A 266,842-nucleotide genomic window follows, 5' to 3' on the forward strand; every position below is an offset into this window, starting at 1 on the left:
TACTGAGGTGATGGTAAAGCAGGGCGACTGCCCATATGTCATATTTATAAGTGTAATAAAAAGCATAAATTTTGGAAATTTTTTCTGAGTGTCACATTCTGTTCATAATGTAGCCGCTTTTCTGTGAATTCCTTTTCACAAACCCTCCTTTTCATATGCCTTTTTGGCTACTGAATGGAGACCAAATATTGGGTGATACGATAATTTAATTTTATAACCTCTCTATAATTATCTTTAGCCTGTATACAATATAGCCCTCACCCCCACACTCTGTACCCTGGGCTGTATATGCATACTCCGGACCACCACACTCTGTACACTGGGCTGTATATGCATACTCCTGGCACCTGCACTCTTTATGCTTTATTGTACGACATGAGCGTGTTGTTCAGTAGTCAGTATGTTATTGAAGATCCTTCCTAAAGGTCGGCTGTGTGGAGAGAAAAGAATGTGATGGAAGAGTCCCATTTTTACCAACCATTGTGCTGAGGTTTGTGTGTGACTGTTCGGCTCTCGCTTGTGGCTCCGTGATTAAAGCATGTTTTGCGCATACAAGGAATGTATTATCATGCACACAGTGAGTAGACTAAGGTTTTTAGCCCCTTCAACTGCAATTGGCTCTGGGTGCCCAATATTGAACTCCCCCCCCAGGAAAAGAAAACCCAATACGACCCAGTACTGTACTGCCTGGAGCACATTGGTGGATCCCTTGGATTTGACGACAAAGCTTTGAGGCCAAAAATTTGCTTCATGATTGGATATGATTTTGATCCTTCCTCATCTCATTCCTATGTAGATCTATGGTGTTGCCCGCCCGGTATCAGCAAACACAGTCATGGTGCAAATTGCAAACACCAAATTACAAAACCTTCCCAAACCTACCTACAATGGTGGAATCATTTGTCTCGAAGACCAGCAGTACCTAAATTCTGGAGAAGAATAAGTGCACTCTTAAGCATTGTCCCTGGAATGTACAACCCCCCACCATGGTTCCAAGGTTTCACCATCCCACCAGCAAACCCAGCACCGGCATGGTGTATGCTGCTGAGTAGAGGAGAAGGAGACCAGAGAGTGTCTATGCGCTGATCACCCCTAGTTAGACTGAACCCAGAAGCAGTACATATTGTGTCACTTCCAGGGTTAGCACTATTATTCCTGGCCACTGTGGCTGGAGAAGCTGCAACTGGAGCGCTATCTGATCTCCATTATCTTCAGTGGAAGGCAGGAGAGACCACAATCTGATCTCCATTATCTTCAGTGGAGGGCAGGAGAGACCACAATCTAATATCCATAATCTTCAGTGGAGAGACCACAATCTGATCTCCAATATCTTCAGCGGAGGGCAGGAGAGACCACAATCTGATCTCCATTATCTTCAATGGAGGGCAGGAGAGATCACAATCTGATCTCCATTATCTTCAGTGGAGAGACCACAATCTGATCTCCAATATCTTCAGCGGAGGGCAGGAGAGAACACAAGCTGATCTCCATTATCTTCAGCGGAGGGCAGGAGAGACCACAATCTGATCTCCATTATCTTCAGCGGAGGGCAGAAGAGACCACAATCTGATCTCCATTATCTTCAGCGGAGGGCAGAAGAGACCACAATCTGATCTCCATAATATTCAGTGGAGAAACCACAATCTGATATCCATAATCTTCAGTGGAGAGACCACAATCTGATCTCCATTATCTTCAGCGGAGGGCAGGAGAGACCACAATCTGATCTCCATAATCTTCAGTGGAGAGACCACAATCTGATCTCCATAATCTTCAGTGGAGAGACCACAATCTGATCTCCATAATCTTCAGTGGAGAGACCACAATCTGATCTCCATAATCTTCAGTGGAGAGACCACAATCTGATCTCCATTATCTTCAGCGGAGGGCAGAAGAGACCACAATCTGATATCCATAATATTCAGTGGAGAAACCACAATCTGATATCCATAATCTTCAGTGGAGAGACCACAATCTGATCTCCATTATCTTCAGTGGAGAGACCACAATCTGATCTCCATTATCTTCAGTGGAGGGCAGGAGAGACCACAATCTGATCTCCATAATCTTCAGTGGAGAGACCACAATCTGATCTCCATTATCTTCAGCGGAGGGCAAGAGAGACCACAATCTGATCTCCATTATCTTCAATGGAGGGCAGGAGAGATCACAATCTGATCTCCATTATCTTCAGTGGAATCTGATCTCCATAATCGTCAGTGGAGGGCAGGAGAGACCACAATCTGATCTCCAATATCTTCAGTGGAGAGATCACAATCTGATCTCCATTATCTTCAGTGGAGGGCAGAAGAGACCACAATCTGATCTATATAATCTTCAATGGAGGGCAGGAGAGACCAAAATCTGATCTCCATAATCTTTAGTGGAGGGCAGGAGACCACAATCTGATCTCCAATATCTTCAGTGGAGACACCACAATCTGATCTCCATTATCTTCAGTGGAGGGCATGAGAGACCACAATCTGATCTCCATTATCTTCAGTGGAGAGACCACAATCTGATCTCCATTATCTTCAGTGGAGACACCACAATCTGATCTCCATTATCTTCAGTGGAGACACCACAATCTGATCTCCAATATCTTCAACGGAGGGCAGGAGAGACCACAATTTGATTTCCAATATCTTCAGCGGAGGGCAGAAGAGACCACAATCTGATCTCCAATATCTTCAATGGAGGGCAGGAGAGACCACAATCTGATCTCCATAATCTTCAGTGTAGAGACCACAATCTGATCTCCAATATCTTCAGCGGAGGGCAGAAGAGACCACAATCTGATCTATATAATCTTCAATGGAGGGCAGGAGAGACCAAAATCTGATCTCCATAATCTTTAGTGGAGGGCAGGAGACCACAATCTGATCTCCAATATCTTCAGTGGAGACACCACAATCTGATCTCCATTATCTTCAGTGGAGGGCATGAGAGACCACAATCTGATCTCCATTATCTTCAGTGGAGAGACCACAATCTGATCTCCAATATCTTCAGCGGAGGGCAGGAGAGACCACAATCTGATTTCCAATATCTTCAGCGGAGGGCAGAAGAGACCACAATCTGATCTCCAATATCTTCAGTGGAGGGCAGGAGAGACCACAATCTGATCTCCATAATCTTCAGTGTAGAGACCACAATCTGATCTCCAATATCTTCAGCGGAGGGCAGGAGAGACCAAAATCTGATCTCCATAATCTTTAGTGGAGGGCAGGAGACCACAATCTGATCTCCAATATCTTCAGTTGGGGGCAGGAGACATGAGGGGGGGGGGGGGTCTAACAGACCCCTGATGTCTGAACCACTTGAAAACCAAGCCTTTTTTGACACCTTTTAATTACATGTAAAAATCAATAATTTTTGCTACAAAAATTACATAAAACCACCAAACATGATTTATAGTTTAAAGCAGAGGCCCTGGAGAATAAAATGAGGGGTGTTACAATTTTTTCTGTCCCATGGTATTTGCGCAACAGTTTTTAAAAAAACAAAACACTTTTTGAAGTTTAGTGCACAAAAACACAATTAAATACCCAATGGTTTGGTAAAACATAAATGTTGTTAAGCCGAGTAAATAGATACCAAACATGTCACTCTTTAAGAAGGAGGAGCCAGTTCAAAGTCGAGGTCAGGTACTGGGCGTGAACGAGAGCAAGCGGTAGTCAGGAGGATAGCCGGGATCATACACAGAAGAGCAGAGTAAGTCCGTTAAAGAAGCCAAAATCCATTTTGTACCAATCCAGGCCGCAAGCATGCACGGTCACGCATCAGTGCGCATTCGTATGCGTCCACGCACATCTATTGTGCGCCAATGCGCATATCTGCAGCCATGTCAGGTACTGGCAGGAATTTCAGGTCTTCATGAGCCTCTGCTACCACATGAAGAGCTGTGATGTCCAAAATTCATATAGAAGACATTTCCCGCACTCAAGGCACTAATACACCTCGAGGGTTGTGTGGGACCCCTGATGTAAAGGAAGACAGGACAGGACTACATTTCCCTCACTCAGGACAGGAAAGTGGCTTCTCCCCCATGTGAGATCTCTGATGTCTGTAAAGATGGGAATTCCGTGCAAAACATTTCCCGCACTCAGGACAGGGATACGGCTTCTCCCCCGTGTGAGATCTCTGATGTCTATGAAGATTGGAGTTTTGTGAAAAACATTTCCCGCACTCAGGGCAGGAATATGGCTTTTCCCCTGTGTGAGACCTCTGATGTTTGACAAGTTCTGATTTTTGTACAAAACATTTCCTGCACTCAGGACAGGAATATGGTTTTTCCGCCACGTGATACCTCTTGTGTCTGCGAAGATCGGACTTTGTTAAAAAAGCTTTCCCGCACTCAGGGCAGGAATGCATTTTCTCCCCCGTGTGAGAGCTTTTATGCACAAGAAGACTGGATTTATAATCGAAACGCTTCCCGCACTCAGGACAGGAGAACCTCTTATATGTTTTAAAGATGGCAGCGTCCCGCACAGTCTGAGGTTCCTCAGGGTACGAGGAATCCGATGGTCCATCTACACTGGGTGGTGCCGGATGGACATTGGAGGGAACCGGGTTTTCTCCTGGACTATACTGTGTGATGTCCTCATCTTCTACTTTCCAGTCTGGAGACAAAGTGAGACAATCCTCGGAGGTTTTCCTCATCTCCCGGCCATGGACTAAAATACAAAGAAAATGAGGATTACTAGACAGGAGCCCCACCAGGGGTCAGAGAGTGAGGATGGGGGGAGGACAACCAAGAGGAAGACTGGACTCATCCTGAAGAGTCAAGACACATGCCCCAAGTGCCTAGGTGAAGAAACACGTCTATAATTAAATTCAACATTTTGCTTCCAGCTGAACCCCAGAATCTCCATAAATCCAGTCTAGAGACATAAATTGTGTCTGCAGCACAGAGAAAGAAGATTATCCGAGAGGAATCCAGGAATACAGGACGGGGAACACAGCTCAAGAAAGTATTACAGGCTGATATCACCCCGCCCTACTCTGGACCAGTCATTGAGCAGTATGGGTGGAGGAATGGATTTAGTGTTCATGACCCACCTGTGCTGATCTCTGTAGGAGTGTCCTCCTCTATAAATGTCCCCGTTATTCCATCCTCCTCCATAGACTGCTGATCATCCCTCACATACCACTCTTCTTCTTCTTCTTCTGATTTAACCTCAACTTTTATATCTATCAGATCTTCACCCTAAACCAAGAGAAGGAGAGAAAATATCATCTGTAAATTATTCATTATTAGCTCACATAAAAAATTCCACACATTGTCTCCATAAGTCCATGTTCCAGATGTTCCATTCCACCAACCTTGTAATCTTTCTGTGTGGAATCCCAGGAATACAGAGAACGGGGACATCTCTCTGGTGGGTTCCTGATATTAGGTGGCTCCATCATGTCCTTGTTTCCTTCTGAAAACTCCTCCATCACTCCATACTCCTCATCCTCCTCTGTATACTCTTCTTTGACAACAATATTATAATCCCCGAGGTTTCCATTCTGTATATATAATAAGACATTCATTGAAACATACAAGCTTGTGTATAAATCATAATTATGAGCGACTTTCCTAGGTCATTTCATGTTCCTGACCCTCAGCTCCACCTACCTGATGATGGTGAGGGATGGTGGGACCTTCCTGTGTGGAATCACGGGAATACAGAGGACAGGGACATCTCTCTGGTGGGCTCCCATGACTGGATCCATCTACCTGATGATGGTGGGGGATGGTGGGACCTTCCTTTGTGGAATCCCGGGAATACAGAGGACGGGGACATCTCTCTGGTGGGTTCCCATGACTGGATCCATCTACCTGATGATGGTGGGGGATGGTGGGACCTTCCTTTGTGGAATCCCGGGAATACAGAGGACGGGGACATCTCTCTGGTGGGTTCCCATGACTGGATCCATCTACCTGACGATGGTGAGGGATGGTGTGACCTTCCTGTGTGGAATCCCAGGAATACAGAGGACAGGGACATCTCTCTGGTGGGTTTCCATGACTGGATCCATCTGTAGGAAACACACACAATGACTGAATCCATTGTTTCTATGTGTTTATCAGATGATGGGGGATCTAGGTGGATCCTCCGTACTGCTCTCTCCTTTCCAATAAAGTCTCCTCTTACCCGGTGATGTGAGGGGCGGCTGATTGTCCATCATGACGTCCTTGTAGAGGTCCTTGTGTCCTTCTAAATACTCCCACTCCTCCATTGAGAAATAGACAGTGACACCCTGACACCTTATAGGAACCTGACACACACAATGATACAGTCACCATCCAGACACATCCCTTGTCTGTTACTGGAGAATGTCCCAGAATTCCTGGCACTGCTCACCTCTCCTGTCAGCAGCTCCATCATCTTCTTGGTGACTTCTAGAATCTTCTGCATGTTGTGTCTCTCAGGGTTTAAGGAGTCACATGGAGGCACTGTGATGGTCATATGATCACCTGACTTCAGAAGAGGAAATCTCTGTATTGGGGAACCAATAGGAATATCATGTTAGACTCCCAGAATCCTCCTCACCTCTCCGGTCAGGTCTGTGTATTATTAATAGAGATGAGAGTGATGTCATGTGACCTCCCAGAATCCTCCTCACCTCTCTAGTCAGGTCTGTGTTTTAATAATAGAGATGAGAGTGATGTCATGTGACCTCCCAGAATCCTCCTCACCTCTCTGGTCAGGTCTTTGTGCTGTCATGTGACCTCCCAGAATTCTCCTCACCTCTTCGGTCAGGTCTGTGTTTTATTAATAGAGATGAGAGTGATGTCATGTGACCTCCCAGAATCCTCCTCACCTCTCCAGTCAGGTCTGTGTTTTATTAATAGAGATGAGAGTGATGTCATGTGACCTCCCAGAATCCTCCTCACCTCTCCGGTCAGGTCTGTGTTTTATTAATAGAGATAAGAGTGATGTCATGTGACCTCCCAGAATCCTCCTCACCTCTCCGGTCAGCAGGTAGATGATCTCCAAGGTGAGGTTTAGTATCCTCTCAGTCATGTGACTCCGGTCCTCCTCCATCCTCATTGGTCATGTGATCTATACAGGTTTCCTGTAGACCAATAATTGATAACAGAGAATGATCTGGACTGTACTGGTTGTACAATATTAGGATGGGAGGGGAAGGGGGATAATATGAGGGACATTCAGTTTACTGTTTCCTGTGTATTTGGGGTCCATGAGCCTTTTACCCCTTGACGTTTATGTCTAAACAAAAACCCTATTCTCCACAATGAGGAGTATGTTCCGGCCCCAGAAGTGGGGGAATGTTCTGCCCCTGAAGGGGTTAATCTGGGTTCCCACACTATATGTGTGTATCATCATCTACTGTAGAGAAAAGACATCACAGTGACTATGGAGGAAGAGAACGGACATGACGGTGGAGGAAGAGGATGGACGTGATGGTGGAGAAAGAGGACAGGTGTGGTGGTGGAGGAAGAGGACGGACGCGACGGTGGAGGAAGAGGATGGACGCGACGGTGGAGGAAGAGGATGGACATGACGGTGGAGGAAGAGGATGGACATGACGGAAGAGGACGGGCGTGACAGTGGAGGAAGAGGACGGGCATGACGGTGGAGGGAGAGGACAGACATGACAGGGATTTACTAGGTGTAGATATAAAATCAGATCTTATTACCTCCTCTGCTGCCACTTCCAACAATGTCTCCTCTCTACTTCCTCCCGACTCACCTCTCACTGGGAACATCCTATTTATACCTGACATCACTTCCTGTCTGTACCTGACATCACTTCCTGTCTTCCATAGAGACTTCCTGTCTGGGTAGAAGTGAGATCACCATCTTGTGGAGCTCCGAGGAACTGCAGACACGAGAACCGTCTGGTAGTGTGACCCCGGCCTTGTGCTGGGTGTGTATGGACTGTATGTCCTCACAGAGGGGTCACTTCCACTCCCACCTGGGAAACATGGCAACTTACTACTTAAGTTGATTGTTATGGGTCCAGCAACCAATGGCATCCCAACAACGGATCACCTATTCCCACCCAGCCCATTCAGTTTTCAACTGGGGATTCCTGGCTGACAGATGAATATAAACACAATAAAAAAAAGTTGCTTGGAGTCCCCCCAAAAAAAAATTCATACTAGACCAGTGGTTTTTAACCTGGGTTCGATCGAACCCCAGGGGTTCGGTGAGTCAGTCTCGCGGGTGCAGTAAATATTCATTATTATGTTTTTGTTTTTGTGTGAAAATCATGTTTAATGGTTTTGTTCTTTGTTCTTAATTGTTTTGTTCATTTTGTGCACCTATGTATAAATATATACCTAAATATATACCTATGTTTTGAATTTTAAAAATCATATTTTATTTTTCCAATTAAGAAGGGTTCGGTGAATGCGCATATGAAACTGGTGGGGTTCAGTACCTCCAACAAGGTTAAGAACCACTGTACTAGACCCTTCAGGCCTGATATGGATTTTAAGAAGGAACTCTTTGCAAAAATAATAAAAAAAAAAACAAGAAAAGAAAGTGTGGGATGCCCCGAAATCCATATCTGAGCATGCAGCCTTGCTTTCCAGGAAAAGGTGGGGGTGGGAGTGAGCATGATCCCTAATGAACCATATCAGGCTATGTACCCTCAATATACGGAAAGTATCATGCCAAATTCCTTCATTCCTGGTTGGAAAGTTGAGGAAGTCCAATGTATGAGCTTGTATTGGGGAACATGAGGAATCTGTACAACATATGGCATCGGAAAATGTCGATCTGTCTGCAGAAAACGGAGTTCCAGATGATGGGGGAGGTTCTAGAGAAGTCTTCAAGACAAGCATGGGAGGAGGTAACAAGGAAGCTAGAGAGCAGGATGTCTTGGGAGGAGTGGAGAGGATGATTTGAGCGATATCTGTGGATGAGGTTGGTGATGTAGCTAAGGAGCTGATGTTGTGGATGGCATTGTACGTTGTGGTTAGTATTTAGAATTTTTACGTTGGGTTAGAGGAAGCCAGTAAGGGGATTGGCGGAGAGGGGCAGCAGTCGCTGAGGAGAAGGTAGTCAACTCTGTCAAAGGCAGCAGAAAGGTCTAAGAGTACATGTATGGAGTAATGAGCATTGGTTTTATCAGTTCGTGGGTCATTAGTCATTTTTCATAGGACAGTTTCATTGGAATATTGTGGGAGAAGCCAGACTGTAGGAGATCAAGGTGGTTGTTGACAGTGAGGTTGCAACTCATATGGTTGTGGTCAAGGCGTCCAGGAAGCCTGGAGGTGCACAGGAGCAGGGGGATGGGTCTCAACAGGTGGGGTCCAGTGAGGGTTTTTTAAGTATCAGGGGAATGTCGATCTGTCTGCAGAAAACAGGGAGTTCCAGATGATGGGGGAGGTTCTAGAGAAGTCTTGAAGACGAGCATGGGAGGAGGTAACAAGGAAGCTAAAGAGCAGGAGGTCTTGGGAGGAGCGGAGAGGATGATTTGAGCGATATCTGCGGATGAGGTTGGTGATGTAGCTAAGGAGCTGATGTTGTGGATGGCTTTGTATTTTGTGATTAGTATTTAGAATTTTATACATTGGGTTAGGGGAAGCCAATAAAGGGATTGGCAGAGAGGGGCAGCAGTCGCTGATCGCTGAGTTGCTGAGGAGCGGGTAGTCAACTCTGTCAAAGACAGTAGAAAGGTCTAAGAGTATGCGTATGTAGTAATGACCATTGGTTTTATCAGTTTGTGGGTCATTAGTCATTTTTCATAGGACAGTTTCAATGGAATGTTGGGGGAGAAGCCAGACTGTAGGGGATTGAGGTGTTTGTTGACAGTGAGGTTGCAACTCATATGGTTGTGGTCAAGGTGTTCAAGAAGCCTGGAGGTGCACAGGAGCAGGGGGATGGGTCTTAAGTTGCTCAAACAGGTGGGGTCCAGTGAGGGTTTTGTAAGTATGTGGAGCCAGGAGAGGCCAGAGTCTAGGATTACACCTAACACCCTGGAATGTGTGGAGGGACCAATGGTTGTGCTGTTGATCTCAGTGGTAAAGTCATGGGGGATGGGGTGAGATCGGGCAGGAAGAAATATTACAAGTTCAATTTTAGAAAGATTGAGTTGGAGGAAATGGGGTGACATCCATACTGATACGTCGCTCATAAAAATTTGAGATACGTGAGGAGACCAAGGGGGTGAGCTGGGGAGTAGAGAGATCTGGGTGTCGCTGGCATAGAGATGGTATTGGAGCCATGGAAGCATCTCAACTGGCCCAGGGAAGGAGAGAATAGGAGGGGCCCGAGGACAGAGCCTTGGGATACTTCAACAGAAAGAGGAGCGGAGGAGAAAGTGTTGTGACACAGGAGCTGAGCTGAGATAGTTAGGAGAACCAGGAAAAAGCAGAGTAGCAGAGCCAAGGGAGTGGAGTTTACCGAGGAGGAGCGGGTAGTCAACTCTGTCAAAGGCAGCAGAAAGGTCTAAGAGTACGAGTATGGAGTAATGACCATTGGTTTTATAAGTTCATGGGTCATTAGTCCTTTATCATAGGACAGTTTCATTGGAATATTGGGGGAGAAGGCAGACTGTAGGGGATCGAGGTGGTTGTTGACAGTGAGGTTGCGACTCATATGGTTGTGGTCAAGGCGTTGAAGAATCCTGGAGGTGCACAGAAGCAGGGGGATGGGTCTCAAGTTGCTCAAACAGGTGGGGTCCAGTGAGGGTTTTTTGAGTATCAGGGTAACCAGTGCATGTTTGTGCAGGGAGGGTAGGGTACTGGTGGAGAGGGAGCGATTGAAGATGTGGGTTAGAGAGTTTAGGATAGAGCAGGGAGGAGGTAGTAACAATTGTAAGGGGTCAAGGGGACAGGTGGTGGAACTCAGAAAGGAGTTTGGCAACCTCCATTGTTACAGGGTTGAAGGAGGAAAGTATTGAGTGTAGTGTTGGACTTAGTATGTCGTTTGGAAGAGAAAGCTGGACACTTGAGATCTTATCACGGATTGTGTTGATCTTGTTTTTAACATGACTGGCAATCTCCTGGGCAGTAAGCAAGGTAGTGGGTGGAGGCAGTAGGGTGTGAAGGAGAAGCAGAGTCAGATTCCTAGAGCCAGGTTTTGGTAACAGCGAGTAGGTTGAGGGAGTTGGACTGGAAAAGTTAATTGACAGAGGCAAGTTTGTTAGAGACTGAGCGGGCATTCCAGAGGGCACATATGAGGTGGGTACTGAGTTAACCACTTCCAGTCCGGACACTTTCACCCCCTTCCTGACCAGGGCAATTTTCAGCTTTCAGCGCTATCACACTTTCAATGACAATTGCGCGGTCATGCAACACTGTACCCATATGAATTTTTTACCATTTTGTTGAGACAGAAAAAACTTTATTTTGGTGGTATTTATTCACCACTGGGATTTTTATTTTTTTTGCGATGTAAATGAAAATGTGCAAACATTTTGAAAAAAAGTGTTTTTCTTATAAAATTTTGCAAATAAATAATATTTCATGATAAATCTTGGCCAAAAGTTATTCCGTTATCTTTTTAGTAAAAAAATAAATAAGCCAAATTAGTTTATAACCAAATATTGTAATTTTTAAACATTTTTTTTACATTTTTATTTTTTTAAATTATTATTTATTTTATTTATTTGTTGTTTTTTTTACATACTGTCACCCTAGCAGTACATGGTGACACTGTACTACTTTTGAGGGGTGATGAAGATTTTTTTTTTTTACACTGATTGCTTTTACACCCATATAGGATGTAAAAGCAATCATTTCTCTTTCTCTCTGTCTGCATTCTTGCAGCCATTGAGAACTACTGAGTGAGCTGTGATTGGTCACAGCTTGTCACATGGTACAAGGCTGTTGTGAATAGCCTTGTAAAATGTGTCCTCTGTGATCATTCACAGATTTCGCATGTAGTAAGCAATGATGTCACAAGTGACATTTTGCTTACTACTTTGCATGTGATCACTGTTGGCCAATCAGTGATCACATGATCAGGACCTCGTACAGAGGTCCGTCTGACGATCGGTGTTTCACTGTGTCCGGAGGACACAGCGGGCACCGGATTGCGGTGCTGCGCGCTCCCAGGGAGCGTGCACAAGAAGGGTGTGGGGAGGCCGTTTATAAACGGCCACCTGACCCTGCAGTGCCACCATCCAGCCGTTTATATACAACGGCCAGTCGGGAAGTGGTTAAGGAAGCAAGGGAATTGAAATAAGAGGTTGAGGTTGCTGCCAGAGAAAGGAGATTGCCGATTCTGCCCTGCATGTCTGGTCCCAGGTGCTAGGACACCAACCGCTCAGGAGGTCAAAAGTTTCAAAACTTTATTTACACAACTTCAGCATTACAGCCAACAGAACAGCAACAGTCTTTCCCTAACCTAGTTCCTAAGTCAGGCTTGTGGCTGCCCCAGCATACGTGCACAGGCAAGGGTCCATAAAAAAACAATATTAAACTTGTACTACAGTCTACATTTAGAGCCTTTGTGTTTCTCCCATTGGTTCTTCTACTGTATATCAGATTCTGCTTCACTCTACCACAGCCTGTCCTGGTATCTAGACTGTCCCATCCCCTTCCTCATCGTTGGATTCCTACAAATTGGATTCATTTAGACTCTCCGTGGATTTTTGGTCTGCGGGTTCCTCCTGGTTAGGATGCAGCATTTTGAAGGAGGCACCACAGAACAGTGTCCCGTTCCACCAGTCCAGCTTGACTCTACCACCTCTCTCCCAGTGACCATGCACCAGCTTGGACCCCATGCACTCACATTCTTCACTCTTTTCTCTTCCATACCCTACAGCTAGGTCCCTAAGGTCACTGCCCCACAGGTCTGGTCCCAGGTGTTGGGACACCAACCGCTCAGAAGGTAGGCTATGAACTGCTCTCCTCACGATACACGAGACCCGTCACCCCTGCCGATACCGTTCTCTCGTTTGGCTGTCACACCATACTTCTTTAGTACTTGCTGCCCCTTGTTCACCCCGTGTGTGCACTACAGGAGCTGTTCTTCCATACACCATTACCACCATGCACACCTTGAAGTGACCTCAGACCAGGCACGGCAAACGTTTCAAAGCTTTATTTACACAACTTCAGCATTACAGCCAACAGAACAGCAACAGTCTTTCCCTAACCTAGTTCCTATGTCAGGCTTGTGGCTTCCCCAGCATACCTGCACAGTCAAGCGTTCATAAAAAAACAAATATTAAACTTGTACTACACTTAGAGCCTCTGTGTTTCTCCTGTTATTTCTTCTATATCAGAGTCTGCTTCACTCTACCACAGCCTGTCCTGGTATCTAGACTGTCCCATCCCCATCCTCATCGTTGGATTCCTACAACTGGATTCATTTAGACTCTCCATGGATTTTTGGTCTGCAGGTTCCATGCGCCTATGACTTTCCTTGTGTCTCTGTATCATCACCTGAAGCTGTCAAGAAGGTTCCTCCTGGTCAGGATGCAGCATTTTAAAGGAGGCACCACAGAGCAGTGTCCCGTTCCACCAGTCCCGCTTGACTTAGCACCATGCACACCTTGAAGTGACCTCAGACCAGGCACAGCAAAAGTTTCAAAGCTTTATTTACACAACTTCAGCATTATAGCCAACAGAACAGCAACAGTCTTTCCCTAACCTAGTTCCTAAGTCAGGCTTGTGACTTCCCCAGCATACCTGCACAGGCAAGGGTCCATAAAAAAACAGGGTTCACAGTGGCAGATCTCCAGAAATGGTGTTCTTCAGGGGGGACTGTGGGTCCCTTGCATGGTGGGTATGATGGCAGGAAGGCTTCTCTGAGGTGGAACTGCTCCCCCTTCTCTGTAAGCAGCTTGAGATTACATGCTGTGGCTTGTGTGCATTCTCTCTAATGCAGACTGTCTGACTGGGCAGAGCCCTCCTCCCTTTTATATCAGTACAGGTTAGGACGCCATTTTTATTCTTCTCCTGCAATCAATGGCCAACGCAGTCCCACACTTCATCCACGTCTTTGGTGACCTCTGACCTCCTTATGAACTGTTTCTTCCATGATGAAGATCAGCCATGGAGTATATCTGAGGTGTAAATCAGGGTGTGCTTCTTCCCCACATGAGAGCTGGGATGTCCAGTAATATTCATCTAGAAGACATTTCCCACACTCACACACCTCCAGGGTTGTGTGGGACCCCTGGTGTACAAGAAGACAGGAATTGAGTGAGGAACAATTCCCTCAGGACAGGAACGTGGCTTCTCCCTCGTGTGAGATCTCTGATGTGTGAAAAGATACGACTTCCTTGAAAAACATTTCCCACACTCAGGACAGGAATACGGCTTCTCTCTCGTGTGAGATCTGATGCTTGTAAAGATTGGACTTCTTTGAAAAACATTTCCCGCACTCAGGACAGGAATATGGTTTCTCACCCATGTGCACTTTCTGATGTAAGGAAAGCTGTGACTTAACTGAAAAACCTTTCCCGCACTCAAGACAGGAATGTGGCTTCTCCCCCGTGTGAGACCGCTGATGTCTGCAAAGATTGGACTTCGATGAAAAACCTTTCCCGCACTTAGAACAGGAAAGTAGCTTCTCCCCCGTGTGCGTTCTTTGATGTGTGTATAGATTAAACTTCCTTGAAAAACATTTCCCGCACTCAGGACATAAATATGGCCTCTCCCCTGTGTGAGATTTTTGATGATCAGAAAGATTGGACTTCCTTAAAAAACATTTCCCGCACTCAGAACAGGAATAAGTTTTCTCCCCCGTGTGTAATCTCTGATGCGTATAAAGATGCGACTTCCGTGGAAAACATTTCCCGCACTCAGGACAAGAATACGGCTTCTCACCAGTGTGTGATCTCTGATGTCTGTGAAGATTGGACTTTTGTGAGAAACATTTCCCGCACTCAGGACAGAAATAAGGCTTTTCCCCTGTGTGAGACCTCTGATGTTTGACAAGTTCTGATTTTTGTGCAAAACATTTCCCGCACTCAGGACACAAATATGGTTTTTCTGCTATGTGAGACCTTTGATGTGCTAAAAGTTGTGATTTTTCTACAAAACATTTCCCGCACTCAGAACAGGAATACGGCTGCTCACCTGTGTGCATTTTCAGATGTCTGCAAAGATGTGACTTATCTGAAAAACAATTCCCACACTCAGGACAGGAGTACGGCTTTTCTCCCGTATGAGACCTCTGATGTTTGACAAGATGTGATTTTTGTGCAAAACATTTCCCACACTCAGGACAGGAATACGGCTTCTCACCCACATGTGATCTCTGATGTCTGTAAAAATTATACTTCTCTGAAAATAATTTCCCGCACTCAGGACAGGCATACGGCTTCTTCTCCACATGAGATCTCTGATGTGTGGAAAGATGGGACTTCTTTGAAAAAACTTTCCCGCACTCAGGGCAGGAATGACGCTTCTCCTCCATGTGAGATTTTTTGTGCTTATTAAGCTTAGATTTAAAACAGAAACATTTCCCGCACTCAGTACAGGAGAAGCTCTTCCCTGTTGGAAGGCCGGCCCGCTCCCGCACAGTCTGAGGTTCCTCAGGATACGAGGAATCCGATGGTCCATCTACACTGGGTGGTGCCGGATGGACATTGGAGGGAGCTGGGTTTTCTCCTGGACTATACTGTGTGATGTCCTCATCTTCTACTTTCCAGTCTGGAGACAAAGTGAGACAATCCTCAGAGGTTTTCCTCATCTCCTGGCCATGGACTAAAATACAAAGACAAAGAGGATTACTAAACAGGAGCCCCACCAGAGGTCAGAGAGTGAGGATGGGGGGAGGACAACCAAGAGGAAGACTGGACTCATCCTGATGACCACCATCATTGGGGTATTGACTCCTCCACCATCCTGATGACCACCATCATTGGGCTATTGGCTCCTCCCCCATCCTGAAAACCCAAGACACATGCCCCAAGTGAAGAAACACGTCTATAATTAAATTCCACATGTTACTGCCAGCTGAGCCCCAGGACCTCCATAAATGCAGTCTAGAGACATAAATTGTGTCTGCAGCACAGAGAAGGAAGATTACCCGAGAGAAATCCAGGAATACAGGACGGGGAACACAGCTCAGAAAGGTGACCAGGGTATTACAGGCTGATATTACCCCGCCCCCGCCCTACTCTGGACCAATCAGTGAGCAGTATGGGCAGAGGAATGGATTTAGTGTTGATGACCCACCTGTGCTGATCTCTGTAGGAGTGTCCTCCTCTATAAATGTCCCCGTTATTCCATCCTCCTCCATAGACTGCTGATCATCCCTCACATACGCCTCTTCTTCTTCTGATTTACTATCAAGTTTCATATCTATCAGATCTTCAACCTAAACCAAGAGAATAACATCTGTAAGATATAAGATAAATCCAGCCATTATCTCCACAAGTCCATGTTCTAGATGCTCCATTCCTCCAACCTTGTAATGGTGAGGGATGGTGTGACCTTCCTGTGTAGAATCCCGGCAATACAGAGGACTGGGACATCTCTCTGGTGGGTTCCTGGTATTAGGTGGAAACATCATAGCATTGTGTCCCTCAGAAAACCTCTTTATCACTCCATACTCCTCATCCTCCTCTTTAAACTCTTCTTTAACATTATTATCCATGAAGTTTCCACTCTGAAATATATAAAAAAACATTCATTGTAACAAACATTCTGTGTATAAATCAGAACTACCAATAATTGTTCCTCACCTACCTGATGATGGTAAGGGATGGTGTGACCTTCCTGTGTGGAATCCCGGGAATACAGAGGACGGGGACATCTCTCTGGTGGGTTCCCATGACTGGATCCATCTGTAGGAAACACACACAATGACTGAATCCATTGTTCCTATGTGTTTATCAGATGATGGGGGATCTAGGTGGATCCTCCGTACTGCTCTCTCCTTTACAATAAAGTCTCCTCTTACCCGGTGATGTGAGGGGAGGCTGATTGTCCATCATGACGTCCTTGTAGAGGTCCTTGTGTCCTTCTAAATACTCCCACTCCTCCATGGAGAAATAGACAGTGACACCCTGACACCTTATAGGAACCTGACACACACAATGATACAGTCACCATCCAGACACATCCCTTGTCTGTTACTGGAGAATGTCCCAGAATTCCCGGCACCGCTCACCTCTCCTGTCAGCAGCTCCATCATCTTCTTGGTGACTTCTAGAATCTTCTGCATGTTGTGTCTCTCAGGGTTTAGGGAGTCACATGGAGACACTGTGATGGTCATATGATCACCTGACTTCAGAGGAGGAAATTTCTGTATTGGGGAACCAATAGGAACATCATGTTAGACTCCCAGAAGAGATTAGTGATGTCATGTGACCTCCCAGAATCCTCCTCACCTCTCCGGTCAGCAGGTAGATGATCTCCAGGGTGAGGTTTAGTATCCTCTCGGTCATGTGACTCGGGTCCTCCTCCATCCTCATTGGTCATGTGATCTATACAGGTTTTCTGTAGACCAACAATTGATAACAGAGAATGATCTGGACTTTACTGGTTGTACAATATTAGGATGGGGGGGAGGGGGGATAATATGAGGGTCTCTATCATGGAAGAACGGTCACCAGTGGGATTACATTCTGTTTATGGTTTGTTGTGTTTTAGTGTCCGGGAACCGCTTACTCTTTGACCTTTATGTCTAAAGAAAACCTCTATCCTGCACACATCTCCACAATGAGGAGAATGTTCTGCCCCTGAAGGGGTTAATCTGGGTTCCCACACTATGTGTGTATCATCATCTGCTGGAGATAAAAGACGTCACTGTGACGATGGAGGAAGAGGACGGGCATGACAATGGAGGAAGAGGACGGACGCGACGGTGGAGGAAGAGGGCGGGCGCGACGGTGGAGGAAGAGGGCGGGCGCGACGGTGGAGGAAGAGGGCGGGCGTGACGGTGGAGGAAGAGGACGGGCGTGACGGTGGAGGAAGAGGGTGGAGGAAGAGGACGGGCGTGACGGTGGAGGAAAAGGACGGGCGTGACGGTGGAGGAAAAGGACGGGCGTGACGGTGGAGGAAAAGGACGGGCGTGACGGTGGAGGAAAAGGACGGGCGTGACGGTGGAGGAAAAGGACGGGCGTGATGGTGGAGGAAAAGGACGGGCGTGACGGTGGAGGAAGAGGACGGGCGTGACGGTGGAGGAAGAGGACGGGCGTGACGGTGGAGGAAGAGGGTGGAGGAAGAGGACGGGCGTGACGGTGGAGGAAAAGGACGGGCGTGACGGTGGAGGAAAAGGACGGGCGTGACGGTGGAGGAAAAGGACGGGCGTGACGGTGGAGGAAGAGGACGGGCGTGACGGTGGAGGAAGAGGTCGGACGTACCGGTGGAGGAAGAGGTCGGACGTGCCGGTGGAGGAAGAGGTCGGACGTGCCGGTGGAGGAAGAGGTCGGACGTGCCGGTGGAGGAAGAGGTCGGACTTGCCGGTGGAGGAAGGGGACGGACGTGACGATGGAGGAAGGGGACGGACGTGACGATGGAGGAAGGGGACGGACGTGACGGTGGAGGAAGAGGACGGACGTGACGGTGGAGGAAGAGGACGGACATGATGGGGGGGTTACTGGGTGTAAATAGAAAACATTCCACCCAGCATAAACTATTGATTGGTCGTTGTGAACTTTAGAATGAACAGAGGGGGATTTAAAGGGCAAAGCGGGATGGAGAAATTTTGTTCCTAATAATATACAGTGATGGGAGATCTTACCTCCTCTACTGCCACTTCCAGCAATGTCTCCTTTCTGCTGTACGCTGTTTCTTCTAATTCCTCTCACATGAAATGTCACAGTTGTACCTTCCATCATTTCCTGTCTGTCCCTGACATCACTTCCTGTCTTCCATAGAGACTTCCTGTCTGGGTAGAAGTGAGATCACCACCTTGTGGAGCTCAGAGGAACTGCAGCCCCGAGAACCATCTGGTAGTGTGACCCCGGCCTTGTGCTGGGTGTGTATGGACTGTATGTCCTCAGATGGAGAGTTTCCGACGGTCTCGGATTTGCCAGGACAGTCACACTTTTTAGCTGTTTGTCCTGGGCTGTAACTCGAGAGTCAGAGCGAGAAGAGGAAGTGTGTTTGGGGCCAGGCAGTGGGAGACCAATTAGTGTCTAGATTGGAGCTGTAAGCAGCCAGTGATCAGCAGTGGGTGGATATCAGAGAACGCCCCCTCTTCACCCTACTGCCCTTGCCCCCTTCATTACCCTCCTCTCCCCCTCTTCATCCTCCTGTCCCATTCTTCACACCCTCTTCCTCACCCTCTTCTCTCTGTCCCCGTTTACCCTCCTCCTCTTCACCCTCCTGTCCCCGTTTCCACCCCCTTTCTTCCTTTTTACCGCATCTTCCCCCTCCTCACCACCCAATCCCCTCTTTGCCCCCATTTCCCTTTCTTCATCCTCCTGCCCCTCTTCACTCCCCTGTGCCAATTTCCACCCCCTTTCCTTCTCTTCACCCCATCTTCCCCCTCCTCACCTCCCTCTGTCCCCTCATTGCCCCCATTTCCCTTTCTTTACCCTTTTGCCCCTCTTCACTCAACTTCCCCATCTTAATCTCCCCTCCCCCTCTTCACTCTCCTGTCCCCGTTTTCACCCCCTTTCCTCCTCACCTCCCCATCCCCTCGTTGCCCTCATTTCCCTTTCTTCACCCTCCTGCCCCTCTTCACTCCCGTGTCCCAATTTCTACCCCTTTCCTTCTCTTCATCCCATCATCCCCCTGGTCCCCTCATTTCCCTTTCTTCACCTTCCTGCCCCTCTTCACTCAACTTCCCCATCTTCATCTCCCCTCCCCTTCTTGTCCCCATTTCCGCCTCTTCACCCTACTGTCCCCATTTCCACTCCCTTTCCTCCTCTTCACCCCATCTTCCCCCTCCTCACCTCCCCATCCCCCTGCCCCCCTCATTTCCCTTTCTCCACCCTCCTGCCCCTCTTCAATCAACTTCCCCATCTTCATCTCCCCTCTCCACCCTCCTGTCTCCAGTGGTGATCTTTTGAGGGCAACAAACCCAACTTATCTTTTCTGCGGAAATCTTTTTGCTTAAACTTAGGCCCCCAACCGCTACCTTCGGCTTGGAGATCCTACTTATCCCCAGCCGCAACCCACCGGCTCAGAGACAATCCTACTTATCACCAGTCGCAACCCACCTGCTCTGAGAAAATCCTACTTATCCGCAACCCACTGGCCCAAAGACGATCCTACTCACAGACTCTGGGATAATCCTACTTATCTCCAGCCACAACCCACCGACTCGGAGACGATCCTAATTATCCCCAGCCGCAACCCACTGGCTTGGAGACAATCCTGCATATCCCAAGCTGAAATCCATTGGCTCGGAGACGAGCCTACTTATCCCCAACCACAACCCAACGGCTCGAAGGCGATCCTACTTATCCCCAGCTGCAATCCACAGGCTCGGAGACTACCCTACTTATCCCCAGCCGCAACCTATCGGCTCGGAGACAATCCTACTTATCCCCAGCCGCAACCCACCGTCTTGGAGACGATCCTACTTATCCCCAGCCGCAACCCATCGTCTCGGAGACAATCCTTATCTCCAGCCACAACCCACCGTCTCGGAGACGATCCTACTTATCCCCAGCCGCAACCCACCGACTCAGGGACAATCCTTATCTCCAGCCACAACCCACCATCTCGGAGACGATCCTACTTATCCCCAGCCTCAACCCACCGACTCAGGGACAATCCTACTTATCCCCAGCCACAACCCACCGTCTCGGAGACAATCCTACTTATCTCCAGCCGCAACCTATTGGCTCGGAGACAATCCTACTTATCCCCAGCCACAACCCACCGGCCCGGAAATGATCCTACTTATCCCCAGCCGCAACCCACCGGCTCGGAGACAATCCTACTTATCCCCAGCCGCAACCCACCGGCTCGGAGACAATCCTACTTATCCCCAACCGCAACCTACCGGCCTGGAGACAATCCTACTTATCCCGAACCACAACCCACCAGCCCGGAGATGATCCTACTTATCCCCAGCTGCAACCCACCAGCTTGGAGACAATCCTACTTATCCCCAGCCGCAACCCACCGACCCGGAGATGATCCTACTTATCCCCAGCTGCAACCCACCAGCTTGGAGATGATCCTACTTATCCCCAGCTGCAATCCACCAGCTTGGGGACAATCCTACTTATCCCCAGCTGCAACCCACCAGCTCAGAGACAATCCTACTTATCCCCAGCCGCAACCCATCGGCTCGGGGACAATCCTACTTATCCCCAGCTGCAACCCACCAGCTCGGAGACAATCCACCTTTTCCGCAGTGACCTCCATTTTTACCTGTTCCGAGGTAACCCCTTGTTAACAGGAATGTACCAAGGTCCCCATACCATCGATGGTCCCAGACCATTCATATCCAGAATTCTTTCCTCCTCCAAAGACCAACCACCGCCAGGCTGCCTTGACAATCCAAAAGCAAGAACTACCCTCACTTTCTACCCTTCCCAAGTTGTCCCAATATTCACCCTGCCATGTCTGTCCCTGCTTTTGTTTTGCTCTGAGCCTACCTATCCTGGGGGGCTGCCACGTCCCAGTAGGCTAGGCTTGTTCGACCTAAAGGAACAGGGACTGCTATAGGTGATACTACGCTAAACTATATTCCCTGACCAGTCGTACAGAGGCGATCATTGCAGTCCATTGCTTTTGATACAATTGGTCGATTTGTGAGATACACCAGATGCAATGTTCGGTATATAATCAGTCCAGACATGTGCTATACTCAGGAGTAGCAGAGTGTTTTTGGGGTGAAGTTCTAAGTATACTCATGCTGTGTGTGAGAAATACCTTAATAAATTGACAAATATGCATAAAAAAATAAAATTTTCATTTTCTATTTTCCAAAAACGTGGCAATAAAATGAGGTCTTCAAACAACTCTAAAAAATACTTTGGGGCGTTTACTCTCCTTAATGTAGTATTTTTTGTGGGTGTTTCCACTGTCCTGGTGCTCCAGGGCCTCCAAAAAATGTGATAGGTAGTCAGGAAATTAGATGAGTAATTTATGCCTCTAGAAAGCCTGAAGGTGCTCCTTGGATTTTGGGCCTATGTAGCTAGTCTGTGAAAAAGTCTCACACATGTGGTATATCCATACTCAGGAGGAGTAGCAGAATGTGTTTTGGGGGTATGCTTTTGCTGCGTGTGAAAAATACCTTATTAATTGACAACTTTGTGTAAAAACTTTTTTTTATTTTCTTTCCTGCATTTCTAAAACCTTGTGGCAAAAAAAAAGACATTTTCTAAAGACTATGCCTTTCAGAGAATACCTTGGAGTGTTTGCTTTCCAAAATGGATGCTTCTGCTTTCCTTGTGCTACAGGGCCTCCAAAACTGTCATAGGCAATCAGGAAATTAGATGTGTAAAATATGCTCCTTGAAAGCCCAAAGGTGCTCCTTGGATTCTAGGCTCTGAAAACGTCTCACACGTGGTATCTCCATACTCAGGAGGAGTAGCAGAATGTGTTTTGAGGATATACCTTTGCTGTATGTGAGAAATACCTTATTAATTGAGTAAAAAAAATAAATTTTAGCTTTCTTTGCTGCATTTCTAAAACCTTGTGGCAAAAAAAAATTACATTTTCTAAAGACTATGCCTTTCAGAGAATACGTTGGAGTGTTTGCTTTCCAAAATGGATGTTTCTGCTGTCCTTGTGCTACAGGGCCCCCAAAACTGTCATAGGCAGTCAGAAAATTAGATGTGTAAAATATGCTCCTTGAAACCCCAAAGGTGCTCCTTGAATTCTGGACCCCTCCTTGCTTCTAGGCTCTGAAAACGTCTCACACGTCATATTCCCATACTAGGGAGGAGGTGCAGAATATGTTTTGCAGTGTAAATATAGGTATGCCCATGCCATGTGTGAGAAACAACTTGTGAAAATGACAACATTCTGTAAAAAGACATTTTTTATTCAATTTCCTTATTTTTCAAAAACTCGCCATGCCTCCCACTAAATACTTTTGTAAGAAGTGGTCATTTGGTACTGTCCTGGGATTTTTGGGCCTCAAGAAATAAGATAGGTCGTCAGTACATCAGGATTGATTGATTTTCAGATATATTTACCATAGTTTGCATAGGCAGTCAGGAAATTAGATGTGTAAAATATGTTCCTTGAAAGTCCAAAGGTGCTCCTTGGATTCTGGGCCCCTCCTTGCTTCTAGGCTTTGAAAATGTCTCACACATGTGGTATCTCCATACTCGGGAGGAGTAGCAGAATGTGTTTTGGTGGTATGCCTTTCCTGTGTGTGAGAAATACCTTATTAATTTGAGTAAAAAAAAATAAATGTTAGCTTTCTTTGCTGCATTTCTAAAACCTTGTGGCAAAAAAAAAAACATTTTCTAAAGACTATGCCTTTCAGAAAATACCTTGTAGCGTTTGCAAAATGGATGTTTCTACTGTCCTTGTGGTCCAGGGCCTCCAAAACTGTCATAGGCAATCAGGAAATTAGATGTGTAAAATATGCTCCTTGAAAGCCCAAAGGTGCACCTTGGATTCCGGGCCCCTCCTTGCTTCTAGGCTCTGAAAACGTCTCACACATGTCGTATCCCCATACTTAGGAGGAGGAGCAGAATGTGTTTTGCAGTGTATATATAGGTATGCCCATGCCATGTGTGAGAAATAACTTGTGAAAATGACAACATTCTGTAAAATTTATTTAATTTCTTTATTTTTCAAAAACTCGCCATGCCTCCCACTAAATACTTTTTTAAGAAGTGGTCATTTGCTACTGTCCTGGGATTTTTGGGCCTCAAGAAATAAGATAGGTCGTCAGTACATCAGGATTGATTGATTTTCAGATATATTTACCATAGTTTATATAGGCAGTCAGGAAATTAGATGTGTAAAATATGTTCCTTGAAAGTCCAAGGGTGTTCCTTGGATTCTGGGCCCCTCCTTGCTTCTAGGCTCTGAAAACATCTCACACAGGTGGTATCTCCATACTCGGGAGGAGTAGCAGAATGTGTTTTGGGGGTATGCGTTTGCTGTGTGTGAGAAATACCTTATTAATAAATTTGAGTAAAAAAAATAAATTTTAACTTCTCTAAAACCTTGTGGCAAAAAAAATGGCATTTTCTAAAGACTATGCCTTTCAGAGAATACCTTGGAGTGTTTGCTTTCCAAAATGGATGTTTCTGCTGTCCTTGTTCTACAGGGCCTCCAAAACTGTCAGAGGCAGTCAGGAAATTAGATGTGTAAAATATGCTCCTTGAAAGCCCAAAGGTGCACCTTGGATTCCGGGCCCCTCCTTGCTTCTAGGCTCTGAAAACGTCTCACACATGTCGTATCCCCATACTTAGGAGGAGGAGCAGAATGTGTTTTGCAGTGTATATATAGGTATGCCCATGCCATGTGTGAGAAATAACTTGTGAAAATGACAACATTCTGTAAAATTTATTTAATTTCTTTATTTTTCAAAAACTCGCCATGCCTCCCACTAAATACTTTTTTAAGAAGTGGTCATTTGCTACTGTCCTGGGATTTTTGGGCCTCAAGAAATAAGATAGGTCGTCAGTACATCAGGATTGATTGATTTTCAGATATATTTACCATAGTTTATATAGGCAGTCAGGAAATTAGATGTGTAAAATATGTTCCTTGAAAGTCCAAGGGTGTTCCTTGGATTCTGGGCCCCTCCTTGCTTCTAGGCTCTGAAAACATCTCACACAGGTGGTATCTCCATACTCGGGAGGAGTAGCAGAATGTGTTTTGGGGGTATGCGTTTGCTGTGTGTGAGAAATACCTTATTAATAAATTTGAGTAAAAAAAATAAATTTTAACTTCTCTAAAACCTTGTGGCAAAAAAAATGGCATTTTCTAAAGACTATGCCTTTCAGAGAATACCTTGGAGTGTTTGCTTTCCAAAATGGATGTTTCTGCTGTCCTTGTTCTACAGGGCCTCCAAAACTGTCAGAGGCAGTCAGGAAATTAGATGTGTAAAATATGCTCCTTGAAAGCCCAAAGGTGCTCCTTGGCTTCTTGGCCCCTTCTTGCTTCTAGGCTCTGAAAACGTCTCACACGTCATATCCCCATACTCGGGAAGAGGAGCAGAATATGTTTTGCAGTATAAATATAGGTATGCCCATGCCGGGTGTGAGAAATAACTTGTGAAAATGACAACATTCTGTAAAAATGCAAATTTGTATTTAATTTCTTTATGCTTCAAATAATCGTGACAAAAAAATGACAACTTCCAAAAATTTGCCGTGCCTCCCACTAAATATTTTTCTAAGAAGCAGTCATTTGGTACTGTCCTGGGATTTTTGGGCCTCAAGAAATGAGATCGGCCATCCGTACATCAAGATTGATCGATTTTCAGATATATTTACCATAGTTTGTATAGGCAGTCAGGAAATTAGATGTGTAAAATATGCTCCTTGAAAGCCCAAAGGTGCTCCTTGGATTCTGGGCCCCTCCTTGCTTCTAGGCTCGAAAACGTATCACACATGTAGTAACTCCATACAAAAAATACATTTAGAGTTTCTTTCCTGCATTTCTAAAACCTTGAGGCAAAAAAAAAAGACATTTTCTAAAGACTATGCCTTTCAGAGAATACCTACATTTACCATAGTTTGCATAGACTCTATAATAAATAATATACGATTTTCGCTATTTTTACCAAAGAAATGTAGCAGAATCCATTTTGGCCTAATCTTATGAAGAAAGATTATTTATTTGCAACATTTTATAACAGAAACTAAGAAAATATTTTTCTTCCCCACATGAGAGCTGGGATGTCCAGCAACATTCATCTAGAAGACATTTCCTGCACTTAAGGCACTAATACACCTCCAGCGTTGTGTGGGACCCCTGATGTACAGGAAGACAGGACTTCAGTGAGGAACATTTCCCTCACTCAGGACAGGAACGTGGCTTCTCTCCCGTGTGAGATCTCTGATGTTTGTCAAAACTAGATTTCCATTTAAAACATTTCCCGCACTCAGGACAGACATACGGCTTCTCCCTTATGTGAGATCTCTGATGTATGTAAAGATAGGACTTCCTTGGAAAACATTTCTCGCACTCAGGACAGGAATGCGGCCTCTCCCCGGTGTGAGTCATCTGATGTTTGACAAGTTCTGATTTTCGTGCATAACATTTTCCACACTCAAGACAGGAATGTGTCTTCTTATCCCTGTGTAATTTCTGATGTCTGTCAAGGCTGGACATATTTGAAAAACATGTTCCACACTCATGACAGGAATGCGGCTTCTCCACTGTGTGCAATTTCTTATGTCTGTGGAAACTGGAACTATATGAAAAACATTTTCCGCACTCATCACAGAAATATGGCTTCTCACCTGTGTGCAATCTCTTATGTCTGTGCAAACTGAATCTATTTGAAAAACATTTCCCGCACTCCCCACAGAAATATGGCTCACCTGTGTGCAATCTCTGATGATCATCAAGACTGGTCTTTTCTGAAAAACATTTTCCGCACTCAGGACAGAAAAGTGACTTTTCCTCTGTGTGCAATCTCTGATGTCTGCAAAGACTGTACTTCTCTGAAAAACATTTCCCGCACTCAGAACAAGAATACAGCTTCTCCCCCCTGTGTGTTCTCTGGTGTCTGAAAAGATGTGAATTTGTTGTAAAAAATTTCCCGCACTCAGGACAGGAATATGGCTTTTTACCCTTGTGAGACATCTGATGTATGACAAGTTCTGATTTTTGTGAAAAACATTTCCCGCACGTGAGACAGGAAAGTGACTTTTCACCTGTGTGCAATCTTTGATGTCTATGAAGATGTGACTTCATTGAGAAACATTTCCCGCACTCAGGACAGGAATGCGGCTTCTCACCTGTGTGCAATCTCTGATGTCTATGAAGATGTGACTTCATTGAGAAACATTTCCCGCACTCAGGACAGGAATGTGGCTTCTCACCTGTATGCAATCTCTGATGTCTATGAAGATGTGACTTCAATGAGAAACATTTTCCGCACTCAGGACAAAAATGTGGCTTCTCACCTGTGTGAGTCATATGATGTCTGACAAGCTGTGAATTTTTTACAAAACATTTCCCGCACTCAGAGCAGGGATGTCGCTTCTCACCCGTGTGAGATCTTTTGTGCTCCTTAAGATGTGATTTTAAGTGGAAACACTTCCCGCACTCAGGACAGAAATAAGTCTTCTCCACCCTGTGAGATAGTTGGTGTCTACCTAAACCTGATTTTTTGACAAAACTCTTCCCGCACTCAGGGCAGGGAAACCTCTTCCTTGTTGGAGGGGCGGCCCGGTCCCGCACAGTCTGAGGTTCCTCAGGATACGAGGAATCTGATGGTCCATCTACACTGGGTGGTGCCGGATGGACATTGGAGGGAGCCGGGTTTTCTCCTGGACTATACTGTGTGATGTCCTCATCTTCTACTTTCCAGTCTGGAGACAAAGTGAGACAATCCTCGGAGGTTTTCCTCTTCTCCCGGCCATGGACTAAAATACAAAGAGGATTACTAGACAGGAGCTGATTGGTTCCCCCAAACCAGGACTCCGCCCACATCAGGCAGCTTGGTCTCTGAGGAGCTTACAATTCCACCCTCAAGGGAACTAGGAAATGGCTCCTCTGATCTTCTACCAGGTCATTTCTTTATTCATGGACCTTAGTCAGAGAGTGAGGAAACAACCAGAACTGTCTTTTATAGGAGGGACAGTGAGGAGGGGATTATAGGACGAGGGTCCCCACCCCCTCTATCACTCATCGCCATCTTCCCAACACAAGAAGTACTGCACTTCCTGATTTAGTCCATGATTTAGTCATGAAGAACAGCAGGGCTGAGCCCCACCAGAGGTCAGAGAGTGAGGATGGGGGAGAACAACCAAGAGGAAGACTGGACTGATCCTGAAGACCCAAGGCTCATGGCCCGGGTTTCTAGGCCAAGCATCGCCTATAATAAAATCCACATTTTGCTGCCGGCTGATCCCCAGAACCTCCATAAATCCAGTCTAGAGACATAAATTGTGTCTTCAGCACAGAGAAGGAAGATTACCCGAGAGAAATCCAGGAATACAGGACGGGGAACACAGCTCAGGAAAATGACCAGGGTATTACAGGCTGATATCACCCCGCCCCCGCCCTACTCTGGACCAATCAGTGAGCAGTATGGGTGGAGGAATGGATTTAGTGTTCATGACCCACCTGTGCTGATCTCTGTAGGAGTGTCCTCCTCTATAAATGTCCCCGTTATTCCATCCTCCTCCATAGACTGCTGATCATCCCTCACATACGCCTCTTCTTCTTCTGATTTCACCTCAAATTCTATATCGATTGGATCTCCACTCTACATCAAGAGAAGGAGAGAAAATATCATCTGTAAGATAGAAGATTTATTATTGTGACATCACATAGAAAATCCGCACATCGTCTCCATGAGTCCATGTTCTAGATTCTCCGTCCCACCAACCTTGCAATACTGAGGGATGGCGTGACCTTCCTGTGTGGAATCCAGAGGACGGGAACATCTCTCTGGTGGGTTCCCATGACTGGATCCATCTGCCTGATGATGGTGAGGGATGGTGTGACCTTCCTGTGTGGAATCCCGGAAATACAGAGGACGAGGACATCTCTCTGGGGGGTTCCTGGTATTAGGTGGCTCCATCATATCCTTGTGTCCTTCTGAAAACTCCTCCATCACTCCATACTCCTCATCCTCCTCTTTAACATCAATATTATAATCCCCGAGGATTCCACTCTGAATATATCATAAAACATTCATTGTAACAAACATGCTGTGTATAAATCACAACTATCAATAATGGTTAATCATCTACCTGATGATGGTGAGGGATGGTGTGACCTTCCTGTGTGGAATCCCGGGAATACAGAGGATGGAGACATCTCTCTGGTGGGTTCCCATGACTGGATCCACTCTGGAATATATTACAAAACATTTATTGTAGCAAACATGCTGTGTATAAAGTGTAACCACCAGAGATTGTCAATCATCTACCTAATCATGGTGAGGGATGGTGTGATCTTCCTGCATGGAATACCGGACCCATTTATGATGATATGAAGGTCAGGAGACTGTGATGGCCACTCCAGAACCTTCACCTTTTTCTGCTGTAACCACTGTAGGGTCATCTTGGCCTTGTGCTGAGGGCCATTGTCCTGCTGGAAAGTCCAAGGGCATCCCATGCGCAGCTTTCCTGCAGAAAAATACCAATTGTCTGCCAGTATTTTCTGATAACACGCTGCATTCATCTTGCCATCTGTTTTAGCAAGATTCCCCGTGTCTTTAGAGCTCACACATCTCAAAACATCAGTAAGTCACCACCATGCTCAACAGTGGGGGATGCTATTCTTGTTGCCGTAGGCCTTGTTGATCCCTTTCCAGACATAGAGCTTATGGCTGTGTCGATAAAGCTCTATGTTGGTCTTGTCACTCCAAATTACAGTGTGCCAGAAGCTGTGAGGCATCAAGGTGTTGTTGGGCATGTTGTAACCGGGCTTTTTTTGTGGCATTGGTGCAGTAAAGGCTTCTTTCTGGCAACTCCACCATGCAGTGCATTTTTGTTCAAGCATTGTTGTATTGTGCTCTTTGAAACAACCACACTGTCTTTTTCCAGAGCAGCCTGGATTTCTCCTGAGGTCACCTGTGGGGGGTTTTCTTTGTATCCCGAACAATTCTTCTGGCAGTTGTGGCTGCAATCTTTCTTTGTCTACCTGACCTTGGCTTGGTATCAAGAGATCCCCGAAGTTTTCCACTTCTTAACCTCTTCACATCGGCCAAACGCAAATGTGCGGCCCCCGGCGTCTGGGCCTAGACACCAAGCGGCCGCACATTTGCCTTCTATTAAAAAAGGACATATGTGCAGAAAGCGCGTGCCCTGTGCGTTCCCAGCACACATGTCCGGTACTCACAGAAAGGTCCCGCTCTCCTCTTTCGATTGGGACCTTTCCCGATCATGTGACCGCCGTGACTTCGCATCACGGCGGTCACATGACCCTAAACCCCGCCCTGCCTCCCGGCTTCTGAAACCCTTAAAGGGCCGGGAGGCTCCGGCGTGAAGGGGTTAATAAATGATTGAACAGTACTGACCGACATATTCATAGATTTGGATATCTTTTTATATCCTTTTCCATATAGTTACATAGTTAGTCTTGCTGAAAAAAAAGGCAAAAGTCCATCCAGTTCAACCATTAAAAAAAAAGTTATAATCCTATACCCGCAGTTGATCCAGAGGAAGGGGCAAAATAAAATCCCAGCAAGCACGATCCAATTTGCTCCTGCAGGGGAAAAATTCCTTCCTGATCCCCCGAGAGGCAATCGGATATTCCCTGGATCAACTTTCCCTATAAATGTTATATCCAGTTATATTCTGTGTATCCAAGAAAGAATCCAGGACTTTCCTACAGCAATCCACTGAGCTGGCCACAACCAACTCTTGAGGGAGTCTAGTCCACATTCTTACAGCTCTTACTGTGAAGAAACCTTTCCGTGTTTGGAGATTACATTTCTTTTCCTCCAGACGTAAAGAGCGCCCCCTTGTCCTCTGTGATGACCTCAGGGGGAATAACTACACCGAGTTCACTATAAAGTTCCCTTACCTTGTTATGCAGGTCTTTTGACAGTTCTTTTCTGCTCCCCATGGCTCAGTATCTAGCCTGCTCAGTGCATCCATGTGAGCGCTAACAAACTCACCGACTATTTATACACTGACACTGATTGCAATTTAAAAAGCCACAGATGTGGGACATTAACCCTTAATTGCCATTATCCCCTGTGTGTCTGTACCAAGGCCAAACATTCCAAGGGAGCGAAACTTCTGATCCCGGGGTGGAGACTTCTGATCCGGGGGGCGGAGACTTCTGATCCAGGCCATTTGGGGGATTTCTGTTATCATTAGGATTTATAAATGAGCCAAACAACTATTTGATAATAAATGGCTTCATGTGATCACTATCCTTAAATAAAAGACAGTTTTTTTGGCAGGATCAATCAGATTTTCTATATCAATGCCAAAATGTCACCATTTCTGCCCGGGGAGGGAGACTTTTGAACAGAACAGTACCAAATATTAATAATTACCTACCTGATGATGGTGAGGGATGGTGTGACCTTCCTGTGTGGAATCTCCGGAATACAGAGGACGGGGACATCTCTCTGGTGGGTTTCTGTAACTTGATGTCTCCACCATGGTGTCCTGGTACAGATGTTTGGGAATCTCTGACTCCTCCATCACCCCATCCTCATCCTCCTCCTCTTTTATCTCTTCTTTGACCTCAACTTTACAATCTCTCAGGTTTCCACTCTGAATATATAATAAAATGACATCAATGGTAACAATGCAGATAATGTACAGATCCTAATGATACTATCAGTGATTGCCCGGGGAGGGAGACTTTTGAACAGAACAGTACCAAATATTAATAATTACCTACCTGATGATGGTAAGGGATGGTGTGACCTTCCTGTGTGGAATCCCAGGAATACAGAGGACAGGGACATCCCCCTGGTGGGTTCCTGGTATTAGGTGGCTCCATCATATCCTTGTGTCCTTCTGAAAACTCCTCCGTCACTCCATACTCCTCATCTTCCTCTTTATACTCTTCTTTAACATCAATACTATCATCCCCGAGGATTCCACTCTGAATATATCATAAAACATTCATTGTAACAAACTCACTGTGTATAAATCAGAACTACCAATAATTCTTCATCATCTACCCGATGATGGTGAGGGATGGTGTGACCTTCCTGTGTGGAATCCCGGGAATACAGAGGACGGGGACATCTCTCTGGTGGGTTCCCATGACTGGATCCATCTGTAGGAAACACACACACTGACTGAATCCATTGTTTCTATGTGTTTATCAGATGATGGGGGATCTAGGTGGATCCTCCGTACTGCTCTCTCCTTTCCAATAAATTCTCCTCTTACCCGGTGATGTGAGGGGCGGCTGATTGTCCATCATGACGTCCTTGTAGAGGTCCTTGTGTCCTTCTAAATACTCCCACTCTAGAATCTTCTTCTTTCTCTCTTCTATCAGGGATGGAGGTGGAGGCAATGTGATGTCAGATGATCTCCAGACTTCACAGGAGGAAAACTCTAGATTGAATCACAAATAGTAAAAGCAGATGACATTCCCAGAATCCTCCTCACCTGACGCTCCATTGTATTAAAGCCACACTTCAGGCTGAGGTATAATTTCCCCACACAGGGACCCCGGACCCCCACCCTCCACTCCATAGCTGAAAAACTTGTTGCAGGCATTCTGACATCATAACATACAATACAGGAGCAAGAGTCCTGCTTTGCACATGAGGATGGCATGGATCCACCCACATCCTAAGGGCATCGCACAAATAGGAAAAGAGCCGGATGAAGGGACACTGGCAGGAGGAGCTGTGACGTCAGTGTGTCTCTGGACTCTCTTATACTTACTACTGACCTCTCCATTACATACTACTGACCTCTGAACTCTCCATTACATACTACTAACCTCTGGACTCTCCATTACATACTAATAACTTCTGGACTCTCCATTACATACTACTGACCTCTGGACTCTCCATTACATACTACTAACCTCTGGACTCTCCATTACATACTACTAACCTCTGGACTCTCCATTACACACTACTGACCTCTGAACTCTCCATTACACACTACTGACCTCTGAACTGTCCATTACACACTACTGACCCCTGAACTGTCCATTACACACTACTGACCCCTGAACTCTCCATTACACACTACTGACCCCTGAACTCTCCATTACATACTACTGACCTCTGGACTCTCCTTTGCATACTACTGACCCCTGGACTCTCCATTACATACTACTAACCTCTGGACTCTCCATTACATACTACTGACCTCTGGACTCTCCATTACATACTACTGACCTCTGGACTCTCCATTACATACTACTGACCTCTGGACTCTCCATTACATACTACTGACCTCTGAACTCTCCATTACATACTGCTGACCTCTCCATTAAATACTACTGACCTCTGGACTCTCCATTACATACTACTGAACTCTCCATTATATACTACTGACCTCTGAACTCTCGTTTACATACTACTGACCTCTGAACTCTCCTTTGCATACTACTGACCCCTGGACTCTCCAATACTACTAACCTCTGGACTCTCCATTACATACTACTGACCTCTCCATTACATACTACTGACCTCTCCATTACATACTACTGACTTCTGGACTCTCCATTACATAATACTGACCTCTGAAATCTCCATTACATACTACTGACCTCTCAACTCTCCTTTACATACTACTGACCTCTGAACTCTCATTTGCATACTACTGACCCCTGGACTCTCCATTACATACTACTGACCTCTAGACCTCCCTGATACTTCTGAACTCTAGATTACTTACTACTGACCTCTGATACTACTGACCTCTGAACTCTCCATTACATACTACTGACCTCTGAATGCTCTGATACTACTGACCTCTGAACTCTCCAGTACTACTGACCTCTGAACTCTTCATTACATACTACTGACCTCTGAACTCTCTGATACTTACTACTGACCTCTGAACTGTACAGGGAGTAGGGAGGCGGTGATATGATTGACTGTGATTGGCTTTTTACTGGGGAGGGTACAGGTACTAAGACTGGTACAGGGGGTGGGGGGCAGGGCTATGATTGACTATGATTGGCTGTATACTGGGGAAGGGGCAGGGTGTGAACTAATGGCCGCTATAGGGAGTAGGGAGATGGGGTTATGACTGGCTGTGATTTGCTTCATACTGGGGAGGGGGGGGGGGATTCTACAGGCCTGAAAAGGGGGTAATAAGGCAGAGCTATGATTGGCTTTATACTGAGGAGGAGGCGGGTTCTAAAGGCCTGCATGGGCATTGGAGATGTGGGGCTATGATTGACTGTGATTGGCCTATATCCCCGCCTCCTACTGCCATGCTGGCCTTTAGCAGCTGCTCCCTCCCCAGTATAAAGCCAATCACAGTCAATCAGTGAATGGTGCCACCCCTTCCCTATGCCTGATTTTAGTAACCGCCCCCTTTCCGGCATAAACAGGGTTTCCTCTGTAGATGGCTGTGACAAGTGCAGCTGCAGGGGAGACACAGACAGGGGACAGAACAGCAAATTAGTGGAGCTGAGTGCCAGTGTCGGAGATCGCCGCGCCGCTGGGCTCGGCGCAGGCGCAGTACACCTCCCTGTACGCGAGCGCCGGGACTTGGCCGACCGCGGCAATCAGGTTCGCGCATGCGCAGTAGTGACCACGGGCGCGCGCCTGGCACCAATGACAGCGCAGGGCGGGATATTTAAACGGCCCTGAGCTGTCATTCAGTGCCTTTTGGTCTCTTGTATCCTGTGAACCTGTTTAAAGTAAGGTGCTGACCCGGATTGTGCCCTGACCTTGCTGTTTTCTCCTGTTCTTGACCCTTGCTTGCCTGACCTCTCTCCTGAATGCCCCCTATTGGATCTGACCTGCTGTTGCTGACCTGGCGTGTGACCTGACTAATCTTTGCCCGCTGCTCTGTACCGCACCGTCCCCATAGTTACCGACCCGGCTTGTATGACCCTGCACCTGCTCAGCCATCCATCCATCCATCCCTCTCAACGGGGTCTCCAGACCTCCTCATACCTGGCTCTCTCCCGTGGGAGCCCCTGGCGAATACCCCTACCACTGACGGGTGTCCTCAGTAGTCACGACCTGGTCCTGGGGTACTCCAAGTCCATCCCCACCGTCAGGGGCCCTGGTGAACAAGTACTCTGGGGCTTAGACTCCGTGCGCTGGGAACATCCGATCAGTGGAGTGCTAGTGGTACCGCCGGGCGGTCCCTTACAGTACCAAAAGGCCATGACTGAGCCTAGAGGAGGGCCCTCCCCGCTAGAGGAAATTTGCAGGCACCTAGCTAATTTGACGCAGGCCGTAACGGCCCTGCAGGACAGATGCATGCAGCTGGAGAATCGCATCCAGACTGGCTCTATTTCTGACCCTGCCCCACAGGCCCCGGTTTCTGCACCCCCGGCCCTGGTAGCTCAGGAGCCAGTCTCAGGGGCTTTCGCCCCGCTCCCTATGGCAGAACCCCGAGTACCCTTACCGGAGCGTTTTCACGGGGACCGCACACGCTTCCGGTCATTCCGTGATTCCTGTCTCTTGTTCTTTGAGCTGCAACCCCGTACCTTCCTGACCGAAAACGTAAAGGTAGGATTCATTATTTCACTATTACAGGGTGAACCCCAGGATTGGGCCCACCGGCTAAGGGGAAACAATGATCCTCACCTGGGATCGGTCAATAGTTTCTTTGAAGCAATGGCCATCTTGTATGATGACCCACAGCGGGCAGCCTCTGCCGAAGCGACCTTATATGCGCTCCGACAGGGCCGGCGGGCGGCAGAGGAATACGCCTCTGATTTCAGGCGGTGGATGGGGGACACACGCTGGTATGAGTTCGCTCTATTGCACCAGTTCCGTATGGGGCTCTCCGATCCCTTGAAAGATGAGCTGGCCCGGGTGGAGGTTCCCGAGTCTCTAGAAGACCTTATTGCCCTGACAATTAAGATTGACCGAAGACTGCGGGAACGCAGGCTTGAGAGGTCCGGCCAGGGTCGCGGAAATACCTGGGGTCCATTCCTAGGCCCCAGCCCACCAACCCGACAAAGCATCCAGAACCCACCACCAGGAGATGTTCCGGAACCTATGCAGCTAGGTCTGGCACGGCCTAAATTATCACCGGAGGAACGCCAGCGCAGACGAGCCCAGAACCTCTGCCTTTACTGCGGTGAAGCTGGTCATATGGTGCGATCCTGCCCTCAGAAAATGAGTAAGTGCACCCGTTTTTCTTCCTTGTCTATTAGCAATACCTGTCCTTCGCAATACTTAGTAGTGCCCCTCTCCTTTCAGCTTCCAGAAAAGACCGTGGAGGTGACAGCCATAGTTGATTCGGGGGCATGCAGCTGTTTCCTGTATCTAGAGTTTGCTCACCAGCAGGGTATCCCTCTCCAACACAGACAGAAGGGCTTCAACATCTTCTTGGCTGATGGTTCCCAGATAAAATCGGGGGTAGTTAATCAGGAAACTCCCCCCATTGCCACTATCATTGCCAACCAGCACCAGGAGTTCCTCCGCCTGGACGCTATTGCATCACCTCTTTTCCCAGTCATTCTGGGGCTCCCATGGTTACGGGCCCATAACCCCCAGATTGACTGGGAAACCGGGTCAATCTCGTTCCCTTCCCCATACTGTCGGGAACATTGTCGCACTTCGGGCCCCGCAGGGCCCCGAGTTCTCTTTTGCTCCGAAGGAGACTCCGATTTGAAACAGGTTATCCCCGCAGCCTATCATGGGTTCCTGGACGTGTTCAGTAAGCGGGGAGCCGATACTCTGCCCCCCCCACCGCCCGTATGACTGTCCAATCGACCTGTTACCAGGCTCTGAAATCCCTTTTGGGCGTATTTTCCCCCTATCTGAGCTTGAATTGGGGGCCCTAAAGGAATATATCGAGGACAGCCTCCAGAAGGGATTCATCCGCCCCTCCACTTCTCCAGCAGGAGCGGGAATCTTCTTCGTGGAGAAAAAAGACAAAACCCTGAGACCTTGTATCGACTACCGGGAGCTGAACAGGGTCACGATCAAAAATCGTTACCCATTGCCATTGGTACCAGAACTGTTTCAGAGCCTAAAGGCTGCGGTTATATTCACAAAGCTTGATTTAAGGGGGGCCTATAACCTGGTACGCATAAGAGAGGGGGACGAGTGGAAAACTGCTTTCCGTACCCGGTTTGGCCACTTTGAATACTTGGTCATGCCATTTGGGCTGTGCAATGCACCAGCCACCTTCCACCACTTTGTGAACGACATCTTCAGGGATTTTTTGGATGTCTTCGTTATCGTCTACTTGGACGACATACTAATTTTTTCACCTTCTCTAGAGGATCATAGGATACATGTGGCAAAAGTTTTGGGGCGATTGCGGCAGCATGGGTTATATGCTAAGGCGGAGAAATGTTGCTTCGAGCAATCTAGCATCATGTTTCTAGGCCTGATTATCTCCACTGCGGGGGTCGCGATGGACCCCCAGAAGGTCTCTGCAATTTTAGATTGGCCTGAACCCACGGACAAAAAAGGTGTCCAACGGTTTATAGGGTTCGCAAACTTTTATCGGAAGTTCATCAAGAACTTCTCGGGTCTGGTCTCCCCCATTACTCAACTAACCAAACTTGGAACCCGGTTCAAATGGACACCAGAGGCTCAAAGAGCTTTCGAAGCTCTGAAAAAGCTATTTACCTCGGCACCCATCCTGGGCCACCCGGACGCGGCCCTGCCCTACATCTTGGAGGTAGATGCATCGGAGAATGCGATAGGATCCATCCTGTCTCAGCGGAAAGGCACCAAAGAGTTACTCCATCCCGTAGCATTCTTCTCGAGGAAACTCACCTCAGCGGAGAAGAATTACGATATCGGGGATCGAGAGCTGCTGGCTATCAAAGCAGCGCTAGAAGAATGGAGGTACCTGCTGGAAGGTGCCTCACACCCCATATTGATTTTCACAGACCACAAGAATCTGGAATATCTGAGGACTGCCAAGCGTCTACGCCCATGGCAGGCAAGATGGGCCCTGTTCTTTTCCAGATTTAATTTTCACATTACTTACAGGCCCGGATCTAAAAATACGAAGCCCGACGCGCTATCTCGTATGTTTGAGGACTCCGAAGAAGAACTGGTACCCGACACTATCTTGTCTTCAGGGAACTTCTTGGCGCTCCAGACGGACCTTCGCTCCAAGTTAATAGAAGCATCTACGGCCACACCAACCCCTGTTGGGGTATCCCTCCAGAACAAAGGGGGACTCCTGTGGAAGGAAGATTCTATCGTGGTACCTGAGGAAGTCCGGACCCTGGTTTTGGGGCATTGCCACGATCACCCGCTGGCAGGTCACTTTGGCCCAGTCAAGACTCTGGAGCTTCTCCGGCGCTCGTTTTGGTGGCCAAACATGGCTAAGGATTGCAAGCGCTACGTGAGATCCTGTACCATCTGCCAGAAGAGCAAACCATCAAGGAGCAAAGCCTGGGGGCTGTTGCGACCTTTGCCGATTCCCGAACGGCCTTGGCAGAAGATCGCGATGGACTTCATAGTCGAGCTCCCACCGTCGCAAGACCACACAGCAATTCTGGTGGTCATTGATCGCCTATCCAAAATGGCTCACTTCGTGCCACTAAGGAAGACTCCGTCAGCAGCCGAGACGGCGCGAATATTTATCCGGGAGATCGTTAGACTTCATGGAGTACCTGAGGACATCGTCTCTGACCGAGGGGTCCAGTTTACATCTAAGTTTTGGAGGGCTCTGTGCAAGGCCCTGGACATCAAGTTGTCCCTCTCCTCCGCGTTCCACCCTCAGACCAACGGTCAGACCGAGAGGACGAATCAGACCCTGGAGCAATACTTGCGTTGCTACACGTCTTTCCTGCAGGATGATTGGTTGTCACTCTTACCCCTGGCGGAGTTCGCTTATAACAACGCAAGCCATTCGGCAACGGGGCAGTCCCCATTCTTTTCGAATTATGGGTTTCACCCTGTCTTTCTCCCTGATTTGGTCTCTGAATGCCCGGTTCCAGCAACGCAGGATGCGTTGACCTTCTTCTCCGTCAATAACAAATTACTCCAGGAAGCCATCGCTCGGGCCCAAGAGGACAATAAGAAGGAGTTTAACAAGAAACGAAGAGGGGATTTGGCGTTGCGGCCTGGGCAGAAGGTGTGGTTGGCCACAACCAACTTAAAGATGCTTTGTCCCTCGAAAAAATTGGGACCTAAATTTGTGGGGCCTTTTCAGGTAAAGATGGTCAACGAAGTGGCATATGAGCTTATCCTTCCGGACACGTTCAGAATTCATCCAGTCTTCCATGTATCCCTGCTGAAGCCAGTGATCCCAGATGCCTTCCCAGAACGAGAATCCAGACCCCCAGAGGCCATAACGGTCGAAGGACAAGAGGAATTTGAGGTGGAAACGATCCTTAAGTGCCGAAGAAGGGGGGGCCAGACCCAATTCCTAATTAAGTGGAAGGGCTATGGTCCTGAGGACAATTCCTGGGAACCGGCTCATAATGTCCACGCACCTAGACTAGTCCGGGAGTTTCTTCGTGATCACCCGTGGTGGAGAGATCGGGTGGGCATCCGGAGGTTGCCCGTAGGGGGTGGGGGGGGCAATGTCGGAGATCGCCGCGCCGCTGGGCTCGGCGCAGTACACCTCCCTGTACGCGAGCGCCGGGACTTGGCCGACCGCGGCAATCAGGTTCGCGCATGCGCAGTAGTGACCACGGGCGCGCGCCTGGCACCAATGACAGCGCAGGGCGGGATATTTAAACGTCCCTGAGCTGTCATTCAGTGCCTTTTGGTCTCTTGTATCCTGTGAACCTGTTTAAAGTAAGTTGCTGACCCGGATTGTGCCCTGACCTTGCTGTTTTCTCCTGTTCTTGACCCTTGCTTGCCTGACCTCTCTCCTGAATGCCCCCTATTGGATCTGACCTGCTGTTGCTGACCTGGCGTGTGACCCGACTAATCTTTGCCCGCTGCTCTGTACCGCACCGTCCCCATAGTTACCGACCCGGCTTGTATGACCCTGCACCTGCTCAGCCATCCATCCCTCTCAACGGGGTCTCCAGACCTCCTCATACCTGGCTCTCTCCCGTGGGAGCCCCTGGCGAATACCCCTACCACTGACGGGTGTCCTCAGTAGTCACGACCTGGTCCTGGGGTACTCCAAGTCCATCCCCACCATCAGGGGCCCTGGTGAACAAGTACTCTGGGGCTTAGACTCCGTGCGCTGGGAACATCCGATCAGTGGAGTGCTAGTGGTACCGCCGGGCGGTCCCTTACAGCCAGACTGTGTTATGTGCTGGACCCTGGGATCCCCCCCATTGGTGGGAGGGATGATAACACTGGTATAATGGGTCAGTATAGACTGAGAAGGAGAGAAGGTGATTGGTGGGAAGGTGACATCTCCACAATGAGGAGAATGTTCCGGCCCCGGAAGTGGGGGAATGTTCTGCCCCTGAAGGAGTTAATCTGGGTTCCCACACTATATATATGTGTGTATCATCTGCTGGAGATAAAAGACGTCACAGTGACTATGAAAGAAGAGGACGGGCGTGACGGTGGAGAAAGAGGACGGGCGTGAAGGTGGAGGAAGAGGACGGGCGTGAGGGTGGAGGGAGAGGACGGGCGCGACGGTGGAGGGAGAGGACGGGCGCGACGGTGGAGGAAGAGGACGGGCGCGACGGTGGAGGAAGAGGACGGACGTGACGGAGGAGGAAGAGGACGGGCGTGGAGGAAGAGGATGGTCAAGACGGTGGAGGAAGAGAACGGATGTGACGGTGGAGGAAGAGGACGGACGTGACGGTGGGGTTACTGGATGTAAATATAAAATCAGATCTTATTACCTCCTCTGCTGCCACTTCCAGCAATGTCTCCTCTCTACTTCCTCCTGACCTCCTCTCACCAGGAACTTCCTATTTATAGCTGAAATCACTTCCTGTCTGTCCCTGACATCACTTCCTGTCTACCATAGAGACTTCCTGTCTGGGTAGAAGTGAGATCACCACTTTGTGGAACTCAGAGGAACTGCAGCCCCGAGAACCATCTGGTAGTGTGACCCCGGCCTTGTGCTGGGTGTATGGACTGTATGTCCTCATAAAGGGGTCACCTCCACTCCCACCAAGGGGGACAGAAATATATGACTACCTAGTCCAGCCTTTCTCCCTCCATCGGGCTGTAAAGGAAATACTCCTAACCACTGCACTCTTTAGGATTGGCTATACACCGAACATATTCCTGACCACTGGTTTGTATAGGAGCCTGTATATGATATACTCCTGACCCGTGCTCTGTACCCTGGGCTGTATATGATATACTCCTGACCCCTGCGCTCTATACACAGGGCTGTATATGATATACTCCTGACCACTGCACTCTGTACCCTGGGCTAAATAATCGGTTGGTTGAACTCCATCGGTTCGATTACCTGTCATCCTTTATAGTCCCCGTTGTCTGCATGAGATCCGGCCTGACAAAGAGAACGGAGGAGTCGATTTATAAAAAGATGTGCTGGACGAACGAGGCGCCCATTTTATTTATTTCAGGTCAATGTATGCCGCACTTTACATATACATTGTACATTCACATCAGGCCCCGCCCCCAAGGAGCGTACAATCTAAGGTCCCTAACTCACATCCATACATACACATACTAGGGACAATGTAGACGGGAGCCAATTAACTTCCCACCATGTCTTTGGAGTGTGGGAAGAAACCAGAACATGTGGAGGAAACCCACGCAGGCACAGGAAGAACATGCAAACTCCAGGCAGGTGGTGCCGTGGTTGGGATTTGAACCGACAACCCCATTACTGCCAGGAGAAAGTGCTAAACATTGTGCTGCCCAGCCTTGATAAATCCCAGCTATAACTGAACACAGTGATTTCCTAGATCATCAGCTCCATCTAGTGGCCGTAATGAGGTATTTTTTCTGAAATACCTCCATCAGAAAAAAACCCAAAAAAAATACTATATTATAACCACTAGATGGAGCCAATGATCACAGGAAATCACTGGGCAAAATTTGTTGTGGCTGGAGGAATGCCGGTCACATTCATTCAACGAAGACCTCTAAGTGTTGGTGAAATCTTACGCCCCAAAACGCCTGAGCGAGGTAACTGAGGGGTCCCTTGAGAACCAATGTGTTTGGGGGGGATGGGACACATTCTGACACAGAGATTTCCTATAGTTGTCAGCTCCATCTAGTGTCCATAGGAGGTAATGTTCCTGAAAATAATCAGGAAAAGTAATTCCGCATTATGGCCACTGGATGGAGCCAATGAGCAAAGGAAATCACTGTGTGAAATAAAATGCAACCAACAGCACGGCTGAGCGAATGCTGATCATATTTCTTTTATCGACCTCAAAGTGTTTGTGAAATCTCCCACCACAAAATGTACTCAGCCAATGACAAGTGAGGACGCCATTTTTATTCTTCTCCTGCTATCAATGGCCAACCTGGTCCCACCCTTCATCCACGTCTTTGGTGACCTCTGACCTCCTTATGAACGGTTTCGTCCATGATGAAGATCAGCCATGGAGTATATCTGAGGTGTATATCAGGGTGTGCTTCTTCCCCACATGAGAGCTGGGATGTCCAGCAACATTCATCTAGAAGACATTTCCCGCACTCATGGCACTAATACACTTCCAGGGTTGTGTGGGACCCCTGATGTACAGGAAGACAGGACTTCAGTGAGGAACATTTCCCTCACTCGGGACAGGAACGTGGCTTCTCCCTCGTGTGAGATCTCCGATGTCTGAAAACATGCGTCTTCCTTGAAGAACATTTCCCGCACTCAGGACAGAAATACAGCTTTTCCCTCGTGTGAGATGTCTGAAAAGATGCAACTTCCTTGAAAAAACATTTCCCGCACTCAGGACAGGAATACGGCTTCTCGCCCATCTGAGACCTCTGATGTATGACAAGTTCCGATTTTGGAGCAAAACATTTTCCTCACTCGGAACAGGAACGTGGCTTCTCTCCCATGTGGGATCTCTGATGTCTATAAAGACTGCACTTCTGTGAAAAGCATTTCCCGCACTCAGTACAGAAATACGGCTTCTCCCCCGTGTGAGACCTCTGATGTTTGACCAGTTCTGATTTTTGTACAAAACATTTCCCGCACTCCGGACAGGAGTACGGCTTTTCCCCCGTGTGAGACCTCTGATGTGTGACAAGTTGTGATTTTTCTACAAAACATTTCCCACATTCGGAACAGGAAAAAGGCTTCTCCCCCGTGTGCAGCCTCTGATGTCTGCAAAGATGTGACTTCTCTGAAAAACATTTCCCGCACTCAGGACAGGCGTAAGGTTTCTTCCCCGTGTGCAGTCTTTGATGTGTGTAAAGATTGGATTTCTGTGCAAAACATTTCCCGCACTCAAGACAGGAATACAGCTTCTCACCAGTGTGCGATTGCTGATGTCTGTGAAGATTGGACTTTAGTGAAAAACATTTCCCGCACTCAGGACAGGAATACGGTTTTTCCCCTGTGTGAGACCGCTGATGTGTGGCAAGTTCTGATTTTTGTACAAAACATTTCCTGCATTCAGAACAGGAATATGGCTTCTCCCTCCTGTGATCCCTCTTATGTCTGTGAAGATCGGACTTTGTTAAAAAAAAATTCCCGCACTCAGGGCAGGAATGTGTTTTCTCTCCTGTATGAGATCTTTTATGTACAATAAGTTTGGATTTGAAATAAAAACATTTCCCACACTCTGGACAGGAGAAGCTCTTCCCTGTTGGAAGGCCGGCCTGGTCTCGCACAGTCTGAGGTTCCTCAGGATACGAGGAATCCGATGGTCCATCTACACTGGGTGGTGCCGGATGGACATTGGAGGGAGACGGGTTTTCTCCTGGACTATACTGTGTGATGTCCTCATCTTCTACTTTCCAGTCTGGAGACAAAGTGAGACAATCCTCGGAGGTTTTCCTCATCTCCCGGCCATGGACTAAAATACAAAGACAAAGAGAATTACTAGACAGGATCTGATTGGTTCCCCTAAACCAGGACTCCGCCCACATCATGCATCTTGGTCTCTGAGGAGCTTACAATTCCACCCTGAAGTGAACTAGGAAATGGGTCAGTGACCAATCAGTGAGCAGTATGGGCGGAGGAATGGATTTAGTGTTCCTGACCCACCTGTGCTGATCTCTGTAGGAGTGTCCTCCTCTATAAATGTCCCCGTTATTCCATCCTCCTCCATAGACTGCTGATCATCCCTCACATACGCCTCTTCTTCTTCTGATTTCACCTCAAATTCTATATCGATTGGATCTCCACTCTACACCAAGAGAAGGAGAGAAAATATCATCTGTAAGATAGAAGATTTATTATTGTGACATCACATAGAAAATCCGCACATCGTCTCCATGAGTCCATGTTCTAGATTCTCCGTCGCACCAACCTTGTAATAGTGAGGGATGGTGTGACCTTCCTGTGTGGAATTCCGGGAATACAGAGGACGGGGACATCTCTCTGGTGGGTTCCTGTAGCTGGATGACTCCACCATGGTGTCCTGGTACAGATCTTGGTGTCCTTCTGGAATCTCTGACTCCTCCATCACTCCATACTCCTCATCCTCCTCTTTAAATTCTTCTTTAACAACAATATTATCATCCCCGAGGATTCCACTCTGAATATATAATAAAACATTCATTGTAACAAACATGCTGTGTATAAATCATATCTACGAATAATGGTCAATCATCTACCTGATGATGGTGAGAAATGGTGTGACTTTCCTGTGTGGAATCCCAGGAATATAGAGGATGGGGACATCTCTCAGGTGGGTTCCCATGACTGGATCCACCTACCTGATGATGGTGAGGGATGGTGTGACCTTCCTGTGTGGAATCCCAGGAATACAGAGGACAAGGACATCTCTCAGGTGGGTTCCCATGACTGGATCCACCTACCTGATGATGGTGAGGGATGGTGTGACCTTCCTGTGTGGAATCCCGGGAAAACAGAGGACGGGGACATCTCTCTGGTGGGTTCCCATGACTGGATCTATCTGTAGGAAACACACACACTGACTGAATTCATTGTTTCTATGTGTTTATCAGATGATGGGGGATCTAGGTGGATCCTCCGTACTGCTCTCTCCTTTCCAATAAAGTCTCCTCTTACCCGGTGATGTGAGGGGCGGCTGATTGTCCATCATGACGTCCTTGTAGAGGTCCTTGTGTCCTTCTAAATACTCCCACTCCTCCATGGAGAAATAGACAGTGACACCCTGACACCTTATAGGAACCTGACACACACAATGATACAGTCACCATCCAGACACATCCCTTGTCTGTTACTGGAGAATGTCCCAGAATTCCCGGCACCGCTCACCTCTCCTGTCACTTCTAGAATCTTCTTCTTTCTCTCTTCTATCAGGGAGGGAGGTGGAGGCAATGTGATGTCAAATGATCTCCAGACTTCACAGGAGGAAGACTGTAGATTAGATCACAAATAGTAAAATTAAATGACATTCCCAGAATCCTCCTCACCTGACTCTCCATTGTAATAAAGCCACGCTTCAGGCTGAGGTATAATTTCCCCACACAGGGACCCCGGACCCCCACCCTCTCTCCATAGGTGAAAGACCTCTCCTGCTTCGCACATGAGAATGGCATGGATCCACCTACATCCTAAGAACAACGAAAAAGTAAGAAAAGAGCCAGATGGAGGGACACTGGGACTTACTATGATGACGATGGAGGAAGAGGAAGGGCGTGACGGTGAAGGAAGGGGACGGACATGACGATGGAGGAAGAGGACGGACGTGACGGTGGAGGAAGAGGACAGACGTGACGGTGGAAGAAGAGGACGGACGTGACGATGGAGGGAGAGGACGGACGTGACGGTGGAAGAAGAGGATGGATGTGACGGTGGAGGAAGAGGACCGACGCGACTGTGGAGGAAGAGGACAGACATGACTATGGAGGAAGAGGATGGACATGATGGGGAGTTACTGGGTGTAGTCAGCGCTGAGCAAACTGACGCTTTATAAATACTGTATAATAATAATAAATAGAAAATCAGATCTTATTACCTCCTCTGCTGCCACTTCCAGCAATGTCTCCTCTCTACTTCCTCCCCACTCACCAGGAACGTTTGTTTATATACCTGACATCACTTCCTGTCTTCCATAGAGACTTCCTGTCTGGGTAGAAGTGAGATCCCCACCTTATGGAGCTCAGAGGAACTGCAGCCCTGAGAACCGTCTGGTAGTGTGACCCCAGCCTTGTGTTTGGTGTGGATGGACTGTATGTTCTCATAGAGGGGTCACCTCCACTCCCACCAAGGGGGACAGAAATACACTACATTGCCAAAAGTATTGGGACACCACATGAACTTTAATGGCATCCCAGTCTTAGTCCGTAGGGTACCACCAAGGGAGACAGAAATATATGACTGCCTAGTCCAGCCTTTCTCAGCCAGGGTTCCTCCAAAGGGTTCTAGGGGTTCCTTGAGCAATGAACAATTTCACTCTCTTTGTAACAATGTTTTCAAGATGATGAGAGAATGTCCTTCATATAGCAACTGACATCAATGACCTGTAAGGGGGCGGTCTTCCCACCGATGACAATTTAGGAATATCGTTCTCCCGTTGGTCACCAAGGTAAGAGACCAATAAACAGCTACTTTGGAATTCGATCCGGGTTTGGACTGAACCCATGTTTACACAGAATTTGACTTGTGTGAAGGGTCAGTGAATGGCTAAACTAAATGGGTCAAACCTCCAACTGAACCTTCCGATCAGGTTCCCCTAGGTCAGGGGTAGGCAACCTGCGGCTCTTAAAATTGACAGTTACAGCTATGACTTGCAGAGGCATGATGGAACTTGTAGTCCTGCAACAGCTGGAGAACAGCAGGTTGCCTACCCCTGCCTAGGTGGTCCTCAGCTATATAAAGGAAGGGGCGGGTATAATGGTGACATCATTGGTCAACTATGGCCATGTGACCATATTCAGGCAATGGTGTAATGCTCGTCTCCCTACCCATTTGCTTATGTGGTCGGGGATTCCCAGCCATGTAAGTGAAATGGGCCAGGTAATGTCAGTGGTTGGTGAGGATGTAGCTGGTGCAAGTAGCTGCTGCTTCCTTAGAAGTAGTTGCTGCTTCCTCAGCAACCATTGACAGTTGGGAATGTTCTTTCCTACTAGTGACTCTATGAGTAGCATGGTTCTAATACTCTACTCCATACACTCAGCTGTACATGACATGTTCTGGACCAGTGTACTCGGTATGCTGGGTTGTATACGACAGTGAATGGGCCGGGTGACGTCATTGGTTGGTAAGGACGCGTTGGGTGCTGGCGGCTGCTGCTTCCTTAGCAACCATGGTCAGTAAACGAATATTATAGCTTGCTAACCACTGCACTTTTTAGGCTTTGCTATATATATGACCACCGCAGTTTGTATACTAACCTAAGATCTACCTCTGACCCCTGCACTCTGTACGACGGGCTGTATACGACATATTCCTAATGTAGTGCTACCCCCATAGGTGCTGCTGGTTACGTTGGGTCCTCTATCCTTTGCCTCAACCTCTGTAAGAACATAAGCTCCTCCGACACACGCAGTTGAGCGTACGAAGCATGCAATAGTACAGAAAATCATTGAGAGTAGTATCCAGGAGTAATACGATATGAAAAGAAAACACTGAGCAGTTAGTAAAGGCAAGCTTAACCCCTTCCCACCGGCGTCACACAAATATGCGGTGTCACAGGACTGGGCATTTTTCCATGGGGGCCGCATATTTGCGTACCGAACAGCGCGCTCACAGCATAACGACCGGGGTGTCGAAGGGGTTAAAAGTGAAGTTTTGGGGTTTTTCAAAAAAATTATACTTACCTAGGTGAATGCAGCATCAATCTGATGCTTCATCTGGCCCCCGCCAGCTCTAAGAGCGAGAACTGAGTGATCAGACATCGTTAACCGCTCAGTTCTCCCTGCTGCTCTGAGCAGAAAGGGGTGACCCCCAGTGCTCCAGCGGTGGAGGGGCAAGAGCGGCTGGGTCAGACTCTCAGCAGAGAAGCTGAGCCAGGTGCCGGTCCCGACTCCTGGATGGATCCCGCTGTCGGCTGGAAACAGGTCTCAGGTGCGCAGAACGAACTGCTGTCTCGTGATTCAGAGAAGTGCAGCAGAACAAGCTTTGATGGCGACTATGCTAGGCCTAGACCCACCGGATGTGCACTGTCCACAGAAATGAAGGAAATGAGAGAAGGGAACAAAGAGGACGTGTAGGGTGGCTTTACAGGAGGGGCAGCTGATTATGCTGTTCTTCTGCCGGCTATCATTGGGGCCATTATTCACAAGGAGGAGATATCCATTCCCATTTACCACCAACTGAAAGCCCAATTTGTCCTGAAATAGAACACGGCACCTGGACATGCAAAGTAGTTGTGATGATACGGACGGTTTTACTACCACACGTCAAATTTGCAAAATTGTGCTTAGGCTTTAAGATTTGTTTTACCCTCAGGCGTGAAGGGGTTAAAAGTGAAGTTTTGGGGTTTTTTTCAAAAAAAATTATACTTACCTAGGTGAATGCAGCATTAATCCGATGCTTCATCTGGCCCCCGTCGGCTCTAAGAGTGAGAACTGAGTGATCAGACACAGTTGATCGCTCAGTTCTCCCTGCTGCTCTGAGCAGAAAGGGGTGACTGTCCGGGGCGACCCCCAGTGCTCCAGCTGTGGAGGGGGCGGGAGTGGCTGGGTCAGACTCTCAGCAGATCGCGGAGAAGCTGAGCCAGGTGCCGGTCCCGGCTCCTTGGTCACAGGAGCGCAGAACGAACTGCTGTCTCATGATCTGGAGAAGTGCAGCCGAACAAGCTTTGATGGCGACTATGCTAGGCCTAGACCCACCGGATGTGCACTGTCCACAGAAATGAAAGAAGGGAACAAAGAGGACATGCAGGGTGGTTTTACGGGAGGGGCAGCTGATTATGCTGTTCTTCTGCCGGCTATCGTTGGGGCCATTACTCACAAGGAGGAGATATCCATTCCCATTTACCACCAACTGAAAGCCCAATTTGTCCTGAAAAAAACGCAGCACCCGAATGTACAAAGTAGCTGTGATGATACGGACGGTTTTACTAACACAGGTCAAATTTGCAAAATTGTGCTTAGGTGCTAAGATTTGTTTTACTTCAGGCGTGAAGGGGTTAAAAGTGAAGTTTTGGGTTTTTTTTTTTTTTTAAAAATGCTACGTGCCTAGGTGAATGCGGCATCAATTCGATGCTTCATCTGGCCCCCGCCGGCTCTAAGAGTGAAAACTGAGTGATCAGACACTGTTGATCGCTCAGTTCTCCCTGCTGATCTAAGCAGAAAGGGGTGACTGTCAGGAGTGATACCCCCCCCCAGTGCTCCAGCTGTTGAGGGGGCAGGAACGGCTGGGTCAGGCTCGCAGCAGGTCGCGGAGAACCTGAGCCAGGTGCCGGTCCTGGGTGGATCCGGGTCACAGGAGCGCAGAACAAACTATTCCCTCACGATCCAAGGGAGAAGTGCAGCCGAACAAGCTTTGATGGCGACTATGCTAGGCCTAGACCCACCGGATGTGCACTGTCCACAGAAATGAAGGAAATGGGAGAAGGGAACAAAGAGGACGTGCAGGGTGGTTTTTACGGGAGGGGCAGCTGATTATGCTGTTCTTCTGCCGGCTATCGTTGCGGCCATTATTCACAATGTACTCAATGACCTGAAAAGGCTTTTATGAGCAATTTTATGGATAGTGAATTTTTGCCGCCATTGACCCCGGCACACAACATTTTTTTTTTCCATTCAATGCATGTTTTATTAGAATTTTATTATGATTGCAGTCAAAAAAATCAGGTAATAGTAAAAGGCAGAAATCTGATTGGTCTGGTATGTAGAGGCGGAGCCGTTATTGATTGGTGTACAATACACAACGTGTTCCATTATTATAACAAGGTATTGTGGAAAAGATCACAACAGACAATGAGGGAGGGGGGATAATCCCTGATATTGAGGGGGAGAAATAATCCCGGGGGGAGGAGTGATAGCCCAGGATATGAATTTGTATACAAGGAACTCCTTCACAACTACCACCATTTTATTCTTCAGGGTCTTTGCTCCCAGAAAATGAGAGCTGGGATGTCCAGCAACATTCCTCTAGAAGATATTTCCCACACTCAAGGCATTAATCCACCTCCAGGGTTGTGCGGGACGCCTGATGTACAGGAAGTAAGGTCTTCAGTGACGAACATTTCCCTCACTCAGGACAGGAACGTGGCTTCTTGCCCGGGTGAGATCTTTGATGCGCATAAAGACTGGACTTCACAGAAAAGCATTTCCCACACTCAGGACAGGAATACGGCCTCTCCCCCGTGTGCGATCTCTGATGTATGTAAAGATTGGACTTCCTTGAAAAACATTTTCCGCACTCAGGACAGGAATACGGCTTCTCCCCCGTGTGCAGTCTCTGATGTCTGGCAAGTTCTGATTTTCGTGTAAAACACGTCCCGCACTCACGACAGGAATACGGCTTCTCACCCGTGTGAGACTTCTGATGTCTGTAAAGACTGGACCTGTTTGAAAAACATTTCCCGCACTCACAACAGGAATAAGGCTTCTCACCTGTGTGGGAACTCTGATGCTCATAAAGACTGGACTTTTCTGAAAAACATTTTCCACACTCAGGACAAGAAAGTGGCTTCTCCCCTGTGTGCAGTCTCTGATGTCTTTCAAGACTGGACTTCTCTGAAAAACATTTCCCGCACTCAGGACAGGAATACAGCTTCTCACCCGTGTGCGATCTCTGGTGTCTGTAAAGATGTGAATTCCTTGCAAAGCATTTCCCACACTCAGGACAGGAATACGGCTTCTCCCCCGTGTGCAATCTTTGATGTCGGTTATGAGAGGATTTGTCTGAAAAACATTTCCCGCACTCAGAACAGAAATACGGTTTTTCCCCCGTGTGAGACCTCTGATGTATGACAAGTTGTGCTTTTGTTATAAAACATTTCCCGCACTCAGAACAGGAATACGGCTTCTCTCCCGTGTGAGACATCAGATGTATGACAAGTTCTGATTTTTGAGCATAACACATCCCGCACTCAGGACAGGAATGCAGCTTCTGACTCGTGTGCAATCGCTGATGTCTGTAAAGGCTGGACCTATTAGAAAAACATGCTCCGCACTCATGACAGGAATACGGCTTCTCCCCCGTGTGCGATCTCTGATGATCATGAAGACTAGACCTCTCTGAAAAACATTTCCCGCACTCAGGACAGGAAAGCGACTTCACACCCGTGTGCAAACTTTGATGTCTGTAAAGACTTGACTTCAATGAAAAACATTTCCCGCACTCAGGACAGGAATGAGGCTTCTCACCTGTGTGCAATCTCTGATGTCTGTAAAGATGTGACTTCAATGAAAAACATTTCCCGCACTCAGGGCAGGAATGAGGCTTCTCACCCGTGTGGGTTATGTGATGTCTGACAAGCTGTGATTTTTTTACAAAACATTTCCCGCACTCAGAGCAGGGATGCGGCTTCTCACCTGTGTGAGATCTTAAATGCATAATAAGACCAGATTTAAAACGGAAACATTTCCCGCACTCAGTACAGGAGAAGATCTTCTCTGTTGGAAGGTCAGCCCGGTCCCGCACAATCTGAGGTTCCACAGGATACAAGGAATCCGAAGGTCCATCTACTCTGGGTGGTGCCGGATGGACATTGGAGGGAGCCGGGTTTTCTCCTGGCCTATACTGTGTGATGTCCTCATCTTCTACTTTCCAGACTGGAGACAAAGTGAGGCAATCCTCAGAGGTTTTCCTCATCTCCCGGCCATGGACTAAAATACAAAGACAAAGAGGATTACTAGATAGGAGCCCCACCAGAGGTCAGAGAGTGAGGATAGGGGGAGGACAACCAAGAGGAAGACTGGACTCATCTTGAAGACAACCGTCATTGGGGTATTGACTCCTCCCCCATCCTGAAGACCACCAGCATTGGGGTATTGGCTCCTCCCTCATTATCACTTTCTGGTTGGAGAATGTGATCACATTATTATCACCATGTAACAGCCTGTGCTCCAATCACATCATCCGATATAAAATGTCCAGCTGGTAGGAAATGGGGGGAACAGAGGAGAAGACATATTATGTGTATACAGTGAAGGAAATGTGTATTTGCTCTCTTACTGATGTTGAATGTTCGCCCACTCACACAGAAATGATCAGTCTAAAAATCGAATATTCGGTGTATTGTAACACTGAGAGACAGAATAGCAACAACAAATTCAGCAGAAATGTCTAACAAATGATGACTGATCTGCATGTTCATGAGGGAAATAAGGATTTGATCCCCCATCATTCAACAGGATTTCTGGCTACCAGGTGTCTTTCATACAGGCACGCTGAGATTAGAAGCAGTCTCTTAAAGGGAGTGCTGCTAATCTTATTTTGTTACCTGTATAAAAGACACCTGTCCACAGGAGCAATCAAACAATCAGATTCCAAACTCTCCACCATGGCAAAGAGCTGTCCAAGGATGTCAGGGACAAGATTGTAGACCTACACAAGACTGGACTGGGCTACCAAAGTATCGCCAAGCAGCTTGGTGAGAAGGTGACAACAGTTGATGCAATCATTCACAAATGGAAGAAACACAAAACAAGTGTCAGTCTCCCTAGATCTGGTGCACCATGCAAGATATCACCTCGTGGAGTGTCAATGATCATGAGAACAGTGAGGAATCATCCCAGAACTACACGTGAGGATCTTGTCAATGATCTCCAGGCAGCTGGGACCACAGTCACCAAGAAAACAATTGGTAACACACTACGCCGACAAGGACTGAAATCCTGCAGTGCCCGCAAGGTCCCTCTGCTCAAGAAAGCACATGTCCAGGCCCGTCTGAAGTCTGCCACTGAACATCTGAACGATGCAGAGGAGGACTGGGTGAAAGTGTTGTGGTCAGATGAGACCAAAATCCAGCTCTTTGGTATCAACTCAACTCGCCGTGTTTGGAAGAGGAGGAATGATGCCTATGACCCCAAGAACACCATCCCAACTGTCAAACATGGTGGAAATATTCTGCTTTGGGGAGGGGGGGGGGGGTTCTGCTAAGGGGACAGGACAACTGCACCGCATCAAAGGGACGATGGACGGGGCAATGTATCATCAAATCTTGGGTGAGAACCTTCTTCCCTCAGCCAGGGCATTGAAAATGGGTCGTGGATGGGTGTTCCAGCATGACAATGACCCAAAACACACGGCCAAGGCAACAAAGGAGCGGCTCAAGAAGAAGCACATTAAGGTCCTGGAGTGGCCTAGCCAGTCTCCAGACCTTCATCCGATTGGAAATCTGTGGAGGGAGCTGAAAGTTCGAGTTGCCAAACATCAGCCACCAAACCTTAATGACTTGGAGAGGATCTGCCAAGAGGAGTGGGCCAAAATCCCTCCTGAGATGTTTTCAACTCCAGGAAACGTCTGACCTCTGTAATTGCCAACAAGGAATTTGCCACCAAGTACTAAGTCATGTTTTGTGAAAGGGATCAGATACTTATTTCCCTCATGAACATGCAAATCAGTCATCATTTGTTAGACATGCATTTCTGCTGAATTTGTTGTTGCTATTCTGTCTCTCAGTGTTACAATACACCGAACATTAGATTTTTAGACTGATCATTTCTTTGTGAGTGGGCAAACATTCAACATCAGCCGGGAAGTAAATACGCATTTCCTTCACTGTATATAGCTGTGGGGGGGGGGGGAGAGCAGAAGTAAGGACTGTACAACATGGAGTATATAGTAGTCAAGACTCATAATATTGGTGTTCAGTGACCAGAGGTGGCTTAAATATTTAACTAACTAAGACAACCTGCAGAGGTCCCACCCCGCTGCCTCCCATCTCCTGATACTGCACTCAGTGACTTGAGTCTGAGACTATACAGACATCTCCCTCCACCCGGCACAGCCAGCACACAGAGTAAGTAACCCTGGGGGAATTGTTCTGTCAGAGATCTTACTAGACCTGACCTGTGGCAGAAGACCCAATATACATGTCCCAGGTCAATCAACCCCTATGGTGAACATCAACATTTTGCTGCCGGCTGATCCCCAGATTCTCCATAAATCCAGTCTAGAGACATAAAAATTGTGTCTGCAGCACAGAGAAGGAAGATTATTCGAGAGAAATCCAGGAATACAGGACGGGGAACACAGCTCAGGAAAGTGACCAGGGTATTCCAGGCTGATATCACCCCGCCCCCGCCCTACTCTGGACCAATCAGTGAGCAGTATGGGCAGAGGAATAGATTTAGTGTTCATGACCCACCTGTGCTGATCTCTGTAGGAGTGTCCTCCTCTATAAATGTCCCCGTTATTCCATCCTCCTCCATAGACTGCTGATCATCCCTCACATACGCCTCTTCTTCTTCTGATTTCACCTCAAATTCTATATCGATTGGATCTCCACTCTACATAAAGAGAAGGAGAGAAAATATCATCTGTAAGATAGAAGATTTATTATTGTGACATCACATAGAAAATCCACACATCGTCTCCATGAGTCCATGTTCTAGATTCTCCGTCCCACCAACCTTGCAACAGTGAGGGATGGTGTGACCTTCCTGTGTGGAATCCCGGGAATACAGAGGACGGGGACATCTCTCTGGGGGGTTCCTGGTATTAGGTGGCTCCATCATATCCTTGTGTCCTTCTGAAAGTTCCTCTATCACTTCATACTCCAAATCATCCTTTTTAAACTCTTTTATAACATCAGTATTATCATCCCCGAGGTTTCCACTCTGAATATATAATAAAACATTTATTGTAACAAACATGCTGTGTATAAATCATAACTACCAATAATTGTCAATCATCTACCTGATGATGGTGAGGGATGGTGTGATCTTCCTGTGTGGAATCCTGGGAATACAGAGGACGGGGACATCTCTCTGGTGGGTTCCCATGACTGGATCCATCTATCTGATGATGGTGAGGGATGGTGTGACCTCCCTGTGTGGAATCCCGGGAATACAGAGGACGGGGACATCTCTCTGGTGGGTTCCTGGTATCAGGCAGTTCCATTATGACATCTTTGTGTCCTTCTAAAAACTTCATTACACAATGCTCCTCATCCTCCTCTTTATGCTCTTCTTTGGGAACAATACCATCATAACCCCCGAGGTTTCCACTCTGGAATGTATTACAAAACATTTATTGTAAAAAACATGCCTTTGTATAAAGTATAACCACCAGTGATTGTCAATCACCAACCTGCTGATGGTGAGGGATGGTGTGATCTTCCTGTGTGGAATCCCGGGAATACAGAGGACAGGGACATCTCTCTGGTGGGTTCCTGGTATTAGGTGGCTCCATCATATCCTTGTGTCCTTCTGGAAACTCCTCCATCACTCCATACTCCTCATCCTCCTCTTTATACTCTTCTTTGACAATATTATTATTCCTGAGATTTTCACTCTAAATATATATTAAAACATTAATTGTAACAAACATGCTGTGCATAAATCATAACTACCAGTGATTGTTCCTCATCTACCTGATGATGGTGAGGGATGGTGTGTCCTTCCTGTGTGGAATCCCAGGAATACATAGGATGGGGACATCTCTCTGGTGGGTTCCCATGACTGGATCCATCTGTAGGAAACACACACACTGATTGAATCCATTGTTTCTATGTGTTTATCAGATGATGGGGGATCTAGGTGGATCCTCCGTACTGATCTCTCCTTTCCAATAAAGTCTCCTCTTACCTGGTGATGTGAGGGGCGGCTGATTGTCCATCATGACGTCCTTGTAGAGGTCCTTGTGTCCCTATAAAATATGTCACAGTGACTATGGAGGAAGAGGACGGACACAACGATGGGGGAAGAGGACGGACGTGAAGGTGGAGGAAGAGGACGGACGCGACGGTGGAGGAAGAGGACGGACGCGACGGTGGAGGAAGAGGACGGACGCGACGGTGGAGGAAGAGGACGGACGCGACGGTGGAGGAAGAGGACGGACGCGATGGTGGAGGAAGAGGACGGATGCGACGGTGGGGGAAAAGGACGGACGCGATGGTAGAAGAAGAGGATGGACGTGACGGTGGAGGAAGCGGACAGACATGACAGTGGAGGAAAAGGGGGGACGTGATGATGGAGGAAGAGGACGGATGCAATGATAAAGGAAGAGGACGGACATGACTGTGGGTTACTGGGTGAAAATATAAAATTAGATCCTATTACCTCCTCTGTTGCCACTTCCAGCAATTTCTCCTCTCTACTTCCTCCAGGCTCACCTCTCACCCTTCTTATTTATACCTGACATCATGTCCTGTCTGTACCTGACCACTTCCTGTCTACCATAGAGACTTCCTGTCTGGGTAGAAGTGAGATCACCACTTTGTGGAGCTCAGAGGAAGTGCAGCCCCGAGAACCGTCTGGTAGTGTGAACACGCAGCTGCTGGAGGCCTCAATCATGACTCCCCGTCATATAAGAGCGGACCCCGCTCTATATTCTATTATATCCGGAGCTCCAGTAAGAGGATCTCAGATCACCTCCTGTATACAATGATATCACAATGTACAGGGAGGGCAGAGACACAAGGACGCAGTGATGACGTTATGCATGCAATAAATAAGTGCTAATAGTCTGCAGGAGATCTGCTGGGGAAAGGAAATAGATGCGAATAGGTTGCAGAAGATCCGCTATGGAAAAAAAAATAAACAGATGCAAATAGGCTGCAGGAGATCGGCTGAAAAAAAGAATAACAAAACCAAACCACACAGACATCTAATAGAAGACACAATCTCAGGTTTCAGTGGTGATTGAAGCCCAGAAGGACTCTGGAGTAAATCCTGAACATCCAGCAGACCTCCCTCTGGGGTAACATCTCCAGCCCCATCCCCATTCCTTTTCAGAATATCACCTGCATCCTGTTAGCATCTATTTCCTTTTTTTCAGCAGATCTCTTACATTCGAATCTCCTGTATCCAGGCCACCTTCTTCTGCCCATTGTAGGCCGTTTTGGCTGTGGACATGGGTCAGTATGGAAAACCTGACCAGGGGCTACACAGCCCCATACACCTTTCAGACACTTTTCTATCAGAACCAGCATTACCTCTTTTATCAATTCGAGCTCCATTTGCTCCTCTGTTGGATCGGATTACACGGGCCATCCTTCTCTCCCTACCTCCATCAATGAGCTTTCCCCATCACTTCCATCAATGAACCTTTCCTCCCTATCTCCATCAATGATCCTCCCCTCCATACCTCCATCTATCACCCCCCCCCCATCAATGAGCCTTCCCTCCCCACCTCCATCAATAAGCCTTTCCTCCTCACCTCCATCAATGAACCTTCTCCTCCACACCTGCATCAATGGGCCTTCCCTCCCCACCTCCATCAATGAGCCTTCCCTCCACACCTCCATCAATGAGTCTTCCCTCCTCACCTCCATCAATGAGCCTTCCCTTCCCACCCCCATCAATAGGCCTTCCCTTCCCTACCTCAATCAATGAGCCTTCCCTCCCCACCTCCATCAATAGGCCTTCCCTCCGCACCTCCATCATTGAGCCTTCCCTCCCCACCTCCTTCAATGAGCCTTCCCTCCCTTCCACCTCCATCAATGAGTCTTCCCTTCCCACCTCCATCAGTGAGTCTTCCCTTCTAACCTCCATCACTGAGCTTTCTCTCCCCACCACCATCAATGTGCCTTCCCTCCCCCACCTCCATCAATGAACCTTTCCATCCCCTCCTCCATCAATAAGCCTTCCCTCCCCACCTCCATCAATGAGCCTTCCCTCCCCCCCACCTCCATCAATAAGCATTCCCTCCCCACCTTCATCAACGAGCCTTGGCTGCCCAGGACCCTCTCGTTGGTTATCCCGTTCTATTTTGTTGGACCACTTTTGGTCAGTCCTGACCACTGCAGATGGGGAACATCCCACAAGAGTTGCAGTTTTGGAGTTGCTCTGACCCTGTCACCTAGACATTACAATTTGGTTCCCGTCAAAGTCCCTCAAATCCTTACACTTGTCCACTTTTTCTGCTTTCATCACCATCAACTTCAGGGACAACATCTTCACTTGCTGCCTAATTTATCCCACCCACTTTTAGGCGCCATTGTAAGGAGATCATCAAGGTCATTGACTTTGCCTGTCGGTGGTTATGTTATGGCTGATGAGAGTTTGAGCATTGTGGGACCATTCATCTGAGCTCTCTCTTTAGATATCTCTTCCAAGGACTGGGATCATCTGAGACTGAGGACCAAGTTTTTAGTGTCAGGTACACTCTGCATGTCAAATGTGGTGGATGAATCTCGGCATCTGCTGGATTTAGTTTAGACCTGAATAAAGATTTTAAAAAATAGTTGTGCGGAGATGGAACTTATTTCTTTTGATTGTACATAATATGAACTACAAACGCATGAAAAATTGTATTTTTCAGTTGTACAGGACCACCCAGAGACCAACAAAACAATTTAAATAAAATGGAAAGATGCAGTGGATGATGTCAGAGACAAGAGGCAGAAATATTACTGCTATGTGACATCATCACGTGTACCTGGAAACGGGGAGTTGAGGTGTTTTTACTGCAGATGTGATGCCGATGTTGTTTCTTAAGGGGGAGGGAATGTATAATTATAGTGGCAAACGACTACACGCTGCACATCATGTAAGCCTTTTTAGTAAAAGGGAAACCTGACATGAGGAAGCCACAAAGTGCGTGATGAAACACATTTGGGGCGGAGCGATGTGACATCATTACGTGTACTTGGAAACCGGAAGTTGAGGTGTTTTTACTGCAGATGTAGTTTTTTAAGCGGGGGCAATGTATAATTAAAGTGGCAAACTACTACACTCTGCACATCATGTAAGCCTTTTTAGTAGGCCACATTTGCAAAGGGGAAACAGGACAGGAAGTCACGAGGTGTGTGATGAAACACGTTGTGGCGGAGCTGTGTGTACCTGGAAACCAAAAGTTGCTGTGTTTTTACTGTAGATGTAATGCCGATGTTGTTTCTTAAAGGGGGGGCAATGTATATTTAAAGTGGAAAACTACTTCCAGTGCACAGGAGATTTGTGCACTTTACTTGTGAGTGTATTTCGATCGAGACAACAGGCAGAAATATTGCAGAGAGATGCTGCACACAGTGTAAGCCATTTTTGTGGGCCACATTTGAAAAGGGGAAATGGGACAGGAAGTCATGAGATGTGTGACGAAACGCATTGGGGCAGACTTATCATGTTTTACCTGGAAACTGGAAGTTCAGGGTTTTCTTACTGTAGATGTTATACCAGAGTTGTTTCATAAGGGGGCAATGTATAATCAAAGTGGCAAGTGGTATATTTCAGTAATAAAAATATATTTATAGTGCCGTGCTCCTTTTTGTGTATGTATATAGCTAGATCCAATCTACTCTCATTCTAATAAATACATATATTGATAACTAAAAGAAATACATAAATCACTGTAACTAGTGAATAAAAAATAAATCAATTGTAAATCACTGTGACTTGTGAATCAATAAAGAATGGATAATTATAAATAAATCAAAAACCTTAATTAATGTGGCTGATATCAATCAATCAAAAATCCTTAATTAGATGTGACTAATAAATGGATAAAAATGGGGTATATGAAAACCTAGTGCCACTCTAATCATATGTGATCAATCCATCAATTTTGTGCAAAAACATATATAAATGTGCAAGTGCAATCAATAAAGTACATAAATAAATAAAGTCTTTTGAAATAAGTGCAATGTGCAGGTAAATTCCTTATTCCCTCTCGCCAGGTGCCTTGTGGTCTCCCTATGCGCTCACCTTGGTATTTGCCTAAATAAATTCAGGCAAATAGACTTTTAATCCTTCCAGGATTGATGGGATAATACTCATGTATAAGATGTTCCAAGAGGTGGGTGTAGATCTATTGGAATCCTCCTGTGCTCTCCTCTTTCTCCTTGTGCAGCTGCTCATAGATGGGTGTTTAGACCAGCTCTATAGGAATCTCCTAGTTCCCCTCCTGGGGTCACCTCCTTCTCATATCCTCCTTTCACCAGTGTGGGGAATATGGGTCAAATGAAGAAAAGAAGAAAAAAGACCATGGTGCCTTATCCTTTTGTATAAAGGAAATTTATTACTGCCAGTAGCGGTATTACACAGCGGTATATGGCTCTTTGGTGATCCAGGACAGCATAAGTTATAACGGTCAGTAGTGAGTCCTCACTACTGACCGTTATAACTTATGCTGTCCTGGATCACCAAAGAGCCATATACCGCTGTGTAATACCGCTACTGGCAGTAATAAATTTCCTTTATACAAAAGGATAAGGCACCATGGTCTTTTTTCTTCTTTTCTTCATTTGACCCATATTCCCCACACTGGTGAAAGGAGGATATGAGAAGGAGGTGACCCCAGGAGGGGAACTAGGAGATTCCTATAGAGCTGGTCTAAACACCCATCTATGAGCAGCTGCACAAGGAGAAAGAGGAGAGCACAGGAGGATTCCAATAGATCTACACCCACCTCTTGGAACATCTTATACATGAGTATTATCCCATCAATCCTGGAAGGATTAAAAGTCTATTTGCCTGAATTTATTTAGGCAAATACCAAGGTGAGCGCATAGGGAGACCACAAGGCACCTGGCGAGAGGGAATAAGGAATTTACCTGCACATTGCACTTATTTCAAAAGACTTTATTTATTTATGTACTTTATTGATTGCACTTGCACATTTATATATGTTTTTGCACAAAATTGATGGATTGATCACATATGATTAGAGTGGCACTAGGTTTTCATATACCCCATTTTTATCCATTTATTAGTCACATCTAATTAAGGATTTTTGATTGATTGATATCAGCCACATTAATTAAGGTTTTTGATTTATTTATAATTATCCATTCTTTATTGATTCACAAGTCACAGTGATTTACAATTGATTTATTTTTTATTCACTAGTTACAGTGATTTATGTATTTCTTTTAGTTATCAATATATGTATTTATTAGAATGAGAGTAGATTGGATCTAGCTATATACATACACAAATAGGAGCGCGGCACTATAAATATATTTTTATTACTGAACAAACACTAGTAAGTGAGTCTGTGTAAGTGCCAGCGCACCAAGCACATTATACCAGTAGATAATTATTTATAACCCACTGAATGCCTCATTCATAATAGCTCACAAGTATTCACTATTTACAGCAAGTGGTATATTTCAGTTGTACAGGACCACCCAAGTGTGTGACAAAACGCATTGGGGCGGAGTGATCATGTTTTACCTGGAAATCGGAAGTTAAGGGGATTTTTTTTACTGTTGATGTTATGCTAGAGTTGTTTCTTAAGGGGGCAATGTATAATCAAAGTGGCGAATGGCATATTTCAGTTGTACAGGACCACCCAGGTGTGTGACGAAACGCATTAGGGCGGAGTTATCACGTTTTACCTGGAAACCGGAAGTTAAGGGGATTTTTTTTTACTGTAGATATTATGCCAGAGTTGTTCCTTAAGGGGGCAATGTATAATCAAAGTGGTGAATGGTATATTTAAGTTGTACAGGACCACCCAGGTGTGCGACAAAACGCATTGGGGCAGAGTTATCACATTTTACCTGGGCGCCGGAAGTTAAGGGGTTTTTTTTCACTGTAGATGTTATGCCAGAGTTGTTCCTTAAGGGGGCAATGTATAAACAAAGTGGCAAATGGTATATTTCAGTTGTAAAGGACCACCCAGATATCAACAAAATGATAATATGAGGCCTTCATGCTTGAGGTGAGCAGAGTACTGCTAGGACCTTGAAAAACGGGGACATACCCCGAAAGCTAGTCCTGAAAAATTGTATGTTAGTGCAAATAAAATAAAAAAAAAAAGGTTTAGCGGACAGTACACAATTGTTGATGAGGCCTTCTCAATTAAAATAAAAATTACAGTGGATGATATCAGAGACAAGAGACAGAAATATTACGGGGTCACGCTGCACATAATGTACACTTTTTCAATGGGCCGCATTTAATGTAGGAAGAGAAAAAAAAACAAAAAAAACAAAACAGTGGACAACATCTAGAGGCACAAAGCAGAAATACGACACAGACACGCTGCACATCGTGTAGGCCTTTTTTAGGTAGAATATATCTTTATTAACAGTTTCATCAAAGCAACGGGTTCCACATCACCGCAACGTGAAGACTTTTGAAGTACGTGTAAAAAAAAGTATTTGGTAACAACGGTATGCAAGTACGTCCTGAGAGGTAGAGAAGTGTGAAAGTCACCATGGTCCCCCATACAAGGGCACGCAAAGTAGGAATATATGACATAGAGGGGCCCCAATCAGGAACCCAAGTATCAAATACTGTACATCTCAAACGAAAGTAATAGAGAGAGAAAAGGAAAGAGGGGCGGAAATGGAAGGGGGGCGGGGGGTTGGGGAGAGGATGGAGCTGGAAACCTCTAGGATTTACTGTATAGATGGAAGAACTAGGGATGCACCTAAAATTTTGGTGGCCGAAACGTTTCGGATAAAAACACCCCTTTCAGCCGAAATGAAAAAAAAAGCACCGATACAGGTGCCAAAAAACCCCCGCCCCTCGCCACCACCAGTCGCTCAGTAGTTCTCAGCCTTACCTGAGAAACCATCGAACGATCCTGGCACTGGGCAGAGGTGAGTGAAGGAAAGATGGCCTTCACTCATCTCCAGGGGCGGACTGACCATTTGGAAACTCGTGCACTGCCCGAGTCAGTAGGGGGCTGTCACAATCATGCCCACAGGGAGAGGTGCGGTTCTCCATTTTGCCTCCAACGTATACATTTTGGGTATTTCTCTTAAACTCCTATGCGAACACCTGGAGGTTTCATGTATCTCATTCCCCTCCCTCAGGAATGCAAGCAGCATATGACGCTGAGCCTGCCTAACAATTCTTTTGCCAAATAAGGTATTGGTTTGGCCGTGATAGGAAAATTCCAGTTGCAATTGTCTTAGATAAGAAGAGCTTTCTCTCTTCTTGAGGTCAGTTAGAGAGATAGAACGGTCTGCAATACAAGATCTGCAGACAGAAAGCAAAGTCTCCTGCGATGAGTCAACGGAATTAGCAGTAGAGACAAGAAAGCAAATCATCCTGGAGCTCATGAAACTTGAAGCTGCTTAACCCCAGGCATTTATTTGGCAAGTACTTACCTAAACTTCTTTCTGTTATCTGTTTGCTGTGCTGTATTGCTCTGTACATTTATATATATATATATATCTTAGTTACATCTTGTAAATATTTTTACTGCACCTGTTTGACCCTTTTAGTAATAAATCTTTCTTCTGAAAGTGTTGAACTGTTTCTATAACTCTTAATTGCAATTTACGAATCCCTGCCTTTAAAGAGACGCTACTGTTGGTTTAACTCTCTGTATAACCTGCCTGTGTCAATGACCGGGTTATGCGGACGATTATTTCAATTATTATAGTGTTATAGCGATATTGCGAGTTTCCTCTTTCTCTGAACCAAAAGGAGGCGGTGGCAGTGTGAAGGGGTTAATTGCGTAATTAACCTGACCCAGTAACAATAGCGTCCAGGCTGTAGGTACATAGATTGTAGTCCATTAGCTGGAAAATCTTTGTGCAGGGTGCAGCTGAACGTGGTATTGTTACGCACGTCACATCGCGGTTTTAGATCGGCTAGTCCTTCGGTCACGAGTTTGGTGAGAAAGGCTGGGGTCTGACGCCGCGCCCGTGACATATTGTTGGCAGCGTACGTGGGATAATTGCATTAAGAGCTTCAGTGCGGTGTTAAAAATTGTCTCTGCACTGAAGAATTGTAACCTTTTGGGAAACAGTCCTTAGAAACAAGTGGTGCATTTTTTTTATATATATATATAGATAGAGAGAGAGAGAGAGGAAGAGAGACATATAGCAACAGCTCCTTCCTTTTCCTACTTTGTAGTCTATCTTTGCTTGCAATTATGCCTGGTGTAGCAGAATACGAGAACATGAGCAAAGGTGATTTGAAGGCGGAATGTACCTCACGAGGATTGGACGTCGGTCGCAAAAATCGTGAAGATTTGATTCGGGACCTATTGGAGGATGATATTCGAGCAGAGCAGACCTTGGGGGAACTTGACCATGACGGGGTTCCCACTACATCCGATCCCAGTGGCTCAGAGACAGCCTCGCATGATAGGCATACAGAGACTGACACTGGAGGATCACTGAATGTTGTCATCACACCACTACCTGAGCGGGCCAACACCGGAGTGCCTGTAACCAGCAGAGTCTCTCCTCAGATGCAGGAAGCCCTGAAACACCTCATGGAGACAGATCTTGAGGCATACCTGCGGTTCATTGAACGCCAAGCAACGGCTGACAGAGAAACTGCGGAACGCCAGGCTGAGAGAGAAGCTGCAGAGCGCCGGAGGGAAGCTGATCGTCGGCACGAGCTGGAGATGGCGAGGCTCCAACGGCAGCAGCGACAGGGTCAGGACCTCGGGTCCCTAGAGCACAGGGACGCCTCTCTGGTCGTGGGCAAAGCCACCAAGTTTTCAGTGATGAACAAAGATAGTGACATTGACACGTATTTACTGTCATTTGAAAAAACGTGCTGTCAGTACCATGTGCTCCCAACTAAATGGGCTCGGTACCTGACCCCAGGGCTACGAGGCAAGGCCCTGGATGTGTTTGTTGAAATGCCAGAGGGGCAGGACGACAATTATGACGCTTTAAAAGAAGCCATCATCTGGAAGTACCAGATGACCCCGGAAGTGTACCGCAAACGGTTCAGGTCCAGGCAAAAGGGACCTAGGGACACATATACGGATCTGGCGAGTCACTTACGCACCACATTCCGACAGTGGACTAAAGGACTGAAAGCTGACTCCTACGAGTCTTTGGAAGATCTCATGATAAGAGATCAGCTCCTACATATCTGCCCGGCAGACGTCAGACAGTTTGTCTTAGAAAGAGAACCAGCCTCTGCTAAAGCTGCAGCCGATTTGGCAGATACCTTTGTTCACACACGGGTGTCTGACCCTCGCAAGGCTCCTCCAAATGGCTGGAAAGTAGGGAAATCGCCCATAGCAACCCCTCCTACGCCGGTGAGTCAAGATCCCCCTCAACCAACACTTGCAGCGCCTGGAGCTAAGCCATCCCCGCCTGACAACCGCAGATGTTTCACCTGTGGGAAAGCCGGACATCTCAGGACGCAGTGTCCTGAGCAGAAGCAGACGACATCATCTGGCCAGCAATTCTTCTTCAGTGCTGTTTGTCCGCAGGAAGATGCGGGTAACCCCCGCCAACTTGCAGCCAGTCACCGTGGGCAACCGGTCTGTAACTGGTTTCTGGGACACCGGGGCAGAAGTCACCTTGATCCGGCCAGATGATTAAGCCAAGGAACCTCATCCCAGGGAAGTTCCTTACCCTCACAGGAGTTGGGGGGACCTGTTCACACATACCTGTGCAAAGGTGTTCATCGATTGGGGTGCGGGAAGGGGGATGAGGGAGGTGGGGGTCTAGGAGGAAATTCCCACACCTGTTTTGTTGGGTGCTGATCTAGGCACTCTTGTTTCTTATTATGCCCCTGCCGAGAATACCCGGAAGGCCCCCCTGGAACTCTCTGGACATGCCAAGGGACTGTGTGCAGATGTTGGGGTAATGTTTGGGCAACCTGTGAATGGACAGAGGGAGGGGGCTGGGAATGGAGTGGGGTAGCAAGATTCTCCATTAGCTGGAGAAGGAGAAGAAATCCCCTTGTCTGGGGAAGTATCGAAATCATGTGTCATGGACATTAGAAACGTACCTGTTGATAATGATGACGATGAAGCTGATATTGATAATGTTGATGGTAATGTTGATACGGTCAATGATAGTGATGATAATGATGCCGATATTGATAATGTCAATCACATTGATGATAATGTTGATAATGCTAATGATGATGATGGTCATTAAGATAAAAATTATGCATTTTCATTCTTGGGGGTCAACCACAGTGCTGTGAAGGGGGCAGAGGTACAATCTCTGGGGGCTGAGCAAAGGCATGGTCTGGATAGGCCTGTTCCTTGCCTAGGCCCAGAGGATTCTACTTCGATAAGTGTCCAGGCATTGTCCTTGCATGGTACAGGACAGCCGGCTGGGATTTGTAGTTCCACGTGTAAGGCAGCACTGGAAAGCGATTCACATATGGACCTCAGCAGCCAGACAGCTGTAAGCCTCCATGCTGAGAAAGGTAAACAAAGGCCTGACGGAGACTGAAAGCATGTCATATGATCTGATCTGACCTGTCCTGGTGTGTCACCAGGCAGACAAACATGTCCAAGGCAGTGACAGCACACCTGGATTGGAAGTGCGAGGGGCCTCATTGGAGTTGATCAGCGGGTCTCCAAGAGGGGGCTGTGGCCTTCAGCTCCAATCACCTCTCCTTTCCATTCAGGTACAGGAGCTGCTGGCAAGGCCTATGAGAGATGGTGTCAGAGTTCAGGAACACCGGGTGGGAGCTCACAGTGCTGTTCATGAGTTGGATGGCAGGGTGTATCTTTCCCCCATGCCTTCAGCCAACCTCATCTCACAGGAGATGCAGACTGAATGGGCCAAATAGACAGAGGGAATGGTGCCATCAGGAATCCAGGGGTCAGCTAGAGTCTGGACATCCTCTGTAGTCTCGGTCCCCAAACAGGATCAGATGCCCAGACTTTGTGAGGACCTTGGAAAACTGAGCGCCGGCCCTGTGGTTGTGGCCTACCCCATGCCTAGGAGCCATGAGGTAATGGAGCATCTGGAAGGGGCCCGCTGTCTAACCATCATGGACCTGAGCAGAGTGTCTGGGCCACCATTTCTAACCCAGGAGGCTCAGGACGAGTCAGCCTTCACTACCCCTTGTGGCTTGCCTAAATTTCCGGGAAAGCTACTTGGGGTTGAGAACACACCACCTCCCCAGGGGTCAGGAATGGCCTACGATGTGGAATGGAACTGGGTGCAGTTGCCCACTTTAGGGGCCTTGTGGTGTTCAGCCCTGTCTGGGAAGAGCAACTCGTGCCTCTGTCACTAGTCAGGAGCGAACTGCCCATGCCTAGTCTGACAGTCGAGAATGGTAACTGTCAGAGGGGCATGTCAGTGGTTCAGTTTTGGGAACCACCGGTAGGAAGAAACCCCCAGAGGTCTGGGAATAGGAAGACTGAGGCAGTTATGGCCTGGCCGACTCCCCAGGTCAAGAAGCAGGTTTTGTCAGTCTTGGATGCAGCTGGCTACGGTAGGACGCCTGGGTGCGACTATCATGGTTCAGCTGGACCCGGGACTGACCTAGCAGACTGGGAACTGACGGAACTGGTGGCCTGGATGCTAGCAGGTAAAGAGGACTGTTCATCTTGAACGAAGGTACCTGTGGACCCATCCGGGCAGCGATTTCCAGAACTCGCCTGTCCAGTTCCGGTGCCAGGCGCCACTACCTTCGGGTCAGATGTAGTCCTGGTTCAGAGGAAGGAGATGGGAGAGGGAAAGCTCATTCTCTACCTCGACAAAAAGTTTCATCTCAATATGTTAGCAGATGACACCCCTGAGCCGAAGTGCTTTGTGAACGGGTGGGCACCCCAGCAGTCGCCACGATATCCGGATAGTCACAGCCGACTGGTGCTTCCCCGTGACCACTCACTTGATCGGCACAGCGGAAGGAACCTGGTTCTCCACAGTGCAACGGCACCCTGTCAACCCAAGGTGAACCTCTGGGCAGAGGTCGGTTACGTCAGAAGGGAACTTGTAGTCCCCTCCCATGCAACCACCTGAGGGGGGAGCTGTCACAATCATGTCAGGTTTGACACATGTACTCTACATGGAACATATATGGTTTGTGCATTCTATAGTGAAAGATTCTGAAGTTTTTCAGAGAATACATAGAGGAATAACGTGTCCAGTATACAGAACAGGTGGAAGCCCACATAGGAGGCTACATTGCTCAGGGTGTTCTCAGAAATCATACAATAAATGGCACACGCAGAGGATTTTTGTGATAGTCCCTTTGAGAGAAGTGGTGGGATCTTTGAAAATATATTCACTGGCCTGTGTGTTTCAAACTCCTGACCCCTTGCGCTCTGAGTGTCATGTCCTCCTGACACCTGTGCTGTGTGTCATGTCCTCCTGCCCCCTGTGCTGTGTGTCATGTCCTCCTGACCCCTGTGCTCTGTGGGTTTTTTCCTCCTGACCCCTGTGCTCTGTGGGTTATGTCCTCCTGACCTTTGTGCTCTGTGTGTTATGTCCTCCTGACCCCTGTGCTGTCCTCCTGACCCCTGTGCTCTGTGGGTTATGTCCTCCTGAACCCTGCGCTCTGTGGGTTATGAAATGCATATTTCATGGGTACATAGAAGGGCAGGTTCTGTTTAACCATGCCCCTCCCACTCCTGATGCAGAGCAGCCATACCCACTGCTCACCATATGTTTCATTATTGCTTTACTTATGGATGCCAAAGGTGCCCCCGGTGTTTTGCAATCACCCCCCCCCCCAGTGTATATCAAAGTGTGCTCCTTCACAGAGTGAGATCTCTGATGTATGGCAACATATACGGCAATGCGGCTTCTCCCCCGTGTGAGATTTTTGATGCCTGACAAGTTCTGATTTCCGTGAAAAACATTTCCCGCACTCAGGACAGGAAAACTGTTTCTGACCCAGAAGAAGTCACGAGGTACGTGACGTAACGCGTAGGCAAAGCTAAGACGCAACTTCCGGTATCCGGAGTGTCGCACTTCCGGTGTGGGACGCCATTTTCCTGGTTATCAGGAAGTATCATCAGAGGTTTGCAGTTTGCCCATATAGGGACGGAATTGCCGCTGTACAACCGAATGTGAGTTACTTTTTGGCTATATGATATTAAACCCTTACATATTGGAAATACTACACTATGGAGGATCTGTTTTTTCACTCACTATTTCTGTGAGAGAGAGTTTGCAGACAATCGCTGGTGAGGAGCCTGTGAGGCATAACAGTGAAGGAGTGGAGGAGGCCTGATAGGAGGAATATCAGGAAGGTGCCAAACCAGGAATTTTGAGGATCCAGGGTGATCCTAAAGGCTTGTGGGCCCCTAGGGGTCGCAGGAAGGAGGTGAGCAGGCATTGCAGCCGAAGTGGAAAGAAGTGTGTTGGTTCACGAGTGGCACTATCTATATATAAACACTGTGCATGTTTATAGAGAACACTTGGAATAGATGGATTTGAATTGGAATATTGGACATTGAATGGAGTTGAAGTGGCACCATCACCCGATATTTATTTATTTATTTATATTTTTTTGAAGTGGCACTATCACAATATATTTTTTTGGAATATGATTATAATGTTTTTATTTGTAAGAGAGTGATATTTACGAGGGTATCTAGTGGTCTAAGAGCACTGTGAGGATCACAGCACTTATCACATTAATTATATTATGTATTATGCATTATAATGGTACTGTTTTATTTGCATGTTTAGCGCTACACTAATTTATTTATATTAGGGCAGGAATACGGCCTCTTCCCTGTATGAAATCTCTGATGTATAACAAGTTCTGATTTCCGTGAATAACTTTTCCCGCACTCAAAGGCAGGAGTACGGCTTTAAACCCGTGTGAGATCTTTGATGCAGAGCAAGTTTTGATTTCTGTCCAAATGTTTTCCACACTCAGGGCAGGGATACGACTTTTTCCCCATGTGTATTCTCTGATGCCTGGAAAGATAACCCTTCTGCGAGAAACATTTCCCACACTCAGAACAGGAATGTGACTTCTCACCCGTGTGAGATCTCTGATGTTCAGTAAAACTTAATTCCGAGCTAAAACTTTCCGCACATTCAGGACAGGAAAATGTCTCCTCCCCCTGAACCCCGGCCTCATCCCTCACAGTACAAGATTGCTCAGAGTCAGAGGGATTCCATGGTCTCTCCACACTGGGAAGTCCACCATCCATAGTGGAGCTCATTGTCTTTTCTCCGGCACAATCTCCTGGGATGTCCTCATCTTCCATTTTACAACCTGGAGATAAAGTGAGACGATCCTTTGAGGGTTTCTCCATGGCGGGTCCTGGAAAAATAGAAAAACATCATCAATAGATAAACAAACAAATATCAAAAGAAACGAGTGCTAGATCTATGTAGTGGAGCTACTAACAAGAAAAGGTAAAACCTCAAAAAACCTCTTAGAATGATAAATATATGTAAAAAGCATGCAGTGCTCCCATCAATGATATTATGCAAATATAAATGTAAAAATATGTATACTACTCAACAGATGATATTGAGCATATATGAATGCAAAATTGTGTATGGCACACACAACTATGAGTCACCATGCATAGATAAGTTCATAAATTCAATTCCAAATATAAACGTGATGATAGGTGACAGTCTATATATGGCGAACGGATGATATTCGTGACATCAGTGGTGAAGAAATGAGAATATATTGCACTAACCAGATAGCGCTATGTTAAGCGCATATAGATGATAAGGTCATCTGGGTGTGAACATCTGGACCCGGGGATTCTGAATAGTGGCAGCATATATCACAGTATGTCAGCAGGGTTTCTGAATGGCAGAGTTCTGATTGGAGACCACCAGAGGGAGCCAGCAACCAGGATCTCTTCAGACCAGGTATCCCAAAGTGTATGATGTATTCACAGACCACCAGGGGGAGATGGAGCTCTGGAGAGTGTTCAGCAATTTCCTTGGGGAAAATTAGCTCAGGAAAAAAAGAGCAAGAAAACAAAAATATCTAAGTGCAGCATTGCTTTATTAGAATGCAGAGAAATGATAAAAAAAAATGCAACTCACATGATATGCAAAAGCCTAATGGCCAGACAGGAGAAGTCCACGTGGATGGAAAGTCACTGAGGGCAGCTTTCTGACATGTTTCGTGCCACGCACGTTCTCAAAGAAAGCTGGCCCCCTCAGTGACTGATCATTCTTATATAGGGGAACACATGCCCTTCAATTAACTCTAATCGGTGTTCCCGCCGATCGCGCTCGCGCCGGCCATTTTGTTGAAGCTCAGTGTATATCATAGCTTCACATTAAGGACATTGCAGGTAGTTACAGGAGTGTATAGATAATCACTCTACTTCTGCTTTGCTTTTTCCTTAACAGTAATGTTAATATGTCAGACCGCTGTCAAGCCTTACAATATGCCAAATTGGAAACAAGAGGGTGTATAAATCCTGAAGACAGATATTTGGGAAAAAATGAACTTGTAAGGAGGACCCAGTTGTAGGTAATCTCCTATCAATTCAATATGAGGATCTGTTTAACAACCCTGTGGTACTACAGGTGCCAGAATCTCCTTCAAAAGCATGTGCACACCCTCACATATAGTCAATATTACACAATACAATAATAAAAAGCTTTTAAAAAACATAAAAGATACATAATAATATAGAATTGAAATTTGTAATCCGAAGATTAAACTTTATGAATCACATATATGATATGGAAATAAAATTATTAAAAACAATAATAAAATGTAAACATAAAATTAAGCATAAATCCATAAGAATAATATAGATGCCCCAATCTAAAATATCCTGATAAAAATGGCATTAAATTAAATGAGAATCAAATAAATTAAAATAAAATAACCAGCAGCAAAGAGGACCTATCGTAAATAAATACTGGCAGTGCCAGTATTTCATTGGTAATCAGTAGTAGATATATGGTATGGTGAATGGCCTTCCTTATTCTCCCCTGACGCTCAAATTAATGGTATAAAAATGAGCATCACACTGTATTGTTGCTGTTCGAAATATATTAGCAATATATATCATGCTGTAATAAGGTGTTCGTTAAAACTGTATGTCGTGATTCTGCATTAGATCCTGTATAATACCTTTCTCCTCAACTGGTATCTATAAAGCAGTTGATATCCCATTCTATGTTGAGGCCGGATGGTGCTGAGGTATGTAGTAGGTATATCCATTTTGTTTCTAACCTGGATACTGCTCGTCTTTTGAAAATACCTCTCCAGTGGCTGTTGACAATATCAATCCTCATAAATTTAAGATTGTGTGGATTTTTATTGTGTGCAGTGCGAAAATGCATTGAGATAGAATGATCTTTGTATCCTTTTTTGATGTTAGGTGTTCTCTAAGCCTGTCTCGTAAACGTCTGGTGGTTCTACCGACATATTGTTTTCCGCAGCTACATTCGAGTAGATACACTACATGAGTGCTATAGCATGTTATTACCGTTTGAACCGCATACGTTTTCCCGGTGACATTCGTTCGGAAACTTTTGATCGTTTTTTTGTGATTACCATTGTGGGTACATAGCATACAATGATTACAAGGGTAAAAACCTTTTCGGTTCAGATTAAAATTAAACGAGAGTTTTCTAGATGAACTCACAATGTTTGGTGCTAACATATTTCTCAACTGGGGGGCTTTCCTGAACGTAATCTCTGGATGTTCAGGTAAAACCTCTCCCAGTATGGGGTCATTCTTAAGTATAGACCAATGTTTCTTAATGATTCTAGAGACCTTCTTGTAATGGATGGAAAACTAAGTAATGAAAGGACAAAATCTTTCATTATACCATTTGTCTTTGGGAACGAAAAGATTTTCTCTGTCTATATTTCCCACCTCTTCGATTTCTTTATCTAGGATACAACTATCATATCCTTTTTCCACAAAACGTGATTTGAGTATATTAGCTTGAACATTATAGTCCTCCAATTTGTTACAGTTTCTACGTATCCGCAGAAACTGTCCTTTTTGGGATCCCATTCAACCATCTAGGGTGATGACAGCTATTTTTTGGGATAAAACCGTTCCGCTCTGTTTTTTTAAAAAAGCTTTTAGTTAAAATGTTGTTGTCCTCAATAAAAAGCGTTAAGTCCAGGAAATTTATTTCTAAATAGCTGCATTCGTATGTCAACTTAATATTAAGATTATTGAAGTTAAGGGTCTTAAAAAAAATTTTTCGAGAAAATTCGGCCCCTTTCCATAGCAGTAAAATGTCATCTATATAGCGTCTCTAAAACATAAGATCCGGCCAGTCCCTAGAATAGATAATTTCTTCTTCCCAATTTGCCATGAACAAATTAGCTAGACTAGGGGCAAATTTTGCCCCCCATGGCGACGCCAGTAATTTGTAAGTAATATTTATCTCCAAACCAAAAATAGTTGTGCTTCATGGCGAAGTCAAGAAGGTCTAATATAAAGTTTTTTTGTAGAATTGGGATATCTACTGCTGTGTTCAAGTATAATTTAGCCGCCAGAATTCCATCTGAATGTTTGATGCTGCTGTATAATGAGGCTACGTCGGCTGTTACAAGATAAGTGGGTTGTTGGATCTTAATAGTTTTCAGGTCCATTATTACTTGTTTAGTATCTTTTAAAAAAGCCGGGGTATTGGCTACCAATGGCTGCAGGAAAAAATCAATGTATTGTCCTATTCGTGAGGTCAATGAGTCTATGCCGCTTATTATTGGTCTGCCCGGAGGTGAGCCAATTTGGTGAGCCAATTTTCCCCAAGGAAATTGCTGAACACTCTCCAGAGCTCTATCTCCCCCTGGTGGTCTGTGAATACATCATACACTTTGGGAAACCTGGTGTGAAGAGATCCTGGTTGCCGGCTCCCTCTGGTGGTCTCCAATCAGAACTCTGCCATTCAGAAACCCTGCTGACATACTGTGATATATGCTGCCACTATTCAGAATCCCCGGGTCCAGATGTTCACACCCAGATGACCTTATCATCTATATGCGCTAAACATAGCGCTATCTGGTTAGTGCAATATAGTCTCATTTCTTCACCACTGATGTCACGAATATCGTCCGTTCGCCTATCATCACGTTTATATTTGGAATTGAATTTATGAACTTATCTATGCATGGTGACTCATAGTTGTGTGTGCCATACACAATTTTGCATTCATATATGCTCAATATCATCTGTTGAGTAGTATACATATTTCTACATTTATATTTGCATAATATCATTGATGGGAGTGCTGCATGCTTTTTACATATATTTATCATCAATAGATAGGAGAAGGTTAGTTCATTTCCATCAAGATTCCATCTGGATCAGGGAGATAGGAGGGAGCAGATGTTCTCTGTGGATGTCCCAACCAGCTGGGACTCCTCCCCTCATCAAAGAGCCTTTGGTCCTCCCAGGTCACTTCTACATTTACACCGCCTTGTCAGAGGAGCAGGAACCAATGGGGGCTGGGGGGGCAGTAACAGAGCAGAGATAAGAGAAGAATATATTCTGGTCACCTGTGCTGATCTCTGTAGGAGTGTCCTCCTCTATGAATGTCCTCTGTATATTGACGGGGACATCTCTCTGGTGGGTTTCTGTTAATTGTTAGTTCAATCATAATATCCTTGTGTTCTGAAAACTCCTCCATCACTCCATACTCCTCATCCTCCTCTTTATACTCTTCTTTAAAAACAATATTATCCCCGAGATTTCCACCCTGGATATAAAATAAAACATTCATTGTTTATGTAGAATACATACAGTCAGGTCCATAAATATTGGGACATCAACAAAATTCTAACATTTTTGGCTCTATACACCACCACAATGGATTTGAAATGAAATGAACAAGATGTGATTTAACTGCAGACTGTCAGCTTTAATTTGAGGGTATTTACATCCAAATCAGGTGAACGGTGTAGGAATTACAACAGTTTGCATATGTGCCTCCCACTCCTTAAGGGACCAAAAGTAATGGGACAATTGGCTTCTCAGCTGTTCCATGGCCAGATGTGTGTTATTCGCTCATTATCCCAAATACAATGAGCAGATAAAAGGTCCACAGTTCATTTCAAGTGTGCTATTTGCATTTGGAATCTGTTGCTGTCAACTCTCAAGATGAGATCCAAAGAGCTGTCACTATCAGTGAAGCAAGCCATCATTAGGCTGAAAAAACAAAACAAACCCATCAGAGAGATAGCAAAAACATTAGACGTGGCCAAAACAACTGTTTGGAACATTCTTAAAAAGAAGGAACGCACCGGTGAGCTCAGCAACACCAAAAGACCCGGAAGACCACGGAAAACAACTGTGGTGGATAACCGAAGAATTCTTTCCCTGGTGAAGAAAACACCCTTCACAACAGTTGGCCAGATCAAGAACACTCTCCAGGAGGTAGGTGTATGTGTGTCAAAGTCAACAATCAAGAGAAGACTTGAGAAGAGTGAATACAGAGGGTTCACCACAAGATGTAAACCATTGGTGAGCCTCAAACACAGGAAGGCCAGATTAGAGTTTGCCAAAAGACATCTAAAAAAGCCTTCACAGTTCTGGAACAACATCCTATGGACAGATGAGACCAAGATCAACTTGTACCAGAGTGATGGGAAGAGAAGAGTATGGAGAAGGAAAGGAACTGCTCATGATCCTAAGCATACCACCTCATCAGTGAAGCATGGTGGTGGTAGTGTCATGGCGTGGGCATGTATGGCTGCCAATGGAACTGGTTCTCTTGTATTTATTGATGATGTGACTGCTGACAAAAGCAGCAGGATGAATTCTGAAGTGTTTCGGGCAATATTATCTGCTCATATTCAGCCAAATGCTTCAGAACTCATTGGACGCCGCTTCACAGTGCAGATGGACAATGACCCAAAGCATACTGCAAAAGCAACCAAAGAGTTTTTTAAGGGAAAGAAGTGGAATGTTATGCAATGGCCAAGTCAATCACCTGACCTGAATCCGATTGAGCATGCATTTCACTTGCTGAAGACAAAACTGAAGGGAAAATGCCCCAAGTACAAGCAGGAACTGAAGACAGTTGCAGTAGAGGCCTGGCAGAGCATCACCAGGGATGAAACCCAGCGTCTGGTGATGTCTATGCGTTCCAGACTTCAGGCTGTAATTGACCGCAAAGGATTTGCAACCAAATATTAAAAACTGAAAGTTGGTTTTTATGATTATTATTCTGTCCCATTACTTTTGGTCCCTTAAGGAGTAGGAGGCACATATGCAAACTGTTGTAATTCCTACACCGTTCACCTGATTTGGATGTAAATACCCTCAAATTAAAGCTGACAGTCTGCAGTTAAAGCACATCTTGTTCGTTTCATTTCAAATCCATTGTGGTGGTGTATAGAGCCAGAAATGTTAGAATTGTGTCGATGTCCCAATATTTATGGACCTGACTGTAACTACCAATAAATTTTTACTCATCTACCTGATAATGTTGTGCGTAGTTGGGACCTTCCTGTGTGGAATCCCGGGAATACAGAGAACGGGGACATCTCTCTGATGGGTTCCTGTAGCTGGATGACTCCATCATGGTGTCCTGGTACAGATCTTTGTGTCCTGCTGGAATCTCTGACTCCTCCATCACCCCATCCTCATCATCCTCCTCCACTTATCTCTTCTTTAACCTCAACTGTAGAATCTCTCAGGTTTCCACTCTGAATATATAATAAAAATGACATCAATGGTAACAATGCAGATAATGTACAGATCCTAATGACACTATCAGTGATTGTTCCTCATCTACCTGATGATGGTGAGGGATGGTGTGACCTTCCTGTGTGGAATCCCGGGAATACAGAGGACGGGGACATCTCTCTGGTGGGTGCCCATGACTGGAGCCATCTACCTGATGATGGTGAGGGATGGTGTGACCTTCCTGTGTGGAATCCTGGGAATACAGAGGACGGGGACATCTCTCTGGTGGGTTCCCATGACTGGATCCATCTGTAGGAAACACACACACTGACTGAATCCATTGTTTCTATGTGTTTATCAGATGATGGGGGATCTAGGTGGAGCCTCCGTACTGCTCTCTCCTTTCCAATAAAGTCTCCTCTTACCCGGTGATGTGAGGATCGGCTGATTGTCCATCATGACGTCCTTGTAGAGGTCCTTGTGTCCTTCTAAATACTCCCACTCCTCCATGGAGAAATAGACAGTGACACCCTGACACCTTATAGGAACCTGACACACACAATGATACAGTCACCATCCAGACACATCCCTTGTCTGTTACTGGAGAATGTCCCAGAATTCCCAGCACCGCTCACCTCTCCTGTCAGCAGCTCCATCATCTTCTTGGTGACTTCTAGAATCTTCTGCATGTTGTGTCTCTCAGGGTTTAGGGAGTCACATGGAGGCACTGTGATGGTCATATGATCACCTGACTTCAGAAGAGGAAATCTCTGTGTTGGAGAACCAATAGGAACATCATGTTAGACTCCCAGAATCCTCCTCACCTCTCCGGTCAGGTCTGTGTTTTATTAATAGAGATGAGAGTGATGTCATGTGACCTCCCAGAATCCTCACCTCTCCGGTCAGCAGGTAGATGATCTCCAGGGTGAGGTTTAGCATCCTCTCGGTCATGTGACTCCGGTGCTCCTCCATCCTCATTGGTCATGTGATCTATACAGGTTTCCTGTAGACCAATAATTGATAACAGAGAATGATCTGGACTGTACTGGTTGTACAATATTAGGATGGGGGGGAGGGGGGATAATATGAGGGTCTCTATCATGGAAGAACGGTCCTCAGTAGGATTACACACAGAGGAACATTCAGTTTAGGGTTTGATATGTTTTGGGGTCTTGGAGCTTCCTATGTCTATAAAAACTCCAATCCTCTGCACAAAATGAAGGATATGTTCCGGCCCCGGAAGTGGGGGAATGTTCTGCCCCTGAAGGGGTTAATCTGGGTTCCCACACTATATATGTGTGTATCATCATCTACTGGAGATAAAAGACGTCACAGGGACTATGGAGGAAGAGGACGGACGCGACGGTGGAGGAAGAGGACGGACGCGACGGTGGAGGAAGAGGACGGGTATGACGATGGAGGTAGAGGACGGATGCAACTGTGGAGGAAGAAGACAGGCGTGACTGTGGAGGAAGAGGACGGGCGTGACGGCGGAGGAAGAGAATGGGCGTGACGGCAGAGGAAGAGAAGGGGCGTGACGGCGGAAGAAGAGGACGGGCGTGACGGCGGTGGAAGAGGACGGGCGTGACGGCAGAGGAAGAGGACGGGCGTGACGGCAGAGGAAGACGACGGGCGTGACGGCAGAGGAAGACGACGGGCGTGACGGCAGAGGAAGACGACGGGCGTGACGGCAGAGGAAGAGGACAGGGGTGGAGGAAGAGGACAGACGTGACGGTGGAGGAAGAGGACGGGCGTGACGGCAGAGGAAGAGGACGGGTGTGAGTATGGAGGAAGAGGACGGGTGTGAGTATGGAGGAAGAGGACGGGGGTGGAGGAAGAGGACAGACGTGACGGTGGAGGAAGAGGACAGATGTGACGGTGGAGGAAGAGGACAGACGTGACGGTGGAGGAAGAAGACGGATGTGACGATGGAGGAAGAGGACGGGCGTGACGATGGAGGAAGAGGACGGGCGTGACGGGGGGGTTACTGAGTGTAAATATAAAATAAGATCTTATTACCTCCTCTGCTGCCACTTCTAGAAATGTCTCCTCTCTACTTCTTCCCCTCACCTGGAACTTCCTATTTATACCTGACATCACTTCCTGACTACCATGGAGACTTCCTGTCTGGGTAGAAGTGAGATCACCATCTAGAGGAGCTCAGAGGAACTGCAGCCCCAAGAACCATCTCTTATTGTGACCCCGGCCTGAACCACAAATTGGTTACAGGTTTACTATAAAACACAGACCGGTCCTCCAGTAGAGATTTTTGTGATCCTTTGTTACATCTGATGGATATAAAACTTCTAGAAAGGGACTCCTCTGACATGTTTCACCCACTGGGGGCCTTCCTCTATACTTCCCATCACAACAAACACACACTTCTATACACTGTTCCATTGTGAGTTCCAGAGGAGCATCACATCACCTCCTGTGTACGATTATAGGCTGTAGAAGATCTTACCAGAAAAAAAAGGAAATAGATGCAAAAAGGTTGTAGAAGATCTGCTGAAAAAAAAAGGAGGCCGATGAAGAGATCAGCCAGATGGGTGATGTGTGGGAATTCCTGTACAAGGGATTGGTTTTGAGGTCCATCTGTGGACACTTCCTAGAATGGATGTCTCCTATGATGACCCATTCTTGGCCCAGCCTTGAACCATTGCAGGCCCATTCATCTGAGTTCCCACTTTACATATCTCTCCCAAGGACTGGGATCACATAAACCCGTGGACCAAGCTTTGGTGTCGGATGCACTCCACATCTCTAGTGCGGGGGATGAATCCCCTCACCCGGTGAATTTTGTTTTCTCCCAAAAAAAGATTTAAAAAAAATCAGTTATAGGGATATAGAACTTATTTCTTTTGATTGTACATAATATGAGCTTTGTGCACTTAACAAAACTGTATGTTTCCGTTGTACGGGACCACCCAGGGACCAACAAAATGATTATATGGGGCATGCTCAATTAATTAAAAACATTACAGTGGATGAGAAAAGAGGCAGAAATATTACAGATACGCTGCACATCATGGAAGCCTTTTTAGTAGGCCACATTTGACAAGGGGAAACAGGACATGAGGAAGTCACAAGGTGCGAGGAGGAAGGATGTTGGGGCGGAGCTGTGTGATGTCATCACGTGTACCTGGAAACCGGAAGTTGAGGTGTTTTTACTGCAGATGTGATGCCAATGTGATTTCTTAAGCGGGGGCAATGTATATTTAAAGTGGCAAACTACTGCACGCTGCACATCATGTAACCCTTTTTAGTAGGCCACATTTGACAAGGGGAAACAGGGCATGAGAAAGTCACAAGGTGCGAGGAGGAAACACGTTGGGGCGGAGCTGTGTGACGTCATCACATGTACCTGGAAACCAGAAGTTGAGGTGTTTTTACTGCAGATATAGTGGGCCACATATGACAAGGAGAAACAGGACATGAGAAAGTCACAAGGTGCGAGGAGGAAACACGATGGGGCGGAGCGGTGTGATGTCATTACATGTACCTGGAAACCGGAAGTTGAGGTGTTTTTCCTGCAGATGTGATGCCGATGTTGTTTCTTAAGGGGGGGGGGGCAATGTATGATTAAAGTGGAAAACTACTACACGCTGCACATCATGTAAGCCTTTTTAGTAGGCCACATTTGACAAGGGGAAACAGGACATGAGGAAGTCACAAAGTTGGAGGAGGAAACACGTTGGGGCGGAGCTGTGTGACGTTATCATGTGTACCTCGGAACCAGAAGTTGGTGTTTTTACTGCAGATGTGATGCCAATGTGGTTTCTTAAAAGGGGGGAATGTATTATTAAAGTGGCAAACTACTACACGCTGCACATCATGTAAGTCTTTTTATTACGCCACATTTGACAAGGGGAAACAGGACATGAGGAAGCCACAAGGGGCATGACAAAACACGTTGGGGGTGGAGCTGTGTGACGTCATCAAGTATACCTGGAAACTGGAAGTTGAGGTGTTTTCACTGCAGATGTGATGCCAATGTGGTTTCTTAAGGGGGGACAATGTATAATTATAGCAGAAAACTATTTCCAGTGCACAGGAGAGTTCCGTACTTTACTAGTGAGTGTATTTCCATTGTATTTTTTTATTTTGGCCAATAAAGTGTAGGAGTTCAAAACTTTTTTTTTTCATTCTGAGCAATATGGATTAAGGAAGAGGCTGGTTGGTGTCTTTGGAGGTCTTTTCATTAAGAAGAGAGCCGGTATTACATCTTAAGAGTCCTGCGGGGGACTGAAGCCCTAGTAAAAGGGCGAAGGTGCAGACTGACCTGTTTCCAAGGTGAGCAGGTGGAGTGGATGACGGAACGCGCTGGAGTCGATTTACTGAAACTGGAGAGCACAGCTTCTGGTGCGGCTGTGCACGGCAGCCAATCAGCTTCTGACTTCAGCTTGCTCAATAAAGCTGTGACAATAAAACCTGGAAGCCGATTGGTTTCCCTGCAGGGCTGCACCCGATTTTGCACTCTCCAGTTTTATTAAATCATCATGGACCACTGAGCGTATTTATTTCCACGGGTGGCTGTTGGATGTATTTTTTATATTTTGTCCTACTGCCAAAAGTTTACAAATCCAACAGTTGGCTCTAAATTATATATTTATTAACCGGTTCCATGCTGCCCTATAGTAAAAGTACTGCTACAGGGCGGCAGGGCTGTGCAAAGTCACATACAGTCATGGCCGAAATTGTTGGCACCCTTGATATTTTTCCTGAAAATCAAGTATTTCACACAAAAAAGGTATTGCATTAACACATGTTTTGCTATACACATGTTTATTCCCTTTGTATGTATTGGAACAAATATAAAACAGAGGCAGAAAAGCAAATATGACATAATGTCACACAAAACCCCAAAAATGGGCTGGACAAAAGTATTAAAAAAAAAAAAAATAAATAAATAAATAAATAAAATAATCCAATAAGCAAAAATAAGTGACTACCCAAACATATTATAACCTATGTAAAAAAATATCAAATATAGTATAAATAAAGTCCCATACACCTAAAGTCCAAAAAAAGTCCAAAATCTTTAAAAGTGATCTCTTAATTTATCTTTATCCCCGGATTGGATTGGTGACACGTTCCAAATAATCTTCCGGTACCTCAAAAAAACAAAAAACTCAACATAGTGTGTTACCCTAAACAAAATATGTATATTATGTGCCACACGTGTAACATGCAAAAAGAACACTAAAAGTGTCACAGCAATCGTGAAATCCTCAGGGTATGATTAAAGTAAACCACTTCACTGCACACAATAGATGGAGTGCATAATTACCCCCTTTCAAGATAAAGTCAGCATAGAGTCCATATTTAAAGATGAAACTGTCTCCACACATGGATCAGATAACGTCTCCTGCCTTTTCCACAGACCTCATAAATAGACCAGGGATCAGCGTATATATAAAAATATAACAAATTTTATTGTAGCAACTTACACTTTAGGTTAGACGAGTACAGCTTCCATACACTAGGAACGTCCCATATGTAGAGCCCACTCCTTCGTGGTGGCTGTTAACAGCCTCTTAGTCTTACTGCCGAGAGAGCCAGGTAACCATAGGAGTCTTAGGGGTAGGAACTACCGCGTGTTCCCGAATCCAAGATGGCCGTCCCGGCACTTCCGGAAAGCGTCAATGCGTCACAACGTCACGTGCCCCGGACGCGTTTCGTCACATCCGGACTTTTTCAACAGGGATCCCTGTTGAAAAAGTCCGGATGTGACGAAACGCGTCCGGGGCACGTGACGTTGTGACGCATTGACGCTTTCCGGAAGTGCCGGGACGGCCATCTTGGATTCGGGAACACGCGGTAGTTCCTACCCCTAAGACTCCTATGGTTACCTGGCTCTCTCGGCAGTAAGACTAAGAGGCTGTTAACAGCCACCACGAAGGAGTGGGCTCTACATATGGGACGTTCCTAGTGTATGGAAGCTGTACTCGTCTAACCTAAAGTGTAAGTTGCTACAATAAAATTTGTTATATTTTTATATATACGCTGATCCCTGGTCTATTTATGAGGTCTGTGGAAAAGGCAGGAGACGTTATCTGATCCATGTGTGGAGACAGTTTCATCTTTAAATATGGACTCTATGCTGACTTTATCTTGAAAGGGGGTAATTATGCACTCCATCTATTGTGTGCAGTGAAGTGGTTTACTTTAATCATACCCTGAGGATTTCACGATTGCTGTGACACTTTTAGTGTTCTTTTTGCATGTTACACGTGTGGCACATAATATACATATTTTGTTTAGGGTAACACACTATGTTGAGTTTTTTGTTTTTTTGAGGTACCGGAAGATTATTTGGAACGTGTCACCAATCCAATCCGGGGATAAAGATAAATTAAGAGATCACTTTTAAAGATTTTGGACTTTTTTTGGACTTTAGGTGTATGGGACTTTATTTATACTATATTTGATATTTTTTTACATAGGTTATAATATGTTTGGGTAGTCACTTATTTTTGCTTATTGGATTATTTTGTTTGTACTTCAGGGGAAGGACTGTTAAGCAATTTCAGGGTTGGTAGAGGAAGAAAGTGCTATTTTTGACTGGACAAAAGTATTGGCACCCTTAACTTAATATTTGGTTGCACACCCTTTGGAAAACATAACTGAAATCAGTCGCTTCCTATAACCATCAATAAGCTTCTGACACCTCTCACCCGGAATTTTGGACCACTCTTCCTTTGCAAACAGCTCCAGGTCTCTCTTATTGGAAGGACACCTTTTCCCAACAGCAATTTTAAGATCTCTCCACAGGTGTTCAATGGGATTTAGATCTGGGCTCATTGCTGGCCACTTCAGAACTCTCCAGCGCTTCTTTGCCATCCATTTCTGAGTGCTTTTTGACGTATGTTTGGGGTCATTGTCCTGCTGGAAGACCCAGGATCTTGGACGCAAACCCAGCTTTCTGACACTGGGCCCTACAGTGCGACCCAAAATCCTTTGGTAATCCTCAGATTTCATGATGCCTTGCACACAGTCAAGGCACCCAGTGCCAGAGGCAGCAAAACAACCCCAAAACATCATTGAACCTCCACCATATTTTACCGTAGGTACTGTGTTTTGTTCTTTGTAGGCCTCATTCCGTTTTCGGTAAACAGTAGAATGATGTGCTTTACCGAAAAGCTCTATCTTGGTCTCATCTGTCCACAAGACGTTTTCCCAGAAGGCTTTTGGCTTACTCAAGTACATTTTGGCAAACTGTAGTCTTGCTTTTTTATGTCTCTGTGTCAGCAGTGGGGTCCTCCTGGGTCTCCTGCCATAGCGTTTCATTTCATTTAAATGTCGACGGATAGTTCGCGCTGACACTGATGCTCCCTGAGCCTGCAGGACAGCTTGAATGTCTTTGGAACATGTTTGGGGCTGCTTATCCACCATCCGGACTATTCTGCGTTGCAATCTTTCATCAATTTTCCTCATCCGTCCACGACCAGGGAGATTAGCTACAGTGCCATGGGTTGCAAACTTCTTGATAATGTTGCGCACTGTGGACAAAGGCAAATCTAGTTCTCTGGAGATGGACTTGTAACCTTGAGATTGTTGATATTTTGCCACAATTTTGGTTCTCAGGTCCTCAGACAGTTCTCGTCTCCTCTTTCTGTTGTCCATGCTTAGTGTGGCACAGACAGACACACAATGCAAAGGTTAAGTGAACGTCTCTCCTTTTTATCTGCTTTCAGGTGTGATTTCTATATTGCCCACACCTGTTACTTGCCCCAGGTGAGTTTACAGGAGCATCACATGCTTGTAACATTCTTATTTATCCGCAGTTGTGAAAGGGTGCCAATACTTTTGTCCAGCCCATTTTTGGAGGTTTGTGTGACATTATGTCGAATTTGCTTTCTTTCCTCCCTTTTTTTGTTTTGTCCCAATACACACAAAGGGAATAAACATGTGTATAGCAAAACATGTGTTAATGCAATACGTTTCGTGAGAAATACATGATTTCCTGGAGAAATATCAAGGGTGCCAACAATTTCGGCCATGACTGTATATATATATATATATATATATATATACACACACACAGTATCCCCCAGAAGTGAGTCCCCCCTCCCCTGGACTGTATACAATGTGTATATATATATATATATATAGTATCTCCCAGAAGTGAGTCCCCCCTCCCCCAGACTGTATACAATGTGTGTATATATATATATATTATATATACAGTATCTCCCAGAAGTGAGTCCCCTCTCCCCCAGACTGTATACAATATATATATATATATATATATATATATATTATACAGTCCCCCCCCACAATTGTGTCAATATTTGATTCTCTCTTTTCATGTGACAACACTGAAGAAATGACACTTTGCTACAATGGGACGTAGTCAGTGTGCAGTTTGTATAACATGTAAATTTGCTGTCCCCTCAAAATAACTCAACACACTGCCATTAATGTCTAAACTGCCGGCAACAAAAGTGAGTCCACCCCTAAGTGACAAGGTCCAAATTGGGCTCAAAGTGTCAATATTTTGTGTGGCCACCATTATTTTCCAGCACTGCCTTCACCCTCTTGGGCATGGAGGTCACCAGAGCTTCACTGGTTGCCACTGGAGTCCTCTTCCACTCCTCCATGAGGTCATCATGGAGCTGGTGGATGTTAGAGACCTTGCGCTCCTCCACCCTCTGTTTGAGGATGCCCCACAGATGCTCAATAGGGTTTAGGTCTGGAGACATGCTTGGCCAGTCCATCACCTTTACCCTCAGCTTCTTTAGCAAGGCAGTAGTCGTCTTGGAGGTGTGTTTGGGGTCGTTATCATGTTGGAATACTGCCCTGCGGCCCAGTCTCTGAAGGGAGGGGATCATGCTCTGCTTCAGTATGTTACAGTACATGTTGGCATTCATGGTTCCCTCAATGAACTGTAGCTCCCCAGTGCCGGCAGCACTCATGCAGCTCCAGACCATGACACTCCCACCACCATGCTTGGATGTAGGCAAGACACACTTGTCTTTGTACTCCTCACCTGGTTGCCGCCACACACGCGCGACACCATCTGAACCCAATCAGTTGATGTTGGTGTCATCAGACCACAGGACATGGTTCCAGTAATCCATGTCCTTAGTCTGCTTGTCTTCAGCAAACTGTTTGCGGGTTTCTTGTGTATCACCTTTAGAAGAGGCTTCCTTCTGGGATGACAGCCATGCAGACCAATGTGATGCAGTGTGCGGCGTATGGTCTGAGCACTGACAGGCTGACCCCCCACCCCTTCAACCTCTGCAGCAATGCTGGCAGCACTCATATGTCTATTTCCCAAAGACAACCTCTGGATATGACGCTGAGCACGTGCACTCAACTTCCTTGGTGGACCATGGCGAGGCCTGTTCTGAGTGGAACCCGTCCTGTTACACCGCTATATGGTCTTGGCCACCGTGCTGCAGCTCAGTTTCAGGGTCTTTGCAATCTTCTTATAGCCTAGGCCTTCTTTATGGAGAGCAACAAGTCTTTATTTCAGATCCTCAGAGAGTTCTTTGCCATGAGGTGCCATGTTGAACTTCCAGTGACCAGTATGAGTGAGAGCGATAACACCAAATGTAACCCACCTGCTCCCCATTCACACCTGAGACCTTGTAACACTAATGCGTCACATGACACCGGGGAGGGAAAATGGCTGATTGGCCCCAATTTGGATCTCGTCACTTAGGGGTGGACTCACATTTGTTGCCAGGTTTAGACATTAATGGCGGTGTGTTGAGTTATTTTGAGGGGACAGCAAATTTACATGTTATACAAGCTGTACACTGACTACGTCACATTGTAGCAAAGTGTCATTTCTTCAGTGTTGTCACATGAAAAGAGAGAATCAAAGATTGACACAAATGTGGGGGGGGGAGGGGGAACTCACTTCTAGGAGATACTGGATAGATATATATATATATACATACATACACACACACACACAGTGAAGGAAATGTGTATTTGCTCCCCTGCTGATGTTGAATGTTCGCACACTCACAAAGAAATGATCGGTCTAACAATCGAATTTTCGGTGTATTGTAACACTGAGAAACAGAATGGCAACAACAAATTCAGCAGAAATGCATGTCTAACGAACGATGACTGATCTGCATGTTCATGAGGGAAATAAGGATTTGATCCCCTTCACAAAACATGACTTAGTACTTGGTGGCAAATCCCTTGTTGGCAATTACAGAGGTCAGACGTTTCCTGGAGTTTGCCCCCATGTCTGCACACATCTCAAGAGGGATTTTAGCCCACTCCTCTTGGCAGATCCTCTCCAAGTCATTAAGGTTTGGTGGCTGACGTTTGGCAACTCGAACTTTCAGCTCCCTCCACAGATTTCCAATCGGATGAAGGTCTGGAGACTGGCTAGGCCACTCCAGGACCTTAATGTGCTTCTTCTTGAGCCACTCCTTTGTTGCCTTGGCCGTGTGTTTTGGGTCATTGTCATGCTGGAACACCCATCCATGACCCATTTTCAGTGCCCTGGCTGAGGGAAGAAGGCTCTCACCCAAGATTTGATGGTACATTTCCCCGTCCATTGTCCCTTTGATGCGGTGCAGTTGTCCTGTCCCCTTAGCAGAAAAACACCCCCAAAGCAGAATGTTTCCACCACGTTTGACAGTTGGGATGGTGTTCTTGGGGTCATAGATAGCATTCCTCCTCCTCCAAACACGGCGAGTTGATGCCAAAGAGCTGGATTTTGGTTTCATCTGACCACAACACTTTCAGCCAGTCCTCCTCTTCATCATTCAGATTTTCAGTGGCAAACTTCAGAGGGCCTGGACATGTGCTTTCTTGAGCAGAGGGATCTTGCGGGCACTGCAGGATTTCAGTCCTTGTCGGCGTAGTGTGTTACCAATTGTTTTCTTGGTGACCAGGGTCCCAGCTGCCTGGAGATCATTGACAAGATCCTCACGTGTAGTTCTGGGATGATTCCTCACTGTTCTCATGATCATTGACACTCCGCGAGGTGGGATCTTGCATGGTGCACCAGACCTAGGGAGACTGACACTTGTTTTGTGTTTCTTCCATTTGTGAATGATTGCACCAACTGTTGTCACCTTCTCACCAAGCTGCTTGGCGATAGTTTGGTAGCCCAGTCCAGCCTTGAGTAGGTCTACAATCTTGTCCCTGACATCCTTGGACAGCTCTTTGGTCTTTGCCATGGTGGAGAGTTTGGAATATGATGGTTTGATTGCTCCTGTGGACAGGTGTCTTTTATACAGGTAACAAAATGAGATTAGCAGCACTCCCTTTAAGAGACTGCTTCTAATCTCAGCTTGTTACCTGTATGAGAGACTCCTGGTAGCCAGAAATCCTGCTGAATGATAGGGGATCAAATCCTTATTTCCCTCATGAACCTGCAGATCAGTCATCATTTGTTAGACATGCATTTCTGCTGAATTTGTTGTTGCTATTCTGTCTCTCAGTGTTACAATACACCAAACATTCGATTTTTAGACCGATCATTTCTTTGTGAGTGGGCGAACATTCAACATCAGCAGGGGAGCAAATACGCATTTCATTCATTGTATACAATGGATGGAATTAAAGGAAGCAACAGGTATACAGATCTGTCATCGGCCGTGTGCGGGGTACAAAGACGGTGACTGATCTTGCCACGGCACGGCCCTGCGGGCATGCTCGAGGTGCGATCTGGGAAGGACGTCATAGGACGCCCACCAGTCCCACCCAGCCGTAATTTTCCTATTGGCCGGGCAGGAAGGGGTTACAATCTACTCCACGGAGGTGACCTTTGATGACGGATTCACACAGGCAGGTGGTTTTCTCTCGGCACTTTATTTGGAGTGATCACACGGGTCGGCTCTGGGCAGCTTATCAGCGTAACCCATTGTGCTGAGATTTAGGCGTGTCTTGCTTGTGGCACAAATGTTTCACATCGAAGATTTTCCTACATTCGAGCAAATGTATGGATTCTCCGATATTTGCCAGGACGAGTCTCCTTCTGCGTAACATTTCCCTGAATTCAGAAATACGGCTTCCTCCCCGTGTGAGATTTTTGGTGTCTGACAAGTTCTGATTTTTGCAAAAAACCTTTCCCGCACTCGAGGCAGGAAAACGGCTTTTCCCCCGTGTGGTATAACTGATGCACGTTAAAACTGGACTTCTGCGAAAAACATTTCCCGCACTCGGGGCAGGAATATGGCATCTCCCCCGTGTGTGATCTCAGATGTCTGTTGAGATGGGTCTTCTGAGAAAAACATCTCCCACACTCCGGACAGGAAAACGGCTTCTTCCCCGTGTGCAGCCTTTGATGTATGTAAAGACCAGAGTGGCGTGAGAAACGTTTCCCACACTCGGGGCAGGAATACAGCTTCTCTTCTGTGTGAGATCTCTGATGTTTATCAAATTCTGATTTCTGTGTATAGCATTTCCCACACTTAGGGCAGGAAAACTTCTCAGCGGTGTGCAGTTTCTGGTGTATGGAAAAATAGGACTTATGTAAAAAACGTTTCCCGCACTCAAGGCAGGCATACGGCTTTAAATGTGTGTGAGATCTCCGATGTATTTCAAATTCTGATTTCTGTGCACAATGTTTCCCACACTCTGGGCAGACATACGGCGTTTCCCTCGTGGCATGCGGCTTTCCCTCCGTGTGTAATCTCTGATGTCTAGCAAGATGAGCCTTTTGTGCAAAACATTTCCCGCACTCAGAGCAGGAAAACGGCTTCTCCCCAGTGTGAGATCGGTAATGTTTGATGAATGTTGATTTATGAAGAAAACATTTCCCACACTCAGAACAGGAATACGGCTTCTCAACAGTCTGAGATCTCTTACGTTTAGTAATACAGAATTCAAAGCTCAAACTTTCTCCACTTTCTGGATTGGAGAACGTCTTCTCCCCCTGAATCCCGGCCCCATCCCCCACAGTACGAGGTTGCTCAGAGTCAGAGGGATTCCATGGTCTCTCCACACTGGGAAGTCCACCCTCCATAGTGGAGCTCATTGTCTTTTCTCCGGCACAATCTCCTGGGATGTCCTCATCTTCCATTTTACAACCTGGAGATAAAGTGAGACGATCCTTTACAACTAATGATACTATTCTCATCAACAAATAGATATGGTCTCTTATTGCTTCTCCCAATACTTTACATACTATTCATGTTAGGCTGACTGGTGTATTGTTTCCAGGTACGAGGTTTCTTCAAGAAGTTTCTGCATTTTTTTTAACACATACATACATATATATATGTATGTAGAAGTGTGCGGAAACTTTTCGAAGACCCCTTGTATATATCTTGGCCCTTTTTAGAATGCTGGCACCACGTTTACTTTTCCCCAATCAATTGGTACCATTGCAGTCAGTAAGCTGTCCATAAATATTAGGAAATCTGCTGGAAGAAGAGGGACCGACCTAAGAAAGGCTCAGTCTGTGTTCTCATATCTGTGTTACTGGAACTAGGAGTGACACCCAACCTAATACTGCCAGCTGAACCCCAGGATGGGTATCAGTACAGGGAGGGGACCATTACCAACCTATTATTGGCTGATATCACTCAGCTCCCGCCCTACTTTGGACCAATCAGTGAGCAGTAACAGAGCAGAGATAAGAGAAGAATATATTCTGGTCACCTGTGCTGATCTCTGTAGGAGTGTCCTCCTCTATGAATGTCCTCCTCATTCCAGCCTCCTCCGTATATTGCTGATCATCCCTCACATACGTCTCTTCTACTTCACCCTCAACTTTCATGTTCATCAGATCTTCACCCTAAACCAACAGAATGGCAGAAAATAACATCTGTAACATAGAAGGATTTATGATGTGAGATCACATAGAACATCTCATCTTGTAGAGTCCACACATCGTCTCCACATGTCAGTGTTCCATCACTTTATGTTCCCGACCCTCAACTCCACCGACCTGATGATGGTGAGGGATGGTGTGACCTTCCTGTGTAAAATCCCAGGAATACAGAGGACGGGGACATCTCTCTGGTGGGTTCCTGGTATTAGGTGGCTCCATCACATTTTTGAGTTCTGAAAACTTGAACATCATCCCATACTCCTCATACTGCTCGTTATACTCTTCTTTGATACCAATATTATAATTCTCAAGGTTTCCACTCTAAAATGTATAATAATACATTCATTTCAGCAAAAAAAGCTTCTGTACAAATCATTACTATCAATCTCAGCTACCAGTGATTGTTCCTCATCTACCTGATGATGGTGAGGGATGGTGTGACCTTCCTGTGTGGAATCCCGGGAATACAGAGGACGGGGACATCTCTCTGGTGGGTTCCTATGACTGGATCCATCTACCTGATGATGGTGAGGGATGGTGTGACCTTCCTGTGTGGAATCCCGGGAATACAGAGGATGGGGACATCTCTCTGGTGGGTTCCCATGACTGGATCCATCTGTAGGAAACACACACACTGACTGAATCCATTGTTTCTATGTGTTTATCAGATGATGGGGGATCTAGGTGGATCCTCCATACTGCTCTCTCCTTTCCAATAAAGTCTCCTCTTACCCGGTGATGTGAGGGGCGGCTGATTGTCCATCATGACGTCCTTGTAGAGGTCCTTGTGTCCTTCTAAATACTCCCACTCCTCCATGGAGAAATAGACAGTGACACCCTGACACCTTATAGGAACCTGACACACACAATGATACAGTCACCATCCAGACACATCCCTTGTCTGTTACTGGAGAATGTCCCAGAATTCCCGGCACTGCTCACCTCTCCTGTCAGCAGCTCCATCATCTTCTTGGTGATTTCTAGAATCTTCTCCATGTTGTGTCTCTCAGGGTTTAGGGAGTCACATGGAGGCACTGTGATGGTCATATGATCACCTGACTTCAGAAGAGGAAATCTCTGTATTGGGGAACCAATAGGAATATCATGTTAGACTCCCAGAATCCTCCTCACCTCTCCGGTCAGGTCTTATTAATAGAGATGAGTGATGTCATGTGACCTCCCAGAATCCTCCTCACCTCTCCGATCAGGTCTGTGTTTTATTAATAGACATGAGAGTGATGTCATGTGACCTCCCAGAAGCCTCCTCACCTCTCCGGTCAGGTCTGTGTTTTATTAATAGAGATGAGTGATGTCATGTGACCTCCCAGAATCTTCCTCACCTCTCCGGTAAGGTCTGTGTGATGTCATGTGACCTCCCAGAACCCTCCTCACCTCTCCGGTCAGCAGGTAGATGATCTCCAGGGTGAGGTTTAGTATCCTCTCAGTCATGTGACTCCGGTCCTCCTCCATCCTCATTGGTCATGTGATCTATACAGGTTTCCAGTAGACCAATAATTGATAACAGAGAATGATCTGGACTGTACTGGTTGTACAATATTGGGATGGGGGGGGGGAGGGGGGATATAAGGGGTTAATAGGCAGGTTGCCCTCTGTGGGAATCGGCACATGTGGATTGGGTTACTTAGGGATTGTTGTGTTTCTTGCTCCAGGAAAACCTGATATATTTTGTCCTTTGTCATGGAGGCAACCATGTATGTTTGAAGAACCAACAGTCCTAAATATATTGTCAGACCCTGCAGACTACACAGGGTGTGTTTCTGACGGGGGGGGGGGGGGGGGGGTTTGGTGATCAGGCAGAGTGTTGGCTGGGTCTGGTGATAGTGATTGGACAGGGAAAGCTCATTCATAATGACTGATTCATGGAGGGGATTTATAGGGATGAGATTTGGGGTGGCCTCAAATTTGATAAAACAAAAGGACATTGTCCCAGAGTTAGTTAATTACACTCATTGGAGTTGTATGGATGTGACGATAGAGGAAGAGGACAGACATGACGGTGGAGGAAGAGGACGGACGTGACGATGGAGGAAGAGGACGGACGTGACGATGGAGGAAGAGGACGGACGTGACGGTGGAGGAAGAGGACGGGCGTGACGGTGGAGGGAGAGGACGGGCGTGACGGTGGAGGGAGAGGACGGGCGCGACGGTGGAGGGAGAGGACGGGCGTGGCGGTGGAGGGAGAGGACGGACGTGTCAGTGGGGTTACTGGGTGTAAACAGAAAATAAGATCTTATTACCTCCTCTGCTGCCACTTCCACCAATGTCTTCCTATGTATACCTGACATCACTTCCTGTCTTCCATAGAGACTTCCTGTCTGGGTAGAAGTGAGATCACCTCTTGTGGAGCTCAGAGGAACTGCAGCCCCGAGAACTGTCTGGTAGTGTGACCCCGGCCTTGTGCTGGGTGTGTATGGACTGTATGTCCTCATAGAGGGGTCACCTCCACTCTCACCAAGGGGGACAGAAATATATGACTGATCAGGATGAGTGGAGGGATTTTTGCATCTTTGGTTTTGTAGGTCACATGACATCACTCTCATCTCTATTAATAAAACACAGACCTGACCGGAGAGGTGAGGGGGATTCTGGGAGGTCACATGCCATCATACAGACCTGACCAGAGAGGTGAGGAGGATTCTGGGAGGTCACATGACATCACTCTAATCTCTATTAATAAAACACAGACCTGACCGGAGAAGTGAGGAGGATTCCCTTGTCTGTTACTGGAGAATGTCCCAGAATTCCCGGCACCACGCACCTCTCCTGTCAGCAGCTCCATCATCTTCTTGGAGGCACTGTGATGGTCATATGATCTCCTGACTTCACAGTAGGAGACCTCTGTATTTAAACCTCAACCCATCATATCTGAGAACCCTCACCTGTGCAGTCAGGTCTGTGTGTCATGAACAGAGATAAGATTGATGCCATTTGACCCTCCCAGAATTTCCTTCACTTGAATACATTTCAGGTTGAGTATGGGTTTGTAGCAAACCAGTTCACAGAGCTTAATGAGGACATTCAATACCTCAGCAGTCGGGAAACAAAGAGTTATGCTTCGCTTCTACGCAGCTTGTCCTTAGTGCCTACTGGACTACCCTTACCCCTGCCCATTTGCGACTCATCAAACATACATGGACTGCCACACCATGCGCCTGTTATCCCTTTTGTAATGCCACAGCAGTCAACTACCAACGATACGCTTCCTGGTGTTTGGTCAGGAGACCCAGAATGGGCTTTGTTTTGAGGCAGCCCCTCACTATAGAAAGCCATATTGACAACGTCCTTAGCTGGGATAGGGGAAGCATAGGGAGTGCTACTGATAAAGTGCAGAGACACCGATCAGTGTAGGACTTGTAGGCACTGGCGGGTCTACTGAAGTACTTGGTGTTGCCGTGTTGGGGTACAGTTTCTTATATATACGCCTGTTCACCCAAAAAATCTTTTGTATCTGTCTGTAAGAACGAATCCCTAGCAAGCTTTTCAACTGTCAACACCTAAGCGACTTTTTTTTAATTAATGGGTTATTGCCATGTACCTTTCTGGGGAGCTCGAGATGATGAGGGTGGCCTCTTGCACAATTCCCAATCAAAGCACCCCTGGCACTTGGGACAGGGACCAGGGGCGGACTGACCATTTGGAAACTCGGGCACTGCCCAAGGGCCCGGGGTCAGTAGGGCGCCCAATGAGATGCCCCTGGGACCTTTTTCATAGGCTTTTTTGAGTTTGGGCAAGGACACAGGGGCCCCGTGATCCCTTATTGCCTGGGGGCCCCATGAGTTGTCAGTCCGCCCCTGACAGGGACTGCTATAGCAGTGGAAGGACACAGGTGCCAGGAAGCGGCATTTTTCTGCGTTTAACAGCGTTTTTCCGCTTTTGCGTTTTTTAGCATTTTGTTTTACCAAGAAAAGGTCCAAAAACACTGTTTTTCTGCATTTTACCGCATTTTTCAATGTTAGAGCATTTTTACAGCTAAAAAACTCCTCTAGAAAACATACTGGTTCTGGGGGGGTTTTCCAGCCAAAAAACATTGATTCCAGTCCACGTGTGTATGGACACCTAGGAGAACATGTTGGGGGGTTTACTGGCTGTAGCAAAAAATGTCAAAAGCCAAAAACAGTCACTGTAAAAACGTCCAGTGTGCATGAGGACGAAGATGCAAGGCAGACCTCAAGTTTAAGTAGGCCGCCAGGTGCCAGGATCTGTGGGCATGCCCCTGCATGCTTGTGTGCACCATGGCATACGCGCAATTCTCATTGTAACGGAACCGGACCCCGACTGCACTAGGGTATTTCTGTTAGGGCTCGTTCACACTAGGCTGTTTTGCCAACGCTTGCCAAACGCCCCTATAGCGTTTGGCAAGCGTTGGTCCGGTGTTTGCGGAGCGTTTTTAACGCTCGGCAAACGCTCCGCAAACGCCGCATGCGCGGTTTAGCGGAGGTTGCTAGGCGTTTGCCGAGCGTTAATAACGCCCCACAAATGCCTATAATGCATTTGAGTGGTGTTACCGCTCCGCAAACACCCCGCAACCGCATCGTAACCGCACCGCAAACGCCGGCCGGGCGTTTGCGGAGCGGCACCATAGACGAGAATAGGAGGCTTCAAAGCCTCCTGACTCGACCAGAGGCGTCCGTTTTGCCACGACGCAACGCGACGCGACGCAAACGCTCCTGTTAGAACAGCACCATGTGCTGTAATGTGCAGAATTGGCAGAGGCGTTTGGGAAGCGGTAAAAACGCTTCCCAAACGCCTCTCTGCCGCCTGCACACAAGGCTAGTGTGAACGTAGCCTTAGACTCCCGCTTCCCTGTCCAAACACAGATCCATGGACACCACCGCTGACTATACAGGACGAGACAGCAACAGACTTGTATTAAACCAGGAAATAAGACTGCTTTATTTTAACACAGACACAAGATATATACATTCAAGGGAACAACCCACCTCCCTGCATAAGGACTCAGGGCGGGGCAAACCAAATCTAGCAACCAGAGACACATCAACAGACAGTCCCATCTGGAGGGCTGCTGGAAACGCCCCCCCCCCCCCACCAAGCCAATACACAAACACATACATCCCCTAATAGTTTGCTCCCAAGCCAGACACACAATAGAACAATAGGACCACATGGCAGTAAACAATGAACAACACCCACACCCCACCTATACATGTCTACACAATATCAGGACATTCCACCCTGTACCCCTAACAGGCACAGGGTGACTTACACATAATAGGGATATGGGGAGCTGAGACAGGGGTCTCCCCACCTCTCCAAAGAGGACTGTGTTCCATGGGCCCCCACCCAAAGTCACTCCCGTCACACTCATTCTTCCATGTCTTGTTAAACACGGAATGGCGGAGTTCATTCTGTCATTTTTGCCTAAAAAACCTCGAAAATATATAACCGACGTGGTATTTTTCCCCATTTAATATCATGCAACAACAGCCCTGAAGAAGTGGTTCGGGGTCCTCAAACAGCTATCTGTATGATGGCGCCAGCCCTGCAGGTGAGCAAGTCAGCGTGGGAAGGAAGGGGAGGCTTCCTCGCTCAGGAATCCTCTGCCACTACTTGTAGTGGGCACACCCAGCCTGGGGGAAGTGAAAGCGAGGCTGAACTGGCCCGAGCTGCGAGGACAGTGCGGACACTAGTTCAGGGAGCATGGAGACCTGTCAGAGATTAGGTTGACTAGGTTACCCAGGCGCCATGATGCAATTTCTGGTCGCCATGGTGGCCTGGGATTTGTTGAGCCCATGGTTTAGAGCAGTCAAACTGGCGGCCCTCCAGCTGTTGCGAAACTACAAGTCCCATCATGCCTCTGCCTTTGGAAGTTATGCTTGTATCTGTCAGTTTTGCAATGCCTCATGGGACTTGTAGTTTGGCAACAGCTGGAGGGCTGCCAGTTTGACACCCCTGCTCTAAACCATGGGCTCAACAAATCCCAGGAGTAGTTTAGAGCATTTAAAACCTAAGTGTAGATAAACATAAAGAAAAATCAGCACAAGGGACAGAACTTACATTTAGTATGATGCCTACTGCGTGCGGATTCTTCTTTCTGTAGAAAACTTCATCCATACACCCCTCCCCACCACAGTCTTCTTCTGGAAAGTGGTACTATGCCCACCCTTTCCTTCCGGCTTCTCTGAATGGAGGAGTGGTGGTTGATTGATATCTCCGCCTCCTCCGTTCTGAGATCCTATGTCGTTCATAGAAGCTGTAGTATGGCTTCTATGAATGTTGGATATGGTATGAAAGGTCTCGGACAGCCCATTAGGTATATGGCGCTCCAGAAGATTACTGCCGTGACGATGGGGGCATTTGGACAGAGGAAGCGTTCTACTGAAATAAAGACGAATCAACACAAGGTGTCCAGGTGCGGGGGCTGGGGTCTTACTGGTCAAATGTTAACAAACTCGTGTGTTTACCTCGCCCCTGTTGAAGTTGGCTAGCTGTGCAAATGTCCATATTTTAGTTCATGTCCAAACTGCAAATTTATCAATTTTTTATCAAATATTACACAAGGGATGCATTAAAAAGGAATAAATGTAAGTTATGTCCCTTGTGCTGATTTTGTTTTTTTTTTTATTTTCAAACATGTGCTGTGTTGTCCATACTTAGCCGCAGCTACAGCGAAGTGTAAAGTCCTGCTTATGAAGATCCTCGTGGAAAGACACGTTCCTTGTCTTTTCACCTCTCTTCTCTGTCATCACCAAGTAACCAATTGTTACAGGGTTGCATTTCTGACACATTTTCGTGCAATCCATTTTGACATTTCAATAAAGTTTAAGGACAATTGTGACAGGAGTGACTTTAGGTGGGGGGCCATGGAACACAGCCCCCTTTGGAGAGGTGGGGAGACCCCTGTCTCAGCTCCCCATATCCTTCTTATGTGTAAGTCACCCTGTGCCTGTTAGGGGTACAGGGTGATCTGTCCTAATATTGGGGTGGGGGGGGGGCGTTGATTGTTTAATGCCATGTGGCTGCATCCCATTGTTCTATTGTGTGTCTTGCTTGGGAGCAAACTATTATGGGATGTATGTGTTTATGTGTATTGGTATGGTGGGGGGGTGTCTCCAGCAGCCCTCCCTACTGCTGGGACTGTCTGCTGGTGTGTCTCTTGTTACTAAAGGTAGATTTCCCCGCCCTGTGTCATTATGCAGGGAGGGGGGGTTGTTCCCTTGAATGTATATATCTTGTATCTGTGTTAAAATAAAGTAGTCTATTTCCTGGTTTATTTCAAGACTGGTGTCGTCTAGTCTTGTATGGTCTGCTGTGGTGTCTGTTGTCGGTGTTCGGACAGGGAATCGGTAACCTAACGGCAGTACCCAAGTGCAGTCTGGGACGGTTCCGTTACAACAAAGCATTGTGATACTGCAAAAAAAAAAAAGCCTACAAATTACGTAATTAAACTGTTGTGGCACTGTACCAACTGAAACGAAGTTGATGGCTTCAGTTTTTTTTCTTTTTAATTCTTTATTTATACAATCCACAGAAAAGAAGAGCAGTACATTCCAAGACAAAACCAATCAGGTACAAACTTATAATTGTCACGGGCGTGTAAAAAAAAAAAAAAAAAAAAAAAAGAGAGGCACATCTTAAATAGCAGTCAAGAAACACAGTAAGTAGGTCGGAGATTAGGTCTTTGTAGAACACATATGGCGGAAGCGTGTGTTAATAATGTGACTTCCCAAGGACAGTGTGGACCGAATTTCCCATAATTATAGAGCAGGTGTCTCCAAACTATGGACCTTCAGCTGTTGAAGCCTCTGCGAGTCTTGACTGTGGCTGTCTTGCAAGGCCTCATGGGATTTGCAGTTCCTCAACACCTGGAGGGCCATAGTTTGGAGACCCCTGTTGTAGAGGATGTTAGGAAGAAAAAAAGAGTGGGGACTAAGAGAAGGCCATATACCTGGAGGGCCATAGTTTGGAGACCCATGTTATAGAGGATGTTCGTCCCCACTCTTTTTGTTTTTTACTAACATTCTCTACAACAGGGGTCTCTAAGCTATGGCCCTCCAGGTATATGGACTTCTCTTAGTCCCCACCCTTTTTACCTAACATCCTCTACAACAGGGGTCTCCAAACTATGGCCCTCCAGGTATATGGACTTCTCTTGGGAAAAAAAAAAAAAAGTGGGGACTAAGAGACATCTATATACCTGGAGGGCCATAGTTTGGAGACCCCTGTTGTAGAGGAGGTTAGAAAAAAAAAGAGCGGGGACTAAGAAGTCCATATACCTGGAGGGCCACAGTTTGGAGACCCATGTTATAGAGGAAGGAAAAAAACCCAAAAAGAGTGGAGACAAACATCCTATACAACAGGGGTCTCCAAACTATGGCCCTCCAGGTATATGGACTTCTCTTAGGAAAAAAAAAAAAAAAGGAGTGGGGACTAAGAGAAGTCCATATAGCTGGAGGGCCATAGTTTGGAGATCCCTGTTGTAGAGGATGTTAAAAAAAAAAAAAGAGGGAAAAGGAAAATGAAAGGATATGGGGGTTGTCGGTGCCGTACCAAGGCCTTTCAGTGCCCAGGGAACAGATGCCAAACTGTGCCCAACACCTCATGCCCCCACGTTCTTGATCCTACGCCCAGCAGTCACTCGCTTGTCAAAATCACTGCCCGTCACTATTCCCACCAGCCTTGTAACAGAAGAGTCCCTACAGTAAACCATTGCACCCAAAGCAGCCACCCCTTGTCCCAGCCCTGCGGGTCGGGAAGGAAAGAGCAGCGTTCGAACTGCGTTCCGATGGCTCCCACCAACCAAGAGGCCCACCAGATGTAGTAGAATTTTTAGAAGTCCTCGCTGTCTCCCTGAGGTTTACTTGGTAAGCTCGGCAGGTGTTTCAAGGTAAGTACGTTAATCCTGCGTAAAACTGAAATCACACCAATGAAACTAGGTTGCCCTCCAGAGATGTGGTGAGATCTTCCATTCGCCATTTCTTTGATCTCATTAACCTTGGCCATCCATAGACCCACTGTGGGGGGGGGGGTCCCTGCATCTCCATTTCAGAGGAATACAAGCTCCGAAGTGGGAATGATTATGCCCACCTCCTCCACTTCTTCTGCCCCTTCACAGAAGCCTTTGTATTATGTGACCTCATTCACAAAATACAAAGGCTTCTGTGACAGGGCAGCAGAGGGGAGGGGTAAGGAAAGCTGCTCTGTGTGCAATAAACCTGTCAGATCTAAGTAATAAAGATAGGTCCTGGAAGTGACATGCTTGGACTTGACTCCTTGTGTTTCTGCACTTTCTGAAAAGCTGCTGAATTCCTAGAATTCAGCACTAAGTTCACAATTTAGATTTTCGACAAATGCCCCAAAAACAAAACCTAGACACATTCACTAATTACTGGTCACAATGCTGAGCATTCATTGTGGAACAATCTACACTCACCGACCTCTTTATTAGGTCCACTTTGCTAGTCCCGGGTTGTACCCCCTTTTGCCTTCATTCTTCGTGGCATAGATCCAACAAGGTGTTGGAAACGTCCCTCAGAGATTTTGGTCCATATTGACATGATAGCGTCACGCAGTTGCTGCAGATTTGTCGGCTGCACATCCATGATGGGAAGCTCCCGATCCACCACATCTCAAAGGTGCTCTATTGGATGGAGATCTGGTGACTATGGAGGCCATTGGAGTTCAGTGACCTCATTGTCATGTTCAAGAAACCAGTTGGCAATGATATGAGCTTTGTGACATGGCGCATTATACTGCTGGAAGGAGCCATCAGAAGATGGGGACACTGGAGTCAAGAGGGGTGGACATGGTCAGCAACAATACTCAGGTAGGTCGTGGTGTTTAAACGATGCTCAGTTGGTACTAAGGGGAGCAAAGTGTGCCAAGAAAATGTCCCCCACCATGACTCCACCACCACCAGCCTGAACCATTGATACAAGGCAGGATGGATCCACCAAACCATGACACCACCACCACCTGCCTGAACCGTTGATACAAGGCAGGATGGATCCACCACACCATGACACCACTACCACCAGCCTGAACCATTGATACAAGGCAGGATGGATCCATGCTATTTACGCCAAATTCTGACCTACCATCTGAATGTTGCACCTGAAATCCAGACTCATCAGACCAGGCAACGTTTTTCCAATATTCTATTGTCCAATTTTGGTGATCCTGTGAGAATTGTAGCCTCTGTTTCCTGTTTTTAGCTGACAGGAGTGGCCCCCGGCGCGGTCTTCTGCTGCTGTAGCCCATCTGCTTCAAGGTGGGACGTGTTGTGCATTCAGAGATGGTATTCTGCCTCCCTTGGTTGTAAGGAGGGGTTATTGGAGTTACTGTTGCCTTTCTAACATCTCCAACCAGTCTGCCCATTCTCCTCTGACCTCAACAAGGCATTTTACTCCACACAACTGCCACTCACTGGATATTTTCTCTTTTTCGGACCATTCTCTGTAAACCCTAGAGATGGTCATGCATTACTATCCCAGGAGATCAGCAGTTTTTGAAAAACTCAGATCAGCCCGTCTGGCACCAACAACCATGCAGTGTTCAAAGTCACTTAAATCCCCTTTCTTCCCCATTCCCGATTTGAACTTCAGCAAGTCGTCTTCACCATGTCTAGATGCCTAAATGCATTGAGTTTCTGCCATGTGATTGGCTGATTAGCAATTTGTGTTACCAAGCCATTGAACAGGTGGACCTAATAAAATGGCCGGTGAGTGTATATGGAAAATACTGTATATGTTTTTTGGAAAGTCCACGCAGGTCCGCACTGTGCTTCAAAGGCTTTCTGACCCTTCCGGAAAGAAGAGTTCACAAAACTTGCCCATGTAGTGGTTTCATTCTCAAAAAGAAATTCCTAGCCACCCGGCTGCCTTGTCAGAAGCAACACTAGTGGGGTTCTCCTGGCTCCCTCAGCCTTTAGTCCCAGCCCACCAGCTACACACGCCCACTTCTGGCCTCTGGATAGGGGTTCTCCTGGCTCTCATTAGATCTATAGACTCCCTCCAGTCCTCTGGACTAGCTACCTCAGCTTTAGGCTCCCCAGACTTGCACAGTGGTCCTGACTCTCCAAGTCCTGTGGACAAGGAATCCCCCTAACGTGTAGTGCGTTCTCTGGCTGGAACCCACATCCCTGTGAAGCTCTCTCCTGACTTGGAAGCTTCTGCTGAAGGTCAGGGGAGATCAGATGACACTGCTAGAGGGACCCAACCACCAGTAACTCCCCCCTCCTTCTCTCTCACCATGATGTCCTCCATGGAAGCTTCTGCTGAAGGTCAGGGGAGATCAGACTACACTGCTAGAGAGACCCAACCAGCAGTGACTCCCCCCTCCTTCTCTCTCACCATGATGTCATCCATGGAAGCTTCTGCTGAAGGTCAGGGGAGATCAGACTACATTGCTAGAAGGACCCAACCAGCAGTGACCCCCCTCCTTCTCTCTCACCACAATGTCCTTCATGAAAGCTACTGCTGAAGGTCAGGGGAGATCAGACTACACTGCAGAGGGACCCAACCAGCAGTGACCACCTCTCTCACCATGATGTTCATGGAAGCTTCTGCTGAAGGTCAGGGGAGATCAGATTACACTGCTAGAGGGACCCAACCAGCAGTGACCCCTCCCCCCATCCTCCTTCTCTCTCCTAGCAGAGGAAGCCAGACACAACTTTGAAGTCTTTAGCGATCTCTGATCTCCTTATAAACTGTTTCTTCCATGATAAAGATCAGAGGAGCGCTCAGCCACGTGTTTTCTGAGGTGTATATCAAGGTGTGCTTCTTCCCAGTGTGAGATCCCTGATGTCCGGCAACATATCATCCATAGAGAAGACATTTCCTGCACTCAGGACACTAATACACCTCGAGGGCACTGTGGATTCTCTGATGTTTGGTGAGACGAGACTTCTGTGAATAACATTTCCCGCACTCAGGACAGGAATACGGCTTCTCACCCCTGTGAGACCTCTGATGTGCATGAAGATGGACCTTCTCTGAAAAACATTTCCCGCACTTAGAACAGGAATACGGTTTCTCCCCCGTGTGAGATTTTTGATGTCTGAGAAGTGCAAATTTCCGTGGATAACATTTTCCGCACTCAGGGCAGGAGAACAGCTTTTCCTGTGTGTGGCAGATCTGATGTTCAACAAGATTGGATTTCCTTGAAAAACATTTCCCACACTCAGGACAGGAATACGGCTTCTCACCCGTGTGGGACCTTTGATGTTCAGTAAGATTGAACTTCCGTGAAAAACATTTCCCGCACTCAGAGCAGGAGTACAGCTTTTCTCCAGTGTGAAATCTTTGATGTAGAACAAGGTCTGATTTCCATGCATAAGATTTTGCACACACAGGGCAAGAATATGGCTTTTCACCCACATGTGATCTCTGATGTCTAAAAAGACTGGTCTTATCCGAAAAAGATTTACCGCACTCAGAACATGAATGTGGCTTCTCCCCTGTGTGAGATCTATGATGAACAGAAAGACTTAATTCGGAGCTAAACATTTCCCCACATTCAGGACAGGGAAACGTCTTCTCCCCCCGATTCCCGACCCCATCCCCCACAGTATGAGGTTGCTCAGAGTCGGAGGGATTCCATGGTCTCTCCACAGTGGGAAGTCCACCATCCATAGTGGAGCTCATTGTCTTTTCTCCGGCATAATCTCCTGGGATGTCCTCATCTTCCATTTTACAACCTGGAGATAAAGTGAGACGATCCTTTGAGGGTTTCTCCATGGCGGGTCCTGGGAAAATAGAAAATCATCATCAATAGATAGGAGAGGGTTAGTTTACTTCCATCAAGATTCCATTTGGATCAGGGAGATAGGAGAAAGACCACCCTAGTAGTAAAAGATAAGCAGAAAATCTGATTGGTTATGTGGTTTTCACCTAGATCGCTGCTGCATTGGACAAAGAACTAGAAATGTCACCAGATCCCACTTACTGATTAACATACACTATATTGCCCCAAGTATTGGGACGCCTGCCTTTCCACACACATGACCTTTAATGGCCTCCCACTCTTAGTCCGTAGTGTTCAATATTGAGTTGGCCCCGCCCTTCCAACGCACATGACCTTTAATGGCCTCCCAGTCTTAGTCTGTAGGGTTCAATATTGAGTTGGCCCCGCCCTTTGCAGCTATAACAGCTTCAACTCTTCTGGGAAGGATGTCCACAAGGTTTAGGAGGGTGTCTATGGGAAGGTTGGACCATTCTTCCAGAAGCACATTTGTCAGGTCAGGTACTGATGTCGGGGGAGGAGGCCTGGCACGGAGTCTCCGCTCTAATTCACCCCAAAGGTGTTCTATGGGGTTGAGGTCAGGACTCTGTGCAGGCCAGTCAAGTTCCTCCACCCCAAACTGACTCCTCCATGTCTTTATGGACTTTGCTTTGTGCACTGGTGCGCAGTCATGTTTGAACAGGAAGGGGCCATCCCCAAACTCTTCCCACAAAGTTGGGAGCATGAAATTGTCCAAAAATGTCACCTTAAGAGTTCCCTTCACTAGAACTAGGGGGCCAAGCCCAACCCCTGAAAAACACCCCACACCATGATCCCCCCTCCACCAAACTTTACACTTGGCCCAATGCAGTCAGGCAAGTACCGTTCTCCTGGCAACCGCCAAACCCAGACACGTCCATCGGATTGCCAGACAGAGAAGCGCGATTTGTCACTCCAGAGAACACGTCTCCTCTGCTCTAGAGTCCAGTGGCAGCGTGCTTTACACCACGACATCCGATGCTGTGCATTGCACTTGGTGATGGAAGGCTTGGATGCAGCTGTTCGGCCATGGAAACCCATTCCATGAAACTCTCTACGCACTGTTGTTGGGCTTATCTGAAGGCCACACCAAGTTTGGAGGTCTTTAGCGATTGACTCTGCAGACAGTTGGCGACTTCTGCACAGTGTGCGCTTCAGCATGCGCTGACCCCACTCTGTCATGTGACGTGGCCTACCACTTGGTGGCTGAGTTGCTGTTGTTCCCAGTTGCTTCCACTTTGTTATAATCCCACTAACAGTTGAGCGTGGAATATTTAGTAGCCAGGAAATGCCACGGATGGACTTATTGCCCAGGTGGCCACCTATCACGGGACCACGCTTGGAGTCACTGAGCTCCTGAGAGCGACCCATTCTTTCACCAATGTTTGTAGAAGCAGTCTGCATGCCTAGGGGCTTGATTGTATACACCTGTGTCCATGGAGGGGTTTGGAAAACCTGAATCACATGATTGGGAGGGGATTGGAAGACCTGAATCACATGATTGGGAGGGGATTGGAACACCTGAATCACATGATTGGGAGGGCAGGGCTAGTACTTTTGGCAATATAGTGTAACTATTACAGGGCTAGTTTTTATTTATCCATGTTCAGCCCAACACTCTTGGCTGGAGCGATAGCTTCAATTCATGACCCCAGGCTCCACTCCGTGTTGAACTGTATAAATGCACTCCTTGCTCCAGCGTTTCTACCTTCCTGAATTCCTGTGCCTCCAGAGACTCTGTCACCCTGTTCACTCCTATGAGCCTGTACTTTGTATATCTAGCTACTCATGTGTCTCAAGTGTCCCCATGCTCCAGAGTCCTCCTCTCCTCAGCTAACACCGTCAGCTGACTAAGCTTGTTCTCTGCCTGCCCTGATCTTCGGCTTGTCCTCATGTCTAAGACTGTCTATCAAACCTGTACTAGACTCTGGATCTCTTCTAGGTCAACTGCTATCTATTTGCACAGATGTACTGAGGATGTAGCAATGTCCAACACCCCTTGTGGGGCATGATGGTGAATACCAGGTGGTTCAGTGAGCAGTAAAAGAGCAGAGATAAGAGAATATATTCTGGTTACCTGTGTTGATCTCTGTAGGAGTGTCCTCCTCTATGAATGTCCTCCTCATTCCTGCCTCCTCTGTATATTGCTGATCATCCCTCACATACTCCTCTTCTTCCTCATCCTCAATTTTTATGACAATAAGATCTTCACCCTAAACCAACAGAATGGCAAAAAATAACATCTGTAACATAGAAGGATTTATGATGTGAGATCACATAGAACATCTCATCTTATAGAGTCCACACATCGTCTCCACATGTCAGAGTGTTCCATCACTTTATGTTCCCGACCCTCAACTCCACCGACCTGATGATGGTGAGGGATGGTGTGACCTTCCTGTGTGGAATTCCGGGAATACAGAGGACGGGGACATCTCTCTGGGGGGTTCCTGGTATTAGGTGGTTCCATCATGATGTCCTTGTGTCCTTCAGAAAGCTCCTTTATCACACCATGCTCCTCGTCATCCTCTTTATACTCTTCTTTAACAATACTACAACCCTCAGGGTTTCCACTCTAAATATATATAAAAAATTATTGTAACATACAAGCTTCTATATAAATCAAAACTATCAGATTGTTCCTCATCTACCTGATGATGGTGAGGGATGGTGTGACCTTCCTGTGTGGAATCCCGGGAATACAGAGGACGGGGACATCTCTCTGGTGGGTTCCCATGACTGGATCCATCTACCTGATGATGGTGAGGGATGATGTGACCTTCCTGCGTGGAATCCCGGGAATACAGAGGACGGGGACATCTCTCTGGTGGGTTCCCATGACTGGATCCATCTGTAGGAAACACACACACTGACTGAATCCATTGTTTCTATGTGTTTATCAGATGATGGGGGATCTAGGTGGATCCTCCGTACTGCTCTCTCCTTTCCAATAAAGTCTCCTCTTACCCGGTGATGTGAGGGGCGGCTGATTGTCCATCATGACGTCCTTGTAGAGGTCCTTGTGTCCTTCTAAATACTCCCACTCCTCCATGGAGAAATAGACAGTGACACCGTGACACCTTATAGGAACCTGACACACACAATGATACAGTCACCATCCAGATACATCCCTTGTCTGTTACTGGAGAATGTCCCAGAATTCCCAGCACCGCTCACCTCTCCTGTCAGCAGCTCCATCATCTTCTTGGTGACTTCTAGAATCTTCTCCATGTTGTGTCTCTCAGGGTTTAGGAAGTCACATGGAGGTACTGTGATGGTCATATGATCACCTGACTTCAGAAGAGGAAATCTCTGTATTGGGGAACAAATAGGAATATCATGTTAGACTCCCAGAATCCTCCTCACCTCTCCGATCAGGTCTGTGTTTTATTAATAGAGATGAGAGTGATGTCATGTGACCTCCCAGAATCCTCCTCACCTCTCCGGTCAGGTCTGTGTTTTATTATTACAGATAAGAGTGATGTCATGTGACCACCCAGAATCCTCCTCACCTCTCCGGTCAGCAGGTAGATGATCTCCAGTGTGAGGTTTAGTATTCTCTCAGTCATGTGACTCCGGTCCTCCTCCATCTTCACTGATGTCGTCATGTGATCTATGCAGGTTTCTCTGTAGATGGATAGTGGAGAATTATCTGGACCGTATTTGTTGTTATCCGCCTCTTCCCCCAATGTTGGCTGATCTCAGACCCCCTCTTATAGTTACGGATGGGTTTATCCACAGCCCATCCGCTGTGAGGCTCCTGACCAGTGACAAAGGCAGACTAGGACATTATGGGTGAGCACCAAAGTTAATTTTTCATAACCCCCAAAACAGGGCTACACACACTATATGCATGTGTGTGTATCATCATCTGCCGGAGATTAAAGATTTCACAGCAACAGTGGAGGAAGAGGACGAACATGACGGAGGGGGGGTAAATAGAAGATAAGATCCTATTACCTCCACTGCTGCCACTTCCAGCAATGTCTCCTCTACTTCCTCCCGACTCACCTCTCACCCAGAACTTTCTATTTATACCTGACATCACTTCCTGTCTGTACCTGACATCACTTCCTGTTTTCCAAAGACTTCCTGTCTGGGTAAAAGTATGATCACCTCTTGTGGAGATCACAGGAACTGCAGCCCCAAGAACCGTCTGGTAGTGTGACCCCGGCCTTGTGCTGGGTGTGTATGGACTGTATGTCCTCATAGATGGGTCACCTCCACTCCCAACAAGGGGGAAAAAAATATGCTACTGTGAAGGATCTAGGTGAAAAAGAGGATTGGAGAACGTGACGCTTTCATATTCGCAGGAAAAGAAAATAGATGGTAATAGTCTGCAGGAGATATACTGGAAATCATAAGCCACACACACATAGACATCTGATAGAAGACACAATCTCAGGTTTCAGTGGTGGTTGAAGCCCAGAAGGACTCTGGAGTAAATCCTGAACCTCCAGTCACATCTCCTCCCCCATCTTCAGGATATACACTTTATATACCAGGAATAGAAAAAGGAAATAGATGCTAATAGTCTGCAGGAGATCCACTGGAAGAGTGAAATCGATGCTAATACACTGCAGGAGATCTGCTGGAAAAAAAAGGAAATAGATGACTTGAGTAAAACCTGAACCTCCAGCAGACCTCCCTCTGGGGTCACCTTCAGTCACATCTCCACCCCATCCTCTGGATATACACTTTATATACCAGGAATAGAAAAAGGAAATAGATGCTAATAGTCTGCTGGAGATCCACTGGAAGAGGGAAATCGATGGTAATACACTGCAGAAGATCCACTGGAAGAGGGAAATTGATGCTAATACACTGCAGGAGATCTGCTGGAAGAGGGAAATCGATGCTAATACACTGCAGGAGATCTGCTGGAAGAAGGAAATCGATGCTAATAGTCTGCAGGCGATCCGCTGGAAGAGGGAAATCGATGTTAATACGCTGCAGGAGATCCGCTGGAAAAAAAAAAAGGAAATAGATGACTCTGGAGTTAATCCTGAACCTCCAGCTGACCTCCCTCTGGGGTCACCTCCGGTCTCATCTCTGCCCCCATCCTCAGGATATACACTTTATATACCAGGAATAGAAAAAGGAAATATATGCTAATAGTCTGCAGGAGATCTGCTAGAAGAGGGAAATCGATGCTGATAGTCTGCAGGAGATCCGCTGGAAAAGGGAAATCGATGCTAATACACTGCAGGAGATCCGCTGGAAGAGGGAAATCGATGCTAATAGTCTGCTGGAGATCCACTGAATAAAAAAGGAAATAGACGACTCTGGGGTAAATCCTGAACCTCCAGCAGACCTCCCTCTGGGGTCACCTCCTGTCACATCTCCACCCCCATCCTCAGGATATACACTTTATATACCAGGAATAGAAAAAGGAAATAGATTCTAATAGTCTGCAGGAGATCTGCTAGAAGAGGGAAATCGATGCTGATAGTCTGCAGGAGATCCGCTGGAAGAGGGAAATCGATGCTGATAGTCTGCAGGAGATCCGCTGGAAAAAAAGGAAATAGATGACTCTGGAGTAAAACCTGAACCTCCAGCAGACCTCCCTCTGGGGTCACTTTCAGTCACATCTCCGCCCCTATCCTCAGGATGTATACTTTATATACTAAGAAAGAAGTATATTCTACCCCAGTGCACACCCATGAAATGTTATCAGGCAGTAGCTTCACTTGATACCATCACAGACTCGCTCCCTATACCTACCTGCAAAGGATGGGAGGTACACCCAACATACCCCAGGCTACGTATACTAGTTTTCCAGCGGATCTTCCTGCAGCCTATTAGCACCAATTTCCTTTTAATTTCCCCCAGTGGATCTCCAGCAGTGTATTCATATCTATTTTTTGTTTCTTTAGCAGATCTCCCGCAGCCTATTAGTATCGAATTCCTTTTCATTTCTCCCCAGCAGTCTATTGACATCCATTTCCTATACAAGCAAGCAGTGACTATGTCATTGGCTGTATATATCAGACATTGTGATATCATAATACCAGGTGATGTGATCCTCCTTCTGGAGCTCCGGATTTATAGAGATGAGTCTGCTTTTATGTGAGGGGGAGTGATGAGTGATGGTGTGGCTGTGGGCAGCATGGTGGCTAGGTGGTTAGCACTTCCGTCTGGCAGTACTGGGGTTGTTGGTTCGAAGTACAACCACAGCACCACCTGCCTGGAGTTTGCATGTTCTCCCTGTGCCTGCGTGGGTTTCCTCCAGGGACCCCGGTTTCCTCTCACACTCCAAAGACATGCTGGGAGGTTAATTGTCCCTAGTATGTGTATGTATGAATGTGAGTTAGGGACCTTAAATTGTACGCTCCTCAGGGGCGGGGATTGATGTGAATGTACAATATATATGTAAAGCGCGGCGCTATATAAGTACCTGAAATAAATAATAAATAAATATTCACAATACCTCTTTTGGGGATGCAGTTCCTTTGAGCTCCACAAGATGGTGATCTCACCTCTACCCAGACAGGAAGTGATGTTGGATACAGACAGGAAGTGGTGTCAGGTTTAAATTGGAAGGGTGAGAGGTGAGTCTGGAGGAAGTAGAGAGAAGATTTTGCTGGAAGTGACAGCAGAGGAGGTAATAAGATCTGATTTTATATTTATACCCAGTAACCTCAATCATGTCCTCTTCCTCCATTGTCATGTCTGTCCACTTCCTCCATCGTCATGTCCGTCCTCTTCCTCCATGGTCATGTCCGTCCTGTTCCTCTGTCGGCACACCTGTCTTCTTCCTCCGTCGTCACGTCCGGCCTGTTCCTTCGTCGTCACGACCGTCTTCTTCCTCCGTCCTCTTTCTCCATCATCACGTCCGTCCTCTTCGTCGTCATGCCCGTCCTCTTTACCCCATCATCATGCCCATCCACTTCCTCCATAGTCTCATCCTCTTCCTCCATAGTCACGTCCGTCCTCTTCCTCCATAGTCACGTCCGTCCTCTTCCTCCATAGTCACTGTGATTCTTTTATCTCCAGCAGATGATGATACACACATATATAATGTGGGAACACAGATTAACCCCTTCAGGGCAGAACATTCCCCCACTTCCGGGGCCGGAACATTCTCCTCATTGTGGAGATGTCACCTTCCCCACCAATCACCTTCTCACCTTAGCAGTTCAATGAGGGATGAGATTCGAATTTGGCACCAAATTCCAGGAATCAAATTTTGGTGACAGTCACCTATAATGCCCAGCGCAGCCTTTGATCCTGGTCAGCTGTCAATAATGGGGGAGGAGGCAGATAACCCTACCCCTCACTATAGGAGGTCTGAGATCATCTTGTACATGGGGTTCCAATACCAATTCCCACTGGGGGCAGACCAAGTATAAACCCCTTATATCCCCATCCTAATATTGTACAGCCAACACAGTACAGGTAACTCTCCCCTATTCATCCACAGAGAAACCCACCTAGGTCACATGACCACATCAAAGAGGATGGAGGAGGACCGGAGTCACATGACTGAGAGGATACTAAACCTCACCCTGGAGATCATCTACCTGCTGACCGGAGAGGTGAGGAGGATTCTGGGAGATCACATGACATCACTCATCTCTATTAATAAAACACAGACCTGACTGGAGAGGTGAGGAGGATTCTGGGAAGTCATGACATCACTCCTCTCCAGTGGCGGACTGACAACTCATGGGGCCCCGGGCAATAGGGGATCATGTGGCCCCTGTGTCCTTGCCCAAACTCAAAAAAAGCCTATGAAAAAGTACCAGGGGCATCTCATGGGGCCCCCTACTGACCCCGGGCCCTCGGGCAGTGCCCGGGTTTCCAAATGGTCAGTCCGCCCCTGCTCCTATCTCTATTAATAAAACACAGACCTGACCGGAGAGGTGAGGAGGATTCTGGGAGGTCACATGACATCACTCTCATCTCTATTAATAAAACACAGACCTGACTGGAGAGGTGAGGAGGATTCTGGGAGGTCACATGACATCACTCATCTCTATTAATAAAACACAGACCTGACCGGAGAGGTGAGGAGGATTCTGGGAGTCTAACATGATATTCCTATTGGTTCCCCAATACAGAGATTTCCTCCTCTGAAGTCAGGTGATCATATGACCATCACAGTGCCTCCAAGTGACTCCCTAAACCCTGAGAGACACAACATGGAGAAGATTTTAGAAGTCACCAAGCAGATGATGGAGCTGCTGACAGGAGAGGTGAGCGGTGCTGGGAATTCTGGGACATTCTCCAGTAACAGACAAGGGATGTGTCTGGATGGTGACTGTATCAATGTGTGTGTCAGGTTCCTATAAGGTGTCATGGTGTCGCTGTCTATTTCTCCATGGAGGAGTGGGAGTATTTAGAAGGACACAAGGACCTCTACAAGGACGTCATGATGGACAATCAGCCGCCCCTCACATCACCGGGTAAGAGGAGACTTTATTGGAGAGAGCAGTATGGAGGATCCACCTAGATCCCCCATCATCTGATAAACACATAGAAACAATGGATTCAGTCAGTGTGTGTGTTTCCTACAGATGGATCCAGTCATGGGAACCCACCAGAGAGATGTCCAGGTCTTCTTTATTCCCGGGATTCCACACAGGAAGGTCACACCATCCCTCACCATCATCAGGTCGATGAGGAACAATCACTGATAGTATCATTAGGATTTGTACATTATCTGCATTGTTACCATTGATGTCATTTTTATTACATATTCAGAGTGGAAACCTGAGAGATTCTACAGTTGAGGTTAAAGAAGAGATAAAAGAGGAGGAGGATGGGGTGATGGAGGAGTCAGAGATTCCCAAAGATCTGTACCAGGACACCATAGTGGAGTCATCCAGCTACAGGAACCCACCAGAGAGATGTCCCCGTCCTCTGTATTCCCGGGATTCCACACAGGAAGGTCACGCCATCCCTCACCATCATCAGGTAGGTGGAGTTGAGGGTTGGGAACATAAAGTGATGGAACACTCTGACATGTGGAGACGATGTGTGGACTCTACAAGATGAGATGTTCTATGTGATCTCACATCATAAATCCTTCTATGTTACAGATGTTATTTTCTGCCATTCTGTTGGTTTAGGGTGAAGATCTGATGAACATGAAAGTTGAGGGTGAAGTAGAAGAGACGTATGTGAGGGATGATCAGCAATATACGGAGGAGGCTGGAATGAGGAGGACATTCATAGAGGAGGACGCTCCTACAGAGATCAGCACAGGTGACCAGAATATATTCTTCTCTTATCTCTGCTCTGTTACCGCCCCCCCCCCCCCAGCCCCCTGCTCCTCTGACAAGGTGGTGTAAATGTAGAAGTGATGTGGGAGGAGGAGCAAAGGCCCTTTGACTGAAGAGGGGAGGAGTCCCAGCTGGTTGGGACATCCACAGAGAACATCTGCTCCCTCCTATCTCCCTGATCCAGATGGAATCTTGATGGAAGTGAACTAACCCTCTCCTATCTATTGATGATGTTTTTCTATTTTTCCAGGACCCGCCATGGAGAAACCCTCAAAGGATCGTCTCACTTTATCTCCAGGTTGTAAAATGGAAGATGAGGACATCCCAGGAGATTGTGCCGGAGAAAACACAATGAGCTCCACTATGGATGGTGGACTTCCCAGGGTGGAGAGACCATGGAATCCTTCTGACTCTGAGCAACCTCGTACTGTGGGGGATGGGGCCGGGGTTCAGGGGGAATGTGGGGAAAATTTTAGCTCTGAATTAAGTCTTCCTAAATGTCAGAGCTCAAAAATGGGGGAGAAGCCACATTCCTGTTCCGAGTGCGGGAAATGTTTTCTTTATAAATCGCAACTCATTACACATTACAGATCTCACACGGGGGAGAAGCCGTATTCCTGTCATGAGTGCGGGAAATGTTTTCTTCACAAATCACAAGCCCTCGCCCATTACAGAACTCACACGGGGGAGAAGCCGTATTTATGTCCTGAGTGCGGCAAATGTTTTTCACTCAAGTCTTATCTTTCCAAACATCTGAGATCACACACAGGTGAGAAACCACATTCCTGTTCTGAGTGCGGGAAATCTTTTTCACATGAGTCCAGTCTTTACAAGCATCAGAGAATACACACGGGGGAAAAGCCATATGCTTGCCCTGAGTGTGGAAAACATTGTGCACAGAAATCAGAACTTGAAACACATCAGAGATCTCACACAGGGACAAAGCCATATTTCTGCCTTGAGTGCAGGAAATATTTTTCACATAAGTCCTACTTTTCCAAACATCAGAAATTGCACACTGGTGAGAAGTTTTCCTGCCCAGAGTGCGGGAAATGTTATGCGCAGGAATCAGAACTTGATATACATCAGAGATCTCACACGGGGGAGAAGCCGTATTCCTGTGCTGAGTGCGGGAAATGTTTTTCTATTAAGGCCAGGCTTTACATACATCAAAGATTTCACACAGGTGAGAAGCTATTTTCCTGCTCTGAGTGCGGGAAACGTTTTACACATGTGTTCCGTCTTTATGCACATCAGAGGAGTCACACGGGTGAGAAGCCGTATTCCTGTCCTGTGTGCGGGAAATGTTTTTCACAGAAGGATTACCTTAACATTCATCAGAGATTGCACATGGGGGAGAAGACATATTCCTGCCCTGAGTGTGGAAAATGTTTTTCACAGAAAATCTATCTCAGTAAACACCAGGTATGCCACACTAGGGAAAAACTGTTTTCCTGCCTTGAGTGCGGGAAATGTTTTTCAAGGAAATCTGCACTTGTCAGGCATCAGAAATCTCACACTGGGGAGAAACCGTATTCTTGCCATGAGTGCAGGAAATGTTATGCACAGAAATCAGACCTTGTTATACATCAGAGATCTCACACAGGGGAGAGGCCGTATTCCTGCCCTGAGTGCGGGAAATGTTATTCACAGAAGTCTTACCTTAACAAACATCAGAGAACCCACACAACCCTCGAGGTGTATTAGTGTCCTGAGTGCGGGAAATGTCTTAAAACCTGAGCTTTCTTCTACCCATAAAATATTGTGTAACTGCTGAAACAAACAATGATAGGGTCAGGAGTACATAACGCACAGGGGTCAGGAGTACATAGCACAGTGGTCAGGAGTACATAATACATAGGGGTCAGGAGTACATAATGCACATAGCACAGGGTCAGGAGTACATAACGCACGTAGCACAGGGGTCAGAAGTGTGGAACTTAGCGTGTCGGGTCAGGACACCTTTGGAGCAGGAGGGCATAACACAGAGCCACGGGTCAGGAGTACAGAATACACAGGGGGTGAGTACATAACAAATAGCCCAGGGATTAGGGGGGCATAACACACAGAGCCCAGGGGTCAAGAGTACATAACACACAGAGAACGGGTCAGGAGTACATAATACACAGAGCCCAGGGGTCAGGAGTAAATAACACTCAGGGGTCAGGAGTACATATCACACAGAACCCAGGGGTCAGGAGTACATAACACACAAAGCCCAGGGGTCAGGAGTACATAATACACGGGGTGAGTACATAACACAGAACCCAGGGGTCAGGAGTACATAACACACAGAGAACAGGGGTCAAGAGTACATAACACACAGAGCCCAGGGGTCAGGAGTACATAATACACAGGGGATGAGTACATAACAAATAGGAGCCCAGGGATTAGGGGGGAATAACACACAGAGCCCAGGGCTCAGGAGTACATAACACACAGAGAACAGGGGTCAGGAGTACATATTACACAGAGCCCAGGGGTCAGGAGTACATAATACACAGGGAGCAGGAGGGCATAACACACAAAGCCCAGGGGTTAGGAGTACATAATACACAGGGAGCAGGAGGGCATAACGCACAAAACCCAGGGGTCAGGAGTACATAACACAAAGCAGAGGGGTTTGAAGTGCAGAACATAGAGTGCAGGGGTCAGGAGAACATAATGCACAGAGTGCAAGTGTCAGGAGTGCTTAATGCACAGAGTGCTGGGGTCTGGTGTACATAACACATCGAGCACGGGGGGTCAGGAGTACATAACACATGGGGTCAGGAGTATATAACACACAGGAGGTCTGGTGTACGTAACACACCGAGCACGGGGTCAGGAGTACATAACGTGTAGGGGTCAGAAGTTTCTAGCACAGGCTTGTGGAAAAAGTGATGCCTTTCTATCCCTAAATACCCCTCAGTACAGCTATCTGCCCCCCAAACCCCACCAAAGCTGAGCTGTCTCATGCCCCATAATCTACCCAGTAGAGCCCCCCCCAAATCTTACCGGTCCAGATCTTGCTCTGCCCCTCCATATCTTCCCCGTACAGATCACCACTCCCTTTTCCTTCCAGTGCATATCCCCTTTGTACAGATCTCGTTGTCCTCCCCAAATTTCCCCCTATACAGAAGTGGCCACACCTCAGGTCTTCCCTGGGTATAGTCCTCTACCCCTCCCTAAAGAGGGGCGGTGCACATGGCCTGGTGCTAAAGACGCCTATGTATACACCTCCAGAAAACGTGGCCTGAGCTGTCCTCTGATCTTTATAATGTAAGGAAATCAGAGATCACGAATCATCTGGATTTTATCATTTTATGACGTTGGTATCATTTCTATAGAAGAGTTTTTTTCCATTTTATAAGAAGCATTTCCTTGCCCAATATCTACGGACATGGACTCGTCTTAGCTGCTTGGATATACAGTTGTGTTCAAAATAATTGCAGTCAGACACCACTAACCTGATCAATCACTGTTTTTGGTAGAGATGATATTTCTACATGGCAAATAATTTACTAGCAGGTGTAGCAGAGTAATAGAAATCGAACAGACCCAACAGTCATGACATGCATGCTGCTGATTCTGTGTAATTGAATCACTAATTGAAAGGGGCATGTTCAAAATAACAGCAGTGTGGAGTTCTATTAGTGAGGTCATTCATTCTTTGAAAAACAGGTGGCAATTATTGCCCTTATTTAAGGAAGGAAGGCAGCAAATGTTGTACATGCTGGTTACAATGCATTTCTCTCTGAAATTCTGAGGAAAATGGGTCGTTCCAGACATTGTTCAGAAGAACAGCGTACCTTGATTAAAATGTTGATAGGAGAGGGGAAAACATATAAAGAAGTGCAGAAAATGATAGGCTGCTCAGCTAAAATGATCGCAAATGCTTTAAAATGGCAACCAAAACCTGAAAGACGTGGAAGAAAGCGAAAAACTACCATTCGAATGGATAGAAGAATAGCCAAAATGGCAATGAATCAGCCAACACTCAGCTCCAGGAAGATGAAAGAAGGTGTAAAGTTCCCTGTGAGTACTGTTACAATTAGAAGATGCCTATGTGAAGCCAAGCTATCTGCAAGAAGCCCCCGCAAAGTCCCACTGTTGAAAAAAAGACGTGAAGAGTTTACAATTTGCCAAAGAGCACATTGACTGGCCTAAAGAGAAATGGCGCAACATTTTGTGGACTGATGAAAGTAAGATTGTTCTTTTTGGGTCTAGTGGCCGGAGACAGTTTGTCAGACGACCCCCAAACACTGAATTCAAGCCACAGTACACTGTGAAGACAGTGAAGCATGGTGGTGCAAGCATCATGATATGGGGATGTTTCTCATACTACGGTGTTGGGCCTATTTATCGCATACCAGGGATCATGGATCACTTTGAATACATCAGAATACTTGAAGAGGTCATGCTGCTGTATGCTGAAGAGGAAATGCCCTTGAAATGGGTGTTCCAACAAGACAATGACCCCAAAGACACCAGTAAACATGCAACATCTTGGTTCCAGACCAACAAGATTGACGTTATGGAGTGGCCAGCCCAATCCCCGGATCTTAATGCAATAGAAAATTTGTGGGGTGACATCAAAAATGCAGTTTCTGAGGCAAAACCAAGAAAAAGAGAAGTACTGTGGAATGTAGTCCAATCATCCTGGGCTGGAATACCTGTTCACAGGTGCCAGAAGTTGGTTGACTCCATGCAACACAGATGTACAGCAGTTCTCAGAAACAGTGCTTATACACCGAAATATTCATTAAGTGATTGAAAGGAAAGCAAAATCTTCAAACATTTTTCAGTTTATATAGTGAATGTTTGAGTTTGTAAAGAAGAATACAAACACTGCTATTTTTTGGAACAGTCTAATATTCACTTTTCTTCAATTTTTTCTAGAGGAACAACACAAATTTGATCTATTTTTCTTCATGTTTTAATTTGGAATAGAATGTGTAGTGTTCCCAATGCATTTGTGTGTATGGAAATAAAAGCTAGTAGAAGAATTTCAGCTTTATTCACTTTTTTCAACACACTGCTATTATTTTGAACACAACTGTTTGTGGACCTTTCCCTGACGTGCGAGATGTTACAACATAGGTCAGACTTGGGGGTGGAAAAAAGCCAAGAAGCCAACACACCAGCAAAGCCCAAGTATCAGCCCAATGAAAACGGCTTCAGCCCAGCTCCGACGTGTTTCGTCCCTCCCACAGGGCTTAGTCATGGAGCCACATCAGAGGCATGGCCTGGATGGGGCCGTACTGAAGCTGCTTTCATCAATCTGACACTTTGGCTCTGCTGGTGTTTGGCATCTTGGCTCTTTTTCCCATGGAATGTGTGTGTAGAGCCGGGACAGGCTCTCTTCATGATTGCACCCATCTCCGGAGTTTGGGATGGGAACCTGGAGAGGCACCCAAAGCTTTCTACGGTCACAGTATTTTCTGTCTGTTAATTTAGTGGTCTTATAAGTTCATGCACAGAGGAGACATCCTCAGAACGTTGGCCAAAAGTATGAAAATTGTGCCTGTGTCCAAATATATATGGACCTAACTGTATATGTTCCTAAAGTATTCCCAGCAAACACCGTATCACGGGATTTATGACGTGTGAACTAAATACAGGAAAGACTCACAAAATGCTACAAAACTTTTTATTGCAAATTGTCGCTCAGGCTACTCAACAGGTAAACGGAAAACGTGTATGGCAGTGAAGGATAGCAACTGGTTCCGTATGCAGTCAATGCAAAAGCAATCCTTACAGCAGAAACAAGATTGTCCACGTGTGTGATACCCCCGAAGGGACTGCTTACGTTTGTTCACTCCACCACTCTGCCTCTCAACCCCAAGAACTGTCTCAGTCCCAACTGACAATAGTGTAAGTACAAGGATCAATGAAAAGCACACACTTTATAATAAAACACAAAGATCAGCTTTACTGTAAGACCTCTATGGGAAGTAATAAACATGAACAACAGGTATATATTAGGTGGATCAAGAGAACAGCAAATACTGAGACTGGAAGCAATATAACTCACTTTTACACTCAGGCTGCTTTCAGGGGATTGCAACCATGAATATCCCCAAGAGCAGAGGAAACACATGGCGCCCTCAAAGTGGGTCTAAACCCGTTTACATAAATTCAGCTCTATGATGTCCAAGCAGGAGGAGAGCAGAAGAATGACTCTCTGTTGTGTCAGACTTCTCCCTTCTAACCCCCGACACCACAAGCCCAATAGGCAAACACTGTACCCAACTGATGCTTAATATCTACTTTCCAAGGTAAAGCTATTCCCCCACACAGCATGCAATATAGAGGCCTGAATACGCATGTGCGTGCCCGTATGGCACCAGTAACGTCAGTCTCTTGGTAACAGGATGAATGTTGGGGTCTTCAGCTAGCCACTTTCGTTGGTGCACTTACACTCCTATGGTAAAGTATAATTGTAATCTTGTGGCAGGATTTGTATAGCAAAGCAAACACCGTGTCTGTTTAGCAGGGCCATCTACACAACCCAGTGCCTGGTGAGTATGGGCAAAGTGTAATGTCTCTGTCTGTGTGCAGTGTTCCTGTCATCTGCCAGTGGGCAAAATCCCTCTCACCAGATCCTGTGACTAAGGCCCAAACGATCGTCCTGGAAATGACAGGTTCCATTGATCACCTTACGATGAGCACTTCTGTACTGTAGATCCACATCTCTCAGTTTGGATGTTCCCCCGACTGATGCAGATAACTCAGCATGCTGTGAACTGACCCCAAGCACTTCTCTGGTTAGGTCCAGACTGTTCCCTGCCACATGCAGACTGCCTCCCCTCAGGAGAAACAAGAGGGAATCCTTCACTCTGCTCTCACTAAGCACTCTGGCCTCTGCAGTTCCATTTCTATATAAGCCTATCAGGCCATTTCTGTTCAGGACTACATGCTCCACAATGCTTTGCAGCTGCACCTCCTGCCTGAGAAAATCCCTGTCATTGGCTCCTTTAAAGGCTCTTTTGATTGGCTCTCTCTCTATTACAGTCTGAGAGGAGAAGGGAGGGGCTGAAATCCCTCACTGTGCAAGTGTCAGGGTTCAGAGGAGATGGAAGTCAGCAGATTACAGCAGTCACAGATAGGATTAATTTCCTCTGCTACACACGCTAGGCAAGGTGCCAGATTTGCTGGACACCAGACCCCAGAAGAGTCCTTCTTGAGTTGCTTTGCAAAGCAACAGAAATCCGATGTGGTTGTGGTGGTCAACATACACCGATCAGCCATTATATTCTGACCACTTAGGAGATAAAGGCATACCACTGATTATCTCATTACAATGGCATTTGAAAGTGGGTGCTATATATTAGGCAGCAAGTGAACATGTTGTCCCTGAAGTCGATACATTGAAAGCAGGAAAACGGGCAGGTGTAAGGGTTTGAGGGACTTTGACAAGGGCCACATTGTAATGTCTAGATTACTGGGTCAGAACACCTCCAACACTGCAGCTCTTGTGGGATGTTCCCGGGCTGCAATGGTTAGGACCGACTAAAAGTGGTCCAAGGAAGGCGAACCAGACAACCAGTGACAGGGTCGTGGGTGGCCAAGACTCATTGATGGGGGTGGGGAGTGAAGGCTGGTCTGTGTAGTCCAATCCAATAGAAGAGCTACTGGAGCTCAAATTGCTGAAGAAGTGAATGCTAGTTCTGATAGGTGTCGGAACACACAGGGCATCAAAGTTTATTGTGTATGGTGCTGTGTAGCTGCATACCAGTGAGGGTGCCCCATGCTGACCCATGTCTACAGCCAAAAGTGCCTACAATGGACATGTGAGCTTCAGAAGTGGACCAAGGAGCAATGGAAGAAGGTGGCATTGTCTGATGAGTTCAAGAATGGTTTGAGGAACACAAGGAGTTTGAGATGTTGATTTGGTTTCCAAATTCTCCAGATCTCAATCCAATCTAGCATCTTTGGGATGTGTTGGAAAACCAAGTCCGATCCATGGAGCTCCCACCTCACAACTTACAGGACTTAAAAGATCTGCTACTAATGGCTTGGTGCCAGATACCGCAATATACCTTCAGAGGTCTAGTGGAGTCCATGTCTCAATGGGATATATTAGGCAGCAAGTGAACATGTTGTCACTGAAGTTGATGCGTTGAAAGCAGGAAAATGGGCAAGTGTAAGGGTCTAAGGACTTTAAAAAGAGCCATATTGTAATGTCTAAATGACTGGGTAAGAACTCCAAAACTGCAGCTCTTGTGGGATGTTCCCGGTCTGCAGTGGTCAGGACCGACCAAAAATGGTCCAAGGAAGGAGAACTAGACAACCAGTGACAGGGTCGTGGGTGGCCAAGACTCATTGATGGGTGTGGCCCCACCTCACAACTTAAAGGACTTAAAGGATCTGCTACTAATGGCTTAGTGCCAGATACCGCAACGTACCTTCAGAGGTCTAGTGGAGTCCATGTCTCAATGGATCAGGGCTGTTTTGACCACAAAAGGGGAACTACTCAACCTTAGGTGGGTGGTCATAGCATCATTTTTTGAATGTATATAAGTGCCACATTAAATATCATTCTGCCAGGGAACAGAACCCCTGCCGACAAAGTATTCTGCATAGTTCATTCGGTTTTGACGTGCATTGGCACTTGGCAACCGAGGGCGTGCAGGCGCTAAGTTAAGCAGTCCTTCGCTGTCGTTTCTCCATTCTCCCGGCTCAAATGTCCCATCCATTGTGTCTTCTCTGTCTATGGATGATGCGGGCATATAGCTGTCAGTTGTGCGTCGTAGGAAGTTATGTAAGATACAACAACATTCAACAATCAGGTCAATTTTCTCCATTCCAAGGTTTATGGCCGTGTGAAAAACTCGAAATCTGTATGACATTACCCCAAAAGCATTTTCCACGACGCTTCTAGCTCTGGACAGACGGTAATTAAAAATTTTTTGCTCCGCTGTTATATTTCTCTTTGGAAAAGGCTTCAATATGTGCTCATGAAGAGCAAATGCATCATCTGCCGCAAAGACAAAGTTGAGTCCTTCGACAGTCTCTTGGGTGGTCGGGAGGTGTAAATTGCCGTATTTTAGCCGTCTCTGAAATTCGTTTCGGTCAATGACTCCCCCATCGGAGTTACTCCCGTTCTTGCCAATGTCCAGGTAGAGAAACTCGTACTTGGCATTGACGACAGCCAAGAGTATGATGCTGAAGAACCCTTTGTAATTGTAATAGTACGATCCGGAATGTGCCGGCGGGATGATCCGAATGTGTCTCCCACCGAGTGCTCCTCCACAGTTCGGGAAATTCCACAGATCGTGAAATTCTTCGGCAGTTGCTTTCCACTCCTCTGAGCTGCTGGGGAACTGAAACAGAAAAAAAAATACACCGTTATTGTTGATGAACCAATTAACACATTTCATTTCACCTGTTCCCCCACGAATCTGCCAACCCAGACCCACGACACCAAATTTACCAATCGTGGGAACAAACGGGGACGAAATGCCGCATCAATATTTCTTATGGAGGCATCAAATGCCCTTAACTGTCATTGACGTATGCCATGTTTGCCGGGCTCTGCATGCCCATCAGTACACCCTGCACTGGAATAGTGGGCGTTAACAGATAGAGGGGAGGGAGACTAGGAAAAGTCCATGTTTCCTGGGCTCTGCACACCCATTAGCACACCCACCACCAGCATGGCGGGTGCTGATGGGTAGAGGGGACGGAGGCTAGCAAATGTCAATGTTTCTTCGGCTCTGCACATCCATTGGCACATCCAGCGCCAGCATGGCAGCTTCCAATGGGTAGAGTGGAGGAAGACTAGTAAACGTCCATGTTTTATGGGCTCTGCAGATATCACTTACCTGGTGATGGAGGCCAATGGAGATAGGGCTTCCTTTGTGGCTAAGTTCGGGACTTCCTGAGAGTGGGACAGCGGGAGTCAGTACCAAAGTTGCACAGGTTGCCTGTAGGAGTGCTGGTTGGTGGTCCACTCAGAAGCACAGCTGGTGCACGGAGATAGGTCTGCAGACAGGAGGTGCCTGTGCGTGGTATGCAAGCCCTTCCAGGATTTAGATGTTTACTGGGTAGTCGGTTCATGCCAAGGTCAGGTACCAGGTGGGAATCAGAGCAGACGTAGTCAGATGGGATAGCCGAGGTCATACACAGAAGAGTGAGAGAGAGAGTGAGTATCCGTAAGCCAGGCCGAGGTCAGATCAGGGGTAAAGCAGAGTAGACAGGTCCAGGAGCAAGCCGAGTCGGTAACAGGAAATCACAGGTCAGAATCACAGGAAACAGGAACAGGGCACGAGGAGCTAGAGATCATCCAGCAACTTGTGGAAGTGATAAGCCTCCTTTTAAAGGCCGTCTGGCACCAGACTGAGGCTCATGTGTACTTCTGTGGCCATGCAGAGTACTGGCAGAAATGCCAGATCTACCAGAACTTCTGCCGTGGACAGGACCTTGACAGCAGACCCATTAGCACACCCACCACCAGCATGGTGGGTGCTGATGGGTAGAGGGGAAGGAAGATAGCAAATGTCCATGTTTCTCAGACTCTGCACATCCATTGGCACAGCCAGCACCAGCATGGCAGCTTCCAATGGGTAGAGTGAAGGGAGACTAGGAAAAGTCCACGTTTCTTAGGCTCTGCACAAACATTGGCATACCTGGTGTTGACATGGGGAGTGCCATGGGGTAGAGAGGATGGAGACTAGACAACATACATGATTCCTGAGCTCTGCATATCCATTGGCATACCCATGGTGGATGCTGCCGTGAAGAGGGTAGAAAGGCTAGTGAACATTTATATTTCCCAGGTGCTGCACACACATTGGCACACCCAGGACTGGCAAACAGGTGCTGCTAGGTAGGGGGGAGAGAGACTAACAAATGTGTATGTTTTCCAGGCTCTGCATGCCCATTGGCACACCCAGCACCAACATGGTGGCTGCTGATAGGTATTGGGGAGGGAGACTAGTGAAAATCCATGTTTCTGGGACTCTGCTCTCTCAGGTCTGTCATGGCAGGTGCTGCCGGGCAGAAGGGAGGGAGACTAGTCAACCTCCATATTTGCAGGGCTCTGGGCACCCTTTGGCACACCCAGGACTGGCACGGCGAGAGAAAGACTAGCGAATGTCCATGTTTTCCAGGCTCTGCATGTCCATTGACACACCTAGCACCAGCATGGATCCTGGGTATAGAGGAAGGAGTCTACTGAACATCCATGTTTCCTGGGCTCTGCATGGCTATCGGCACATCCAGAACCGGCATGATAGGTGCTGTCGGGTAGAGTGGAGGGAGATCATCGAACAGCCACTCACTGATCTCCTTTTCCTGTTATCGACCCTGAAGTGATGTGTAAAACATACCTCCGTGTCCGTGTTGGTTTCTCCAGCCACTAGGGCCGAAGAAGAAATGAATGCAGTGCGATCCACACAGCTTTAGTATCATTGGATGACAGGTGATACATCAGGTGAATTTTAGACCCCTTATGTCTCATTAAAGAGAACCTGTCACCAAAAAAAAAAAAAAAAAAATCACATAGATTTTTTTGTCCTGCATGTAATTAAAAAATTATGAAAAAAAAAAGTGTCAAATATTAAAAGGTCTACCCAAGCTCTGAAAATCCCCCAACAAAACATTTTTGAGCCCCACCCCCACATACATCCCCCAAAGCCACCGAAGTGAGGCATAATACATTGGTGGCAGCAACAGGGTTAAGGGCATAAGAAATGTCCAACAAAAAATGTTTGAGACCCCATACATGCAAATATGAACTTCACACGTCAGGTGGGGCCTATGCCAACATACGTCGATTGTACTACACGTTACATTTCACCGCGCTCACCAGAGCGACAGCAATAATTCCTGTCCCAATATTCATGGTTGACTCTAAACTGATCACCCAGAGGGGCTTTTAAAGTGCCACCTATGGGAAATATAGCATCCTGAAGATTGCCACTGTTTCACTGATTTATGGAATGGATTCAATTCATTTTTTTCCTCCACATTCTACAAACAATACCCCATAATGACAACAGAAAAGACGTTCGATTTGAAATCTTTGCGATTTATTAAAAATAAAAAACGGGAAAAAAACCCCATCTACATAAGTATTCTCAGCCTTTGACATGACACTCAGCATTGAGCTCTGGTGCATCCTGTTCCTACCGATCATCCTTGAGATGTTTCCACAACTTGATTGGAGTCCACCTGTGGGACGTTCAGCAGATTGGACTCCACCTGTGGGACGTTCGGCGGATTGGACTCCACCTGTGGGACGTTCGGCGGATTGGACTCCACCTGTGGGACGTTCGCGCTGATTGGACTCCACCTGTGGGACGTTCGCGCTGATTGGACTCCACCTGTGGGACGTTCGCGCTGATTGGACTCCACCTGTGGGACGTTCGCGCTGATTGGACTCCACCTGTGGGACGTTCGCGCTGATTGGACTCCACCTGTGGGACGTTCGCGCTGATTGGACTCCACCTGTGGGACGTTCGGCTGATTGGACTCCACCTGTGGGACGTTCGGCTGATTGGACTCCACCTGTGGGACGTTCGGCTGATTGGACTCCACCTGTGGGACGTTCGGCTGATTGGACTCCACCTGTGGGACGTTCGGCTGATTGGACTCCACCTGTGGGACGTTCGGCTGATTGGACTCCATCTGTGGGACGTTCAGCGGATTGGAGTCCACCTGTGGGACGTTCAGCGGATTGGAGTCCACCTGTGGGACGTTCAGCGGATTGGAGTCCACCTGTGGAACGTTCAGCAGATTGGAGTCCACCTGTGGGACATTCAGTTGATTGGAGTCCACCTGTGGGACATTCAGTTGATTGGAGTCCACCTGTGGGACATTCAGTGGATTGGACATTAGGAAAGGCATAAACCTGTCTATAGAAGGTCCCACAGGTAACATGTCAGAGCACAAACCAAGCCATGAAGTCCATGGAATTGTCCGTAGACCTCCGAGACAGGATTGTATGAAGGCACAGATCGGGGGAAGGGTATATTTCTGCAGCATTGAAGGTCCCAATGAGCACAGCAGCCTCCATCATCCATAAATGGAAGAAGTTTAGAACCACCAGGAATCTTCCTAGAGCCGGCCACCCGGCCAAAATGAGCTATCGAGGGAATACTTACAGTACATGGGGGGGGGGGGGGCTGGGCATACTTATGTACATGGGGGGGGGCTGGGAATACTTATGTACATGGGGGAGGGGCTGGGATACATTGTATATACCGGGAATACTTTCTGGATGCTCTGTAGATACCGGGAATACTTTCTGGATGCTCTATAGATACCGGGAATACTTTCTGGATGCTCTATAGATACCGGGAATACTTTCTGGATGCTCTGCGTATTCCGGGAATACTTTCTGGATGCTCTGCGTATACCGGGAATACTTTCTGGATGCTCTGTAGATACCGGGAATACTTTCTGGATGCTCTGTATATACCGGGAATACTTTCTGGATGCTCTGTATATACCGGGAATACTTTCTGGATGCTCTGTATATACCGGGAATACTTTCTGGATGCTCTGCATATACCAGGAATACTTTCTGGATGCTCTGCATATACCGGGAATACTTTCTGTATGCTCTGTATATACCGGGAATACTTTCTGGATGCAGTGCAATCTTCCGGCCGAAAATGATTTTTTCTTTTTTTTTTAGAGACGTGCGCAAGGATTGCCAAAACAGCTGACAGCGAATGTGTTAGTTATCAGCTGCTCAAAGGGGAGGAGCTGTATCTACCATCCACAATAAGGACCACCCACAATAAGGATCACCCATAATAAAGACCACCCATGCTTCCTATGGACTACAGTCATTCCAGACATCACAGCACCTTCATAGTTCAATGTGTTTTCTTCTTTACTCTGAGGCTCCGTTCACACTTGGCGATTTGGAATCGCGAGTGGAATGTTCGCGATACCAAATGGCGCAGTAATCGCTGTAAAAAAAAAAAGCCAATGCGCATTTGGCTGCCATTATTCTTTAATGGCAGCCCAAAGGTGATGCAATTCTGCCCCGACTGTTGCGTGACAGGACCGTGAGGCAAATCACAGCAAACCGTGCCAAGCATGAGCATTGGGCAACCAACGGGCATGGGGCAACCCATGGGCAAAACGCAAAGTCGTTCAACAGAAAATCGCAAGCGGGAATTCTTTCCAAAATGTGACTTATGCCTTTTAGCATTTTCTTTAATAAATAAATGACTTTGCGCCCTATTCACACCTGGGCGTCCTGGGAACGTGATCAGAAACGCGCATGTCCGTGTGCACATTCATGGGACACGCAAAAAACCGCACATCGCACTTGCGTTAAATCTTAAAGGCGCCCCAAACGCAACCGTCAGAAAACGGGCCAGGCTCAACGGCTCGAGTGAATGTGCTAACCAAGACTGTCGTGCAAAAACCCTCCAAAAAAGGCGCACTGTGGCACAACACGCCGTTTTCTGTTTGCTCTACAATCGTAACACCAGTAGACAAATTTCATACTGACACCCCAAACGCAACCGTCAAAAATTGGACGTGGCTCAACGGCTCGAGTGAATGGGCTACCCAAAGCTGTTGTGCGACATACAAAAAAAGAAAAAAAAAAACCGTAAAAAAAAGGCACACTTTGGCGAAACACGTTTTCTGTTTGCTCTATAATCGTAATGCCAGTAGACAAATTTGATACTGGCACCCCAAACACAACCGTCAAAAAAAGGGCATGGCTCAAGTGAATGGGCTACCCAAAGCTGTCGTGCGACAAAAAAAAGAATAAAAAGCACAAAAAAAGGCGCACTTTGGCGCAACACGACGATTTCTTTATAATCGAAATGCCAGAAGACAAATTTGATATTGGCACCTCAAACGCGACCGTCAAAAAACGGGCAAGGCTCCATGGCTCCAGTGAATGGGCTACCCAAGGCTGTCGTGCGACAAACATACCAAAAAAAGAAAAAACGCAAAAAAAGGCGCACTTTGGCACAACACGTTTTCTTTATAATCGTAATGCTTGAAGACAAATTTGATACTGGCACACCAAACGCAACCTTCAAAAAATGGGAGTGGCTCAACGGCTTAGGTGAATGGACTATCCAAAGCTGTCAAGCGAAAAACATACCAAAAAAAGAAAAAACACAAAAAAAGGTGCACTTTGGCGCAACACATTTTCTTTATAATCGTAATTCCAGTAGAGCAATTTTATACTGGCACCCTAAACGCTACTAACAGACGAGTGGTCAAAAAGCCATTCAAGGCTCAAGGCCCAAAAAAGGTGCGGGAGCTTCTTTGGCGCGTTCATCACGTGTAGGACATTGGCGTAACGTGGCGTAACGTAGCGCAACGTTTTCTATTTGAATGCTTGTTGCTTTATTATCGTGAAGCCAGTAGACAAATTTGATACTGGCACCCCAAACGCAACGAACAGACAAGCGGTCAAAAAACCATTTAAGGCTCGAGGCCCAAAAAAAGTGCGGGAGCTTCTTTGGCGCATTCATCACGTGTAGGACGTTGGCGTAATGTGGCGTAACGTAGCGCAACATTTTCTATTTGTATGCTTGTTGCTTTATTATCATGATGCCAGTAGGACAATCCCCCATCATCCTACCTTTAAATACTCCGCTTGCAAGACCCTCACAATGGCAGCGCATGTCTCCGGAATGATCCTCCCGAGCGATTGAGCCGATATTCCCGTCGAGAACTTCAGATCTTCCAAACTTCGGCCGGTCGCCAAGAATCGCAGCGTCGCCACCAGTCTCTGCTCTGCGCTAATAGCCTGCCGCATCAAGGTTTCTTTCTTTCTGATCAGAGGTTCCACCAGAGTCAACAGCAGCTCGAAGGATTCCTCTGACATGCGGAGATAGTTGCGGAAGTCGTCGGGGTCGTTGCCTTTCAAATTGTTGATTGGAGAGGCTTGTGAAGACTTTTCCCGGTTCAGATTTTTGCACCACACTCTGTGCTTTCTCTTCTTCCTCTTTTTTTTCTGCATGGCCAGGACTCCGAGCATCACCATGGCCAACGTGGACTTGCTGTGGTCGCTCATGCAAGCCATCGTTCCGATAGAGGAAGGTCTCCAGGAAAAGCGGTTGAGGTCCAAAAGACAGAAAGGATTTGTGGTTCCTTTCTACTGCTGCTGAGGCCAACTGGGACCTTTGGTTCCTTCCTATCGTGTGCTCCTAAGGTTAACTGGGACTTGTGGTTCCTATCGTGCGTTCCTAAGGTCAACTGGGACTTGTGATTCCTTCCTATCATGTGCTCTTATGGTCAACTGGGACTTGTGGTTTCTTCCTATCGTGGGCTCCTAAGGTCAACTGGGACTTGTGGTTCCTTCCTATTGTGTGCTCCTAAGGTCAACTAGGACTTGTGGTTCCTTTCTATCATGTGCTCCTAAGGTCAACTGGGACTTGTGATTCCTTCCTATCATGTGCTCTTAAAGTCGTCTGGGACTTGTGGTTCTTTTCTATCGTGCGTTCCTAAGATCAACTGGGACTTGTGGTTCCTATCGTGCGCTCCTAAGGTCAACTGGGACTTGTGGTTTCTTCCTATCGTGCGCTCCTAAGGTCAACTGGGACTTGTGGTTCCTATCGTGCGTTCCTAAGGTCAACTGGGACTTGTGGTTCCTATTGTGCGTTCCTAAGGTCAACTGGGACTTGCGGTTCCTTTCTATCCTGTGCCCCTAAGGTCAACTAGGACTTGTGGATCCTTCCTATGGTGAGCTCCTAAGGTCAACTGGGACTTGTGGTTCCTTCCTATCGTGTGCCCCTAAGGTCAACTAGGACTTGTGGTTCCTTCCTATGGTGAGCTCCTAAGGTCAACTGGAACTTGTGGTTCCTTTCTATCGTGTGCCCCTAAGGTCAACTGGGACTTGTGGTTTCTTCCTATCGTGTGCTCCTAAGGTCAACTGGGATTTGTTGTTCCATCCTACCATGTGCTGGAGCCATTGTATCGATGATGAAATGTCTGTAGAAATAGCAGTTGAATGTGCCTGGCCCAAAAGAAGGATCCTATCGTATCCTCGAGGATCGTACCGTGCATGGTTACAGTCAGAAATTGATCAAAGAAAACTAGTGAACGAAAAGCTGGATGTTCCTCCAAGAACTTCCGATACAGTGACCAGGCAGTTGATTGCGCTACCGAATGATCGTTTAAATTGTCATTTCCATTTTTCGATTAATTTTCTGACCAGCTTTAGTCTTCCCCGAGCTTTACGTATGAATACGCCTGTGTCCTCCTGGCTCCCGACCTTCTCCCATCCAGGAGGATGACACTTCCTTTGAACTCCAGGTCAATAGCCGCTAATTAAAGGACCTTCCCGGTTGTACAACGAGTGGGGTCCACAGAGTTCTCCTTCACTGGTTCCCCACCTCTGCCATCTCTCCGTCCTTCAGGAGATCTCCAGAGCGATTCCTGACGTTCAGGAACTGAGAGAGCTCCTCAGACCTTCCTGTTCCCACCACTGCAGGCCATGTAGACAAAAACCTGAAGGACCATGCTCCTCTCAGGGGGTGTGGCTAGTTGCTCAGCAAATCCTGTCCATGCCCCTATCCCTCCTCTCCTGCCTGAAGCTCTCAGGGCCATTATAAGGCCTGTGGGAGGGACAAGGGGCGGTCTTCTTGCTATGAGGGACAGACAAGAGCCTTGTGCTTTGGCCAGGCGCTGCCTGTAAATTTAAAGGGATAGCTACTCAGAGGTTGGAGGGTGCATTGACCCCTAAGGTCTGCTGGGACTTGTGGTTCCTTCCTATCACATGCTGATAAGATCTTCTTAGACTTGTTGTTCCTTCCTATTGTATGCTGCTAAAGTCTGCTGGGACTTGTGGTTTCTACCATTTTCTGCTAAGGTCTACTGAGACTTGTAGTGCCTTCCTATCATGTACTGCTAAGATCTGCTGGGACTTGTGGTTCCTCACCCGTAAGGTCTGCCTGGACTCGTGGTTCCTTCCTATCGTGTACTACTAAGTTATGCTGGGACTTGTGGTTCTCCCCTATTGTGTGCTGCTAACATCTGCTGGGACTTGTGGTTCCTCTCCCCTAAGGTGTGCAGGGACATGTGGTTCCTTCCTATAGTGTGCTGCTAAGATCTTCTGGAACTTGTGGTTCCCCTCATCTAAGGTCTGCTGGGACTTGTGGTTGCCCTCACCTAAGGTCTGCTGGGACATGTGGTTCCTTCCTATAGTGTGCTGCTCAGATTTGCTGGTACTTCTGGTTCCTCTCCCCTAAGGTCTGCTGGGACATGTGGTTCCCCTCACCTAAGGTCTGCTGGAACTTGTGGTTCCTTCCTTTAGTGTGCTGCTCAGATCTGCTGGTACTTCTGGTTCCTCTCCTCTAAGGTCTGCTGGGACATGTGGTTCCTCTCCCCTAAGGTCTGCTGAGACTTTTGGTTCCCCTCCCCTAAGGTCTGCTGGGACTTGTTGTTCCCCTCCTCTATGGTCTGCTGGGGCTTGTGATTCCCCTCCCCTAAGGTCTGCTGGGACTTGTGGTTCCACTCTCCTAAGGTCTGCTGGGACATGTGGTTCCTCTCCCCTAAGGTCTGCTGAGACTTTTGGTTCCCCTCCCCTACAGTCTGCTGGGACATGTGGATCCACTCTCCTAAGGTCTGCTGGGACATGTGGTTCCCCTCCCCTAAGGTCTGCTGAGACTTTTGGTTCCTCTCCCCTAAGGTCTGCTGGAACTTGTGGTTCCCTTCCCCTACGGTCTGCTGGGACTTGTGGTTCCCCTACCCTAACGGTTTGCTGGAACTCATGGTTCCTTCCTATAGTGTACTGCCAAGATCTGCTGGGACTTTTGTTTGTTATTGTGTTCTGCTACGGTCTTCTGGGACTTGTAGTCTCCCCTAAGGTCTGCTGGGACTTTCCCCTTGAAACGTGGATCAAGGAGGGTAGACCACCAGCAATGGTCCCTCTTCTTAATGCCACCAATCCTAGAGTCCTTTCACAGGCTCTGCAGCATAATGGAGCCTATGTACTGCAAATTAGTGGAGGCAAAGGAACCTGAGTCCTTGGATTTGCTGGGGGTGACATTGCCCTGAGCTGCCTCTCCTCATCCCTGGAAGACTGGCCCATGCAATCTTCAGGCTCAATGCCCCCAAATCAACCAAAAAAACCTTTCCCCTTGCTTGCTGTTCCCTCACAAGGGTGGTGTCTGCATAGAACACCCTGAGATACAAGAACTTCCTCTTCCACCCACTGCTCAGGCTTGCGTGCCCTGTGCAAGATGCCATGCTTTGTATGCTCCACAGGACCACAATTGCTACATTGTCACTGATGCATGCATTGTTATGGTTCAACATTCTTGTGGCCTCCTCAAAGGGTGACCATACATTGCATCTGTATCAGCAGCCACTGGTCTGGGGAAAAGAAGGCCAACTTCCTTGGGCCTGTCCTGGTGCCATACTCCCATATACAGCTGATCGGCTTGTGCTGCAGCGAATGAGCCGGGGATGTGCGACCCCCTACAATGGAAATGCTGAAATATAATAAATATACACACACACATATACAGTATATATACATATACAGATACATACATACAGTGAAGGAAATGTGTATTTGCTCCTCTGCTGATGTTGAATGTTTGCCCACTCACAAAGAAATGATCGGTCTAAAAATCGAATGTTCGGTGTATTGTAACGCTGAGAGATAGAATAGCAACAACAAATTCAGCAGAAATGCATGTCTAACAAATGATGACTGATCTGCATGTTCATGAGGGAAATAAGGATTTGATCCACTTCACAAAACATGACTTAGTACTTGGTGGCAAATCCCTTGTTGGCAATCACAGAGGTCAGACGTTTCCTGGAGTTGGCCCCCAGGTTCGCACACATCTCAGGAGGGATTTTGGCCCACTCCTCTTGCCAGATCCTCTCCAAGTCATTAAGGTTTGGTGGCTGACGTTTGGCAACTCGAACTTTCAGCTCCCTCCACAGATTTCCAATCGGATGAAGGTCTGGAGACTGGCTAGGCCACTCCAGGACCTTAATGTGCTTCTTCTTGAGCCACTCCTTTGTTGCCTTGGCCGTGTGTTTTGGATCATTGTCATGCTGGAACACCCATCCACGACCCATTTTCAGTGCCCTGGCTGAGGGAAGAAGGTTCTCACCCAAGATTTGATGGTATATTTCCCCGTCCATCGTCCCTTTCATGCGGTGCAGTTGTCCTGTCCCCTTAGCAGAAAGACACCCCCAAAGAAGAATGTTTCCACCACCATGTTTGCCAGTTGGGATGGTGTTCTTGGGGTCATAGGCCGCATTCCTCCTCCTCCAAACACAGAGAGTTGAGTTAATGCCAAAGAGCTGGATTTTGGTCTCATCTGACCACAACACTTTCATCCAGTCCTCCTTTGCATCATTCAGATGTCCAGTGGCAAACTTCAGGCGGGCCTGGACATGTGCTTTCTTGAGCAGAGGGACCTTGCGGGCACTGCAGGATTTCAGTCCTTGTCGGCGTAGTGTGTTACCAATTGTTTTCTTGGTGAGATCCACGAAGTGAGATCTTGCATGGTGCACCAGACCTAGGGAGACAGACACTTGTTTTGTGTTTCTTCCATTTGTGAATGATTGCACCAACTGTTGTCACCTTCTCACCAAGCTGCTTGGCGATAGTTTGGTAGCCCAGTCCAGCCTTGTGTAGGTCTACAATCTTGTCCCTGACATCCTTGGACAGCTCTTTGCCATGGTGGAGAGTTTGGAATCTGATGGTTTGATTGCTCCTGTGGACAGGTGTCTTTTATACAGGTAAGAAAATGAGATTAGCAGCACTCCCTTTAAGAGACTACTTCTAATCTTAGCTTGTTACCTGTATGAAAGACACCTGGTAGCCAGAAATCCTGCTGAATGATAGGGGATCAAATCCTTATTTTCCTCATGAACATGCAGATCAGTCATCATTTGTTAGACATGCATTTTTGCTGAATTTGTTGTTGCTATTCTGTCTCTCAGTGTTACAATACACCGAACATTCGATTTTAGACCGATCATTTCTTTGTGAGTGGGCGAACATTCAACATCAGCAGGGGAGCAAATATGCATTTCCTTCACTGTAGGTACTCGGTAATGATCCTCTGGTGCATGCTGCAGCATAGCAAAGTTGAGTTCCACCCAGTGGACATGTCACAGATCAGGTGGAATTCCTGCTGACGTTTACCCAGCCAAACACAGGCTGGATAGGACCACCTGAACTGGCTAAAAACTCTTCTTGAATGCTTTGGAAGAGCTTGCAAACCTTGGTACCCATCCAGGAACCACTACACCACCAGACTGAAGACATGTGTCAGGCAAAGCATGCGTGTCAACTTTCCCTGCCGGAGGGCGGACATCAGGTTGGTGCCATTGTCACACACTACCATTCCTGGCACAAGTTGCCATGAGGATAATCACCTCTGAGCTTGACTCTGAAGAGCTGAAAGAATCTCTACCCCAGTGTGGTTCCTGTCCCTTTGGGTATGGACATGCAGTACTGCATGATATCTTTTAGCCTGAGTGGTTGCATAGCTATTTGAAAACTTAAAGGGGACTGATGGTTCAGAGGACAACTCGGAAGAGGACATTGATGAGAAAGATGAGAAGGAGGTGGACGTGGAGCGGACAGGAACCACCACCACCAGCTGTAAGGACAGAAGACGGTAGAACAAGCTCCAGCATTGAGCCCTGTAATGCATCCTTTCTGGCTGCCAGCCGAGCTACCAACTAGGCCATGAATGGTGCATAGCCTGATGCCTGAACTTACTAGACCACGTGTCTGTGGTCATGTGGACCTTGCTGCTGACCATGTTGTCCAACAACATAGAAGCATTGCCTTCCACATGCAGGAGATGGGTAGGGATAGCCTTACAGGTGGAGAAATGGTGTCCAGGAACCTTCTCTATCTGTTGTGGGCATGGTGTATAGTGGGGGTAGAAGTGGAGCAGTAGAAGGAGGAGTGAGGCATTTTACGTGACATGTAGGTTTCTGATGCTCTTCCCAACAACGTGCATAGTAGGAGGCCACTGTCTTTTCCTGCATGTGATACCCAAATGGACAACCTTCTTGCTACATTTGAACTGCTGGAGGCAGAGACTGCAAAACAAAGTGGTGTGGTCTGCTGCAAAAAAAGGCCTACACAGCTGAGCTCTGGGGAGCAAACTGGGGGACAGCTGTGCCCTGCACCCATGGAGCTCTGCCATCTGCTGGGATAGAGTGGCTGCTCCCTCCACTTCTCTTCCAGCTGCCCCTGGATGACATCCTGCCTCATTGAGATTGTGCCTCTTCCTCACGTTCTCTCTCTGCTCTATCGGGCAACCAGGTGCAGTCAGAGACCTCATCATCACTCCTCCCCCCTGCCCATGAAGCAAACCTGCCAATTGGTTGTCCATGACTGGTGTGCCCCTACTCTAGTCTCCCGTAACTCTCCTCCTCAACCTCACAGCCAACATCAGAGCCAATTAATTGCTGCACGTCCTCATGCTATGCTCAAATATTTTCATTGACCCCTCTGTGCTGGCTGGTGGGGCAATGGCAGGAATAGCTGTAGATGAGGAGTCAGAATATGCCACTTTGGCAGCTGCAGTGAACTTGGATCTCATTTGAAGAAGATAGGAGACAATAAGCATGAGGACGCCTTGGCTTGCCCCTCCATTACCTCCTCTGTGTGCTGTGGCTGTAAAGCACATCCTGCTTCCCAAAAAAAAGGCAAACATGTCCTGCCTGCAGATGATAGACCATGTCCACAACCAACACATTGGCCTGTAGACACAGAGGCTGCTCAATCCCTCAAAGCTGGAAGGGAACCTCTGCCTCTTCTTGCTGGCCTCCCCAACATGATGTGGGCCTTGTTCAGTGATGTTATTGGCAGCTAATGGAAGTGCTGTAGGGTGACAGTGAGGAGTGGTGCTGGGATGCACTGTGATGTGTGGTGCTTGGGTGTACACAACAAACCAGCACCTCAAACATATTTGGTGCTCTGATGCAAATGAAGGGCATCTATTGTGGTGACACCAACAGATTCACACTGCTGTTGCAGAAGTTAACCCCTTTAAACAGATCTCACCTGTTCCTGACTCACACTAAGTCCACCAACACACTGAAAACAATCTGCTGGGATGGCACCCTTTTATAGGGTGTGGGCTACAACTTCATTGTGAACCAACAGTGGCCAAAGTGACCAGAGGTCAGTTGCAGGACCTTGGCCAATTATTTCTGAAGCAATACTGAACGTCTGTAAAGTTTGGATCTTGTCTGAACATCCGAAACAAGGAAAGGTCCAACTTTCTGCTCATCTCTAGAAAACAACTAGGAATTTGGGTCTCCATTGACCCAAGCCTAAAGCTCATCCCTACTCATTTAGTGGTCATGCATCCCTGTTGCTGCTGCTTCTCCTGTTGCACTATATCTGAAGCCAAGCCATCTGAGCTACTCAGATACTGGAGTTTCATCATTCGGGAGATGTCTCCAGAATCAGATCTCAGGTCGGTAGGGTGGCCACCTCTTCTCTTTAAAACTGGACACATATTAATTACAAAGGTTTTGTGATTGATTAAGGTGGTCATTAAACTCACTTAGTGCCTTCTCTGCATTCAATTAGCCTCATAACCCGTGTGATTAATGTGTGTTCACTTTTAAAGGGATGAGGTGGCAACTCTACAGGTCGGTATGGGCAGCCATAGTTGGAATTGCTCCTAGGTGGCCCATGAAGTTCCACCTCCACATATGGGTTCTGGTTCCTGGCATTGTGGACATGGCTACCTTAGGCATCATATTTTCTGCTGCTGCATCCTTCCCTTGAAGGACCCCAGCACTCCAACACCAGGCTAATCCTCCACCATCACATCCTGGAGTTAACAAGCCATTTCTACCCTTTCTACTGAGGTTTATTGCATCCATGTTCCAGATTTGAGGCATGTTAAAAAAGAAGGGTTGATTTCCCGACTCTTCGGGGGGTATGACGCCCCCATCAGATTAGCCTGGATTCTCTGCAGTAGAGGTGGATGGCTTGATGCTGGATACATCTGATGCGGACAGTGAGGAAATTCCCCACATCACCCATTCCATCCCCGCCAGAGTCTTCCTGGGATCACTGAGGACATCTCATGGCTTGCCAAGCCACGCTTCACACTACGAGATAACTTGGGGCTGCAGTTCCTCTGAGCTCCAAAAGGTGGGGATCTCACTTCTACCCAGACAGGAAGTCACTATGGAAGACAGGAAGTGATGTCAGGTATAAATAAGAAATTCTAGGTGAGAGCTGAGTCTGGAGGAAGTAGAGAGGAGACATTGCTGGAAGTGGCAGCAGAGGAGGTAATAAGATCTGATTTTATATTTACACCCAGTAACCCCCTGTCATGTCCATCCTCTTCCTCCACCATCACGTCCATTCTCTTCCTCCTCCATTACGTCCGTCCTCTTCCTCCAGCGTCACGCCCGTCCTCTTTCTCCACCGTCACGCCCGCCCCCTTCCTCCACCGTCACGCCCGCCCCCTTCCTCCACCGTCATGCCCGCCCCCTTCCTCCACCGTCACGCCCATCCTCTTCCTCCAATCGTCACGTTCGTCCTCTTCCTCCAATCGTCACGTTCGTCCTCTTCCTCCAATCGTCACGTCCGTCCTCTTCCTCCAATCGTCACGCCCGTCCTCTTCCTCCAATCGTCACGCCCGTCCTCTTCCTCCAATCGTCACGCCCGTCGTCTTGCTCCACGGTCACGCCCGTCGTCTTGCTCCACGGTCACGCCCGTCGTCTTGCTCCACGGTCACGCCCGTCGTCTTGCTCCACGGTCACCCCAGTCCTCTTCCTCCACGGTCACGCCCGTCATCTTGCTCCACGGTCACGCCCGTCGTCTTGCTCCACGGTCACGTCCGTCCTCTTCCTCCAATCGTCACGCCCGTCCTCTTCCTCCAATCGTCACGTTCGTCCTCTTCCTCCAATCGTCACGTTCGTCCTCTTCCTCCAATCGTCACGTCCGTCCTCTTCCTCCAATCGTCACGCCCGTCCTCTTCCTCCAATCGTCACGCCCGTTCTCTTCCTCCAATCGTCACGCCCGTTCTCTTCCTCCAATCGTCACGCCCGTCCTCTTCCTCCAATCGTCACGCCCGTCCTCTTCCTCCAATCGTCACGCCCGTCGTCTTGCTCCACGGTCACGCCCGTCGTCTTGCTCCACGGTCACGCCCGTCGTCTTGCTCCACGGTCACGCCCGTCGTCTTGCTCCACGGTCACGCCCGTCGTCTTGCTCCACGGTCACCCCAGTCCTCTTCCTCCACGGTCACGCCCGTCATCTTGCTCCACGGTCACGCCCGTCGTCTTGCTCCACGGTCACGTCTGTCCTCTTCCTCCATCGTCACGTCTGTCCTCTTCCTCCATGGTCACGCCAGTCGTCATCCTCCACGGTCACGCCCGTCCTCTTCCTCCATAGTCACTGTGATGTCTTTTATCTCCAGCAGATAACTTTTGTTTTTTTCCTCTTTCTTCCTCAATCAAAGCTTAAAATTAAAAGATCTAAAACTAAGAAAAAATAGTTCAGAGATAAAACAGAATGTGTTATTTCTGATCAGGGAGGTTGGATAAAGCATAACGTGTGCTGGGGCAAGAAACACGACAGACACAAAGAAATTTAACCTACATGTGCCAGTTCCCACTGGGGGCAACCCAGCTATTAACCCCTTATATCCCCATCCTAATATTGTACAACCAACACAGTCCAGGTAACTCTCCCCTATCATTCTAGAGAAACCCACCTAGGTCACATGACCACATCAATGAGGATGGAGGAGGACCGGAGTCACATGACTGAGAGGATTCTAAACCTCACCCTGGAGATCATCTACCTGCTGACCGGAGAGGTGAGGAGGATTCTGGGAGGTCACATGACATCACCCTCATCTCTATTAATAAAACACAGACCTGACCGGAGAGGTGAGGAGGATTCTGGGAGGTCACATGACATCACTCTCATCTCTATTAACAAAACACAGACCTGACCGGAGAGGTGAGGAGGATTCTGGGAGGTCACATGACATCACTCTCATCTCTATTAATAAAACACAGACCTGATCGGAGAGGTGAGGAGGATTCTGGGAGGTCACATCACATCACTCTCATCTCTATTAATAAAACACAGACCTGACCGGAGAGGTGAGGAGGATTCTGGGAGGTCACATGACGTCACTCTCATCTCTATTAACAAAACACAGACCTGACCGGAGAGGTGAGGAGGATTCTGGGAGGTCACATGACATCACACAGACCTGACTGGAGAGGTGAGGAGGATTCTGGGAGTCTAACATGATATTCCTATTGGTTCCTCAATACAGAGATTTCCTCCTCTGAAGTCAGGTGATCATATGACCATCACAGTGCCTCCATGTGACTCCCTAAACCCTGAGAGACACAACATGCAGAAGATTCTAGAAGTCACCAAGAAGATGATGGAGCTGCTGACAGGAGAGGTGAGCGGTGCTGGGAATTCTGGGACATTCTCCAGTAACAGACAAGGGATGTGTCTGGATGGTGACTGTATCATTGTGTGTGTCAGGTTCCTATAAGGTGTCAGGGTGTCACTGTCTATTTCTCCATGGAGGAGTGGGAGTATTTAGAAGGACACAAGGACCTCTACAAGGACGTCATGATGGACAATCAGCCGCCCCTCACATCACCGGGTAAGAGGAGACTTTATTGGAAAGGAGAGAGCAGTACGGAGGATCCACCTAGATCCCCCATCATCTGATAAACACATAGAAACAATGGATTCAGTCAATGTGTGTGTTTCCTACAGATGGAGCCAGTCATGGGAACCCACCAGAGAGATGTCCCCATCCTCTGTATTCCCAGGATTCCACACAGGAAGGTCTCACCACCCCTCACCATCATCAGGTAGATGGATCCAGTCATGGGAACCCACCAGAGAGATGTCCCCGTCTTCTGTATTCCCGGGATTCCACACAGGAAGATCACGACTATGGAAAACTGTATCAGGTAGCTAATCAACACTAATTGGTAGTTGTGATTATAATTCACCCATATGTGTTACAGCAAATGTTTTATTATATATTTAGAGTGGAAACATCGGCGAATATATTATTGTTGTTAAAGAAGAGTATAAAGTGGAGGATGATGAGTATGGTGTTTTGAAGGAACTTTCTGAAGAGCACAAAGATCTCTTTAACAACAATATGATGGAACCACCTCATACCAGGAACCCCCCAGAGAGATGTCCCCATCCTCTGTATTCCCGGGATTCCACACAGGAAGATCACACCATCCCTCACCATCATCAGGTAGGTGGAGTTGAGGGTCGGGAACATAAAGTGATGGAACACTCTGACATGTGGAGACGATGTGTGGACTCTACAAGATGAGATGTTCTATGTGATCTCACATTATAAATCCTTCTATGTTACAGATGTTATTTTCTGCCATTCTGTTGGTTTAGGGTGAAGATCTGATGAACATGAAAGTTGAGGGTGAAGTAGAAGAGACGTATGTGAGGGATGATCAGCAATATACGGAGGAGGCTGGAATGAGGAGGACATTCATAGAGGAGGACACTCCTACAGAGATCAGCACAGGTGACCAGAATATATTCTTCTCTTATCTCTGCTCTGTTACCGCCCCCCCCCCCCAGCCCCCATTGGTTCCTGCTTCTCTGACAAGGAGGTGTAAATGTAGAAGTGATCTGGGAGGACCAAAGGCCCTTTGAAGAAGGGAGGAGTCCCAGCTGGTTGGGACATCCACAGAGAACATCTGCTCCCCCCTATCTCCCTGATCCAGATGGAATCTTGATGGAAGTGAACTAACGCTCTCCTAACTATTGATGATGTTTTTCTATTTTTCCAGGACCCGCCATGGAGAAACCCTCAAAGGATCGTCTCACTTTATCTCCAGGTTGTAAAATGGAAGATGAGGACATACCAGGAGATTGTGCCGGAGAAAAGACAATGAGCTCCACTATGGATGGTGGACTTTCCAGTGTGGAGAGACCATGGAATCCCTCTTACTCTGAGCAACCTCGTACTGTGGGGGATGGGGATGAAATTAAAGGGGAAAAGGAATTTTCCTGCCCTGAGTGCGGGGAAAGTTTTAGTTCTGAACTAAGTCTTTCTGTACATCAGAGATATCACACAGAGGAAAATCTTAATACCTGTTCTGAGTGCGGGAAATGTTTTCCAAGTAAATCAGAACTGGCCAGACATCATAGAATTCACACCGGGGAGAAGCCGTATTCCTGTTCCTTATGCTGGAAATTTTTTTCACAGAGGGCCCATCTATTTACACACCAGAGATTGCACACTGGTGAAAAGCCGTATTCCTGCCATGAGTGTGGGAAATGTTTCGCAGCTAAGGCCAATTTTTTGAGACATCAGAGATCCCACACAGGGGAGAAGCCATATTTTTGTTCTGAGTGCGGGAAATGTTTTCTCCATAAATCAGACCTGGCCAGACATTACAGATCTCACACGGGGGAGAAGCCGTATTCCTGTCCTGAGTGTGGGAAATTTTTTTCAAACAGGAACCATCTAATTAGACATCAGAAATTGCACACGGGTGTAAAGCCATATTGCTGTCATGAGTGTGGGAAATGTTTTTCAGAGAAGGCCAATTTCCTGAGACATCAAAGATCTCACACGGGGGAGAAACCTTATTCCTGCCCTGAGTGCGGGAAATGTTTTCCCAATAAATCAGAACTGGGTAGACATCATAGATCTCACACGGGGGAGAAGCCGTATTCTTGTCCTGAGTGCGGGAAAATATTTTCACAGAAGACCCATCTATCTACACACCAAAGATTGCACACTGGTGAAAAGCCATATTCCTGCCATGAGTGTGGGAAATGTTTTACAAACAAGGCCACTTTGTTGAGACATCAGAGATCTTGCATGGGGGAGAAGCCGTATTCCTGCCCTGAGTGCGGGAAATGTTATGCACAAAAATCAGACCTTGTTAAACATCTAAGATCTCACACGGGGGAGAAACCTTATTCCTGTTCTAAGTGCGAAAAATGTTTTTCACAGAAGTCCCATCTTTACAGACATCAGCGAACCCACACAACCCTTGAGGTGTCCTGAGTGCGGGAAATGTCTTCTATATGGATATGTTGCCGTACATCAGAGATCTCACACTGGGAAGAAGGGAAGGAGCACACCTTGATATACACCTGAGAAAACACGTGGCTGAGCGCTCCTCTGATCTTTATCATGGAAGAAACACTTTATAAGGAGATCAGAGATCACTAAAGACTTCAAAGTTGTGTCTGGCTTCCTCTGCTAGGAGGGGGGGGTCACTGCTGGTTGGGTCCCTCTAGCCGTGTAGTCTGATCTCTTCTGACCTTCAGCAGAAGCTTCCATGGAGGACATCATGGTGAGAGAGAAGGAGGGGGGGGAGGGTCACTGCTGGTTGGGTCCCTCTAGCAGTGTAGTCTGATCTCCCCTGACCCTCAGCAAAAGCTTCCATGGAGGACATCATGGTGAGGGAGGAGCTAGATATTGCTTGTGGATGAAGAGAAGGGGAGATCAGGCTACATAACAGGACTTACCATTTCAGTGTAGTAGCTATCAGCCATCACCAACAGCGTCACTTGCTTTCAGAGTGCCACCTGCTGGCTGAAAGTGGAACGTGAAATTTTAAGATGTAACACTTCCTTTTTACGATAAAAATGGAAATTAATTATCGTATATTTTATAGTATACAAGAAATTAAGTTAATTTATGTTCTTAAACTCGTGATATTCTCTGTAAGTTGGTTGATAAAAGTCTTCCTTCATATTTGTGTGATGAAATGTTCTTCTCCTTTATTCCTTCCTCTAACCCTACAAGTACGGCCCATCCTGTAGGTTTTAGTCTCCATCTTGTGTCTTACTAGTTTGGTGTTCCCAGCTTGTCCTTGTTGGAACAGCCGACTCTCCCCCTTCTTATAGACCTCAGGATGTCTGTAGTATACTCCAATGATAAGTCCATCAGTCCATAGACCCATCTATCATTCCTCCCGTAATTCCTCCTCCACACCATCACCACCTCCAACCACAAGATCATCTTTCTTCCTCACTTTCACATCACATCTAACATAGAGAAACCCCCCTCCATCTTTTCTATGTCCCGTGTCCCTCTAAACAAGAGGATCAGCATGAATACAAACAGCCCAGTCTTGGGAGGAACAAAGCCGTGTTTCTGGAACACCAACTCCATTCTCATCACTGAAACCATCAACATCTCCCATTCTGCTCGGCAGGTCACTCGCTCGGTTACTAGATGACTGCCTCGACTTTGTGTGTCTCTGTCCTGATTTTAATGATTTGCCTCTGACCTAACAGTGTGGGTGTGTGTCTGACCGGACGTTGTGTGTGTATCTTCACATATGAGTTGCACCTATGTGTCTTCAAAGAGCTGAGTTCTGTTATATCAAACTCATAGTTTCTAATTTTTACAGACTCTTTCATTAGTAACTCGGTACCACTACGCAAGGCCAATGTGGTGCTTATAATTAAAAAGGGATCATATTCTTTACCAAGTAACTACAAGCTGGTTAGTATAACTTCTATAGGTGGGAAGATACCTGAGAGTTTTATAAAAGACCTCAAAGACGTCTGTAGTATACTCCAATGATAAGTCCATCAGTCCATAGACCCATCTAATATTCCTCCTGTAATTCCTCCTCCGCACCATCACCTTGTTGGAGCAGCCGACTCTCCCTCTTCTCATAGACCTCAGGACGTCTGTAGTATACTCCAATGTAAAGTCCATCAGTCCATAGACCCATCTAATATTCCTCCCGTAATTCCTCCTCCGTACCATCACCTTGTTGGAACAGCCGACTCTCCCCCTTCTCATGGACCTCAGGACGTCTGTAGTATACTCCAATGAAAAGTCCATCAGTCCATAGACCCATCTACCATTCCTCCCGTAATTCCTCCTCCGCACCATCACCTTGTTGGAACAGCCGACTCTCCCCCTTCTCATAGACTTCAGGACGTCTGTAGTATACTCCAATGATAAGTCCATCAGTCCATAGACCCATCTATCATTCCTCTCGTAATTCCTCCGCACCATCACCTTGTTGGAACAGCCGACTCTCCCCCTTCTCATAGACCTCAGGACGTCTATAGTATACTCCAATGATAAGTCCATCAGTCCATAGACCCATCTATCATTCCTCCCGTAATTCCTCCTCCACACCATCACCACCTCCAACCACAAGATCATCTTTCTTCCTCACTTTCACATCACATCTAACATAGAGAAACCCCCCTCCATCTTTTCTATGTCCCGTGTCCCTCTAAACAAGAGGATCAGCATGAATACAAACAGCCCAGTTTTGGGAGGAGCCAAGCCGTGTCTGGAACACCAACTCCATTCTCATCACTGAAGCCATCAACATCTCCCATTCTGCTCGGCAGGTTGGTGACAATTGTATACTGAAAATGATTACTATTTTTCAACATAATATTGTTTTTAAACTTTATTTGTAATTGATGGATTTCATTGGTTTATCCTTCTGGTGGGAACATGCAAAAGTCCCAGAACTCCACCTTGCTTGGAACAGGCTCCATACTAATCACCCTGTTATCTATTCAGGCTGCTCAATTTTTTAAGGTATTGATGTTGGACAAACTCTAACCCTTGATCAATCACCTCTGGAGGTGTCTCCTCTCCTGCTATGAGGGGTTTTTGCCTACTGAGGTGGCCACAGGTTATATGGCCCAGTCTGTTCTGATGCCTGGGTCAGGGTTTTGGATTTCGAACATCAGTGCATCACACCAATTACAAGTCCAAACACTGCATGACTGCGGGATCTGACTCTAGGGGGGTTCTGTACAACCAGGAGGTGCTGTTGTGTATCTGCTCACACGGGGTAATATCCATCTCCCTGTGATTAATACTTTGGGTTTTACTGGAGAAGAAGCAGTCATGGATGGTTGTCTGTGGAAAATAATGGTGCTGGCTGTCAATTTTCTGGTCAAAATAATGACAAATGGACACTTGCCACTGTGGTGTAGAGCAGACCACAAACAAAGGGTGCATTAGCAGTCCAGGGAAAGAAATGGCTGCTAAGTATCCTTGAGAAGGAGAAGGCTGCGTTAAGAGTCAAGAGAATTGGCAATCTTCAGAAGTAGGAGAAGTACACATTAGTAAGCCCCACAAACAAGGATGATACTGTATGCACCCTTGAAGAGTAGGAGGAAAAAAAGGTCACTTTAGGAGTCCAAATGGTTGGTGACTATCATTGAACTAGGCGATAGCATTTTCCACCTCCATTTACTGCTTCCTGCCCCTTCCCCCCGCATTGTGGAAGAGTAGACAGCCTACGGCCAAAGGTTTTCCCCCTGCAGCTATGCATTCAGTACGGTAGAACTGTACACCATCAGGAAATGTGGCAAATAGGTTGTCAGAGATCACATCTTCAAACTGTGGCATGTGGGCTTCCTCTGGGATGGCAGTGGTGGATCCGTCAGATTTTCTCCATCTAACAGGTAGGGGGGAGATGCCCCCCACCAAATTCTCTCTCGTTTCCACCAGCACCATAATATTTTTTTTTCTCACCTCCAGCACTCCAGCCCTCCTCCTTACTTCTGGCACCCGAACCCTTCTTATTTCCAGCACCCCAACCCTCCTCCTTACCACCGTAAACTCCAACCTTCCCTCCGGCACCACAACCATCCTCCTTACCTCCAGCACCCCAGCCCTCCTCACCTCCAGCACTCTAACTATCCTCCTCACCTCCAGCACTCCATACCTCTGGCATCCCAACCCTCCTTACCTCCGGCATTGCAACCCTCCTCCTTACCTTCAGCACTCCAACCCTCCTCCTTACCTCCAGCACTCCAACCCTCCTCCTTACCTCCAGCATCCGAGTCCTCCTCTTTACCTCCAGCACCCAATCCTCTTCCTCACCTCCAGTACTCTAACCCTCCTCCATACCTCTGGCATCCCAACCCTCCTTACCTCTGGCACTCCAACCCTCCTCCTTACCTCCAGCACCCCAATCCTCCTCCTTACCTCCAGCACTCCAACCCTCCCCCTCAACTCCAGCACCCCAGTCCTCCTTACCTCCAGCACTCCAACCATCCCCCTCACCTCCAGCACCCCAATCCTCCTCCTTACCTCCAACCCTCCTCCTCTACTCCAGCACCCCAATCCTCCTCCTTACCTCCAGCACTCCAACCCTCCTCCTCAACTCCAGCACCCCAACACTTCTCCTCACCACCAGCAATATAACCTTCCTCCTTACCTCCAGCACTCCAAGCCTCCTCATTACCTCCAGCACCCCAACCCTCCTTACCTCTGGCACTCCAACCCGCCTCACCTCCAGCACCCCAATCCTCCTCCTCAACTCCAGCACCCCAACCCTTCTCCTCACTGCCAGCAATCTAACCTCATATTTCTCCTTCTCTGCCTCATGACATTCTACATGCCAGTGAAGAGCCTTTTTTGCAAAATATGCATATGGGCTTCCTCTGGGATGGCAGTGGTGGATCCATCAGATTTTCTCCATGTAACAGGTAGGGGGGAGATGCCTTCCACCAAATTCCTTCTTGTTACCACCAGCACCATAATTTTTTTCTCACCTCCAGCACTCCAACCCTCCTCCTTACTTCTGGTTCCCCAACTGTCCTTACCTCCGTAACCCCAACCTTCCTCCTTTCCCCCCGTCACCCCAACCATCCTCCTTACCTCTGGCACCCCAACCATCGTCACCTCCAGCACTCTAACCATCCGCCTTACCTTCGGCATTGCAACCCTCCTTATTTCCGGCACTCCAACCTTCCTCCTTACCTCCAGCACTCCAAGCCTCCTCCTTACCTCCAGCACCCCAACCCTCCTTACCACTGGCACTCCAACCCTCCTCATCTCCAGCACCCCAACCCTTCTCACCGCCAGCAATATAACCTCATATTAATCTTCCTCTGCCTCATGACATTCTACATGCTGGTGAAGAGCCTTCTTTGCAAAATATGCATATTGGCTTCCTCTGGGATGCTAGTGGTGGATCCATCAGATTTTCTTCATGTAACAGGTAGGGGGGAGATGTTTCCCTCCAAATTCCTTCTCATTACCACCAGCATCACAATAATAGTGGCTTGCTTATATCCTTCTGGGCAAATAATGGCAACTGATTACCTGACACTGTGGTGTGTTACGGGTCACTGAAAAAGTGGTGTTTGGCAAAGCTGGTATGAAGACACAAAGCATTGCATTCATTTGGGAATTTTTTTTCCTTCTGCATCAGCAGCATTGCAGAGTAGCCCTGGAGATAGCAATGAAAAATGTCCAGCATATCCTCAGAAAATTGGGAATATGATGGACTTAGCTGAAGAGAAGGTGGCAAAAAAGTGTGTGATAGCAGGAAGGGAACACTGATCACCCAGGAGAACCTTCTCATCACTGGCGATACCCTACTCATCACCCAGGAGACCTTATCACCCAGAAGACTCTATTCATCACCCAGGAGACAATATTCATCACACGGGAGACCCTACTCATCACCCAGGAGACTCTATTCATCACCCAGGAGCACCTTCTCATCACTGGCGATACCCTACTCATCACCCAGGAGACCTTACTTATCACCCAGAAGACTCTATTCATCACCCAGGAGACAATATTCATCACACAGGAGACCCTACTCATCACCCAGGAGACCTTACTTATCCAGAAGACTCTATTCATCACCCAGGAGAACCTTCTCATCACTGGTGATACCCGACTCATCACGCAGGAGACCTTACTTATCACCCAGAAGACTCTATTCATCTTCCAGGAGACAATATTCATCATACAGGAGACCCTACTCATCATGTGGGAGACCTTTCTCCTTCATTTAGAACATTTGACATCCAGCAGAGCTCTGTCATGTAAGATTTGTTATCAGGGTAAGATCGTGTAGGCGGGCATTCGAGTTTTTTTTTTTCCAGGGGTTGTTGGGCCTTGTTCTTTGTGATTGATGTGGATCTACATCCCTGGACAGCTTGACTGATAATGAATGTACATCCACAAACCCCCTCAACCATTGGGACAAGGTCCTCATCAACGTTGGGACAAAATGTTTTGCCAGTAGGGTCACCCTCTAGCGAAATACCCCCCTATGTTGTGAGCATGTGATATGTCATAGTTAAGGGGGGGGGGGCATGTAGTTCATAATCAAACCTGCAACACTGTCTCTCCAGAAGACTGGAGTTGAATTTTCTGAGAAGAATTCAGGGTTCTCAAAGCTTACTTGTAAATATCTGCTCTGTACACTGCTCACAGTTCACCAAGGAATAGTTGGGAATCTATTGGGCTCAAAAAGAGACCGTTTCCTCCCAAATGAGACGCAGGCTTCCCTCTTTGTATCCTCTGCCAGCAAAGGTTGAAGAATGCCATATATGCATCCTTGGCCTGGAAGGAGAAAAAGGCCTTCATGGTGGAAGTGTTGGAACCGGTTGCTTTGGTGGGCACAAGTTAGACCTCCCAAAACCAGATGCATGCTGACTTCTCTCTCTGACCTCCACGTATTGGTCTTTGTGACTTGTTACTCTATATCATGCTTCCAGGCCGAACTTCCAGGCCCACTCTATATCATGCTTCCAGGCCGGGGCCTATGGCAGGGGTGTCCACACTATGGCCCTCCAGGTGTTGAGGAACTGCAAGTCCCATGAGGCCTTGCAAAACTCTGACATCCACAGGCAAGACACCCAGAGGCAGAGGTGTGATGGGACTTGTAGTACTTCAACAGCTGGAGGGCCATAGTTTGGACACCCCTAGCCTATGGTCTCCACTATATCCTTCCCCTTCAAGATCCTCCTCCTATAATTGGCTAATCCTCCACCATCACATCCTGGGATTCAGGAGCCTTTTCCACCTTTTCCTCTCTGCTACGGTTCTTTCTGTCCATGTGGTGCGGTGGGACATGCTGAAATAGGAATGCTTGCTGCTGGGTACATCTGATGAGGAGGGTGGTGGGAGACCAACATCACCAATTCCACCACTACCGGAGTCTTCTTTGGTGAATGGGGGCATCACTGGGCTCGCAAAGCCACAAGAGAAGGTTTTCATCAAGGTAGATAAGTTTTTGAAAGCAAATTTTTCCGTAGTGCCAGACAATGAAAAATTAGAGATTAATCAGGAATAAACCTGTAATCAGTTTTGCTGCAAAGCCAAAGGAACCAAAATCCCTCCACTCATCCCGATCAGTCATATATTTCTGTCCCCCTTGGTGGGAGTGGAGGTGACCCCTCTATGAGGACATACAGTCCATACACACCCAGCACAAGGCCGGGGTCACACTACCAGACACTTCTCGGGGCTGCAGTTCCTCTGAGCTCCACAAGGTGGTGATCTCACTTCTACCCAGACAGGAAGTCTTTATGGAAGACAAGAAGTGATGTCAGGTATAAATACGAAATTCTAGGTGAGATGGGAAGATGTAGAGAGGAGACATTGCTGGAAGTGGCAACAGAGGAGGTAATAGGATCTGATTTTATATTTACACCTAGTAACCCCCTGTCACGCCCGTCCTCTTCCTCCATCGTCACGCCCGTCCTCTTCCTCCACCGTCACATCTGTCCTCTTCCTTCACCATCATGTCCATTCTCTTCATCACCATGTCCGTCTGCTTCCTCCATTGTCTCATCCGTCCTCTTCCTCCATCGTCATGTCCGTCCTCTTCCTCCACTGTCTAGTCCGTCCTCTTCCTCCATTGCCATGTCCGTCCTCTTCCTCCATCGTCTCATCCGTCCTCTTCCTCCATCGTCTCGTCCGTCCTCTTCCTCCATCGTCTCGTCCGTCCTCTTCCTCCATCCTCTTCCTCCATCGTCTCGTCCGTCCTCTTCCTCCATCGTCTCGTCCGTTCTCTTCCTCCACGGTCACGTCCGTTCTCTTCCTCCACGGTCACGTCCGTCCTCTTCCTCCACGGTCACGTCCGTCCTCTTCCTCCACGGTCACGTCCGTCCTCTTCCTCCACGGTCACGTCCGTCCTCTTCCTCCACGGTCACGTCCGTCCTCTTCCTCCACGGTCACGTCCGTCCTCTTCCTCCACCGTCACGTCCGTCCTCTTACTCCACCGTCACGTCCGTCCTCTTACTCCATCGTCACGTCCGTCCTCTTACTCCATCGTCACGTCTGTCCTCTTCCTCAACGGTCAAGTCTGTCTTCTTCCTCCACCGTCTCGTCTGTCCTCTTCCTGCATCGTCACATCCGTCCTCTTCCTCCATCGTCACATCCGTCCTCTTCCTCCATAGTCACTGTGACGTCTTTTATCTCCAGCAGATGATGATACACACATATATAGTGTGGGAACCCAGATTAACCCCTTCAGGGGCAGAACATTCCCCCACTTCCGGGGCCAGAACATTCTCCTCATTGTGGAGATGTCATCTTCTCTCCTCAGCAGTCTCTTGTAACGGGGGATGGGATTCGGAATCAGGTTGTACTGAAATTTGACCCCAATTTACGGGATGTGATTGTTGGTAGAATTTGTGGTTGTGCCTGCACTCAACCTCATAGAAGCCAATAATGAGGATGCGGAGCGGATAACTCCTCCCCCCCTTCCCCGACTATAAGAGGGGAGTCTGAGATCAGCTAATGATGAGGGAGGAGGAAGGATAAAATATAACAGGTGTACAGGAGGCAAAAACACAACAAATTCTGGTAAACCCACCGGGGGCAGCCCAACTATGAACCCCTTATATCCCCATCGTAATGTTGTACAACCAAAACAGTCCAGATAATTCTCCTCTATCCATCTACAGAGATCACATGACCACATCAATGAGGATGGAGGAGGACCAGAGTCACATGACTGAGAGGATACTAAACCTCACCCTGGAGATCATCTACCTGCTGACCGGAGAGGTGAGGAGGATTCTGGGTGGTCACATGACATCACTCTCATTTCTATTAATAAAACACAGACCTGACCGGAGAGATGAGGAGGATTCTGGGAGTCTAACATGATGTTCCTATTGGTTCCTCAATACAGAGATTTCCTCTTCTGAAGTCAGGTGATCATATGACCATCACAGTGCTTCCATGTGACTCCCTAAACCCTGAGAGATCCAACATGCAGAAGATTCTAGAAGTCACCAAGAAGATGATGGAGCTGCTGACAGGAGAGGTGAGCGGTGCCGGGAATTCTGGGACATTCTCCAGTAACAGACAAGGGATGTGTCTGGATGGTGACTGTATCATTGTGTGTGTCAGGTTCCTATACGGTGTCAGGGTGTCACTGTCTATTTCTCCATGGAGGAGTGGGAGTATTTAGAAGGACACAAGGACCTCTACAAGGACGTCATGATGGACAATCAGCCGCCCCTCACATCACCGGGTAAGAGGAGACTTTATTGGAAAGGAGAGAGCAGTACGGAGGATCCACCTAGATCCCCCATCATCTGATAAACACATAGAAACAATGGATTCAGTCAGTGTGTGTGTTTCCTACAGATGGATCCAGTCATGGGAACCCACCAGAGAGATGTCCCCGTCCTCTGTATTCCCGGGATTCCACACAGGAAGATCACACCATCCCTCGCCATCATCAGGTAGATGGATCTAGTCATGGAAACCCACCAGAGAGATGTCCCCATCCTCTGTATTCCCGGGATTCCACACAGGAAGGTCACACCATCCCTCACCATCATCAGGTAGATGAGGAACAATCACTGATAGTTATATTATATACCCAAAATTGTATGTTACAATATCTTTTTATATATTTAGAATGAAAACTTTGGGGATCGTAATATTGCTAAAGAAGAATATAAAGAGAATGATGAGGAGTATGGTGTGATGAAAGAGCTTTCTGAAGGACACAAGGATCTCTATGAGGGCATCATGATGGAGCCACCTAATACCAGGAACCCACCAGAGAGATGTCCCTGTCCTCTGTATTCCCGAGATTCCACACAGGAAGGTCACACCATCCTTCACCATCATCAGGTAGGTGGAGTTGAGGGTCGGGAACATAAAGTGATGGAACCCTCTGACATGTGGAGACGATGTGTGGACTCTACAAGATGAGATGCTCTATGTGATCTCACATCATAAATCCTTCTGTTACAGCTGTTATTTTCTGCCATTCTGTTGGTTTAGGGTGAAGATCTGATGATCATGAAAGTTGAGGGTGAAGTAGAAGAGACGTATGTGAGGGATGATCAGCAATATACGGAGGAGGCTGGAATGAGGAGGACATTCATAGAGGAGGACACTCCTACAGAGATCAGCACAGGTGACCAGAATATATTCTTCTCTTATCTCTGCTCTGTTATCCCCCCCCCCAGCCCCCATTGGTTTCTGCTCCTCTGACAAGGCGGTGTAAATGTAGAAGTGATCTGGGAGGACCAAAGGCTCTTTGAAGAGGGGAAGAGTCCCAGCTGGTTGGGACATCCACAGAGAACATCTGCTCCCTTCTATCTCCCTGATCCAGATGGAATCTTGATGGAAGTGAACTAACCCTCTCCTATCTATTGATGATGTTTTTCTATTTTTCCAGGACCCGCCATGGAGAAACCCTCAAAGGATCGTCTCACTTTATCTCCAGGTTGTAAAATGGAAGATGAGGACATCCCAGGAGATTGTGCCAGAGAAAAGACAATGAGCTCCACTATGGATGGTGGACTTCCCAGTGTGGAGAGACCATGGAGTCCCTCTGACTCTGAGCAACCTCGTACTGTGGGGGATGGGGCCGGGGTTCAGGGGGAGAAGATATTTTCCAGTCCTGAGTGCGGGAAAAGTTTTAGCTCTGACTTTAGTCTTATAATCCATCAGAGGTCTCACTCGGAGGAAAAACGTAATTCCTGTTCTGAGTGCGAGAAATGTTTTCCCAATAAATTAGGACTACTAAGACATCATAGATCTCATACTGGGGAGAAGCCATATTCCTGTCCTGAGTGCTGGAAAACTTTTTCGCAGAAATCCTACCTGAGTAGACATCAGATAATGCATGCTGTTGAAAAGCCGTATTCCTGCCATGAGTGTGGGAAATGTTTTTCAGCTAAGGCCAGTTTTATGAGACATCAGAAGACTCACACAGGGGAGAAGCCTTATTTCTGTCCTGAGTGTGGGAAATGTTTTCCCTCTAAATCAGACCTTGTTATACATCAAAGATCTCACACAGGGGAGAAACCCTATTCCTGTTCTGAGTGCGGGAAATGTTTTCTCTCTAAATCAGACCTTGGCAGACATTACAGATCTCACACGGGGGAGAAGCCGTATTCGTGTCCTGAGTGTGGGAAAACCTTTTCGCAGAAGACCAGTCTTTACACACATCAGAGATCGCACACTGGTGAAAAGCCATATTCCTGCCCTGAGTGTGGGAAATGTTTTTCAGATAAGTCCCATTTTTTGAGACATCAGAGATCTCATATGGGGGAGAAGCCGCATTCCTGCCGTAAGTGCGGGAAACATTTTTCACAGAAATCACACCTTGTTAAACATCAGAGAACCCACACAACCCTTGAGGTGTATTAATGCCCTGAGTGCGGGAAATGTCTTCTATATGGATGATAAGTTGCCGTACATCAGAGATCTCACACTGGGAAGAAGCACATCTTGGTATACACCTCAGAAAACACGTGGCTGAGCGCTCCTCTGATCTTTATCATGGAAGAAACACTTTATAAGGAGATAATAGATCACTAAAGACTTCAAAGTTGTGTCTGGCTTCCTCTGCTAGGAAAGAGAAGGAGGGGGGGGGGTCACTGCTGTTTTGGGTCCCTCTAGCAGTGGAGTCTGGTCTCCCCTGACCTTCATCAGAAGCTTCCATGGAGGACATCATGGTGAGAGAGAAGGAGGGGGGGTCACTGCTGGTTGAGTCCCTCTAACAGTGTATTCTGATCTCCCCTGACCTTCAGCAGAAGCTTCCATAGGGGACATCATGGTGAGAGAGAAGGAGGGGGGGGGGTCACTGCTGGTTGGGTCCCTCTAGCAGTGTAGTCTGATCTTATGCATGGAAATCAGACCTTGTTCTACATCAAAGATTTCACACTGGAGAAAAGCTGTACTCCTGCTCTGAGTGCGGGAAATGTTTTTCACGGAAGTTCAATCTTACTGAACATCAAAAGGTCCCACACGGGTGAGAAGCCGTATTCCTGTCCTGAGTGTGGGAAATGTTTTTCAAGGAAATCCAATCTTGTTGAACATCAGATCTGCCACACACAGGAAAAGCTGTTCTCCTGCCCTGAGTGCGGAAAATGTTATCCACGGAAATTTGCACTTCTCAGACATCAAAAATCTCACACGGGGGAGAAACCGTATTCCTGTTCTAAGTGCGGGAAATGTTTTTCAGAGAAGGTCCATCTTCATGCACATCAGAGGTCTCACAGGGGTGAGAAGCCGTATTCCTGTCCTGAGTGCGGGAAATGTTATTCACAGAAGTCTCGTCTCACCAAACATCAGAGAATCCACAGTGCCCTCGAGGTGTATTAGTGTCCTGAGTGCAGGAAATGTCTTCTCTATGGATGATATGTTGCCGGACATCAGGGATCTCACACTGGGAAGAAGCACACCTTGATATACACCTCAGAAAACACGTGGCTGAGCGCTCCTCTGATCTTTATCATGGAAGAAACAGTTTATAAGGAGATCAGAGATCGCTAAAGACTTCAAAGTTGTGTCTGGCTTCCTCTGCTAGGAGAGAGAAGGAGGATGGGGGGAGGGGTCACTGCTGGTTGGGTCCCTCTAGCAGTGTAATCTGATCTCCCCTGACCTTCAGCAGAAGCTTCCATGAACATCATGGTGAGAGAGGTGGTCACTGCTGGTTGGGTTCCTCTGCAGTGTAGTCTGATCTCCCCTGACCTTCAGCAGTAGCTTTCATGAAGGACATTGTGGTGAGAGAGAAGGAGGGGGGTCACTGCTGGTTGGGTCCTTCTAGCAATGTAGTCTGATCTCCCCTGACCTTCAGCAGAAGCTTCCATGGATGACATCATGGTGAGAGAGAAGGAGGGGGGAGTCACTGCTGGTTGGGTCTCTAGCAGTGTAGTCTGATCTCCCCTGACCTTCAGCAGAAGCGTTCATGGAGGACATCATGGTGAGAGAGGAACTAGATACTGCTTGTGGATGAAGAAAAGGGGAGATGAGACTACATGGCAGGACTGACCATTTTGTTTTTAGCATGCAGGAGAATCTTCATTTGCTTGGAGAGAGCCACCTGCTGTGGAAAAATGGAAAATATGGTATTGATTTAAAATTTTACATTTATGTGATTAAAAATGCAAACATATTTACACCTTTTTTAATATGAAACAAATGAAGATTAAAGATTTATATTCTTAGACTCGTGATATTCTCTGTAAGTTTATTGATAGAAGTCTTCCTTCAGATTTGTATGATGAAATGTTCTTCTCCTTTATTCCTTTCTCTAACACAACAAGTACGGCCCATCCTGTAGGTTTTAGTCTCCATCTTGTGTCTTAGTAGTTTGGTGTTCCCAGCTTGTCCTTGTTGGAACAGCCGACTCTCCCCCTTCTCATAGATCTCAGGACATCTGTAGTATACTCCAATGATAAGTCCATCAGTCCATAGACCCATCTATCATTCCTCCCGTAATTCCTCCTCCGCACCATCACCTTGTTGGAACAGCCGACTCTTCCCCTTTTCATAGACCTCAGGATGGCTGTAGTATACTCCAATGATAATTCCATCAGTCCATATTCCCATCTATCATTCTTCCCGTAATTCCTCCTCCGCACCATCACCTTGTTAGAACAGCCGACTCTCCCCCTTCTCATAGACCTCAGGACGTCTGTAGTATGCTCCAATGATAAGTCCATCAGTCCATAGACCCATCTATCATTCCTCCCGTAATTCCTCCTCCGCACCATCACCCTGTTGGAACAACCAACTCTCCCCCTTCTCATAGACCTCAGGATGTCTGTAGTATACTCCAATGATAAGTCCATCAGTCTATAGACCCATCTATCATTCCACCCGTAATTCCTCCTCCGCACCATCACCACCTCCAACCACAAGATCATCTTTCTTCCTCACTTTCACATCACATCTAACATAGAGAAACCCCCCTCCATCTTTTCTATGTCCCGTATCCCTCTAAACAAGAGGATCAGCATGAATACAAACAGCCCAGTTTTGGGAGTAGTCAAGGCGTGTTTCTGGAACACCAATTAAGGCTCTTCAGAAATGAGCTCAGCCCCGGGTGATGATGTGAGCTGGGCTTTATTTATTCTTGACAGAGTGGAATGGCATATGGGAGACCAAAGTTGGAAATTGCTCTCGAAAGGTTTTTCATTTAGGACACGTGAAAAAAACCTGATTTGTTGGAGGAGAAATGAGAAGAGGGCTTACATCACAATCTCCAACCACAAGATCTGTCAAGGTTCTTCAGAAATGAGCTCGGCTCAGAGTGGTGATGTGAGCTGAGCCTAATTTATTCTTGTGGAATGGCATGAGGGAGACCATGGATGGAAATTGCTCTCAATTTTTTTTGTTTAGAAAGATGAACATGTGAAGAAAACCTGGTTTGCTTTAGGAATCGTCCGCAGTACCAAAACCTACCAACAGCATGTTTATATATATATGAGCAGCACTTCCAGGAAGATTTGAATTGAGGACCACTAGCCTGGAGATGAAAGTTCTGAGAAGGCTAAAAGCTTGCTTCAAGCTTTGTAAATATCTGCTCACAGATCTCCAGGGAAATGGTGGGGACCTATTGACTTCCAGAGGAAACTGCTCCCTTCCTGGTGAGACCCAAGCTTTCTTCTTTGTATCCTCAGCCAACCGAGGCTGCAGAATGCCATAGATCAGTGGTGGTCCTCCAGCTGTTGGTGAACTCCAAGTCCCGTGATGCCTCTGCCTTTGGGAGTCATGCTTGTAACTGTCAGTTTTGCAATGCCTCATGGGACTTGTAGTTCTACAACAGCTGGAGGGCCACAGTTGCCCACCCCTGTCATAGATGTATCCTTAGCCTAGAAGGAGAAAAAAGCCCTCATGGTGGAGGGTAGTGCTGGGCTTGATGTTTGAGTTGAACAGAAGTTAAACTCGAACATCAGCCGTTCGTGTGTTTGGCGAACACATGAATGGAAAGGGCATTCAGCGGGATATTCGCCCGCCGCACCTGACAATGCACTGCACGTTGCCTAAAGCAATGCAGCTGACCATTGGTGAAATATTTTCTGTCCCCCTTGGAGGGAGTGGAGGTGACCCATCTATGAGGACATACAGTCCATACACACCCAGCACAAAGTCGGGGTCACACTACCAGACGGTTCTTGGGGCTGCAGTTCTTCTGAGCTCCACAAGGTGGTGATCTCACTTCTACCCAGACAGGAAGTCTCTATGGAAGATGGGAAGTGATGTCAAGTACAGACAGGAAGTGATGTCAGGTATACGTAAGAAGACATTGCTGGAAGTAGCAGCTGAGGAGGTAATAAGATCTTATTCTCTATGTACACCCAGTAACCCCCCCGTCCCCTTCCTCCACCGTCGCGCCCGTCCTCTTCCTCCACCGTCGCGCCCGTCCTCTTCCTCCACCGTCGCGCCCGTCCTCTTCCTCCACCGTCGCGCCCGTCCTCTTCCTCCACCGTCCCGTCCGTTCTCTTCCTCCACCGTCGCGCCTGTCCTCTTCCTCCACTGTCACGTCCGTCCGCTACCTCCACCGCCGCGCCCGTCCTCTTCCTCCACCGCCGCGCCCGTCCTCTTCCTCCACCGTCCCGCCCGTCCTCTTCCTCCACCGTCATGGCCGTCCTCTTTCACCATCACGCCAGTCCTCTTCCTCCAACGTCGCGTCCGTCCGCTACCTCCACCGTCGCGCCCGTCCTCTTCCTCCACCGTCTTGTCCTCTTCCTCCACCGTCACGCCCGTCTTCTTCCACCATAACGCCCATCCTCTTCCTCCACCGTCACTCCCGTCCTTCCTCCACCGTCGCGTCCGTCCTCTTCCTCCACCGTCGCGCCCGTCCTCTTCCTCCACCGTCACGCCCGTCCTCTTCCTCCACCGTCGCGTCCCTCCTCCACCGTCGCGTCCCTCCTCCACCGTCGCGTCTCTCCTCTTCCTCCATCGTCGCGTCCGTCCTCTTCCTCCATCGTCATGTCCGTCCTCTTCCTCCATAGTCACTGTGACGTCTTTTATCTCCAGCAGATGATGATACACATATATAATATAGAGAATCGAGGATTTTTTTCATCCTAATCAAAGTACAAATAGCAAAGACAAATGGATCCAAATCTACATGATCCCCCCCCCCCCCAACCCCCGCACCTAATTACAGTTTTATAATCTGTTAGGAAAGATTTCAAGGAGGAGTGGGAGTATTTAGAAGGACACAAGGACCTCTACAAGGACGTCATGATGGACAATCAGCCGCCCCTCACATCACCGGGTAAGAGGAGACTTTATTGGAAAGGAGAGAGCAGTACGGAGGCTCCATCTAGATCCCCCATCATCTGATAAACACATAGAAACAATGGATTCAGTCAGTGTGTGTGTTTCCTACAGATGGATCCAGTCATGGGAACCCACCAGAGAGATGTCCCCGTCCTCTGTATTCCCGGGATTCCACACAGGAAGGTCACACCATCCCTCACCATCATCAGGTGAATAGATGAGGAACAATCAATGATAGTATCATTAGGATCTGTACATTATCTGCATTGTTACCATTGATGTCATTTTTATTATATATTCAGAGTGGAAACCTCGGGAATGATAATATTGATGTTAAAGAAGAGATAATAGAGGAGGATGAGGAGTATGGAGTGATGGAAAAGTTTTCAGAAGAACACAAGGATATGATGGAGCCACCTAATATCAGGAACCCACCAGAGAGATGTCCCCATCCTCTGTATTCCTGGGATTCCACACAGGAAGATCACACCATCCCTCACCATCATCAGGTAGATGAGGAACAATCACTAGTAGTTCTGATTTATACATAGCATGTTTGTTACATTGAATGTTTTATTCTATATTCAGAGTGGAAACCTCGGGGATTACAATATTATTGTTAAAGAAGAGGAGGATGAGGAGTATGGAGTGATGAAGGAACTTTCTGAAGAACTCAAAGATCTCTACAAGAACAATATGGTGGAGCCACCTAATACCAGGAATGCACCAGAGAGATGTCCCCGTCCTCTGTATTCCCGGGATTCCACACAAGAAGGTCACACTATCCCTCACCATCATCAGGTCGGTGGAGTTGAGGGTCGGGAACATAAAGTGATGGAACACTCTGACATGTGGAGACGATGTGTGGACTCTACAAGATGAGATGTTCTATGTGATCTCACATCATAAATCCTTCTATGTTACAGATGTTATTTTCTGCCATTCTGTTGGTTTAGGGTGAAGATCTGATGAACATGAAAGTTGAGGGTGAAGTAGAAGAGACGTATGTGAGGGATGATCAGCAATATACGGAGGAGGCTGGAATGAGGAGGACATTCATAGAGGAGGACACTCCTACAGAGATCAGCACAGGTGACCAGAATATATTCTTCTCTTATCTCTGCTCTGTTATCCCCCCCCCAGCCCCCATTGGTTCCTGCTCCTCTGACAAGGCGATGTAAATGAAGAAGTGATCTGGGAGGAGGAGCAAAGGCCCTTTGACTGAAGAGGGGAGGAGTCCCAGCTGGTTGGGACATCCACAGAGAACATCTGCTCCCTTCTATCTCCCTGATCCAGATGGAATCTTGATGGAAGTGAACTAACCCTCTCCTATCTATTGATGATGTTTTTCTATTTTTCCAGGACCCGCCATGGAGAAACCCTCAAAGGATCATCTTACTTTACCTCCAGGTTGTAAAATAGAAGATGAGGATATCCCAGGAGATTGTGCCGGAGAAAAGACAATGAGCTCCACTATGGATGGTGGACTTCCCAGTGTGGAGAGACCATGGGATCCCTCTGACTCTGAGCAACCTCGTACTGTGGGGGATGGGGCCGGGGTTCAGGAGGAGAAGAAATTTCCCTGTCCAGATTCTGGGGAAAGTTTTAGCTCCGAAATAACATCTATTGTAATTCAGGGATCCCACACTAGCGAGAAGCCGTATTCCTGTCCTACGTGCGGGAAATGTTTTTCGCAGAAGTACCATCTCTCCACACATTTGAGAGTACACACAGGTGAGAAACCGTATTCCTGCCCTATGTGTGGGAAATGTTTTTCGCAAAAGTACCATCTTTACACACATCAGAAGTCTCACACAGGTGAGAAGCCGTATCCATGCCCCGAGTGCGGAAAATGTTATACACACAAATCGGTGCTTGTCATACATCAGAGATCTCACAGCGGGGAGAAGCCTTTTTGCTGCTCTGAGTGCGGTAAAGGTTTTTCGAATAAATCAGACCTTGCTAAACATCAAAGATCTCACACGGGGGAGAAGCGGTATTCCTGCCCTGAGTGCGGGAAATGTTTTTCAGAGAAGTGCACTCTTTACAGACATCAGAAATCTCACACTGGCGAGAAGCCGTATGCCTGTCCAGAGTGCGGGAAATGTTATAAGCATAAAACAGACGTTGTTAAACATCAAAGATCTCACAAGGGGGAGAAGCCGTATTCCTGCCCTGAGTGTGGGAAATGTTTTGCAGAAAAGGCTAGTCTTTCCAGGCATCAGCGATCTCACACGGGCGAGAAGCCGTATGCCTGTCCAGAGTGCAGGAAAAGTTATACGCAAAAAACAGACCTTGTTAAACATCAAAGATCTCACTCGGGGGAGAATCTGTATCCCTGTCCTGAGTGCGGGAAATGTTTTTCAGAGAAGTCCAGTCTATCCAGACATCAGACGTCTCACTCAGGGGAGAAGTCATATTCCTGTCCTGAGTGTGGAAAATGTTTTTCATGGAAGTCTTGTCTTACCAGACATCAGAGAACCCACTCAACTCTCAAGGTGAATTAGTGTCCTGAGTGCGGGAAATGTCTTCTATATGGATGATATGTTGCCGTACATCAGAGATCTCACACTGGGAAGAGGGGGGGGGGTCACTGCTGGTTGGGTCCCTCTAGCACTCTAGCAGTGTAGTCTGATCTCCCCTGACCTTCAGCAGAAGCTTCCATGGAGGACATCATCGTGAGAGAGAAGGAGGGGGGGGGGGGGGGGGTCACTGCTAGTTGGGTCCCTCCTAGCAGTGTAGTCTGATCTCCCCTGACCTTCAGCAGAAGCTTCCATGGAGGACATCATGGTGAGAGAGAAGGAGGGGGGGTCACTGCTGGTTGGGTTCCTCTAGCAGTGTAGTCTGATCTCCCCTGACCTTCAGCAGAAGCTTCCATGGAGGACATCATGGTGAGAGAGAAGGAGGGGGGGCTGTCACTGCTAGTTGGGTCCCTCTAGCAGTGTAGTCTGATCTCCCCTGACCTTCAGCAGAAGCTTCCATGGAGGACATCATGGTGAGAGAGAAGGAGGGGGGTCACTGCTGGTTGGGTTCATCTAGCCGTGGAGTCTGATCTCCCCTGACCTTCAGCAGAAGCTTCCATGGGGGACATCATGGTGAGAGAGATGGAAGGGGGGGGGGGGGGGAATCACTGCTGGTTGGGTTCCCCTAGCAGTGTAGTCTGATCTCCCCTGACCTTCAGCAGAAGCTTCCATGGGGGACATCATGGTGAGGGGGGGGGGGTGTCACTACTGGTTGGGTCCCTCTAGCAGTGTAGTCTGATCTCCCCTGACCTTCAGCAGAAGCTTCCATAGAGGACATCATGATGAGAGAGAAGGGGGGGGGGTCACTGCTGGTTGGGTTCCTCTAGCAGTGTAGTCTGCTGTCCCTTGACCTTCAGTAGAGGCTTCAAAGGAGAAACCTATAGATGAAGAGCAGAGGAGATTGGACTACATGACAGGAACGACAATTTCATTGCAGTCGTGTTATCAGCTCCATTTGCTCGGAGGGTGCCATCTGCTGGTTACAAATGGTAAATATGACTTTCTATGTAATATTTAATATTTTGCTTGTGTATGCATGTGTGTATATATATATATATATATATACACACATATATATTTTAGAAGTGTTTCATTTTTTTTTAGAATAAAATAAATTATTATTATGTTGTATGTTGACTGATGACAGTGTGCCTCGGTATTTTTATTCTAAATTTTTTTTTACTTTTATTCCTTCCTCTAACACTACAAGTACGGCCCATCCTGTAGGTTTTAGTCTCCATCTTGTGTCTTAGTAGTTTGGAGTTCCCAGCTTGTTCTTGTTGGAACATCCGACTCTCCCCCTTCTCATAGACCTCAGGACGTCTGTAGTATACTCCAATGATAAGTCCATCAGTCCATAGACCCATCTATCATTCCTCCCGTAATTCCTCCTCCTCACCATCACCTTGGAACAGCCGACTCTCTGGAAATTCCGGAGCACAAAGTATAACTGTCCCCTGAGCACCCCCCATACCGTGCATCACAATGCCTGCTGGGCAGAGCTGTAGATGTTACAGCAGCTCCCATTCCAGCTTCTGGAGGTGTTCCTTTTCTACTAGCAAGCCTGTGCTGCACCATAGTGGAGGGGACCCATAGGCCATTTTTTACATAGGTGGCCATGCCTGCCCTCCACCAGACAATAGTGATGTCATGTGACCTCCCAGAATCCTCCTCACCTCTCCGATCAGGTCTGTGTTTTATTAATAGAGATGAGAGTGATGTCATGTGACCTCCCAGAATCCTCCTCACCTCTCCGGTCAGGTCTGTGTTTTATTAATAGAGATGAGAGTGATGTCATGTGACCTCCCAGAATCCTCCTCACCTCTCCGGTCAGGTCTGTGTTTTATTAATAGAGATGAGAGTGATGTCATGTGATCTCCCAGAATCCTCCTCACCTCTCCGGTCAGGTCGTGCTTTATTAATAGAGATGAGAGTGATGTCATGTGACCTCCCAGAATCCTCCTCACCTCTCCGGTCAGCAGGTAGATGATCTCCAGGGTGAGGTTTAGTATCCTCTCAGTCATGTGACTCCGGTCCTCCTCCACCTTCACGTGTGGCACCATCGATGAAGGTTTCTCTGTATACGGATGACATTGATAATACATAAACAGATCTGGATTGGGATTGGTGGAATAGTAATAGGATGAGGATATCAGGAGTATAAAATGAAGATCGTTATGTATATCAGAACCATCCAGGGTTGGATCTGTGGGGGTGTTGGAGTTATCTCCCCCCCCCCCCCCACAGATTTATTTTACAAAGTGTTTTATTAACAAATGGTATATACGTACAGAGCCAAGTAACTGAGATATCAAAGTGATGTGTAAAATACAATTCAAAATACAGCATCGGAACGCAGGAAGTCTAACAATGAGCAGGTGAAGGTCAGAAGCAGACTAGGCCATAGTATGGAAGTGACGTCCTGGAGCTCGCCAAGATCCAACATAAAAATCAGTAGCAGCTTAAATGTGAAACCAGGGACACCCCACAGATTTCATTCATACCCGCTAGGACTTGATATGAAGGGGAATGCTGATGTGAAGGGGGGATTCTCATTTAATGGTGGGACTCTGATGTCAACAGGGGGTACTGGTTCCCTGAATCTTTGTGCACCCCCAAATCAGACAGGTCACACTACCAGACGATTCTCGGGGCTGCAGTTCCTCTGAGCTCCACAAGGTGGGGATCTCACTTCTACCCAGACAGGAAGTCTCTATGGAAGGCAGGAAGTGATGTCAAGTATAAGAAGGAAGTTCCGGGTGAGAGGTGAGTCGGGAGGAAGTAGAGGAGACATTGCTGAAAGTGGCAGCAGAGGAGGTAATAAGATCTGATTTTATATTTACACCCAGTAACCCCCTGTCATGTCCGTCCTCTTCCTCCACCATCACGTCCGTCCTCTTCCTCCATAGTCATGTCCGTCTTCTTCCTCCTCCATTACGTCCGTCCTCTTCCTCCACCGTCACGTCCGTCCTCTTCCTCCACGTCACGTCCGTCCTCTTCCTCCACCGGGACGTCCGTCCTCTTCCTCCACCGGGACGTCCGTCCTCTTCCTCCACCATCACGTCCGTCCTCTTCCTCCACCATCACGTCCGTCCTCTTCCTCCATAGTCACTGTGACGCCTTTTATCTCCAGCAGATGATGATACATATATATATATATAGAACAGAAGAATAGATATTTTCCCTTTTTCTTCCTAAGACAAGCATATCCAATTTGACACCTAAGTGAATCCCCCGCACCCAGTAAAAGTGGTATGATCTATTACTATAGACTGATGAGGTGAGAAGGTCATTGATGGAGAAGAGACACATATTCAAAAAAGAAGGAATTGTTCTGGCCCCTCTGAGTCACCATGAAAGAGTCAAAATACTTTTCCAAACATTAACTTCATCTGATGACATTATTATTATTATTATTACTACGAGTTTATATAGCGCCAAAGGGTTTGCTCAGCGCTGTACAATAGGGGGGACAATACATGGCACAGTACAACAACAACAAACAACGTACGAGGGGTAAGAGGGCCCTACTCTTACGAGCTTACAATCTAGGACATCACACTGACCCTACGATGACCTCACAGCAAAGTCATTCAAGAGGTAGAAGATCCTGTTTATGGGTGAGTTCAGAAACACCCAACATAAAATACGTTCCCACTGGGACCTACAGTCAGCGTCAGATCTAGACTGTCTGATTTGGGGGTGCACAAAGATTCAGGGAAGCCGTAGCCCCTGTTGACATCAGGGATTAATCACAAAAACAATATGTGATTATATATTGTGAAATATTTTTATCACCCACATAAAAATACATCTTCCCAATAATGATGATTACCCCACCCCCCTCTATAATGACCTATCACCCCCATAAAAATACATCTGCCCTCAATAATGATGATTACCCCACCCCCCTCTATAATGACCTATCACCCCCATAAAAATACATCTGCCCCCAATAATAATGATTACCCCCCCTATAATGACCTATCACCCCCATAAAAATACATCTGCCCCCAATAATGATGATTACCCCCCCTATAATAACCTATCACCCCCATAAAAATACATCTGCCCCCAATAATGATGATTATCCCACCCCCCTCTATAATGACCTATCACCCCCATAAAAATACATCTGCCCTCAATAATGATGATTACCCCACCCCCCTCTATAATGACCTATCACCCCCATAAAAATACATCTGCCCCCAATAATAATGATTACCCCCCCTATAATGACCTATCACCCCCATAAAAATACATCTGCCCCCAATAATGATGATTACCCCCCCTATAATAACCTATCACCCCCATAAAAATACATCTGCCCCCAATAATGATGATTATCCCACCCCCCTCTATAATGACCTATCACCCTCATAAAAATACATCTGCCCCCAATAATGATGATTATCCCACCCCCCTCAATAATGACCTATCACCCCCATAAAAATACATCTGCCCCCAATAATGATGATTACCCCCCCCCCCCCCTATAATAACCTATCACTCCCATAAAAATACATCTGCCCCCAATAATGATGATTACCCCCCCCCTATAATAACCTATCACTCCCATAAAAATACATCTGCCCCCAATAATGATGATTACCCCCCTCTATAATGACCTATCACCCCCATAAAAATACATCTGCCCCCAATAATGATGATTACCCCCCTCTATAATGACCTATCACCCCCATAAAAATACATCTGCCCCCAATAATGATGATTACCCTCCCCCCTCTATAAAGACCTATCACTCCCATAAAAATACATCTGCCCCCAATAATGATGATTACCCTCCCCCCCAAATAATCTTCCCCTCATCCCTACAAAAATGCCCCCCCCAAATGATAGTTTATCTGCCCTTCTCCGCCACTATAATAATTTATCACCCCCATAAATTATATAACAGCCCCCATAATAATTTATCTGGGGGGGTACAGTGAGAGCCCCCCCTCACTGTACAATGAGGTAGGCACTAACCTGGATCTGCCCCCTGATCTTGTTGGGTGATCCAGGCATGACATCGGCCACGTTCAGGCAGTTCATGGGGTCGGGTCGTTCAGGGCGGGAAACTTCGGAATGATCGGAGCGGCGGGAGATCTCCGCACAAATCCTCCGCTTCAAACAGCTGCGCGTGTTCTGGCACAAATCCCAACCAATCAGGGATGGACCGGTCTGCCAATCAGCGAAGGCAGAGGGAGTTAGATCCCCAGAGAGGGGGGCGTGCCCGGGAGCGATTGACACGTGTCTGTCAGCTGCAGGTTTGGCGCCAGAATCGGCTGTAAATATTCCGGATTGTATAGATTCTATCCGCCTGGAGACGGATAGAGGAGCGGTGTCTCGGTTCCTAACACCACTGTGAAAGGGTCGTTCGACCCCCAAAGAGGTCGTGACCCACAGGTTGAGAACCGCTGTCTTAGAGGGTATGAATGAAAACTGGGGGGGGGGGAGACCACTCCAACACCCCCACAGATCCAACCCTGGATGCTTCTGAATTACATAACGATGTTCATTTTATACTCCTGATATCCTCATCCTATTACTATTCCACCAATCGAAATCCAGATCTGTTTATGTATTATCAATGTAATCTGTATACAGAGAAACCTTCATCGATGGTGTCATACATGAGGATGGAGGAGGACCGGAGTCACATGACTGAGAGGATACTAAACCTCACCCTGGAGATCATCTACCTGCTGACCGGAGAGGTGAGGAGGATTCTGGGTGGTCACATGACATCACTCTCATTTCTATTAATAAAACACAGACCTGACCGGAGAGGTGAGGAGGATTCTGGGAGGTCACATGACATCACTCTGGTCTAGTCTGGCCAATAGACCATGTTCTTCTTGTAGACGATGTCAGATGATTGATATCTATTTCTCAAAAACAAAGCACACCAAATAAAAACCCAGAAAAGTAGTTTACCTCCACCCTTGAAGGTTAAAGATAATAATAAAAAACTTTTCTTAAAAAAGTCCAAAATCTCAAAACACACCCCACTTTTATAAACAAATATTCAATAAACAAATGTTCAATAAAGTCTCTTTTATTCTTCTTTTCCACGAAAAAATCCTTTTTCTCAACACCCGTACATTCTGATGCCCATATACCTCAAAAAGAAAAAACTTAACATAGTGTTATACCTTTTTAGAAATCAAAACACACGTGCCCTTAACAGTGCACCATGCACTACTTGTGAAAACACTCAAGCAGACGAGGGAAAAAAAAAAAATATATATATATATATATATATATATATATTAACTCTCTATGTGAATATCAGCCTATATTATTAATATAGGTATCCGTGTCACCAAATCTATGACCAGTGTGACAAATACAAATCACATCCACTATGTGAGTCTGTGACACTTATGACACTGCAACTTCGTGACACCACACTTGCAATAAGTGATTAAACACACATCCCCAACCAAAACCGTGATCTCCAACTCCTTGTGTAAGATGGATAATTACCCTCTATAACCACAGACAGGGCTAGATATAGATCTCCTTAGCTGTAGAAATCCATCCAATATTAGGTCCAATAAAGTATTATATCTTCCATTCTCCTCATAAGAAAATCCAAGTTACATATGGTAGATTCAAATAAATGACAGACTTTATTCAACAACTTGACTATTTTTAAATACGGAAACAGAATTTGTTTTAAAACCTTTTTTGAGGAAACAGATAGGAATGGTTTTATTCCTACTACCAGCTGTCATCACCCCCAATGGATTCGTGGAATCCCTATTGGACAATTCATAAGAATAATGAGGAATTGTTCAAGATTAGAGGACTATATTTCCCAATCTGAAGTGATAAAACAAAGATTTGTGATGAAAGGGTATAATCCAATGGAATTGGAAAAAACAAGATTCAAAATTAGCAAAAACTACATAGGGGAAATGAAGACGAAGGCTAAAAATAAGACCAAAGAGGATAAAAATATAGCTGAGTATGCGTTTATTTCGAAATTCAATTGTCAGTATAAGGAGGTAGAAGGTATTTTTAAAAGATATTGGCCCATTCTGAAAAAAGATTATGTATTAGGAAATGTGCTACCAACTCAACCCCAGTTTATTTATTGGAAAAGTGACAACCTGAGAAGTATGCTAGTGAAGGGGGTTATTTCACCCCCTAAAAAAACAAGGATGTTTGATTTACAGGGGTTTTACCCTTGCAAAAAATGTAGGATTTGTAGGGTAACTGGTATTAAGGATAAGAAAATTACAAGTTGGAAATCCGTATATACAGGGGAAGATTTTGATATAAAAAAATTTATTACATGTGACACTAAGTATGTTACATATGTGTTAGAATGCCCTTGCCCATTACAATATGTAGGTAGAACCAAAAGAAACCTAGCTATCAGATTAAAGGAACATGTGGCCAATATAATGAAAGGCAAAAAGGACCATAGTGTTTCACGACATTTCAAAGAATATCATAACTCTGACCCTAGGGGTATTAAGTTTTGTGGTATAGACATGGTGGATGCTCATTGGAGGGGTAGCAATAGGGTAAAAAGTATTTCACAGAATGAGACCTATTGGATTTATAAACTGAATACTTTGAGACCTTATGGTTTAAATATAGAATTAGATTTGAACTGTTTCATTTCAGATTTTTAATCAGATTTTACTGGAAATATTATAGATAAGTTCTAATCTAATGTTATTTACCTTATAGGAGAATTATATTAATCCTATTTCTATTAAGGGAAGTGTATATGGAATTATGAAATTTATATTTGGACAGATGGAGGTAATGTAATATGATTTTAAAATGTGAGAGAATAATCGCTTGGAGTAATGAATTGATGTATATTTGTAACTGTTTTTATGAATTTTATTTATTAATTTTAGTGATAAGATTTTATGTAATGTATCTTAAGTCAATGTGATGGTGATAAAAAAAAGAGAAATAAATGATAGGTGTTTGACTATAGTAATAGGGAACGTGATTGATAATAAAGAGCAGAGGGGTCAGATATATTTAGATATGTATATGTTTGTGATAGGAAGATAATATATTTATATATCAATATGCTATGAACGAGATTGGGGGTTTTGTAATTTTAAGGGTTTTTTAATAATATTAGAGGTATTTTAGATTATGACCAGTAGAGGGAGTAGTGGGATCTTTTCTGTTATACTATATAGGGATATTGATATGTATTTATAGATGGAGAGAGGTATATACTATTTAGATGCAGAGAAGTATATACTATATAGATACTAGTGACTATATAGATATAAGAGATTGAGTAGATGTATTATTATGTATATGTTATGTATGATATTTTTGGTGTATTGTCACTTGATGATATGGGATATTGTATGCGATACTCTATTCAGTGGAGGAGTACTTGTATGTACTCTAGGGATAGGGCACACATGGAGGTGGATAATCTGTGATGAACTGTTCCCTATGTTTTATTTGATTCGGTGAGAGTGGGATGGCATGCAGATTAGTATGGGCGGCTGTTTTCCAGCTTCCAAGATGGCGATTTGTGGCGCTAGTCATGGAGGAAGGGTAGTATATAAGTGGCCGATGCGCAGACGTCTGTATCCTTTGAAAAAGTCACCGGAAGTGACGAAACGCGTCAGTACACGTGACGTCAGACGCATTAACATTGACAGGAAGTGCGATCGCGGCCATCTTGGAAGTGGGAACATGTGGCCAGTGTTCCCTAGCTTGTCTGCTTGTACACCTTGATGAGGAGAAGTTGTGTTCCCTAGCTTGTCTGCTTGTACACCTTGATGAGGAGAAGCTGTTTTACTCTTACTGCAATGTAAGTTGTTGAATAAAGTCTGTTATTTATTTGAATCTACCATATGTAACTTGGATTTTCTTATGAGGAGAATGGAAGATATAATACTTTATTGGACCTAATATTGGATGGATTTCTACAGCTAAGGAGATCTATATCTAGCCCTGTCTGTGGTTATAGAGGGTAATTATCCATCTTACACAAGGAGTTGGAGATCACGGTTTTGGTTGGGGATGTGTGTTTAATCACTTATTGCAAGTGTGGTGTCACGAAGTTGCAGTGTCATAAGTGTCACAGACTCACATAGTGGATGTGATTTGTATTTGTCACACTGGTCATAGATTTGGTGACACGGATACCTATATTAATAATATAGGCTGATATTCACATAGAGAGTTAATATATATATATATATATATATATATTTTTTTTTTTTACCTTTTTTTTTTTTTTTCCCTCGTCTGCTTGAGTGTTTTCACAAGTAGTGCATGGTGCACTGTTAAGGGCACGTGTGTTTTGATTTCTAAAAAGGTATAACACTATGTTAAGTTTTTTCTTTTTGAGGTATATGGGCATCAGAATGTACGGGTGTTGAGAAAAAGGATTTTTTCGTGGAAAAGAAGAATAAAAGAGACTTTATTGAACATTTGTTTATTGAATATTTGTTTATAAAAGTGGGGTGTGTTTTTAGATGATTGATATCGGTTTGTCTTTCTCCTGATCTGTAGGATTATGTTGCAGTGAAGAAGTCTAGTGGGGAGCCAATCTCAGGAGAATGGAGCAGGACCCAGACCCCCACCATGGTGCCTCCCCCTCGTTCTCTGATACCTGAGAGGAACAAAGAGCAGAAGATCCTGGAACTGACCACCATGATGGTCCATCTGCTGACAGGAGAGGTGAGCGGTGCCGGGAATTCTGGGACATTCTCAAGTAACAGACAAGGGATGTGTCTGGATGGTGACTGTATCATTGTGTGTGTCAGGTTCCTATAAGGTGTCAGGGTGTCACTGTCTATTTCTCCATGGAGGAGTGGGAGTATTTAGAAGGACACAAGGACCTCTACAAGGACGTCATGATGGACAATCAGCCGCCCCTCACATCACCGGGTAAGAGGAGACTTTATTGGAAAGGAGAGAGCAGTACGGAGGCTCCACCTAGATCCCCCATCATCTGATAAACACATAGAAACAATGGATTCAGTCAGTGTGTGTGTTTCCTACAGATGGATCCAGTCATGGGAACCCACCAGAGAGATGTCCCCGTCCTCTGTATTCCCGGGATTCCACACAGGAAGGTCACACCATCCCTCACCATCATCAGGTAGGTGGATTCAGTCATGGGAACCCACCAGACAGATGTCCCCTTCCTCTGTATTCCCGGGATTCCACACAGGACGGTCACACCATCCCTCACCATCAGGTAGATGGATCCAGTCATGGGAACCCACCAGACAGATGTCCCCGTCCTCTGTATTCCCGGGATTCCACACAGGAAGGTCACACCATCCCTCACCATCATCAGGTAGGTGGATCCAGTCATGGGAACCCACCAGAGAGATGTCCTCGTCCTCTTTATTCCCGGGATTCCACACAGGAAGGTCACACCATCCCTCACCATCATCAGGTAGGTGGAGTTGAGGGCCGGGAACATAAAGTGATGGAACACTCTGACATGTGGAGACGATGTGTGGACTCTACAAGATGAGATGTTCTATGTGATCTCACATCATAAATCATTCTATGTTACAGATGTTATTTTCTGCCATTCTGTTGGTTTAGGGTAAAGATCTGATGAACATGAAAGTTGATAGTGAAGTAGAAGAGACGTATGTGAGGGATGATCAGCAATATACGGAGGAGGCTGGAATGAGGAGGACATTCATAGAGGAGGACACTCCTACAGAGATCAGCACAGGTGACCAGAATATATTCTTCTCTTATCTCTGCTCTGTTAACGCCCCCCCCCCAGCCCCCATTGGTTCCTGCTCCTCTGACAAGGAGGTGTAAATGTAGAAGTGATCTGGGAGGACCAAAGGCCCTTTGAAGAGGGGAAGAGTCCCAGCTGGTTGGGACATCCACAGAGAACATCTGCTCCCTCCTATCTCCCTGATCCAGATGGAATCTTGATGGAAGTGAACTAACCCTCTCCTATCTATTGATTATGTTTTTCTATTTTTCCAGGACCCGCCATGGAGAAACCATCAAAGGATCCTCTCACTTTATCTCCAGGTTGTAAAATGGAAGATGCGGACATCACAGGAGATTGTGCCGGAGAAAAGACAATGAGCTCCACTAGGGATGGTGGACTTCCCAGTGTGGAGAGACTATGGAATCCCTCTGATTCTGAGCAACCTCGTACTGTGGGTGATGGGGCCGGGATGCAGGGGGAGAAGGAATTTCCCTGTTCTGATTGTGAGGAAAGTTTTAGCTCTGCATTCGATCTTATTATACATCAGAGAATTCACACGGGTGAGAAGCTTCATTTCTGCTCTGAGTGTGGGAAATGTTTTCCCCATAAATCAGAACTGATCAGACATCATAGATCTCATACAGGGGAGAAGCCGTATTCCTGCCCTGAGTGCGGGAAATGTTTTTCACAGAAGTCCCATGTTACCACACATCAGAGATCTCATACAGGGGAAAAGCCGTATGTCTGTACTGAATGTGGGAAACGTTTTTCACGAAAGCGTATTCTTATTGAACATCAGATAAGTCACATGCAGGAAAAGCTCTTTTCCTGCCCAGATTGCGGAAAATTTTTTGCACAGAAGAGGAATCTTTCCACACATCAGAGAATGCACAGGGGTGTGAAGCCACATGTCTACCCTAAATGAGGGAAGTGTTATGCAGAGAATTCAGAACTTGTTATACATCAGAGCTCTCATACAGGGGAGAAGCCGTATTCCTGCTCTGAGTGTGGGAAATGTCTCTGTAAAAAGTCTTATCTTACCAGACATCAGGGAACTCACACCACCCTCGAGGTGTATTATTGTCCTGAGTGCGGGAAATGTTTTCTATAGGGATGCCGTACATCAGAGATCTCACACTGGGAAGAAGCACACCTTGATATACACCTCAGAAAACACGGGGCTGATCTTTATCATGGAAGAAACACTTTATAAGGAGATCAGAGATCACTAAAGACTTCAAAGTTGTGTCTGGCTTCCTCTGCTAGGAGAGAGAAGGAGGGGGTCACTGCTGGTTGGGTCCCTCTAGCAGTGTAGTCTGATCTCCCCTGACCTTCAGCAGAATCTTCCATGGAGGACATCATGGTGAGAGAGAAGGAGGGTGGTCACTGCTGGTTGGGTCCCTCTAGCCGTGTAATCTGATCTCCCCTGACCTTCAGCAGATGATTCCATGGAGGACATCATGGTGAGAGAGAAGAAGGGGGGGGGGTTCACTGCTGGTTGGGTCCCTCTAGCGGTGTAGTCTGATCTCCCCTGACCTTCAGCAGAAGTTTCCATGGAGGACATCATGGTGAGAAAGGAGGGGGGGGGTCACTGCTGGTTGGATCCCTCTAGCAGTGTAGTCTGATCTCCCCTGACCTTCAGCAGAAGCTTCCATGGAGGACATCATGGTGAGAGAGGAGTTTTGATATTGCTTATGGATGAAGAGAAGCGGAGATCAGACTACACAACAATTTCCATCCTGCCATTATCAACCTGCACGGCAGCTTCATTTGCTTGGAGAATGCCACCTTCTGGATGAAAGTGGAAAATATGGCACTTTCAGATGTAATATTTCGTTCACTTAACAAAAAATGTGAATATATTGATAAAGAAAAATAGATTCTATTTGTATTATTAATGGTTGAATGACAATATGAAGCATTTTGTAGGACGGTTTGTTGCACGCAGACGTGGCGCCATGATTATTATTCCTCCCTGGAAGGTCTTGCTGTGCAGTCTGGAGAGAGAAAAGTCGTCTCCTACTATTCTACAGCCATAATCTACGGTGTGACCAGGGGCGGACTGACCGTTTGGAAACTCGGGCACTGCCCGTGTGCCCGGGGTCAGTAGGGGGCCCCGTGAGATGCCCCTGGTACCTTTTTCATAGGCTTTTTTGAGTTTGGGCAAGGACACAAGGGCCCCATGATCCCCTATTGCCCGGGGGCCCCATGAGTTGTCAGTCCGCCCCTGGGTGTGACCACGCTGATGTGTTCCAATATACCAGAAATGAATGTTCCTTGTAAATTTTTCAGCTTGTGCAAATTCTTAGGGAGTTAAAAATGTGAGAGGCTTTAGGACAGGGGCAACCAACCTGTGGCCCAAGAGAGTTTAGCATGGGGCCCGGCCTGCCTGGAGGAGCACAGAAACCACGACGGCCGCAGGGACAAACTAGGCACAGACACGGCTGGGGGGAGACCGTGCAAGCATCAACTGTGGCGGCCGGCACTGAGAATCCAGACACGGCTGGAAGGACACTGGGGATGCCATGCAAGCATAGCAACCGTGGTGGCCAGCACTGAGAATCCAGGCATAGCTGGAGGGACCCTGGGGATGCCTAGCAACTGTGGCAGCAGGCACTGAGAATCCATGCACAGGCACGGCTGGGGGGATGCCATGCAAGCATAGCAACCGTGGCGGACGGCACTGAGAATCCAGGCACAGGCATGGCTGAAGGGAGGCTGGAGATGTCTAACAACCGTGGCAGCCAGCACCGAGAATACAGACACGGCTGGAGGGACACTGGGGATGCCATGGAAACATAGCAACCGTGGTGGCCAGCACTGAGGATCCAGGCACGGATGGCGGGGATGCCTAGCAAGCATAGCAACCGTGGTGGCCAGCAATGAGAATCCAGGCACAGGCATGGCTGGAGGGACACTGGGGATGCCTAGCAACTGTGGCAGCAGGCACTAAGAATCCAGGCATGGCTGAATGGATGCCTAGCAAGCATAGCAACCATGGTGGCCGGCACTGAGAATCCAGGCATGGCTGGAGGGACGGCAGGGATGCCATGTAAGTACAGCAACCGTGGTGGCCGGCACTGAGAATCCAGACACGTCTGGAGGGACACTGGGGATGTCATGCAAGCACAGCAACCGTGGTGGCCAGCACTGAGAATCCAGGCACAGCTGGAGGGATGCCATGCAAGCATAGCAACCATAGCGGACGGCACTGAGAATCCAGGCACAAACGCTGGGGATGCCTAGCAACTGTGGCAGCAGCACTGAGAATCCAGGCATGGCTGAATGGACGCCAGGGATGCCTAGCAAGCATAGCAACCATGGCGGCTTGCACTGAGGATCCAGGCACGGCTGAAGGGATGGCGGGGATGCCATGCAAGCATAGCAACCTTGGTGGCCAGCACTGAGGATCCAGACACGGCTGGAGGGACACTGGGGATGCCATGCAAGCATAGCAACCGTGGTGGCCAGCACTGAGAATCCAGGCCAGAGGCACAGCTGGAGGGACGGCAGGGATGCCATGCAAGCGTAGCAACTGTGGTGGCCAGCACTGAGAATCCAGGCACGGCTGAATGGACGCCAGGGATGCCTAGCAACCATGGCAGCAGGCACTAAGAATCCAGGCATGGCTGGAGGGATGCCGGGGCTGCCATTTTTGTGATAGCAGTGAATACAGGGGCTCCCAATAGCACCAGGCAGGTAAATGCGATATAGCTGTAGCTAGGGGGATGCTGGGGTGTGCCACACCTGCCCCCAGATTTCAGGCACGCCACCCCCCCTCCTATCTCCAGGCCCCCCACCCACAACCTCTCCTCTACCTCCCCATATAGCACTATGTGAGGGGAAGCAACTGAAATGTGGGGGCACCCCCCTAGATACAGCCATGCAGCTGTATGTTGCCCTCTTTTTTTTTTTTTTTTTTACAAAGAAATGTTGCTCTTTTACTTTTATAATAAAAAAAATTACAATAAAAATGAGGTTTTATTATTCTTTTAACCCCTCCCCTCCAGAGGATTTCCCCCCTCCCCCTTCAGAGGATTTGCCCCTCTTCCTGACCAGGCCATTTTTTATTTTTTTTTGCAATACGGCGCTGCGTTTCTTTAACTGACAATTGCGCGGTCTTGCAACGCCACACCCAAATAAAATTTACGGCCTTTTTTCCCCACAAATTGAGCTTTCTTTCGGTGGTATTTAATCGCCTGTGCGGTTTTTTAATTTTACGCAAAACAAAAAAAGCGACAATTTTGACAAAAAAAACCCCAACTATCTTTGTCTTTTTGCTATGAAACACGTCCAGTAAAAAATTTTAAAAAATCAAATTTCGTCATAAATTTCGGCCAAAATGTATCCGGCTCCGTGTTTTCGCTGAAACAAAATCCCGATACATGTAACTGAATTGGTTTACGTGACAGTTCTAGCGTCTACAAATGGCAGGATATATACTGGGATTTTTTTTTTATATTAGTAATGGCGGCGATCAGCGACTTATTGCGGGACTGCGGTGGGCATTCTGACACTGGGGGGAACTGACTTGGTGTCACTGAGATCCCCAGTGACACCAATACAGTGATCAGTGCTAATAAAAAGCACTGACACCGTACTAATGGCACTGGGCAGGAAGGGGTTAACGTGGGGTGATGAAAGGGTTAACTGTGTGTGTTTTACTATGTAGGCATGCTGCTTTGTATGGCTGTGCATAAGCAGCATGCTGGAGCTGACAGGGGAGAGATCTGTATTGTTTCCATACCGACCTCTCCCGTCAGTGTTCCTCGGCGATCTCCGGGTGCCGGCGGGGAATCTCCGGCCGGGACCTGGTGATCGACAGTTATAGCCGCCAATGGCGGTGCGGGTAGGTTGGTGCGCTTGCGCCCCCTACCCGGAAATACTAAATCACGTGTATTTTGGGTTGAGGGAACAGGAGCAGCAGACTGCTTAGCTCTCCTTAATATCTATGCTGTGTCTGCGGCAGACACAGCATAGAGATTCAGGAGAGCTAAGCAGACTGCTGCTCCTATTCCCTCAACCCGACCCTGCCCTCCTGCTCAGCTGAGAACGAGAGAGAAGAGGTAAGGGTTTCGTTGTTATAGGTCAGGGAGGCCAAACTCAGTTTCATTGCGGGCTACATCAGCATTATGGTTGCCCTCAAAGGGTCGGTTGTATCTGTCCCCCACTCTTCCTTACATCACAGTGCACCCCCTTACCATGTGCTGCTGCCGGGAAGAAGCTGGGGGCAGAGCTTGGAAATCAGAAAATGAAGGGTCTGTAGGAGAACCAGAGGAGGGCTGGAGTCAGCTGCCGTAGTCTGCTGAATGCTGAGACCAGGGGAAGCGAAGACTAGGGGGTGCTGCGGCTGCACAGAGAGGCACAGGATCTGTAGGAGGAGTTCTGTCCTCTGCTGCCGACTGCTGATACAGGGGGCAGAAATGAGCTTTCATGGCTACACAGAGAAGCGTGGGATCTGGTGGAAGAGTCTTTGGAGGCTTTTTCCCCCTCAAGACTCTTCAAAGCCTCTCGACTCCAGCACGCAATATGGGAGTTCTAAACCCATTAAAAAACAATTTTGGAGCCCCTCATCTGCATCCATGAGAACCCTGTGGGATCTTTACTTCTACAAAATAAATGTTACTCTTTGGGCAGTATGGTGTGTTCTCCTGGTAGAGACCATACCAAGAAAGTCCTATAACCGCCAAGATCAGAACACGCTCCCAAATTGCAATGTTCATTTCTCATATTGTTCAACTCATTGAAGTGGTCTGGACTCTAAACTTTTGGCCAGTAATTTCTTGGGGCACACCTCACCCGATGGGAGGAGAGGTTCTGGCTTCTGAAATGGCCGTAGGTTAACCAGACCAACAGATTCTGATAGTTTGGTCTGAGATAGGGTTACCAGTATCAATTCATCAGCCCAGTCCCAACAAGCCCATGGCCTGATGATCCCAACTGGGTTGTAGCTGCACAGCCTGTGGATTATTTTTGAAGACTTATGACGTAATATTTGGAGTACCCTTCTTTGAAAGTCCAGCACCTGTACAGATATGCATGCACCGAGTTTCCCCATGCACGTACAGACAACCTGAGATCTCCATAACGGTGGTGTTCCCACATATGGAAAATCCCCACCCTGTGCACAGATGTGCTGCAGGTCTCTGAGGGATCATGAAGGCTAGGCAGAACCCTTCAGCACATCTGTGCATGCATGAAATCGAGTGCAATTGCATTTTTGCCTGGACGACAAAGGAGAAAGCGCTGCACTGCATAACATTTTTTAAAAAAAATCTAATTGTGGGAGAGAGAGGGGGTCAGATAGCTTGTTTTTTGGGGGGAAGGTCCACTTTAGGTTCTTCAGGTCTGAGAAGGCTTTTCCATCGGTGAACATTTAGCTACTGGGATAATAAGGACATCTGTCTACTGATCTGACAACTGAAGAAAATATTGTATCTCTAATACCACCGAGACCCATTGACAAAGATCTAGGTGCCCCTCAGGCTGGAGGTACAAGTCCTAAGCTGACCTCTGGGTTCTGGCCAGGAACGGAACGGAGCTCATCTCAGTTCCAAGCTTCAGTGTAGCAGGACAAATGTCCATGTTTTGCACATCTACCATACCCGTATTGAGAGAATGAAAGGCAACCTCAGCCTGCACTCCAATCAGGCCACGCCCCCAATGTGTTTCACACTGCCCTCAGAACTTAGTCATTGTCAGTAAGCTGCGAGGGGTGTCGTGAAATGCGTTGAGGCCATGGCCTGGTCGGAGCCCAGGCTGAGGCTGCCATTTATTTTCTCACTATGGGTTTGATAGATGTGCGGCACATGGACATTTCTCCAGCATTGGGGATGTCACATCAATTTTTGCATTGTAAAATTACAAAATTCTTTATTTTTGCCACAACTAATACCCAAGTACATCGGGCCAGGTCAGAACTTGGTTAATGGGGTCAAGAGATTGGGGGACCTGATCCAATCATATTGGATTGGGTGCTCCTTGGATTTTGGGCCTCTCTATGCTTCTAAACAGCAAAAAAGTCTCACACACATGTGGTATTCCCCTATTTTGGTATCTAATTGTAAGCATGCCTATAGTGTGTGTGAGAAATATCTTATTAATTGACAACTTTGTCAATTAAACGAGTCTTCAAACGACTCACTGGGCCTCCTAAAATGTACCTTAGGGTAGTTACTCTCCAAAATAGGGTCCTTTTGTGTTTCCACTGTTATTGTGCTCCAGGGCCTCCAGAAATGTGATAGGTAGTCAAGAAATGAGATGAATAATGTATGCCCCTAGAAAGCCTGAAGGTGCTCCTTCAGTTTGGCGCTCTCTGTGTGGCTAGGCTGTGAAAAGGTCTCACAAATGTGGTATCACCATACTTGGGTGGAGTAGCAGAATGTGTTTTGGGGTGTTATTCTAAGTATGCCTATGATGTGCATTAGAAATAACTTATAAATTGACAACATTGTGTAAAAAAAATAAATTTTTATTTTCTTAACTGCTTTTTCTAAAAACTTGTGGCAAAAAATTACACTTTAAAAAGACTCACCATGCCTTTTTAGAAAATACCTTGGAGTGTTTGATTTCCAAAATGGGGTCATTATGTGGGTGCTCCGGGGCCTCCAAAAATATGAAAGGTAGTCAAGAAATAATTTTTTTAATTTATGCTCCTTGAAAGCCAAAAGGTGCTCCTTGGATTTTGGGTCCCTCTATGCATGAGGTCATCAAACGACTCACAATGCCTCTTACAAAAATACCTTGGCATACTTACTTTACAAAATACTTTGGAGTGCTTGCTTTCCAAAATGGGGTCATTATGTGGGTGTTTCCACTAACTTGGTGCTCAAGGGCCTCCAAAAATATGATAGGTAGTCAAGAAATTAGATGTGTAATTTATGCTCCTTGAAAGCCCAAAGGTGCTCCTTGGATTTTGGGTCCCTCTATGCATCTAGCCTGTGAAAACATCTCACATATGTGGTATCCCCATACTCAAGAGGAGTAGTAGAATGTGTTTTGGCATGTAATTCTGAGCATGCCCATGCTGTGTGTGAAAAAAATATCTTATTAATTAATGGCAAAAATTTTTTATTTCTTTTCATTTTTCAAAAAAAACTCGCCATGCCTCTTACTAAATACCTTAGACTGACTAAATGTGGGGTCATTTTGGGGGTATTTGTACTGTCCTGGCATTTTAGGGCCTGAAGAAATGAGATAGGCAGTAAGATCATCATGGATAAAAAAAATACACTTTTTTTGTACAAAAAAATGTAGCAGAATATATTTTGGCCTAAATTGTTGAATAAGGAATTATTTATTTGCAAAATTTTATAACAAAAACTTGTTAGGCTCTCTTTGTTGACCGTGGATGATGTTTCCTGTTTTAGATAGGCTCCCTGATTGGTGTAGAAGACATTTCCTGTATTCGAGACACATTGCTACGCTTCAAGGGTGGTATGAGATTTGTGATGACTGTAAAGGTGTGCTTTCTGTGAAAAACATTTCCCGCACTCTGAACAGGAATACGGCTTCTCACCCGTGTGACACCTCAAATGTCTATCGAGATCGGTTTTCAAAACAAAACATTTCTCGCACTCAGGGCAGGAATACGGCTTTTCTCCAGTGTGGTATTTCAGATGCCCGTCGAGACGGGATTTACGTAAAAAACATTTCCCGCACTCGGGACAGGAATACGGCTTCTCGCCTGTGTGAGTCCTCAGATGTCTGTCGAGATCCGTTTTCCATACAAAACATTTCTCGCACTCAGAGCAAGGATAAGGCTTCTCCTTCGTGTGGCATCTCTGATGTGCAGCGTGGTTGGACTTCCGGGAAAAACATTTCCCACACTCAGAACAGGAATACGGCTTCTCCCCTGTGTGGGACCTCCGATGTGTGACCAGTTCTGATTTATGAATAAAACTTTTCCCACACTCAGGGCAGGATTGGAGCTCGTCGCCCGTGTGTAATCTTTGATGTGCAGAGAAATAGGACTTCCGTGAAAAACATTTCCCGCACTCAGCACAGGAATACGTCTTCTCCCCCTTGGACAGATGGACAGATCTCTGATGTCTGACCAGTGAAGCTTTATGAAAAAAACCTCTCCCGCACTCAGGGCAGGAATAAAGCTTCTCCCCTGTGTGATATCGCTGATGGACAGTGAGACTTATTTCTGAGCTAAAATTTTCCCCACATTCAGTGCAGGAAAATTTCTTCTTCCCCTGAATCCCGGCCCCATCCCCCACAGTACGAGGGTGCTCAGAGTCAGAGGGATTCCATGGTCTCTCCACACTGGGAAGTCCACCATCCATAGTGGAGCTCATTGTCTTTTCTCCACCACATGGAATCCCGGCCCCATCCCCCACAGTACGAGGTTGCTCAGAGTCAGAGGGATCCCATGGTCTCTCCACACTGGGAAGTCCACCATTCATAGTGGAGCTCATTGTCTTTTCTCCGGCACAATCTCCTGGGATGTCCTCATCTTCGATTTTACAACCTGGAGATAAAGTGAGACGATCCTTTGAAGGTTTCTCCAGGGCGGGTCCTGGAAAAAAACAAGAAAAAAAAGGCTCGGTTTCCCCTACCAAACCTATACCAGACCCAGGATCCCTGTGACGTCACTGGCCAAATTCATATTTCAGTTCTGATGTAATTTGGTATACCCCGCCCTTTTGTTTACATTTGTCAGCCCACGAGCGGGTTCTCTTTGGGATTAGACTGGTCAATGTTTTTATTCTCTCTGCAGTCTGTCAGAAGGTGCTCATCATGCTTGACGAGGATCTGCGTCGCTGGACGATATGATTGACTATGAGCTTACATTGTGGGACATACTTGCATTTTTATTTTAATAAAGGACTTGTCAAAGTGTGTCTGTGTTTATTTGCTGTTTACATTTTTTGGGGGGTGAGTTGGGGGTAGTATGCACCCCTTATTCATGTGGCGAACTAAGCTCCCTGAGGACTCATGGGTGTAAACCATCAGGCGCCGGTGAATTATTGGCTATTACCGAACTAAGCTCTCTGAGGACTCATGGGTGTAAACCATCAGGCGCTGGTGAATTATTGGCTATTACCAAACTAAGCTCCCTGAGGACTCATGGGTGTAAACCATCAGGCCCCGGTGAATTATTGGCTATCACCGAACTAAGCTCTCTGAGGACTCATGGGTGTAAACCATCAGGCGCCGGTGAATTATCGGCTATTACCGAACTAAGCTCTCTGAGGACTCATGGGTGTAAACCATCAGGTCCCGGTGAATTATTGGCTATCATCAAACTAAGCTCTCTGAGGACTCATGGGTGTAAACCATCAGGCCCCAGTGAATTGTTGGCTATGAATGGACTAAGCTCCCTGAGGATTCATGGGTGTAAGCCATCAGGCCCGGTGAATTGTTGGCTACCACTGAACTAAGCTCCCTGAGAACTCATGGGTGTAAACCATCAGGCCCCGGTGAATTGTTGGCTATGACTGGACTAAGCTCCCTGAGGATTCATGGGTGTAAGCCATCAGGCCCCTGTGAATTGTTGGCTACCACAGAACTAAGCTCCCTGAGAACCCATGGGTGTAAACCATCAGGTCCTGGTGAATTGTCTGAACCAATGTCTGAATCAAAGAGATAGGGGTCATCTGAGAGAAAAAAATCTGATATGCAGTTGGTCATTATCAGTAAATTATTGGCTAATAGCACTCAAATCCCACTCTACTCTGGGCCAAACAGTGAGCAGTAACAGAGCAGAGATAAGAGAAGAATATATTCTGGTCACCTGTGCTGATCTCTGTAGGAGTGTCCTCCTCTAGGAATGTCCTCCTCATTCCAGCCTCCTCCGTATATTGCTGATCATCCCTCACATACGTCTCTTCTACTTCACCCTCAACTTTCATGTTCATCAGATCTTCACCCTAAACCAACAGAATGGCAGAAAATAACATCTGTAACATAGAAGGATTTATGATGTGAGATCACATCGACATCTCATCTTGTAGAGTCCACACATCGTCTCCACATGTCAGAGTGTTCCATCACTTTATGTTCCCGACCCTCAACTCCACCTACCTGATGATGGCGAGGGATGGTGTGATCTTCCTGTGTGGAATCCGGGGAATACAGAGGACGGGGACATCTCTCTGGTGGGTTCCTGGTATTAGGTGGCTCCATCATATCCTTGTGTCCTTCTGAAAGCTCCTCCATCACTCTATACTCCTCGTCCTCCTCTTTATACTCTTCTTTAACAACAATAATATAATCCCCAAAGTTTCCATTCTGGATAAAAATAAAGCATTCATTGTAACAAACAAGCTTGCATATAAGTCATAATTACCAATGTCTGTCAATCATCTACCTGATGGTGAGGGACGGTGTGACCTTCCTGTGTGGAATCTCGGAAATACAGAGGACGGGGACATCTCTCTGGTGTGTTCCTGTAGCTGGATGACTCCATCATGGTGTCCTGGTACAGATCTTTGTGTCCTTCTGGAACCTCTGACTCCTCCATCACCCCATCCTCATCCTCTTTTATCTCTTCTTTGACCTCAACTGTAGAGTCTCTCAGGTTTCCACTCTGAATATATAACAAAAATGACATAAATGGTAACAATGCAGATAATGTACAGATCCTAATGATACTATCAGTGATTTTTCCACATCTACCTGATGATGGTGAGGGATGGTGTGACCTTCCTTTGTGGAATCCTGGGAATACAGAGGACGGGGACATCTCTCTGGTGGGTTCCCATGACTGAATCCATCTGTAGGAAAGACACACACTGACTGAATCCATTGTTTCTATGTGTTTATCAGATGATGGGGGATCTAGATGGATCCTCCGTACTGCTCTCTCCTGTACAATAAAGTCTCCTCTTACCCGGTGATGTGAGGGGCGGCTGATTGTCCATCATGACGTCCTTGTAGAGGTCCTTGTGTCCTTCTAAATACTCCCACTCCTCCATGGAGAAATAGACAATGACACCCTGACACCTTAAAGGGACCTGACACACACAATGATACAGTCACCATCCAGACACATCCCTTGTCTGCTACTGGAGAATGTCCAAGAGGACGGACGTGCCTGTGGAGGAAGAGGACGGACGTTACGATAGAGGAAGAGGACGGACGTGACGATAGAGGAAGAGGACAGCCATGACGGGGGATTACTGGGTGTAAATATAAAATACGATCTTATTACCTCCTCTCCTGCCACTTCAGGCAATATCTCCTCTATGTTGTCCCACAAAAACTTCCTATTTATACCTGACATCACTTCCTGTCTTCCATAGTCACTTCCTGTCTGGTCGAAGTGAGATCACCACCTTGTGGAGCTCAGAGGAACTGCAGCCCCAAGAACCGTCTGGTAGTGTGACCCCGGCCTTGTGCTGGGTGTTTATGGACTGTATGTCCTCATAGAGGGGTCACCGCCACTCCCACCAAGGGGGACAGAAATATATAACTGCCTAGTCCAGCCTTTCTCAGCCAGGAGTCCTCCAAGGGTTCTAGGGGTTCCTTTAGCAATGAATTTGTGTCTTTCAATAACACATGGCATCAGTGATCTGTAAGGGAAGCTGACTTCTCACTGATGATACTATAAGGATTTCTTTCTCCCACTGACCACCAATATAAGGGTTCCTTATTCTATTGGACACCAATGGAAGGGAGCACCACAATGACCACTGATATAAGAGCGTCCTTCTCTTATTGGACACCAATGGAAGGGACCACTACACTGACCACTGATATACGGGGGTCCTTCACCCATTGGTCACTAATGTAAAGGATCACTACACTGACCACTGATATAAGGGGGTCCTTCTCCCATCGGTCACCAATGTAAGGGACCGCTACACTGACCACTGATATACGGGGGTCCTTCACCCATTGGTCACCAATGTAAAGGACCACTACACTGACCACTGATAAAAGGGGATCCTTCTGTCATTGGACACCAATGTAAGGGACCACTACACTGACCACTGAAATAAGAGGGTCCTTCTCCCATTGGTCACCAATGTAAGAGACCACTACACTGACCACTGAAATAGGAGGGTCCTTCTCCCATTGGTCACCAATGTAAGAGACCACTACACTGATCACTGATATAAGGGGGTCCTTCTCCCACTGGTACCAATGTAAGGGACCACTACACTGACCACTGATATAAGGGGGTCCTTCTCCCATTGGTACCAATGTAAGGGACCACTACACTGACCAATGATATAAGGGGGTCCTTCTCCTATTGGTCACCAATGTAAGGGACCACTACACTGACCACTGATATAAGGGGGTCCTTCTCCCATCGGTCACCAATGTAAGGGACCACTACACTGACCACTGATATAAGGGGGTCCTTCTCCCATCGGTCACCAATGTAAGGGACCACTACACTGACCACTGATATAAGGGGGTCCTTCTCCTATTGGTTACCAATGTATGGGACCACTACACTGACCACTGATATAAGGGGGTCCTTCTCCTATTGGTTACCAATGTATGGGACCACTACACTGACCAAAGTGACAAGGCTAATTCTACTGGGGATTTATTGCACAGTTCTAGACACACCAACTCTCAGTCCTCATTTTTTTTTACTGCATTACAGCATAGAACATGATACCCTCACTGATATGCAAGACAAAAGATATATAAGGTAACCTCTTACCTCCATGTTACCCCCGTCTGTATTATGACATTGTACTTCTAGTTTAGCTCATTCTCATGAAGATTGGTTGGTGATTCCACATCAGAGCGATAACAACGCCGTGTACACGATCTTCAGGGTAAGAGTAGAAAGAGGAACACTTCTGATGGGTTCCAAGGAAATTTTTTGGAGAGCCAAAAGAGCCAGATTAAGATTCAACTGAGTCACGGTGGAAGGAATGGGGGAGCTACATGGGAGACACCATGACCTAAGGTCTTAATTAAGGAATAGGAAGCCAAAGATCTTAGCAAGAGCAGAGACCTGGCCCTTAATGGAGCTGAGAGCCAAATTCTGGTCCAGACCCAGCCGTACGAAGGAGATTCATCCCAAAGAGAATTGTTAGGGTGGAAGCCTTATGCCTCACACCAAGTGAACATTCATATACATTTGCAAGATGTGGACCTGGATTTCAGCATTATGGAGATCAATTCAGAGATGTTCCTCAGAAACTGGGCTTCAATAGTTGTGCCATTAAAGTCAGGCACGTAAAAAAATCCAACAAGCTGGTTGTATCCAAGTTGATTGATGGATCAACTTGGGTACAATCAGCCTGCCAATACATGGATTGAATATTTGCAGCCATGGAGCCGCCCCTTGGAGATGTGTCATTACAAATTCTGGGATCATAATGAAATGCTTCATAGACTGGAAGCTATAGGACCATGTTTGACAAATCAAGGTTATTGCTGAACCAGCCAAATTTTGATCCATGTATGGCCAGCTTTACTCAATGATTGAGCTGAGCGCTGGGAAATACCTTGTTATTTGGACTGATGATGACGACATTTCAGTTTCCTTTTCATTGGCTTTTCCCAAGGATGCAGTGAATGCTGAGGGACTAAATGCTGATGTTACCTGGTAGGTGGAGTGTCGGGTGTCTTCTGCGTTCTCTTTCCCGAAGGACCAACCATCTTTAAGGACCCCATTGGTATTCTCCAGTTTCCTTTCCATTGGCTTTTCCCAAGGATGCAGTGAATGCTGAGGGACTGGGTGCTGATGTTACCTTGTAGGTGGAGTGTCGGGATCTTCTGCGTTCTCTTTCCCGAAGGACCAACCATCTTTAAGGACCCCATTGGTATTCTCCAGTTTCCTTTCCATTGGCTTTTCCCAAGGATGCAGTGAACATTGAGGGACTGGGTGCTGATGTTACCTGGTAGGTGGAGTGTTGGGTGTCTTCTGCGTTCTCTTTCCCAAAGGACCAACCATCTTTAAGAACCCCACTGGTAATCTCCAGTTTCCTTTTCATTGGCTTTTCTCAAGGATGCAGTGAATGCTGAGGGACTGGGTGCTGATGTTACCTAGTAGGAGGAGTGTCGGGTGTCTTCTGCGTTCTCTTTCCCGAAGGACCAACCATCTTTAAAGACCCCACTGGTAATCTCTAGTGCCTTGTCCTCACTCTTAGCTGTATCCTTGATTTGTCAACCACTGAAAGCTATACTGGTCCTACAGCTTCCAGTCAATGAAGCATTTTATGATGATTCCAGAATTTGTAACGACACATCCCCAAGGGGCGGCTCCATGACTGCCCTGGTTTAGAGGTAGAGGGTTGCGTGACACTAGACATATCCAGGATATATGGATGTCCGTCCTTTCAGGAACGAAGACCCTTTGTTTCCACACCTTGCAGGTAAAATACATTTATATGGGACACAATACTCTTTTATTTTTTATTTTTCTTTAAGAAATGACCATAAAGGGACAACTGCGTGATCGATCAAATGGGAATGTATCACAAGATCCAATATCATAGACATGAAAATAAAATCTTGACATAATGAGGTATTCGTTACGAGACGTCTTTGTTTTATAAGTGTCCTATGGCCCAGGAGCCCTTTTCCCATTCAGCCGTTGGATTTTTATTGTACAGTCTGGTGTCATGTTGGCCTTCAATGAATGTGGAACATTATCAACATTCAGAGCTTCACTGTAGGTCAGCCTCTCTCAACCTTTTCGAGACAGAGGAACCCCCGAAGATAACCTTCCAGTCTCAGGGAACCCTGGCTAAAAATGACTATATCTACAACTTGTGATACATCAGTGGGATGATCAGTGGGAAGAATTGTCCTTATACTTGTGGTCACTGGGAAGAATTATCTCCTTAATGATAGCTAAAAAGATCAATGGTGTCAGTGGGAACTGTCAGCATTGCTCATTGCCCAAGGAACCCCTAGCAACCTCTGAAGGAACCCTGGTTGAGGAACCTTGCTGTAGATCATCAACTCAACAGGCATGCGGGCTGGTAATGGTATGGCAAGGGCCAAACGTACAGTCTGCCAGGATCTGAACCCACACCTGAAAGTTCAAGTTCCCCCAAATATTTATTCCATAAAAATAATCCAATAAAATCCACAAGGCTCCCACCTTCCTCAGGTATTTGATTTAAATCAAAGATGGACTATAGAGGAAGGGTAGCAGATATTGGAGTAATTTGCGGCAGCCCAGCTATAGTTGGTTGTCGCAGCCTTTAACTACCCAACCAACCGATCAGCAGATAAGGTCGGTTATTAGCCAAGGATAAGATGAGGAGAAGATGGGGGCAGGTTATGGCAGCTGATAAAGAGATCTCTAAGTTACATACAATACATATAAGAATACAGTAAAAGGTTATACAGCAATAAAAGTAATACAAATCAGTATGCAAAATCCATAACTTGGGAGATGTTGATGGTTTCAGTGATGAGAATGGAGTTGGTGTTCCAGAAACACGGCTTGACTCCTCCCAAGACTGGGCTGTTTGTATTCATGCTGATCCTCTTGATTAGAGGGACACGGGACATAGAAAAGATGGAGGGGGGGTTTCTCTATGTTAGATGTGATGTGAAAGTGAGGAAGAAAGATGATCTTGTGGTTGGAGGTGGTGATGGTGCGGAGGAGGAACTACGGGAGGAATGATAGATGGGTCTATGGACTTATCATTGGAGTATACTACAGACGTCCTGAGGTCTATGAGAAGAGGGAGAGTCGGCTGATCCAACAACCACATGGTAGAGATGCATCGAATTTTTGTCAGCCGAAATTACCCCTATCAGCCTTTGGCCATGAAAATAGGTACCGATACAGGTTCCGAAAATGACCCCGACCCCGCTGACATAGAAAAGATGGGAGGGGGGCTTCTCTATGTTAGATGTGATGTGAAAGTGAGGAAGAAAGATGATCTTGTGGTTGGAGGTGGTGATGGTGCGGAGGAGGAATTACGGGAGGAATGATAGATGGGTCTAACTCCTAACACACCTCGAGGGTTCTACACGCAGGCTCCTAACACGCCTCGAGGGTTCTGATCGCAGGCTCCTAACACGCCTCGAGGGTTCTGAACGCAGGCTCCTAACACGCCTCGAGGGTTCTGCACGCAGGCTCCTAACACGCCTCGAGGGTTCTGCACGCAGGCTCCTAACACGCCGCGAGGGTTCTGCACGCAGGCTCCTAACACGTCGCGAGGGTTCTGCACGCAGGCTCCTAACACGCCTCGAGGGTTCTGCACGCAGGCTCCTAACACGCCTCGAGGGTTCTGCACGCAGGCTCCTAACACCCCTCGAGGGTTCTGCACGCAGGCTCCTAACACCCCTCGAGGGTTCTGCACGCAGGCTCCTAACACGGCTCAAGGGTTCTGCACGCAGGGTCCTAAGTCGCCTCAAGGGTTCTGCACGCAGGGTCCTAAGTCGCTTCGAGGGTTCTGCACGCAGGCTCCTAACACGCCTCGAGGGTTCTGCACGCAGGCTCCTAACACGCCTCGAGGGTTCTGCACGCAGGCTCCTACCACGCCTCGAGGGTTCTGCACGCAGGCTCCTACCACGCCTCGAGGGTTCTGTACGCAGGCTCCTAAGATGCCTCGAGCGTTCTGCACGCAGGCTTGTAACACGCCTCGAGGGTTCCGCATGCAGGCTCCTAACACGCCTCAAGGGTTCTGCATGCAGGCTCCTAACACGCCTCAAGGGTTCTGCATGCAGGCTCCTAAGACGACTCGAGGATTCTGCATGCAGGTTCCTAACACGTCTCGAGGGTTGTGTGGGACCTCTGGTGTCTGGTAAGACTGGATTTCTGTAAAAAACATTTCCCGCACTCAGGACAGGAATACGGCTTCTCTCCCGTGTGCAATCTCTGATGCGTGACAAGCTGTGATTTCCGTTGATAATGTGTCCCGCACTCAAGGCAGGAATACGGCTTTTCTCCCGTGTGAGACCTTTGATGTATGACGAGTTGTGATTTCTGTTGATAACATTTCCCGCACTCGGAGCAGCAGTACGGCTTCTCCCCCGTGTGGGACCTCTGATGTTCGTCAAGTACCGATTTCCGCTTATAACATTTCCCACACACAGAGCAGGAATACGGCTTCTCCGCTGTGTGTGACCTCTGATGGATGATGAGTTCCGATTTCCGTGGGTAACCCTGCCCGCATTCAGAGCAACAAAACGGCTTCTCCCCGGTGTGTAATCTCTGATGTTCGACAAGCACCGATTTCCGCTTATAACATTTCCCGCACTCAGGACAGGAATACGGCTTCTCTGCCGTGTGAGATCTCTGATGGATGACAAGGTTTGGCTTCTGCCGATAACATTTCCCGCACTCGGGGCAGGAATACGGTTTCTCACCTGTGTGAGACCTCTGATGTACAGCAAGCTCGGATTTCCACACAAAACATTTCCCGCACTCAAGGCAAGAATATCTCCTCTCCCCTGTGTGAACTCTTTCGTGTTTTACAAGTAGTGATTTCTCTGTGAAACATTTCCCGCATTCAATACAGGAATACGGTTTTTCTCCGGTGTGGTATCTCTGATGTGCAGTAAGATTGGACTTGTATGAAAAACATTTCCCGCACTCAGGACAGGAATACGGCTTCTCCTCCGTGTGAGATCTCTGATGTCGGACCAGTGCTGATTTATAAAGAAAACTTTTCCCGCACTCAGGACAGGAATGTAGTGCCTCACCTGCATGCAGTTTCTGATGAACGGTAGTATCATAATCCAGTAGAAGAGATTCCCCATACTCAGGACTGGAATGTATCTCTGTAGCTTTCTGAAATTTCTGATGTACAGCAAGACGTAATTCAGAGGGATCCCATGGTCTCTCCATACTGGGAAGTCCACCATCCATAGTGGAACTCATTGTCTTTTCTCTGGAACATGGAACCCCGGCCCCATCCTCCACAGTACGAGGGTGCTCAGAGTCAGAGGGATTCCATGGTCTCTCCACACTGGGAAGTCCACCATCCATAGTGGAGCTCATTGTCTTTTCTCCGGCACAATATCCTGGGATGTCCTCATCTTCCATTTTACAACCTGGAGATAAAGTGAGATGATCCTTTGAGGGTTTCTCCATGGCGGGTCCTGGAAAAATAGAAAAACATCATCAATAGATAGGAGAGGGTTAGTTCACTTCCATCAACATTCCATCTGGATCAGGGAGATAGGAGGGAGCAGATGTTCTCTGAGGATGTCCCAACCAGCTGGGACTCTTCCCCTCTTCAGTCAAAGGACCTTTGGTCCTCCCAGATCACTTGTACATTTACACTGCCTTGTCAGAAGAGCAGGAACCAATGGGGGCTGGGGGGCGGTAACAGAGCAGAGATAAGAGAAGAATATATTCTGGTCACCTGTGCTGATCCCTGTAGGAGTGTCCTCCTCTATGAATGTCCTCCTCATTCCAGCCTCCTCCGTATATTGCTGATCATCCCTCACATACGTCTCTTCTACTTCACCCTCAACTTTCATGTTCATCAGATCTTCACCCTAAACCAACAGAACGGCAGAAAAAACATCTGTAACATAGAAGGATTTATGATGAGAGATCACATAGAACATCTCATCTTGTAGAGTCCACACATCGTCTCCACATGTCAGAGTGTTCCATCACTTTATGTTCCCGACCCTCAACTCTACCTACCTGATGATGGTGAGGGATGGTGTGACCTTCCTGTGTGGAATCCCGGGAATACAGAGGACGGGGACATCTCTCTGGTGGGTTCCTGGTATTAGGTGGCTGCATCATATCCTTGTGTTCTTCTGAAAGTTCCTCCATCACTCCATACTCCTCATCCTCCTCTATAAACTCTTCTTTAACGACAATATTATAATCCCCGAGGATTCCATTCTGGATAAAAATAAAACATTTATTGTAACAAACAAGCTTGCATATAAATCATAACTACCAATAATTGTTCCTCACCTACCTGATGATGGTGACCTTCCTGTGTGGAATCCCAGGAATACAGAGGATGAGGACATCTCTCTGGTGGGTTCCTGTAACTGGATGACTCCACCATGGTGTCCAGGTACAGATCTTTGTGTTCTTCTGGAATCTCTGACTCCTCCATCCCCCCATCCTCATCCTCCTCCTCTTTTATCTCTTCTTTGACCTCAACTTTAGAATCTCTCAGGTTTCCACTCTGAATATATAATAAAATGACATCAATGGTAACAATGCAGATAATGTACAGATCCTAATGATACTATCAGTGATTGTTCCTCAGATACCTGATGATGGTGAGGGATGGTGTGACCTTCCTGTGTGGAATCCCAGGAATACAGACGACGGGGACATCTCTCTGGTGGGTTCCCATGACTGGATCCATCTGTAGGAAACACACACACTGACTGAATCCATTGCTTCTATGTGTTTATCAGATGATGGGGGATCTAGGTGGATCCTCCGTACTGCTTTCTCCTTTCCAATAAAGTCTCCTCTTACCCGGTGATGTGAGGGGCGGCTGATTGTCCATCATGATGTCCTTGTAGAGATCCTTGTGTCCTTTTTGGTGGTCCTCCATCATGACGTCCTTGTAGAGGTCCTTGTGTCCTTTCTGGTGGTCCTCCATCACGACGTCCTTGTGTCCTTCAGAAAGCTCCTCCATCACTCCATACTCCTCATCCTCGATACCAACAAAATTAGAACCCTCGAGGTTTCCACTCTAGATATATTAAAAAAAACATTGTAACAACCACATTTGTGTATAAATGAAATAGGGATGCAAAGTAGTCATTAGGTTTTTGTGAAGTGACCCTACGCATGCTCACATTGAACCTTTGCCCACTTACAGGGCTGGAATATTTTATTTGTGACCTTTTCCGTCTATTCTACCGTATTCTAGAACTGTCATTGGTTACGGGGGACGGAGGTTTCACTTTACGGCAGATATGAATCCATCTCCATGAAATACGTTTTAATTAGAAGGAAAAAACCCATTACCTCCTCAAGGGCCACTTCCAGCAATGTCCTCCTTTCTACTTCCTCCCGCATGGAACATCCTGTTTGTACCAAACATCACTTACTGTCTACCATGGAGACTTCCTGTCTGGGTAGAAGTGAGATCACCTCTTGTGGAGCTCAGCGGAACTGCAGCCCTGAGAACCGTCTCGTAGTGTGACCCCGGCCTTCTCGTTATTGCAGAAGGGTCCAAGATCCTGCAGGACAGTCCTGAGATATAGTCTATTATCCCATCATGTCCACATCCCATGGACCTCAGAGTACAGAGTAGCCGTGAGTTCCATCACCAGGCACTGTGATTATACCAGACGTTGGGTGGAGGGAACTCCTTTCTGACAGCGAAAGTAGAACTTCGACATCAGCAGAGAGGAAGCAGAGATTGTGATCAGGTAGGTATCTCACTGATGCCAACAATGGGTCTTATTTAATCCCACTGACACCAAAGATGGAGCTTATTTTATTCCACTGACACCAACAGTGGGGCATATTTTATTTTACTGACTCCAGCATACCATCATTTAATACAAGTCTTTCTGACCCAGGGGCGGACTGACCATTTGGAAACTCAGGCGTTGCCCAAGGGCCTGGGGTCAGTAGGGGGCCCCATGAGATGCCCCTGGTACCTTTTTCATAGGCTTTTTTGAGTTTGGGCAAGGGCACAGGGGCCCCATGATCCCCTATTGCCTGGAGGCCCCATGAGTTGTCAGTTCCCACTGTTCTGACCCCAATATTGCTTGATCCTGATGTCCCCCCTCTTTACATACATATGTACTGAGTAGTTAGAAATCTGAATAGCAGCCTGAATGATAGTCGGAGGGGGGGGGGGGGGAAGGGGTGAAATTCAGGTAAGGGCTGAGAGGCTCTGCAGATCAGCTCTCTGATACCTCCCCCTGATCTAGAGAGATGGAGAAGTCTCTAGAACTCAGTGGGTGGGATTGGAGAGGAGCAGGTCTGCACTCTGGAGGGATCCTGACCATTCCCCAGGCAGGAGGCTTGGCATGGTTTAGGAGAGCCCTTAAGAGTGACTGATCCTGCTGAGCAGCAGGAGAGTTCGGGTGGAAGATGTGAGGAAGGCTGAGATGCAGGAGCCTGGGAGGGGGCCCAGTGAAAGAGGTCTACCTACAGGCTGGGAATTAGACAGGAGGATCACTCAGCCTCACCAGTCCCTGGAGGGAGGACTATAACAGGTGCCAGCCCAGCAGAAGGCCTGAAGACAGCCACCTACATAAACCAGCTCACAGCCACCTACCTAAAACAGCTCACAGCCACCTACCTAAAGCCCAGTAGAAAGCCTGAAGACAGCCACCTACCTAAAGCCCAGCAGAAGGCCTGAAGACAGCCACCTACCTAAACTAGCTCACAGCCACCTACCTAAACCAGCTTACAGCCACCTACCTAAAGCATAGCAGAAGGCCTGAAGACAGCCACCTACCTAAACCAGCTCACAGCCACTGACCTAAAGCCCAGCAGAAGGCCTGAAGACAGCCACCTACCTAAACCAGCTCACAGCCACCGACCTAAAGCCCAGCAGAGGGCCTGAAGACAGCCACCTACCTAAATCAGCTCACAGCCACTGACCTAAAGCCCAGCAGAAGGCCTGAAGACAGCCACCTACCTAAACCAGCTCACAGCCACCGACCTAAAGCCCAGCAGAAGGCCTGAAGACAGCCACCTACCTAAACCAGCTCACAGTAAAGAGACTGAGTAATCCTACACCCCTCTGGGCCAGCTAAGGGGAAAGAGCATTTGGGTCTATTAGACCCCAGATCTCTCCTCTGACCTCCAAAGCAGCCAATCAGACACAGATTGATCTGATCAGCTGCTTCACTAGCTGGTAACCCGTCGATAAACACAGAACCAAAACCGGAAGAGACAACATTGGTTCCTCTTTCTTAGAATGCCTCTGGTCAGAGCAGTTCCTGGGCTTCTCCATGAGATGGGAGAGCTGAGGAACGGTGGTGGGAGGGACCCGATTTCGCTGCCTGTAAAAGTAATCAAGTGTCTGCACAGCCACTCTAATCACTTCTATAAGGAACAGCATCCGCTGGTGAAAATTTTGATATTGAGATCAGCCTGTAGCTGCAGGCATCTTCCCAGTATAACCACGTGAACCCCAGGACATCATAGGATGGCCAGCCAAGGGAAAGCAAATAGAGACCTGCCCACCTTTAAGAACTTATGCATAAATACAGAGAGGGAGAAGGAACTTGGATGCAGACTGGTTGGAGACTTGTTGGAGGTGTGGAGGTGAGCAAGGTACTATTTGCCACATATGATGATCTAGTCACCTTGTTGGACCCTAGAGGAGGGCCATTTCCAGGCGATGCAATTGAATCAGGAGAAAGGAAAGGCCGGAGTCCTAAGAGGTAGGCCTGCTCTCTATAATCATAGGACCCCTTAAGGCAGAAAAGAATGTCCTCCTAAGATCCCTCATCTCTGCAGGCAGGACACTGACCCTCAGATACCGGGCGACAATCCTACATGTAGAGGATTGGGTCAATGAACTTAATCATATCATGAGGATGGAGTTTATTGTCCACTTGTATTGTTACACAAACTTTGTTGCTCACGGAACACATGGATTGGATTCTTCACCTCTACCCATCTCCAGTTTTTCCTATGACTTGACCTTCTGGTTAGTGTTGGACTCTATACAGTTGCCCCAAATGAACCCCTTCCCATCCTCCTACTGTTTGATCCCGACCCCTGTGTCTGAGTGTGGTGGCAGAAGCCGTGCTCCCTCTACCCATAATAATATCTGATATATCTTGATCCGCTACTGTACACACAACCCATTCTGGTCAATGTGGGCAACCTTAGCTGGAATTGCCGCTGCCATCATTGAGCCCCCAACAAGTCCTTGAAGCTCCACCTTCACATATTTGCCCTGCAACCTGCACGCTGTCTACCCCATACTGTCATGCTCAAGTCTTCTGCTGTATCCTTGCCCCTTTTCATGGTCAACCCTCCATCACCACATCCTGGGGATTTGGAGCCATTTCCACCATTTTATTTCTGCTGGGGTTTTTTGCTTCTATGAGCCAGAGGTGGAACATGCTGAGAGAATAGGGGTGAATCCTTGTCCCATCTGTACTGGAGGTATGGGGTCCCACCCTGATCTTCCTGGCTGCTCCAATGCAGTAGGGGTGGACTGTTTGCTGCTAGGTACATCTGATGAAGACATTGAGGGGGTGACCCATGTCAACCATTCCACCAATGCCTGAGTCAGACTTCCTCAACCTTTTCATCATGGAGGAACCCTTGAAATAAATTTCTATATTCACAGCTCATGGTGTCTGCAGTTACTTATCTAAGAGGCTGAAATTGTTCATTGCTGAAGAAACATCTAGCAACCTCTAGAGGAACCCTAACTGTGGCCTGAGCCTTCTTTGAAGGAACTGGGGGTATCTCAAGGCTTAAAAAAACCACATCAGAATTTTTTTTTTTTAATCATGGTAGATAGGTTTCTGCAGGTTCATTTCGGGGCTGCAGTTCCTCTGAGCTCCACAAGGTTGTGATCTCACTTCTACCCAGACAGGAAGTCTTTATGGAAGACAGGAAGTGATGTCATCTACAGACAGGAAGTGATGTCAGGCATAAATAGGAATTTCCGAGTGAGAGGTTAGGCGGGAGGAAGTAGAGAGGAGACATTGCTGGAAGTGGCAACAGAGGAGGTAATATGAACTTATTTTATATTTACAACCAGTAACCACCCTGTCATGTCTGTCTTCTTCCCCCATCGTCACGTCTGTCCTCTTTCTCCATAGCCCTGTCTGTCCCCTTCCTCCACCCTCGTGTGCCGTCCTCTCCCTCCACCGTCGTGTGCCGTCCTCTCCCTCCACCGTCGTGTGCCGTCCTCTCCCTCCACCGTCGTGTGCCGTCCTCTCCCTCCACCGTCGTGTGCCGTCCTCTCCCTCCACCGTCGTGTGCCGTCCTCTCCCTCCACCGTCGTGTGCCGTCCTCTCCCTCCACCGTCGTGTGCCGTCCTCTCCCTTCACCGTCGTGTGCCGTCCTCTCCCTCCACCGTCGTGTGCCGTCCTCTCCCTCCACCGTCGTGTGCCGTCCTCTCCCTCCACCGTCGTGTGCCGTCCTCTCCCTCCACCTTCGTGTGACGTCCTCTCCCTCCACCTTCGTGTGACGTCCTCTCCCTCCACCTTCGTGTGACGTCCTCTCCCTCCACCTTCGTGTGACGTCCTCTCCCTCCACCTTCGTGTGACGTCCTCTCCCTCCACCTTCGTGTGACGTCCTCTCCCTCCACCTTCGTGTGACGTCCTCTCCCTCCACCTTCGTGTGACGTCCTCTCCCTCCACCGTCGTGTGCCGTCCTCTTCCTCCATTGTCATCTGTAAGATGGGGTGTGAAATCAGCCAATAATAAGGGTGGAAGTGGAGAACCCCACCCCTCGCTATAAGAGTAGGCCCTTTTTCTTGCCAAAACAGCTCGGACCCATCGAGGTGTAGACTTCACTAGACCTCTGAAGGCATGCTGTGGTGTCTGGCACCAACTCATCAGTAGCAGACCCTTTAAGTCCTGTAAATTGTGAGGCGGGGCCTCCATGGATTGGACTTGTTTTTCCAGCACATCCCACAGATGCTCAGTGGATTCAGATATGAAGAATTTGAAGGCAAAGTCAACACCTCAAACTTATTTTTGTGTTCCTCAAACCATTCTTGAATTGATTAGACCAAGCCACCTTCTGGACCTCCGGGTCAGAATAGGTATCGTGTTCCTCAAACCATTCTTGAATTCGTCAGACCAAGCCACCTTCTGGACCTCCGGGTTAGAATAGGCATCATGTTCCTCAAACCATTCTTGAATTCTTCAGATCAGGCCACCTTCTGGACCTCTGGGTCAGAATAGGCATCGTGTTCCTCAAACCATTCTTGAACCATTTTTGCAGTGTGGCAAGTTGTCTTATTCTGCTGAAAAAGGCCACCGCCATCAGGGAATACCATTTCCATGAAGGGGTGGTCTTTGGTCACCAACAATGTTTAGGCAGGGGGTACTTGTCAAAGTAATATCCACATAATGGCAGAACCCAAGAACATTGCCCAAAGCATGACACGGCCTCCGTTGGCTTGCCTTCTTCCCACACTGCATCCTGGTGCCATCTCTTCCCCAGGTAAGTGGCGCACACCCACTTGATGGAAAAGAAAACGTCATTCATCAGACCAGGCCACCTTCTTCTGGTTCTGATGCTCATAGTTCAGCATTGGCACCCTGACAGACCCCCTGATATTTCACTTTTGAGATAGAGAAGGAGACGGAGGACACAGTCGCTGATCATAGCTATTCGTTTAATCATCACAGTCCACAAGACTATTCCCATATACGTTTATGGTTGCTGAACCAACCGCGAGCTGACTTCTAAGACATGCCGACTTGCCCAGCTTGGCGTGCTTCTGTTCTAGCCATATGCCTTACGACAGTGGTGGGGAAGGGTTAAAGGAGGTTTGTGTTTCCTACATCAGTCATAAAGCTGCATGAAAAGGATCCTCAAAAAACACCTGAAAGTGTAATTTCTGATGAGGGGGCAAAAAACACGACAGACACCAAGTAACCCAAATTCCACTGGGAGGGGGGATGGGGTACTATTAACCCCTTATATCCTATCCTAATATTGTACCACCAATACAGTCCAGACAATTCTCCCCTATCCATCTACAGAGAAACACGCATGGATCACATGACCACACCAATGAGGATGGAGGAGGACTGGAGTCACATGACTGAGAGGATACTAAACCTCACCCTGGAGATCATCTACCTGCTGACCGGAGAGGTGAGGAGGATTCTGGGAGGTCACATGACATCACTCATCTCTATTAATAAAACACAGACCTGACCGGAGAGGTGAGGAGGATTCTGGGAGGTCACATGACATCACTCTCATCTCTAATAATAAACACAGACCTGACCGGAGAGGTGAGGAGGATTCTGGGAGGTCACATGACATCACTCTCATCTCTATTAATAAACACAGACCTGACCGGAGAGGTGAGGAGGATTCTGGGAGGTCACATGACATCACTCTCATCTCTATTAATAAACACAGACCTGACCGGAGAGGTGAGGGGGATTCTGGGAAGTCACATGACAGCACTCTCATCTCTATTAATAAAACACAGACTTGACCGGAGAGGTGAGGAGGATTCTGGGAGGTCACATGACATCACTCTCATCTCTATTAATAAAACACAGACCTGACCGGAGAGGTGAGGAGGATTCTGGGAGTCTAACATGATATTCCTATTGGTTCCCCAATACAGAGATTTCCTCCTGTGAAGTCAGGTGATCATATGACCATCACAGTGCCTCCATGTGACTCCCTAAACCCTGAGAGACACAACATGGAGAAGATTATAGAAGTCACCAAGAAGATGATGGAGCTGCTGACAGATGAGGTGAGCGGTGCCGGGAATTCTGGGACATTCTCCAGTAACAGACAAGGGATGTGTCTGGATGGTGACTGTATCATTGTGTGTGTCAGGTTCCTATAAGGTGTCAGGGTGTCACTGTCTATTTCTCCATGGAGGAGTGGGAGTATTTAGAAGGACACAAGGACCTCTACAAGGACGTCATGATGGACAATCAGCCACCCCTCACATCACCGGGTAAGAGGAGAATTTATTGGAAAGGAGAGAGCAGTACGGAGGGTCCACCTAGATCCCCCATCATCTGATAAACACATAGAAACAATGGATTCAGTCAGTGTGTGTGTTTCCTACAGATGGATCCAGTCATGGGAACCCACCAGAGAGATGTCCCCGTCCTCTGTATTCCTGGGATTCCACACAGGAAGGTCACAGCATCCCTCACCATCATCAGGTAGATGGGAACAATCACTGATAGTATCATTAGGATCTGTACATTATCTGCAATGTTACCATTGATGTCATTTTTATTATATATTCAGAGTGGAAACCTGAGAGAGTATACAGTTGAGGTCAAAGAAGAGATAAAAGAGGAGGATGGGGGGATGGAGGAGTCAGAGATTCCTGAAGGACACAAAGATCTGTACCAGGACACCATGGAGGAGTCACCCAGCTACAGGAACCCACCAGAGAAATGTCCCCGTCCTCTGTATTCCCGGGATTCCACACAGGAAGATCACACCATCCCTCACTATTGCAAGGTTGGTGGGACGGAGAATCTAGAACATGGACTCATGGAGACGATGTGCGAACTTTCTATGGGATGTCACAATAATAAATCTTCTATCTTACAGATGATATTTTCTCTCCTTCTCTTGATGTAGAGTGGAGATCCAATCGATATAGAATTTGAGGTGAAATCAGAAGAAGAAGAGGCGTATGTGAGGGATGATCAGCAGTCTATAGAGGAGGATGGAATAACGGGGACATTTATAGAGGAGGACACTCCTACAGAGATCAGCAAAGGTGGGTCATGAACACTAAATCCATTCCTCCACCCATACTGCTCACTGATTGGTCACTGACCCATTTCCTAGTTCCCTTGAGGGTGGAATTGGAAGCTCCTCAGAGACCAAGCTGCCTGATGTGGGCGGAGTCCTGGTTTGGGGGAACCAATCAGCTCCTGTCTAGTAATCCTCTTTGTCTTTGTATTTTAGTCCATGGCCGGGAGATGAGGAAAACCTCCGAGGATTGTCTCACTTTGTCTCCAGACAGGAAAGTAGAAGATGAGGACATCACACAGTATAGTCCAGGAGAAAACCCGGCTCCCTCCAATGTCCATCCGGCACCACCCAGTGTAGATGGACCATCGGATTCCTCGTATCCTGAGGAACCTCAGACTGTGCGGGACCGGGCCAGCCTTCCAACAGGGAAGAGGTTTCCCTGTACTGAGTGCGGGAAGAGGTTCCATTCTAAATCTGATCTTAATTCACATCAAAGATCTCACACAGGGGAGAAGCCGTATTCCTGCCCTGAGTGTGGGAAATGTTTTTCAGACAAGTCCAATTTTTACAGACATCAGAGATCTCACACAGGTGAGAAGCAGTATTCATGCTCTGAGTGCGGGAAATGTTTTGCACGAAGATCTGAACTTGTCATACATCAAAGGTGTCACACGGGGGAGAAGCCATATTCCTGTGCTGAGTGTGGGAAATGTTTTTCAGACAAGTCCAGTCTTTACAAACATCAGAGATTGCACACGGGGCTAAAGCCGTTTTCGTGTTCTGATTGCGGGAAATGTTATGTACAAAAATCAGATCTTCTCATACATCAAAGGTCTCATACGGGGGAAAAACCATTTTCATGTTCTGTGTGCGGGAAATGTTTTGTAAAAAAATCTGATCTTGTCCCACATGAAAAGTCTCACTCAGGGGAAAAACCATATTCATGTGCTGAATGCGGGAAATGTTTTGTACAAAAAATACATCTTGTCCTACATGAACGGTCTCACACGGGGGAGAAGCCGTATTCCTGTGCTGATTGTGGGAAATGTTTTTCAGGCAAGTCCAATCTTTACACACATCAGAGAGTGCACTCAGGTGAGAAGCCGTATTCCTGTTCTGAGTGCGGGAAAAGTTTTGTACAAAAATCAAATCTTGTCAGGCATCAAACGTCTCACACAGGGGAGAAGCCATATTCCTGTGCTGAGTGTGGAAAATGTTTTTCAGTTAAGCCACACCTTTACAGACATGAGAAATCTCACATAACGGATAAGCCTCATTCCTGTCCAAAGTGTGGGAAATGTTTTTCACAGAAGCCCCATCTTAACAAACATCTGAAGTCTCACATGGGGGAAAAGCCACATTCCTGTCCGGTGTGTGGGAAATGTTTTTCAGAAAAGTCCAGTCTTAAAACACATCAGAGATTACACACGGGGGAGAAGCCGTATTCCTGTCCTGAGTGCGGGAAATGTTTTACACAGAAGTCCAATCTTAAAACACATCAGAAATCTCACACAGGGGAGAAGTCCTGAGTGAGGGAAATGTTCCTCACTGAATTCCCATCTTCCTGTACACCAGGGGTCCCACACAACCCTGGAGGTGTATTAGCGCCTTGAGTCTTCAGGAATTGTCTTCTAGATGAAAGTTGCTGGACATCCCAGCTCTCATGTGGGGAAGAAGCACACCCTGATATACACCTCAGATATACTCCATGGCTGATCTTCATCATGGAAGAAACAGTTCATAAGGAGGTCAGAGGTCACCAAAGACATGGATGAAGTGTGGGACTGGGTTGGCCATTGATAGCAGCGTGAGGCTGACATGCACTACCTGGTTTAGGGGAGACTCCGAACTCCTCCCCCAATTGTTCCCCATCTTTTCATTTCTCTTCCTTCCCTATTCTCTGTCTTTTTCTTTTTCCATATTTTTCATCATTTTATTTATTTTTTTTATTTTGTTTTCCATATTTTTCATCATTTATTTTATTTTTCCATATTTTTCATCATTTATTTTACTATATTTTTTTCCATATTTTTCATCATTTTATTTATTTTTTTTATTTTGTTTTCCATATTTTTCATCATTTATTTTATTTTTCCATATTTTTCATCATTTATTTTACTATATTTTTTTCCATATTTTTCATCATTTTAGTTTTTTCCATATTTTTCATCATTTTTATTTATTTTTTCCCCATATTGTTCATACTTGGCCTATTATTTTGCACTCTTTGTATCCGGAAGTTTTTCAGAAGCACAGTTTTTACCCTGGGTGGCGGGGGTTGCTCTCTTCGGTCATTCGGGATCGTGTTCAGCTCCATTGACTTTCTTCGCATTGCTCCATTCATGTCTGCTTCCACAACCAATCCGAATACGGAGTGCATCGCATCCACACTTGGACGTGTTTTTATTCTTGCCTGTACACCGCTGTGTTCTTTCAATAAAGCTTTTTGAACTAGAAAAAAAAAAAAACGAGTCATTGCCTTTCATTGGCTGATTCAATCTTGTGATGTAAGGCTTTGCAAACGCTTACTGGTTTGTTTTTTAAACTGAGTCGAGCGAACGTGACGAAAATTCGCAGCATGATGATTATTGGTCCTATCGTATTCCATACAGTGATTTCTTATGATCATTGGCTCCATTTAGCGGCCATAATGAGGTATTGCGCTGTTTTACCCACCTCCAAGCACTGTCCCTTGGTTCCACCCCCTGCCCACCTCCAAGCACTGTCCCTTGGTTCTACCCCCTACCCACCTCCAAGCACCATCCCCTGGTTCCAGTCGCTACCCACCTCTGACCACTGTCCCTTGGTTCCTCCACCTATCCACCTCCGAGCACTGTCCCTTAGTTCCACCCCCTTCCGAACTCCTTCCCCTAGTTCCTCTTTCTCCCCATCTCTGAGCACTGTCCCCTAGTTTCTCGCCCTACCCACCTCTGAGCACCATCCCCTGGTTTCACCCCCTACCCACCTCCAAGCACCGTCCCTTGGTTTCACCCCCTACCCACCTCCGAGCACCGTCCCTTGGTTTCACCCCCTACTCACCTCTGAGCACCGTCCCTTGGTTCCTCTCTCTACCCACCTCTGAGCACCGTCCCCTGGTTCCTCTCCCTACCCACCTCTGAGCTCCTTCCCCTGGTTCCTTTTTCTACCCATCTCTGAGCACCGTCCCCTGGTTTCACCCTCTACCCACCTCCGAGCACCATCGCTTGGTTTCACCCCCTACCCACCTCCGAGCACTGTCCCCTGGTTTCACCCCCTACCCACCTCCGAGCACCGTGCCTTGGTTTCACCCCCTACTCACCTCCGAGTAACGTCCCTTGGTTTTTCTCCCTACCCACCTCTGAGCACCGTCCCTTGGTTTCTCTCCCTACCCACCTCCGAGCACCGGCCCTTGGTTCCTCTCCGTACTCACCTCCGAGCACCGTCCCCTGGTTCCTCTCCCTACCCACCTCCAAGCACCGTCCCCTGGTTCCTCTCCCTACCCACCTCTGAGCACCGTCCCCTGGTTCTTCTCCCTACCCACCTCTGAGCTCCTTCCCCTGGTTCCTCTTTCTACCCATCTCTGAGCACCGTCCCCTGGTTTCACCCCCTACCCACCTCCGAGCACCGTCCCTTGGTTTCACCCCCTACCCACCTCCGAGCACTGTCCCCTGGTTTCACCCCCTACCCACCTCCGAGCACCGTCCCTTGGTTTCACCCCCTACTCTCCTCTGAGTACCGTCCCTTGGTTTCTCTCCCAACCCACCTCCGAGCACCGGCCCTTGGTTCCTCTCCCTACCCACCTCCGAGCACCATCCCCTGGTTTCACCCCCTACCCACCTCAGAGCACCGTCCCTTGGTTTCACCCCCTACTCACCCTCGAGTACCGTCCCTTGGTTCCACCCCCTACCCACCTCTGAGCACCGTCCCCTGGTTCCTCTCCCTACCCACCTCCGAGCACCATCCCTTAGTTCCACCCCCTTCTGAGCTCCGTCCCTTGGTTCCTCTCCCTACCCACCTCCGAGCACCGTCCCCTGGTTCCTCTCCCTACCTACCTCTGAGCACCGTCCCTTGGTTTCACCCCCTTCTGAGCTCCGTCCCTTGGTTCCTCTCCCTACCCACCTCCGAGCACCGTCCCTTAGTTCCACCCCCTTCAGAGCTCCGTCCCTTGGTTCCTCTCTCTACCCACCTCCGAGCACCGTCCCTTGGTTTCACCCAGGAAGGAGATCAGAGGTCACCAAAGACATGGATGAAGTGTGGGACCGGGTTGGCCGTTGATAGCAGGAGAAGAATAAAAATGGTGTCCTCACCTGTCATTGGCTGAGTACATTTTGTGGTGGGAGATTTCACAAACACTTAGAGGTCTATATAAAAAAAAAATAGTTGAACAAATGTGACAGCTGTGAATTTTGGCCGTATTTTATTTCATCCAATGATTTCCTATCATCATCAGCTTCATCTAGTGGCCATAATGTGGTATTGCGGTGTTTCCTGATTTCAAGTATTTCTGGAAAAATACCACATTACTGCCACTAGATGGAGCTGATGAGCTTAGGAAATGACTGTGCTCATTAGGGCATGGCTCGGCAAATCCTTGTTACATTCGTCCAACTAATATTTTAATAGACTCCTCAGACCCTGAGACTATACCCATGCACTTGTGAGTACAGTAGACATTGAAGAACATGAGCTAATTAAACCAACCATTGAGGGAAAGCCCAACTCTGGGCAAAAAAACATGTTTTCCCATGAAATGGGGCTGTGGCCACCCTGCACGGGTCAGCAGCTCATCTTTGGGTGAGGAGAAAGTTTATACTCAACTGATCCTTTGTTCCATTGGAAAACGGCACTCCCCCACGGTCCAGAGGTGGATTGTTCCAGGTCTATGGGTCCTGCTTGGGGCTTGTTGACATCTGGAACAGTCCACAACTCGAGACTGATGGAGCGCGGGAGTTCCTGGTCAATGGGTCCTGCTTGGGTCTTGTTGACGTCTGGAACAGTCCACAACTCAAGACCGATGAAACATGGGGGTTCCTGGACTATGGGTAATGCTCGGTGCTTGATGATGTCTGGAACAGTCCACAACTCAAGACCGATAGAACATGGGAGTTCTTGGACTATGGGTCATGCTCGGTGCTTGATGACATCTGGAACAGTCCACAACTCAAGACCGATGGAGCGTGGGAGTTCCTGGTCAATGGGTCCTGCTTGGGTCTTGTTGACGTCTGGAACAGTCCACAACTCAAGACCGATGAAACATGGGGGTTCCTGGACTATGGGTCATGCTCGGTGCTTGATGATGTCTGGAACAGTCCACAACTCAAGACCGATGGAACATGGGAGTTCTTGGACTATGGGTCATGCTCGTTGCTTGATGACATCTGGAACAGTCCACAACTGAAGACCGATGGAGCGTGGGAGTTCCTGGTCAATGGGTCCTGCTTGGGTCTTGTTGACGTCTGGAACAGTCCACAACTCAAGACCGATGGAACATGGGAGTTCCTGGACTATGGGTCATGCTCGGTGCTTGATGACATCTGGAAAAGTCCACAACTCAAGACCGATGGAACATGGGAGTTCCTGGACTATGGGTCATGCTCGGTGCTTGATGACATCTGGAACAGTCCATTACTCAAGACCGATGGAACATGGGGGTTCTTGGTCTATGGGTCCTGCTTGGGGCTTGATGATGTCTGAAACAGTCCACAACTCAAGACCGATGGAACATGGGAGTTCCTGGACTATGGGTCATGCTCGGTGCTTGATGACATCTGGAACAGTCTACAACTCAAGACCGATGGAACATGGGGGTTCCTGGTCTATGGGTCCTGATGACGTCTGGAACAGTCCACAACTCAAGACCGATGGAACTTGGGAGTTCCTGGACTTGTATAAGGGCCTAGGATGGATTTTGGGGGGGGGGATCCCTCACCTTTTTTTGGTGTTTTGTGTGGAGTTAACCCTTAAAATTCATACTAAACCCCAACGATCTGGTATGAATTTTGGTATGAGCCGAACTGCCCTGTTCTCGGATACAGCAGGGTTCGGTGAACTTCTAAGAGATTAAGATGCCAAACCTGAAGCCCACTGATATCAACGGGAAGCAAATGAAAAATGCTAATTTCCTGGGCAACTAGATAAAAAAAAAAGTATGAGGTCCCCCAAGAAATCTATACCAGACCCTGATCTGAGCTTACAGCCTGGCTGGCCAGGAAAGGAGGGGAACCGGAGTGCACCATACCAGGCTTCATTCTATCAAAGGAGAGGGCACCCTGCCATGTGGGGTCTTTCCCTGGCAAAGCATTTTGTCCCCATGTTGGTGATGACAGGGGCCTCATCTCCACAACCTTGGTTGGTGGTTGGGACCTGTGAGCGAGGGGCTTATTGGAATCTGGAAACCCTCCTAAATCATAGGGGGTCCCCCAGATACCTCACCACCATGTGAACGAGTATGGGGTACTCAATGGTGACACTAGCTGAATAGCTTCCTGAGCTGGCATCAGCTGGTGGTGACATCATTGGCCAATCATCACCATTGGCCATCTTTGGTCAGTGATGTCACCGCTCTCCCCACCCCTTTGAATATGGAGTACCCAATGATAACACTAGCAGCTTCCTGAGCTGTCATCAGCTATATAAAGGCAGGGGTGGGGATGGTGGTGACATCATTGGCCAAACATGAGCAGAGGCCATCTTTGGTCAGTGATGTCACTGCTATTCTCGCCCATTTGCTTATGTGGCAGTGACATCAGTTGTTCCTATGGACACGGTGATTGCAAGCACTCGAGGCTTCCTTAGAAACCAGCGACAGTGGAAAGGTGCCAAGTATAGAAGATGCTTCTATATAAGATGCTCGGCTCCCGCCAACCAAGGGGTCAGAAAAGCCAACATTCATTTGGACCTGCTGGCTCATCCTTTATCTCTAACAAAAAAACCAGGACCGTGTCCCTAGTGGTCAGTGTAGTGGTCCCTTACATTGGTGACCGATGGGAGAAGGACCCCCTTATATCAGTGGTCAGTGTAGTGGTCCCTTACATTGGTGACCGATGGGAGAAGGACAACCTTATATCAGTGGTCAGTGTAGTGGTCCCTTACATTGGTGACCGATGGAAAAAGGACCCCCTTATATCAGTGGTCAGTGTAGTGGTCCATTACATTTATATCAGTGGTCAGTGTAGTGGTCCCTTACATTGGTGACCAATGGAAGAAGGACCCCCTTATGTCAGTGGTCAGTGTAGTGGTCCCTTAGATTTGTGACCAATGGAAGAAGGACCCCCTTATGTCGGTGGTCAGTGTAGTGGTCCCTTAGATTTGTGACCAATGGAAGAAGGATCCCTTTATATCAGTGGTCAGTGTAGTGGTCCCTTACATTCGTGACCAATGGGAGAAGGACCCCCTTATGTCAGTCGTCAGTGTAGTGGTCCCTTACATTTGTGACCGATGGAAGAAGGACCCCCTTATGTCAGTGTAGTGGTCCCTTACATTAGTGACCGATGGAAGAAGGACCCCCTTATATCAGTGGTCAGTGTAATGGTCCCTTACATTTGTGACCGATGGAAGAAGGACCCCCTTATATCAGTGGTCAGTGTAGTGGTCCCTTACATTGGTGACCAATGGGAGAAGGCCCCCCTTATATCAGTGGTAAGTGTAGTGGTCCCTTACATTTGTGACCAATGGAAGAAGGATCCCCTTGTATCAGTGGTCAGTGTAGTGGTCCCTTACATTGGTGACTAATGGGAGAAGGACCTCCTTATATCAGTGGTCAGTGTTGTGGTCCCTTACATTGGTGACCAATGGAAGAAGGACCCCCTTATATCAGTGGTCGGTGTAGTAGTCCCTTACATTGGTGACCAATGGGAGAAGGACCCCCTTATATCAGTGGTCAGTAGGAGAAAGGCATTCTTACCTTGTTATAAAGCAGAGATACTACCTTCCTTACAGATCTTTAATACCAGCTGTTACTGGGAGACAGAAAATGTTCAAGGAACCCCTAGAACCCTTTGGAGGAGCCCTGGCTGAGAAAGGCTGGACTGGGCAGTCAAATATTTCTGTCCCCCTTGGTGGGAGTGGAGGTGACCCCTCTATGAGGACATACAGTAAATACCCAGCACAAGGCCGGGGTCACACTCGGGGCTGCAGTTCCTCTGAGCTCCACTAGGTGGGGATCTCATTTCTAAAATGACAAAAATGAAGATGGAGGAGGACCTCAGTCACATGACTAAAAGTATACTAAACCTCACCCTGGAGATCATCTACCTGCTTACCGGAGAGGTGAGGAGGATTCTGGGAGGTCACATGACATCACTCTCATCTCTATTAATAAAACACAGACCTGATCGGAGAGGTGAGGAGGATTCTGGGAGTCTAACATGATATTCCTATTGGTTCCCCAATACAGATATTTCCTCCACTCAAGTCAGGTGATTATATGACCATCACAGTGCCTCCATGTGACTCCCTAAACCCTGAGAGACACAACATGCAGAAGTTTCTAGAAGTCACCAAGAAGATGATGGAGCTGCTGACAGATGAGGTGAGCGGTGCCGGGAATTCTGGGACATTCTCCAGTAACAGACAAGGGATGTGTCTGGATGGTGACTGTATCTTTGTGTGTGTCAGGTTCCTATAAGGTGTCAGGGTGTCACTGTCTATTTCTCCATGGAGGAGTGGGAGTATTTAGAAGGACACAAGGACCTCTACAAGGACGTCATGATGGACAATCAGCCACCCCTCACATCACCGGGTAAGAGGAGACTTTATTGGAAAGGAGAGAGCAGTACGGAGGGTCCACATAGATCCCCCATCATCTGATAAACACATAGAAACAATGGATTCAGTCAGTGTGTGTGTTTCCTACAGATGGATCCAGTTATGGGAACCCACCAGAGAGATGTCCCCGTCCTCTGTATTCCTGGGATTCTACACAGGAAGGTCACACCATCCCTCACCATCATCAGGTAGATTGATCCAGTCATGGGAACCCTCCAGAGAGATGTCCCCGTCCTCTGTATTCCCGGGATTCCACACAGGAAGGTCACACCATGCCTCACCATCATCAGGTAGATGAGGAACAATCACTGATAGTATCATTAGGATCTGTACATTATCTGCATTGTTACCATTGATGTCATTTTTATTATATATTCAGAGTGGAAACCTGAGAGATTCTACAGTTGAGGTTAAAGAAGAGATAAAAAAGGAGGAGTATGGAGTGATGGAGGAGTCAGAGATTCCAGAAGGACACAAAGATCTGTACTAGGACACCATGGTGGAGTCATCCAGCTACAGGAACCCACCAGAGAAATGTCTCCGTCCTCTGTATTCCTGGGATTCCACACAGGAAGGTCACACCATCCCTCACCATCATCAGGTAGATGGATCCAGTCATGGGAACCCACCAAAGAGATGTCCCTGTCCTCTGTATTCCCGGGATTCCACACAGGAAGATCACACCATCCCTCACTGTTACAAGGTTGGTAGGTCAGAGCATCTAGAACATGGACTTGTGGAGACAATCTGTGGATTTTGTTTTCAGTATTTAATATGACAAGTTTAACTCTTTTTTTACAAATGTTATTTTCTCTCCTTCTCTTAGTTTAGGGTGAAGATCTGACAGATATAAAAGTTGAGGTGAAATCAGAAGAATAAGAGGCGTATGTGAGGGATGATCAGCAGTCTATGGAGGAGGATGGAATAACGGGGACATTTATAGAGGAGGACACTCCTACAGAGATCAGCACAGGTGGGTCATGAACACTAAATCCATTCCTCCACCCATACTGCTCACTGATTGGTCCAGAGTAGGGCGGGGGCAGGGTGATATCACTTTCCTGAGCTGTGTTCCCCGTCCTGTATTCCTGGATTTCTCTCGGATAATCTTCCTTCTCTGTGCTGCAGACACAATTTATATCTCTAGACTGGATTTATGGAGGTTCTGGGGTTCAGCTGGTAGTAACATGTTGAATTTAATTATAGACGTGTTTCTTCACCTAGACACCCGGGGGATGAGTCTTGGGCCCATTTCAGCTACATGAGTCAGTGCGGGGCGCACTGTCTGCCAGCTTTGATTTTTATCGACAGATCAGAACATATTTAATCTCTCATAAAAGCTAAAATATTAGTGAGAGCGTGAAAATCCTTCCTTCTGATTGGACACAGGCTCCATCTACATGTAAAACTGTATTTGTAGCCCTTGTAGAATCCCGGAGAAATGCACAAAACGGTTATATGGCGCCTGATTGCGACAGCTGAACAGTGATTAGTAGTGCCGCCATCGAACCGATGCACTGGTGTTGTAAATCCTATCCCCCAACCCAGCCATTAGAACCTTTCCTGGCCCATTCGAGATTGGGCACTTCAGAACACAGAATGCTCTGTGGGCGGAGACAGGAATACCCCCCCCCCCCAGGTTTGATTGGCTAAGGGCTAATGTCCAGCCCACATCCATTTCCAGACTTTCTCTGACTTGCTCCAGTCGCAGGATAACTCTTGGTAAAAGTTTTATTTCTGTTTTTATTCCCTTTTTTTCACAGCGAATAGCCAATTGTGAGTCTTTTTGGTCATTCTTTTTCTTTGTATATATTTTAGGCTCCGCCACCTTCGGGATATTAAATCATAAAATTAATAAGTGACTTCTGTGTACTAAGCTCGGGCTCATATCTCCAGAGAGATTGTTGTATTGTAGTGTCTATGTGCTCGGTCTAAGTTCATTGCCAATCTGTAGGCCATTGCACTGTGTGTTGGCAGATTGCATGCAGATTGTAAAGTAGCAGATCTGCCAGACGGAGATCCGTGTGTGTGTGGTGGCCCAGCAGACCAGTCTTCGGACAAACTGTTGGGTGGTGGCAAGCTATCATTTGTGTGTGTCGGGTGTGGGGGGGAGGGGTTGTCCGATGTGGGGGAGGGGGTGTGTTTGGCGTGGGTGGGTGCATGCAGATTGTAAAGTGGCAGATCTGCCAGATGGAGATCCGTGTGTATGTGGGGGCCAAGCAGACCAGTCTGTGGACAAACTGTTGAGTGGTGGCAAGCTACCGTTTGTGTGTGTTAAATGTGGGGGAGAGGGGTTGTCCGATGTGGTGTGTGTGGGGAGGGGGTGTGTCTGGTGTGGACAGTGGAAGAGTGAATGACACCAGAGTTCTAGCTCATAGGATAGCTGGAGGAATCCTAGAAGGGGGGTGTGTGATTGCTAGACTGCTCCCCAACCCTTAGTAGAAGATGAGGACATCACACAGTATAGTCCAGATTGTATGTAAGATTTGTATCTGCCTGTGTGTGGTCAGCCAGCTGGATTGGAGTCTCCCTCTAGTGGTGGCCAGGGGTAGTGCGGGCTGTGAAAGTGTACCATGGCCAGTCTTATATGTTCAAAGTAAGTCCCCCTCATTCCCTCTTTACCCCAAGTCGCCATGCGCATGTGTTTCTGTAACAAAGAGGGAGGAGCCAATACCCCAATGATGGTGGTCTTCAGGATGGGGAGGAGCCAATAACCCAATGATGGTGCTCTTCTGGATGGGGGAGGAGCCAATACCCAAATTATGGTGGTCTTCAAGATGGGGAGGAGCCAATACCCCAATGATTGTGCTCTTCAAGATGGGGAGGGCCAATGATGGTGGTCTTCAGGATGGGCGAGGAGCCAATAACCCAATGATGGTGCTCTTCTGGATGGGGAGGAGCCAATACCCAAATGATGGTGGTCTTCAAGATGGGGGAGGAGCCAATTACCCAATGATGGTGCTCTTCAAGATGGGGGAGGAGCCAATGATGGTTGTCTTCAGGATGGGCGAGGAGCCAATAACCCAATGATGGTGGTCTTCAGGATGGAGGAGGAGCCAATAACCCAATAATGGTGCTCTTCAGGATGGGGGAGGAGCCAATGCCTAAATGATGGTGGTCTTCAGGATGGGGAGGAGCCAATAACCCAATGATGGTGGTCTTCAGGATCAGTCCTAGCTTCATCTTGGTTGTTCTCCCCCCCTTCCTCACTCTCTGACCTCTGGTGGGGCTCAGCCCCGCTGTTCTTCATGACTAAATCATGGACTAAATCAGGAAGTGCAGTACTTCTTGTGTTGGGAAGATGGCGATGAGTAATAGAGGGGGTGGGGACCCTCGTCCTATAATCCCCTCATCACTGTCCCTCCTATAAAAGACAGTTCTGGTTGTTTCCTCACTCTCTGACTAAGATCCATGAATAAAGAAATGACCTGATAGGAGATCAGAGGAGCCATTTCCTAGTTCCCTTGAGGATGGAATTGTAAGCTCCTCAGAGCCCAAGCTGCCTGATGTGGGCGGAGTTCTGGTTTGGGGCAACCAATCAGCTCCTGTCTAGTAATCCTCTTTGTCTTTGTATTTTAGTCCATGGCGGGGAGATGAGGAAAACCTCAGAGGATTGTCTCACTTTGTCTCCAGACTGGAAAGTAGAAGATGAGGACATCACACAGTATAGTCCAGGAGAAAACCCGGCTCCCTCCAATGTCCATCCGGCACCACCCAGTGTAGATGGACCATCGGATTCCTCATATCCTGAGGACCCTCAGACTGTGAGGGACCTGGCCAGCCTTCCAACAGAGAAGAGGTTCTCCTATGCTGAGTGCGGGAAATGTTTCCATTATAAATCCTATCTTATTCTGCATAAAAGATCTCACATGGGGGAGAAGCCGCATTCCTGTCCTATGTGCAGGAAATGTTTTTCAGACAAGTCCAATTTTTACAGACATAAGAAATTGCACACGGGGGAGAAGCCGTATTCCTGTCCTGAGTGCGGGAAATGTTTTTCAACGAATTCACATCTGTGGAGACACCAGAGATCTCACACGGGTGAGAAGCCATATTCCTGTTCCAAGTGCAGGAAATGTTTTATACAAAAATCAGAGCTTGGCACACATGCAAGGTCTCACTTGGGAGAAAAACCATATTCATGTCCTGAGTGCGGGAAATGTTTTTCAAGGAATTTACATCTGTGCAGACACCAGAGATTGCACACGGGTGAGAAGCCATATTCCTGTTCCGAGTGCGGGAAATGTTTTGTACAAAAATCAGAACTTGTCAGACATCTAAGGTCTCACACAGAGGAAAAGTCCTATTTCTGTCCTGAGTGTGGGAAATCTTTTTCATACAAGTCCCATCTTTACAGGCATCAGAGATCACACACAGGGGAGAAGCCTTATTCCTGTTCTGAGTGCGGGAAATGTTTTGCACAAGTCAGATCTTGTCACGCATCAGAGGTCTCACACGGGGGAGAAGCCATATTTATGCTCTGAGTGCGAGAAATGTTTTGCAACAAAATCAGAGCTTGCCACGCATCAAAGTTCTCACACGGGGGAAAAGCCTTTTTCCTGCCCTGAGTGCAGGAAATGTTTCTCAATCAAGTCCCATCTTTGCAGACATCAGAGATCTCACACGGGGGAGAAGCCTTATTCCTGTCCTGAGTGCGGGAAATGTTTTGTGGAGAAATCAGGACTTGTCACACATCAAATGTTTCACACGAAGATAAAGCCGTATTCTTGTCCTGAGTGCAGGAAATGTTTTTCGCAGACGTTTAATCTTTACAGGCATCAGAGATCTCACGCGGGGGAGAGGCTGTATTCCTGCCCTGTGTGCGGGACATGTTTTTCAGATAAGTCCTACCTTTCCAGACATCAGAGATCTCACATGGGGGAGAAGCCACTTTCCTGTCCTGAGTGAAGGAAATGTTCCTCACTGTAGTCCTGCCTTCCTGTACAGCAGGGGTCCCACACAACCCTGGAGGTGTACTAGTGCCTTGAGTGCGGGAAATGTCTTCTAGATGAATGTTGCTGGACAGCCCAGTTCTCATGTGGGGAAGAAGCACACCCTGATATACACCTCAGATATACTCCATGGCTGATCCTCATCATAAGGAGGTCAGAGGTCACCAAAGACGTGGATGAAGTGTGGAACCAGGTTGGCCATTGATGGCAGGAGAAGAATAAAAATGGAATCATCACCTGTCATTGGCTGAGTGGATTTTGTGGTGGGAAATTTTGCAAACACTTTGAGGTCTGTTGGAAATATTTGGATAAATGTGAGAATCGTTCGATCAGCTGTAACAAATGTTGGACTTGATTTCATCCAGTGATTTCCTATGATCTTCAGCGCCACCGACTGGCCGTAAATATCCCCTCCCCACCCTCCATATTCGGGATTATCCCCTCCCCCCCTCCATATCCGGGATTACCCCCTCCATATTCGGGATTATCCCCTCCCCCCCTCCATATTTGGTATTATCCCCTCCCCCACTCCATATCCAGGATTACCCCTCCCCTCCATATTCGGGATTATCCCCTTCCCCCCTCCATATTCGGGATTATCCCCTCCCCCCCTCCATATCTGGGATTACCCCCTCTCCCATTGTCTATGTTGGGATCTTTTCTACAATACTTTGTTATAACAATGGAACACGTGTATTGTACGCCAATCAATAATGACTCCGCCTCCACATTCCAGACAGGGGATCTTCTTGACCAATCGGATTTCTGCCTATCCTGATTTCCTGATTTGTAATCTTGTTAAAGTAAAATTTCAATAAAACGTTTATTAATGAAATAATGAATTGGGTGTCGGAGCGATGATGGCGAAAGACGTGGGAAGGACCCCCTTATATCAGTGGTCAGTGTAGTGGTCCCTTACACTGGTGACCGATGGGAGAAGGACCCCCTTATATCAGTGGTCAGTGTAGTGGTCCCAATGGGAGAAGGACCCGCTTATATCGGTCAGTGTAGTGGTCCCTTACATTGGTGACCGATGGGAGAAGGACCCCCTTATATAAGTGGTCAGTGTAGTGGTCCCTTACATTGGTGACCTATGGGAGAAGGACCCCCTTATATCAGTGGTCAGTGTAGTGGTCCCAATGGGAGAAGGACCCGCTTATATCAGTGGTCAGTGTAGTGGTCCCTTACATTGGTGACCGATGGGAGAAGGACCCCCTTATATCAGTGGTCAGTGTAGTGGTCCCTTACATTGGTGACCGATGGGAGAAGGACCCCCTTATATCAGTGGTCAGTGTAGTGGTCCCAATGGGAGAAGGACCCGCTTATATCAGTGGTCAGTGTAGTGGTCCCTTACATTGGTGACCGATGGGAGAAGGACCCGCTTATATCAGTGGTCAGTGTAGTGGTCCCTTGTGAAATAGGTATAAGTGAGCGCTAAAGGTAAAAAAGCTGCTGGACACAAAAGGTACCAAAAACAACCTCCAAAATTCACATACAGATAAGAGTGCAGCGCTTATAAAAACAAATGAAACATTTAAAATCTATGACACACAAAATTATATATCAAAGTGCAAGGGTGTATAACTGCAAAACGCAGGCAAGATATAGTTCTTATGCTGTCCCTTATAGGGTGATTTGATATGGTAGAGGTGCTCAGTTCACAATCTCCCAGTAGGTGGGGTGAGGTGGGGGATCAAATGGATCCCTGTTGACACACGGTGATAACCAAGAAAAACGATATGTGGCAATATCCAAAATTGGTATAAGATTGTGCACTCACCAGATGCACAATCAATATGCGCATGTAAGAGATAACCCCTCTTAAGGTATGACTCCAGGACTCATCTGAAGCAAGGTCTGGTCTATTTCTGCATTGTGGACCCTCAGCTGTCATGCATGGCTCTGTTCCCCTATTGCTCTTGGCTCTGTAGGTGGTTGGAAGCTCACCAAAGAGCCCCAGAGAGAAAAGGAGGCCAGAATAGCGTGATACTGCTTAAACATGCGTGTGTTTATTCCATCCAGCATAAAAGGGTATAATAACACAATACTGACCAGACAAGAAAGTAAGTTGGCCGCCGGGACCCCAGGGGTGCCGGCGGCAATAGAACGTCACTGTGCCGCAGTTCCTCTCTGACACGTTTCGTGCAACCGCACTTACTCATAGGGGGTATGCTTGCGATCCGTGACAGTCAGTGTAGTGGTCCCAATGGGAGAAGGACCCCCTTATATCAGTGGTCAGTGTAGTGATCCCTTACATTAGTGACCGATGGGAGAAGGACCCCCTTATATCAGTGGTCAGTGTAGTGGTCCCTTACATTGGTGACCAATGGGAAAAGGACCCCCTTATATCAGTGGGAGAAAGACATTCTAACATCGTCATCAGTGGGAAGACTGCCCCCCTTACAGATCATGAGGACATACAATCCATACACACTCAGCACAAGGCTGGGGTCACACTACCAGACGGTTCTTGAGGATGAGAGTTATTGAGAGACAGAAATTGTTCATTGCTTCAGGAACCCTTTGGAGGAACTCCTAGAACCCTTTGAAGGAAACCTGGCTGAGAAACGATGGACTAGGCAGTCATATATTTCTCTCTCCCTTGGTGGGAGTGGAGATGACCCCTCTATAAGATGTGATATTTGTGGGGTTCCACTCGGGTGTACTACATTTCCAGGGAACTCACTCCAGCCAGGAAATACTGTTCTTGAGAGCTTGTTGGCCCACAGTGAACATTAAAGAAAATGGTTTCCCTCGGAAGGGTTCCTACGATCGCTTCAAACGCAAAGAGAAATGACCCCAAGCTGCTTTCTCTCATGCTCAGGCATCAAGCCTCTGTCTTTGGTCTGGTTCCTCAGACCATCACTCAGCACCCATGTGCTCACATGCAAATCTGCATCTCTCGCCCATCGCTCTTGGGAAGCTGCCCTGACCCAAGCCGTAGATTCTAGGCAGGGAATCTCATTTCTCCTGGTTAGTGCCATGAACTGCAGGGTTGGAGGCCTCATCCTTCCCAAGGTTCTTTGAAGCCTCCAAACTCAATCCAATCGCAACCCAATCCAGGAGTTACAAAACCCAGAAAAAATTATAATCCACTTTTCTCCATTCACAATAGTCGTTTAAGAGCTCCTCAGTCTGCAAACCTGAGAATCCTGCGTTCAGTTTACCTCAGGACCCAGCACCATCATACAGTCCATACCCACCCAGCGCCATCCTACAGTCCATACCCACCCAGCGCCATCCTACAGTCCATACCCACCCAGCGCCATCCTACAGTCCACACCCACCCAGCGCCATCATACAGTCCACACCCACTCAGCGCCATCATGCAGTCCATACCAGGGACGTACTGACCATTCGAGCACTCAGGCACTATAGGGGGCCCCATGAAATGCCCCTGGTACCTTTTTATAGGCTTTTATGGGTGTGCTTTGAGTGTGTGCAAGGACACAGGGACCCCATGATCCCCTATTGCCCGGGGGCCCCATGAGTTGTCAGTCCGCCCCTGGTCCATACCCACCCAGGCCCATCATACAGTCCACGCCCACCCAGCGACATCATACAGTCCACACCCACCCAGCGCCATCGTACAGTCCACGCCCACCCAGCACCATCATACAGTCCACACCCACCTAGCGCCATCCTACAGCCCACACCCACCCAGCGCCATCATACAGCCACCCAGCGCCATCATACAGTCCATACACACCCAGCACAAGGCCAGGGTCACACTACCAGACGGTTCTCGGGGTTGCAGTTCCTGTGAGCTCCACAAGGTGGGGATCTCACTTCTACCCAGACAGGAAGGCTCTATGGAAGACAGGAAGTGATGTCAGCTACAGACAGGAAGTGATGTCAGATATAAATAAGAGTTCCATTTGCGAGGAATTGGAGGGAAGACATTGTTGGAAGTGGCAGCAGAGAAGGTAATAAGATTATAATACAGGATTTATATGGCACCAACACTTTGCGCAGCGATTTACAATATAAGGGGGGGCGGTACAATTACAATACATTTCAGTACAGAAGGAATAGGAGGGCCCGGCTCGTGGAGCTTACAATCTAAAGGAAGGGGGAGGTGATACAAAAGGTGATAGCTGTGGGGGATGATCTGGTGGAGGTGATTCAAGTACAGTTCTTAGGTGGAGGTGGGGTAGGCTTCCCTGAAGAAGTGAGTTTTCAAAGATCGCCTAAAGGCAGACAGGGTGGGGGCTGACCGGACATGCTGTGGTAGAGAGTTCCAGAGGATGGGAGAGGCTCTGGAGAAGTCCTGGAGTCAAGCGTGGGAGGAGGTGATGAGGGAGCTAGAGAGGAGGATATCATGGGAGGAGCGGAGCGGGCGATTTGGGTGGCATCTGTGGATGAGGTTGGCAATGTAGCTGGGGGCAGTGTTGTGGATGACTTTGTAAGCTGTGGTTAGTATTTTGAATTTTATACGTTGGGTTAGTGGAAGCCAGTGAAGGGATTTGCAGAGAAGGGTGGAGGACACTGGAGGCCAGTGGAGGGATTGGCAGAGTGGAGGACACTGAATGGAAGCCAGTGGAGAGATTGGCAGAGATGGGTGGAGGACACTGAATGGCAGATACAGAATGGTTAGTAAGGTGGATGAGTCTGGCAGCAGCATTCATGATAGACTGAAGAGGGGATAGCTTGCGATGAGGTCGGCCAATGAGGAGGGAGTTACAGTAGTCAAGGCGAGATATAACAAGGGAGTGAATAAGTTGCTTAGTGGTTTCCGAGGTTAGGAACGGATGTATCTTGGAGATGTTGCGGAGGTGAAGTCTACAAGATTTGGACAGTGATTGGATTTGGGACTGAAAGGACAGATGGAAGTCTAGGATTACACCTAGTACCCTGGCATGAGGGGAGGGACTGATGATTGTATTATTGATCTTGATTGAGAAGTCGGGGAGGGGGCACGGGCTGGAGGGAATACTAAGAGCTCAGTTTTGGAAAGATTGAGTTTGAGGAAGTGGAGTGACATCCAAGCCGATATGTCACTTAGTAGGTTAGTAATGCGAAAGGAGACTGAAGGGGTGAGGTGAGGGGTAGAAAGATAATTTGTGTGTCATCAGCATAGAGATGGTACTTAAAGCTCGTTCTATCCCCACTGAGCACCTTTCAAGTCCTCCCTCTCTATCCTTCTCTTCTTTCCAGACTCACTGCATCCGGCTGTTTTCTCCCATTTCTCTAAGGATTGCAGTGATCTATCGGCCTCCTGGACCGGTGTCCTGCTTTCTTGATGATTTCTCTGCCTGGCTACCCAACTTTCTCTCCTCTGAACTACCCACTATCATTCTCGAAGATTTTAACATCTCTATTAATGTCAACAACCCGGCTACATCCCAAATCTTCAACATAACCTCATCTTTTGCATTAGCACAATGGACACATTCCTCCACTCACTCTGATGGGAATACATTAGACCTTATTTTTTCCCGTCTTTGCACTCCCTACAACCTCACAAACACCCCCTTTCCTCTCTCTGATCACAATCTCATCACCTTCACAGTGTCCTTGTCTTCAAACACCTATCCCTCCAAGCAGCAATTACCCGCAGAAACCTTCACAACTTGAACCCTGCTCCTTTCCACTCTGCAACTGACCAACTCTATGACAGAATCTCTCCCCTGTCCTGCCCTGACCAGGCCACTGCTGTCTATAACAGTTCACTTTCATCCACATTAGACTCACTTGCTCCTCTAACAACACGAAGCATCAGGCCCCGACCGTTACAACCTTGGCAGACTGACGACACCAGAAATCTTAGGAGACATAGTCGTGCACTGGAGCGATTGTGGTGTAAAACCAAATCTCACCAAGCATTCACCCGATATAAATCTACTTTCTTAACATACAATTCCTCCCCCCATGCTGCCAAACAAGCCTACTTTGTCACTCTTATTAATACCTTGTCATCCAGTCCTCGTCATCTCTTCTCTACTTTTAACTGTCTACTTGCTCCACCTCCACCCGGTACCTCACTCACTGCTCACGAGATTGCAAATCATTTCAAAAACGAGATTGACGCAATTCATAGGGGCATCGCCACTGCGCAGACATCCATCCCTCTTAGTATACCTTATACTAAACCTCCCTCAACACTTTCCTCTTTTGACCTCGCCACTACCGAAGAGGTCACTAAGGTTTTCTCAGAAGCCTGTCTCACTACCTGCCCCCTGGATCTTGTCCCCTCGCAACTACTACGGTCACTCTCTTCTTCCATCCTATGCTCCCTCACTCACATCTTCAATCTTTCCCTCTCTAATGGTGCCTTCCCCTCCCCTCTAAAGCATGCACACGTCACTCCCATACTTAAAAAGCCCTCCCTGCACCCCACCAACCTGAACAACTTAAGACCCATCTCCCTTCTGCCATTTACCTCTAAACTCCTAGAACGCTGAGTCTACAATCACCTGAGCTCCCATCTCACTGACAACAACCTTCTTGACCCTTTACAGCCTGGCTTTCGCTCACTCCTGTCAGGGCTCCCAGGTATGACCAGAGGTGTGTGACTGAAGCAGGGAAACGCAGACCTCAGATATGTTATAAACAATATAATTTATTAACACTAACAGTACAAACATAAACGCAGTGCAATACTAAAACATAATACGGTGCAAACAAACCAAACCAAACCACCCACAGATAACAGTATATACAAGCAAGTGTCGTCAGGCAGGCCGGGTCAATATCAATTGGGCAGGTAGGTACAGGGGGAGCAAGCGGAGAATGGTCGGGGTCACAGGCCAGGTTCAGCAGGTAGCAAGCAGCATAGTACAGAGGGTCAGGCAGAGGGATGGTCCGGGTCACAAGCCAGGGATCAGAACAGGTAGCAAGCAGCGTAGTACAGAGGGTCAGACAGAGGGATGGTCAGGGTCACAAGCCAGGATCAGAGCAGGAGAAGTCAGCAAAGGAACAGAAACAGGATGCAGGACAGATACAGGGCCCAGGACAAACACAACACCAAGGCAGAGTCTGCAAGTCTGGCCATCCCTTAAATACACCAGTATCATCAGTTCCAGGTGTTAGCTGGCTGAAAGGTTGAGTCTCTGATTGCTGGGAGCACCCGCTGGCCAGCCCTGGTACTGCAGATCAAAAGGCAGGTGAGTCCCACCATTGCTGGCCAGTCCATTCCTAACAGTACCCCCCCCTCAAGGAGCGGCCTCAGGACGCTCCAAACAGTCCTAGCTGGGCAAAATGTTCCACCGCCCGGGTCTGGCAACTGGCGGGATATCAAAGACTGGCACACCGGGCAGGACTCCGGGCAGCGGCACACCGGGCTGGACTCCGGGCAGAGGCACACCGGGCAGAGGCACACCGGGCAGAGGCACACCGGGCAGAGGCACACCGGGCAGAGGCACACCGGGCAGGACTCCGGGCAGAGGCACATCGGGCAGAGGCACATCGGGCAGGACTCCGGGCAGAGGCACATCGGGCAGGACTCCAGGCAGAGGCACATCGGGCAGGACTCCGGGCAGAGGCACATCGGGCAGGACTCCGGGCAGAGGCACATCGGGCAGGACTCCGGGCAGAGGCACATCGGGCAGGACTCCGGGCAGAGGCACATCGGGCAGGACTCCGGGCAGAGGCACATCGGGCAGGACTCCGGGCAGAGGCACATCGGGCAGGACTCCGGGCAGAGGCACATCGGGCAGGACTCCGGGCAGAGGCACATCGGATTACCAGGCGAAGCAGCAGGCAGCGGGCCACCAGGCGGAGCAGCAGGCACCGGGCCCCCGGGCGGATCGGCAGGCGCCGGGCCCCCGGGCGGATCGGCGGGCGCCGGGCCCCCGGGCGGAGCGGCGGGCGCCGGGCCCCCGGGCGGAGCGGCGGGCGCCGGGCCCCCGGGCGGAGCGGCGGGCGCCGGGCCCCCGGGCGGAGCGGCGGGCGCCGGGCCCCCGGGCGGAGCGGCGGGCGCCGGGCCCCCGGGCGGAGCGGCGGGCGCCGGGCCCCCAGGCGGAGCGGCGGGCGCCGGACCCCCAGGCGGAGCGACAGGTCTCGGGCCCTCAGGCGGAGCGGCGGGCGCCGGACCTCCAGGCGGAGCGACAGGTCTCGGGCCCTCAGGCGGAGCGGCGGGCGCCGGACCTCCAGATGGAGCGACAGGTCTCGGGCCCTCAGGCGGAGCGGCGGGCGCCGGACCCCCAGGTGGAGCGACAGGTCTCGGGCCCTCAGGCGGAGCGACAGGTCTCGGGCCCCCAGGCGGGGCGGCGGGCGCCGGACCCCCAGGCGGAGCGACAGGTCTCGGGCCCTCAGGCGGAGCGGCGGGCGCCGGACCTCCAGATGGAGCGACAGGTCTCGGGCCCTCAGGCGGAGCGGCGGGCGCCGGACCCCCAGGTGGAGCGACAGGTCTCGGGCCCTCAGGCGGAGCGACAGGTCTCGGGCCCCCAGGCGGGGCGGCGGGCGCCGGATCCCCAGGCGGAGCGGCGGGCGCTGGACCCCCAAGCGGAGCAACAGGTCTCGGGCCCCCAGGCGGAGCGGCGGGCACCGAGACACCAGGCACGACAGTGGGCTCCGAGTCAACTGGTATGACCGCAGGCACTGGGTCAGACATTGGATGGTCTGGCTGGACAGCGCGCATCGGGTCACCAGGCATCAGGTCATTTGGCTCGACAGCGGGCACCGCGTCATCTGGCAAGGCAGTGGGCTCCGAGTCAACTGGTATGACCGCGGGCACTGGGTCAGACATTGGATCGTCTGACCGGACAGCGGGCATCGGGTCACCAGGCATCAAGTCATTTGGCTCGACAGCGAGCACCGCGTCATCTGGCAAGGCAGTGGGCTCCGAGTTAACTGGTATGACCGCGGGCACTGGGTCAGACATTGGATCGTCTGACTGGACAGCGGGCATCGGGTCACCAGGCATCAAGTCATTTGGCTCGACAGCGAGCACCGCGTCATCTGGCAAGGCAGTGGGCTCCGAGTCAACTGGCATGACCGCGGGCACCGGGGCAGACATTGAATCGTCTGGCTGGACAGCGGGCATCGGGTCACCAGGCATCGTCATTTGGCTCGACAGCGGGCACCGCGTCATCTGGCAAGGCAGTGGTCTCTGAGTCAACAGGCACGACAGTGGGCACCGGGTCATCAGGTACCGGATTGTCTGGCTCGACAGCGGGCATCGGGTCATCAGGTATGACAGCGGACACTAGGTCACCAGGCATCAGGTCATTTGGCTTGCCAGCGGGCACCGCGTCATCTGGCAAGGCAGTGGGCACCGAGTCACCAGGTACGACAGCGGGCTCTGAGTCAATTGGCACGACAGCGGGCACCGGATCAGGTACCGGATCATCTGGATCAACAGCGGGCATCGAGTCAACTGGCCTAATAGGATCGTCAGGCTGGATCAGTTCATCATGCCGGGTAGAGGCATCAGGCCGAGTACAGGCATCAGGCCGAGTACAGGCATCAGGCCGAGTACAGGCATCAGGACGCGTAGAGGCTTCAGGCCGCGTAGAGGCTTCAGGCCGCGTAGAGGCTTCAGGCCGCGTAGAGGCATCAGGCTGCGTACAGGCATCAGTCTGAACCACGGAAGGCAGGCTCACCGGTTTGGATACTGGCAGGATGGTATTGGTTGGAAAGAATTTTCGCTTTTTTCTGGTTTTAACTACTGGAGCACTGCAAGTAAACGCAGGTCTGCAAACGAATGGAGCAGCTGGAGACAGAGAAGAACTGGAGGATGGAACAGGAGAGGGAGCAGTTGCTACAGAGGGCTTTTTTACAGGGTTAAAGGCAGGATAGGTGCAGCGAGTGGGAACAGGGTACTGACATGCGGTAGATAGCCAAGTATACTGGGCTGTAACTGGAGGAGCTGGTGGGAATACAGGAGTAGAGTTAGAAGCAGGACTGGGTCTTTGTAAGCTGACTGAGGCTGGGTGCAACAAATCTGTCCATGTCTGCAGTAGGGGTTGAACAAAGCTGAGCTTACACAAAGCCTGTCTGGTCAATGACTGCACTGCGTTTATACAATCTCTCAGTGTCTGTGGTGAACATGTGGAATAACGCTCCAGAAAGTAACCCACATCATCCTCTAATAACCACACCAGGGACTCTACCTGGTCTGCACTAAATGGTGGCAAAAATTCCCTGCATTCGGGGGAACCAGATGAAACCAACTCTGCACAAACCTCAATCAAAGGCTGCACCTCAGAGAACTCTGTGCCCTGATCTACTAGAACATGAGCGAGCCGTATACATTCTAGCAGTTCATCCCGGGGATACTCCTTCAGAGTTTGATAAGCATACTCCCTGTCATCAAACACTAGCAGATATAAATACTCAACCTCCTCAAGATCCATCCTTCCCATCAACAAGCCAAGATGGCTTCCCTGTGCAGCCACTTCTGGTCAGGATTGGCCTTGGTGTAATGTCAGGGCTCCCAGGTATGACCAGAGGTGTGTGACTGAAGCAGGGAAACGCAGACCTCAGATATGTTATAAACAATATAATTTATTAACACTAACAGTACAAACATAAACGCAGTGCAATACTAAAACATAATACGGTGCAAACAAACCAAACCAAACCACCCACAGATAACAGTATATACAAGCAAGTGTCGTCAGGCAGGCCGGGTCAATATCAATTGGGCAGGTAGGTACAGGGGGAGCAAGCGGAGAATGGTCGGGGTCACAGGCCAGGTTCAGCAGGTAGCAAGCAGCATAGTACAGAGGGTCAGGCAGAGGGATGGTCCGGGTCACAAGCCAGGGATCAGAACAGGTAGCAAGCAGCGTAGTACAGAGGGTCAGACAGAGGGATGGTCAGGGTCACAAGCCAGGATCAGAGCAGGAGAAGTCAGCAAAGGAACAGAAACAGGATGCAGGACAGATACAGGGCCCAGGACAAACACAACACCAAGGCAGAGTCTGCAAGTCTGGCCATCCCTTAAATACACCAGTATCATCAGTTCCAGGTGTTAGCTGGCTGAAAGGTTGAGTCTCTGATTGCTGGGAGCACCCGCTGGCCAGCCCTGGTACTGCAGATCAAAAGGCAGGTGAGTCCCACCATTGCTGGCCAGTCCATTCCTAACAACTCCACTCCACTGAAACTGCCCTACTAAACCTCACTAATGATCTACTAACTGCTAAAACCAATGGCTAGTACTCCATACTCATCCTAACCAATGGTCACTACTCCATTCTCATCCTAACCAATGGTCACTACTCTGCTCTCATCCCAACCAATGGCCACTATTCCATACTCATCCCAACCAATGGCCACTACTCTGTACTCTTTCTACTTGACTTCTCTGTGGCTTTTGATACGGTTGACCATCCCCTCCTCCTCAAAAAACTCCACTCTCTTGGCCTCAGAGACTCTGCTCTCTCCTGGTTCTCCTCCTACCTATTGCAGCGCTCCTTCAGTGTTACCTATAACGCTGCCTCCTCCTCTTCACTTCCTCTTTCTGTAGGGGACCCTCAAGGTTCTGTCCTTGGACTCCTTCTCTTCTCCATCTACACCTCCTCCCTTGGTCACTTGATAAACTCCCATGGCTTTAAGTACCATCTCTATGCTGATGACACACAAATCTATCTTTCTAGCCCTCACCTCACCCCTTCAGTCTCCTCTCGCATTACTAACCTATTAAGCGACATATCGACATGGATGTCACTCTACTTCCTCAAACTCAATCTTTCCAAAACTGAGCTCTTAGTATTCCCTCCAGCCCGTGCCCCCTCCCCCTGACTTTCTCCATCAAGATCAATAACACAATCATCAGTCCCTCCCCAGTCCTTTCAGTCCCAAATCCAATCACTGTCCAAATCGTGTAGACTTCACCTCCGCAACATCTCCAAGATACGCCCGTTCCTAACCTCGGAAACCACTAAGCAACTTATTCACTCCCTTATTATATCACGCCTTGACTATTGTAACTCCTTCCTCTTTGGGCGACCTCATCTCAGGCTATCCCCTCTTCAGTCTATCATGAATGCTGCCGCCAGACTCATCCACCTTACTATACGTTCTGTATCTGCCACCCCTCTCTGCCAATCCCTCCACTGGCCTCCACTCAGTATCCTCCACCCCGTCACGTACCTGATGGGAGACTGAATTGACGATGTCAGCCTCACTTGTGTCACTAGTCCTGACCCCGCTGAGGTTGAAACAGAGGGAGTCTAAGGACCGGGGGGACAAGAGCGCCAGTGGTTTGCTTGTGGCTCTTGCGGATGATGGCCTTGGTAGGCAGGGTATCAGTTCCTTAGGGTACTGCAGCGATAGCCCAGGCAGATTCGGTGGATTGCCAGATGCACGGCAGAGCCAGGTATGCAGCCAGGAGACAGGACTGTAGTGGAGTTGTAGGAGCCCAGGCAGGTTTGCCGGATTGCTAGATGAACAGCGGAGCCAGGTATGCAGCCAGGAGACAGGACTGGAGCGGAGTTGCAGGATAGCCAGGGTCATAACAGTCGGGCAGCAGGGTACCGAATCAGAGTGAGAAGCCAAAGTCAGGATCAGAGCCAAAGTCGGGAACCAGGGACAGGAGAGTACTCGGAGTCAGGAACAAGCCGGGTCAGCAACAAGGAACACGTATTGAAACAGGCAGGACACAGGAGGGAAGCTAAAGACCAGTCAGCACTGAATCAGCACCGAGGTGCTCTTTAAATAGCCCGCCCAGCGCCGACAGGCACGCCTGGGTCCTAGTGCCTGCCTGGCGCCGTCATTGGTGACAGGCGCACCTGGGTCCTAGTGCCCGTCTGCCTTGTCGGGATCTTGCGCATGCGCAGATTCATGCGCTGCGGCAATCTTCGTGTTCCCTGACAACCCCTCTCTGCCAATCCCTCCACCGGCCTCCATTCAGTGTTCTCTACCCCTCTCTGCCAATCCCTCCACTGGCCTCCATTCAGTGTCCTCCACCCCTGTCTGCCAATCCCTCCACTGGCTTCCCGTTGCCCAACAGATAAAATTCAAAACATTAACAATAACATACAAAGCCATTTATAACTCTTCCCCAAATTACATCACCGATCTTGTCTCTAAATATCACCCAAACCGTACTCTCCGCTCCTCGCAAGACCTCCTACTCTCTAGCTCCCTTGTCTCCTCCTCCCATGCTCGTCTCCAGGACTTCTCCAGAGCTTCACCCATCCTCTGGAACTCTCTACCCCAATTTATCAGACTATTGCCTACTCTGCTCACTTTTAGGCGATCTCTGAAAACCGATCTCTTCAGGGAAGCCTATCCTGCCCTCAGCTAATGGAATCTTCTATTCTTCCAACCAGTCTGTCCCCCACAGTTACTACCTTTTGTACCACTAGCCCCTCCCTCCTAGATTGTAAGCTCCAAGGAGCAGGGCCCTCAAATCCCTCTTGTATTGAACTGTATTGTTTCTGTATTGTCTCCCGTTATATTGTAAAGCGCCGAGGACACTGTTGGCGCTATATAAAACCTGTATAATAATAATAATAAAGCCATGGAAGTTTATCAAGTGACCAAGGGAGGAGGTGTAGATGGAGAAGAGAAGGGGTCCAAGGACAGAACCTTGAGGGACCCCTACAGAAAGAGGGAGTAAAGAGGAGGAGGCAGAGTTATAGGTAACGCTGAAGGAGTGCTGCGATAGGTAGGCGGAGAACCAGGAGAGAGCAGAGTCCCGGAGACCAAGAGCATGGAGTTTTTTTAGGAGAAGGGGATAGTCAACAGTATCAAAAGCCACAGAGAGGTTAAGTAGTAAGAGTACGGAGTAGTAGTCATTGGTTGGGATGAGTACGGAGTAGTGGCTTTTGGTTGGGATGAGTACAGAGTAGTGACCATTGGTTGGGATGAGTACGGAGTAGTGGTCATTGGTTGGGATTAGTCTGGAGTAGTGGCCATTGGTTGGGATTAGTCTGGAGTAGTGGCCATTGGTTGGGATTAGTCTGGAGTAGTGGCCATTGGTTGGGATTAGTATGGAGTAGTGGCCATTGGTTGGGATTAGTATGGAGTAGTGGCCATTGGTTGGGATTAGTATGGAGTAGTGGCCATTGGTTAGGGTGAGTACGGAGTAGTGGCCATTGGTTAGGGTGAGTACGGAGTAGTGGCCATTGGTTAGGGTGAGTACGGAGTAGTGGCCATTGGTTGGGATGAGTACGGAGTAGTGGCCATTGGTTGGGATTAGTATGGAGTAGTGGCCATTGGTTGGGATTAGTATGGAGTAGTGGCCATTGGTTAGGGTGAGTACGGAGTAGTGGCCATTGGTTAGGGTGAGTACGGAGTAGTGGCCATTGGTTAGGGTGAGTACGGAGTAGTGACCATTGGTTGGGATGAGTACGGAGTAGTGGCCATTGGTTGGGATGAGTACGGAGTAGTGGCCATTGGTTGGGATGAGTACGGAGTAGTGGCCATTGGTTGGGATGAGTACGGAGTAGTGGCCATTGGTTGGGATGAGTACGGAGTAGTGGCCATTGGTTGGGATGAGTACGGAGTAGTGGCCATTGGTTGGGATGAGTACGGAGTAGAGGCCATTGGTTGGGATGAGTACGGAGTAGTGGCCATTGGTTTTAGCAGTTAGTAGATCATTAGTGAGGTTTAGTAGGGCAGTTTCAGTGGAGTGTAGTTAGCGAATAGCCAGACTGTAAAGGGTCAAGAAGGTTGTTGTCGGTGAGGTGGGAGCTCAGGCGACTGTAGACTAAGCGTTCTAAGAGTTTAGAGGTAAATGGCAGCAGGGAGATGGGTCTTAAGTTGTTCATGTTGGTGGGGTGCAGGGAGGGCTTTTTAAGTATGGGAGTGATGTATGCATGCTTTAGAGGGGAGGGGAAGGCACCGTTGGAGAGGGAGAGATTGAAGATGTGTGTGAGGGATGGAAGAAGAGGGTGACCGTAGTAGTTGTGAGGGGACAGGATCCAGGGGGCAGGTAGTGAGACGGGCTTCTGAGAAAGCAAGGCCAGAAGAGGAAAGTGTTGAGGGAGGTTTAGTATAAGGTATGCTAAGTGGGATGGATGTCTGTGCAGTGGCGATGCCCCTATGAATTGCATCAATCCTGTTTTTGAAATGATTTGCAATCTCGTGAGCAGTGAGTGAGGTACTGGGTGGAGGTGAAGGTGGAGAAAGTAGAGAGTTAAAAGTATAGAAGAGACGACGAGGACTGGATGACAAGGTATTGATGAGAGGGACAAAGTCGGCTTGTTTGGCAGCATGGAGGGAGGAATTGTATGTTAAGAAAGCAGATTTATATCAGGTGAATGCCTGGTGAGATTTGGTTTTACGCCACAATCGCTCCAGTACACGGCTATGTCTCCTAAGATTTCTGGTGTGGTCAGTCTGCCACGGTTGTAACGGTCGGGGCCTGATGCTTCATATTTTTAGAGGAGCAAGTGAGTCTAATGTGGATGAAAGAGAACTGTTATAGACAGCAGTGGCCAGGTCAGGGCAGGACAGGACAGGGGAGAGATTCTGTCATAGAGTTGGTCAGTTGCAGAGTGGAAAGGAGCAGGGTTCAAGTTGTGAAGGTTTGTGCAGGTAATTGCTGCTTGGAGGGATAGGTGTTTGAAGACGAGGACACTGTGATGGTGATGAGATTGTGATCAGAGAGAGGAAAGGGGGTGTTTGTGAGGTTGTAGGGAGTGCAACGATGGGAGAAAACAAGGTCTAATGTATTCCCATCAGAGTGAGTGGAGGAATGTGTCCATTGTGCTAATGCAAAAGATGAGGTTATGTTGAAGAGTTGGGATGTAGCCGGGTTGTTGACATTAATAGGGATGTTATAATCACCGATAATGATAGTGGGTAGTTCAGAGGAGAGAAAGTAGGGTAGCCAGGCGGAGAAGTCATCAAGAAAGCAGGACACCGGTCCAGGAGGCCGATAGATCACTGCAATCCTCAGAGAAGTGGGAGAAAACAGCTGGATGCAGTGAGTCTGGAAAGAAGAGAAGGATAGAGAGGGAGGGTTATGGAGGACTTGAAAGGTGCTCAGTGGGGATAGAAGCAAACCAACTCCACCACCTTTCCAACCACTGGGTTTGGGTGAGTGGGTCCAGAGGAGGCCTCCATAGGAAAGTGCTGAGGGAGAAGAAGAATCTGCTGCTTGAAGCCAGGTTTCTGTAATTGCTAGTAGGTTAAGGGAGCGGGAGACAAAAAGGTCATGAACAGAGGTGAGCTTATTACAGACACAGCGGGCATTCCAGAGCGCACATAAAAAAGGGAGGGTGGTTTTTGGGAGCACAGGGATTGAGATTAAATTGAGGGGATTGCGGCTATTCCTGGAGGAAGGAGGGTGCCTGGTGTGGGGGTGAGATAGTGGAGGACCAGGGTTTGGGGAGATATCCCCAGAGGTTAGGAGAAGAAGTAGGAAGCCTGGTGTGGGGATGAGATCCTGGAGGATCAGGGTTTGGGGAGATATCCCCAGAGGTTAGGAGAAGGAGGGAGCCTGGTGTGGGGGTGAGATAGTGGAGGACCAGGGTTTGGGGAGATATCCCCAGAGGTTAGGAGAAGGAGGGTGCCTGGTGTGGGGGGTGAGATAGTGGAGGACCAAGGTTTGGGGAGATATCGCCAGAGGTTAGGAGAAGGAGGGTGCCTGGTGTGAGGGTGAGATAGTGGAGGGCCAGGGTTTGGAGAGATATTCCCAAAGGTTAGGAGAAGAAGGAGGGTGCCTGGTGTGAGGGTGAGATAGTGGAGGACCAGGGTTTGGGGAGCTATCCCCAGGGGTTAGGAGAAGGAGGGTGCCTGGTGTGGGGGTGAGATAGTGGAGGGCCAGGGTTTGGGGAGATATCCCCAGAGGTTAGGAGAAGGAGGGTGCCTGGTGTGGGGGTGAGATCCTGGAGGACCAGGGTTTGGGGAGAAATCCCCAGAGGTTAGGAGAAGGAGGGAGCCTGGTGTGGGGGTGAGATAGTGGAGGACCAGGGTTTGGGGAGATATCCCCAGAGGTTAGGAGAAGGAGGGTGCCTGGTGTGGGGGGTGAGATAGTGGAGGACCAAGGTTTGGGGATATATCGCCAGAGGTTAGGAGAAGGAGGGTGCCTGGTGTGGGGGTGAGATAGTGGAGGACCAGGGTTTGGGGAGATATCCCCAGAAGTTAGGAGAAGGAGGGTGAGGGAAGTAAGATGGGAGCAGGATATATACGAGTACACATGCCTTCCTGTCCTGGTGTTTGGGTCAGCAGGAGAGTGAAGTATCAGCAGGAGGTGATGAGAGATTAAATTGAGGGGATTGCAGCTATTCCTGGAGGAAGGAGGATGCCTGGTGTGGGGGTGAGATAGTGGAGGACCAGGGTTTGGGGAGATATCCCCAGAGGTTAGGAGAAGAAGTAGGATGCCTGGTGTGGGGGTGAGATCCTGGAGGATCAGGGTTTGGAGAGATATCCCCAGAGGTTAGGAGAAGGAGGGAGCCTGGTGTGGGGGTGAGATAGTGGAGGACCAAGGTTTGGGGAGATATCGCCAGAGGTTAGGAGAAGGAGGGTGCCTGGTGTGGGGGTGAGATCCTGGAGGACCAGGGTTTGGGGAGATATCCCCAGAGGTTAGGAGAAGGAGGGTGCCTGGTGTGGGGGTGAGATAGTAGAGGACCAGGGTTTGGGGAGATATCCCCAGAAGTTAGGAGAAAGAGGTTGAGGGAAGTAAGATGGGAGCAGGATGTATACGAGTGCACATGCCTTCCTGTCCTGGTGTTTGGGTCAGCAGGAGAGTGAAGTATCAGCAGGAGGTGATGAGAGCAGTAGTAGGGAGATGGTAGTAGTAAGGCTGAGATGTTCATGTTTTGGGGTGGAGCAGAGGGGTAAAGAACTGAGATTTTAGGAACGCAGGAAAGTAAAATGAAAAGGAGGAGTAGAGGTGGCATATTACAGAGGTAGGTGGAGTGGGACTCGGACTTGTAGGAGATGTTTCCCTGGGTGTTTGCTTGCAGTCTGTCCAGTGTGCAGTAGAGTTTCTTGTATCTTCTGCTGCTTGAGTTATCCTGCTTTAGTTAAACTGCTGTGTTCAACTGCATCTTCACACTCCAACAGTACATGGCCTACAAAGGGCAATGATTACACTACACATGCAGCCAATGGGCAATCATTACAATATACAGCCAACACAATGATGGAGTGTCGGGGTCAGGAGTATGGAGCATAGAGCCCCTTACATTGCTGGTCAGGAGGAAGAAAACATCTTCCAGCCCGCCATGAAGAATATGTTCCATCATTGGTGTCAGAGGGAGGAAAATACTGAGTGGTCTGAGGGTTGAAGAGGAGCTCAGGGGCCTCTGAGGGGTAAGTTGTGCTTAGAAACGTTAAGGCCCTTAATGCAGTACTCGGGCTACAGAGCTCTGAGGGAATAGAAAGCTCAGGGGGTCTTTGGATCTGTGATGGTCCTCCCTCTCCACCTTCACCGTATCACTGCCCAAGTAATATGTTCTAGGATACCAGGTGGAATTAGGAAGGGTGATTTTTGAAGGCACTCATTCTTAAAGGTGGTCTTCTTGCACAGCAAACCAGTTCAGAAACATAATAAACCCCACAGAGAATTTGTCAGACCAACAAGGTGCGGAGTCCTCAAAATTGTAGAAAATACTAAACAGTCCAACTAAGTGTGTTCCCACGGGGGGCCGTAATTCTTAAATGTTCAACACACCAACTATTTCCCTCCCACTCACATCCACAACCTATTATTGTGTGACCAATACCATCCAAACCTTTCTTACTTTCATTTCCCAAAGTTCTCCGTCTACAAGGAGACCTGTATAGATCAAATGATGGCACCAATGAGGATGAAGGAGGACTGGAGTCACATGACTGAGAGGATACTAAACCTCACCCTGGAGATCATCTATCTGCTGACCGGAGAGGTAAGGAGGATTCTGGGAGGTCACATGACGTCACTCTTATCTCTATTAATAAAACAGACCTGACCGGAGAGGTGAGGAGGATTCTGGGAGTCTAACATGATATTTCTATTGGTTCCTCAATACAGAGAATTCTTCTCCTGAAGTCAGGTGATCATATGACCATCACAGTGCCTCCATGTGACTCCCTAAACCCTGAGAGACACAACATGCAGAAGATTCTAGAAGTCACCAAGAAGATGATGGAGCTGCTGACAGGAGAGGTGAGCGGTGCCGGGAATTCTGGGACATTCTCCAGTAACAGACAAGGGATGTGTCTGGATGGTGACTGTATCATTGTGTGTGTCAGGTTTCTATAAGGTGTCAGGGTGTCGCTGTCTATTTCTCCATGGAGGAGTGGGAGTATTTAGAAGGACACAAGGACCTCTACAAGGACATCATGATGGACAATCAGCCGCCCCTCACATCACCGGGTAAGAGGAGACTTTATTGGAAAGGAGAGAGCAGTACAGAGGGTCCACCTAGATCCCCCATCATCTGATAAACACATAGAAACAATGGATTCAGTCAGTGTGTGTTTCCTACAGATGGATCCAGTCATGGGAACCAACCAGAGAGATGTCCCCGTCCTCTGTATTCCCGGGATTCCACACAGGAAGGTCACACCATCCCTCACCATCAGGTAGATGAGGAACAATCACTGATAGTTTCATTAGGATATGTACATTATCTGCATTGTTACCATTGATGTCATTTTTATTATATATTCAGAGTGGAAACCTGAGAGATTCTACAGTTGAGGTCAAAGAAGAGATAAAAGAGGAGGATGATGAGGATGGGGTGATGGAGGAGTCAGAGATTCCCAAAGATCTGTACCAGGACACCATGGTGGAGTCATCCAGCTACAGGAACCCACCAGAGAGATGTCCCCATCCTCTGGATTCCCGGGATTCCACACAGGAAGGTCACACCATCCCTCACTATTACAAGGTTGGTGGGACGGAGAATCTAGAACATGGACTCATGGAGACGATGTGCGGATTTTCTATGTGATGTCACAATAATAAATCTTCTATCTCACAGATGATATTTTCTCTCCTTCTCTTGATGTAGAGTGGAGAACCAAATGATATAGAATTTGAGGTGAAATCAGAAGAAGAAGAGGCGTATGTGAGGGATGATAAGCAGTCTATGGAGGAGGATGGAATAACGGGGACATTTATAGAGGAGGACACTCCTACAGAGATCAGCACAGGTGGGTCATGAACACGAAATCCATTCCTCCACCCATACTGCTCACTGATTGGTGCAGAGTAGGACGGGGACTGGTTGATATCAGCCTGTAATACCCTGGTCACTTTCCTGAGCTGTGTTCCCCGTCCTGTATTCCTTGATTTCTCTCGGATAATCGTCCTTCTCTGTGCTGCAGACACAATTTTATGTCTCTAGACTGGATTTATGGAGATTCTGGGGATCAGCTGGAAGCAAAATGTTGGGGTTGCTCAAACTAGACACCTGGGGCATGTACCTTGGATCTTCTGCCCAATGCCTGGGTATAGCAGGATCTCTACCAGAGTAATTCCCCCGGGGTCACTTACTCTGTGTGCTGGCTGTGCCGGGTGGAGGGATATGTCTGTATAGTCGCAGCCTCAAGTCATTGAGTGCAGTATCAGGAGATGGGAGGCAGCGGGGTTGGACCTCTGCAGGTTGTGCTGCAAAAGTAAACATTTACGTTGAATACCAATATTATGAGTCCTGACCATTACACTATATAATTTATATTGCATAGTACATACTCCTGACCCCTGCACTATATACTCCATGTTGTACATTACATACCACTGACCCCTGCACTGTATACTCCATGTTGTACATTACATACCCCTGACCCCTGCACTGTATACTCCATGTTGTACATTACATACTCCTGACCCCTGCACTATATACTCCATGTTGTACATTACATACCCCTGACCCCTGCACTGTATACTCCATGTTGTACATTACATACTCCTGACCCCTGCACTATATACTCCATGTTGTACATTACATACTCCTGACTTCTGCTCTCCCCCCCCCCACTCCTATATATACACATAATATGTCTTCTCCTCTGTTCCCCCCATTTCCTACCAGCTGGACATCATATATTGGATGATGTGATTGGAGCACAGACTGTTACAGGGTGATAATAATGTGATCACATCCTCCAACCAGAAAGTTATGAGGGAGGAGCCAATACCCCAAGGATGGTGGTCTTCAGGATGGGGGAGGAGCCAATACCCCATGATGGTCTTCAGGATGGGGGAGAGGCCAATACCCCAGTGATGGTGGTTTTCAGAATGGGGGAGGAGCCAATACCCCAATGATGGTGGTCTTCAGGATGAGTCCAGTCTTCCTCTTGGTCCCACCCATCCTCACTCTCTGACCTCTGGTGGGACTCCTGTTTAGTAATCCTCTTTGTCTTTGTATTTTAGTCAATGGCCAGGAGATGAGGAAAACCTCAGAGGATTGTCTCACTTTGTCTCCAGACCGGAAAGTAGAAGATGAGGACATCACACAGTATAGTCCAGGAGAAAACCCGGCTCCCTCAAATGTCCATCCGGTACCACCCAGTGTAGATGGACCATCGGATTCCTCGTATCCTGAGGAACCTCAGACTGTGCGGGACCAGGCCAGCCTTCCAGCAGGGAAGAGGTTCTCCTGTACTGAGTGTGGGAAATGTTTCCAATGTAATTCCCATCTTAATAGGCATAAAAGATCTCACACGGGGGAGAAGCCATACTCCTGTCATAAGTGCGGGAAATGTTTTTCACGGAAGTACAATCTTTCCGTACATCAGAGTTTGCACATGGGGAAGAAGCAATTTTCTTGTCCTGAGTGCGGAAAATGTTTTTCAAGAAATTCACTTCTTTGCAGGCATCAGCGATCTCACAAGGGGGAGAAGCCATATTCCTGTGCTGAGTGCGGGAAAAGTTTTGTACAAAAAAAAGAACTTGTCGCACATCAAAGGTCTCACACTGGGGATAAGCCGCATTCCTGTGCTGAGTGCGGGAAAAGTTTTGTACGAAAAAAAGAACTTGTTGAACATCAAATGTCTCACACTGGGGAGAAGCCGTATTCCTGTGCTGAGTGCGGGAAAAGTTTTGTACGAAAAAAAGAACTTGTCGCACATCAAATGTCTCACACGGGGGAGAAGCCGCATTCCTGTGCTGAGTGTGGGAAAAGTTTTGTACGAAAAAAAGAACTTGTCGAACATCAAATGTCTCACACTGGGGAGAAGCCATATTTCTGTGCTGAGTGCGGGAAACGTTTTGTACGAAAAAAAGAACTTGTTGCACATCAAATGTCTCACACTGGGGCGAAGCCGCATTCCTGTGCTGAGTGCGGGAAAAGTTTTGTACAAAAAAAAGAACTTGTCGAACATCAGAGGACTCACACAGGGGAGAAGCCGTATTCCTGTGCTGAGTGCGGGAAATGTTTTTCATACAGGTCTAGTCTTTCCAGACATGAGAGATCGCACACGGGGGAAAAGCCATATTCCTGTTCTGAGTGCAGAAAATGTTTTGTCCGAACGTCAGAACTTGTTACACATCAGAGGTCTCACACGGGGGAAAAGCCGTATTTATGTTTTGAGTGCGGGAAATGTTTTGTGAAAAAATCAGAGCTTACCATACATCAAAGGTCTCACACTGGTGAAAAGCCGTATCCCTGTCCTGAGTGCGGGAAATGGTTTTCAAAGACGTCCAATCTTTACGCACATCAGAGATCTCACACGAAGGAGAAGCCATTTTCCTGTCCTGTGTGCGGGAAATGTTTTTCAGATAAGTCAAATTTTTCCAGACATCAGAGATCTCACACGGGGGAGAAGCCGTTTTCCTGTCCTGAGTGCGGGAAATGTTTTTCAGATAAGTCAAATTTTTCCAAACATCAGAAATTACATACGGGGGAGAAGCCGTTTTCCTGTCCTGAGTGCGGGAAATGTTTTTCAACGAAGTCGTATCTTTTCACACATCAGAGATCTCACACGGGGGGAGAAGCTACGCTCCTGTCCTGAGTGAGGGAAATGTTCCTCACTGAAGTCATGTCTTCCTGGGGTCCCACACCACCCTGGAGGGCCTTGAGTGCGGGAAATGTCTTGTAGATGAATGTTGCTGGACATCCCATCTCTCGTGGGGAAGAAGCACACCCTGATATACACCTCAGATATACTCCATGGCTGATCTTCATCATGGAAGAAACAGTTCATAAGGAGGTCAGAGGTCACCAAACACATGGATGAAGTGTGGGACTGGGTTGGCCGTTGATAGCAGGAGAAGAGTAAAACTGGCATCCTGACCTGTCATTGGCTGAGGACATTTTGTGGTGGGAGATTTCACAAACACATTTAAAAAAAAATAAAAAATCGTTGAATAAATGTGAGAATTGTTCACATGTGAGTAGAGTGGAGACGGAAGGAGATTGGTTCATTAGACCAACCATTGATTGAGAACGGATGACAGAGTATTATTATTATTCAGGATTTATATCGCCAACAGTTTGCGTGGCGCTGTACAACATGAGGGCAGACAATACAGGAGAAACCCGAGGGCCCTGATCCTCGGAGCTTACAATCTAAGAGGGAGGGGTCAGGTGATACAAAAGGTATTAGCTGTGGGGGACGGGCTCAGAGAGAAAACAAACCTACAGTTGTTAGGTGGGAGAGGGATAGGCTTCTCTGAAGTGGAGGATTGGGGTAGGGAATTCCATAGGATGGGAGAAGCTAGGAGAAAGTCCTGGAGCTGACCAGGGAGCTAGAGAGCAGGAGGAACAAAGAGAATGATTTGGTTGGTATTTTGAGAGTAGGGTAGTGATGTAGCTGAGGGCAGAGTTGTGGAGGCCTTTGTAAGTGGTTGTTAGGATGTTGAATTTAATTTGTTGGGTCAATGGCAGCCAATGAAGGGAAAGGCAAAGAGAGGTGGAGGACACTGAATGGGAGCCAGTGGGGGGATTGGCAGAGAGGGGTGGAGGACACTGAATGGAGGCCAGTGGAGGGATTGGCAGAGAGGGATGGAGGCCAATGAAGGGAATGGCAGAGAGGGGTGGAGGACAATGAATGGAAGCCAGTGGAGGGATTGGCAGAGAGGGGGGGAGGACAATGAATGGGAGCCAGTGGGGGGATTGGCAGAGAGGGGTGGAGGACACTAAATGGCGACCAATGGAGGGATTGGCAGAGAGGGGTGGAGGACAATGAATGGAAGCCAGTGGGGGGATTGACAGAGAGGGGTGGAGGGCACTGAATGGAGACCAGTGGGGGGATTGGCAGAGAGGGGTGGAGGACACTGAATGGCAGAGAGGGGTGGAGGACACTGAATGGAGGCCAGTGGAGGGATTGGCAGAGAGGGGTGGAGGACACTGAATGGAGGCCAGAGGAGGGATTGGCAGAGAGGGGTGGAGGACAATGAATGGAAGCCAGTAGAGGGATTGGCAGAGAGGGGTGGAGGACACTGAATGGCAGAGAGGGGTGGAGGACACTGAATGGAGGCCAGTGGAGGGATTGGCAGAGAGGGGTGGAGGACACTGAATGGAGGCCAGAGGAGGGATTGGCAGAGAGGGGTGGAGGACAATGAATGGAAGCCAGTAGAGGGATTGGCAGAGAAGGGTGGAGGACAATGAATGGAAGCCAGTGGGGGGATTGGCAGAGAGGGATGGAGGACACTGAATGGGAGCCAGTGAAGGGATTGGCAGAGAAGGGTGGAGGACAATGAATGGAAGCCAGTGGAGGGATTGGCAGGGAGGAAGTCATTGTGAAAGGTTGATTTTCTTTATCCCCCCAGAGACCCCCGGTCTGTGGAGAGATTCCTGGTTTATCAGCAGAATTCTGGGAACACCCCATGAACATGGAAATAACGGCAGCTTATGTTCAGAGATGTTCAAAGTTTATTAGACATTAGTAAGATTATATAGAATACAGAAATAATAAGGGAGGGGGGAGCGAGTTTCAAAACTGTAACTTGTAAATTTCCATCATGAGCTAACTACATGAAACATGACATATACATTTCTTGGTACAAATTGTTTTGGCTAGCTTTCTGAGAAACAACCAGACAAAAACATTGTCAGGGTCATGTTAGCTTCTGTTGATACATCCTTGAACAACTAAAACAGTTTCATTAAACATCTAATATATCTGCAAAAAGCTAACTTAATACTTAAAATGGCGTACATTAACAAAATGGAGGTTATCTAGATCCTTTCACATTGGAGGCTATCAACTGACCCAGGGAGGAGGAATAGATTGAGAATAGGAAAGGTCCAAGGACAGAACCTTTGGGGACCCTGACAGGGGAATAGTAGTGGAGGAAGTAGATGTAAGTGCGGTGGGATAGGTAGGATGAGAACCATTGAAGAGCACAGTCACGTAGACCAAAGGAGTAGAGTTTTTTAGGAGGAGAGAGTGGTCCACTGTGTCAAAGGCAATAGAGAGGTCCAGGCAGGGCTGCTGTTAGAAACCAAAGGGCCCCATACAGCTAACCTGACAGGGCCCCCTCGACAAAAACCCATTTTATTATGCTTCAGTTATAAATGAACACAGTGAGTGATTGGTACCGATCACTCTTTGTGTTCATTCAAGAAAGGAAGGGCTGGTAAATGTGACATAATTACTGGACCTTTCCCCCAGTTTCTGTCCTGAAGGATCCTATTGTGTGCTTGCAGCTGCCGGTGGGAAGGAGAGGAGAGAAGCCGGAAGCATTGAAGGGGTGGGGCCTGGGCAGCAGGGGGGAAACATATGGTGCACAGGGAGGGTGATGGGTGCGGCGGGGGGAAATTATTGCCACCGATCCCCTGTATTGCTCCCTCTGCAGCAGCTGAAAGCCAGCGGGAGGAAAAGGAGAAGCCAGCTTTCAGTCACACGGAATTGGTTCCAGTAATTGCCTCCGTCGTGCCGATCACCCTCCCTGCCCACATTGGATTCACCCAGCTACCTGGGCCCCATACAGGAGGATAGGTGGCACCCCCTTATCCACGTCCCTGGGTCCAGGATCAGGAGTACAAAATAATGTCCATTGGTTAGCTGTTCGTAGATTGGTTTGAGTTTTAGGAGATCAGTTTCTGTGGAGTGTTGAGGGCAAAATCCAGACTCAAGGGGATCAAGAAGGTTATTTTCAGTGAGATGGTCACTCAGGTGTAGACCAGACATTTAAGGAGTTTGAAGAAAAAGGGGAGCAAGGAGATGGAGTGTAGGTTCTTAGGATTGGTGGGGTCCAGTGAGGGCTTTTGAAGTATGGGGGTGACTAGTGCATGTTTTAGAGTTGGGGAAGATACCAGAAGAGAGGGAGAGATTGAAGATGTGAGTTAGAGGGTGTTGGATAGAGCCAGAGGGTGACCGTAGCGTTTGCCAGGGAACAGGGTCCAGAGCCAGAGATGACCGTAGCGTTTGCCGGGGAACAGGGTCCAGAGCCAGAGATGACCGTAGCGTTTGCCGGGGAACAGGGTCCAGAGCCAGAGGGTGACCGTAGCGTTTGCCGGGGAACAGGGTCCATAGCCAGAGGGTGACCGTAGCGTTTGCCGGGGAACAGGGTCCAGAGCCAGAGGGTGCCCGTAGCATTTGCCGAGGAACAGGGTCCAGGTGGTAAAGTGGGCATTAGAAAAAAGTTTAGCAACCTCGTCTATAGTGGTGGGGTTGAATGAAGGAAGTGTTCAGTGTACTTGTGGACATGGAGTATTAAGTGGGGGGATATCTGTTTCTTCTTTTTTTTTTTTAAGTGATTGGCGATCTCCTGGGCAGTGAGCGAGTTGGTTGGTGGAGGCAGTGCAGGCCAAAGTAAAGTTGAAGGTAGAGAAGAGTTGACGGAGGCAGGATGATGAGGTGTCAATGAAAGTGGTAAAATAGGTCTGCTTGGCATTGTGGAGGCAGGAATTGTGTTTTCGGAGGGCAGATTTGTATTGGTTGAAGTCTTTCTAAGACTTAGTCTTCCACCACAGACGTTCAAGAGTGCTGCTAGGTTGTTGTAGTCTTCTGGTGTCATCTGTTTGCTGAGGTTGTAGTGGTCAGGGCCTGATTCTGAGTGTAGCGGGGGGGGGGGGTGAGCGCGTCCATAGTGGAGGACAGAGATCTATTGTAGACGGATGCGGTTAGGTTGGGGCAGGGCAGTGATGAGATTTTGTCATAGAGGTGGCCAGTAGCAAAAAGGAGAAGGGTTGAGTTGGCGAAGGTTCCTTTGAGAAACTCCTTGTTTCCTGTGACTTTGACCTGTGATTTCCTGTTACTGACTCGGCTTGCTCCTGGACCTGTCTACTCTGCTTTACCCCTGATCTGACCTCGGCTTGGTTTACGGATACTCTCTCTCTCTCCTCTGTGTATGACCTCGGCTATCCCATCTGACCACGTCTGCTTTGATTCCCACCTGGTACCTGACCTTGGCTTGAACCGACTACCCAGTAAACATCTAAATCCAGGAAGGGCTTGCATAACACGCACAGGCGCCTCCTGTCTGCAGACCTATCTGCGTACACCAGCTGTGCTTCTGAGTGGACCACCAACCAGCACTCCTACAGGCGACCTGTGCAACTTTGGGCCAGACTCCCGCTGTCCCACTCTCAGGGAAGTCCGGAACTTAGCCGCAAGGGAAGCCATCTCTCCATTGGCCTCCATCACCAGGTACGTGATAGAGAGTGACATAGAAGGAGGTGGGTGAAGTACCTGAAAAGTGGGTACCTGGTGCTAGGATTCCCACTTTACCTCCCTTACGTCCATTGGATCTGGAGGCGTGAGTCCAGAGAAGGCCATCGTAGGAGAAGGAAGCAGGAGAAGAAGTGTCGGATTCATGAAGCCAGGTTTCAGTAACAGCAATTAGAATAAATAAGTTGGCAATAGAGAGGTGATCCAATCCAAAGGGTGCAAGAGAAGGGTAGGCAGATTTTGGGAAGAAGAGGAAGGAACCTAAATTGAGTGGATTGCAGCTGTTGGCAGAGGGTTGTAAGGTGATGGGTGCATTGGGCACAGTTAAATGACAGAGGCCCAGGGTTTGGGGATACGTCTCCATAGGTTGGCATTCATTCACAGAGAAGGAACGTACTTGGACCTTTACCGAGCAAATATTAATAAACCCCTAAATGTCAGGAGACGTTTATTTATTCGAGGATCACACCTAAGCACCTTTTGCAGAAACGCAGTACAGTCCATTTAACACGATTTCCTATGGGGCACGTTCACATCTGTGTTTTCACCCTGCTGCGTTTTTTGGACAGGGTCGGGGACTTTTTTGAATGCAAAAAGTTGCAATTTTGATTCTATAGACTTCAACGTAAAAGCATGTGTTGTGTTTTTTTCTGCGTTTTAAATCTGCCTAGCAACAAGAAAAATAACCCCCCCCCAAAAAAAAAAACATAAAATGCATCAAAAATGCAAAACGCAATGCAGAAATGGCTCAAACGCAACCTGCATAGGTGTGAACCGAGACTTGAAGCAGAATTACACCTAAAAAAAAAAAAAAAAAAGTCAGCAGCTGCAAAAACTTTAAAAAAACAGCCGCTTATCTGCCCCGCGATCCCACGGTGTCCTCCCCGCAGCCCGTTTCACCGGCCGTCTGGTGTTCCAGGCACCGGCATCTTCAGGGTGGGCATCCAACTGTGACGGCTTGCGGCTTCTATGAAGATGGCCCCGTCATCTTCTGGGACTTGTCACGTGTCCCAGAAGACTGCTGGGGGGGGGGGGAGACAACTTGTGCTTCCGATTGCCTAGGTGATCGCAGTGGAAGTGGGAGCAGGTACCTGTCAAATTCGGGTACCCGCCCCTCCTGTTCTCCAAAAGTGCCAATCCTTAATGGGGAGCAGGGGACCAGTCTTTAAAGCGAATCTTTGGAACTTCCCCTTTTGGATGGAGCTCTGCTTTAATATCCAGGATCATTTTCTCCCCTCCCCCATTGTCTATGTTGGGATCTTTTCTACAATACTTTGTTATAATAATGGAACACATTGTACACCAATAATATTGACTCCGTCTCCTAATATTCTGTAACCAATCTGCTGCCTGGAGAACCCTGTATGCTATTTACCTACTTTTACAAAGTAGCAGCCCAGCACTGTCACATCTGGTATAGTCTGTACACACACCCCTAGAACCCATTGGGGGAACCCCTAGAATCCTTTGGAGGAACCCCTAGAACCCTTTGGAGGAACCCCTAGAAACCTTTGGAGGAACCCCTAAAACCCTTTGGAGGAACCTTGGCTGAGAAAGGCTGGACTAGGCAGTCATATATTTCTGTCCCCCTTGGTGAGAGTGGAGGTGACCCCTCTATGAGGACATACAGTCCATACACACCCAGCACAAGGCCGGGGTCACACTACCAGACGCTTCTCACGGCTGCAGTTCCTCTGAGCTTCACAAGATGGTGATCTCACTTCTACCCAGACAGGAAGTCTCTATGGAAGACAGGAAGTGATATCAGGGACAGACAGGAAGTTCCGGGTGAGAGGTGAGTCGGGAGGAAGTAGAGAGGAGACATTGCTCGAAGTAGCAGCAGAGGAGGTAATAAGATCGTATTTTATATTTACAAGAAACTCCAAATAATTCTTACTTTAATTTGTCAAAATTATCTCTCTATAAGAAAGCCGGAATAGCGAAAATGACGACACGAATGAGGATGGAGGAGGACCGGAGTCACATGACTGAGAGGATACTAAACCTCACCCTGGAGATCATCTACCTGCTGACCGGAGAGGTGAGGAGGATTCTGGGAGGTCACATGACATCACTCATCTCTATTAATAAAACACAGACCTGACCGGAGAGGTGAGGAGGATTCTGGGAGTCTAACATGATGTTCCTATTGGTTCCCCAATACAGAGATTTCCTCCTCTGAAGTCAGGTGATCATATGACCATCACAGTGCCTTCATGTGACTCCCTAAACCCTGAGAGACACAACATGCAGAAGATTCTAGAAGTCACCAAGAAGATGATGGAGCTGCTGACAGGAGAGGTGAGCGGTGCCGGGAATTCTGGGACATTCTCCAGTAACAGACAAGGGATGTGTCTGGATGGTGACTGTATCATTGTGTGTGTCAGGTGCCTATAAGGTGTCAGGATGTCACTGTCTATTTCTCCATGGAGGAGTGGGAGTATTTAGAAGGACACAAGGACCTCTACAAGGACGTCATGATGGACAATCAGCCGCCCCTCACATCACCGGGTAAGAGGAGACTTTATTGGAAAGGAGAGAGCAGTACGGAGGGTCCACCTAGATCCCCCATCATCTGATAAACACATAGAAACAATGGATTCAGTCAGTGTGTGTGTTTCTTACAGATGGATCCAGTCATGGGAACGCACCAGAGAGATGTCCCCGTCCTCTGTATTCCCGGGATTCCACACAGGAAGGTCACACCATCCCTCACCATCATCAGGTAGATGGATCCAGTCATGGGAACCCACCAGAGAGATGTCCCCGTCCTTTGTATTCCCAGGATTCTACACAGGAAGGTCACACCATCTCTCACCATTACAAGGTTGGTGGGATGGAGCATCTAGAACATGGACTTGTGGAGATGATGTGTGGATTTATTATGTGAGCTTACAATTTAAAGATATTTTCTCTCCTTCTCTTGATGTAGAGTGGAGATCCAATTGATATAGAATTTGAGGTGAAATCAGAAGAAGAAGAGGCGTATGTGAGGGATGATCAGCAGTCTATGGAGGAGGATGGAATAACGGGAACATTTATAGAGGAGGACACTCCTACAGAGATCAGCACAGGTGGGTCATGAACACGAAATCCATTCCTCCAGCCATACTGCTCACTGATTGGTCCAGATGATAAAGTTCTCATTGTCTGTCTGACAAGAGCCTGGAGTTCAAGAAGAACCATTCAACTTGTAAGTGTAGCAAACTAGCTCATCAGAGTTGGATGCGGAGTTCCCCTTTTTCTTTTCTTTTAGTGGAAGTATGCCTTATTCCTCGATCATTCACTCCCTACCCCCTCCCTAACTGAGTGACAGATGGTGGGGGGGTCAGCCACAGGCTAGGCATTCCTAGTTTGGTGCCAGCCGTCTGCGAAAATGTAACTTTTCTCACCTACGTTCTGATAAGGCCAGCATTTCTCAGAGAATTGGGAAGCACTGACCCAAAACTGTGTAGGCCCACACATCATAAAACTGACCAGCAGTAATTGAACATTCCTCAGGTCAACTGTATGTTTCATATCATAGAGTATGAAGCTGTTAGTTTAATTCAGAGTTCCCCTGACCCCTCCCAACACAGCGCAGTCAGAGCAACTCCCCTTTCAGAGGGATTTTTAAAAAGGACAGGCTGCAAGCCTGAAAGTTTAAGTTTTTAACACATCTCCTTAGCTGATCATCGTAACAAAAGGAGATCAAAGGATCATCCTGCTCTGCAACTTGGATCTGCAAAACAAGGCATATGGGCAAGTAGCTTAACTCTGTAACTTCCTTCCTATTATCTCTTTGCTGTATCTTTATATACATATATATATATATTTTCATGACATCTCTTTGTAAATATTTTATTGCACCTGTTTGACTCTTTTAGTAATAAATCTTTCTTTCTGAAAGTGTAAACTGTTTTTTAGCGCTTACTTGCAATTCACGAATTCCTGCCTTTGAAGAGATGCTACTGTTTGTTATATCTCTGTATAGCAGGTCCGCGGGCCGTGCTATATAGATCAATATTTCAATCATTATAGTGTATTTCTGACAGAGTTTCCGTCTTCTCTGTACCAAAGACGGTGGTGGCAGTTTGAAAGGGTTAGTTGCGTAATTAACCTGACCCAGTAACAAGCACATTCAGGCTGCAGGCACCGATTGTGGCCCATTAGCTGGACAATCGCTGTGCAGGGTGCAGCTGGGTGTGGCCTTGTTACGCACGTCACACCGCGGTTTTAGATCGGCCGGTCCTTCGGTCACGAGTTTGGTGAGAAGGTCTGGGGTCTGACGCCGCAGGCGGGACGTATTACTGTTATTCGCGGTCGTGCGATTGTCGCCTGTTGGTGGCGGCGACCGTGTGATCGTGACAGTAAGCTCCTCAGAGACCAAGCTGCCTGATGTGGTAGGAGTCCTGGTTTGGGGGAACCAATCAGCTCGTGTCTAGTAATCCTCTTTGTATTTCAGTCCATGGCCGGGAGATGAGGAAAACCTCAGAGGATTGTCTCGCTTTGCCTCCAGACTGGAAAGTAGAAGATGAGAACATCACAGAGTATAGTCCAGGAGAAAACCCGGCTCCCTCCAATGTCCATCCGGCACCACCCAGTGTAGATGGACCATCGGATTCCTCATATCCTGAGGAACCTCAGACTGTGCGGGACCGGGACGGCCTTCCAACAAGGAAGAGGTTCTCCTGTACTGAGTGCGGGAAGAGGTTCCATTATAAATCCCGTCTTATTCTGCATAAAAGATCTCACACGGGGGAGAAGCTGTTCTCGTGTGCTGAGTGCGGAAAACATTTTCTACGTAAAGTAGATTTTACTAAACATCAGAGGTCTCACATGGGGGAGAAGCCGTATTCCTGCCCTGAGTGCGGGAAATGTTTTTCACGGAAATCCAATCTTTACAATCATCAGAAACTGCACAAGCAGGAGAAGCCATTTTCCTGTACTGAGTGTGGGAAACCCTTTGTACAAAAATCAGAACTTGTCACACATCAAAGGTCTCACATGGCGGAAAACCTGCATTCATGTCCTGAGTGCGGGAAATGTTTCATACAAAAATCAGAACTTGCCGCACATCAAAGATCTCACACGGGGGAGAAGCCGTATTCTTGTCTTGAGTGCGGGAAATGTTTTTCATACAAGTGTAATCTTTACAGACATCAGAGATCTCACATGGGTGAAAAGCCTTATTCCTGTTCTGAGTGCGGGAAATGTTTTGTACAAAAATCAGATCTTGTCGTACATCAGAGGTCTCACACGGGGGAGAAGCCGTATTTATGTTCTGAGTGCGGGAAATGTTTTGTAAAAACATCCGATCTTGTCACACATCAAAGGTCTCACACGGGGGAGAAGCCGTATTCTTGTACTGAGTGCGGGAAATGTTTTTCACAGAAGACAAATCTTTACACACATCAGAGACTGCACACGGGGGAGAAGCCGTATTCCTGTCCTGAGTGTGGGAAATGTTTTACACAGAGGACTAATCTTTACGCACATCAGAGATCTCACATGGGGGAGAAGCCGTATTCCTGTCCTGAGTGAGGGAAATGTTCCTCACTGAGGTCCTGTCTTCCTGTACACCAGGGGTCCCACACACCCCTGGAGGTGTATTAGTGCCTTAAGTGCGGGAAATGTCTTCTAGATGAATGTTGCTGGACATCCCAGCTCTCATGTGGGGAAGAAATACACCCTAATATACACCTCAGATATACTCCATGGCTGATCTTCATAAGGAGGTCAGAGGTCACCAAAGACGTGAATGAAGTGTGGGACCGGGTTGGCCATTGATGGCTGGAGAAGAATAAAAATGGCATCCTGACCTGTCATTGGCTGAGTGCATTTTATGGTGGGAGGGTAGGCATCGAGATAGGTGCTGTCCCGATTGGGAGGGTAGGCATTGAGATAGGTGCTGTCCCGATTGGGAGGGTAGGCATTGAGATAGGTGCTGTCCCGATTGGGAGGGTAGGCATTGAGATAGGTGCTGTCCCAATTGGGAGGGTAGGTTTTGAGATATTTGCTTTCCCAGCTGGGAGGGTAGGCGTTGAGATAGGTGTTGTCCCGGTCGGGAGAGTAGGTGTCAAGATAGGTACTGTCCCGGTCGGGAAGGGTAGGTGTCAAGATAGGTGTCCCGGTCGGGAAGGTAGGCGTCGAGATAGGTGCTTTCCCAGTCGGGAAGGTAGGCGTCGAGATAGTTGCTGTCCCGGTTGGGAAGGTAGGCGTTGAGATAGGTGCTGTCCCGGCTGGCAGGGTAGGCGTTGAGCACCAACACTGAAGGATTCACAGCAACCTGAGAGCCTCTGAAGGACTGCAGGGCCTTTTTTCCAGAATAGGTGAAGGAACTCCCTCTTTCTGAATCACCCCTTGTCGCCGCCCCTCACCCACCTCCAAGCACCGTCCCTTGATTCCAACCTCTACCCACCTCCCAGTACCACCTACTAGCACTACCTCCCAATCCCATCTTCCAGTACCACCCTTCTTAGAGAACACAGAACCAATTATCATTTTGTGGTGCAGTCATTTGTGTGGAATTTGTTAATGACAAGAAGAAAAGTAGTAAAATAGATCCCCTTCAGCAAGAAACAATAGACCCCCCTAGAAACAATGGATCCCCCCCACAATAAAATACTACTCCAGCAGCAATAGATCCCCCACAGCAATAGAACCCCTCCAGCAACAATAGACCCCCTACAACCATAGACCCCCTCCAGCAACAATGGGCCCCCCACAATAAAATATTACTCCAGCAGCAATAGATCCCCCCACAGGAATATACCCCCTCCAGCAACAATAGATCCCCTCCATCAACAATGGGCCCCCCACAATAAAATACTACCGCAGCAATAGATCCCCCCACAGCAATAGACCCCCTTCAGATACAATGGGCCTTCAACAATAAAATACTACTCCAGCAGCAATAGACCCCCTCCAGCAACAATAGACCCCCTCCAGCAACAACGGGCCCCCACAATAAAAAATTACTCCAGCAGCAATAGATCCCCCACAGCAATAGACCCCCTCCAGCAACAATGGGCCCCCCACAATAAAATACTACTTCAGCAGCAATAGATCCCCCCACAGCAATAGACCCCCTCCAGATACAATGGGCCCCCAACAATAAAATACTACTACAGCAGCAATAGACCCCCTCCAGCAACAATGGGCCCCCCACAATAAAATACTACTCAAGCAGCAATAGATCCCCCACAGCAATAGACCCTCTCCAGCAACAATAGACCCCTCTACAACAATAGACCCCCCCCAATAAAATACTACAGCAACAATAGACCCCCTCCAGCAACAATAGACCCCCTACAACAATAGACCCCCCTAATAAAATACTACTCCAGCAACGATAGACCCCCTACAACAATAGACCCCCTCCAGCAACAATGGCCCCCCCACAATAAAATACTACTCCAGCAGCAATAGATCCCCCTACAGCAATATACCCCCTCCAGAAACAATAGACCCCCTCCAGCAACAATGGGCCCCCCACAGTAAAAATACTTCAGCAGCAATAGATCCCCCCAGAAACAATGGGCCCCCAACAATAAAATACTACTCCAGCAGCAATAGATCCCCTACAATAGACCCCCTCCAGCAACAATAGGCCCCCCACAATAAAATACTACTCCAGCAGCAATATACCCCTCTACAACAATAGACCCCCCAATAAAATACTACTCCAGCAACAATAGACCCCACTACAACAATAGACCCCCTCCAGCAATAATGGGCCCCCCAACAATAAAATACTGCTCCAGCAACAATAGACCCCTCCAGCAACAATAGACCCCCCTACAACAATGGACCCCCTCAGCAACAATGGGCCCCCCACAACAAAATACACCAGCAACAATAGATCCACCACAGCAACAATATATATCCAGTAGCCACAGGTCTCCCAGCAAACATCAACAGACCTCTCCCTCAACAGTAGATCCCTCCCTGTAACAGTTAAACCCCCAGCAGCAATAGACCCCACTATAAAATTGATCCCCTCCAGTGACCATAGATGCCCCAGCAGCAAGAATCAAAAGACCTTCCAGCACACCTTGCCATTACATACATTCAGTACTGGAACGATGTTCCTCCGCATTCTCGCTGAAAAAAAGCCCTAAAGGACTGCATATGCATGTCCGAGCGGGTGTTAACACATTGGGGTATGAAGATATCATTGCAGAGTAGAGTGATGAGAAGACACAAGTGGCTGCCACACGTCATTGTCGGTAGCGTGTACCTGTTATAGGTAGGGTGGTCTCCAACAGACAGGGAGATGTTCTCTGCACTCCTTCCACTAAAGGTCTGCCTTCCATAGCAACAGGAGCGGTTTTGCGGCGCAGAGGTTCCCATCCTGTACAAAGGTACGGACGTTTGAGGGTTAAGCGCACGTGTGAAGCCAGTGGTAGGTGCATGGCGGGGCCACTCCACTACTCGGGAGTAGTAGTGGAAAACGCTGGACGGGTGGATGTGGACAGAGCTCGGCGTGTCCCTCTTAAAGGCAGATGGACAGGTGGATGTGGACAGAGCCTGGCGTGTCCCTCCTAAAGGCAGATGGACTGGTGGATGTGGACAGAGCCTGGCGTGTCCCTCCTAAAGGCAGATGGACTGGTGGATGTGGACAGAGCTCGGCGTGTCCCTCCTAAAGGCAGATGGATGGGTGGATGTGGACAGAGCTCGGCGTGTCCCTCCTAAAGGCAGATGGACTGGTGGATGTGGACAGAGCTCGGCGTGTCCCTCCTAAAGGCAGATGGACGGGTGGATGTGGACAGAGCTCGGCGTGTCCCTCCTAAAGGCAAATGGACGGGTGGATGTGGACAGAGCTCGGCGTGTCCCTCCTAAAGGCAGATGGACGGGTGGATGTGGACAGAGCTCGGCGTGTCCCTCCTAAAGGCAAATGGACGGGTGGATGTGGACAGAGCTCGGCGTGTCGCTCCTAAAGGCAGATGGACGGGTGGATGTGGACAGAGCTCGGCGTGTCCCTCCTAAAGGCAAATGGACGGGTGGATGTGGAAAGAGCTCAGCGTGTTCCTCCTAAAGGCAGATGGACGGGTGGATGTGGACAGAGCTCGGCGTGTCCCTCCTAAAGGCAAATGGACGGGTGGATGTGGACAGAGCTCGGCGTGTCGCTCCTAAAGGCAGATGGACGGGTGGATGTGGACAGAGCTCGGCGTGTCCCTCCTAAAGGCAAATGGACGGGTGGATGTGGAAAGAGCTCAGCGTGTTCCTCCTAAAGGCAGATGGACGGGTGGATGTGGACAGAGCTCGGCGTGTCCCTCCTAAAGGCAAATGGACGGGTGGATGTGGACAGAGCTCGGCGTGTCGCTCCTAAAGGCAGATGGACGGGTGGATGTGGACAGAGCTCGGCGTGTCCCTCCTAAAGGCAGATGGACGGGTGGATGTGGACAGAGCTCGGCGTGTTCCTCCTAAAGGCAAATGGACGGATGGATGTGGACAGAGCTCGGCGTGTTCCTCCTAAAGGCAGATGGACGGGTGGATGTGGAAAGAGCTCAGCGTGGTCCTCCTAAAGGCAGATGGACAGGTGGATGTGGACAGAGCTCGACGTTTTCCTCCTAAAGGCAAATGGACGGATGGATGTGGACAGAGCTCGGCGTGTTCCTCCTAAAGGCAGATGGACGGGTGGATGTGGAGAGAGCTCGGCGTGTTCCTCCTAAAGGCAGATGGACGGGTGGATGTGGACAGAGCTCGGCGTGTTCCTCCTAAAGGCAAATGGACGGATGGATGTGGACAGAGCTCGGCGTGTTCCTCCTAAAGGCAGATGGACGGGTGGATGTGGAAAGAGCTCAGCGTGTTCCTCCTAAAGGCAGATGGACAGGTGGATGTGGACAGAGCTCGACGTTTTCCTCCTAAAGGCAGATTACAATGGAGTACATTTACACGGCAACCCGAGAGTTAACTGAAGAACAGTTGCCATGCGAGTGTACATGGTGAACGTTCATCTCTAAGAGTAGAGACCCGCCTTAAGGTCGCTTTTTTTTTTTTGGTTTCCCCATAAAGGACCTATAGCATGGGTGTCAAACTGTTGGCCCTCCAGCTGTTGCCAAACTAGAAGTCCCAGGAGGCACTGCAAGATTGACAGTTACAAGCATGACTCCCAGAGGCAGAGGCATGATGGGACTTGTAGTTTGGCAACAGCTGGAGGGCCACCAGTTTGACACCCCTGTGTTACGATGTTGTTACGACAGGTTCTCTTTATTGAAACATCGATGTCTATTAGAACGGATGTTTGCTGGTCTCCCTCCCTTCTACATGGCCGCATCTGTCCTACCGGGACCATAGGTAGGACAGCAAAGCCCGGGAAACATGGCATCTATAAGGTGTGATATTCATGGGATCTCACACAAATGCAGTGCGTTTCCAGTGAGTGGACTCCAGCTAGGAAATACTGCTCGAGAGCTCGTTGGCCCACTAAAAGTTAAAAAAGATGCCCTTGCAGGGGTTTCCACCTTCACTTCAAAGAAAAATGCTTGATAAAGTGCAAAGGTGTCGCCACAGCAACCTAACAGCTTGCGGTCCAACCCAGTGGTGAACTTCAGGTTTCCTCACAGGACCTCATTGCGTCACTTCCGGTGCGCTGTGGCGCCCATCCGAGATGCACATTCTTGGGGATTCACTACTTTTACACCTCGGCATATGTGGCCCTTCAGTTTACCCAAGATTGACCTCATCACGTCACTTCCGGTGCGCTGTGGTGCCCGTCCAAGATGCACATTCTTGGGGATTCATTGTTTTTACACCTAGGCACATGTGGCCCTTGGCCCTACACTTTACCCAGGATTGTAAGGTCTTCCACCATAGGTGAGGAGACCGGTAACTTGGCACTGTTTACATTGTACAGTGACTGATTTTAATATTACTCTTTCACGTCTTGGAACAAATGCTTCTGGAAACTTATGGTGGTGTGACTTTCCCATTGTGTTATCTGGAACATACCCAAATGTGGTTATCATCTCTATAAACACCCCTGAGCTCTGTTTTTGTTCTACTCTACAAAGAGAGATGACACTAAGCATGTTGACTTTCTCTTACCTTATCATGGCTCGGGCCTCAAGCCTCTGCCTTTGGTCTGGTCCCTCAGACCCTCAAGGCTCTGCCTTTGGTCTGGTCCCTCAGACCCTCAAACCTCTGCCTTTGGTCTGGTCCCTCAGACCCTCAAACCTCTGCCTTTGGTCTGGTCACTCAGACCCTCAAGCCTCTGCCTTTGGTCTGGTCCCTCAGACCCTCAAGCCTCTGCCTTTGGTCAGGTCCTTCAGACCCTCAAGCCTCTGCCTTTGGTCTGGTCCTTCAGACCCTCAAACCTCTGCCTTTGGTCTGGTCCCTCAGACCCTCAAGCCTCTGCCTTTTGTCTGGTCCCTCAGACCCTCAAACCTCTGCCTTTGGTCTGGTCCCTCAGACCCTCAAGCCTCTGCCTTTGGTCTGGTCCCTCAGACCCTCAAGCCTCTGGCTTTGGTCTGGTCCCTCAGACCCTCAAGCCTCTGCCTTTGTTCTGGTCCCTCAGACCTTCTCTCAGCACCCATATGCTCATGTGAAAATCTATGTCTCTCACTCGGCTCTCTCTGGAAGTTCCCGAACCCACGCCAGAGAATCTCACTTTTAGCGGGTGGAGCCCTGAACTGCAGAGTTGGAGGCATCATCACTCCTGATCTGTGAAGCTTCCAAACTCCAGAAATCAATCCGGGAGATAAAAAACCCAGGAAACAATGAAAATCCACTTTTCTCCATTTATAATTGGAAATTTTGGAGCTCCTCGGTCTGCAATTCTGAGAATCCTGTGTGCCATTTACCTCCAGGACCCAACACCTTTATACAATACAGTGGGGCAAAAAAGTATTTAGTCAGGTCCAATTGTGCAAGTTCTCCCACTTAAAAAGATGAGAGAGGCCTGTAATTGCCATCATAGGTAGACCTCAACTATGAGAGACAAAATGAGAAAAAAAAATCCAGACAATCACATTGGCTGGTTTGGAAAGAATGTATTTGCAAATTATGGTGGAAAATAAGTATTTGGTCAATATCAAAGGTTCATCACAATACTTTGTAATATATCCTTTGTTGGCAATGACAGAGGTCAAACGTTTCCTGTAAGTCTTCACAAGGTTGGCACACTGTTGCTGGTATGTTGGCCCATTCCTCCATGCAGATCTCCTCTAGAGCAGTGATGTTTTGGGGCTGTTGCTGGGCAACTCGGACTTTCAATTCCCTCCAAAGGTTTTCTATGGGGTTGAGATCTGGAGACTGGCTAGGCCTCTCCAGGACCTTGAAATGCTTCTTACGAAGCCACTCCTTCGTTGCCCGGGCAGTATGTCTGGGATCATTGTCATGTTGGAAGACCCAGCCACGTTTCATCTTCAATGCCCTTGCTGATGGAAGGAGGTTTGCACTCAAAATCTCACGATACATGGCCCCATTCATTTTGTCCTGTACATGGATCAGTCGTCCTGGTCCCTTTGCGGAGAAACAGCCCCAAAGCATGATGTTGCCACCCCCATGCTTCACAGTAGGTATGGTGTTCTTTGGATGCAACTCAGCATTCTCTCTCCTCCAAACACGACGAGTTGTGTTTCTACCAAACAGTTCTATTTTGGTTTCATCTGACCATATGACATTCTCCCAATCCTCTTCTGGATCATCCAAATGCTCTCTAGCAAACTTCAGACGGGCCCGGACATGTACTGGCTTAAGCAGGGAGACACGTCTGGCACTGCAGGATCTGAGTCCCTGGCGGCGTAGTGTGTTACTGATGGTAGCCTTTGTTACGTTGGTCCCAGCTCTCTGCAGGTCATTCACTAGGTCCCCCCCGTGCGGTGGTTGCCTATTGCAGATTCAGTCTTCCCAGCCTGGTCCAGGTCTACAATTTTGTTTCTGGTGTCCTTCGACAGCTCTTTGGTCTTCACCATAGTGGAGTTTGGAGTGTGACTGTTTGAGGTTATGGACAGGTGTCTTTTATACTGATAACAAGTTCAAACAGGTGCCATTGATACAGGTAATGAGTGCAGGACAGAGGAGCCTCTTAAAGAAGAAGGTACAGGTCTGTGAGAGCCAGAAATTTTGCTTGTTTGTAGGTGACCAAATACTTATTTTCCACCATAATTTGCAAATAAATTCTTTCCAAATCAGCCTGGATTTTTTTTCTCATTTTGTCTCTCATAGTTGAGGTCTACCTATGATGCCAATTACAGGCCTCTCTCATCTTTTTAAGTGGGAGAACTTGCACAATTGGTGGCTGACTAAATACTTTTTTGCCCCACTGTATATACACACACTGTACAAGGCCGTGTTCACACTACGAGATGGATCTTGGGGGTGCAGTTCCTCTGAGCTCCACAATGGCAATCTCATTTCTACCCAGACAGGAAGTCTCTATGGAAGACAAGAAGTAATGTCAGGCATAAATGGGAAGTTACGGGTGAGAGGTGAGCTGGGAGGAGGTAGAGAGGAGACATTATAACAGGAATAAACGGTGTTCCTTTTATATAATTCCCCAAATGCACCTAAACACTTTTCACTCCAAAAAGTGTATCATCAAAATATATATATAAAGTGCTAATATGCTGAATATCACTAATAAATAAATAATACTGTCCAAAAAGTATAATGTCCAAAATAAAGCAAATAAAATTAATATAAAATAAATGAATAATCAAGAGTTCTCCAAATAGACAGTCCGCAAAATGACTTCCAGCAGGATATGAATCCAATGATTATGGAGATCGAACCTCAAAGAAAGAGAGAACTCACATAGTGTAATACCATAGATATGCATAGAATAAAGTCAACATCACTGCAAACGCATGTGAATCACACTAAACCAAACGTGGTAACCCATACAGGTGAGTATAATGTGAGCTGTGCATACCGCTATTGTCACTCTCATGCAGTGTGCAAACCGTGTAAAACGTGTCCACTTCTAAGTGTAAGGATAAAACACCCTTACCAGAACGTGGACATAACAGGCATGTAAATCCCAATCCAGAGACAGCTTTTCAAATTCAGCAAGTGGAACATTCGTCCTCCATTATTATATAGGTTCCCTCCAAAGCTGAACAGGCTATGCTGATATAGTTCATATAAACTCATCCGGTCATGTTCTCTATATTCAGTGACTCCGGATAATGCCACCACAACCAGCAATGAGAAGCTCTTCAATACCAAATAAATTTTATTACATAGATGTCAAATCATATTAAAATAAGAACAGACCCTCCATAGATCCTTAGAAGCACTCCTCATGCGTCTCTGAGTGAAGATTCCAGAATCCAAGATGGCCTTCCGGCAACTTCCGGTTGCTCAATGCGTCTTGACGTCACTTTCCTTTGACGCGTTTCGTCACCTGACTTATTCATAAAGGGTAAGGACGTCTTGTAAGAAGGTCTTCCTTATATTGCTCTCTGAAATAAGCAGTGAGGTCAACCTCGCCATTTTACTAAAGGTATCACCGCCCATACAGCGCATCCCTATTATAGTCCAATAACAGCGGCGAATACACCCCATACTAAGCGCAATATCTTCATAACTTCATTAAAACATATATATTACACCAAGTATTGATAAAAAAATATCCTTATAGCAAAATTGTTTAACATTAAAATACATATACAATATGGTAAATACCGATCTAATAACCCCCCCCTAGAGGGCAAAATATAAACTACCAATAAATGGGTTTACCTAAATCAGTGGTTCTCAACCTGTGGGTCGCGACCCCTTTGGGGGTCGAACGACCCTTTCACAGGGGTCCCCTAAGACCATCAGAAAACACATATTTCCCATGTGTAAAGAGCAGCTACTGTGTAGAAAGCAGCTGCTGTGTTGAAAGCAGCTACTCTGTTAAAAGCAGCTACTGTGTTGAAAGCAGCAGTATTGGAGGTGAAACGACACTCATGGATTATAATTACTGGGTTAATAATTTTATGGTTGGGGGTCACCACAACATGAGGAACTGTATTAAAGGGTCACAGCATTAGGAAGGTTGAGAACCACTGACCTAAATGAACATGATACATATATATATCAGGACAGTGTACAATTCCATGATCTACTAATCATATATTATATGCCAATAAGTCATATATAATATATAAAGTATAATTCCTCTTATAAAATCCTAATTAATAATACTAAAAAGTTCTCAAGCATATTCTCAAGAGAGGAGACATTGGTGGATGAGGCAGCAGAGGAGGCAATAAGATCTTATTTTATATTTACACCCAGTAACCCCCCCGTGATGTCCATCCTCGTTCTGTAGTGACTTTTGGGAGACTGTTTATTAAGAAAAATGATATTATCCCAAAATTGGGAATCCTGGCTGACTGTCATGGGTTAACAGCCTCAGTTAATTTTGAGTGACCTTCCAGAAAAGTTATACTAAACAATGAGTGGAAGAACTTGTTCAAGACACAATATCACTATTTGAATTTCTACAGGTGATCAGAGTACCAGAAAATGACAATGGTGGGATCTGATTCTGGTTATTCTAAGACCTTGCAGTTGTATGTCATCTAAACAAGTACCATTGTCTATGGGAAGCTAAGAGATACTTCAACTGCAGGAAACTTAATTATACAACTTAATTATACGTAGTCAAACACCACTATTTGGACTTCTGCAGGTGATCATATACAAGGTCTGGAAGTGACAATAGGGGAACCAAACCTGATTGTCTGAGAGCTCACACAAAACCTTGGAAAGTGTGATGAACAAACAAACTTCTTGAAATGTGACAATATGCTATGGAATACTGAATTTTAACTCCAGTCTATTTACCCTAATTCCTACACAATAGGGCAGGTAAATAAAGGTTTTTCCCAGTCATGTGAACCTTGCGGTGAGAGCTGGGTCATTGAAAATAAAAAACTTGATATATCTACCCACAGTGATATTATCAAAAGGCATATTACCAACACTTTTTATCAAGGGAAATATCTTTAAGAAGGTTAGGTATTGCATACCACTCAATTAAGTTTGAAATGATGAAGAAGAAGATGATTTGTGAATTGGTGTAAATTGTACATTTCCAAAAAGAAATCAGCTATTTCAAAACAGTTTAAATATCAGGAGAATGAGAAACCGAATGCATGTATATCTTTATATGGTCCTTATCCAAGAATTAGTAGTGAAATCAATTATACTTTAACCTCCCTAGCGGTATGATTATTTCCGATTTTTGGTGCTGAAAGCGGTACCATTATTCTGCATGGAAATATGTAGTTTTTTTATTGTAGGCTGTAATATTTAGGAATAACTCACTGAAATCTGTCCGAACAAGAGTCTAGTAAACGTTCCGGGTATGATAAAATTTGAAACACAAAATCATAAATTATAATTTAATAAATAATCATAAAAAATAATAATATAATAATAATACATTTAATTCAATAATATAATCAAACCAAAAACACTGAAATTTGAAATATAGCACCAAGTTCGCACATCACTGAGCAAAGTCGCAAAATTGTTTTCAGTGTCTGATGACGAATTTCTCCACGAATCATTATCACTCAATTCTGCAAGTGGTTCTAATTTACTATCGCTGTTCTCTAGCTGGTCTAAACCCGCTTTTGACCTAAAGGGACGCTTTTTGGACGCCATGGACTTTTCTAAGTTTCCAGGCAGAAAGAACATTCAAAATGCAGATAGGGGACAGGACAAAGCACTAGGGACAAAATGTATGTGAAATGGGTTGAAACAGCAATGTTTTACTATGAAAAATTGTTTTGAAAAAAATGACAATTTTTTAAATTTTCAAATTTCCCGCCGTCACAGGAGCCGGATGCCGGCATCTGCCGGAGGAGATGGCCGGGGACGCTGCAGGGGACACACCGCAGGAGCGAAGGACAAGGTAAGCTCTGCAGGGAATCCCTATGCAGCGCTGCATGGTAAGCCCGAGTGTAGCTCGGGGTTACCGCTTTTGGTATAGAAATTTTACCCCGAGCTACACTCGGGAATACCGCTAGGGAGGTTAATAGGACATATATATTTGATACCTAAAGACATTTTGGTTTCAATCAAAGTATGAGTCATCATTAAGACACCAATTTTTTTTTGTGATACCTGGCTGTCCCCAGTGGACAGGTGAGAAATATCTCTATGTACGCACACTTCTCGACCGGCCAATCAACAAGCTTGTTGGGAGGTCCCTTGAAACAAAGGATTGTATTGTATAAAAATGCCATACACCTCAGAGAAAAACACTTCTATACTTCTACGCTTCTACACTTCTTCTATGACACTTCTGATCTAGACTTCTATCAACACGTCTATGACTATACTGAACTACTTGTTGTGATATACTTTACTTATAATAGCTACACTCTACTCTAAACACTACAATCAAGACTGCTATAAGTTCCAAAATATATATCATCTATCCTATTGCTAACACTTACTGCACTATCCCTCCCTTGATACCTTCGGCCATTTTGCTGAAGGAGTCCAGCTGCCATTTTGTCTTGAGGACCATTTGAAGACCCAACTGCACCCACTGGGGAGGCCTCAAAATCAAGGTTCTGGGAGTGGTGAGACTGCTAGGATATTGTATTTTATTTGATATTTCCAATTTTCCAAAGACTTATAGCATTTGTATTGTGTGTTTAGGAATATATTAAGATTATATACATAATTATCACTAAAAATTGTTTGATTTGGTATTGAAATTAGATATTGCATATTAACTGATTTGTAGTTTTTTTGTAGTGCATTTATCAGAGAATACTTTCTTATGTTCCTATGGCCACGGAATATGAGAAATAATTTCTGAAGCACTATAAGGTTACAACCTTTACCTAAATTTGGTTTTTCCTATATTTACCGTTATCTGTAAGCATCTATTGTTTGATCATATAGAAATTAGCCTATCATATTTTTGATTGTATGTACAAGTATACATTTATCACCAGTATTTATCGTTTGTATTAATATATATATAAATTTTGTACATAAATAAATTTATTTATTTATCAAAAAGGCAATTTTTGTGTATATGGTACGAAATCATACTGGCTAAAAGGACTCAAGGTATATTATTAAGTGGTGATCAAATTATTAAGGTGTCCAAATTATTGGTTCATTAAATATTTGCCGTAGGTTAACGGCTGGAGGCACTGCAATATTTTGTTTAACCACTTGAGCCCCAGAGGATTTACCCCCCTTAATGACCAGGCCTTTTTTTGCTGTTTGGCGCTGCACTAATTCAAATGATAATTGCGCGGTCATGCAATGCTATACCCAAACAAAATTTACGTGCTTTTTTTCACACAAATAGAGCTTTCTTTTGGTGGTATTTGATCACCTGTGCGCTTTTTATTATTGCTATTTTTCTATAAACAAAAAAACCACGAAAATTTTGAAAAAAAACAATATTTTCTACTTTCAGCTATAAAAAATATATCGTAAACTCAAAGTTAGTCATAAATTTAAGCCAAAATGTATTCTGCTACATGTTTTTGGTAAAAAAAATCCCAATAAGTGTATATTGATTGCTTTGTGTGAAAGTTATAGCGTCTACAAACTATCGTATAGATGCTGTAATTTATGCCTTTTTTTGCTATACAGCGCTGCACTAATTCAAATGATAATTGCACGGTCATGCAATGCTGTACCCAAACGAAATTTACGTCCTTTTTTTCACACAAATAGAGCTTTCTTTTGGTGGTATTTGTTCACCTGTGCGCTTTTTATTTTTTGCGCTATAAACAAAAAAACCACAAAAATTTTGAAAAAAAACAATATTTTCTACTTTCAGCTATAAAAAATATATCGTAAACTCAAAGTTAGTCATAAATTTAAGCCAAAATGTATTCTGCTACATGTTTTTGGTAAAAAAAATCCCAATAAGTGTATATTGATTGCTTTGTGTGAAAGTTATAGCGTCTACAAACTATGGTATAGATACTGTAATTTATGCCTTTTTTTGCTATACAGCGCTGCACTAACTCAAATGATAATTGCACGGTCATGCAATGCTGCACCCAAACGAAAATTACGTCCTTTTTTTCACACAAATAGAGCTTTCTTTTGGTGGTATTTGATCACCTGTGCGCTTTTTATTTTTTGCGCTATAAACAAAAAAACCACAAAAATTTTGAAAAAAAACAATATTTTCTACTTTCAGCTATAAAAAATATATCGTAAACTCAAAGTTAGTCATAAATTTAAGCCAAAATGTATTCTGCTACATGTTTTTGGTATAAAAAATCCCGTGCATTAGCGGGCAAACTGGCGCTATCTAGGAGGGGCGCTAACACTATCGGAAGTCACCAGTGACACTAATACAGTGATCAGTAAAAATCTGTTCACTGTAATCAATGACACTGGTGACAGGGCAGTGAAGGGGTTAACTGGGGGGGGGGGGCGATCAAGGGGTTAAATGGGATTTCTGGTGCACTAGCGGGCAAACTGGCGCTATCTGGGAGGGGCGCTAACACTATCGGAAGTCGCCAGCGACACTGATACAGTGATCAGTAAAAATTGGTTCACTGATCAGTGACACTGGTGACAGGGCAGTGAAGGGGTTAACTGGGGGGGGGTGATCAAGGGGTTAAACGGGATTACTGGTGTACTGGCGGGCAATCTGGCGCTATCTGGGAGGGGCGCTAACTCTATCGGAAGTCGCCAGCGACACTGATACAGTGATCAGTAAAAATCGGTTCACTGATCAGTGACACTGGTGACAGGGCAGTGAATGGGTTAACTGGGGGGGGGGGAGATTAAGGGGTTAAATGGGATTACTGGTGTACTAGCGGGCAATCTGGCACTATCTGGGAGGGGCGCTAACACTATCCCAGATAGTGTATCTGGGAGGGGCGCTAACACTAGCCCCTCCCAGATAGCACCAGTTTGCCCGCCAGTACACCAGTAATCCCGTTTAATCCCTTGATCGCGCCCCCCCCCCAGTTAACCCCTGCACTGCCCTGTCACCAGTGTCACTGATCAGTGAACCAATTTTTACTGATCACTGTATCAGTGTCGCTGGCGACTTCCGATAGAGTTAGCGCCCCTCCCAGATAGCGCCAGCTTGCCCGCCAGTACACCAGTAATCCCGTTTAACCCCTTGATCACCCCCCCCCCAGTTAACCCCTTCACTGCCCTGTCACCAGTGTCACTGATCAGTGAACCAATTTTTACTGATCACTGTATCAGTGTCGCTGGCGACTTCCGATAGTGTTAGCGCCCCTCCCAGATAGCGCCAGATTGCCCGCTAGTACACCAGTAATCCCATTTAACCCCTTAATCTCCCCCCCCCCCCAGTTAACCCATTCACTGCCCTGTCACCAGTGTCACTGATCAGTGAACCGATTTTTACTGATCACTGTATCAGTGTCGCTGGCGACTTCCGATAGAGTTAGCGCCCCTCCCAGATAGCGCCAGATTGCCCGCCAGTACACCAGTAATCCCGTTTAACCCCTTGATCACCCCCCCCCCAGTTAAGTGTTAGCAGTGAATGGGTTAACTGGGGGGGGGGGAGATTAAGGGGTTAAATGGGATTACTGGTGTACTAGCGGGCAATCTGGCGCTATCTGGGAGGGGCGCTAACACTATCGGAAGTCGCCAGCGACACTGATACAGTGATCAGTAAAAATTGGTTCACTGATCAGTGACACTGGTGACAGGGCAGTGAAGGGGTTAACTGGGGGGGGGTGATCAAGGGGTTAAACGGGATTACTGGTGTACTGGCGGGCAAACTGGCCCTATCTGGGAGGGGCGCTAACACTATCGGAAGTCGCCAGCGACACTGATACAGTGATCAGTAAAAATTGGTTCACTGATCAGTGACACTGGTGACAGGGCAGTGAAAGGGTTAACTGGGGGGGGGCGATCAAGGGGTTAAACGGGATTACTGGTGTACTGGCGGGCAAGCTGGCGCTATCTGGGAGGGGCGCTAACTCTATCGGAAGTCGCCAGCGACACTGATACAGTGATCAGTAAAAATTGGTTCACTGATCAGTGACACTGGTGACAGGGCAGTGCAGGGGTTAACTGGGGGGGGGGGGGCGATCAAGGGATTAAACGGGATTACTGGTGTACTGGCGGGCAAACTGGTGCTATCTGGGAGGGGCGCTAACTCTATCGGAAGTCGCCAGCGACACTGATACAGTGATCAGTAAAAATTGGTTCACTGATCAGTGACACTGGTGACAGGGCAGTGAAGGGGTTAACTGGGGGGGGGGTGATCAAGGGGTTAAACGGGATTACTGGTGTACTGGCGGGCAATCTGGCGCTATCTGGGAGGGGCGCTAACTCTATCGGAAGTCGCCAGCGACACTGATACAGTGATCAGTAAAAATTGGTTCACTGATCAGTGACACTGGGTGACAGGGCAGTGAAGGGGTTAACTGGAGGGGGGGGGGCGATCAAGGGGTTAAACGGGATTACTGGTGTACTGGCGGGCAAACTGGCGCTATCTGGGAGGGGCGCTAACTCTATCGGAAGTCGCCAGCGACACTGATACAGTGATCAGTAAAAATTGGTTCACTGATCAGTGACACTGGGTGACAGGGCAGTGAAGGGGTTAACTGGAGGGGGGGGGGCGATCAAGGGGTTAAACGGGATTACTGGTGTACTGACGGGCAATCTGGCGCTATCTGGGAGGGGCACTAACTCTATTGGAAGTCGCCAGCGACACTGATCAGTAAAAATCGCTTCACTGATCAGTAACACTGGTGACAGGGCAGTGAAGGGTTAACTGGAGGGGGGGGGCGATCAGGGGGTTAAATGTGTCCTAGAGTGTTCTAACTGTAGTGTAGTGCTTGTGTACTCACTTTTTGGATGTCTTCTTCTCTGTCTGGAACGGAATGTGTCCAGGCAGAGAAGAATGACATCATATCGTGCCCTGTGTGTATGTCAACACAGGACAGGATAGGACAGGGACCGATCATGTGATTTCAGCCAGAAATCACTGGCTGAAATCTAATGATTGATCCCTCCTGGATCAAATAGTGTCACCCGCGGGTCGGCGGGAGCGCGCGCGCGCGCCCCCTGTCGGCGAAAGTGTCGGGAGCGCGGAACCCGTTTTTAAACGTGGTTTTGCGCTCCACTGCCGCCCTGCACACGTATATACACAGTGGCAGGGCGGCAAGCGGTTAAGGGAGAGGACACCGCCCTACATATTTAGAATAAATTATTACATAAACCACCACAGTTCTCCATCATCACATCCGTCCTCTTCCTCCACCGTCATGTCTGTCCTCCATAGTCATGTCCATCCTCTTCCTCCATCATTGTGTCCATCCTCTTCCTCCATCATCATGTCCATCCTCTTCCTCCATTGTTCGTCCGTCCTCTTCCTCCATAGTTACTGTGACATCTTTTATCTCCAGCAGATGATGATACACATATATAGTGTGGGAACCCAGATTAACCCCTTCAGGGGCAGAACATTCCCCCACTTACAGGGCTGGAACATTCTCTTCATTTTGGAGATAAATTTTAGTAATATGGTCCTCTAAACCAGTGGTCACCAAACTGCGGCCAGTGGGCCGGATGTGGCCTGTCTATATCCGACCCTTGGGGCACCATTCTGTCTATTGAGATTAACAATGGTGCACCAGTCCATCCACTGATGTCAATGGTGGGCTACATCACTACACAGACAGCCAATGGGCAAGCATTATAATATGCAGTCAACACAATGATGGAGTCAGGAGTATGGAGCATAGAAACCCTTACATTGCTGGTCAGGAGGAAGAAAACATTCCCCAGCCTGCCATGAAGAATATTTTCCATCATTGGTGTCAGAGGGAGTAAAATACTGAGAGTCTGGAGGTAAGTAGAGGAGCTGAGGGGCCTCTGAGGGATAAGTGGTGCTTAACAACTCTAAGGCTCTTAATGGAGTACTCGGGCTACAGAGCTTTGAGGGAATAGGGAGCTGAGAGGGTCAGGGGGTTTCTAAGGGGATCTCTGGATCTGTGATGGTCCTCTCTCCCCATCTGCACTTATTTTTTAGACCTTCACCTTCTCACCGAATTACTGCCCAAGTGATATGTTCTGGGATTCCAAGTGGAATGAAGAAGGGCGATCCTTAACCCCTTGTTCTTATAGGTGGTCTTCTTGCCCAGTAAACCAGTTCAGAAACATAGCAAATCCCACAGAGAAATTGTCAAGTCAACAAGGTCCGGAGTCCTGAAAATTGTAGCAAACACTAAACAGTCCAACTAAATGTGTTCCCATGGGGGCCGTTGTTCTTAAATGTTCAACACACCAACTATGACCCCCCATCACATGCACATCCTATTATTGTGTGACCAATACCATCCAAACCATTCTTACTTTCAGTTCCCTAAATTATCCGTCTACAAGGAGACCTGTATAGACCAATGAGGATGGAGGAGGACCGGAGTCACATGACTGAGAGGATACTAAACCTCACCCTGGAGATCATCTACCTGTTGACCGGAGAAGTGAGGAGGATTCTGGGAGGTCACATGACATCACTCTTATCTCTATTAATAAAACACAGACCTGACCGGAGAGGTGAGGAGGATTCTGGGAGGTCACATGACATCACTCTCATCTCTATTAATAAAACACAGACCTGACCGGAGAGGTGAGGAGGATTCTGGGAGGTCACATGACATCACTCCTATCTCTTAATAAAACGCAAACCTCACCGGAGAGGTGAGGAGGATTCTGGGAGGTCACATGACATCACTCTCATCTCTATTAATAAAACACAGACCTGACCGGAGAGGTGAGGAGGATTCTGGGAGTCTGATGTTCCTATTGGTTCCTCCATACAGAGATTTCCTCTTCTGAAGTCAGGTGATCATATGACCATCACAGTGCCTCCATGTGACTCCCTAAACCCTGAGAGACACAACATGCAGAAGATTCTAGAAGTCACCAAGAAGATGATGGAGCTGCTGACAGGAGAGGTGAGCGGTGCCGGGAATTCTGGGACATTCTCCAGTAACAGACAAGGGATGTGTCTGGATGGTGACTGTATCATTGTGTGTGTCAGGTTCCTATAAGGTGTCAGGGTGTCACTGTCTATTTCTCCATGGAGGAGTGGGAGTATTTAGAAGGACACAAGGACCTCTACAAGGACGTCATGATGGACAACCAGCCGCCCCTCACATCACCGGGTAAGAGGAGACTTTATTGGAAAGGAGAGAGCGGTACGGAGGCTCTACCTAGATCCCCCATCATCTGATAAACACATAGAAACAATGGATTCAGTCATTGTGTGTATGTTTCCTACAGATTAATCCAGTCATGGGAACCCACCAGAGAGATGTCCCCATCCTCTGTATTCCCGGGATTATACACAGGAAGGTCACACCAGCCCTCACCATCATCAGGTAGGTGGATCCAGTCATGGGAACCAACCAGAGAGATGTGCCCATCCTCTGTATTCCTGGGATTCCACAAAGGAAGGTCACACCAACCCTCACAGTTACAAGGTTGGTGGGATGGAGCATCTAGAACATGGACTCGTGGAGATGATGTGTGTATTTTTATGTGAGCTTTTTACAGATAATATTTTCTCTCCTTCTCTTGGTTTAGGGTGAAGATCTGACAAATATAAAAGTTGAGGTGAAGTCAGAAGAGGCGTATGTGAGGGATGATCAGCAGTCTATGGAGGATGATGGAATAACGGGGACATTTATAGAGGAGGACATTCCTACAGAGATCAGCAAAGGTGGGTCATGAACACTAAATCCATTCCTCCACCCATACTGCTCACTGATTGGTCCAGACGATAAAGTTCTCATTGGATCTCTCTTTGTCTGACAAGAGCCTGGAGTTCAAGAAGAACCATTCAACTTGTAAGCTCCTCAGAGACCAAGCTGCCTGATGTGGGCGGAGTCCAGGTTTGGGGGAACCAATCAGCTCCTATCTAGTAATCCTCTTTGTCTTTGTATTTTAGTCCATGGCCGGGAGATGAGGAAAACCTCCGAGGATTGTCTCACTTTGTCTCCAGACTGGAAAGTAGAAGATGAGAACATCACACAGTATTGTCAAGGAAAAAACCCAGCTCCCTCCAATGTCCATCCGGCACCACCCAGTGTAGATGGACCATCGGGTTCCTCGTATCCTGAGGAACCTCAGACTGTGCGGGACCGGGCCAGCCTTCAAACAGGGAAGACGTTCTCCTGTAGTAAGTGCGGGAAGTGTTTCCGCTTCAAATCGGGTTTTAATGAGCACAAAAGATCTCACACGGGGGAGAAGCCACATCCCTGCCCTGAGTGCGGGAAATATTTTTCAAAGAAGTCCTATCTTTCTATACATCAGAGGTCTCACACGGGGGAGAAGCCGTTTTCCTGTCCTGAGTGCAGGAAGTGTTTTTCCTTTAAGTGCAATATTTACAAACATCAGAGATTGCACACGGGTGAGAAGCCATTTTCCTGTCCTGAATGCGGGAAATGTTTTAAACAGAAATCAGAACTTGCCTCGCATCAGAGGTTTCACACGAGAGAGAAGCCGTATTCATGCCATGAGTACGGGAAAAGTTTTTCATTAAAGTCCAATTTCAGCAGACACCTAAGATCCCATACGGGGGGAGAAGCTGCATTTTTGTCCTGAGTGTGGAAAATATTTTTCAGAGAAGTCCAGACTTTACAAACATCAGAGATTGCACGCAGGCAGAAGCCGTATTCCTGTCCTGAGTGCGGGAAATGTTTTATAAAAAAATCAGACCTTGTCACACATCAGAGATCCCACACAGGGGAAAGGCTGCATTCCTGTCCTGAGTGCAGGAAATGTTTTATAAAAAAATCAGGCCTTGTCACACATCAGAGATCCCACACGGGGGAAAAGCCGTATTCCTGTCCTGAGTGCGGGAAATGTTTTTCAGTAAAGTCCCATCTTTACAGACATCAGCGATCTCACACGAGGGAGAAGCCTCTTTCCTGTCCTTAGTGAGGGAAATGTTCCTCTGTGAAGTCCTGTCTTCCTGGGGTCTCACACAACCCTGGAGGTGTATTCGTGTGGGAAATGTCTTGTAGATGAATGTTGGTGAACATCCCAGCTCTCATGTGGGGAAGAAGCACCCCCTGATATATACCTCAGATATACTCCATGGCTGATCTTCATCGTGGAAGAAACAGTTCATAAGGAGATCAGAGGTCACCAAAGACGTGGATGAAGTGTGAGACCAGGTTGGCCATTGATAGCAGGAGAAAAATAAAAATGGCGTCCTTACCTGTCATTGGCTGAGTACATTTTGTGGTGTCGGCGTTCACAAATGCTTCGGCTACATTCACACACCGATTTGAATTGTAGCAGTAATTCCTGCTGTGGCTCTCAGAGGTTAGGTGCAGCCTCCGGCCTCGTTCTCTCTCTTGGGTTCCTCTTCTCTGAACTTCTTCTATAGGATGGAGAACATTTCTATCGTATTTACTAAGAGGCAGAAGAAAAGGTCCATGATGTAGATGAGGGTCATATATAGTATGAGCGGGATCACCCTTCTCTCCATAACCAAGACCTAGCTTGGCAATGCCCAGAATGACACAGATGAGTCTCTGACCAAACTCATGGTTTGGATGGACTTTTTCCTTGTGGTTATTTCCAGGTGAACATGAATTGGAGTTCTAATGCTGTACAGCAGTGGTCTGCAAATTGTGGCCCTTTGTTTGCTTTTATCTGGCCCTTGGGACAATAGTTTATCCACGGACACCAACAATAGGGCATAATCCCCCCGAATGACACCAACAAAGGGGCACAACTGCCTCCCAATGACATTTATGGGGGACAATTCCTTCCAATGACATTGATTGGGGACAATTCCTTCCAATGACATTGATGGGGGACAATTCCTTCCAATGACATTGGCTGGGGGACAACTCCCTCCATTGACATTGATGGGGGACAATTCCTTCCAATGACATTGGTTGGGGGACAATTCCTTCCATTGACATTGATGGGGGACAATTCCTTCCAATGACATTGGTTGGGGTACAAGTCCTTCCACTGACATTGATGGGGGACAATTCCTTCCAATGACATTGGTTGGGGGACAATTCCTTCCAATGACATTGGTTGGGGGACAATTCCTTCCAATGACATTGGTTGGGGGACAATTCCTTCCAATGACATTGGTTGGGGGACAATTCCTTCCATTGACATTGATGGGGGACAATTCCTTCCAATGACATTGGTTGAGGGACAAGTCCTTCCATTCACATTGATGGGGACAATTCCTTCCAATGACATTGGTTGGGGGACAAGTCCTTCCATTGACACCAAAGATGGGGCGTTGTTTACCCCCACTAATGCCGGCACATTTTCTATTCCCAATGGCCACAGTCTGGCCCTCCTAAAGTCAGAAGGATCATAAACTGGCCCTTTGTTTAGAAAGTTTGGAGACCCCTGCTGTACAGGTTCCTCATGTTCCCCGATACCAGCTCATACATTGGACTTGTTTCCAACCACTAATGAATGAACTTGGCAAGGTACCCTGCCTATATTTAGGGTATGTGGCCTGGTCTGGTTCAGGAGGTGGGGGATGCATGGTTTTCCTCCTTCACGTCACCCCTTTGGTCACATTCACCTGTTAGCTGGGAATACTCGACTGGAAAATGAACAGGACAGGCGGGGATGTATTGCTGGTTGTCAGGATGACTGCAACCGCTGACTCTCTACTGGGGGGTGAG

General features: G+C 47.3%; 16 protein-coding genes and 3 pseudogenes across 21 annotated transcripts; 10 read left to right on the plus strand and 9 right to left on the minus strand.

Moving 5' to 3' along the window:
- Positions 1-3,392: 3,392 nt before the first annotated feature.
- Positions 3,393-7,718, minus strand: LOC149465061 (uncharacterized). Its single transcript, XM_089673694.1, has 8 exons — positions 7,655-7,718; positions 6,960-7,068; positions 6,354-6,488; positions 6,144-6,267; positions 5,624-6,027; positions 5,326-5,514; positions 5,062-5,209; positions 3,393-4,676 (listed from the first exon to the last, which is right to left on the minus strand). The coding sequence occupies exons 2-8, from the start codon at positions 7,041-7,043 to the stop codon at positions 4,018-4,020; spliced, it is 1,743 nt and encodes a 580-aa protein (XP_089529820.1). The 5' UTR covers positions 7,044-7,068; positions 7,655-7,718; the 3' UTR covers positions 3,393-4,017.
- Positions 7,719-13,001: 5,283 nt separating this feature from the next.
- On the minus strand, positions 13,002-106,427 carry LOC149465062 (uncharacterized). Its single transcript, XM_089673793.1, is given in 22 exon segments — positions 13,002-14,270; positions 14,272-15,187; positions 26,656-26,825; positions 38,153-38,167; positions 42,475-43,405; positions 43,597-43,738; positions 43,862-44,089; positions 44,373-44,470; positions 44,587-44,674; positions 44,955-45,095; positions 47,636-47,645; positions 65,211-65,339; positions 67,972-68,060; positions 75,887-76,080; positions 76,197-76,335; positions 90,824-91,004; positions 101,534-101,665; positions 101,723-101,963; positions 104,343-104,478; positions 105,180-105,356; positions 105,443-105,577; positions 105,778-106,427. Coding segments are annotated over 22 exon segments (4,611 nt in total). The 5' UTR covers positions 105,874-106,427; the 3' UTR covers positions 13,002-14,047.
- On the minus strand, positions 16,839-19,021 carry LOC149465063 (gastrula zinc finger protein XlCGF53.1-like). Its single transcript, XM_089673749.1, has 3 exons — positions 18,618-19,021; positions 17,263-17,371; positions 16,839-17,177 (listed from the first exon to the last, which is right to left on the minus strand). The coding sequence occupies exons 2-3, from the start codon at positions 17,344-17,346 to the stop codon at positions 16,947-16,949; spliced, it is 315 nt and encodes a 104-aa protein (XP_089529875.1). The 5' UTR covers positions 17,347-17,371; positions 18,618-19,021; the 3' UTR covers positions 16,839-16,946.
- Positions 49,239-55,786, minus strand: LOC149465064 (uncharacterized). Its single transcript, XM_089673640.1, has 8 exons — positions 55,668-55,786; positions 55,194-55,254; positions 54,980-55,077; positions 54,697-54,900; positions 54,304-54,615; positions 54,018-54,224; positions 53,753-53,894; positions 49,239-51,266 (listed from the first exon to the last, which is right to left on the minus strand). The coding sequence occupies exons 2-8, from the start codon at positions 55,225-55,227 to the stop codon at positions 49,684-49,686; spliced, it is 2,580 nt and encodes an 859-aa protein (XP_089529766.1). The 5' UTR covers positions 55,228-55,254; positions 55,668-55,786; the 3' UTR covers positions 49,239-49,683.
- Positions 68,644-75,734, minus strand: LOC149465065 (uncharacterized; annotated as a pseudogene). Its single transcript, XR_016312251.1, has 3 exons — positions 75,563-75,734; positions 73,641-73,840; positions 68,644-69,452 (listed from the first exon to the last, which is right to left on the minus strand). The product of XR_016312251.1 is annotated as an uncharacterized LOC149465065 (transcript).
- LOC149465066 (uncharacterized) lies at positions 87,543-88,803 on the minus strand. The gene has a single exon (XM_089673715.1). It carries the CDS (start codon positions 88,772-88,774, stop codon positions 87,749-87,751), a length of 1,026 nt encoding a protein of 341 aa, XP_089529841.1. The 5' UTR covers positions 88,775-88,803; the 3' UTR covers positions 87,543-87,748.
- Positions 89,291-90,433, minus strand: LOC149465067 (uncharacterized). Its single transcript, XM_089673728.1, has 4 exons — positions 90,260-90,433; positions 89,944-90,041; positions 89,645-89,848; positions 89,291-89,491 (listed from the first exon to the last, which is right to left on the minus strand). The coding sequence occupies exons 1-4, from the start codon at positions 90,342-90,344 to the stop codon at positions 89,306-89,308; spliced, it is 573 nt and encodes a 190-aa protein (XP_089529854.1). The 5' UTR covers positions 90,345-90,433; the 3' UTR covers positions 89,291-89,305.
- Positions 106,428-108,707: 2,280 nt separating the features above from the next.
- On the plus strand, positions 108,708-153,639 carry LOC149465068 (uncharacterized). The gene is given in 17 exon segments (XM_089673794.1): positions 108,708-108,869; positions 109,689-109,803; positions 110,329-110,463; positions 110,550-110,673; positions 110,785-110,882; positions 110,972-111,184; positions 111,340-111,475; positions 111,743-113,218; positions 145,805-146,263; positions 149,053-149,222; positions 149,350-149,484; positions 149,571-149,694; positions 149,811-150,010; positions 150,087-150,305; positions 150,459-150,594; positions 150,859-151,854; positions 152,302-153,639. Coding segments are annotated over 16 exon segments (5,208 nt in total). The 5' UTR covers positions 108,708-108,869; positions 109,689-109,707; the 3' UTR covers positions 152,793-153,639.
- LOC149465069 (gastrula zinc finger protein XlCGF53.1-like) lies at positions 135,619-138,143 on the plus strand. The gene is made up of 3 exons (XM_089673740.1): positions 135,619-135,708; positions 137,129-137,243; positions 137,715-138,143. The coding sequence occupies exons 2-3, from the start codon at positions 137,148-137,150 to the stop codon at positions 137,943-137,945; spliced, it is 327 nt and encodes a 108-aa protein (XP_089529866.1). The 5' UTR covers positions 135,619-135,708; positions 137,129-137,147; the 3' UTR covers positions 137,946-138,143.
- LOC149465070 (uncharacterized) lies at positions 138,161-141,161 on the plus strand. The gene is made up of 4 exons (XM_089673693.1): positions 138,161-138,375; positions 138,456-138,677; positions 138,833-138,968; positions 139,237-141,161. The coding sequence occupies exons 2-4, from the start codon at positions 138,573-138,575 to the stop codon at positions 140,463-140,465; spliced, it is 1,470 nt and encodes a 489-aa protein (XP_089529819.1). The 5' UTR covers positions 138,161-138,375; positions 138,456-138,572; the 3' UTR covers positions 140,466-141,161.
- Positions 153,640-157,008: 3,369 nt separating the features above from the next.
- Positions 157,009-160,367, plus strand: LOC149465071 (uncharacterized; annotated as a pseudogene). The gene is made up of 4 exons (XR_016312248.1): positions 157,009-157,213; positions 157,293-157,505; positions 157,661-157,796; positions 158,067-160,367. The product of XR_016312248.1 is annotated as an uncharacterized LOC149465071 (transcript).
- Positions 160,368-161,990: 1,623 nt separating this feature from the next.
- On the plus strand, positions 161,991-169,318 carry LOC149465072 (gastrula zinc finger protein XlCGF66.1-like). Of its 2 annotated transcripts, none has more exons than XM_089673731.1 (4): positions 161,991-162,043; positions 164,837-164,946; positions 168,749-168,916; positions 169,003-169,318. In XM_089673731.1, the coding sequence occupies exons 2-4, from the start codon at positions 164,851-164,853 to the stop codon at positions 169,192-169,194; spliced, it is 456 nt and encodes a 151-aa protein (XP_089529857.1). In that variant the 5' UTR covers positions 161,991-162,043; positions 164,837-164,850; the 3' UTR covers positions 169,195-169,318. The 2 variants fall into 2 exon arrangements, with proteins under 2 accessions (XP_089529857.1, XP_089529856.1); XM_089673730.1 differs by lacking the exon at positions 161,991-162,043 and adding an exon at positions 162,672-162,846.
- Positions 169,319-169,810: 492 nt separating this feature from the next.
- Positions 169,811-173,902, plus strand: LOC149465073 (uncharacterized). The gene is made up of 2 exons (XM_089673720.1): positions 169,811-169,934; positions 170,201-173,902. The coding sequence occupies exons 1-2, from the start codon at positions 169,811-169,813 to the stop codon at positions 170,851-170,853; spliced, it is 777 nt and encodes a 258-aa protein (XP_089529846.1). The 3' UTR covers positions 170,854-173,902.
- Positions 173,903-178,201: 4,299 nt separating this feature from the next.
- Positions 178,202-184,172, minus strand: LOC149465074 (uncharacterized). 2 transcript variants are annotated; one of them, XM_089673685.1, is made up of 7 exons: positions 182,089-184,172; positions 181,768-181,971; positions 181,554-181,651; positions 181,246-181,464; positions 180,960-181,166; positions 180,670-180,805; positions 178,202-179,451 (listed from the first exon to the last, which is right to left on the minus strand). In XM_089673685.1, the coding sequence occupies exons 2-7, from the start codon at positions 181,850-181,852 to the stop codon at positions 178,349-178,351; spliced, it is 1,848 nt and encodes a 615-aa protein (XP_089529811.1). In that variant the 5' UTR covers positions 181,853-181,971; positions 182,089-184,172; the 3' UTR covers positions 178,202-178,348. The 2 variants fall into 2 exon arrangements, with proteins under 2 accessions (XP_089529811.1, XP_089529810.1); XM_089673684.1 differs by having other exon boundaries at positions 181,768-184,172.
- Positions 184,173-185,247: 1,075 nt separating this feature from the next.
- On the minus strand, positions 185,248-190,919 carry LOC149465075 (uncharacterized). Its single transcript, XM_089673795.1, has 7 exons — positions 190,774-190,919; positions 190,276-190,495; positions 190,062-190,159; positions 189,758-189,973; positions 189,472-189,678; positions 189,182-189,317; positions 185,248-188,915 (listed from the first exon to the last, which is right to left on the minus strand). The coding sequence occupies exons 1-7, from the start codon at positions 190,822-190,824 to the stop codon at positions 187,576-187,578; spliced, it is 2,268 nt and encodes a 755-aa protein (XP_089529921.1). The 5' UTR covers positions 190,825-190,919; the 3' UTR covers positions 185,248-187,575.
- LOC149465076 (uncharacterized) lies at positions 190,783-200,630 on the plus strand. The gene is made up of 8 exons (XM_089673663.1): positions 190,783-191,180; positions 196,458-196,572; positions 197,060-197,194; positions 197,281-197,404; positions 197,521-197,618; positions 197,707-197,925; positions 198,049-198,190; positions 198,382-200,630. The coding sequence occupies exons 2-8, from the start codon at positions 196,468-196,470 to the stop codon at positions 199,695-199,697; spliced, it is 2,139 nt and encodes a 712-aa protein (XP_089529789.1). The 5' UTR covers positions 190,783-191,180; positions 196,458-196,467; the 3' UTR covers positions 199,698-200,630.
- A 6,378-nt stretch (positions 200,631-207,008) lies between these two features.
- LOC149465077 (uncharacterized) lies at positions 207,009-212,707 on the plus strand (annotated as a pseudogene). The gene is made up of 4 exons (XR_016312249.1): positions 207,009-207,203; positions 207,293-207,616; positions 207,745-207,886; positions 210,493-212,707. The product of XR_016312249.1 is annotated as an uncharacterized LOC149465077 (transcript).
- Positions 212,708-215,490: 2,783 nt separating this feature from the next.
- On the plus strand, positions 215,491-230,943 carry LOC149465078 (gastrula zinc finger protein XlCGF53.1-like; the record flags this gene model as incomplete). Its single annotated transcript, XM_089673796.1, has 3 exons — positions 215,491-215,791; positions 230,465-230,593; positions 230,719-230,943. Coding segments are annotated over exons 2-3 (321 nt in total), but the record flags the coding sequence as incomplete, so codon positions are not given.
- A 2-nt stretch (positions 230,944-230,945) lies between these two features.
- Positions 230,946-245,059, plus strand: LOC149465079 (uncharacterized). The gene is made up of 13 exons (XM_089673797.1): positions 230,946-231,063; positions 231,178-231,272; positions 231,362-231,580; positions 231,704-231,845; positions 233,068-234,640; positions 234,673-234,730; positions 240,954-241,100; positions 241,180-241,293; positions 241,419-241,553; positions 241,640-241,763; positions 241,880-242,079; positions 242,185-242,326; positions 243,697-245,059. The coding sequence occupies exons 1-13, from the start codon at positions 230,979-230,981 to the stop codon at positions 244,773-244,775; spliced, it is 4,113 nt and encodes a 1,370-aa protein (XP_089529923.1). The 5' UTR covers positions 230,946-230,978; the 3' UTR covers positions 244,776-245,059.
- Positions 245,060-266,842: the final 21,783 nt, after the last annotated feature.

The sequence above is a fragment of the Staurois parvus genome, unplaced genomic scaffold (genome assembly GCF_062004578.1).
Source record: "Staurois parvus isolate SC_StPar_1 unplaced genomic scaffold, SC_StPar_1.0 ptg000144l, whole genome shotgun sequence".
Lineage (NCBI taxonomy): Eukaryota > Metazoa > Chordata > Amphibia > Anura > Ranidae > Staurois > Staurois parvus.

Bases quoted from the DNA above. Each gene is read 5' to 3' on its own strand.
- LOC149465066 (XM_089673715.1), bottom strand. From the start codon at position 88,774: ATGGAAGATGAGGACATCCCAGGAGATTGTGCCGGAGAAAAGACAATG.
- LOC149465072 (XM_089673730.1), top strand. The intron at 164,947-168,748 runs GTGAGGAGGATT...CCTGATCTGTAG, and splicing joins TCTACCTGCTGACCGGAGAG to GATTATGTTGCAGTGAAGAA. The intron at 168,917-169,002 runs GTGAGCGGTGCC...TGTGTGTGTCAG, and splicing joins TCCATCTGCTGACAGGAGAG to GTTCCTATAAGGTGTCAGGG.
- LOC149465063 (XM_089673749.1), bottom strand. From the start codon at position 17,346: ATGAGGATGGAGGAGGACCCGAGTCACATGACCGAGAGGATACTAAAC. The intron at 17,178-17,262 runs GTGAGGAGGATT...TCCCCAATACAG, and splicing joins TCTACCTGCTGACCGGAGAG to AAATTTCCTCCTCTGAAGTC.
- LOC149465061 (XM_089673694.1), bottom strand. From the start codon at position 7,043: ATGAGGATGGAGGAGGACCGGAGTCACATGACTGAGAGGATACTAAAC. The intron at 6,489-6,959 runs GTGAGGAGGATT...TCCCCAATACAG, and splicing joins TCTACCTGCTGACCGGAGAG to AGATTTCCTCTTCTGAAGTC. The intron at 5,515-5,623 runs GTAGGTGGAGCT...TTATATATACAG, and splicing joins CCATCCCTCACCATCATCAG to AATGGAAACCTCGGGGATTA.
- LOC149465079 (XM_089673797.1), top strand. From the start codon at position 230,979: ATGGAGGAGTGGGAGTATTTAGAAGGACACAAGGACCTCTACAAGGAC. The intron at 234,731-240,953 runs GTAGATGAATGT...TTCCTCTGAGCT, and splicing joins TTGAGTGCGGGAAATGTCTT to TCACAAGATGGTGATCTCAC. The intron at 241,294-241,418 runs GTGAGGAGGATT...TCCCCAATACAG, and splicing joins TCTACCTGCTGACCGGAGAG to AGATTTCCTCCTCTGAAGTC.
- LOC149465069 (XM_089673740.1), top strand. From the start codon at position 137,148: ATGACCACATCAATGAGGATGGAGGAGGACCGGAGTCACATGACTGAG. The intron at 137,244-137,714 runs GTGAGGAGGATT...TCCTCAATACAG, and splicing joins TCTACCTGCTGACCGGAGAG to AGATTTCCTCCTCTGAAGTC.
- LOC149465074 (XM_089673685.1), bottom strand. From the start codon at position 181,852: ATGGAGGAGTGGGAGTATTTAGAAGGACACAAGGACCTCTACAAGGAC. The intron at 181,652-181,767 runs GTAAGAGGAGAC...TCTTTCCTACAG, and splicing joins GCCGCCCCTCACATCACCGG to ATGGATTCAGTCATGGGAAC. The intron at 179,452-180,669 runs GTGACCAGAATA...GTTTTTTTCCAG, and splicing joins TCCTACAGAGATCAGCACAG to GACCCGCCCTGGAGAAACCT.
- LOC149465067 (XM_089673728.1), bottom strand. From the start codon at position 90,344: ATGGAGGAGTGGGAGTATTTAGAAGGACACAAGGACCTCTACAAGGAC. The intron at 90,042-90,259 runs GTAAGAGGAGAC...ATCATCAGGTAG, and splicing joins GCCGCCCCTCACATCACCGG to ATGGATCCAGTCATAGGAAC. The intron at 89,849-89,943 runs GTAGATGAGGAA...TATACATTTTAG, and splicing joins CCATCCCTCACCATCATCAG to AGTGGAAACCTTGAGAATTA.
- LOC149465075 (XM_089673795.1), bottom strand. From the start codon at position 190,824: ATGCGGGAGGAAGTAGAAAGGAGGACATTGCTGGAAGTGGCCCTTGAG. The intron at 189,318-189,471 runs GTAGGTAGAGTT...CTGTTGGTTTAG, and splicing joins CCATCCCTCACCATCATCAG to GGTGAAGATCTGATGAACAT. The intron at 188,916-189,181 runs GTGACCAGAATA...CTATTTTTCCAG, and splicing joins TCCTACAGGGATCAGCACAG to GACCCGCCATGGAGAAACCC.
- LOC149465073 (XM_089673720.1), top strand. From the start codon at position 169,811: ATGAACATGAAAGTTGATAGTGAAGTAGAAGAGACGTATGTGAGGGAT. The intron at 169,935-170,200 runs GTGACCAGAATA...CTATTTTTCCAG, and splicing joins TCCTACAGAGATCAGCACAG to GACCCGCCATGGAGAAACCA.
- LOC149465070 (XM_089673693.1), top strand. From the start codon at position 138,573: ATGATGGAACCACCTCATACCAGGAACCCCCCAGAGAGATGTCCCCAT. The intron at 138,678-138,832 runs GTAGGTGGAGTT...CTGTTGGTTTAG, and splicing joins CCATCCCTCACCATCATCAG to GGTGAAGATCTGATGAACAT. The intron at 138,969-139,236 runs GTGACCAGAATA...CTATTTTTCCAG, and splicing joins TCCTACAGAGATCAGCACAG to GACCCGCCATGGAGAAACCC.
- LOC149465076 (XM_089673663.1), top strand. From the start codon at position 196,468: ATGGATCACATGACCACACCAATGAGGATGGAGGAGGACTGGAGTCAC. The intron at 197,195-197,280 runs GTGAGCGGTGCC...TGTGTGTGTCAG, and splicing joins TGGAGCTGCTGACAGATGAG to GTTCCTATAAGGTGTCAGGG. The intron at 198,191-198,381 runs GTGGGTCATGAA...TTTGTATTTTAG, and splicing joins TCCTACAGAGATCAGCAAAG to TCCATGGCCGGGAGATGAGG.
- LOC149465064 (XM_089673640.1), bottom strand. From the start codon at position 55,227: ATGATGGACAATCAGCCGCCCCTCACATCACCAG. The intron at 54,616-54,696 runs GTTGGTGATTGA...AATACATTCCAG, and splicing joins CCATCCCTCACCATCAGCAG to AGTGGAAACCTCGGGGGTTA. The intron at 54,225-54,303 runs GTAGATGATTGA...TTATATATTCAG, and splicing joins CCATCCCTCACCATCATCAG to AGTGGAAACCTCGGGGATGA.